A 235,289-nucleotide genomic window follows, 5' to 3' on the forward strand; every position below is an offset into this window, starting at 1 on the left:
TTAATGGAGCCATACTTCAGTCAAATGATTCTGCCAAAGTCATGAATAGTAAGGACATAAACTGAATAATTCATAAACAGTAACACACCTCTGGAGCAGAAGTTGTAGTAGCCGTTTTAACTAATGGCCCAAACGTGTATCTTTGCAACATACAAAAGAATCAAAACAATTGTTTAATTCAGGGTACAGGCAACCAGATAAGCGGTAATAATGGAAACTGGTCTCAAGAGGAACAGAATTAGTGTAAAATCATAGAATCATCAAGACTGGAAAATACCTCTATGATCAAGTCTAAGCATGGCCAAATCTACCACTAAACCATATTTCTAAGGGTCACATCTACATTTTTTTGAATACTTCCTGGGATGATGATTCTGCCATTTCCCTGGGCAGCCTGTCATAATCCTGGGCCACCCTTTCAGTGAAGAAATCTTTCCTAGTATCTGTTATAAAGATGCCCGGTACAATTTGAGGCTGTCTTCCTTTGTCACCTGGTAGAAGAGACTGACCTGCTGCTCTCTCCAATTACCTGCCCTTTCAGGTAATCAGAGAGCCTTTTTCTCCAGGCTAAACACTCCCAAAACAGTAGATATGAAGAGTCATGGGAGAACCCTGAGAAATTATCTGCTACAGCACTTCTCAGCCCCCTCCTCCTTCTCAACCCTAGCATCAGACTGCTGCCCACTTCAGAGTGCCTCAGGGCAAAACCAAGGAGGAGATACCTGGGCTCAGCACAAGGATGAACCTTGTGGATAAGTGTTGGATATCTACACTCCCTGGTCACTTGTTTTCTCAGAGTGCCCTTGCAATTTGTTACACAGTCATAACTTTTGTTTCTCACTTGAACACAGCCTGCCAGCACCACAATGGAAGTCCATGCAGTCACTTGAAGCTAGTCAGAAGACAGTGCTGTTCAAAAGGAAAAGTATGAATTCTCACAATCTAATGCAAAACAATTTTTTTTTATATAAGGTGCAATCTGAGGGCAGCAGAAATGACTTGTAAGATAAATTCCAACACAAGGAGGCACACTTTAAAACCACACTGCAATGTGTACGAACTCATTTTCAAACACTTGACAAGTTTAGGTCTAATGCTTGCTAACAGGGGCAGAGTCTCTGATGTCCACTCATCCTGCCCTGAGCTTGTCAAATCCCTTGCTCCACTGCTGTATCTTTCTAGAAGCCAGTCCCAACAAACTGTCAGGCAATTTTCTACACAACTCCATTGTCTCTTGATCCCCACCCCATACAGCTCACCCCCTGCATGTCTTTCACCGTCCCGCAAGCCAGCTGTAGGGAGCAGAAGAGAAGGCTCTGTACTCTCTTCCAGGTTGCTATATCCATGACCCTTCACAGCTCAGACCAGTCAATTCCTGCTGCTGATCTGAACACCTTAACTGGAATTATTTCAGTTACAGCTGAGCCCAAACATGAACAGAAGGCAGAATTTTGCTGGTTACAGTCCCTTGACACTGCTGATCTATCCGAGAGCAACTTTCTACCACTGAGGCTTTAGGGGTCACACAGATTATTTTGCTTTTAATTTACAATTCATAGAATAAATGCAAAGTTAAACATCAAATGCCAATAACAAATAGTAAGTGGGGAAAAAATATCCTGAAATGCTAAGCTTTAAAAATTCAATGAAAAATAAAAACAAATGGCCAATCAGTGTTTTTGCAATTATTCTAACTTTGATCTTTAAAATCTCCAAGTTGTTTTGTATTCTATTGCTATAAAAATCAAATCATTTTTACAGTTCATAAATACTCAAGTTTGCTAGTTAATTAAATCCTTTTTAGATTTTCCCCCTCTCTTTCAATTTTAATGGAGCAAAAATTTAAGCTTTCAATAGCAAAGTGGAGCAGCATTATATAATTCTTTTAGTTGATGTTCTTAATTGCAATTACTGGTTTAAACTAGAGAACTCCTTTGGGGGCAGCTCAAGAAGGGTTTTTCTTCCTTAACTAGAGCAGTAATTAGAAAATACTTGGCTTCTCTATACCTTTGATAATCTACCTTTTTCTCTTCCAAATAACTGCAAGTTTCCCATATCACTGAGAGGACATGAAGTAGGTTTGCAAGTTAATCCCCAGATTATATCTGACATACTTAGTTCATACAAGTCACACATTAATGACATTTCAGACTCTTGAATAACATTAATATTTTTTGCTGCATTGTAAGATACTAAAAATGCAATTTTCATGTGATGTCACACAACACAAAAAATATAGGAAAAGCAGACTGCTTTTAAAAAGGAGAAAACTTCAGTAAAGCACCTTTGATTTCCATTTTTGTAGGTGTGTCTGACAACTGATTGCACAAAGGCTGCTGGCCCCTCATATTCCACCTGATAAAAAAATCACACACAATTATAATTTCAAAAATCCAAGACAAACACCAAACCACTTACTTGTCATTGATTTGTAGAAAACTACTGCTATCTTAAGAATTGCTTCTCATCTACATAGGGTTATGCATTATTTGATTAAAAAGTGTTAACAGGAATTAAATCTTCCAGAAGAATATTTTCCCAGAAACAATAACTACAAAAAGGCCAGGGTACTTAATACTGGACTTCTCTCTCACTTCGCCTTAGCAACAAGAAAATATTAAGTTGGGAAAAAAATCTCTCCCAACAATTTTGAAGAAAAATATAATAATAATAGTTAAAAACCATCATTAGTAGTGCTAAAGTAATTCCTTCACTGCCACTGCACCACAAAACCTCAGTCCTTTGTGCTGAGGGGCTTGCAGTTGGAACTGGATTATTTCACCAGTGTTTTGAACAAGCAAAACGTGCAGGCTGAGAGAGCCATCCCTGCTCAGAGAGGATCATTGCTTTTACAAGCTTACTCATGCAGACTTAAAAAACAAAAATACAAAGACAGCCCAGTGTCAGAGGAATGGGAGGAAGAAGTTTCTCTGTGGACACAAGCCCTGCTGTTGGAAATGCTGGTTGCAGTGGCTCAGGTGACAGTGCTGGAGGCAGGTGAGGCTGAGCTCAGCACTGGCAGTGTGAGAGCACAGACTCTGCAGTGCCTCTGTGCTTTGCCATGGGTTCCTTTGCTGGCAGATTTACACAGAGTTCCTGAACCAGAAATAATCTCAACACTCAGTAGTTTAAGACCAACATGATCAAAATGTGAAATCCTTTCTCCCCACAGAATAGCAAACCTTGATATTGCATGTTGCAGGTGCACAGACACAAGAAAGGAACATTGCTGGATGGAAGAGGCTCACTAGTAGGTGTATAATGAAAGGAAAGTTGCTTCTGAAAGACATGGCATTTTATTTAAAAATAATAAAATGCAATAGCACTACTCAGGAAAGTACAATTTATCATTGATTAAATAATTAAAGTGTTATACTTCCTGCTGAGGCTCTGCAAGCTGAGCTGCAACTCAGGTAAGGTACAAATTCCTAAATAACAAAAATGCTGACATGACAATACGCAAACTAGAACTACTGGATGTTGTCATCGTTGATACAGAAAAAAATATATACAATTATCCTCCTAGAATGGTAAAACAAGCTATATGGCTGCCAACTCACATAAATGTGTATACCAACTTTATTTACTTGAATTGACTATAATAACCAGTAAAGTTGTCCTCATCATGTTGTTCAGCCTGTACAGGAGAAAAACAATTACTGTGAAATAGATCTAATCACTCTGAAAGCTTGACTGAGAGCCAAGCCTCTTCACAACCTAGGTGTTTCTCAAGCAAGAGTAGATATCCAAATACTTCAGCATTCTAATCCTAAGTAGGTTTTCTATTATCATTAATAATATCTGGATTGGTGTACTTGAAAGAAGATATACAACTCTGCAGAGGTGCTGCAGAGTATATAATCGGATGCCATTTGGGCAACTGAAAGATTTTCTGTAAAAGAGTTGTATTCAAACACAGATGAGAACATATACTTGGATAGTTTGAACACTGTTTCACATCAGAGGACAATTCATATTCCTATTAAAGCTTTTTCCTCAAACCTAGACTTGTTAACATTTGGAAGTTATAAGACGTACAAAACTTACTGTTTCCTCCGTTTGAGTGAGCTGGGAGTGGATGGAAGGAAGGGGAGAATAACTACAAAGTGTCAAGGCTTAGGAAGAAGGGTCTGAGCAACAACTTCCTCTACCACAGCAAACAGCCACCCTGCTCTGACAGCTACAACACATGCAAGAAGGCACCAACAGCTTGGCAGATGGCCAGAACTCCTGCACTTACCCTGCTTTTCAAAAAATTCCCTTGCTACCTATGTTCCCATTATTCACCACTTATGACCAGTACTGTCATACTCAGTGGCACACCTGTGGAGCCAAGCATTTGGCTTCTCGGTCAAAATGCACATCACGGCTGAAAGAAGTTAGGGGTTCCTGTGTTTCAAAACAAAAGCAGAGGCCATGGTGATAGGAGAGGAACACACTGAATCCACTGCAGCTAGAAATAGAGGAAAGCACCAACTCTCTGTCTGGTGTGAGTCAGTTTAGTGACTGGTTAATCTGGCAAACCACCTCACAAATTAACTGAATTAAAGTTTGGAAACATGCTGTCAGGTCCATTTTACCAATACTTGTAGAAGTTATTTTGAGTGCCAGAGGAACATATTTTTCACCATGGCAGTAAGACCAAGTTGCTTCTGGCTGCATAATGTACCGAACACCAAAGCAACCAACAGTGTGACTGAAGTTAAACTGCCCACAGCACACTTGTCTACTACTGAGTCATTTTGATACAGCTACTTTGTTCAGTCTCTGAACCAGAATGAAAGAAACCAGATGGCTTGAATCCCAAGCAATTGTGAAAAAGCATATCACACCCATGAAGAGTACAAACCCTGCATGGGCAGGGAAGAGGCCTGACAGCAGAACACCTGCAAGCACCTAATAGGGCTGAATGGGAAAGGAAAGGGAGGATGGAAGAAAGGCCAACTCTTCCAACACTTACATACGAGATTGCCAATTATTTACCAACATGGTCAGTTTAAAAAAAAAAAAAAAAAAATCCACATCAGGACTGCACAGTGCCCCCCAGTCATTAGTTACCAGAAAGAGCCCAGACTTCTGCACAGGACAATTTGTACTACTTCTTATTGTCTATGTTTAGTTTTTTGACAAATTTAATGCCTTTGAAAGGGACATTGCAAATCAGTTGTTTTACCAAACAAACACTAGAATTAATGAAACGTGTAGCTGTATGTGACCCACAAGTCCCTGGACGAGGAAGCAATGTCAGAGCTGAAAGAAAGCAACTTCAGTTTTGAGTGAGACCATTCAGTGCTCAGCAGAGAGGCGCTTGCACACAAGGGCTGCTCAGGGTGCAGGTGCATTCTCCTGGAAACATATGTTGAATTCTCATATCTGTCTATTCTTGTGCCAGATGCACCTCTGCTGAGTACACTTGCATGTCATTCAGAGGTGTATTTCTCTTTGCAAAGTAAATTAATCCCATTCCTCTTGTGCAATGACAACCAGAGTGATAGTCTGATACCTGGATCAGATCAAGAAATCTGTGCACTACATAGAAGTTTGAGATGCAAGTATTGAATTACTTTTTTTTTTTAATCTTGAAATTGAAAGCTTCTATTCAGAAAATAAGGTCCTCTATGTCCTTCTGATAATCTTCCCAAAGAGACAGTGGATTGTGGGGAGTTTTGTAAGGAACAACTGACAGGGTATAATGATACAAGGTAGTCAGATGACACTGCACCAGTTAGTTAAAAATTAGTTATAGCTTTAAGAGAAACCATCTGTTCTGCCATGGCAGAATTTTCCATAACAGCAAATAATTTCCACAAAGGCGGGCACAAGGAAAACTTCTAATAAGAAACCTTCTCCAGGATAATGTGGGATTTTTTTTTCCTCACCATAGCCCCTTACTTCTTATATCCTTTTTTGGGCTCCAATCTACCTCATGACTGCCACCCTGAGCCTGGAAAGGCAGTGCTGTGCAGTGAGTGCTGACCAACACCCGTGCCGTGGTGCTCAGCAGAGCTGTGTGACAGGAGCTGGGAGCAGCAGAGCTGTGGGGACACAGCAGGAAGGGCGGGCAGGGGTCACTTCCCTGCCCTTCATGACGCTGCTGATAAGTCCTGACAGGGGCTGGCAGAGGGGACCGACTGCTGTGCGGCCACCTGAGCCTCTTGGCATGCTGAGGCGACTCTGGGCACCCGTGTCAGACACCCTTGAAAGCCGGGCAAGGGCTGCACTTCACCCCGTGGGACTAAAAGCAGGCTGACCCACGCACTGGGGCCATAAGCAGTAGCCTTAACTGCATTATTTTATAGCATCTGTGTTGAAAGGAGGGCAATACTCAGTTGAATTTTAACAGTTTTCCTTTCTGCAAAAATGTTGCTTTTTGTTTTAAAGAAGAAATGAGGATATGTTAAAAACATCAAGAATGCATCTGCCTTGATTCCCCACAAGCAGAGTCTTCTGTTCCATATACGTAAATGGTAAAATTACCCCCATTTCCTTAAGAGTCCTAAAGTGCTACAGGTATTTACACACTAACAAAGACTCTTCTATGTTAACAAGAGATTTCAATAATGTAGGAAACTGCACAGAGGTGGCTGGCAGAGAACAAAGAACACAGATGCAGAATAACAACTAACACATGGGAATTTTACCACATACAGAAAAAATTACGAATTTTTTTTAGCAAATGCTGAAGTGAAAGATTTTCAAGTAAGAATGCCATTTAACAGCAAATTATTTCCTCCTGACATTGAAACAGCTTCAAGTTAACAGTTTTAACAATGCATGCCAAGGTAACTTGCAAATACTCATATCTGCTAACATCTGAATTAGATGCTATAACTGTCAATGCAATTCAGTCTTTTCACAGAATTGATTAGGTTGGAAAAGACCTCCAAGATCAAGTCCAAGCTGTGACCAACCACCATGTCAGCTAAAGCAAGTGCCATGTCCAGCCTTTTCTTAAACACCTCCTGGAATGGTGATTCCACCACCTCCCTGGGCAGTCCTTTGCAATATCTAATCATTTCTCTGAAGAAATTCCCACAAATGTCCAACCTGAGTAAACCAGCTTGAGACTATATCCTTGTCCTATCACCAGTTTCCTGGGAGACCAGCCTGACCCTACATCCTCCTTTCAGGGAGCTGCAGAGAGAGATAAGGCCACCCCTGAGCACCCCTTTCTCCGGGCTAAACGGCCCCAGCTCCTTCAGCTGCTCCCCACAGGATTTACCCTCCTGACCCTTCACCAGCTCTGCTGCCCCGCACTGGACACTCTGCAGCATCTCCATGTCCTCCCTGCACAGAGGGGCCCAGAACTGGACACAGCACTTCAGGTCCATTGCCAGTGCCATGTACTGGGGGACAATCACTGTCCTGGTCCTGCTGGCTATGCTGCTTCTCACATAAGCCAGGATGCCATCGGCCTTCTTGGCCTGTGCCAGCTCGTACCGCTGTTGACCAGCGGCCCCAGTCCCTTTCTTTCCAGCCACTGTGCCCCAAGCCTGTGGCACTGCAGGGGTTTGCTGTGACCCAAGGGCAGGACTCAGCATTTCTCTTTGTTGGTCTAGAACGCCTAGACCAGATAAGGAACCTTTTAGATACAATTTTAAACACTGACTAATTTGTTTACTTTTCAGTACAGAGAACCAGCACATAGAGACTAGTCCTTCTATAAGGAGTATAAGACATTCTTTCTAGGCACGACAATAACCCAAGGCAAGGTCTACATTTCAAGTAACATTTCCTCCAACATCATTTAAGTAATGGTTTCAAAAGGGCATTTTCCTTGCTCTGGACCCCCAATAACACGTGAAGTCTTCGTAACTTTTAATGATTGGTGTATCCAGCCCATCTCTGCGCCACTCCTGCACATCCCCGCCCGGGGCGGCTCCCGGCCCCGCTCCCGACTGATTAACTGTGCAAACCGTGTCGCAGGGAATAAAAACTAAACAGGGCGATGTTTTTGACTGCCCAGCAGCAGGGATTCCGGCGGTGCCGCTGCTGAAAAGCGAGGAGCTCGGCCCTGCCCCGCTCCTCTCTGTCCCCGCGCCGGGCGGGCCCGGGCTGCGCCCCAGGCGCGATCCAGGCGCTGGGATACACCGCCACAGAATCCATTACCTCGTGTCAGTCGTGTCCTAGCCGGGTAAGGATCAGCGCTGGCAGCATCCCTCCGTGCTCTGCCGCATCACAGACCGGGCCCGTGGCGCTGCCCTCAGCTCCACGCCCGGCGCTGCCCGAGCAGAGCCCGCACGGCACGGCCGCGATGAGGGGGCCGGACCCGCTGCTCAAAGGCTGCAGGGGCTGCCACAGCAGCGCTGCCAGGAGCCCGAGGCCACTCATTAACACTTACTAGGAGCACTGGTCTGACCACAAGGCAAATTGCTGCTGTTTTGCAGAGGAAAGGGGTAACTGCTTCCACCTATGGCACCACCAGGCTACAGGTGCAGCCCATAACTCACCCGCAGAGCACACACTGGTTCTGAGGAGCTGCAGCAAACTGTAGCATGATGTTTATTGAAGGTATTGATTCACACGTTATTAGGAACACATGACCACTTTAGGAAAGGTTATCAGAAATACAAATACATTAAGTCATGTCAGACATAAACCACCATCTGGTCAGCTTTTGTACATGCTGAATGTATTTTTTTTCTAGATTTGTCCATAGGTATGGTTAGTAGCCCTCTATTTTTGGCAGAGTATTCTGTACAGACCAACCTGGCCCAGCACCGGCACTCGAAAATAGAAATCATATTAAAGTTAAAAAAAAAAAAAAAAAAAAAAAAACATGTGAAGCTCCTATCCTAAAGCTCTGTTCAAGTCTGGCAAGCTAAGCTGGAAGCTGATCTTATCCTTATAGCAAAAAGGAAAATACAATGGAAGCCTCGTCCAAGAAGAGAAAATTTACAGCTTTTATTAGGTGTTACAGATAACCAGAGTATGCTTTAATAGTCACTGTATGGACCAAAAGAGATATACAATTAATGTGAACATACTATATTATGGAACTAGTATTACCACAAAAATTAAAAAGATTTTACCAGACCAAAAGACTGCTTTGATCTGGTAATCTCAAGAGGGTTTTTTATTTGTTTACAAACATTCTTGTTATATATTCTGCAATTCTAGAGCTGAGGCACTACAGCACAGGCATCAAAAATCTCAACCAAATTCCCAGTTTTTATATATCCTAAGACTAAAACTTCTTTAAAAATCATTTCCATACAACTTCAATCTCAAATCTCTTAAGTCTTTTAAATTTGTTTTAAATTGCTGGATATCAAAAAACACTAACATATTTGCTCCTGAGCATAATTAGCCCCCAAATTATTTTTAAAGTATACCTGAAATACATTGATAATTTACAAACACGTTTCAGGGTTAAATGATTCATAAGTACACAAGTCTTTGGTAAATAATAACTACTCTCTTCTTTACTCAGTTAAAAAACTTAATTATTTTTAAATCTAGATTAACTGATTTGTTTAATAATTATTTCTCTAATGAATAAGGCTCACATGGCACAATGCTGAGTGGCATGAATGGCTGTATGTATCAAAACCCAAATGATGTTTCAGGCTACAAATCCTGTTAATACTAGGTTCCTGCTCTGGCTTATTTTGGTTTTGTGCTGTTCAGCCAGCCTCAGAAATCTAGATCTGAATGAGAGCTTTCTAATGAATTAGATTTCCAACATTTAAAAGTGTCAGCAATCTAGAAAATACTGTCCATTGCAAAGGTACATTCTACAGTGGGTACTGGATTGCATGCTAAAAACTACAACAAACCAATTAGTTTAAGTTTGAAATAATACATTACAGCTGCAGTATTTCCTAAAAATGTCTGCTTTACCACTTATGCAGTGTAACAGAAAAACTATGCACTATGCATGCATGTGGAGCTGAGGATGACTGCTTGCTCCCAAAGGAAACCTAAAGGCACAGGATATAGGTCATGTGAATGAAAACCTGGAAACAAACATTGGCTTCCATTTTATTACGAGAATCCAATTAGGAAGTGAATGCCTAAACTGGTATTTTACTGTTTGTGTACCAGATGCTTTCGCTTTGGCTAAAAGATACTATATCATGTCCTTTAAGAAAAATAGCAATATTAAATAGATATTGTTATTTCAAAGGAGAAATAAAAATATGTCTGCTTTAGGTTTGGCTTACAGAGTTTTGGGGTTTATTTTAAACACTTCCAAGAACTGATCAGATTATTTTTGATAACTGTTACAGTTTTACTGTTCTACTATAGTTTTTTAGTTATCTGCTTTGTTAAAGGATAAATTACATTTGAAACAATAAATAATATCATTTACAATAAATAATTTTCAAGTCAAAGTGTTGTACTTACAAAATAATGTAATACTGTAATAGAATCTTCAAGAACAATTCCATTTTATATATTCTGCAGCAAAAATAACATTTCTAGTAGGAAGGAATTACTTATAAACCTAGCAAGATCTACACATTCACATGTGTGTGTAAACAACTTAACAAGGTTTATTATGTTCCCAGAAAGCTATGCTTTTAGAGTAGGTTTTCAGCTAAATTTTATTATAATATGATGGTAGGAAATATATAACAGTGCTTATGTTTAGCTCCATCACGAGTTAAAAAAAAGAAATTGAGTGCTATTATTTACAAACAGCAATTTTCCTTTTACTTCACAAGTGACTGTATCTGTGTGTGAACAAAATGTTAGGGCGAGGCATTCCAGATGAACTGCAGCTAAGTTTGGATGAGGATGATTTCAGGATGAACAGTGTAGGTCTTGGCAATAAATACCTAGAAAGGATATGAAAAATACAGCAAAGTTTACAGACAAAGCAACATTCAAGAGCAAAAGAATTAGTTGTTAAAGTGCCAGACTTTATAATTGCTGAGTGCAGGAAACTCAGTACAGTAAATGCTGTTTATGAAACACAGAGGGCAATAGGCACAAACTAACTCAGAAAAGGAATCTAAACTCTGCTGTAAGAAGATTAAACATTTTTCCAATCCTTCGTGTTTCAAGCCATGAAATAAATAAACAGTGGAATCCTGTGTAAACAACAGAATCCTGTTTAATTTAAACTGGGCAAAAATTGCAAATGACATTAACCATTTTTTAAAAAGTTGGATCATAAAAAAAAAATGATTAAAGACCAAAAAAGATCTTCAGCTTTGGTTTCCAGCTCTAATGCTCTAAGAATAGACATTATCATCACTACTCTAGTAAAGGAAGAAATGATCCTACAACCTAGTAATTCACATCAGTGACTATTTACCTCTTAAATACAGGAAATTCTATAGCTTTTATAGCTTTTATTTCATCTAATAATGCAAACAGTCTTTTATCATATGCCTAATATTAATTCTTAAATATTTTCATGCTGTAATTACATAAAAGTTAATTGTGGAAGTCAATTAAGTGTGCAAAAATAACATCCATATTAAATCAGAATTTCACAATGAATTATATCAATGTTAGGATGGATTAACACAACACATTGTATAAATTATTGCTTAAAAACTGTTGTGCAATTCTAGTGAATCATACTGATTAATGACAAGTTAAAAGACTGGTCAGACTGATCTCACGGATACAAACAGTGGCACTGTGTCAAGGGGAGACAACCTGTATAAGAAAGTGTACACATGTGCTTTGTTAAAACTTGAGAAAAACTTTATCACCAATATATTTTTAAAAGAATTTATGAAAAAGTAAAGTGCCATTTGGAATGGGTTGGAGGTCAACTTGACAGTTCACTATGTCACCAGACTGAGTCCTACCTTTGCTTGATGATACATTAAAAAACTCTCATACTTCCCACATAATATGCCATGACCAATAAGGTCATTTAGCAAGCTGTAAGGACCTAGTGGTAGATTTTATTTTTTTTGTAACACATGTTAATTTATGACTTTTTACACAGTTTGATTTTAGCTAATTTTTTAAGAGACTTTGGCAGTCATATTGTTTTATTTGCTTAGTGTATTTACAGTTAAGAGATAGAATTGAAAAAAAAATTGTGAAGTTATTAAAGAACTCTGTGGCAGTTTTCATTATCTTTTTATCTCTCCCTGTAAAAATAAATTTTCCCAGCTAAAGAGCTATCTATTTTTGAAGTGTGAAAGCTTTAGTTTCCCAAACTTTTGTTTCTGAAACACAAGCAAAATAAAAAATTGGTTTGTGCTCAGAAAAATTAGATTCTCCAAATTAGATTTTATGAAGTCTTGAAAACAGTGACTTCTCATACACTTTTTACATTATACTCTAATATTTTCTTGCACCACACAATTTTATGGAGAGTCAGGAAAACTATTATTAGTAGTGGTAGTGGAGATTCATTAAAAGCAGAAACCTAAGTGAAAAGTGAATTGGTACTGTGGCTCTCCCATTTCTAGAAAAGTAGTTCATTACCCTTACAACTGTGGGCCATAACAGACAAAAGAATTTATTTCCATATGTGTCTTTTATTTCACAAATTCAGAATATCATGGTTAAAAGCATATTGCTGTATTATTTCTAGATGAAACATTTATGGAGACTAATATAAAAACTGTAACTTTAATCAATCAGAGTTGTCCTGACGGTCCATTACTGATATTTAGGATTATAGAGGGCTTAAATTCCTCTAAGCCTAAGAAATTTATTAATAACTTCCATTCAACATCCAAAGAAATACAGAAACTGGAGATGGGAGAAAGTTCTCTTGGACCATCCCTTTCATTGTATTCCAAATGCAAGCCTGTTAACTGAGTACATTAGAGAAATCTGATCAGCTTGAATGGTTTGTGGTTGGTTGATGTAAAATTTTCTGCAGTATTAACAGTAAAGGCAATAAAAACATTGAGATTTTCTAGTCTTAGCTAATCCAAATGACTTTACCATACTCCTGCTATAAGTCAGTAAATGTTAATATTGAATATGACTGGTTTGTGGCTAACATACTTGTATTTTTGCTGTGATCAAACAAATTCAGTTTCTGTTTGGCTTTATGTTAGAGTGTCTTAAGATCCACATGTCAATAATGCATGGGTCCAGTATATCAAATAACTAATCTGAAATATATCAAGTAAGCAATTAAGTCATAAAATAAATTTAACAGATAATATATCAAAAATTTTCACATAATACTTAACTCATAAAGCCCTTCTATGTAACAATATATTTAAGATATTTTATATAAACAAAGCATTTGTAATTTTATATACACAATAATTAAGATGGGATAGAATTTGCATCCCAAGTAAGTTAAAACTGACATTTAATTCTCTATCTGTGACTGTTTAATTGCAAATTGCTGACTGCCACAGTTGGAGCATTCTCAGTAATCCCTATACTGATAATATTATAACCCCTATTGTATCCAGTTGGGGAACTAAACCAGCCAATGGAGAATCAGGTAAGTGCCAAATAATTCTTTTACTATATGATGCTGTTTTGCAAGTTTTGAAAATATCCATAAGATGGAATAAAAAACCTTTTGATCCATAGGTTTTGGAAATCAACTTTGCAAAACTGTGCAATACAGTAAATCAGATGGCACTTACCTGACCCTTGGCTGGAGCTGTGCCCCTAAAGCATCCCACTGCGAATGTGAAGCCAGAAGTGTCTGACATGTTAGGGTACCTCTAGGAATGCAAATCTGGAAACAGTGACTTTGAGGGATCTGAGAAGGGGAAGAAAGGAGATTTTCAGTTCACTTTATGGAAAGCCTTTGCTGCAGCTAATTAAGCAGTAGGCAATCAAGAGTTTTATAAGTGTACTTTCCCACAAGATGTGTATGTCAAGTTTTCTTTTGGTAGCACTTCATGACTGAGGTAGTGAGATTGGAATGACTGAAAGTCAGGATCAAGGGAAATGTTGGTGAGTTTGCTGGGGGTTTTTTCCTTAATTACAGAGGGAACCAAACTTAGAGAAAAGTTTAGTGGTAGCAACATGAACTAAAATCTGTTTCAGCACTATCCTTTATGCGCATCATTTAGGAGGAGAATATTCAAATTTATACCTTGTATCATCCCAGTGGTGGCTCATCCCAGTTGGGGATCCTCTTGAATCCGATGACTGTTTGTAAACTACCAGCAGGCAGTATTTACAAAGCTGTACTATTCGTTGGCAGCACTGCAGTTGCTCAGGAGTCACTGCCTCTGAGCCTTTACTGAATATGGTTTCCCAAGAGCTCCTATTACAGAAAAAGAAACAAATTCATGGTCTCTGTCACAAATTGCAATCTTTACTGCTTTGTATCAGATTTAACAACAGAGGAACAAGAGAAAAAGCACAACCTTGCATGTGTACAGGAAAGGTTTATACTATTTAACACAAATAGTGGCAGATGCTGAGTCCAAAGCACAAAGAAGTTAATCTTTATATGAGAAATGTCCACTGCCATTTTTCATTTGGTTTGTTCCCCGATGTGTTTACAGAGCCATTACTTAGGTTTAGCACAGAGTTACTGTCACAAAATTGTATACCTGTCTTACAACAGGAATAACATAAAACACTTATTCTTTTTAACCACCTGAATGAAATTATGATATAAAAGGAATTAATAAAATTAATACATTATTTCAAATGTCCACACAGCATAATAATACTTCTATTTTAAGTACAAGATACTAAGAAACAAATATGAAATTAATTTACAGGAGATTAGTATGTGCTCTGCTTCCTTATCCAAAACTTTGTATGAAGAGAGTCTCTCAGTTCACTCATTCAAATACTGCTTATTATTTCCTCTGGTCACATGGGGTTGGTTATCTACAAATAAGTGTAACTTGCAAATCACATCTATAGAAAAATTCTTTTTGTTTTCTTAAGAAGCCATTTTTCTTTGGGGAAAAAAAAACAAAACAAGGCTTACCACAGCAATATAAACCAGGTGTGTTTCATCACAGAAGACAACAGTAGTTCTTTGCATACACCTCAACATTCTTGTTTGTGCAAAATTCTAACCAAATTATAGATCATTCAATCTGTTTTAAAAGGCAACATGGTGCTTGTGAAGACTTCTTTGGACAAAATTATTATCCAGTAGCACAGATGGTTTGTAAGCTTGAGCTTTTTTGTTTGTGTATGAAAGAAGCACTTCACAGAGTGAGGAAAAATTGCTGCATCTGGCTTCAACATAGCATCCAGGCCAATTTAGCCTTGCCCACAGAGAGCAGCAGTAGATTTCACAATGCCAATGTAGAAAGTTCATCCTTAAAACAACATCACAGAACCAGCAAGCTCACTCCTGCCTAGTAAGATTTTTTCAAAAATGCTGGGCAGCATTTCAACGTGAGGGTGATGAGACACTGGCACAGGTTGCCCAGTGAGGCTGTGGATGCCCCAACCTTGGCAATGTTCAAAGCCAGGCTGGATAAGGCCTTGAGCAACCTGGTCTAGTGGGAGGTGTTCTTGCCCATGGCTGGGGGCTGGGACTAGATAATCTTTAAGGTCCATTCCAACCCCTTAACATTGTACACATCAATGATTCTATGATTAGGATGGAATTGAGACCATTAATGACTAATAACTAAAGATGAGCTGTATTTATAACTAACTTATTTGTCAGCCTGGCTCCTCTGTCTAGATAGCATGAAAACATTCAGTCCTGCAGAATTTTCACTGTGAACATAAATTTCAATGATGCAAGCATTTGTCCTTAATTATCATTCATACAATTGTTTAAGAAGTATTGTTTGTATACATCGAAACTGCTTAATTTCACAAACTGAATAATCATAGAATCATTTAGATTGGAAATGATCTCTTAAGATCATTAAGTCACACTACTGCTTTTCTTTGATATATTTTTTCTCAGTTGTTTTCTATTTGGGAACTGTCCACATGTATTTTTATATAGAAATTAATCTATTGTCTTCAGTGTTTCCACATAAGGTCATGTTGGTAGAAAGCTGCAAGATGACAGTCTAAGTACTACATTCATTCAACAGATTCACATTGCTACATATAATTATATTATAATTCACTCCATAAAACTAGAAATACTACAGAAGAAACTTTCCTGATAAATTCCTTAGGTTCTGGACTTTGTGATAACTTTTCTATAGTTAAGAGGCATTTTTTCAGTGACAAATAATATATGGCCTCCTGCAATCATGGCTGACTATAAACTAGTGCTATGTAGTTACCCTAAAAACAAAAGCTGGGATTTGGAAACATAAACACGAATTTTAAGGAACTTTTATATAAATGTGCCTGTGCAACCTCCTCCATATGTTAGACAGGTTCAGTTTATTCTCCATTATACTGCAATCAACAGGGATCAGAATTCTGTTTCCTAAGTTTAACTGGTTATGCTGAAACTTCAGCTTCTGTACATCAGTAAGAAATTACAGACTCCTGACCAGATACAAAAAAGAGCATTATACTGGATTGTGCAGTGTGGTCAATTATGTGTTATTCTTTTTATAACCATCTGAAGTCCACTGGTTCTTCTAGTTTTCTTCTATTAGTTTTAATTGTTCATTATACAGTAAAAAAAGTGAACCTTTATGAAACAATCTACATCACCTTTTTTTCACAGAGATTTTCTTTGTTCTTTCTTTTCATTAAAATAGCACATACCTAGCAGAGATCTAACCAACAAGAGGAAACCTTAATGCCATTAGCTCCACTCGTCTCCCAGGACATCTATCTTACAAATAGTGAACATACTACACTCCTTAACGCATTTTCATATAGTAATGTTGTTTCTGAATCAGCACATTAATACCCCTTTCCCAATATGTTTCTCCAGATTCTACAATGCCCTATGCTTATTCCAATCTGTTCTTTAAAATGGCACAAATGAACTCTTGAGGAAGAGTGATGAGAAGTTGGCCTCTGCTACAGAGGTGCTGTCATGAGTTCTCAGTTGTGTGTTATGGGGCAAGTAGGATGCTTGTAACTGAATAAACAACATACTGGCAAAGTGCAAAAGCCTTTTTGTTTTCTTCCATGAATTCTGTATTATCTGTAACGAGTGTATTACATAGAGCGATTGCTACACATACTGGATATTTATATATTATTTATATATTACTTTTACATTATTTTTAGAATCTTTCATGTAACAACTCCTCTTACAAGGAACTGGGTCCTTGTCAAAGAATAGCTCCACTTATAATACTTTATGACAACAAAAGAATTGAGTTTGTACTCAAGACTTCACACACTTCTGCTAGCATGAATAAAAGAAAAATTAGTAAAGAAACAGCTTGCCCAACAACAGGCCTTCAGCAATAAGAAGATGATGGTAAAAGATCTGTTGATCTTTTGGACCCCTCAGATCCCTCTTTTTCTTGTTATCCATTTTTTTGGGAAACAATTAACAAGGGTAATGTGCAAGTACTCCACATACATGTGAACAACATTTTGACTTGATTCCTCTGTACGTACAATATCCAGCAGCATACTAATTGTTGTAGTTAATTTTCAATACATCTCTTAGAACACCTTATGCAAGCTAATAAAACCCCCTCCCATTTTTTATACATTTTACATACTAACAGAGAAAAATTCATTTTTGTATGCAATATATTTCTTATTTGTAATGTATTCTTATTTTATTAATAAATTGGTGGGTGGGAGGAATTGTTTAATGCCCTTGATGTGATCCCCCAAATTTCTATTTCTTCCAATGCCTTTAACTTCAGGAATGTAGACTCTGAAGTGTAGGTTATTAAACTTATTTATATGTCCAGATCTTTTCTTCACTGTAGAAAATTTGTATTTGCTACCCAAACCAAAAATACCTGCTTAGGTGGACATTTCATACTCTGCATATACTTAACTTTCTACCAGTATGGGAAACAGTGAATGTAATCAAGCACAGAAATTTGAACTGTTTATTAGTAAATCACAGAAGTGACATTGCATCTGGTGTGAGATGTCAGCTGCACTTGTGACTGAACTCTCCTTATGAGTCTGGAGATACAATGATTTCTGTTGATGGCAAGTCCACGTTTGACTCAGTGGTCTGGCCTTAAAATCATGCACCATCCAGTAAAAGAGTTGACTTAAGGCTGAATTATTTTGAATATCAGATTTTTTCCTTAGATTATTCCATTTGTAAATACATTACTAAATATTTGATTCCATTTCTGAAAAGATTGGCCTTGCTTGCTAAATTTAATTCTACTATGTATCTTAAGGTGCTTTTAAAACAAGTTCAATGTATTACATGATTCTTGTGAATGAAAATGAGCAAAAAAGTATGCCAGCATTGATTTTAAATTTGAAGTTATGAAGAAGAAGAAAAGAAAATTTGGCTTACCCTGAATTACAGAAACAGTTCCATAGGCCCTGACCATGGCTCCAAAGTAAGCGATTAAATACACGGTTAAAAAGCCGGTAGAGATGTAAATTTTCAATGTCTGGAGCTTTCCAGACATGGTGTAGAATTGCTCGGACACTTGTCCTGACTATATCCAAAACCTAGGAAAGAGCATTCCAAGTAAATCAAAGACATTTTGCAAAACCAAAACCCCGCGGATAGCTGATGCCCTGCACCCATCCAGACAGCCATCCCTATACATATGACTGCATGCATTCCTACAGAGATCTGGGGGTTCATTTCTGTTCATTAGCATTCATCAGCTAACTTCTACTATATGTTCTTTCTGCTAGTAACATTTTGCAAAGCCAAATCAAAGTATTTTATTTTTATTACAGAAAGGTTCATTTCTGGTTTTTTCAGTCTGTTCGATACTAGCTCGTTTTAATGACAGACAGGGTAGAAAGAAAAAAAATTGACACAATTAAAGACTAGAAGCAACTTAATTAACCCAAGTATTGTATATCTTCTTTTTCCACTCCCTTGTAAAATACAATCTATTTTATAAAGAACTAAAATGTCCTGAAAAACTACAGACTGCCTTTGGTTTAATGTTTGTTTAAGCTCAGTGTTACCCTGGATCAAACCATAGTAGTGTACCTGGCAGGAGACAGTGTAGTGAAATCAGTAAGTAAGAAAATAACCAGCAAGATATTTAAAATAGAAATATTTATAGACATGCCATGGATTTCTTACATACAGACTACATTCAAATGCAAGAGCATAAAGGCTGAGCTGCATTCAGGACAGTGCTAGACAGCTGCACATCCAACTTACCAGAGTCCTGGATACCTTTGCACATCCCACTGAACTGGGGCATGGAAGGAAGGTGGGATTCATTGTGCCTGCTTTTAAATATCTGGATGTTCTCTTAACTCAGACCTCTCTGTTCCCTTCATAATCCCTGGAGAGAATCAAACTCCAGAGTGTCTTGGATTCTGTTTATTTCAATACTATCAATAAGCCTGGGAATAGTTTTGTGACCAAAGTCCCATATTGACACTCTGAACAGTGTAAAATCTGTACTACAAAAAAAGCCTACGGTGCACATAAACTATCAACAAAAAAGCCAGTTAAATCCATGAAATTTCCTTTACAGGAAACACCCTCTGCCTCTTTTGCATAACAGCACCTTCCAAAAAACCAATTAGACTCAAGTGGGTGGTAAACAGATGGAGGTATTTGCTAATTTGGTATAAGATTTTATAAATTAGAAGGTACAATGCTTTCCCTGGAATCTTTCAGATGTGTAGGACAAACTGATTCACATGGTGAATTGTGGTTCTCAAAAGGTGAAAGAGATTTAGTAGAACAGTAAAGTATGGAAGAATGGTGTGGAATTGAAATTTTTAGGTCCTACATAAAAAACTGTTGTTCATAAATTGTCTGACAATTGAAGGAAACAAAGCTGAAATAAAATGCTTGCAATAGCACAAGGAAGCTATGTAGTATGCCTAATGAGCAGAAAATCTATAGATACCTAATAATGAAAGCCTTGATGAAATATGGGGTTTTTTCTATGCTATTTAAACTCTTTTTGAAGACTTGGGATTAGTCTGCAAGCACAGGTCTTGCAGTAATTCCATGCACATAATAATCCAAAGTAAATACAACACTGTCCTCTCTGTTGAGAATCTTTATGAATGCAGGTGTCTAACACACTAAAACCCACACCCATGGCCTTGTCCCCTCAAAGAGTCAGATAGAAAGTGTAAGATATTAAAATCTGAGGGTGCTGATCTTTTTTAGTAACAGCAGGAGCTAAAGTCAGGATTTGGACTGTCCCATGTCTGTAGAACAGGCCCAGACTTTCAGACACTTCCTTAGCAGCATTAGCCTTCATGCTTCTGCTTCCCAAGCCCTTTTCCTTGGGTCTCACCTGTCCAAGGCATTTGCACACACAGGGCCAGTATCTCTGGTCAAACACACAACTGAAACAACTTAATCCCTAAAGCACATAAGGATCAGCCCTACATTTCTTTGCAATGTTACACCAACTAATAGTATCTCCCTGTGTGAAAACGAACAATTGCACCCTGTATAGACTCTCTCACTAGTCCAAAAGACATGAACTAAGAACAATGATGCCAATGTAGAGCTTTTTCTTTTACTGTAGTACCTGGAGTTGAAGAAAACTAAGAACTGAACATCTTAGAGCAAGCCACAGGCTGCCAGGTACTCTGGAAAAAAAATCTTTCTTGCTGTTTTTACTGTGCTGATATTGCCAATATGCCAGAGCAGGAAATGTGTCAGTTAATTGCCCTTAGTTTGCAAACATGGCAAAAAAAATCATCCATTTAAGAAATGAGACAAGGCCTTGCACAATTGCTGGAACTTCATGAAACCTACATCTTCATTTTTCTAAGTTAATTTCCCTAGCTTGCCTTCATCTTTCTGTTTAATTTACATCATTTACTTTAACAAAACAAATTATCTAGGTATAACAGAACAAGATGTTATGAAAGGGCACATTCAAAACTCTCTGGTAACCATCAAAACACTTTTAAAGAAATTATGTAGTGATGCAACATGAAGCAGTCGTAAGTCCTCCCATACAAAAATCTCTTTTTCTTGAAAGTCTCAGAGGTTAAATTTCTTTTTAACATGAATTGATTTAATTGGTTTACTCTCAACTTAGTTCTGAATGCCTCCTGTACCCACGCTGTTATGCCAGAATATTACACACTAAGAATATAAGAGCAAGTTTAATTTTTCTGTATCATGTTGAGTAAGTGTTAAGCAAGTACAGCTGTCAGGGGTGAACATTGTGAAATCTAGTACTTTGCCCAGGTATTTTCTTCTTGTGTGTTAGAATTTCCCAGTAAGTAAGAGTGAAGGGGACTGAGATTCTGTTTTGTATTTCACAGAGTTGCAAAAAGTACCTTTGAGACAGATTCCTTACTTGCATAAATATTCTCCACCTTGCTCATTTCTCCTTCACCCACCTCATTGGAATATAAAACATACTTCTTTCAAATCAACAAAAGACATTTGGCAGTTCTCAGCTGCAATGTCATTGTCAAAGTTAATCCGTTTTTATAAACTACCCTTCTAAGAATAACTATCTGATTGCTTGAAGGGATTGAGGTTAAAAGCAGTTTAAAAAAAAAGGCAAATCATTTCCAGTGCAAGCAAAGATGAAGGGCTCACTAGTGCTTCAGGAATTATAAGTCTCCTAAAGTTGTAAAAGATGTCCTCACAAGAAGAGCAAAAAGTCCAGATTTCTGATTGTGCAGTTTTTGCAAGTAACAACCTGGCACATCAATCTCTGTCATCCTGACTTTGTACATGTGCCCTTGGTTTAACATGACTGACAGTCAAATAAAGGGCAGAGCCACCCTCTGTTGGAGGCTTTCTGAAATAATGCTTAAAGGAGAAAATTCTTTGCTTGGTAGGTCCATTTTTTATTCAACATGATGTATTCTAATACTGTGGGTCAAATACTTGAACAGCCAAGTAGAGTATCACTGCCTCTAATGGAGTTTTAATATGCCTGGTCTGAAACTGCTGACTGGTGAAGCTCTTATCAATCAAATCTGCTGAGTGAATGCCCTTCCAAGAATGGTAGCTAGAATTTAGGTATTTAAGTACTAAGCATTTATTTGTTTGCTTTTTTTTTCAGCAGACTAATTTTTTGAGAAATTGATTTTTAAATTATAATCCACAAAAATCATGCTTCTCCAAATATGAAGCAAGAAAATGTTCTATAATAGAATTAATATATATCTATGCTAGTATCAATAGCCAATATTTTGGTATCTCAAGTCACTCCCAGCTACTGCTTAACACCTGTAGAAACACTGCTATGCGTCTACTTTAAATGACCTTCTGAAAATGAATTATGCCACTTACTTTTCGTTGCTTTGCTGAATCCAGTTTTACCAACCAATAGGATGACACTTTTGTTTTATGATACTTCCAATTTTCCATAATCTGTGGTCATTGTAAAAAACAAGATAAAAAATACACATGAAAACAACTGAAAGATGGTCTTTCAATCGCGAGCGCTCCGAACCCTTAAAAATGAGAGCATCCTAAAGACTGCCATGAGTAGTTTCCTCTAAAAGTTTTTCTAAGAGAAATAGCAAAATATTTGCAAATTTATGTGGGGCAACATTTTCAAAGATCTGTGCGATGCTTCAGTTTAATACTACCCTCTTTTCCACCTGATTCTGACAATCATACACTACAAAGCAGTTAGAAAGTTGTCTTGACTGACTCGGCTCAGATTTTTCGAGAGTAGTAAGTTCAATAATATATAACTGCTGATCTATTTAAATAGTGAGGTGTTTTGCTGCTTATGGGACATTAGACATACCTGGAAATTATCCTTTCTATTAATAGTCATATATGAACTGCAACCCTCTCCTTTCACAAAATAAGTGATACCAAAATAGCTCAAGATGTCAACATACATTTTTATTCTCATTTTTTTATTTAGTCTTTCTGCTCTACTCCAGACCTTCAACAAGTTCTGTCTCACCAGCACTCATTTTCGTCCATGATGAACTATTTCCCATCAGGAACTGGCTGTGGCCAGCCGAATTTTCAGAGCTGTGCCACAGGAGGGTGCGGGGCTCCCCAGGCTGGTGCTGTGTGAGGAAGCACCGGCAGATGGAGCGCTCGCAGCCCCACACAGAGCTGCACACTCAGAGCATCAGGGACAACATTTAATGAGCCACTGTAGCTCTGCCTCTGAAAACCCAGTCTGCTGGGGGTGAATACTGCCTTCCACCATCACCAAACCAACCATCATTACAGAAGAATTCCCACTCACTCCAAGGTAGCTGCAGAGATTACTAGAAACATAATCAACACTCTGGAAGCTCACAGAGCTCAGGACATTTCTGGCCAGATAATAAATCAGATTAATTTTAACACATCAGGGACTGTGCTCACTACATCAGAGCACAGGTGTTAATTTGAATCCTTTAATTTTTCCTCTAAACTTTTTTCTTCTTCATCCTATTAGCTTCTTTGCATTAAACATTTACATTATTTAGACAGCATGCAATTTCTGCTTATATATATTAATACTAAGTATTGGGGTTTAATTGACCTTTAGTTCAGCATTTTGTCATGTCTTTATATCAAACTACAAGGCTCAGGACAACATTAGATAGAGAAAGGCTAATTTAGTAGACTACAAGAGCCAAAAAGCACATGACTGGTGCTCTTTATGACCCTCAGACCTCCATTCTGCCTGCAGTACACCATTCTGAGCTCTCTAGTATGCCTGTTGAGAGCAAGTTAAACAGGTCAGGATCTGTTTTAACAATATCAGATGAAATATGAATTGTAACATTCTTCTTGGCTTACTTGAAAGTTTGAACTTTCTCTACAATGAAAAACTGAATTTTCCTACCCTCCTGATTATTTCTCATATATTTTATAAGGACAGAGGAATGTTTTCAGTGCTGCTCTTTTAAGGTCACAAAGCATGTAAAGCTCCAAGCTTTCAAATTCTTTTGAGTTATCCTGAGTTCTGGAACTTTTAGGGCCACAGGAGCTAATGAATCATAGACTGAGCTTTTTACTTTCCTTCATTTCAGTAGTCTAAACAGTATCTAGCCTGTTTTTCTTCCTTATTTATAGATACTTACATCTTCTATAATTAATTCAGATTCTTCATTTGTTTTTCCTGGGAACTTGACTCTCAAGTCATTCATAAGGAGAAGAGTCTCTTTTGTCAAAGCAACTTCTTGCTCTTTTGTTTTCTGTTGCAGTAAAGACTCGCTCTAAAAGCCAGCACAAAGCAGAGGAAAACATTTCAAGTGTGCCATTAAATCACATTACAAAGATGTTTCCTTGACAAAGAAAATATTCTAGAGTGACATAAAATATATTATTAAAGTGCATAGACGTATTATTTAATACAGAACTAATATATATCACATACATTAATGCATCACCATTACTTAGAGTTGTCAAGAAATCCAAGAAAAACAGTTTAAATGTAAGTTTGTTTGAAATAGAATAAACAAACATATATTCCATATTTATGATGCCCAGAATTTAAAGTATAAATTTGAAACTGAGATAACAGACTTTGAATTCAAATTCAGCATAATGAAAAATATTATTAGTCATAAAAAGCATCCTTTCAGTTCCTCACTTCACCAATTTTTATTGCCATAAACTAGCAATATATCACAGGGCCAAGATTTCAGGAAGCATTAAAAAGGACACTTTCCTCCTACTTATTCAGTAATGGGTCTGACAGTGTCCTCAGCCATCCCAAGTTTTGTTTAAAGTATTGGTGTTTTTTCCACCAACACTGATCTGAAACCCTGCAGTGTCTGCAGAAGACCATCTCTGGAGAATTTGGGGGTGTTCTTTGAAACAAGACACACTAGTTAGAAGTGTTTCTGATCCTCTTTCTTTTTCACATACTTTTGCATTTTCACATTTTTAAGACCAAGTCAGTTTAATTTTAATGTTTTTCAAGACTGAAATTCAAAATATTTAGGCACTTCTAATCTTGTGTCCTGCAACAATTACAATACTTAAGGATACTTTTATTTAAGTGAGTGATATTTTCAAGCACAAAAAATACTTTGGTATTTGATAAATGTTAATGTGGCTGAAATGATAAGATAGCAAATATTTTCAAATCCACTTTTGTTTATAAATCCTATATGTCTGCAATTCCCAACTGTAAATGATTTATTTTAAATTTTGTTTCCCTACGTTTAAAACATTCAGATCTCAGCAGACACCAAAAATGGCAGTGTTCTGCTCTTTTCTTGTCCAAAGGATAGCTAAACTAACACTTTATCATGCATAAATTATTTCTTCTTAGTAAGTCATAGTTTATCAATTTATCAATTATTCTAGCAGTAATATATATTATATTATTCTTAGTTGCAAAAATAATTATGAACAGAGTTCCATTCAGAATACAGTGCTAAATTACAAGTGGTTCTTACCCATTCTGTAAGTAATTTTATTCACATCATTTTTAGGAAGCATGACCTAAGCTCTATCACCCAAAGTAATTGTTCTGCACATCAAGATCATTTTTGTGGTGGAGCGTTCTCAATGAAAAAGAGAGTATGATTTCTTACTAATGTTAATTTAAGCGAGTAGCCCATTTTTAACATCAGACGGTAAGAGACTGCTTTTAATCTTTCAGTAATTTGTATTTGATATAAAGTTAATGTGAATAGAAAAATCCATATTAGCACTGTCTCATTAAACTCTCAGAGTACATTGTGATGATAAAAGGGTACTTTTTAAACTTAAGATAGCTAATTCGATAAAAAATACCTTTAACACATTGTTGTGAAGACACAATCTTAATGTCTTTCAATTCTATTAGCTGACTTTCAAGATGGAAAACCATGTTAAGGAGTATTTCACAAGATGTCAGCACACAATTTTAAAAGGATCCTTTTTCATTATTTAGAGAAAGCCTCATAGGCAAAACAGACAATAAGCGTTCTACTGGATAAAAATTGTGATTAGAGATAGTAAATACTATGAAGTAAGTCATTTAGCATTACAAAAGGATTTCTCACAATCAAAGCTCACCACAATACAGAAAGGTAGCAAATAGGGTTAAAAGTGCCAATTTGTTTTGCCCCATCTACACACAAATTATTTGGGTGATGAAATACATATGTCAGGCATCAAAGCACGAATGGAAATGCTCTGGCACCAGCAGGCAATGCAATCCTGAATGAGGCTGGGGATTGAGCCCTGCAAACACTGACTGGGGATAAGTGAATATGGGCTCCAACATACCAACACAAAAGAAGAAATGCCTGGACCATGAAGGAGATAGCAAAGAGGATGACAATCTGCTAACAAAATGAAAAAATACACATGGTCCAGAAGTACATTCTGAAAGTCCAACTAATCATACAAATTCTAAACAATTAAAGGTCTTTAATCTGATCTATTAATTATTTGGGCCAGTTGCTGGTCTGTCTCAAGGAGAGGGTTCAAATTAAAGATACTTTATCTTCTTTTTTAAAAAAGAGGATGGCTTCTGAGTCAGTTACTGCAATGGCAAATCCTGAAGACCAAAAGCTCTGTATAAATTTTCAGTAGTTCATTTTGGAAGTAGAGCTCTACTGCAGTGGTATTGCATATGCAAAAGGGGCCCAGTAAGTTGAAGATTAATCTCACTTTCTTCTACAATGGACAGCCATACAAATACTTACTTATGTTTTATTCTGGCACAATCTGTTTACCCTTGGACTATACAAAAGCTTTGAAATCTGGATGTATTTTTGTTACTATGAAGATTTTGAAGATAGATACAGCCTTACTTCAGAACCAGCAGCCCCCAGAATCACAGAAAATTTTTAAGAGAGGTAATGGTCCTTTCTATCTTCAAAAACCTATTTAGGAGTGAAGGTTTCCCATTCTCTTAAGATTTCCATTTCCACAAAATATAACATCTGTATTGCTGCACCAAGAACACTGAGACATCACAGCTAGCACTCATCCCATATCACATACAGGTCTGGAGATCTCATATGCTTGAGTGTCTGTCAAAATAATCTTGACTACAGTACCTCAAGTTTTCTGATGTTGCAAAGATTACTAATGTATTTTTGAATTTTAGAAAAAAATTGAACACATTTTGAATGTGCCTGCCGTGTTAACTCACCCCTGAAGAGTTCACAGTTCCCGAGGTGGCTGTCTGAGAGAATCTGGCTGAAGATGGGCTACGACTCAGAGAGTGAGACCTGTTCACTGGGGATGTTCGCTGCATTTGGAGAGATGCTTTGGCTGAAAAGGGGCGCTGCTCAGCTGCCTGGGACTGCATAGTGAGGATGGAAATGGAACGAGGGCAGCTCACAGAACGCCTTATTGGGCCTGCAGATGATGTGGGGGACGAATATGATGGAGACTTTACGTTTTTATTTGATGGTTTGCAGTTCATTCTACCTGCAGACAGATCAAATGAATGATGTTTTTATTTTCTAAACACCCATTTTTCAGTCTCTGTAACTAACAACACATATGATCAATGTTTGCACAATGTTGTACTACCATGTGTGTTGACTAACAACTATGCATGTAGAAGTCAGTCGTGTCAGATCCCCTAATAATACAGAATTCACATACTTATAGGAACATTTATTTCTTCCTTATATTCAGCTTTAATCAGGCAGGTTCCAATTCACTATAACACACATGAGATTTATGAGGGAGGGCATGAGTTCTTTAGGTCAAAATGTATGTGACTTCTGTGTGTGGTTTCCTGACTATAAGGATACAGAAACAGGAGAGAAAATGCTCACTGGATCCCACATTTGCAGATTTAGTATCTCTCATTTGCTGCAGCTAGTTACACTATTTTTTAATTTAGTTTTCAGCTAAATAAATGCTGCTATGGAAAGTAAAATTTTAGAAGCAGCATTATATATATGCAACTACATTATAAAATTCTTTGAGACAATACACCTCTAAAACAAAAAATAACATGGTATATCTATTAATTTAGAAAATTTTAAATTTTAAAGAAACTGAAACAAGCAAACCAGTTGACACATTCTAAAAGACTGAAGAATTTAATATAATTCATTATCAATGCCACACTCATTTAGAAAAGTGATCATTTAACTTACCTGATCGTTCCAAAGACTTGTATTTATTTTCTTCAAGATCATATGAAACTTTTTTCTCTTTTTTTTCATTGTGATCTTCCTTTTCAGTTTCTTCTCCCGATTCTGACAAACTGCTATCACTGTCACAGCTACTGTCACTACTGTGGTTCTTAGGTTTCCTTAAGGGGTGTGCACTTTCTGGCATTGAAGACAAGGGCTTTAAAAAAAAAATAAAAATAAACAGCCAGCTATCACACTAGATCCCTGATTCAGGCAGGTTCAGGCAGGATTTGCAAACAGCTGTAAACCCTCCCAAATTAGATTGGAATTTTGTCCTAAATTTTAAATCAATTGCTTAAATATGTAATTAAATTCATTCCACTGTAATTCTAATCTTTGTCACATGAAGAGCAGCACAATATAGTAAGAGTGGGGGGAATTGTTTTAAGTATGAATTGCACTACCAAACATACCGAATTATGGTTTGAAATCATAAATCAATTGATACAGAATACCATCTACAATCAGTTCAGGTTTCTTTATTCGCAATAACTGAAGCTACAGCTTAACAATGATCAACATGAAGTAGAGAAATACATCAGGGAACTTTGGGTGTTTTCCTTTTCAAAAGAAAGTGATTAAACCACATCCTGCAGAGAGCAGAAACCAAAGAATATATAGCAAGCTGTGCTGGGGGATCTTGGTGCCTCACACGCACATGGGATTCAGTGTCATTAGCTAATTAATCCTGCGCTATTACCAAGGATACTGCAAGACAAAAAATCAAAAAGTGAAGACAGAGAAACTGATCCAAGAACAGAAACTACAATTGAAAATTTTTCGTCTTACATCTGCCATCAGTCAGACACAGAAAATGCAGTATCTCCCATTATATCTGTTCTCCTAAGTAGGCTTGTGTGGTCACCTTTTCTTCCTACACACTTTCTTTCCAGTAACTCTCAGCTATAAGAAGCTATGCTGATGGCCTCATCTACCAAATGGATTGCAGTTAAAGCTCCGATTTAAAAAAAAATTAAAATCATAATTTCTGGATATATTTTGAGTCAAAGTGAAAAAGAACTCTCAGGAAGAATTTAAATTTTTCTAACGTCTTAGCATAAGACGTCATGCAATGCACCTAGATTTATTATGAGGCTAACAGAAAAAAAACCCCAAAACCCCCTGTTGCTGCAAGATACACTTAATAGATGCTACTTAAACTTCTATTCCAGACAAGGAAGGGAAGGGATTTCTGCCACTAACTAATAGTCTGCTTATACCATCCAAGCTGTTAGACCAGATAAGGAGAAGTTAGAGAAGAATACTGCATTGAGGAGAGCCCTGACAATTGTTGTTACACAAAGAATATGTTGATATGTATCTGTCTGCCAAAGGGATAAAAGTAAGGTGCCTCAACACATACTACTTTATTAAAAATAGGTCTTCTTATCATGAAATGCTGTGTATGATGGAGACATATTGATCAGACATTCCTGAGGAGTTACACAAGGTATTACAAACATTTTCCATCTCAGTTCACAGGGGCTTTAGGATAAATCTTATTCCACTTATCACATACATGTTCCTCACACATTCTACAGTAAACAATACCAATTAACAATGAAGAATAAAAAGAAAGATCAAAGAAATTATGAAAAGCAATAATGACAAACAATAGCTAAATCTGGGTATAAACTGATCTCTTAAAGAGATATCTGATTACCTAGCACATCTGATCACCTTGATTTTACCCTTATGCTAACCCAATTTTTCTGTGATTAAACTCATCTGGTCTTATACCAAAAGAATTACAATTAATTTCTCATTTCCTCTACAATATCTGATATTTTAGTTCCTTTCCATTGTCCTGCACACATGGGTAACCCTGGCAGTGTGTAGGTGTCAGGAGCCCTCTAGAGGCTATAAATAAACCAGACATTTCCAGAATGCACTTCTCCATTTATGCAAAACCCAGTGATAATTCGAGTGCAGGAAAAAATGCCTTCACTCTGTGAAAATCATTATTTCTTTTTTCCTGCACTGAGTTCCTAATCATGTTCAAATAAAAATAAAGCTGAAATTCCGAGCTAACATGGAATAATTGTTACACTCAAAGCTTGTATTTATTTATATGTACACAGCCCTCAACCTCTCCTATGTATGGATATGTATGGGGAAATATAGATGTTTATATAAGTTTCTATGTATGGAGGAGCATGAGGAGGAACACACCTCTCCCTCCTAACCAGTCCAGTTGTTTTGTTAGTTTTCTGAGTCCTGACTGATGGGTTTTTCTCCAAGGAAGAGTGCAACCAAAGGCAGTGCATCTGACCTAAGAGGACCTTCTGTCAGCAGGGCAGCCACTGAATTTGAGGGAGGACAGACTCCATGACCTTCTCAAAGAACCTTTCATGTTGGGTTACCTGAAAGTGAAAAGTACCGGTCCTGTGGTTGCTTTGTTTGGTTTCTTTTTTCTTTTAGATCCTGCATATGCAAATAGTTCTTTATTTGTAGGATTTTATGGTTACAAGATGAGATTATTCTCTTACCTAACAGACTGACAGGCAATAGTACTTTCTACTGCCTGCCTCCCTCACCAAATTTCTGTATAGATATATATCTCGATGTTACATATCCCATAGCAGCCTCTTTACAAAGAGGTTGCCAATCAAATGCATGTGATTGTCCATATTAACCTTAACCCTTACAGGGAGGAGGCAATGTTCTTTTCGAAAAAGATACCAGGACCATCTGCATGGGCATCTGTGTTTCAAAGGGAACACACAGGACATTATGCAACGATGGAAATCTCTGCTTACATGGCTTCACTGTAGGCAAGGCTTAAATGATTGAGAAATGTATCATAAAAAAGATGCAGGAATAAGAATCCTGCATAGCATGAAGTGTGCATAGCGCAAGGAAAAGAAACAGTCTCCCTGAATAAGGTATTTTCATTGTTTTCTGTTTTGATTTCATCAGTTTTAGTGGGGGGGGGAAAGGAAATTTTGGTCATAAGCAATTTTTTCTTTCTCCTGTAAGTGGAAACAATATTGTACCAGTAAGGCAGCTGTAAGCTACACAATCCATTTGTCTGCTATAAAAGAAGACCATGGCATATAATCTTACCCATAAATTAATCAAAATTCATCTTAAAACTAATTGAGAGAGGTTTCTCAGTTTGGGCTTAGTACCCTATTAGTGTTTAATTAAATGTTACAGCCTCCAGCTTGGGGATGCTTTGTGAGCACGGAGTGTAGAGGTAGAACAAGTCAGGCTGCATACAGGCAACCAGACAGATGCTCTCCAAGGGTTGCTGAGAAAAGACAGGCTTCTGGAAAAAGGGAAAACTGTGACTGAGATGGTAAACTTGAATTACTGACCCCATGTTAAAGAACTGAAAACAAAATTTCAAGGAAAAGGATCTCTGTAAGAACATGGACTGAGTGTACTGCTAGCACAGACTGGGATTTTTTTCTCTTGTTTAAATGAATCCACTGCGGTTAAAGCACGAGCTCACAAAATCCCCACATTTTAATGAGGTCCCTGCAAATCTATCTTAATACCAGATTGGGCATGTAGATCCTCTTTCCAGAATGCATGCCTGTAATAAGATGTAGTTCTTTGGATTCTTGCACATATTTAAAGTATTTCTTCGAGCTCAGAACCATTTTCAGCATTTATTTTGTGCAGATATATCCACAGATTTGTACACCATGTCATCAGAAATATAAAATGCTGTAAAAAAATTTACATGCATCCATAAACAAATCCATCAAAGCTCAGAACAGAGATGTAGGCTCTTCTAAGCAGACTTGACCTAAAATGTTTACAGGATATGAAAAACACACTTATTTCAGCCAAGCCCAAACTATTTATCTTTACTGGCTTAGAGATAAGTTTATTTAAGGCAAAGACTCACATGAACTATGCACACAAGCAGAAAGCATTAAGCTAAAAATAATATACATTCACATTAAAAGCAGATTTTGGATACAAAATGGGTTCCAAGATATACTGTAAAACCCTCTTAGCAAGGGAATGAGCTATAGATATATATAAAAATTATAATTCATTATTTGACTTTCCACAGTGCCTTTTATCCCATGATCTCAAAAATCCTAATTTTGGCACTAATAAATTAGAGAAGAAAGCATTTTTATGAGATCCACTATTGATATAAAAATCTTTTCACACACTGAAATCAATCTCTCATACAACAGTTGTTGCCATGCATGGCAATCCCTCCAAATGATTTAGGGAGGGAAAGAAGGATCACATATCCCCTTAAAAATTTAATGGGATTTAGTTGGACAAATGGTAGTGATACCTCTATTCACACTTTAAAAAAAAAAAAAAAGATTAATGGCAGTCTGAGGAAGAAAACTTCCAGCAGGATCAACTGACTAAATTCCCCACTTAAAATTCTCAGAAAACCTGTCTATAGAGTGAAATAAAAAATTGGTATCTCGAAGCCAAATACCTTAGGTCCTCGTTGCCTGGTGCATTTTCCCATTAGCTTTTCATCATCTATTTCACACTGCTCCAGAAGATCCAAAATGTCCTCCTCCTGGAAATGGGAATTTCATTACTATTAATTCAAAGGAGGACATACCCTGTCCTTCAAAAAATCAAGCAGAAACTGGTAGAAATTTGAAACTGCTCTGATTTTTAATCCTGAAATAGGACTATGAATTCCTCCACAGGAGGAAATAGAAATATTTCCTTTCATGTATGCATCTCTCCTTGCAAGCAACATGAAAATGAGGTTTAAAATCAAGTCCTAACATTTAAAAAAAAAAAAGTCTGAAGAAAGGATTGAACAAAGATTCCTGTAAAACTGCTGGATGATGCCAACTACAAAGATGTAAAATTATTTCTCAGATTCCAAACTACATCATGTTAGCTTGTTATTAATACAGCTGTTTTCCTACTTCCTCTGACTAAATAAGTAGGTAAATCAGGCCAAATTTTTGGATGCCTTAAATCCTTAAACTAGTGGAGCTGGTATACAAGTGAATGAATAGGCTGGGAATATTACTAGAGGAAGAAGGAGGGAATCACCAGCTCAAAAGCAGTTTCTGCCAGCCTCTGGTTTGGCTAGGGTAAGGCTGAGGATCAGGAATATGGTAAAGTAGCTTAAAGCCATCTAGCCTGTCTCCACCCTGGGTCCACTGCAGTTCATCCAGATTCAAGGATCTGGTCCACAGGCTGCACAAAGAACAATAAGATCATGGAACATTATCAAAAGATATTTATTAGCCATTCTACACTATTATAGTGAAACTAATCCACGAGGTCATGAATTCAAAGATAAGTAACTCCTAAAGCCCGTACTCGGTGTACTTCAGTACCTTCATTCTTTTTAAGGGGTTATTCATTTCCCGCTGAAGTGAAGCAGCTCTTCCAGCAAGAAATGTCTGGAAAGCAGTGGCTAACAAACTCTCATACTTTTCAAGCAATGTCTTATCATCAGGAGGGTAAATTCGCCTGAAAAGGGAAAAAAAGAAGAGTGTAAGATAAAAGCTGAGGTATTCATCACACAAAATGTCACTAATATGCCATCTCTTTTTTAACATGTATGCATCCCATCTATAATAATTATATAATATCAAATCATAAAACATATACTCTGAACACTGCTCTCTGAATGTACTTTTAATTCAGACAACACATTCATGTTTTAACTAGCAATTAGCCAGTCAAAAGAAGTACCATATAGGTCATTCCAGAGGTATACCAAAACCCAGTTTTGCAGTGCTCAGAAATTTTAGTGGGGGTGAGTGATGCATACAGGTGTGAATGATTCATGAAATATTAGCAAAATATTTTATGCCAAATTCAGAGCCACAAGATTGGTATTAGCAATAAAAGGACACAAAACAATTTATATTAGCAATCAAAGGACACAAAACATAAGCATGATATGAATTAAAGACTGAGTATGTACTACACTTGAATGCTAAATCCTCCAAAAAATAAACAAGAAGAAATAGGTGCTATAAGAATTTTAAAAAATGGTACACAGATATATATGGTGACTGATTTTCCATTACAGTAGCTATGCCATTATTTTCTAAAATCACAGGTAAGGAGATTATGACAGTATCAGAAGCAGGACTTGGTGATTTATTCATGTTCATCAAGAAACAATGGGCTTTGAAGAAAACCACTTCAACCCATCTGTCATGAATACCTGAAACACAGCCAGAAATATGGCTAAGATGGAAGACTAATTTTTAATATATTGTGAGGAGTAACCCATAAGTTAATTTTGCCTGCACTGTGCAAGGCATGGACACCATTTGTACAGTGCATGACATTATGTGACTTTTATGTATTTGTGAGTCTTTTCTGAACTTTTTACAAGTTTCTTTTTTTCTTTTTCTTCCTTTTTAGACGTTTTCTCCTTGAAAAGGTAACTATCATGTGGATATTGTTACAATAAAAAAAAAAAGATGTTTTGATACCATTAGTCTCAGGACAGTTGTAAAACAAAATGAAGATGCTTCCAGTTTGCATTAAACACCTAAAGGAGATTCAGGTTCTAATTCAGTTTCAGTGAACACCTTTTAATGGTGCTGATTCTACTGCAGAAAAAGTACCATAGAAGAATGCTTTAAAGAAAGGGTAATATTCTCAATGTATTTAGATACAGACTGCAACTAACGGCCAATTCAAAGCCACGTACATCCTTTCCAATTCCTCATAATTTCACAAGAGCTCAAAACTGTGGCTCCAACTTTAGCTGCCCCAAGACTCCTACTGGAGCCTGCTGTGCTTGCAGACAGACATAGACTAAGCGAATTGCTGAGCTAATATTCATAAATTAAATCCAAAACTCCTGAGTTTGACTGAGGTTACTCTGGATTTTTATTCAGAGTTTAATATTAATCCATTCAGCAATACTAGCTTCCAAAATTTCCATGATTCTATGTCAATGCCTGACACAAGCTACTCCTGCTCTAGAGAGGAATATCACATAGAGAAAATAATGCATAATGCTCAGATAAAATTCCTTTTCTTCTCTAGCCAAAATTACTTTCCTTCTCATGTTCTGCTGATCCTTCAGCCTTTTCTCAAAGACATGGTAATAAGAAAACACAAAGCTGTTCTGCCTTTTTAAAAGTGCAGATTCCTCATTAAGTGACACTTTACTTTTTCCTGAGGAAAAAAAATACGTGTTTTTATTGATTTACAGTAACCAAAAAAATAAATAAAGAGAACATGTGTCTGATTTTCAGATAAGAACTGAATAAGCAACTTAAAATATGATCAGTTAATAAGCTAGACATTTAAGTTATGAAAAAGAAAAATGCATTAAAGCATCATAGTGCCTCTCTTTTAGTAGCATGAAAATAACCACTTTTATTACTTCATTGTACATCTAGAGGTTTCTTTTATTTACTAGTTTAGCTCTACATATCAAAAAATTATGTAATTAAAAGTTACACAGACTCTTTGTAAGCAAATTGTGAAATCATCAAAAATGTGAATTTCACAGAACCATCTATCTATTTAAATGAGAATTTTACTGGGAATTGTAGAACATCTGCTCAAAAAAAGGCAGTAATGAAGAACAGCAATAAAGGCATTCCGACTAGTTCACAATAAAATATGTGAACTCAGACCTCTCACACACTGGAAGAATGTTGTAAATATTCCCATTATCTCTTCCTAGCCATACTCTGTTCCCTTTCACCAACTATTCCTAGGCCATGCTTTCACTTCCCAATGAAGCAAATATCAAGAAATAATAACAAAAACATCACCCAAAAACAATTTTGTTTCTGGCCAATGCCTGTTGTAACTGACAATGCAAAGCTCTCTTTTGAACATATTTTACCAAGGAATCTGAAGGTACATACAGTTCAGCCTAGTGGGATCCAGAATCAAAGTGCAAAAATACAAATAAAGTATTTCAAATGTCACTCTATTCAAAATGATAGCAGCACCCATAATGTTTCTGAATTGTTGGCAAGCCTCAGAGATACAATTCAAAGATTATATTTTTACAGGGGAATAATCATTCTGCACCCCTGCCACCAAGACAAGAATGATCATATGCAATTAGAGAACATGCCCACAACAGTCATGATTCTTGGTACACTGAATGTGAACCATCACATCTTTCAAGCAAATGTCTTGCACAAGCAACAGGGTGACTGATGTTTCCTAATTCCTAAGTGCATGGAAAAAATTGGAATCAAGAAAAGAACCATCAGAAAAAAGACACCTGATGTACATATATATGTCTTCTATAAATGCCTACAGATTTTTGGCAGAAAATTATCATCTACCACAAATATTTGTTTCCACTGTTCCTAAAGAATATACTGAATACTTCCTACTAATACAGTCAAAAACATTCACCTGTAGTTCCCCATGTGTCTATTTTCATGCTCCTCTTTGGAAATCTGTTTACGTACTTGTGCAAGTCTTTCCTTCTACAAATCAAGAAAGTAAGACAATTAAAACAAAAGAGAGTATATAGCATGAACAAGAAACAGCACATTTTTTCCCTTCCTACCAGTTCTTGCTTTCTCCTTTCCAGTGTGTGGCGCTGCCTCTCCCAGTCTGAGGAACCTGGCAAGAGTTTTTTCACTGAACCTTGGCCATACAGCCTTTTTTGAGCCTCAGCCTTCTGTTGGGCTAAATTTCTCCTTTTATCACTTGTCCTGAAACACAGATTATTAAGAAATGTCAATTCAATGCACTTTCATATCAAGTACACAATCTGTATTTTCCAGTCAGCTGTGTGTTTATCATATACTAGAATTTAAATATTCATTAAGATTTTTTTCATATTAACTTTCATGGCTACAGTATTTTCACACTTTAAGGGATACTGTATTGACTCTGTGTTACAATTTAATGTACAAAAGTGGCTGTATCTATTTTCCTGAGGAGTAGATTTTTTTCAACATATCTTAGCTACAAAGTTTACCTCTAGAGGGATGGGCTTTTGACTGAATGTGACGCTATTACTCAAGCAAATTTATTTTATGGCTGCATACCCATGACTGCACACATAGGCCAACTTCAAGAAGTGTTTGAAAATGTTTTAAAAATAAGTACAAAAATTACTATTACCATTAATTTTTGCAATAAAGGCAAAAGAAAATGCATGAAGAAAAATTAAATTCAGGTTAATTTCTACAGAAAAACTGACAGCAAGGGAAACATTTACATTTTGAAAATATGAAGGTGGAAAAAAGATTTTTTTCTGAGTCCAAATCAAATTCAAAAAAAAAAAAAAATCAAAGCAACAGAAATAGAGGTGGACTGAAGAAAAATTGACAAAGTACCGTATGTTGAGAAGCTTTAATGCATTTAGCAGAACACCTTTTTTCACATCATAGTCTATTTTTTGATCCGTTCCAAAGCTTGGGGCACGATTAATCTGAAAAAAAAAATGACACACAGAAGACTCAGTAATGTTCGGGAACAGGCTTTGTAGAAATGGCTCTTTCAAACACAGCAGAGGTTAAGAGAATACATGTTGAGAAATTCTTTTCCATTTGTATATTTTCTTTTTAAATAGAGTACTGAGTATGAGAGATACTGGGAGCTGGGAAATGCACCCTTAAAGTCACCAGGTTATCCAGACAATTACAGTGAACACCATTCAAGTCCTGCCACTGTGAATCCAGACTAATCTACTCTTGGTTGCTGCCACCAGAAAATTTACCACACAGAGTGCTGTTAAACACATTGTAACAGATGATGTGCCCTGCTATGGCGGTCCAGCACAGAAAGAGTCAAACTCTTTCCTAGTTCCCAGTCTGAAAGAAACTCTAAACACTACTCTAAAAAGTAACAACTATACAAGGACAGAAAGAGGCTCTAATCCAAGGTCTTCTTAAGTATATTTAAATAACTTTTTACATACATTTGACAGTAACACACAGAAATCTAATTTATAAAATCAGTATATAGTCTAAAAACGTAAGATAATTAACAGTCTCAGCAACAGAAAGCTTATAAACTAAGCACAAGAGATTAAAAATGGTACCATAAATATGAGAGAAACAAGGAAAATGCAACTTGGAGTCTCATAGTGAGACCAGATCATACACTTAACAGTCAGGAGCCTCAACCAGCCATCTTATAACCCTGACAAGTTTTGGACTCCCTGCAGAACCTGTTTTCAGGAAGTTTTGAGGAGGAATAATGTTATTCTATGAACTCGTTCCAGGCCAGTAGAAAAATTTATACTTGAGTAATGGATGCTAATGACAAGTAGGAATCTCACCTTGATAGTGAATGAGCAGTGCTGGTTACAAAAGGGACAGATAGAAAAGAGCTTCAGAAGTGGAAACTAATACCTTGTGTCCCACACAAATCAGCAGTGGGATACAGTTTACATGTCCAAAGCAGAGGGCAAAAGCAGTTTATTTTGTTTTAGCACTCTAAATATATTACAGCATCTTAGAGCCTTTAATGTTGTGGGACAGAACTATTGTGGCTGCTGTGCCACCCACTGTCCTGTTGCTGTGTTCCAGGTGCCCCATCACCTGTGCTCATTATTGATGGGTACCTTTTGGCTTTGGGAATCAGATCCTTCGCTGCTTTTGCAGATAAACTGTAAAAGTGAGCAGTGAGATCTGATGTTGAAAGAAAAATCTCGAAAATTCAGCAGAAAGAGTGAAAAGATTTATACATATTCTTTTTTGGAAAACTTTCATCCAAATAGTTAATTGACCAACCTCTTTAGACTGACCTGTTCACTACAATCATATCACAACGGAGATGGTAAATACAGCTGCTGACTAATCTGTAAGACTGTGGCATTGTAATCTTGGTAAGGTACTAGTGATATGCCACAAAAGGTATTCATAATTACTGGTTACCAAACCATTGTCTGTGCATCTGTCAGCCAGGAGATGGTTATTTAGAGTTCAGTGACCTGAGAACCAGGACATGCACAACTAGGTTGTGTTAATATAACACAGTAATTTTATCAACAAGGCACATCTTGAAGATTGTTGTCAAAAACAGGATTGTATGAGGCACCCCAAAAGTACAAGAAAATTATGGTTGCAAATGATGCCCTTGGCCAAACTGTGTTCACTACAGGAATGCAACCTCGTAAACAAGACAATATTGGTTCTACAGGTAACAAAGAAAGCACATGGCATGACTCCAGCAGATATAAAAGACTTGTGGTAAAACTTGGAGACAATGTGGAATTGCTGGCCAGTAAATGAACAGTCAGTGAGCAGATCATGTCAGCAAACAAAAAAAAAAAAAATAACCCAAGGTGAAATTAAGAGCAAAGAGGAAGCAAAACTTTACCATCAACAGTGTGTTCTTCTGGTGAAAAATGTAAGACACTGAAAACTTGGTATAACCACCTAGCCATCTCTTTTTGGAGAAGTAGACTTCTCCTACCCCACTGTGGTCTTTGGACACCCAGGGGTACAGACAGGACAAGCATAACACAAGAGAAACAAGTAGATGCCAGAAAATTTGTATATGTGAATTTTAACTACTTCATTAATAGGAATTAGCAATAACTGCTTGGTTTAAGATGTTCACATTCATTTCACCTGGATTGTTAGCAAAGTTTTGAACGGATTTTGCTAGCTCAGTGACACTAAATAATATATCTGAATGTGTATGTAAGGTTTCTTTTGCCTAGCCCACATAAATCACAATGAAAGTTAGGTACCCTGCACTGGAGAAAGTTATTAAAATGCATGTTATCTTTTTCTCCAATTATCCCAACTTTGTGATCCTAACTGAATATAATGAGGGTGAACAAGACTGGAGACAATCCAAGAACTTCAACTGCATGAATTTATTTTTTTTTACATAAAATAAACCAACTTGGAAATTTTGGATGAAAAGTAAAACCGGATTTCCTGGGAATTGAAGGGAGATTGTTGCTACTCAGAAAGGATGGAGGCTGCACAGATCCTTGCCAGAAGCATTTGGTGCCACAAGATGGCAATCATGCATTTCCCACAACCCTCACTACGATAGAAGGTTCCGGAAGTTCAGTAGCACCAAGGAGCAGGGGAGCTACAATGCATCAAGGCAATACAAACAAAAGTCAACTCCGGAAAGCAGAGTCATTATAATATGTTGCACAATTTATTTCTTTTAATAGTTTGTTAAGCTATCTTTATAACAGAAAAGCTACATGAGGCATGGAAACATGAAACTAATCATCCTAATCCTATTTTGGCAATTTTCCCATAATACTGGGAACATTCAGGGACTTGTGATTAGGACTTGTTACCACTGTTAGAAAGAATGATTCACTCCCCTAAGGGGGTTTTGGCAAGAGGGAAATGGTGGAAAGAAATAAGAGCAGAAATCTGTGCAAGAAGCAGAAGTGTTCTAGAAAAAAATATATCTATATATGTACATATATATATATATATGCACAGACTGTATATATTGTGTGTAGTCTATGTATATACACTACAGGTTTGACCTTTACTGCAGTACACACAGCATGCACACAGTGTGCATACATCTACACAGTGTTGGAAGTGCTGCAAAAAGGCATGAACAAGCAAGGTAAAAAGTAGTAAATGAGTATGCAAAATTAATAAGTTTCAACGTTTGAAATTTCTGTTAGTTTTGGTAAATGCGTAGCAAACAAGTTGAAGGATATACGTATTACCAAAACCACAAAAGGAAATACTTGGACTTTTACTTTAAAAACAAAAATAGTAACTAGGTACACAATTCCAAGTCCTGAAGTATTCTCCAGCAAGTCAAAATACCGGAGGAGCATTTATTACTTTACTCCCTCATAAACAAAGAGTCTGGGATTGTATGACTCAATGCTCCCAACATCTCCACAGCTCATGAAAACATCAGAGCAGACAGAGAGGTGTCCTTCAGAATGGACTCCCTGTGCTGGCTGACTCAGCACCTCTCACAGAATTGGTCTGTCAGCATTTGCTACAAGGCTGAATGAAATGTTACACAGACCCTTCTGTCTGCACTTAAATAACTACACACAGTTATATGCAAGCTACAGGCAACCTACAGATGATAATCTGGAAGTGCAGTGCTAAGTCAAAGGGACAGCAAGCTTCACTGGACAAAAACAGAGGATATTGATGTAGTACAAAATAAGTTCATGTCATGCGCTGCTTTTGGCGAGAACATCAAAGCCACCAAATATGTCATGCCTGCATGGCGACAGTGAAGGAATTTTATTTTCCTAATTAAAATTATAATGAACCCCTGAGAGAAAAAAGCATGACAAAACAACTGTTGACAGTATTAATGGCCTGCAAATGAGGTTATAATTCAGTAAATTAATTGTGTACATTTTCTTCATCAGTTGCAAAATCATATTCGTGACTTGCTGTCAACAGAGAGATTTTGAATACATTTTGCTTTTTTCCCCAAGCTGCAGCCCCCCCAACCACTTAACAGAATGAAGTAAGACCACCTGAAAAAGGACAAGTGAATTTCATCTATGTTATTAATAGGATAATATAAAAGACACAACAGACAAACCTCAAACATTCCTGATCGAAAATGTGTGAGAGCATCACTCAATTTAATTGTACCACTAACAAACATATATTTCTAGTCCCATCATACCAATAGTTTCCATAATTTCCTGTATATCAAATTACTTTTCTCTTTTCATGGCAGTGCTTTTAAAAAGCACAGGAGAGGAAAGAACAGATATCCCCAAAAAGGAGAAGATTAAGTGTACACATTCACAAAAGTTATCAGGGCCATATTACATAGCCATACTAATGAAGGAAATCTATGTATCACCCACTTGCTACAATCAATTCCCATTGAAACTTTTCCATTAAACTTCAAAAACATCTGAAATGCAACACTGGTCTAAGAAAACAATTACCTTTCTTTCAGTATCAAAAATCACTTCAAGGTGATCACTGGACTTCGTAGAAAAGCACCATTTATGTACTCAACAACAGCGCACAGATTTTCTTTGCAAGTTTTCTTACACAGATTTGGACTCAGCTGGGGCTTAGTTAACTTTACCCCTAAAAATTTACTTTACACCTGTATAAAGAGGTCTACCTCTAGCAGCCATGGTTTTAGTTTTCTGTCCAGCAGAATATCAAATCCCAGGACTTCAAAGCAGACACTGTCACTTCCTGGTGCTTGCCCCGGCCTGCACATGCGATAAGCATGAAGAACATGTGGCTCTGCAACTATCAGAGTCTTCACCACCAGCTCCTGCAGGGATTTGTTTCAGAAAAATTCATCAGGAGAGAAAGTATATACTGAACTACAGTATTTCATGCTTTAATATTTTAAATTTCATTTGCATATCTACTAGGAAAAAAAAAAATTTTAAATTTCAAATAGTCTATAAACAAACAAACTATTCCTATGTAGCACCATGTATAACTTTATATAGTTTTAGACTATATTGTTATAATTTCCATTATATATACAAACTTTGAGACTTGCAATAAGTGAAATAATAAAAGCAAATTGGCAACAAAGTATAGTATAGCCAATCTTCATCCATTTCATTTAGCAATATAATTTTTGGTAAGTGTTCTCAGAATCATACAAACAGTTTTAAGCTCTAACAATCTTAAGCCTGTTCCTCATCTAAAGACACCTGTAACACAACCACTTCAATAGTGCTTGATTAAGTCCATAGATATAGGCAACACTGACTACAATGTTGTAAATATTCACACATAAAATTCACTTTATACTCTAGAATAGTCTCCAAGAATTTAAATGGCATGGTTCCTTTGTGCCATATTACTGACGTGAATAACTGTTTGAAAGGACTTTTTATCCTCAGAAAAATGCTAACATTAAATTTGTAATCAAACTATGAATTTAATCTTTCATAAAGCATAATAATAATTTATAATACGTCCTTTGTGATATCCATTGCTGAGAATTTGGATTATTGAAGTTTCAAAAATAATTCTGAATTGCAGTAAAGCAGATGGTAAAAGCAAGTCATTATCTAAAAATACACAAAATAAAGAAAAGTGCTTTAGTCTATCTTACTGAAATATCACTCCAGAATTTGGAGACATCAAGGTTATTTGTTTCTAGAAACTCAGTAAACCATTTTATGGAGCGTTTGCTTCCTTTGTCTTCTGTTTCATCCCGTTCAAAGTGCTCATTATGTTTATTGACAGAGTAGTTAGTCAGATGCATATACAATTGACTCTAAAAAAAAGGAAGAAAAGACATTTTAAAAACTTTAAAAACAATTCTAAAATAATCAATTCAAAATCATGCAAAGAAAAATTGACATTAAATCAATAATGACATAATCAAAGAGCTCATATTTGGAAATAACATTATGTGCAGATTTAGTGTTTCTAAACTTTAGTAATTCTGGGAAATTTCATGACTGAATGCTCTGTAGCCTTCTTACAACAAAACCTGGGCTTCTACTTAAGCCAGACGTAGTGAACCGATCTCCCACTCCACATCTGGTTAGATAATATATCTGCCATTTTTACAGGTCTGTATGTAAACAACTACCTAAAACAGTAAAGAGCGATTACCATAACTTACATTCCACAAGAAGCAAACAATAAAGATGGTATTTGGAAGTGCTACTTTTGAAGTGCTAAAAATCACTCTGGCATCTGCTTCATAGACAATCCCACATTTCAGTTTTCACTGTAGCTTATTTATGAAAAGTGTTCTCATGATAGTGATACTTTAAAATATCTTTTACATATAAACTCATCTGCCATGCTGATATCTGCCAAAATTGCTCATTTTTAACTGGCTGGTAGCCATACATCAGAGGAGGTAAATTTCAAAACATACGTTACATAAATGACTGAGTGCTACAGTTCCTTCATGGTGCAAAATGTCACCAGCAATAGACTCAAGTTATCAGTTGGATTCAAAGAAAGCATTCCCTTTCCAAGGCCAATTTATAAACCATGATCTGTACATTTACATTATCTCTCAGAAACCCACTCAGCTTTTCAGGTACACTATGGTGACGCCTGTCCTCATCACAGCGACAGTTCTCTGTCATGTTTGATTACATACATGAGAGTAGATGATATTCTAAGGTCACCACAAGCCTTCTGTTCCAATTCATCTTTAACAGACAACACAAGCCTTCTGCTATCATTTATCTCACTACACTTCCTTATCTTTAAAAAATGCAATGAAATGACCAAAACCAATCAATTTAATTGCAAGCTAGTTAACAGTATATTGTAGTTGCGCTAGAAGCAATGAATTTCTCCCATGGCTTCATTACTCCTTTAAGAATCATTCTAAAATCTATTTGTTTTGAGTCATCTTTCCATGAAATTCAAATTATTTCAGACAAAAGCAATTATTTATCAGACCATAAAGAAAAAGTATTTGTGCATCTGAACTGGGAGTCCAAAGTTATTTGGAATAATGTCACTGTGGAAAAATGTCATCCAAAGAACAATGTCATTAGTGACAAGCAGGTTATTTCACACAATAGACAACCTCCAACATGAGCAGTTCTGAGAACATAGAAACAACTGCCTGCTCTGTTTATCCGCTCAGAGCATATTTCAGTGCTGCTAATGCCGAGATTACCAGCAATACACAAATATTAAAAGCAAACAATTCCAAATATAGTACTGGAACACTTCCAAATATAGCATTTGTACTGGGCTTCAAACTGTACCTGCGTTTTTCAAAGGCACACCAAGAGACAGTCACAATTTTAAGCCTCACGCAGGCAAAAAGGCTCTATGGTGTTCTCTGTTACATAATTCCACGGAAGCTGCACTAAAAGCAACAGAATACTGAGGGAGGCATAACAAACCTAATCTACTAATACCTTCCAATGCTGCAAATCTACTTCTTTCTTAGACATCTGCATTTTGGTCTGAGCCAAAACAGAAGGGTTTACACTCCCCAACAGGGCAACATGCTATACAGTGGAACAAGAGGAGGAAATTGTACAAAATCTTTAGCATGACCTTTACCATTTCTTGGTTTTCTCCTATGTTTATAGGCAGTGCTACTGAATCACCCTAAAACTGCCAAGTACATACTCCTGTCCCTGCTGAAGTAGTCACTGGCAAACAGTAGCAGCAGCAGGAGCATCCCTTGTGTTCAGGGACTGCAGTGAGCACTGGTCCCTTGCAGTGCTGGTTCTCTCCTTTCCGCCAACACAATGACTGAAACCTGGCAGGACCCTCAGCAAAGGCTCCAAACTTCATGGATGCTAAGCAATGATCCAGCAGGAGATAAAAATTATTACCACCTGCCACCCCAGCCTCCGTCTCAGATGAACATAAAAGCAATGTGCCTGTTCTTGAAGTGATTTTATTTTCTTTATTTTTTTGGGTTGAAATCTTTTGCTTTCCTCTTTTTTCCTCTTTTCCTTTTTGCATATATTTACACTATTTAGCATACATACATGCAAGGTCAAATAAAATACATATAAGCAATAATGTGGCTATACTTGCAATTTTAATAGAAAAGCATGTATTGAGTACCTTTGACATAATTTTTCTTTCTTCAATGACAATGCAGAAGTTTATCCAGATGAACTCAAGTTCCAGTTTATTTAATTTTACCACCTGCAAACACTACACAGGTTAAAGACTACATCATAAGCAATAAATTGGAATTCCAACTTACCAAATTTGAGTCACTGGGGGGGTGATACTTTTCCGTGCCCATTCTCACCAGTCCATCATGATATAAAAATACTTTCAATGGATCACAGGAAGTTACAAGAATATACACACGTAAATCAAACTTGTAGCCTTCCATAAGAAATGGTTTGTCAAGATATTCCTGAACAATTAAGTGATCCTGAGCTTGTAACTTTTCTCCATTTCTTATTAAAGAGATCCTGGTAGAAACAAAAAATAACAAAAATAAAAGTTATTTTAAAACTTGGATATTCCTCTTTTAAAAAGATTGTCCTGGTCACCCAGTCAAGTAGTGAGGCCAAAATCTACCTAAAGAGACTTAGATATCTGATTTTAGGGCAGAGAAAAAGTTCCATTCCCTTACAAGGCTTTTGGTTTCCTTTATTGTGCTTTACTAGAAGAAAAAAAAGGCAATGAGCCATTTCAAAGTAACTTTCTGCTTGCTTTGATTCAACAATTTGTAATAATGGGTTTGCTCTACACTTAGAAATTGTTTGGCAGAACGACCAGTCTCCAGCTTCTGTGATTATTCCCCATGCAGTTCTAAAAATAGACTTCCAGTCTTTGTCGCAACTTCTGCCTGAGGTACAGGCTGCAAAGAACTTTCAGTGCTAACCTTAGGTGTTTGCAAAGCAGGACACTCATCTGTATGGCTGAGGATGGCATAAACCAAGCTCAGGATTTCTGTATTTCCAGTCCCCTCACACCAGAATGAAAAAAGGTTTATATATGAACTATGAACTTCCAGTGTCTAACTACACAGACTTTTAAATGACTGTAAAAGCTAGCATTTTCAATATGCAATTAGTAACCTAAAACTCCCAGAACCTTAAGGCTACCTAATCTTGTTCTGTATTATTTATTATATATTTCAGAGGTTTGGTGCTGAATACTCCTAATAGAGTGAATTATTTTGCAGACATTTGTCTGAACTATGCTGGTACCTTTCCCTTTAGCTTATCTTTGCCCTTACCAAGAGAACTGAAAAATGAGGGAATGGAAAAGTTTGGGGGCCTTACTTTTATAGTAATTCTGACATATGCTGAAAAAGTAAAAGCTTTACTATATTGTATAATTCAAATTGATATTAAAAACAATTAAAGCTAAAACCAAAATATCAGAAAAAAGAAAATAACTAAAAATGCAATTGCAGTATTTATCTCATTGGATTTTTACTATGCAGCCCTTCGCAAACATAACTTCTTCAACTTGACTGCAGATTACAGTCTCTTCAGGGGTGTGCCCTGCTTCCAAGCATGCAAATCCAGCCACACCCCAACAGCACCTCCTCTCTCTCCTACACCTTGTGGCTGCTGCTCCCAAACAAGTTTCTGCTTCTCTGACTTCAGTTTGGGAACACAATGGGGTGTTTAGGCTGGTTTTAAAGCTGTTAAAGATCCCGACCTCCCACACTACATCCCTGCAGCCTCCAGCCACCAAAACGCTGCAATTTATGCCCAATACAATCTTACCCTATAAATCTAAACACAGCAGAAAATTCACAATAAAATAACTGTGTTCTTAACAATTATTTGAGTTTATTTAAGGCTTGTGAAGCCTTCACCCAACACACTGACTTTCACACAACTTGAAATACAATATTCTTACAATACACAGATTCTGTTAATGTTGTAGGTAACCCTGGATTTCACCTCTAACAGGTAAGAAGACTGGAGTTAACTCACAACTCACCCATGTCCCATTGCACCATTAGCTGGTTTGACTATGAAAGTTTTCTGTCTTCGTTTCTTCTTCAATTCTTTTACATAGTTCTGAAACTGTGTGTATTCTGAAGGAAAGATCCACGTTCGAGGAATGAAACTGTACTCCTGAGGTTGACTCTTGATCATTCTGCAAGAAAAGGGTAATTGAGTTAAAAACTTTTGACTACTTTGAAGTTTCAATCCTCAAGATTAAATAGCACTTATGACAATTTGACAAGGAACTTCTTAGCCAAATTCTGTAATATGAAAGTAAACTTCCACATTTCTTTAAGAATAATTAGAGGTCTATTACATATTCAAATGAGTGTGAATATGTTATATTCAAAAGCAGACACCTTGAGCATTTTTGTTTACATGCTTATTATGTTACTGGCATCCATCTCATTTCTTGGCCTCCATCTCACTCCTGTTACAATATTTGGCCAGTTACTCAGATGATTTAATGCTATTTCTATTCTTAGAAATATTGAACTTATAATAAACCATGGATTTTTTTTTTTCGGGGCTGGTGGTGGTATTTGGAAAGTATTTTAATTTTCTAATTGGTAGCTGTCTGGGGAGGTATGAGGATCAACAGACACAAAAAAGAGGAGTTGGGATATTTGGAGTTTCTTCTTGGGTGCAAAAAAGACTGAATTTAAAATTAAAATGGAAGCAGTTAAGGAGAAGATTTTGGTTCCTTTTGAAAGAATTTTAAAAGTAAGGAGCTGTAGTAAATAGACTTGGAAACAGACCAAGCAACTAATTCATTTCTTATGTAGGACAAATCACACAAGCTTTGATTAGTGTTTGGTCCTAGTATATTGGGATTAAGATTCTAAGAGCACCTAATTTAATCAAAAGAAAGCAAAGACATTCAAAGCAAGACCAAGCAGGGAAGGAATAGAGGTGAAGGGATGGAAGAGAAGAACTAAAATAAAAATAGGGAATCAAACTCTGAATCAGGGAAAGAATGTAGCAAGGTCCTGGTCTCCCTGCTTTAACAGCTGTGGCAGCTGAGGTAGTGAGTATATCTCATTCTATACCTCAGTCTGTGGAGAAAAATGGAAGAGAAAGAATGGTAAGGAATTCAGATGGTAGAAGTTTCCATCACCCAGAGCTGTGTGTGTGGCAGACAGGAAGATGCACCCACAGCACGCTGTCAGTATGGCTGAGGTTCACACAGGTTGCTTTAATGCTGGCTAGCAGCCGAGGTGTAGGAGCAATGGGGACATGGCACTATGCAAACTGGTATCATAGTTCCCAACAGGACAAATTTAGTCTTTGCTAAGTTACATACTGGTGCAGCTAACTTGTTTCAGGCACTCAGAGTACCTGAAACTTCCTCCACAAGAACTTCACACGAAATTATTTCAGGAAACTCACAATTACTCTGTAGCATAGAGTGAACACATCTAAAATACAAATATCTACACACCAACAGAAAGGAATTAAAATTTTAAAAAGAAATTAACTGATACAGGAAGTTCCCCAACTTTGGGGTTTTTTTTCTTTAATGCCACCATGGTGAAGTTTAATACTTTTTAATTAAATACAGATTAAGGTATATTTCTCCTTTTCTTTGAAAACTAATTGCATCAGCATAACTAATGTGTAAAAGAGGCAATATAATTTCCATTTTTCATTTCTATTATGAGCTTACATAATACTCTTGGGCAGATACTTTTTCTTTAAGTGGCTAAAATAATAATGGAAAAAACAGAGCTGTCAAACACATGTGTAGGGTTAGGACTGTAGCCAAACCCTACTGGTATAATGGATATGCTGTCACCAAACTGTGTAGCCAACTCCACAACAAACACTGCAGAAACCACAATAGCTACAGCAGTACTGCATGAGGTTCTGTGCTTCTGCATTGTAACTATTATTCTTACAAATTCAGTTCAATGAGAGCCACTAAATATTCAGAAAAACTTTTTGAAAACAGAAGTAGATATTATAATTCCTGATTCATTTATATTGTTAAACTACTCTTCATCTGCTCTGTCTTTACAGATGTTACTACTTTGCCAACTGAGTACCTTATCTGGGCAGAAATTTTCCTTTAGGCAAAACGCAATTTCTGTGTTAGCTTAAATCCCTCTCCAGATTATTTATTATGTGCATCCTGTTACATGCTAGAGACCTGCCATTTAACTTACTCAAGGGTTTCAACACACACACTCCCTACTCATTGAACATAGCTTCAAGATATTCCTGATATATTGATATTATTTTGTGACTGAAGGTGTATCAGTTCTATATGCCCTTTCAATGCATAACTGGGTGGATTACAAACACTTAATATTATGAAGTGGAATGCTTCAGCATTGTTTATAGGTTCTGGGGCTCACTAAAACCTTCAAAAAAAGAATTCAGCCCTCTTCTTTCCCTGCAAGGCCCTATTCAGAAAGGGCCTAGGAACATCATTAAGTAGCCTGTGGAATCAAGGCCTATTCCATTACAATAGCCCTATTTTTCACCACTACTATGAGTAACCACTTTCTCACTGTGCTGCTCTATCCTTTAGCCTTTCTGTCCTTATCAGGAGGTCTGAGAAATAAACAGCAAGTTATTGTTCTTCTGAGTACTATTTTAGCTCAATAAATATGGTCAGGCTGTGCTCTTGATCTCGGAGTGCTTTCTGTACAAAAGTATCAGTGGTGTTGAAGAAAACATAGTTTACCAAAGGAACAACCTTCAGTCTAATAATGCAGATTCCACTGCCTAAATTTCAAAATCCTCTGACTTTTCACGTATGAAAAGTTAGTGGGTATGTATGGATGAGAATGATTCTTGGTCCATGATCAAATCATGAACCTTTTAAATATAACCAAAAGGTGCTGGAAAGAACAGTATCACATAGATGGATCTGTGCCCCTTCCCACTCAATCTGTGCACCTTCTCCCCCATTTACTGAATTCATTTTGTAACCACACTTATCCTTCACAAGAGGAGCTCTCATCTAAGAGACCCTTCACAATTGTCTCTTAAGGTCTAGTTGGTCCTACAATGGCACTTCTATTGTTACTTTTTTCTTTTCTGTGTTCTGATTAATGAGCATTGAAAATGCTGTTCATGCTGGCCTTTTTTTCTCAATCACATTCCTCTTTCCATCTGTTCCACTATTCTCTGTTCCTACACTTTCTTTGCTGAGTTGTGTTTTTTCATATTACATGTTACGTATTACACTCCTCCCTTCCACCATCCTGCATGTGAAAACCACATTGTCCTGTGATCCAGAGTGCCTGGATATTGGCTGCAAAAATAACTCCTGAAGTGCATTACCTCCTGAATAGTATTTTCCTCTCAAAAGTCTACTCTCTACCAATTCTCAATATATTTTCATTATCTCTCAATGACAATAATCAGTAGAGTCAGTAATGGAAATAGAAACGATGGCATGCAGCAGTAAACAAGACAAGAGAATTAGTGTTTCTGCATATTCAAATTTTAAGGCAGAACAAGAACTGTAGGAAACAAAATCCAGCATTCTACAGACAAGAGTCTGCTCAACCACATATCTAAACTGTCTTATGATTTTAACAGCAGTCTCAAGGCATATCATTTTGATATTTATCAAGTATGAATGCTGAGTTGTAAGGCCAGTACTGAGACAAAAAACAACTGATTAAGCCCTGCTCTATCTACTGATACTAAGTGAAGTCATAACATAGATGTTCGACCCAGAGTTACAGTGTAAGAGGAATAATTCCCATCTTAACTACATGTGAAATCTCAGCACTGAGTAACTTCAGACTGTGTTTGGAACTCAGAACTCAGTAGGTGGAGAGAGGTATCATCAGACTGTATTTGAAAGAATTTTGCATGATAACAAGAGCCTTTTATCCATTTTCCATATTTTTTAAAAAAGATCACAGAACCAGGGGTACCAAAACAGAAAAGGAAAAAGAAATTGAAAGAGAGAGAGAGAAAGAGGAGCTACCACATTAATTACATTCGTATGAAAACAAATTCTGTCCTGTTAACAGTTAAGTTATCTAAGTCAGGTTAAGGGCCAAAAGATTAACTCTACTAACAATTGCTCTACAAACTAATTTAGATTAGAATAAAATATTGACATATATTTACCTTCAAACCTTTCCTTACTACCAGGCTATCAGATAATTATTTAGCACTGTTTTCTCATAAGTCTTATTCACAGATTCTCAGCTAGGATAATTCCTCAGAACTCAGTTATTCCACTAGAGTGAGGAGAATTTCCAATTAGACAAATGAGCCTCACTAACTAATTTCTTATATAAACAGTAAGATGCTCCACAGATTTTAAATTTGATATACATAAAAATATAGCCATTAGTTATTTTAAACAAGTACTATCACAGAATTGGTCAGGTTGGAAGGGACCTCAGTGGGTCCTCTGGTCCAGCCTTCCAGATAAAGAAGGGTTATCCTAGAGCACATTGCACAGAATAGGCCAGATGCACTTTCCAGCCACATACAGTTATTTTTTTCTGTTCTACTATTATGGGATACATACATGGGTGTATTATGTATTAGGTTTATTGTACAATAATTCAAGTCTCACCTACATTCTGCAGTGCTTAGACAGAGAAGTGAACATACGTAATGTTCCAATGAAGTGAATTGAAGAAATAAAGTAGCCCAAACCAATACTACAGATCCAGGACCAAGGTTAAAGCTATTAAAGAACTTTGAAAACTATTCTTGGTCCTCGATTAGTTTCTTAGCAAAAACAAACAAGCCTGAAAAGCAATAGTTCTGTATATTATTTCATTAAATACTAAAGCTGGAAAACTTGTTAATATTAAAAGAAATATTACTTAGTCATGTTTCTTGCCAGAAAATCCTTTCTGCATATCTCTCCCATTCCTGGAAAATGGTTGATTCTCTGAGGAAGTAGGAAAAAAAGGAAAATTAATTGAAGCTTTTCTGTTTTTCTGGCCTACCTAATTAGAATAATTTAAAACATTCAACTGCATGCTCAGGCAAACAAAATTAGTGTTACATCTAAATTACAGTAATTTCACGAATACAAGCCACAGCAATTTGACAAAAATTTTGGTGGAAACCCGGAAGTGCAGCTAATACTCGGGGGCGGCTAATATGTGAATAATTTTCTGACATTTACAACCCCAGATGTGCCAGCCAGGGCGCCGAGCCAAGCACCTGCCAGTAAAAGCCGGCATTTCGCGGTTGTTACAAAGTGTTACTCTGTTGCCCTGGCTCCCTGCAGGCAGCACCGGGGGGCAGGGAGAGAGGCGGGAGAGCTCTCTTCTTCCCTCCTCTGCCGCAGCCCAGGGGAGAGATGGGGGGACCCTGCGCCGCCATTGCTGTGGCCCAGGGAGCTGGCGGGGGAGCCCGCGCCGCCATTGCCGTGGCTCGAGGAGGGGGGGGGGCGCTCTGCCCCCGCCCTCCGCCGCCGTGGCGGGAGCAGGGTGTGCTCCGTGCCCGGCCGGCGCCGCGGCGGGAGCGGGGCCGGGGCGAGCAAGCCCAGAGGCGGCGGCCAGCCCCGAGCGGCAGCGCCGAGCTTGGCCACCTGGCCCCGTCAGCAGCCCCTAGTGGGCTGAGCCTGCACAGCCTTAGTTGAGCCAGTAAATCCCCCACCATGCCACGGTTTGGCAACTTTGTTGCACGCGGGTCCTCGCTGCGAACAACAGAGCAGCTTATATTCAGGTGCGGCTTATTTACGGACAAAAAACGAAATATTTGCCAACACCCAGAGATGCGGCTTATACTGAGTGCAGTTTGTATTCGTGAATTTACTGTATTTAAGATAGTATCTTACACTATACTATGTATTCTTAGCAATGCTAAAGATGCTGCAAGTTGTATTCTCTTCCATCAGTATAAGCACCATTGATTTAATTTCATAATGAGACCATCATACTTTTATTTGCAAACCTATCTAGAAACAAAGAATGCAAACACAAGGTAATGGTAAAAAACCAAAATATTTATTCACAGAACTGTGGAGAGAGCTCTGGTTGTTAATTTACTGCTTCAAAGTTTATGAGAAATTTATAAATAATGTTTTGTATCTTCTTTAAATTGATCATTCACAACACCCAACTGGCAGAAAAAAGCATGAAAGAACAGCCCCGAATATTTACACACCAGATTCCAAGTGGTAAGAACAAATAAGTCTGGAAAAGATAACAGAATTTTAAGCTAGGCAGTGGTACAGCCTTAATGCAGCCTGGTTGGTTGTGGTCTGTGTGGGTTTTTTTTCCCTTCCACACAAATGGAACTGAGCAGTTACTGACAATTACAGAACATTTCAAAATGAAGCAGTTTATCGAAACATGTCAAAAATCTTAACTCACTGTACCTGATAGTTCCGCAGCTCAGCAATCTTCTCTTGCTGCACAGCACAATCACTCCAGATAAGATTTGCTGTTTCATCCTCATCACGTGTTTTCACAAAGCCCATTTCTTGTATTACTACACGTACTATGGAGAAATCACACACTTAGGGACTACTCGGAATATCTAAAACAGATTCATTTTCAACATTTAAAAAAATCAATTAAGATTTTAAACACTTCCAATATAGAACCCTTTGTCTGAGAACAATGTTAGCATGGCAAGCTGTTTATCTTGGAATATTTCCATCAGCCTGTGGCAAAACTGACATTACAATGTTAGAGCACCTTACAGTTAGGCAGGAATCAGCGCAATCACCAATGGGAACTGCCAAGAGCTTCAAGGTATTCCCCAATCACCCAGCAAAAATCCTCTTGTTCAGCAGTTAGATTTAATCTTGGTTATGCCGTAAGCTGATTTTAAAGCAGTGATGAATATAAGTGTCACTGCAGATAGGGGCAAAAATGCCTTCTTAGACAAGATACAGTGTTGCAAGAGAAAATGCATGCATTATTTTAATTTAAAAAAAATAAAACTGATTATGTGCCATGTATACCTCTAATTCTAGGGAAAAAGATTTTAGTACCAAACATGAAAATGCAAAACATTAACGGATTTTATTGAGAAGCCTCTGTATTAGAGTGTTTAACATTGAATTTACACTGCTCAGCTTTCAAGGCTTTAAATAAACTTCCAAACACACACATAACATGTATTTAGAATGTTCTTCCACAGTCTTCTTGATTACCTAAGTTTTTACATTTCAAGGTAACAAGTGGGAATTAATATGAGTAACAAATGGGAATTAATAGATGCAGAGTATAAAAAACTATGAATTAAACGCTACAAGAAAATCCCAGGTTTCTTACAAAAGAAACTCCTTCAGAAATGTCTCACTGTCAGCTTAATGCAAAGTCCTTTAATTCATCCCATTAATCAGTAACTCTCTCACATCAAAGGCTATTAGGATGAAAACAAAATATGCAGCTTTTTACCAATTTCATACTTTGTGCCAGCAATATTGGCAGTGATGACTCCATTCTTCTTCTTCTTCTTTCTGACTTTTCTTTTAATTGTGCCCTGATAGGGTAGTTCCGAACTCAAAGTCAGAGGAGCAGTTCCATGGTTATCTTTGAAAAACAATGTTATAATGATCAATATTTTTATATCTCAAATAACATATACAAATTAACTAAACAGTACAAACAGTACTCCATCACAATTTATAGGTACAAGTATACTGAATAATTCATACAGTATATTAAAAATCCAAGACTAGCATACCTCCTTCATTAGGAAAGGATGGCATTATAATCTAGGATAGTGCAGAAATAGAGTTCAAATTCTGTTCCAGGTTCTCAGTAAATGGTGAAACTGTCAAAGCCAAATTACTTAAAATTCCAGTCATGCCATTTCAGTCTCTGGTTGTAGAAAATATTAGTTCTGGAATGGATAGACACCTGTGTTGAAAAAAATGTAAGAGAGACTTTGTCATAGAAAAATCCTGAAAAAAAGTAAATAGTAGGAAACTAAATACGAAAACACTTTTAATTGCATGTATAAAGAATTGCTTCTTTTAGAAGATTGATCAAGCTATTGTAAATAGAAAACTTTGTTAATTGTAGTTCAATTATTTTCTTTCTGGAAAAACCATTTTGCAGTGTTAGTTTCAAAATGAAATTATATTACCTCTTTTTCTAATTTTCATTTGGGTAAGGGACATTTTGGACATGAAAAAAGGTAACACTGAATTCAATCAGTACTGCAGCCTTCTATCTCCACAAAGCTCAATGAATATAGAGCCATTTTAAACTACATTTTGAGTAGAAAATTACAATCAGAAATATTGTGTGATAGGTTTTCAGTACCAAATGAGAAATTACTGAAATCACACTAATAATCTGTTTCCTCTTTTTCACTTTTCAGTGTTTTCTAAAGCAATTGTTCAATAATCATGAGGTTATGCGGCTGCAGTTTCATGACCACTTCATGGCACAACAGATGCAATTTGAAGACATTTTGGGTTGGCGAACATATCAATTTTCTGTTTTTAAAGTGAGCATTTATTTACATAAAATGATATCTTTTATATCTATGGTCACACAAAATTCCTTTTTCTTTTTTTCCCTCATGAATACAGCACTACATGAAAAATCCCACATATTAAAAAGTTTTTTAGGTCCAGCTTAAGCACATAAGAACAATGGGTTAAAATATAAGGAAAAATTCCTTGGGAATACATGACTCCTAAACACACTGCTACATGACTTTGGGCATGCAGCACTGTTATACCAAAGTCTGCAAGGAAATAAATTATGTCTTTGGCTGGCTGCCACAAACAAATCCAGAAGATTTCAAAACATATATAATGTTACTGATCTTTAAAAGCTTTCATTTCTTTTCTGCAGTTATATGTGTAGCTAAAGTTCCTCCCACTTTAGATCAGTTTATAATGCTGCAAGACTTATTTAAAATAGCTTTATAGAGAGCACAAGATTTCTTCTACTATAAATAGCAGAAAATTACAGCAAAGTCAAATTCAGCCATGACTTACGATGCAAAATATATGTGATCATAAGACTGGACAAGATATGCATTAACAAAATTACTTAAACATTATTTATAAATCCACATTTTTTCTTTTTCTGTGTGTGTACACACAGTAGAGGAGAGAGAGATGTAAGTATGTTCTGGACAAGTCACCTGCCTTTTAAGAAAATACATTTAAAAAATAGATATTTTGTGCTGCAAGATCTAGCTTCCTTTCAAGACAGAAGTTTATCCTTAACAGCTCAGTAATGCAAAAGGATAAAAAGAACACATTATGATTCTTTTATGGCTATCATGAATGTACCAGGAGTCAAATTCTGCTTTGTAACAAGACAAATCTCCCTCATTTCCACTTAGTGCCCCTGTGTATTTATCCACAAAGAACCAGAGATGTTTTATACACAGATACAATGTCAGACAGCACAAGCAGTGACACCCAGCCATTTTGAAGTTTCAATGTTTTGCATGATATTATCTGAAAAGGTGGCCTGAAAGTCCTCGGGCCCACTGGCATACTAAAATTAGCCACAGAGTTGGGAAAGCAAAGCATTTGTCCTCCTTAAAACTGCTGTGAAGGAAAAGCAGTGCTGGGCACAGTGACTCACTGGCTACTGCGTGTTATCAGTTTCTCAGGCTAAGAATACCACCAGAGTACAAGACATGTTTAGTTCCTGGGAATAATACTGAACTACATCTGTTAGCCAATTAAGGACTTCTATGAATGTACAAAAATGCCTGGCAGTTGTTTCTTTGCTGTACTGACTAAAAAGTTTAAATAAATTTGGAAGAATGTTAAGAGGACTACCACTGCTCTGTGAGAAACGCCAGCCCTTTGCTAACACTGCATGATTTACAAGCTATGATATGCTAATAAAAAGCGAGCAGCTCATAGAACTTTCATTCATCTTACAATCACAGAAAATTATCTGCTCAAAGTTACTATAACACACTGTAATTCTGAAGGTGGACCATAAAATTCCACAGCACCACACTGCTGAATTAATGCCTTTCTTTAGTAGACGCTATTCTTTTATTCTCAAAAGAATACTCTTCAGGGTCTAAATAGCATGTACTAACACTCATGGTCTGTGACCAGACAATTTTTAAGCACACTTACATGAGTTGATAAAGATTTATGGCCATCTTTAGAGTATTCTAAGGACAATTAGTAGTTCAGCCATATGGAAAACAAAGTAATGGGACCGTATTCTGTACTCAAACTTACTTTAGGATTTCAGCTTTTGAAAAGCACCGCTTCATACCAATAGATATTTGTATTCTGACCTAAGCTTGTATGCATTAATTCAAAATTGTTTTACAACTGCTTAACTTTTCTTTACTAGCCCATGTTCAACCAACCATTTCACTGAATACCAAAGCACTAGCAGTTCTAAGCCATTAGTTTTCCAAAATATTTTACATAGGATGCAGTCCTTCCCTTTGATCCTTTACAAAGGGCAAATACAGTGCAGTGAAATGGGACAGTCTCAGCTTTACTTCCCACCATGTCAAATAACAGAGACACGGCATCTCATCTAGGGGGGTACATTACCCAGAGCACTGAGTTGCTGCTGTGAATTGTAGGCTAAACCATGGGAGCAGTAGACTTGCCCCTGCTAGGACCTCCCTGCTTCGTGCATCCCCAGAGCAGTAGCATGAGACATTCCAATTCCTAAGCAAGAAAACCTAACAGCACTCTGCTGAGGGAGCTGCAATCTTCCCAGGTAAACTGCAACAGCTCCCCTAACTGCCCTTTGATGACCAACTCTCTAACCATAGGAATGGATCTCTTGGCAGAGGCAGGAATACATCTCCCAGAGCAATACACAAAGGGCTGCTGCTGACGGGAGGGGGCTGGAAGGAGGAGAGCACACTCAGACAGCACTGACAGGCAACGTGGCAGTGCACAGGCCCTGGCAGCCACAAGCTCCTACACATCTTTTTTTATTCTATACAGCAGAAATCATCCCAAAGTTCCTTCATTCTCTGATCCAAGTTTTCCCCAGGCACCTTCTTCTAGCTCACATCTGATTTGTTATTACGGCCAAGCCCTACTCTCAGGTCAGAGCACAGCTGAGCAGCACAGACTGCTCTGCAGACAGCTCCTGCCAGTCACAGGCCAAAGCTGATCACAGGACCCACCCAGATCATGCCAAGTAACAGCAGCAGCATTGTCAGTTTACGATTACACCTAATTCTGAGTCAGTTCTCATACCTGTGACAAGTTTTTGCTTATAAAATAAGCATAACCTATAACCCACATTCAGCTACAACAATGCAGAGGCATATTTTGCTCATAATCTACCTGAGAGACCTGTTTCTAAGAGACTGCTTTCAATAACATAGAAGAAAGCATTCTATTTTCAAACTGGGACTTTTGGAGCAAGTCAGCTGTCAGAAATCTCTGAATTCACATTCAGGCAGAAAAGGATTGCAGTTCTTGCTGCATACACCATTTCCCTCCTGAAATCCTCATACACATAAATTGGTGAAGGTATGTTGCTCAACCATACAGATTCAAGGACAGCTGAACAAAAATGGCTAACATATAAATGAAGAAATATTTGTGAAGAAGAAATGAATTCATATTCATCAGGTTAGCACATTCTTATATAAACAAGCACTTTGACTAAAAGGAAAAAAACTGAGATGTTATCTTTACAGCTGCCTGGCAAAGGTGCAAGAGCGACAGTAGGAGAGACACATTGCACACAGTCCTGTCCTAGAAAGGCACAGAAGACAAAAAAAAAAAAGAAAGAAGGATCTTTTTTCCTCCAGGGACAGAAGAGGCAGGATGCTCTTGCTGGAGAAGGAAGTGTTGCACAAGAACAGAGAACACGGCAGATGCTCAAGTCCATTTAAAGGAACAGTCTGAGCAAGATATGAGAGTGCCTCGGTAAAGAGCAGGAGACAATGGAAAGAAGTGGTTTCATAGTTAAAAGAATGATTCTTTGACAAGTTGCAATGTTTCCTAGAAATGCAAAAATTCATAGTATTTTATGCTGTTACACAAATTAAGTGTATCATAATAAGTTAGTAAATTGCCCTGAAAAATATTCTTCTGGTCTAGATTATATGCAGGTATTTTTTAACAAATGCCTCTCTAACTTCCTTGGGTAATTTTCTCTAGACTACTCACAAGTGACTTCTGCCTCTCATGAACCTTCATGTCTTGATGCAGTCTGGAAAGTTTTTAACCTCTAAAGAGTAATTGTATGTCATTAGACCCCACCCACTTTTTCTTCCCCCAAACAGTAAGCGTCCCAGAAAAAGGCTTAATTAATCAGATCAAAAAAGAGCAAGGAAAGTCAAACTCAAACTGAAAATAAGGTAGTGCAATTTGAGAATCTCATCCAAACAAGTCAGTGAGATCCTTCAACCTAGTTTGGATCATACCAGTAACTACGAAACCCCAACTGTGCACCCTAAGAAAAAGAGACTAGATTGCATATGCACATTTGAGATTATTTAATTTGATATATTTAATTGTTCAAAATGGTAGAATCACCTGCTACAAAATACTCCATGTTCCACACCTCACTAAGTGTACTGTTTATAATGAGAACCTCCTTCCTTCTCAGCAATTGTGACACTACTGGTGCCCAGTTTGAAAAGCTCTGTGGGTTATACATGCACTCACCATTACATACATGAACAGAAAACAAGACTTCAGATCATAAGCCACAGCACATATGACAAGACCTCTCAAAGACAGCTAACATCCTACATACCTAGGTACAAAAATGGATTGTCAGGGTAATTTCCTGAATTCTTTGAGTACAGATAAGTACTCACTCATCAACAGTTGAACATTTTAGAACAGATTTTCAAACTAGCAGACTGCTTTCCTCTCAGCCCATTAGTACAATTTACTCAGTGCTGTCACAAGAGTTTGGAAATGCAGAGGAGCTGGAAGGAAACCCAGTTCCTTTACACAGCTCCTTTTCTCCATTTCACAGTGAAATGGAGACGCACTGGAAATACAGTTACAGAACTGGGCAGGGAACCACGGGGACGGAAGGACAATATCACTGCTGCAATCTCCACTCTTCCCTTGGCTGGAAAATTAGATTAACAAAAACTTCACAGAAACAGGAAAAAAAAAGATGGGAAAATAATCTTCAGAGCATTGACCTAGCAAACATCTGAGTTCTGGAGTTTTTTCAACCTATCATTTAAGTCAATTACCCTTAGATCTTAGAGTGTGGAAGTCTGGACACACTGTAGTGAGGGGTGTGCTGTTTATTACAGTTATGCAAACCTATAATGTACTATTGATCTGGAATTAAGACATAAAATGCAGATTCAAAATGAGATTAAGAAATCAACAAAAATTATAATAGAGAAAAATTCCTTTTTCAGTATCATGCTCAACAAGATAATAATTTTCAGTAATGAAACTGCAGAACTAAAAGCCTCCCACCCTCTCACAATTTTTTTAATATATGGCCTTATAAAATGTATGTTGAAGTGCTCCTGCTACAAACAAGCATAGCAACCAGTTTTATTGCTACATGTCCAAAGAACAATTTGGTGGCAAGTTCTCAGTCTTACAGAGAAATTCTATATACAAAAAGTAAACTTCATTTTGAGGCTTGATATGTCAAAATGATTGTTTTTAAAAGGCTATCTGTCAGCTGTCTTAAAATTGCATATAATTAGGGTTTGTTTCAAAATATTGTGAAGTCAAATGAAGTCTATTAATTTAAACATCCTTCATTCCCACCATCAAAGAGATGAGATATTTATACAGCAGTTCTTTCAGATAAAGAGAATGTACAGAGTTCTCAGGTGTTTGGTTTGCTAAATGGACAGATACAAGCTACAAAGGAATACAAACTGCATGATTTACACGCCTTTTTTCAAATTGTGCCATTCCGCAATACAATTCTCTGAATTTATCTGAATGGACAGCATTTCCAAAGCTTCTAACACTTCCCTAGGCCACCAAACCAACCAACGAAGACAAGCTATAGTGTGTTATCTTCACAGTTGGACGCTGGTCAGGACACAACCCTGCAGTGCAAGCTCCAAGGCTCAGCAACACCAGTGGCACAGAGCCCCAGGAGCTTTGCAGTGCTAGTTCATGGGAGATTTTACTTTGGTCTTCTCCTGACCTTGCACTTCACAGCTTTGGATTTAAACTTTTCATTGTTTAGTACCACAAAACGTCTATGAAATGACAAGTATAGAGTGCCTGATTCAGAAAACAGGAAATGGATTAGAAGCTATTAAAATGGTGGAAGTTTCACATCGTAGTTTCACAGGCATTAATCACTTCCTACTCACAAAATACAGAGATCACAACTGAGCATAGAAGCAATTTTTTTTATTTTCAGTGTTGTCTTGAAATAATATTGCTTCTTTTCGTATCCATCCATTTTCCGAAATGAAACTTCAAGTCATTGGAAAAAATTTAAATCAATGTCAAATCTTTCAAATCTGAAGATTGATTCTCTGTTTAAAAAATGACCTCCAAAGTGTCTTTCATAGCAGAGCACACAATGTGACTATCTGTTAGCTCATTCTCACCCTTCAAAAGCCCTTTCTAATGTGATGACATATTTCAGACTGTTAGCAAATTGAGTACTATAGAGTTTCGTAGTTATGGTTTGAATATCGAATGAGGGCCATCAAAGAAAGAGAGACCAAATTAGAAAACTACAGTAAAAGGTCAAAGCTTGAATCTTTTAATTTTTCAGTAAAACAAAGAAAATATATTAATTGACATGGCAAGAGAAAAGAATCTGCATGACTTACAAATCAATCATTCAAAAATAAAATGATGTGAACTTTAAATAAACATTAATTAGCATTCAAAATGGCAAGGAAAAATATTGATGAAATAGCTCAAACTAGCAAGTGTAACAATGCTTTTATACACTAAAATCTAAATTTCAGAAAATATATAACCCTGTCGCTTGCTGCCAAAAAAATATCAGCTTTCATGTTCTACTCTCTGCCAGCAAAAAGCAGAGACAATGTATAGATCTTGCACTACTGTTCACCACTTCTCTAAGTGTCAATAACACCATAAATCTACAGCAGGACATTTCACTAACTCTGGAACATAAAGTATTCCTATTCCTGATCACAGAAATTTCCACTGAACACTGCTGAATTGAAGCCAACCTCTATTTATTATAGAACCATTATATATAATAATTTTAAATATTATATATATTTGAAAGGGTTTTATATAATATATTATGTTATATACAACCATTCCACCTTCATTTCAAACAGCATTGGTGTGCTGTAGGTATTTCCAGCCTAGAAGCACACACCAATAGAGCCTCAGCCACTCCAGCTCTGCAAGTCACAGCTGCGTGGCTGGATACCCACGGCCACAGGAGAGCTGGACCTTTGTCACCTCACAGAATCACAGAATCACTGGGTTGGAAGAGACCTTCAAGATCATTGGGTCCATCCCATGCCCTAACAACTCAACTAGACCATAGCACCGAGTGCTATATCCAGTCTTTTTTTGAACACATCCAGGGATGGTGACTCCACCACCAGCCCAGGCAAACAATTCCCCATCCCATAATGTTGCAGGGGGTTGTTGTGGCCAAAATGTAGAACTCAGCACTTGGACTTATTAAACTTCATCCTACTGGACTCTGCCCATCTGTCCAACCATTCCAGCTCTCTCTGCAGAGCCTTCCTACCTTCCAACGGATCGACACACGCTCCCACCTTAATGTCATCTGCAAATTTACTAACGAAAGACTCAATACCATCATCCATGTTGTCGACAAAAATATCAAACAGAACAGGCTCCAGCACAGATCTCTGAGGGACATCACTGGTGACTGGTCCCCAGTTGGATGCAGCACTGTTCACCAGCACTCTCTGGGCCTGGCCATCCAGCCAGTTCTTAACCCAGCACAGAGTGCTCCAGTCCAAGCCATGGGCTGCAGCTTCTCCAGGAGTGTGCTGTGGGAGACAGTGTCAAAGGCCTTGCTGAACTCCAGGTACACAACATCCACAGTCTTCCCTGTATCCACCAGGAGGGTCACCTGGTCATTAAAGGAGATCAGGTTGGTCAAACACGACCTACCCCTCCTAAACCCATGCTGGGTCTGATACCCTGGCCACCCTGTAAGGGCTGTGTGATGACACTCGGTATAAACTGCCCCATCACCCTACCAGGAACTGAGGTCAGGCTAACTGGCCTATAAATGAAGCATTCCCTTGAACCAAACAGCACAAGGACATTTGTTTGCTTTGTGTTGAGGACTGAGTGCAGGAAGCCACACTCACTGATGGACTGACACATGCTAAGGGCTGACACTCTGTGGTGAGACAGCAATGGCCTCTAATAAATGAAACAGACATGATAATCTTCCATAATGAGTCTGTGTTATAGTAATGTGGAGGTGTGACATTAACTTTGTGGGTTTGGTAGGAAGAAAGGTAAACAAGAGAGTTAGAAGAGGAATTTGAATTGTGGCACCTGTGGGAGCATCTCTACTCTGCTTTTGATATTGTAGTGTGCCATCCATGCTCTTCATTACAGCATGTCAACAGACTCCAACAGCTATCATAGGGTGCTTTAAATTGTGTACACCACACACTAATCACTGCTGGAATTATACTACTCCTTTCTTTCTCTATCATTCACTTCTCAAAAGATTTCTTTCTCTAGTAAGTGCTAGAGGCCTTAGGGATCTACAAGATAGGACAATTTAACCTTTTACATATATCAGGAGAGCTGTCAGCATAAAAAGCACTAATCCTTTAATGAAGCTGATATGTTTGCAGTGATTCATTATATTATAAATAGACCCTGGGGAGAGATTTGCTAAGGATCTCGGGGAAGAAAAAAAATGAGAAAAAGATATCTTTAGACCATTCCCCCTCACACATCAAATTCTCACTCCCTTGCTTCAAGCTGGCAGCATTGGCTTAGTGTGAAAACAACCTCAAGCTCAGGAACATAAGAATACAAATATGGTTAAATTAATTTCTACACAGTTCTGCGTATCCCAAGAGCCACACCTCAGCCCTGTGTTGGTCTGCCTCATTTCATTTCATATTTTATAAGTCTGCAATTCACAGATTCATTTCAGCATCACTAGACATGGGCTGCAATCCTCACACACAGCCCACGACAACTCTGATTGAAGATTACATCATCCTAATTCACATGCTGCCACATAACAATTGTTTTCTAGTTTAGCAACAAGCGTGACACTTCCACAGCAGTCTGAAATTTAAATTAGGAGACATTAGCTTGTAGTTCCAGCACCCAATGTGCAAATGTTAAGACAATAATCAGTTCTTGAATAAATCACCAAAAAAGAAGTTTCTTGCAATCACAAGAAACATTTATTCAAAGACTTCTTGATCATGGAAGTACAAGAAAAGTTCATACATGATCACCAAATTCTTTATCACATTATCCTGACATTTCCAACTATGAAATCATTTGCTCAGCTCCACTGGCAATGTTTGTATGCTTGTATGAGTGTTGGTAGACCTCTAACATTTTAATGACATATACTTCTACTCCGTAAAGAACAAGTGACAGTCAGAAATATTCACACTTGGCCTACAATATCACTGAAGCTACTGCAGCCAACACTCAGTGACAGAGTTTGCAAACAGCTGATAAATGAACCAGAAACCCCAGCATAAAACATTTCACAAAAATATGCTTTCCTCCCCACAGCTTAGTACTTGGGGCTCAGTGGGGTACAACTGATTTGAAAACATTTTTGCACATGAAAACAAGAGAACATCAAACAGTTTCAAAAGGATGTGAGCCCTCAGAAGCTTCTTTAAGTGAATTGACCTGATTTATAGGAATTCCCTTAAAAGGCTGGATTGGCTCCAAACCCTCTGTGTCACACTATTTTATCCATTGTAGGGGATCTAAATAGAGTGACTATCCTCATCAGTAGTGAGATGAGACTCCATTATCCTACTACAGGAATATTTTGTGCAAATACTGCTCACCTGTAGAGAAATACTGCATGTAGTCACAAAGCCTAGAAAAAGAATGTCTTAAATATTGATCCTAAATTGAATGCTTTGAATACCCAAACTAAGAGAGAAAAGTGAAGCACACCAGACTTTATACACACTAGCTTGAATTTTTACTTAAAACACGAGAATAGCCTACAAAAAGTAATTTCCTGGGATTTGCTTGAACTCATAGGATCAGGATAATGTACTTTCTAAATGATAAGTACAGCATTACTGAGGTAACCCTGTAATATTCGTAGTTTATTTTATTGAGTAATCACGCACCATCTCTGAGCTGCAGAGCCCATACTGACAATAGCACCAGAGCTTTTTAATGTAGTTTAAAATAATTCTTAGGGGATAACTGCCCTAAGCTTGACTATCTCCTCCATTGCTTTAATCACAGCAGAAGTGGTGTTCCAAGTTTGGAACAATATCACAGTTAGTCCTGCCCTCATCCTGCTTGGTCAAGTCCCAAAAAGTTAAACTTAAAAGTAAGTGGTTCTGGCATGTGTGTATTACCTTTTTTCTATTTTTTTTTAATTAAAAGAAAAATAAAAAGTGTTGGTTAAGATTAAGAGCTAAGAGCTACATTTGAAAAGTATTCTGAAATAAAAGTCCCCAACCAAACACTGGAGTAGTGGGATATTCCATTCATTTAGCAAGGCTCAATTTCATTTTCCATTGCTTTCATCTTATCTTTCTTAAAGACGAATTTATAATGAAATAGAAATGCATAAACTTACATAGTCAAATGCATGCTGGCTGCAAAGCTAACTGCTTTTCAAATATTCAAGATAAACAAATACATTAATTTCTTATTATGTTATAGCAACATACATCACTGCCAGCCAAAATAAAACATGACTGGGAACTGAGCCACGTTTTTTTTTTAATCATATTATCCTAGGCAGAAAATTTTGAAGTTGATTCTTTTGTGCTTCTGACTCTCTCAGACATATTAGAACCCTTCACACTATATCTGAATATTTGTAGAAAAGAGAGTAGCATATTTGCCTTTTAACCACAGATAAGGAAAAAAGGAAAAACCAAACTGAGTCAAAGGCATTTTTAAATCCAAAAGGTATGGAAAAGTTATAACACACCTAATAACCAGAACAATAAAACTTCCAGAAAAAGTTTCATACAAAATCAATACAAATGAGAATGGAGGAGATCACAATTGACATACCAAATAGAAAAAAAAAAATAAACTGGCATTCATTGTTGGCTATTGAAGCAGGACTCTGAATATTACTTCACAAATATGAAACTTCTTCTCAATTTTTTTAGCTCCTTTGATTGCTCAAAGGAAGAAAAAAACTTTCTTCAGGAAATCTCCCAGTTCTATCATTCTGAAGATACATACAAAAATTATAATTTTTTTTCTCAAGTCTATAACCATACAGGATTTTCTCTGTAACCTAATGAAGTAAATAAAGACATTTTTATTGACTTCTGTGGACTTTATATCATGATATTTCAGTTCCAGGACAGACCTGTGGATGACACAATTTAGTTTTGATTATAATTAAGACTGGTATCCATGTCAAAACTAGAGTCCACTTAAACCTTCATCAGAGTAGAAATTACAGCTCAAACTTACCGAGTTGCCTCCACAATTCTCTTTCTTGACAAAGACTACAAGCTTCAAGTATCACTTTCAGAATTGCTTGGCTCTCTAGAGGCAGGACTTGATATCCCACAGCTCATGCAGGATTCACATGTTTAGAAACAGGGATTACTGTGCAGGTGATACATAGATACACTGCCATAGAAAATGCTTCATGCTGCTCTTCACAGACTAACTAACAGACCACTGCATTCAGTAGATGCTCCTGAATCTAGTTCTCTACTATAAGGAAAGATAGACTGCAAGCTCAAGAATGGATCAGAAAAAGCATAAAAAATAAAGAAAAGAAACAATAATGCTGGAAAAAGAACTCATTGCAAAATATATGTGGTGGACAGAATGCATGAGCATTCGAACTGAGGGCAATGGATTTCAATTAACATAGTCTGCAGTAGAGAGTCATAGTGAAAAAATACACAAACCAAAAATAACAAACAAACAAACCAATAAAACCTTTGCAGCAGCATGTGGCAGGGTGACATACCAAATTCTTCTGCATACAATTACCAAGAGTGCAAAACATTTATTTATCATGCATTTAGCTGACAAGATTACCTACTGCAGATTACGGAGTCATACCAGGACCTCCTACTGATATAGAAACAGATTTAATATAATTCTGCAGTACAAGTAGCAAAATGAAATCACTTACCGTTAGTGTTGCATTGCTGAAACTATCTGAAGAGTCAGCCCTCCGGAAACAGGTTTTTCTATCAATAATTGACAGCTGATACAGTTTCAGACAGTAATACACCAGGGAAAGACCGGCTGCAGCAGCAGCTCCTTCCCACTTAGCCTATCTCCAGCACTTTTTAGATCTCTTTCTTAACCCTTTCTAGGTATTTTCTCCCTGTGTTTTGGATGGCAAGACAAAGGCATGCTATAAGAAAAGAATGCATTATTTCCCACTTCACTTAGTGATATGAGTCGTGGGAAGAAAGTCAGTAGAATTTAGACATAATAATAAGCTAACAAGAAGCAAAATCTAAAAACAGAAAATGACTCAGTGACTGGGAAGAGATATAACAGGGGTATGAGCTACTGTAACCAGGACAATGGTTTCTCCAAACGTACAATTAAGAGGTCAAGATCACAATAACAAGACACTAGTATAGAAGAAGGCTAAATAAGGTAATAATTTGCAATAAGAAAAAAGATTCGCATTCTCTTCCAGGCTTGGACCAATGAGACCTGAGTTTTAAAATCAAACCTATCTGGTTTCAGTGAAGCCAGGATTACAACCTTATAGATCAATTTTTAAACCAAATTAAATACTAAGTATTTAATGGAAAGAGAAAAGATACATCCTTTACTGGAATAGCTGTTTCTACAGTATTCTGAAACCATTCATATTCCTCAAATGAGGCTGTTTTCTTTTACAATGTCAATTTATACCAATAAGAAATTGTTTGCTGATATCACTTCAAAAGATGGCTTTTCTTTGTTGTTATTCTTTTACATTAAGAAAAGATTGCTCTGATTTGACAGCTCAGTACATTTTAATGGACTTTGTGGACCACAAAGTATATCTGACAATAAAAGGTTTGGAAAGTTCCTTTGTTCAAATGGATTACTCTACCCTCACAGAAGAAATAAATAAAGAAAGAAACAAAAGCCACCAAAAATGAACAACCATGGAAGAAAACTAGAGATACCAAGTGCACTCCATTCTTTTGCATTAGTTTTATAGGAGTCAGGCCCATCAGATGTGCCAGACAAGACTTGACTGCACCACTACTGCCACACCTATCCTACAAGGATGAGATGCCTTAATTCTTAGCTGTCATATTATCCAGATTCTGTACTGCATTAGTATATAACTCTGAACTTCATATAAAGTGTTAGCAACTTCTTCTCACAGTTTAGTTAGACAAAACAATCCTTTCCCAGCCCAAAAAGTATAAACAACAGTGAACTGAGGAGAGCAGTCTGGGAGGATGGAGCTGTATTTGGACAATTAACCCCAATATGTAAATGGACCAAAACTTATAAAAGTGTGAAAAAGTGTGACCCATCATCCATCTTGGGTGGAGCCACGGCCAGGTTCTTGTACTGCCCAGGGTGTATTCTTTGAAGGTCTTTTAAAAAATATCTACTTTATTTCTCTAACACTGTCTAGCCCTGTTCTCTCAAGGCATCAGATGAAGTACTATGGATAGATTCTTGTGAGATGGGAAAAGATATACTCACATAAATTGTTGGTAGTCCTACTAGCCCAAATGCCAGCCCTTGGAAATTAAATGCAGGTAGAATGCAGCCGGGGAGCAGAAGGTGCAAAGGCTACAATGTATGTAAAAGACATTTCCCCTTACTTCCTACCCTCTTAGTTTGCAAACGATAGGAGCAGAAGCTCTCTCTGAACAACAGAGAATGTGTCTCTTGCTTGCCCATTCAAGAGAAGGATTAAGGCTGCTACTTGAGTCATGATTGGCCAGGTATATCTTCCAAAACTGAAGAATTGACTTCAAGGAGTTCAAAACAGTCGGAAATTATAGGAGAAAACTTAGTGCAACCAACTGGGACCAAATTTCATGTGGAAGAATAGAACAGGGAGTGAAATCTGGACATCTCTCCTGAAGCCTCTTGCCCCAGATAACTTTTCCCCATGGCTCCTCATACTGTCTTGGTTCCAGGTGTCTTACATGCAGCTGTTGCAGAGACTCAGCTTCAACTGTACCCTTATCTATTATCCTCAAACAACTGGAACCATATTATGTATGTGTATCCCATGGCTGAGACTTTTTATTTATCAATGAAACTAAATGATGTGTTGCCCATCAGACCTTCCCAAACACATGTCCACAAGAATATATCTTCTTTTTTCTTTTCATTTCTAGTCAATTTTATCTCATTTTCTCCTAAAATATCAAAGACTTGCTTCCTGTACATGTTTGTATTCCTGAATGTTGCTTTTGGCAAAAAGGCCACAATGTGCTTTCATTTTGTCTTCATACCTAGAGGCAACACAGCTAAGTAATATATAGGCTTTTTTAATTGACTGCTCAGGGTCATTAACTGCCTGATTTCTCAACTGGTGCCCAGACTTTCAAATATAACTGTATTGTTCCCTTACGTGTCTTCTACATTTGCACTTGTGGATGCTGCTCTGGGTCAGTATCTGTCACTGTGTAAGCTGAGTTGCCAACTAAGCAGCATGCTGCCACTCGCTCCCTTCACCACCACTCCAATCTCCCAGCATCAGTGAGAGAATTAGGATTAAAGTAAGAAAAGTCAAGGGTTGAGAAAAAGACAGTTTTATAGGGAAAGCAAGAGCTGCATGTACAGGAAAAGTAAACAAGGAATTAATGAAACACTTCCCATGGGCAGGCAGGCATTCAACCATCCCCAGGAAACCACCATCATGAGCAGCAGCTCTTTGGGAAGACAAAAGACATCACTCCCAACATCCCCCCCTTCCTCCTTGTTCACCCCTCTTTATTTGCCAAGCATGATGTCATATGCTATGGGATACCCCCTTGGTGGGTTGGGATCTGCTGTCCCAGCTGTGCCCCCTCTCAATTTCCCATGCATCTCCAGTCTCCTTGCCAGCATGGCAGTAGGAGAAGCAGGAAAGGCCTTGGCTCTATGTAAGCCCTGATCAACAATGACAAAAACATCTCTTATCAGCACAGTTTTCAGCATAAACGCAAAATGTAGCACCAAACTATGTACTGTGAAGAAAATTAACATTTCCCCAGGCAAAACCGGCACAATATCCTAGAACATTCCCAGCTCTATAAATTTGAAACAGATTTGGCTTGTAACAGCACTGATTCCTGTATCACCATGCTTTATTTTATTCACTGGATATCTCCTTTTCATCCTTACAAACATAAGTTTCAGTAAATGCTTCCATTTTTTAAGTGGTACAAAATGTACCAAATTCATGTTCTCAGATCACTCTTGCTCATTTTTAGAAAAAAAAACCTTTTAATTCAAATTAATGCCTAATTGTTAATGCTCACTAGTAATTTATAGTCTTTCAAAGGCTTCAAGTTGACATAAAAAGTTACGATAATATTATATGCCTCTAAAAAGCCCCATGAATTAAAACGCAATTCAAAGGGTAGTTTTTCCTGGGTGAGCAAATTGCACATCTTTGAGATTTCTTTCACCAAAAATTCACATGAAATGTTTTTGCATGTTTCTCCCACCTTCCACACCACCAATATAAGCTTGGAAGGATAAAACACTATTACAAATTCAGAGAAATTTCATGTTCAATGAACACTAAACACTTGACAATCACCCACAAAAGCACAGTCTTCCATCACATAGCTCTATTCTATATTCTTCAAAAAAACTTCATTCTGAGCAATGAGATAAGAGTGATTTCCCCATCGAATCTCACAATATTCTGTCCTGTCGATGCACTTATTTTTTGTGGCCATATTCAGTATCAAGATCTTTGCCTCTTCACCTGCAACAATTCAGTATTAAGCATCTGATTTCATTTTCTCATGCTATACTCCAGTGCTTCCACTGCACCCTATAGGGATATAACTGTGTTGGTTTTCAAGTGCTAAAAATAAAACAAACACATGTCAACCCAAGGACAAAGTTGAAAGGAAACATACTTTAATGTAACCAAAGAAGAATATATTTAGCATTTTGCTACTAAGCAAGGATGAAAATAAACATGTCAACACATCACTGTGTCTAACTGCAAAACCCACACCCTACTCAAATCTTTCTGCAGCATTTATTATATATGAAAAGTGGATTTAGTCTTCATTTCTTTCTTCTGAAGAGTGACTGTCAGTACTCTTACTACTGCTGGCCACAAAGGGCTCCTGAACTGCAGTGTAAAGCACTTCCATCCTTTCAGGCAGTCAGCTTTTCTATCAACCAGTAATGTAGCCATCTAAGGTTCATTTGGACAGTGGTGCATACTAAACATCAATTTGGAATCCTTCCAAAATCAAATACAAGCGTAAGTGGGAAGTGGCATGACACTCACTCCACTCCAGGAAGTGAAAAAGTGATCGCTAAATCAAAACGTTTCCTTTTGTCTTTCTTTCATTATTACTGTTAATTGGGCTCTCTGTAACAGCAGTACTGCTCCTCTGTCCCCAGAAATGAATGCTCATAAAAAACCCCATGTGATTGTATTTTTTAATATTGCCTTTGAAACAATGTGGATCTATATTCTAACATTTTCAATTATCTGAACTTTGATTTTTAACATTGGGAAAACAAATAGTAAAATTGTATACAGAGGTCTTCATTTTGGAGATCCTGTATTCTGATTAAAGCTGATACTGAAAGCAAGAATCATTATGTCTGCTTTAGTTAACCTTTCAAAGCACAAAGCCAAAAATTTATTCTAATATGTTAGAGCTTGTTTCCTGGCATATGGAATTCAAGGCAGAGCAAAAATGATGGTAAATGAGTTTAAATTAATGTGGTAGAATTGTGAAAATATATTGTATAGCTGTATGAACACTTCAGAGAGAAGGCAAAGAGGAAAACTGGGAAACACTCTTGGCACGAAGTTATCACTTTAACCCTACAGAACCTGTACGTTCCTGCCTTCACTGCCATGAACAAGAGGATTCAGTAGACTGGGGCACTATGGAATCTCCTGCCGTGAAAGATTCTGGTCCCAAGGGGTTGCAGCCCTGAAAAGGAACATTTGCCCTAATGCCCACCAGGTTCAAAGGCTGAATCCTTCAGAATACCACCTTTTTTCTCACATAACCATTCAATTGCAAATGATTCTTTTACCCATCAGTGTAGCAGACATCAACAAATTCCATTTTAAATTTAAAAATACATTAGTATTTTAAATATTAATGTTAAAAAGGTTCACTGGTTCACTGGTAAACCTTCCAGGAAGCTCATGTCTGCAAAAGGAGTAGTTGCAAAGTAGCATTCTGGCAGGACTTTAGGTAAGCATTAATGGAGCTCTAAAGAGCTCCTTGTGCTTAATAAGGGCTATTTGACTTCCATCAGCAGGATTCAAATGGCCCCAATTAACTTCTAGGTATGTAGAAAATAAAAATTAATCGAGGGCTAAGTATTCTGAAGTTCATGAGGGAGAAACAAAATCCAGCTAGTATGTTCCAATATGAATGCAGTGGTACTTGCAGTGAAATTTCTTCATTTTGACAGCTTGTATGCACCTTTCCAAATAAAATGAACTCCCTTTTTTAGGCAAATCCAAACTATTCCTTTTCCACTCACATCATTGTAGAGTCACTGTGTCAACTATGGATGATGGAAATACCTCATAAAAAAGACTGGCAAGAATTCATCTCTTTTGTCAGGGACTGATACAAGGCCTATCAAAACAATTCAGTGTCTTCGTTACTTAGGATTGCCCCAAAAACCACAACATTTCAAGGCACTAATAACACTTGGAATTTTCTGAAGATTTGTGAAAACATATAGGAGTGAGAAATTAGCATTGTTGATTTCTACAAGATATCTTTACACTGATAAAATTGTAGCACAAAATTAAAAAAAACATTAGTAACTCATATCAAAAAATTATCTTGCAACATGCTGCCCTGTGCATTTTTTAAGACAGAAGCTTTGCAAAAGTAGATGCAGGGTAGCATGGAAGATGCCATCCATTTGTCTATTTCAGACATGAACATTTCATTTCAATTTCTTGTTTCCTAAGGATTTACATACTTAGATTAATGTGTTCTCAATTAGTATGAGACATCTGCAAGTATCTAGCAATGCAAAAATACTCCTTAACACAACATTAAAATATAGCCAAGAAAAAAATGGAAAAAAAAGCACAGAATATTAGAAAATGTGGATGTTCAAGAAATTTGCCATATGTATCCTACAGAGACTTTCAAAATTTATAAAAAATATCCACAGATGAAAATTCAAAATTAAGAAATCATACTTCAGTCATTCTTGATGTTGACAATTCAGAGAAAGCACATTCAGCAGTCAGCATCAGTGTGCCACATTTCACCTTCAAAATTCTATTTATGGTTTTCATAACCAATATACAGTATTAGAAACATCTTAGAGAAAAATCCTAACTATACAAAAAACTGCAAGATGGCTTTGTGTCTCACTGCTTCTTGATCATTTAATCTCTTCAGACTTGTCCACAACTAAATCTATGCTGCCAATTTACCACTATCAGCTTTGGGAGAATATGGGAACAAATTTTATTTTGATTGCAGACTTGAGCCTCATATTACTAAACTGACTGTTAGATTACTGGAATAATTACCTAATAACTGCTGACAGGCTTGATCTCTTGGCCTCTTCTAACACTCCCAAAGTGCTGGGCAAATCCCTTTGGAAATATGTGGATTGTATCCAAACCATCAGAAATCTAGAATAGGGGCATTTTTCTAAAAATAAATAAATAAATAAAAATTGACAACTATTTTTCTAGACTTTCTTGCATAATATAGCCAATACCTGCAGGTAAAAATATATTTTGTCATTACAGAAGAAGTCACATATTCTGTATTAAATAGCTCATGTAGTTTTCTGAAGCTTTGTAACATTTTTCTCCAAAGAATCTTGCTTCAGAAGTCATAGCACCATGTCATCACAGATATTATATTTACTCACCACAGAGGAAAATCCCTGGCATAATACTTGCTTCTCCAATTTTTTTTTTTGTTTGAACTATCATGGTCACTTGTCTTATTTCTACTAAAACCCCCATTGCAGCACTTAAAACAGGGGTAAAAGCTTCTACGGATGCCAAATCACTGTATATTTTGAGATACTCTGCAGTATTTGGGGGACAACCAATTCCCACAGAGAAAATTACTTCTAATCATTCATGTGTGGAAAGAATCAGCAGGATTTCTCTGAATATTATTTAGATAGGTACTAACACTCTGGTTAATTAATGAGGGATTTAGACAGAAAAGTATACTGAACAAGGGGTGGGTGGGATATGTGCGTTTGGTTGGTTTAGAGGGGATTTAAGAAGGAATAACATCTAATTTTGGTACTCAAACTGCAAATACATAAGAAAGGCACAAAAGCGATCAACACTGAGACCTTAAGACAGTTTCACAGAGTTCAGCAGTATGTTCAAATTCCAGGATCAATCGCTTTTCCCTTTTGCTTACAATTATGTTTGGTTTCAGCAGTAGAAATTCAAAAAGATCCCACAGATTATGGGCTTCCAGCTAAGCACAGAAAGCACAGGAAGATATTTGACTTGCATCTCCAGAGATTTAACTTGTTCTACATTTCAGCCTCCGCTGGGTACCACTGCCAAAAGACGATCCCATTTTAACCTTAACTGGCTCTGAAGAGACCTGGCCGTACATGCGATACGACCCGCAGGGACGATGGGCTTCGCATGCAAAAACTGGGGGAGGGGGGCGAGAACAGAAAATTAATACCTTTAATCCTGAAATGCCTCCCGGTTCCCTACTGCTCACACTGCGACACGCGCAGTCATCCTCCCTCCCCGCGCGAGGGCTGCCCGCTGCATTGAGGGAACTTCCCGAGGGGCCGCTGCCCGCGCCCCGCCGCACCTGCCCGGGCCCGGCCGGACAGCGCTGCTCCCTGCGCCCCGGGCCACGGGACGAGCAGCGGGGCTGCCGGCACTTCCCCGCGCTCCCGCCCCGCAGCATCGCCCCGAGCCCGCGACACATCCCGCTCCGGCAGCCCCCGGCCGGACACGGCTTCCCTTCCCCGCCGGTGATGCTGAATCACGGCGGGCCGCCGCTCCGCCGCCTGTCCCCAGGGGTGGCAGCCTGTCCCCCGCCGCCGCAGGAGGAGGAGGAGGTGTCGCGCCCCGCCGGCCCCTCACCCCGACCTCACCTGCCGGGGCGCGGGCGGGCGGTCCTGGAGCGCTCCGGTGCTCGCGGGCGGCGCGTGCTGCGCCTCACGGGCGGCGCGATCCCGGGCGGGGCGATCCCGGGCGGCAGCATCCGCGCCGGGCACGGGCGGGAGGAGGAGCGGGAGGTTACGGCGGGGAGCCGGGACAAACCATTCCCTGCGAGGGGACACCGGCGGCGGCCGGGCGGCCGGGCGGGGCGGGCAGCGCGGGCCCTCCCACACAGGTACGTGCGGGGATTGCGCCCGAGGGGCGGCGGGCGGCGTCCGCGGAGCGGGACGGGCGGTGCCGCGGGAGGCGGCAGCGCTGCCGGTCCGCCGGTGCCCCCCCGCGCTCGCGGTGGAGCGGCCCGCGCTGTCTCGCTGCCCGAGGACGCGAGCGGACCCGGCGGCCACGCGGGCAGCGCTCGGGGTGGCCCGCGGCGGGCGGGAGGAGCGGGCCGGGCCGAGCCGGGCCGAGTCGGGCCGAGTCGGGCCGCGCCGCCCTCAAGGCCAGCTGCGGCCGTCTCCCTCCAGCCCCTCCGAGCCGCGGGACCCAGGGCCGGCTCCGGATGCCGGGAAGCGCCTTAGGAGCCCTGCGGAGCGCTCCCGGGCCGAGGAGCCCCGCGGGCGCCCCGAGCGCGCCCCGCCGTGAGGCGCGGGGAGCGTCCCCGAGCGCCCGCGGGCCGGGCGGGTGGAGGCGCCCGCGGGCCCGGAGCTGCCGGCGGTTCCCTGCGCACAGCCCGGCACCTGCCCCATCCACGAATCCCTGCCCGCTGCTCCAGACAGTTTTTTTCCTCTTCCCCTTTGGACCCGTAGGCAAATATTTTCCTGCCGTGTGCACAAACGCTGTTTGCCACTCTGAAGGAGCCATTTCGGGCTTTTCCTGAAATACTTCGCATCCTCACATGAAGGCACGTGACCTAATCAGATAATGCAATAGAGAAACGCCTGTCAAATATTTTTTTTTTTTTTTTAGGAATTTATCAAAGAATAAAAAGTTTCACAAAAAAGAATAGTGAAAGAATACATAATAGAAGCTCAACTGAAATTTAGTCAAATATCTCAGCAGATCATGTAGTATCCTCTGTGTTCATCAAGGTTAGGAGCCCAGTTCACAACTGGAAGTCACCATGGCGTTTGATTTTGTCTTCATTATGTTTGCCTTGGAACTAGCTGTAATCGTTTATTGACTTCTTCTGGTATATTAATTAATTATCTTGCTTTGTTCATACTATTACATGCTTACATTACACATTCCTCAGTACTACATACCTTTAAAATCAATTCCAGTCTAGTATTTTCTGTACAATCTCTTTGGCTAAAATAAGGCCGTCCGTGAGAATGTCTGCAACTACCTTTTTAAGGCAGTCAGAAATAAATATGTTCAGTAGGCTTAGTTTCAAGTTTACTATTTCTTGGTCAGAAAGAACTGAAACAAAGTCGACAATGTAAATGAAAATGCAAATTTAATTGCAACTTGATCATCATTAATTTTTTTTACTCTATTTTAACATCTTTGGAGGTAAGCTGATACTTTATTGGAACAAATTGTGGGCTTCTTACAAACACTAAAATGATTGTTAAGGACAGAAAACCACATGAGAAATCCTTTAGGAAATCCTAGAGAGATACCAGGCTTTTCTCATGTGTGGTATCAATTTGTAGCTTGTAAAGTTGAAGAATTTACTTTTTGCAGATATGGTATTTTTACACTGGGTTGGATGACTGATTATATTGTGGTTTTCACTGATATGCAGAAATTGTTGGCACTATTTGGCACTAAAACCTTTGTTGAGCTTATAAAAAAAAATAAGCAGAGATATAATTTCTGGCCACAAACATGTAATGTGATAGAAGCTCCCATGCTTGTTCATAGTGGCAAGTCTAAAGTTTAGTGGTAGAAAGCCCGTGCTAAAGCAATGGGATCTGAGCTCGTCCCTGTGTAAACAGTCATTTTTCTCCCATCTGTGCCAAAGCTGTGTTCCGGGATGCTCCTGCAGAAAGGTTTGATTCTCTTTCCGTTGGAATTTGGAATGCTGCCACTGGCTGAAGATGAAGCCGTTTACAAGGCTGACATGCACTGCATGCTATCTCTGGGTCAAAGCTTGGTTGGGCCTGTAGCAGACCCTGCCTGCTTTGTTGTAGCGGTGTGTCCACATTCCATAGCCCAAACCAGGCCTCTCCACCCTGAGCCATGGGCACACCTCTGCTGACCTAAGGACATTTTATATGGGAAGAACAGCAAACCACAAGCAGGAGTTTGCAATGCGAGATTCCACCCAGATGTTGCTTTATAATTCACAGGCAAACCTGAAGTTTGGGAATAGACTTTTGACCTGCTCGTCTCCTGGGAGGATTTTAGGGAAGCCTCCCCTCCCAGATGCAGCCAATGCTTCCCCTTTCAGAGGGCTGGTAGCAATGGGTGCTGTTCTCAGCTGGGAGAGCACAACCCATGACACATCCTCCCAGCAAAGGCCAGAGCCTCACAGCAGAAACGCTTTTTCTCCTCTCCATTCCTGGGAGGCAGAAGGCATTAATCTCTTCCTGAATGTGCTTTTAGTTGTTGTTTCCCAGAAGCAGATCAGATTTACTTTTTTTAATGCGATCTGCATTCTGAATCACTCTGAGAGTAAATGGCACTTGCTACCTCCATGTTGAAACATTAGAGCTAGCAAAATGTAGTAAGGAACCAAAGCAGGGTATTAAATACACAGATGCTTAATTAGGAGCATTAAATAGAGTTATATTTTTAATATGGAGCTAGTTTAAATATTGAATATTGGTGCACTCAAGAGCAGATGTGCCTAGATAATTATTGTAAATAGAACTAGTAATAAAAATAACTTTTATATGGCATGAAGATTATCTTGTGAATTTCACAAATGAACAAACAGGAAAGAGAAAACCAGAGATCAGGAAGAAAGTGCTTTCTCAGAAATCTACATATTTCTATGAATTTTCTTAGGTTTTTCCAATTTTTCCATACAGAAGTTCTGGATTCATTTATGAATTTTAGTTGTTACAGTTGAATAATGATGAGGGCAATCAGATCAGTTCTATTTTCAAGAGAAAGATTGATGATTTATTTGAAGACAGTTACTATTTCACCCTTCCTGTTACTACAAACATATTCCCTGAATAATTATGAGCACTGTAATTCTGTATATGTAATCCATCTCCAAGTCAGTAAATACAATGTCCTCAAATTACAAAGAGTATAATTAAATTCTCTAAAGAACACTGGTATTTGAACAAAGTCACAAAATAGACCTGGAAATGCAGACCTATTTCTCCTGCTCATTCAACCGTCAGCTTACAGAGCCACAGTAGGATGCACAGTCTGATGTGGTCCAGAAAACTTGAAGTTGCATTTTACCTCTGCTGTTGAAACAGGCTCTATCATTGTGCTGCTGTTGTACAGGCAAATGCCAAAAAGTTAAACGTGACGATCATGAAGTTCAAAAACTTTGAGACAGAATCAGCATATAGATTTATAATAGGAATAATAGCTATTGCTATTAGCTAATAGCTACAAAATAGTGTGTTTTCTTCTGTTTGCACAACACTCAGGATATATTTACTAAGTAAATAATTATGTATTTCTAAACAGGTGCCTTTTCCCACTTGCTATAAAAAAGCCATGTCCAAACATAATCTGTGCTGTCATAAACTCTCCATTTCCTAGTGTCAGCCTAGAAAACATTTCCAATGAAGAAACACGGTTCAGGTCAACTTCCATCCCTATACTTTCTATTCCCTTAGGATTCTTGCTAGAATACTCAGTCCATACATAATTTTTGCTTCAAAAAGCACCACCCATTTCTTTTATAAGCCATCTGCTCAGTGTATTAGCAAAAACGTGCAACAGCTTCCCATCAGCACCAACACCTGCTAACAGGAGATGGTGTTTCAGGCAGATATTGCCAGCCTGCCACAGCTTCTTATCTCCTCTCTCTAATCTTCAGAGTACTGTCTGGGATTATCTCCTGGAAATCAAATGCCCAGCAAGATGGCTTGTTACTTTTTTATGTATCAGCAAACATGTACTTGATTGAGTTCATTAGTGCTGTAAACATCTTTTATTATACAGATCAATGTGAATTTACAAGCTGTAGCAGTATGATATTGACATAACGTAGCATTTAATGTACAATAACTTTTTATAGTCTTCATCACTCCAAACACACTCTGGGTGAACTCAGTACTGATGTAAGCAGATACCAGAACACCAAGGCTATCCACAGACTACAGTCAACTATCCTCAAGCTTAATGAGGTTCCTTTGGTTCAGGCATTATTTTGAACAGCTTTAAGATAAGAACATTTCTATTTTTAACCACACAAAATATCATTTTGGAGCATCTGTATTGGTTTAATAATCAAAGCTGGGAAGTTCTTCTTCAAGTATCTTCAAGTTTCCATCTGCTGTCTGCCTTTAGGAAAGGAAGTTCCAGAATTTCAGCAGTTTGAAGAAACATTTCCTTTTGTTGAGCAGCCATGAAGAACAAAATTATTCTACTGTATGAAGTCTGTAAGATCAAATGAGGCATAAGTTGAAGGAAAGTGGAAACTTATATCTGTGGGTCAACTGAGTTACTATGGTCATCCAGGAAATAAAACCAGTTTTTGTAAATATTCCTAAACTGGGGCAAGTTCATACAATGCTACTACTTACACTATTGCTGTCATGCAAGGCCAAGTAGAAGGAGGGGTGTGGGCTGCTCCTCCTTTGCAGTTGGACATAGTAATGAAATCATTATTTTAAGCCATGTGGTCAAATATGAGAAAAGTGGGCATGAGACCCCAGCAAAATTGTGCTTTTTCCCTTGCCTGTCCTTTGTGTAAAAGTTCTCAGTATCTGTTCAATCCATACTTTACCGGATGTAAGTGGAAATTCATCCATGCAGGTTTGTTGAAATAAATCTGAAGTGCTTGGGTCATTAATATATTTAATGTGACAACTACTGGGTGTTATATTACTATTACCATAACGATTTTTAGGATAGATAATTGGTATCTAAATTTTACGGCTTAAAGAAGCTCTACATCTTTTGAAGGTGTTGATTCAATTGACAGAAAAGTCTGCATTTATTTTCATTATTATGGCCTCCTTATGCTGGGAGGAAAAGAAGTCATTTTACATAAGATGCCAGAATTTGTTTGGATAGGGTGATACACCTCCTAAACAAAACTTTTATTCACTTGGCAATACCATAAAAAGAGTGACTCTCCCAACATTCCTATCAGGTAAAATTGATGCATTTCTGTTAAAGCCATGGATACAGATTCAAATGCATTCCAAGGCCACAGGTTCAATGTCACATCAGGTCATGAATTTGTGCCTATCAGATGAGTATATTGTCAAAAGCCATACATGAGACAGTGATCTGAAATACGCACAAGGTTGAGAAAAATCTATTATCAACGTTTACCTAATTTACTTCACACTTTGTAAACTGCTTGAGATACGACCTCTGGAGCCCCTGGCTGAAGGAAGTGCCCAAGTCCACCCAGGTCCCATTGACATGCTCAATAGATTTGATATCAGAATGATAATATTTATTAATGTATGCCTTTCAATATGTCTTAACATGTTGTAGGATTTTCATACAGCACCTTCAGAATCTGTGTTCTGCAGAGTATTCCTATAGTAGAGATACCAAGTAAAACCATTTCCAAACTACTTGTTCTAGACACAAGTTCATTACAGTGGCTAAAATACAGAAAACTTCATCTCACTGAAACACAATATTTTCATATGAAAAGGACTATTGAAGAGTTGATTTTTGCTTCAAGAGAATAAAACTGTATGCAGACTATTAGTATGAAACTTGGATTACATTAGTACACACTATTGAAACACGGAAATATTTCAGTTCCTTAATATTTCTACACACAAATTTCTCAAAAATACCCCTAGGTTAGATGAGAACCTCCTTGTTTGGATTACCATTGTATCTCAAGACAGTTTCCAAATGTGTGGGTAACAATTTTTAACTTACTGGGAGAAAGAATATTTCTTTTATACAACTGTAAATTAATTTTGCAGTGGTGATAAACACCTTTTAATAACAACAACAGGACTATAGAATCCTTTTAGATTTTTTTTTTAAGTAGAATGCTTAGCTTTCTTTACAAGGAGATGATAGAGGTTTCTGTGTCATGTAATACACTGAAGAAGGGATGAAGTATTTTCACATTCATAAACATTTTATTACTAGGTAGGTGTTTGAGACACCCCAACATAGTAGGGTGACATTAGAATCCATACTGATTTCTCTAGGGCAGTGAGACAAAGAAATCTCATTAAACAGCAAAAAAATCTTCTTAATACCGATACACCAGGATACACCGGGCTGCAAAATACAAAGATATCTAACTACATGTACTGAATTCTGATGCATCAGGGCTTAAGTAGTTATACATTATGTCAGATGCTTGGGTGCCTCTACAATGCAATTCTGTTTCCTGGAGTGCCCTTTAGCCAGGCAAGGTGAGCGGCTTGAAGGGAGCACACACCTTGCCCACTCAAGATAGGATGTCACAGATTAAGAGTAGTGGCAAGGTAGAAACTGTGTGGTGGAGACAAAGACTATCTATCCATGTGCAGTTACTGAAATAGTTAAGTCTAGAATTACAGCAGTCTCTTTTGCAACGTAATAAATCCTACCAGATCTGAGTTTGTGCCACATGCCAGTAAGTATTGCAGGATCAGAAGCTACTGAGATGGGTCAGCTCTGCACACAAGAAACACAGAACATAAGAAGACAATGAAAGAAAGTACTCACTGAATCTGGGCTATGTGCAGCAGTCTCAGTCTTCTGCAAATTAGATGAACCTTTAAGGATTCAGATTTATGTTTTAAAGATGCAACATATCAGGAGGCAGCAAGAGCAGGGCTCCTTGCTAAGAGAACATGAGCTGAAAGAGCTCCCACAATCCATGAGAGCAGCCCTAGCCTGAAACAAGGTAGACCTGAAATGGACAAAGCCAATCAAGAATCATACCCTAAGGCACTCTCACAGTGACAAGACAGATCCAAGGTCAGGCCAGGAAGTCAGTCAATAGGCAAGGATAAGGTCCAGCAGTTACCAGGCAGAACCATAACAAAACCTGGAGTGAATCCAAGCTGAGGAGCTGCCTGAGCCACAGCCATGTTGTGGCTGTACAGGTGATCAGCACTCCTCCAGTCTAACTACAGCAAGAGCTGTGAACTCAGGGCTGACCTTCAACAGAGCTCCTGAGCCCATGGCTGTGGGGAGGTCCCAGCTGAGGCTTCTCAGCACCTTTAACATATTAGTGCTCTCAGTGCCCTGACACAACAAGTTTTAGAGGAACCTGGAATTTAATTTATTTATTTTATTTTATTTGAAATTCTGTAGTAGAGATTGTAGGACTTTTGCTTCAGTGTTATCTTTCACAAGGAACTTTTGTACAGTGCATCTCATATTAAATTAACCAATATTTATCTGGATAGGCATATGAAATTTAATGCAGAGTGTAGAAGGAACTTCCCTGTTCAGCAATATAGTTTTGTTTGCCGTTTCAATCAAATACTGCTTGTTATTTACAACAAGAATTTCTGGTTCTGAAAAAGGTAAACAACATAAGGGTTAACTTGCAGGACAGCTAAGAATACCCTGACATAGGTAACATTTTGTATAAACTGAATAATATCTCTTGGCTCTTACTCTGTGACATTTAGAGACTTAAAATTTGCCTTTATTGTGTAGCACTCACCAACAGGAACTATTAACAAAGATTATAAAATAAACTGAGATGTGTGGAGTGAGGACTTGTGGAAGCATGCTATGAACTGATCTCACTGAGAGAATGCAAATCTCCATGCACAAAATAACTCTCATCTTGAAACCTGTTTTATCTCTCTTTGAGGTAATGAGTAGAATGCAAATTTAGAACAGATAGCCTGATATTAACTTTCATGTCTTTAAAGCCAGTGCTTCTGTTAAAAAAAAAGAGTTTTGCCACCAATGATCCAGAGAAGACAGTGGCAGATTATGGGTTTGCTAAAATCCAAGTCCCATCTTACTCCTAGATCAGACTAAAAGTCTACTGCAATACAGTAAGTAGAAGAGAAAGAACATGTCACATTTTATAAAAAGTGCAGTTGACTCAGCAGCTCCATGAAAATGTCATGCTACCATTCAAAGGTCCAGCCACAGTAACAGAGGATTAAAATTGTCATTCAATTTAATTATTCTGCATTTTACCCTGTTTTTCCTCAGACAGATTTTCTGATTACTTCATTCTCATTTTAAAGACTATGTAGGACTTAAGATTGTGTGAATTTGGATTACATAAAAAAGAATTGCTTTATATTCCTTTTCCTCTCAGAATAATGATGGCAAGGATGACTTTTGCAGGATTCAACCACAAGTTCTAAATAACTTAATATTTATTTTTGAGATCCTGTTAGCCCAATAAAGCTACTACTTCAGACTTATTTCATCTTTTAACTGCAAACTCAAAGATTTTACATATGAAATTATATAAGTTTTTCATAGCTAAAGTTTAAGAGGAGTATTTTTATATTGAGTATAAGTTATAGAGCTATCATGTTAACACAGACTAAATGGAGGTTTTCGTCTTAAACATTAGAGATGTAAAAAAGAGTTCAAAGTTAATTGGTTGTTCATCTATGACCGAGTTCATCTGTCTATATATCTCCCATGGACAGCAATTCTTTTATAGATAGCAGGAGAGATATATAGCAATAATACATTATTTTAAATCTGGAAAAGTAGTAATGTAATAACTTTATATTACTACTTTTAACAATAAATACAGCAGTAATAATAATTTTCTGAAACAACTTGTTGTATTGAAACACTGGCAGGAAAGAAGACCTTTTAAAACATTAGCTAGGGAGAAAAGAAAAATAAAGAGTTCTGAATTATCCAGGACACAGTGGTGCTAGATTGTTTTCTTATTTTGTGGGAGGCGGGTTTGATTTTTTTTTTTCATTATTTCTTCAGAAATCTGTGTAAGATAGATCCTGCTGTTTCGTATCAGTAACAAAAAAGCTTTGAAATATGTATCAGCTAACAAATATTTAACCCCTCTATTTATCATGTTTAATGGCAACACATATTGCAAATGGTAACTTTTTCACCATTATTTGAATTTCACTAATACGTTTAATCACTTTCTATTAGGTTTTTCACCTTTCTAAAGCTATCACCTCAAAATGAAAAAAATCATATTATAAAGAAAAATCATATTATCAAAAAAAGTGGAGTTGTCACTTTTGTATAGTCAAAGTGTTCTTTCTCATATTCTTCTTTCATTACATATAAATATTTAATCAGTATATATTTATGTCACAACAGAAAGCAATATAGAAAACAAGAAGAAAAACTGCTGCCAGGAAACATGTTTATTTTTTCCATATATCACAAATGAAAACAGACTATAAGAGCATGAAGTGTTCAAAAAGAAATGTGCAAAACAAGTCTGTGAAAAAATCTCTGTCTGCTCATATAGGTAAGGCTACACTGGATCTGCCTGTCCCCAGATGACCTCGCTTTTCCTCAAGGTCCCCAGCTTTTTGAAGACCACATGTTGTTCCACTGATGTTTACAGGGGTTGTCTAGGCAACCAGATAAAACAGAGATTTAAAAGGGCCTGCCCTGTCTGTGCTGTGGGCTCCAAACTCACATCAAGGAAAGGAGCCTTGCCTGCAGAGAAACACAGCCTGGGGTAGGAGAATCCTCCAAATTTTTAGCAAATCCTTTCCTACAACTGCTTGTTGTAGCAACGAAACAAAAGACTACTACAATTACACTTTACATAGACATGGTGAGTTTGATTCAGACTATGGACTGTAATTTTTTCTGTAATAGATAATATTAACATAATTTACATTTCCTTATGATCTCATTGGATTTTTATGTCCAAGAAGTGGCAGTGACAACATTATTGAGTGACTATTTAAATTATGATAGAAAACAGAGACCCATTCAAAATTAGTCCCCCACTGTGATGCAGCTGTACCAACATATATTAAAAGATTGTGTCTGGACCAGAAGTCTGCAAATTGCTCCACTCAGAGTCATCAGGGAAATGATAGCAGAAGACATGGAGCACACACACGCAGGGATGAACCTGGACAGTGTGTGTATTGCTAAGATTGTAACAAAATCACAGTTTCTCCTAATTAAAGCAGCACTTTTTCTCTCCAAATGAGAAACGTTACCATCTCCTATTATCCTTCTTAAACGACTCGATTGCATATTTTCCCATTGCATAAGGCAAGTTCTACAATTCTCCCATAATTATTTTATCTGTTCTCCTCTCTCCTGCATATGTATGTGCTCCAGTTCTCCTGGCTTCATTTTCTTCTCTCTACCATTTTCAAACATTCTTTTCTGTCCTGAAGCCCAGCCTTTCTCTTCCCTCCTTCCTTGAAATCCCAGCTGCCATGGAAATCCTGCTCTTCAACACCACTGAAAAAAAGAAGCCTTTTACTTCTAACTGTATAAACCTAAAATTTGTGGATGAAAAAGCACTCTATAAATGGTAAGTATTGGTATTGATGGTGTTATTAATATTTGCATGATAAAGGATCAGTATACAAACCATTTAGCTCCTCCTTCAAACAGACAATGAACTGAAAAACAAATATTCCTCCCATGTCATTTAGAGGGAAAATGAACTCTAAACTGAAGGAGAGCAATTGTAACCTGGATTTAACATTTCTAAGAAATTATAGGAAGCAGTAGTAATTTACCCAAGAACCATTTCTAACATGTCTTTTGTGCCTATTCAATATAATACCCTATGCTAACTTTGAGGAATGGATATGGTCAACTATACTCATGTCTCTTCAATCAATTGATGCAATGTACCTGCAGAAATGAGAAAGAAGATGCAAGAGAAGTATTTTCTTTGAGATAGCTTATGAAGAGTATCAGGCACAAAACTAGAAAACATACCCAGGTCCAGTGTTGCAAGAAACATCCTGATGTCACTAATGGTAAAAATTCATTTCATTATGAAGAAATCAAGATTTAATTTGAGACTTCAGAAAAAAATAGTTTCTCATCAGCAATGGCTTTTATGGCCATTTCCCCCTGCTTGTGTGTACTCAGGGGATCAGAAATCTGATTTGTCTCCACAGTAATGATGAGGAAAGGCCCTGACTGATTTAGACATGCCTTCGTTTTTGTTCAACACTATCAGTGAAAATTAAGATCTAATGTATGGAGTATTTGGAGGAGGCAAGGGATGACAAACACCACCAAACTGTGCTGCTGAATTCCATTGGTTTTTTGAACTCTTACAAAATAACAATTCTGGTAGTCAATCTGCAGTACAGTGAAGGGAAAGAGCAAGTAAACAGAATAGGGAGGAAAAAAAAGCAAACGGAGGCCAAAAGGGATAGAAAAGAAGGAAAAGCAAAGTGTAACACTAAAGGCATATAAAGCTTTTGGAGGATAGAAAAGAACGTTTTTTGGGAGGAAAGGAAATATGATTTTTTTTAGCAGTATAAAAAAAGTAAAACTAGGAGGAACAAAAAATATCTGATTAAATCACAAAACAACTTTTACTGTGATAAAGTAGATGAAAAGGAAAATTTCTGAGGAGAAATATCAATGGACAAGCTTTGCTATCTAGCTGCTTCAAGTGATCTACACATATAATGCCATCACCTCTGAGTTAAAATGTTGCACCTGAGCATGAGAAATAAATGCAAATGTTATCCCAAAGACAGTCAGATTTCTACACATCCTCTGTTAGAGATGTTGATTGATTCATTTTACCTGAAGTTATTTGAAAGGAATTACAGCATTGGAAATGAGAAATGCTTGAGGATAATTTTTATATATAGACATTTATTGGCTATATATTACTTGGGGAGGCATCTACTCTTTGCACAAAAAGAATGGCGTTCTTTCTTGGAAATGTGATGGTTAAAATCCTAATACTTAGTACCAATTTAAAAGCCCTGTCTTTCACATTCATGTGCAAAAACTGTATTTCACATGGTTCTCATCTTTTTAAATGGGTTTTAAAAATAAAAGCTCCACTGGAAGCATTACATTTATTTCAGCTATTATTAGAAAATTACCTCTATACTTCAGAGATGAAACTGAATTTAGAGAAAATCTGGCTTGGACTAAATGCAAATAAAAGTCAAAGTTCTCTGTTTCAGGAGATTAAAACAATGCTTGAAAACACTCAACTTCTCTTTCTTGGCCAATCAGACATACATCTATCAAATATACAGAACATCTACTAATTTCAAAGCATAGTCAGACAATGGCTTCTCAGACTCTGGAGCTGAGAGGAAAAAACTTTTATATTGACATTTGCATTACAACCACTTGAAAAAACCACTTCTTCTTTGTGCTAATGAGAATTAATAAGTTCTTCTTGGCATGCACTGCGATATTTCTCCTTTTAACTTTGTGAGCCAAAGACAAACTAAAAGAAATCCACAAATAGTAAATAAGCTTTATAAGCTATTTTTGGCTGCTTTTTTTTTTTCATATGCCAAGTGGCTTTTACTCTTTCTTTCTTGCATGGATTTTTTTTTCAATACATTCACACCTATGAATATGATACTATAATTGTTTTTTCTTATTATTTCTCCTAATGAAGAGTTACTCATCTAAATATTATTTTAGACATTTCACTTTCTGGCTTGCAAGTGTATGAAAAAAGCACTGCAAGCACCTGACTGAAAAACATCAACTGAAACCCTCTGAGCCTGGAATGACCATTCATTCATAGCACTAGCAATAAAAAAGTATTTAAAAAAATAAAAAAATAAAAAGGACACTGAGAAGAAATTGAAGCATTTAAAGGTTCAAACTCTGGAAATACCAGAAACTACTGGAAAAGAATGCGAGAACACTTCAGTGTACATCTGGAAGTAGCACATGTTATTTAAAAGCAAGTCTATCAGATGGAGGTTTTCCTTCTGAAAATAGCAAGTGCTGATGCATTTGGCATATTTAACACTTCTCAGGAATCCAAGAAAAGGAGGATATTCATGAAGCTGTTGCAAAAAATGAGGAGTATTGCATTCTAAATAAAAATGAAACATATTTGAGTTATACGCTTTGGTCCTCAATGTTTAAAAGTGTCTTTTGCTTTATAAGATTGGGGTGACAATTTTATCTGCTAGAGGTGAACGATAAACCATGGTACTACCTTGCCATAGCATAAGATCTATTGAAGATTTGTAGATTAAAAAAAAAAAATTAAAACCCTTCCAACTTTAGAAAGCCACTGGTTTTCAACAGAAAGTAGAGCAAATAATACAGAAATAGACTCCTGGGAGAAGCAGACTCCAGATGTCCAGATGAGGCAATTTCGAATGTGCCAAGAAACTAGTGCTTGAATAAGTGTTGGACTGGACAGTGCTTAAGAGCCTTAGATATTACCAAGAGCTGAAAATACCATAAGACAAAGATATGAGAGGCAGAGAAACACCCAGAGCTTGAATTCCTGAGCGAGGAATAACAACCAAATAAAGCAGACGGAAGATGCTGAACATTAAGCACAAGCTTGTATTAATTTGTCTTCAAGTGCCAGGGGTTTGAACCATGAAGAAACTGCATGTTGCTGCCTTGGATGATTGTTTTCTTTAGAATAAAAACACTTGCAACAAAAAGTGATGGGCGCAGAAGAAATAATAAACATAAGAGCAAATGGGACATATTACCTTCGGTTAGGCCTCTGTATATGCACAGCTCCCAGTGTTTCCAGGAACTGTGCTGTAACTCTGAGATTAAAGCAGCAGGTTGTAGAAAAATAAAGGGATAAAAGTATTGGTTTATTAAAGTGATTTTTCTTCTGTCTAAAAGATGTGCTTGTAGAAATAAAAAATAAACCAGGAAAACCATCTCACACTGTCTTCCTATTTTTAGATGGCACTACAAAAGATGTTACAGCAGAAGAGCTGATTGTACATTAAGAACCTTTTTAGCTAGACGTCTTTAACCAATGCAGTGATATGAGACAGTGGGATACAATTTACAGGACATACATTTGAGCAGAATACAGTGAAGCCTAGATTTAGATGTGAGACTAATAGTTCCTCATCATTCCCCAGTTATTGGATGCAGAGTGTGTAGGAAAGCTTGCTGAACTCCTTGAACTTTCCCAGCTAGAATTAAAATGACCTTCAGATAACCTAGCATATTCCACTTCCAAAGTGAGTTAGGCTAAACTGAATTAAGGCCATTTTTAATTCCGAAGAAAAATAGATCCTGAGGTGTTTGATATACCTTAGACTACTTTAAATTAACAGCTGTAATTAACTTGGAGATCTCTGTAGAAAAGACCAAAAAAGATAAATTTAAAACACCATTATTTTTCATTTTTGTTTTTAATCTTCTTAACTCAATAGAAGGTTATTCAGAGCCTTAATGTACAGGAAGAACAAACAGTATAATATTGATCACCTCTCAGTTATGGTAAATATGTAAGTAATTAAGTCAACTACCCTGAAAGTGGCTTACTATATACTTTTTTAAACAGCTATGCATTTATGCATTTTCTAATAACTTTGACTACACAAGTAGTATTTCTATTCAATTCTGTGGGAGTAAACTAAAATTAAATGTCAGACAAGTATACCATCAGTGCTAACTTATGTTTCATTCCTGCTATAGTTCACATGCAGCAGTATGAATATGTTGCTAAACTACTAAAAATACAAGAAAAAATGTGTAATTTTTTGTTTGCTTTCCTCTACTCAATATGTACAAAATCAGCTTTTCAGAAGTGTAGCAAATAAAGATAACATAAAGTATCTTACAAGGAATTTTTTCAAGTGAGCTGATGGCAGCCAGATACCCACAAAACAATCACAAAGCCAGTTCCAGAGATAAGTCAGTATGAATTTTCCATAACAGTAATTAGCAATTTCTTCTGAATCATAAATTTAGAGGAGTATCTTCTACAAATATGGAATAATTTCCAGAGCAATTATAAGCAACTGAAAAAGTGCAGCTTGGCTGATAGCAAGAGACTACGCCCACTGCCAAATGATCATTGAAGATAAAGGCCAAGAACTGAGCAGCTGGACTTGCCCATTAAGGCAGTCTGTAGTTTATCTCTGAAAAAAACATGTCAGTTCTGCAGGACATTGACCTCAACACAGCACCTGTCACCTCCTGTCGTGAATTAATATGTAGCCACCATCCATAGAAAATTGATCAAATGCTCTCTTGTAGGGAGCAATACTGACAGCAAAAGCATATAGCCTATTTTGTTAAATTAGGTCTAAAACATTAGGAAAAAACCCCACCTTGCAACTTTATGGCTCTTGAGAGGCTTGTGGTGAACTGCAGGTAAAAATCAATAAGGGAATATATAAAGTCTTTCCTTCTATGTTTATACGGTTTTTTTTTGATCAGTGGGTACCTTGGGAAATATTTGGGAAACATCTAATGCCAAGAAAGAAGGAAAGGGTGGCAGTGGTGAAGTATTGGCTGCTGATGTAAACTTCCTTTGGAGCTTTTTGCTTTAAGTCTAGTTAGTCACACTGAAGGAAGCCCAGGCTGCCCTTAGTTAAGAGTAAACTAAAACGTCCCTCAAAATTGTAACATCCATGGTGTGCCAAACACTTTCCCGAGGCCCCAGATTCTGCTTGGATTCCCAGTTGAAGGGCATCAAAGAATATTTTTCAGAAGATCTGGCAGAGCAAGTCCTTGGCCAAGTTGCTTTTGTTTCATAGTGGATTCAGGAGTTGGCAATCTCAGATATTGTAGAAACATGACGTAAGTCCTTTCACTTCTCTCTAAGTAGGTGGGTCTTCAACTGGAATGAATTTGGCATCAGTAGATTAAGCCTTCCCTGCAGAAGGATGTAGTTTATTGCTGTCTGTATAGCTGGTACAGGGAGCAGGGGAAATTGCTGTACTCCTGCTTTCATCCTTTCCCTTAGCACATCTACATGACATAATTGATATATTCTTGGCAGGTCTGGAATTATGCTGCAGTGATGAATATTCCTGTTTCTGGGTCAGAAGCTGTAAAATTTGGAAAATATCTTCCATATTCACAAAGAAATGCATATGCTTCTTGGCACGTTAGCAACCTGCTAGAAAAGCATCCCACACTGGCAGAACAGGGGTTAGCTGAGAGCGGGAAATGTGCCAGTAGCCTGGAACAACCCAAAAGGAAAACAAGGAGTTAAATGCCAAATATATCATTCTGTTTAGGAGAGAGAAGGAGGCTGCCAGGGGTATTCAAAGATGCAGGAATGTGGGATTTTGGGAAGAGCAGTCTAATTTGCTATTCTAAACCCTGCAGTTTAGAGGCAGTGCTGCAATGCTAAGGCAAGCTGGCCTCAGAAAGAGAATCCCAACTAAGGCAGGTACATATTCATGACCCAAGCAGAGCCCACACCGTCAGGGTGAGGCTGATCAGGATGGATGGATTAAACCATCAATCAGTATATGCCAACCCCTTGCACTGCAGGCACATCTCAAATGCAAGAGAAGAAAATGAAGACGCGTAATGATTTAAATTTAGCAAATTGTTTCAAATGTGTATTGAAAACAACTGCTGTAGTTGCTACAGAAATGCTATCTCATCTAGAAATCAGAATGATTATAGAGTGAAAGGATATGTGGCTCCAGAAGTAATTACCATAGGAACAGGTGATTTCTACTAAAAACACCTGAGAGTCATTAATCTAGAAGAAATTTATCTTTTTTGTCCTGAAATGACCCTCTCATTCTAAGTCTATGTAGGGTAAAATACATGAGTTTCATGAGGGAATTATACGTCTGATACAGAACTTTCGGCTCTATCAGAGTGAAGGGCTGGTCTTGCTAGGGTATTCCTAATTGACAGTTGCCAACAAATCTGTAAAAAAAAGGATGAAAACCTGCTGAGAGTCACTGAAACAACATCATCAAATCCATACAGTTCTAAAATGGCTGAGTTGACTTTCCTAGAGTGTATTTTTAAAAATCTCATATAGATCAGCAAAACAAATGAAATTTGAATTTTCAGATTGGGTCTTTAGTGAAATATTTTAACATACAGAGACAGGAAATCGTTCATATTTGCATTACTTTATTTTTTAACCAATTGTGTTGAAAGAAAGAAGACAAGCTACTTGTATATAAGCAGTGATATAAGGCATTTCAGCATAAAGAGATTTTATATAAGAAAATTAAGGAAACTAAAGATTAGGGCTGGAATAAGAGTTGACAGTCTGAATGTTAAGTGATGGTATACACATAATATCTATAATCATTGGTATGTTTTGCAGTTAATCAATGACTATTAAATTGTTTATATAGCATAAGATGTGTGAGTAGTGTGAATGTGAATACAAACATCCAGCTCTAACTCCTTATTTCTGTTATCTTCACCTACACATGTAATGCTATGACCATGGGTATGGTTCATTTAATGTTTCACAGCACTGTTGAATTTTATTTATTAGATTTCTGAAGAAAAGAGTGCTTGGGTAAAAACATTTATGCAAATCCATCACTGCTGCATGTGCAGTAAGTGCATGTGGTTATTTGAGAACTAATGTCATTGCATTGGTGCACACACACATATATGGTGCTGGGCATGTATATGTAGGATTTTGCTGGAATACATGCAATGACCAGCAGATCTTTGTCCACTAAGACCCAAAGGGCAGTAATGTCTATTGGACCTTGGTGGATTCCCACATATGCAGCCTTTCCAGCACAATTTGCTAGCAAAGGAATGAGCTGTACCAGGAATATGCTAAAGATGCTGCAGCATATCTCATTTGTTAGCGATACCACTGCTGTCTTCTCAAGGATATCAAAATGCCTGTCAGCACCTGGATGAAAATCAGCTGACTCAGACTCAATCTGGCCAAAATGAAAATTATGATGGCTGGAAGGGGGAAAACATTTAAAACTGGGATAAGATCTTTGCCTGAGACATCATCTTCAGATGTTTATTTAAATACTATAGCACCTCAGAGTTCTATTTTTTGTCATTGTATGAATGATCGAGACGACAGATGGCAAAACTACCCTCTCCTTTTCCCATGCTTAAGTTCTCCTCCTGGTGCAGATCTGGCCATTGCAATCCACATGCCATTCCTTGGCAGAGTGAATTACTGATAACTCGCTGAACCTCTTTTTAAGTCCATAAAGAATGTACAGATTCCAGCTTTGGCAAAATGAGACAGCCCTCTTCAATAGTAGCTGCTTCACTGCCCCCAATGATTTGCAGATTATTTCCTCAGTGTTTGAGTCTTGTTTCTGATCTTCAAAGCAACAGAGACCTGGCTTCCTCAGAGACAGCTACTTTAATCATAGAAACACAGCTACTCCCCTGAAGAAAGCAGTATTACACAGATCAGGATAATGCAAGGGAAAAGGTGAAGAAAATCAGAAGAAAGTCCCTTAAACTGAAAAGTTCATTGATCAAACCTCAACCTACATCAAGGTAATTCAGGTAAGTGTTCCCAAAACTTTGTAGCCATATAATCCAGGCAGCTTGTACAACTGTCAAGGTAGAGCACACACTGGCTAGATCTGCCCAGTGTTCCCATACAAGGTACTCCACTGCACCGGCTCAGGAAACTGGAATTTTCCTTTGAAGTATCTACTTTAATGTGCATTAGCGTACGTGTATAAAATCCTGTCTTATAGTAAGGTAATTCAGTATTAGACTGTGACAGTGTGTGCTTCACGAGCAGGCAGCCCACGGTGCTGGGAGAGGATTTTGATAGCCCCTGTGAAGGACGGTAGCCAGAACAATTCCTTCAGCCTTGGGGAAAGAATGCTGCTAAAAGAGGCTGGGTATCACATACATTGTCCTGGCAGAATATATACAGTTTGTGATCCATAAGATTAGCACTTCTGCTCTCCACTCTCTCCACTTTAAAGCACATAAAATAGAGCCTTTTTTTGATAAGCATTTCCTTCCAGAACTAAAACACTCAAAGTGTTTCACATGATAAATATATAAGGAGAGCTATCATCAACTTGAAAGTCACAATACCACTTGAAAATGTGTAGCTGTAGCTATTTATGATGGGTGGCAGCAAAAGGGGGGGAGGAAAAAAAAAAAACCTCTTTCCTGGCAGCTCGCTTGCTTTCTACGTTTTTTTTTTTTTTTCCTATAGTCTGGTAAGCCGTGTAAAAACAGTCACTGAACAGGCGGCAAGTGCGAGTTTCCTCCCGTCGGCCGCCGGGGTGCAGGCCCGGGCGGGTGTCCTCGGGGATGCTCAGGGGCGCGGGGCGGGCACAGCCGCAGGGCCGCGGCCCGCGCGGCCTCCCGGGGTCACCTTGGGCACAGCGGCGGCCTCGCCCCCGCTTCGGCCGCTGCCCCGCGGGCGGGCCGGGCCGCGCCTGCCCTGCGGCAGCGGGGGCGCTCGGGGGCCGCCACCGCCAGGCCGGGGGTGCGGCGGCTGCCAAGACCCCGCGTACAAAGGCCGCGGGCATCCGCCGCCCCCGCCCCCCCGGGCCGCTGCCGGGCGGGGGCCGCCACCCGGCCTCCCGCAGCCCCTGCCCGGACCAGCCCCCGCCCGAGGCGGCGGCAGCGGCCCGGCCATGGTCGGCTGCGCCCCCGCGGGCGGCGCAGCGGGAGGAGGCGCCGCCCCGGCCGTCATTTCCGCCGAGTGCGGGGCGGGGGAGGGGGCAGAGCGCTCGCCTCCTCCTCCGCGGCGGCCGGAGACACAGAGACCCAGAGCGGGGCCAGGGCAGCTCCGCCGCCGCTGCCGCCGCCGCGCCCGCGGGCCGCGCCGCCCCGCCAGCCGAGCCCGGCCCGGCCCCCGCCCGGCATCCCTCCCGCCCCCCGCCCCGGCCCGGCCATGGGGAACGCAGCCACCGCCAAGAAGGGCAACGAGATCGAGAGCGGTGAGTGAGGGGGACGCGCCGCCGCCGCCGCCTCCGCCCGGCTCCGCTCCCGGAGGAGGGCCCGGGGCCGGGCCTGGCGCGCCCGCCCCGCGTCGCCGCCGCCGCAGGCCCCGCGGCCTCGGGCCGAGCCCCCCGCCCCTACAGGCCCGGCCGCGGCCTGCGCGGCGCCGCGGGGAGCTCGCCCGACGCCCGCCCCGCCACGGGGTTCAGCGGGCTCTCGGGAAACCAGCGGGACAAACCCGCCCGCGGCCGCCGGGCCGAGGCCGCCGCCGGGCCGCGCGTGCGGCTGTCCCGCAGCAGGTGTCCGTCCCCGGTGGAGGAGGAGCCGGCGGCGGGGCCGCGGTGTCGGCGGGCAGGTGTCGGCGCCTCCGCCAGCCTCCATCCTCGCCCCGGCCCGCTCGCTTTCCCCACCCCCGAACACACCCTGCCGGCGGGGGAGGCCGCCCGCCCGCCGCGCTCCGTCTGCGGCGGGAGGGTTTTCATCCCGCTACCGCTACGGGGAATGTAGGTCAGAAACTCCTGTGCTCGCCCGGATCGTGCAGCTCCGGTGACCCCGCGGCCGTGCCCGCGCCCCGCGGCGCAGCCCCAGCCCCGCGGCGTGTTTACATCGCTCGGGAGCGCGCTGGGAGAGCCCTCGGTACTGCGCTGCTCTTCTGAGCCCTCGGTAAAATGGAAGACAAAAGCATTGATCTGAACTCGTCATGGCAGGGAGCTTTCTGCTGGTGTTTCTGTTCATTTGTTTGCTTTGTTTTTGTTGGTTGGTTGGGTTTTTTTTCCCCCTCTGAGTATTTCAGCATAACTTTAAACAATATAAAGCTGATTCAGTTGTTGGGAAGAAAACCCTAGACTTTTTTCTTTTTCATTTTGACTTCTTTTCTAGTGAAAAACTTTGGGTACGTTTGTGATGGATAAGAGTAAAGACAAGACATAGTGAGCAGGCAGTTGTGCAAGCTCAGTGTTGTGACAATACCCTTTGTTACTGGAAAATCCTAGGGCATTAAAATGGAAAAGAATTTAACATCGAAGTTGTTTTTGTTTGGTTTTTTGTTTGTTTGTGTTTTTAGTTTGTGTATTTTTGTGTATTTACTATTGATGTCTGGGGTAGAACTGGGTAGCCCGATTTGCATAGGCTGGGTCCTGCCCACACAGCATTCCTCCAGCTTCCCAGGGATCTGCAGTGGGTGCTTCCAGCTGTGGGAGCAGGGGCTCTGCTCTGCCTGACCTACCCAGCGCTGATTGTTGGTTTCACCTTTCAGTTCTTGTGTCTTAGCTCACTATTATTTTAGACTTCATAATCCAAGTCTGAGTATTTGACCATTACTGTTTAATGGTTTTATTTTTCAGTTGAGTGTATTAATGTTGATGGGAAGTATTGTAGTCTAACTATAAAGATAAGTATGGAGAGCGTGGATTGCTTGAAGTACTTCAGATGACAAAACACTATGTTTTGTACTTCATGGTAACTGTACCACTATTAGTTGGTGCAATTAAATTACACTACAACGCACAATGTTTACTTCCATTTTAATGAATTCTCATATTACAAAATACAGTATTTTTTAGACTGTAGAAGGAGTTTCCTTCAGAACCTTTCTCTTTCCCTTTGTTAGTTTAAAAATGAAATGCTGCTAGAGCCATCAAGCTCAGATGTTTAATTACTCAGTATATTTAGCAGCAAAAAGCTCTGTAATGATACAGCTCCTGTAACCAGGAGAAAAAATTGGTCATCATTGACATACTGCTGGAAAAGACTAGGATTCACTTACCATGGAAGATTGATAATATATGAATACTATACAACTAATTATTTATTAGAAACAATGTTTGGTTTACTGTCAGTGAATGTTAATTGTTATCTATTCATATGACACATGGCAACTAAAAACTAAAGAAAAACATGAAATGTGATGGAGCTTTACTATTTCTGAATTATTAATTTGCACTGTTGAACCAGTTTTCGAGTTTTGCATGTTAAGCGTCCTCAGTAGTATGCATTCCAGACTACAGGACACTGAAAATGAAACTGAAGGGGTAACAGAAGAATATCCAGCTTTGAATTCTAAAGGTGATGTTACAATTCTAAAGGTGGTGTTACACTCTTGATCCATGCATGGAGCTTATGGAATTGTGTGGATCAAGGGCATGTTAAGGTCCCTGGAAGAACAATGAAGGGTAACGTGGCTTCCCCTGATAACTGTACTTACTAGTTCATGAAGTGTAATTTGAGACCACTTGCACTGTCTATGTTCAGCACAGAAAATGCTGTTCACCCAACTATGGCCCTTATATCCTTCTCATTTATTGTAGCTTTCCATTTTTAGTCAAGTATCTTTAGTACTTGTTACTTCACTTAGGCAATGAAGTGGAATAAAACCATGAGTATGTGAGCACCAGTAGTAGATGAGAGCAAATGTTTTGTAGTATTTCTGGGCTGAAGTTGCAAGTGAATGAAATCTGAGTGGTGGTGGTTTCTTAAGCTTGGTTGCCACAAGAGTGGATCGGGCTTGTGTAACAGGGAGGGCAAGATACATTGTGTATGCAGAAGATGGAAAGGAAAGCTTCAGTGTAGTCTGTCAGGGGTTTATTTCTATGGCCTTCTGTTCCAGGTTGTCCTAATATGCATTGGATTTTGACTTGGCGGACCAAAACTAAAAGTTGTTATTTGATAACGAGGAGCTTCAGGGTTCTGGCTCCATTTTAAACTTTATTTGTTTTAAATGCTTTCATGGTTTTCCACAGGGCGCAGCAACCTACAAATTCTGAGGGCCTTTTAAAATAGTAAATAAGAATCTTTCATTTGAAATCTGGAGAGACACAATTATTAGTTGCCATAAGTTACTCTGATTCCTCATCCTAATATTCATTTAATTATTCTCTTCATTGTTTGTTGAGGTTTTTTTCAGCTGCTCAATTTACAGTTGTTGAGAACTTTTGCAACCTATAAGTTAAAAATATCGACATGTAGTAAATTATGGGTTTTTTTAAAAAGGCCTCAGGGAGTCTTCCTTAACTTGTTGCAATTAATGTAGGAAAATGTTAGCTTTATTATAATTCATTATCTTGGAATAAATTTTGAAAGTAGCATGAAACATAACTATAATACATCTGAGGTTTAAAAAAGGTCACATAACTTTTTAATTTACCGAGTAAATCTGTTACTTTCAAAATCATTATTAATTTTATACAGAACAGGAGTGTTTTAACTTGACTAGAACTACTTTCAAAACTAGAATGAATGTCAGCCCTGCAAAACTATGTACTTTGTAGAAAGTTTTGTGTATTTTACTTCTGATAACACAGTAATACAGATTTTTAGAGTAATTATGATATATGGCTCTGAATTATTTGCCCTATTAGATATGCAAAGGAATATCTAATGGAATGTCATACATGACAGCAGGAGGTTTGGCTATAAATTAATAGTAATCCCACTTGGTGTTTTGTTTGTGGTTTTTGTTGGGTTAATTTGTTTCCTCCATTGTCCATTCCTCTGTTCCCCCCACAGATTCAAGAGTACTTAGGGGAGATGTTGTCTCTTTCTTTATAACCATTAAACTGGATAAGAGACCAGGGGATTAGAATACACTCCTTAGGGACTGGAAGATTTGGAAACTTTCTCTTCTTCCGGTAGATCCTGATGATGTGGGCTTGGCTTCTGAATTTTATTTGCTGGGATTCAGATGGTCTTTGCTGCTTTTTGTGTGGCAGTATGTGGTAGCAAATTGCTCTTAAAATGTATTTTAAAAGGAAACTACATGATTTTCAAAGCATAATTCTGTACGTGTATCTTCTTACCTGGTAGCCAGATCTCCAGTTCTATTAATCCAGCATGATTTTACTAACTTTAACTTCTTTGGTTTTTAAATAGCAAAGTACAGAATGTGTGATGTGTATTCTGCATGTGAGTTTTATGTTCATTCACTCCTCCTTCTCCTCCTCGTATCTTCAGTATGACAGAGTTCCCATTACAGTCAATTCTTTGCATTTTAACTCTTATAATTATTAAGTAGTGCTCCTTTGAAGTGTACTTGACAGGAAGATGCAGCCTTCTACTTTTTCTTTTTCCAGCAGATTTTAACCTCCTTTGGGTACATTTCTTTAAAAGTGACAGGTTTTTTTTCCTTATTTTTCATGTGTATTCACTGCTGGGTCATTTTGTTGTATTTTTTCCTTAAGACCAAAAGAGACCACAAGTTCATTTCTTGTTAAGACTAGATGAGGCAAGACTATCACTGCTGACCTTGGTTAAATTAAAGCTGATGAAGTAAAGATGAAAAGCTCTGTTGGTATCTATTGGTATCCCAAGGTAGGCTGATTCCCTATCACTTTTCCAGAGACTTTTGCTTCAGTGTTTTTGATCAGAGTGTAGTTTTGTTAAACAGAGAACGTCTTTTTTTCTTTTGCTCATCAAGTTTAGCTCTCCAATTTTGAAATGGGTAGCTAGTTGGAGCCTTGGTCTTGGATCAGAACATCAACTAAAATATGTATTGTATACAGAGTAATTAACAATATATATTGGAGTGATGCTGGAATGGTGTGCATGAATAACGTCTCTAAATGTATGTAAAGTTTCTTTCCCACTATGTTGGGGTTGTATCATCTATTAATCGGGTAGGTTTCAGCAATAAGAAAATAATAAATAGTTGTAATGACATGCTGAAGAAATACCTGAAAATCCCTCTGCTGTAATTGCCAATGTAAGACTACCAGTGTGCATCATGTGAAGAGAGGCACCATCTGAAAATTCTGCTTTAATTCAAAACAAAATGCTTATTCACAGCTTGGACTAGCAAAGAGGGAGGTTATCACTCATTAAAGATAACCACATGGTAGCATAACAGAAGGTCAGAAGGGCCTCCAAGTGATAAATCGGTTTGTATTTAGCTGTTGTGGTTAGGCCTTTATTACAGGCTCAGACTACTCTAAAGACCGAGTATTTTAATTTACTTGGCATTCCCTCCTTGCTGGGTTTGTTCAGTGTTTGTTCATCTACCCATCCACATTTGTAGGCGTGACATAATGAAAAGTAGTATCTTGGATAATGCTGGGATTTCTCATAGTTTTCAAGTCACTATGTTCCTTAGCCTAGTTAAGGCTATGCTGTGCTGCGAAGATGAAAGCTCCCATTGGTTCAGGGAGCAGAATGGAAGGATGCAGCAGTGCAGGTTACAGTGTGGAATGGAGGGCTCTGCTCCACTCCACACCAGACTGGCAGGGAGTCTTCCCCAGATAATGAAAGCTCTTCTGGAGCTGGCACATTCCTCCTTTGGACAGAGCTCCTTTGGGAAGGCTGTCAGATTTTGTGTTTTGCCTGCATACTTTCTAGGCATCTAGACTTGTTTGTCCAGAAGCTTTTTTTCCTAAACTGTAGTGGTTGGTTTAATAAAGAATATTGTTTCTGCTATACAGCAAGTGAGATCCAGATCAGATATGAGTAGACTGGTTTGTTTTGTTTTATTTAATCAATGCTTCTAGCATTTAAACTTGCAAAGTTTTCAGTGTTAGGAACCTTGAGTCAGTGGGGATTTTCCTTATCAACTTGTGAAATTTAAGGCTAGAACTTGGTAAAAAGTGTACCCTGCAGTGCTGCTCTCAAGCTTTGTCTTTGTTTCAGGTACAAAGTGCCATTTCATAAGCATTTCTTTCATTTGCAGTTCTGGTTTTCTATCCCCTGCCACTTGTTTTCCTGCCTCTGTGCCCTCAAGTGTGCTGGAGTAACTATTTATGAGACAACAAGGTGAACTGAATTTGAGATTGATCTAGGTTAAAAATAACCCTACAGAAAAGGGAAAGCAAAGAAGACTTTAGTTAACCTGGATTTGGCTTCCTGATACAGTTCATTGCAGCCACACAAGCAGTTGTACCAGTGCAGGTGGGATATGGCACAGAGAAAAGAGTGGATAGCAGGCACTAAATAGGAGGAGCTGCCTGACCTACTGCTGGTGCCAAAAGGAGAGCTGTGGTTTCAGGCTGTACTGCAAGTATTTTCCTACCATAAGCAGTTTCTCTGCTGTGAGGTAGAAATGCTTCCTGGGAAATGGGAAAGAGGACAAAGTAGCACTGGAGCTCTGAGGAGGTAAGTGAAGTGAGGAAAATGTTGTGTTAGAGTTGCAAAACTAGGAGATAAAGTAACTTTGTTTTCTTTTTTCTTTTCTTTCCTTTTTTTTTGTTGTTTTGTTTTTGTTTTTGTTTAAACCTTCCCTGTCAATGGTTGGTAATGGAGTGCACACATTTTAATTTTATTTCTTTGTGTTATTATCCTGGTGTTCAGGAGGGCTAGTCATGAGCTAGGACCCCATTTTGTTCAAACAAACACAACGTAATTTGTTCTCTGAAACCACATGTTCTGTTTTGGAAAATAAGGTGAATACTGACAGGAAATGAAAGTGAGACTCTTAGTTTGTGTAGCAGGGGAATTGGGATACAGCAGTTAGAGGGTGTTCTGTGCAGGGAGCTAAAGGGAGATGCTGTCCTGCCGGTGGCGCTGGGATCAGCAGTGGGAAACAGGAGTCTGTTCAGGGCTCGTTTGAGCCTCTCTTTGGCATCCCCCTTGCTGTTTCTTCCGCACCTCAGCAGAATCACATCCGCTGAGAGTAAGGTTTCACAAAACAGCTGAGCCCATCTGGTGACTTGCACTGTTGAAAAATCAGGTTTTATTCCTAGACCCTTCACAGGTCACAATTCAAATGTTTCTCCAGTCCATTGTTAAGGTCTTTTACATAGGCAGGAAACAATGCGAGTTTTATCTCTTTGGGTTATCCACAATTATTTTTGCACACCAAATCAATTCACTGAGGTGTCAGATGGCAAAAGGCAGATTCAAAGGAAGCGCTGAGAGCACCATTGGCAATGAAATGCTCAGGTGGCAAGAAAAAGCATTGAGCTCTTTAAGACATCCACCTGCTAACTTCTTAAAAAAATTGCTACTCCAAACTACTACTTTTCTCATCTGTATTTGTTTATATAAGAAATTACTTCAAGATTCCAAGCACCTAGCAGCTAGCAGTTGGATTTCTAGAGCTATATGAAGGTAGAGAAAAATAGAGGAAAACATTGCTTGTTTCTATCTCTGCACTTGCCATATGGATCTTTAAGACAATAGTATTTTACAAGAGGATTCTTTTTTCTGTTTAAGTTTTTCATTTTGTATTTGTTTCTTTTGTTCGGTTGGTTTATGGGGGGTTTTTTTCCCAATTTGCTATTCAAAGTAAGAAATGCAACAAAGTTTTTATTTCTTTCATTAAATTACTTTCTGCTTTTCCCTGCCCAGAAGGAAAAGGTGTTTGCTGGCTTCTGGTGGAATGAGTTCTGGTACATGTTCCTTGTTATACATGTAGTAAGGATTAGGCTAACTTCTTACCATTATGCTGTGCAGTAAAGGTGTGGAAACACTTTGGTGTTTGTTTTCTGGGGTCTTTAAAGCCACAGTTCTTGTGACTTCAAAATAAACAAAGTTTCTCTGCACTGGGATGTCACCATTCTGTAGTTTTGAGCAAAAAAATTGGAGGTTTTAGAAATACTTTTCAGTAAATCAGAGAAGTATATAAATATGCTCTGCATGTAAGAGCAAAATGGGTGTCCAGATTCTGAGAAAGCAAAACTCTTTTCTATGACATAGCTGATCTTTACCAGAAAAAGCCTGACGAACAGTTTGAGCCAAATCCTCCCCTTAGGGAGGACAGAGAGGTGCTGTTCTACTTACACTGACCTTTCTCTTTAGAGGGATACAGTATTTCTGTGATATACTAAAATAGCAAGGTATCTTAGTTGGTGATTTGTAAATGTAATTGTTAGTTTGTTATTCCTCTACCTCTTGTTAACTTGTATCTTTTTGCTAAACTGCTGTAATATTTGAACAGCAGACATCAGGAACTTTGATTTTTTTTTTTTTTTTTTTTTTTTTTTTTTTCATTCAGGTTAAGCTGCTTCCAGGAAATATGTACTCATTAACATACTGCACTTGCTGCTAGCACTTGTCTGTAAACCCAGAGACATCCACAGCTGCCATGTGGCTCAAGAAATTAAAACAAAGGAAAGTGTATTTTTGGCAAGGAGACGGAAACTTGAAAGATAGACAAGACTGTTACTTTGCCTGTGCCTAGAATCACTTTGCTTTTCCCACTCACAAAATGACATAATTAAGGGTGTACGTACTCTGCTACTTCAGCAGTTGCATTGTTATAGTAATTAAGGTTAGTTTTGATTACTGTAACATTAGGCAGTTTGAAATTCTTTTGTCTTGCAGTAAGCAGCAGTAACAGTTTTATTGTGTATGTAAATTCTGATTGTTAAGCATATGATAATCTAGCGTTACTTTGCACAGGGTAAAATTGTGATTTAACTGTACCAAAGTCTATCATTAAGATAAAGTTTTTAATGCAAATTACCTATATTCAAGCATTCTATTAACTGATCCATAAATTAATGTGGAGGATGGAGGTTTCAATCAGGGTTTCTCATTAGAAAACAGGGTAGGTGAATAGAGGGAGAGGGAGAGCATTGCATAGCTAAAATCAACCAAACCCATTGAAAGATCATGGTATTTTCCTCTAACAGGTATGATGAAAGGAGATGTTTTCACTAACTTGTTGAAGACTATTTTATATTGGGCAGTTTTGAAAAATTCAATGCCTCAGTTATGTTTGTTCCTTGTGAAAACTTGTGTAGTGAGAAGCACGTTCTGCATCTCCCAGTTCCGGTCCTCTGCTTTGGGAGCTATGGATTAAACATTCTAAAGCAGTAGAGTGCAACAGTGCATCCCATGTTCAAGCTGGATTCTCTCCCATGGCTGAGAAATCTACATTGTAGTGGTACATGTTTATGTGAAGTGAACTTCAGAGAGAAATTAGGTGCTAAATCTTTTCGCTTAATATAATGGCTTGTCTGAATATCAAATTGCAAGACAAGCAAGTTTTGAAATTTGTTTGTGTACAGCAACTTCATGGGATGTGGAATTGCCTGGGAGATTGAGGGTGTGTAGTGCTTTGTGGTGGTTCTTAGGGTGTTTCCCAGCTCTTTTAGAAATTTTTTTTCCTTTAAAGTTTTTGAAGATGATTGATCAGATGCAAAACTGTCACTAAAAAATTTAGCCTGTTTTTCACACAGATTGCACTAATGCCTAAGAAAGTTCATTTTCTATCTAAATTTGGTTCTATTTTTATGCTTTTTTTCCAAAAAGATTGCTCTTTTGATACCACCTACCTCATTATCCAGTTGTTCATTTAATATTCAAATGCAGAATTTATTTCATTTGCATATTAACTTAGGTTTTTTATATTGAACTCCAAGGTAGGACAATCTTGAACTTTAAATTAATGTGTTCAAAGTTTGAAGTTTTTCAGTTTCAGTTAACATTTTTTGTTTTTAAGCAATACTTACTACCATGTGTTGGTGATCAACATCAAACACTTTGCATCTCAGGTGAACACTCAGGAAAAGGTTGACAAGGATGGAATGATGTCCATGTGAAGAATTACTATGTAATTGCTATGTAAGTGACATCTCTTATCTAGAATAGCTAGAGAGCATGATCTGTAAAACTGTGTGGTATGGGAAGTGAGGAATGTCCTATGCTTGCTTTTTTCTTGCTTTTTTTAAGTAACTGCTTTGAGTCATTGCTTCTATTGGCTTTTTCCTTAGGAACAGATACTAGTTTATTTCTAATAAAACACTAGAGCTCTCCTTGAGAATGAGAAACTACAGAAAATGAGGACAGAGAAAAAACAGGCAACAGCTGGTAAAAGAAGGAATGTGAGTCGGGAAATGTAAAAACAGGGAGCGAAAGGGAGCTCTGAACAGAATATGGTTTGGGTCTTTTCCACGTACTCCCATCCCAGAAAATGGAGCTGAGAATGCTGGCTAGAGATGCTCTGCCTGAGGAGGTCAAAATACCACAACTGTTGGGACATCCTGAAAAACTTCTTCCACCTGGCTGCAGCTTGGTCAGAGCAGCAGTGTCTCTGATGAAGAGATTCTGCATGATGTGGAGGCTCAGAGAGGAAATGTATAAATGTAAAGGTGAACCAAGAGCATCTTAATAAGAAGTTTTGGAGAAGCTGAAGTAGAGGTTGCTGTTAATCCCACTTGGGCCATGGCATGTATGTGTTCTACCTTATCCCAGAGGGAACTAGCTTTCAGGACCCCAGGCAGAGCATTATGGATGTGCTCATATCTTTAATGTATTTTTCCTGGCTGGGCTCTGCATTTAGCCCAAAGCACAAGCTGATCCACCTGGCATCATGCCTCTTCTGATGGTAGAAGGTCCTGTCCCCTGCTGTCTAGGCAGGGCAAATAGTGAGAAAGTAAAGTATGAGGCCATAATGGAATTTTCCAAGAGGAGGTGTGAAGATGAACAGGATGCCATGAAGCCTACTGAAGTGCTGCATGGGGAAGACTTGTATCTCACAGGACAATCTTCTGCTGGGGTTACTCTTGCTTCAGCTACTCTTGTTGTGAGTTTAGCACTTGCTGCAGAGACAGAGAGGACACTCCTGGCTCCTTTATTCCAGATGCCCAAAGGTACATTCTGTGGTTTGTTGTGCCAGAGGTGCCAGGTATACCTTGTGAAGTTTCAACCAGTTCTTGTGGGGTTTTTGGAGGTTGTTGTTTTTTTTCATTGAGGTGGGTTTTGGGGAGTTTGTTTGGTTTGTTTTGGTGTTTTTGTTTTTGTGGATTTCTTTTTTGTTTGTTTTTTGGTTTTCTTGGTTGGTTTTTTTAACGGAAGGTGTGTCTAGAAGTTTGGTACTTTCAGGAGCTAAAATGGTATTAGTTGTTCACTTCGGAAGAGCTGGGATTTTTTTGTTTGTGGTAGTTTTTGGGTTTTGTATTTTTTTTTAAGCAGATGCTTGAAACTATGCCATTTATTAAAGAAAAATATTTACTAAGTAATTGACAGCAGAAATATAGAACATAATTTGACCAAATAACTGGTTCTTTTCAACTATAAGACAGTGTTGTATGATGATTTGGTTGAATTTTCAAACCAGTTATAGCACCCATTACTTGTAACTGTTACTTTAGAGTGTTTTTTTCAGGCCCTCTTTTAGAAGCAATTTTATAGTGTCTACTGGGCAAGAGTCTTCAGAGTAGAACCTGATTTTTGCTGGTGTGATATTTTCAAAAAAACACAAAACATGTTTGTACTGTTTCCAGCTTGAGGTTTGAGGCTATAATTATGAACCATTTTTCAACTTGCTGCTTATAGAGTACTTACATGACCAATTTTCTTTGGCAGTAAAGCTGACTTGAAAAATGCCTGCCCTTATCACCCCTACTGCTCTGCTCATAGCTGCAATTCATTGCTGCTCCTGTGCTGATACAGCTGTTCAAGGACTGTAGACTCTGCGCCTCACCACGATGGTTAAAACCCTTGCTCCCACCTGGTGCTGCAGTTGTAACCCTTTATTTCGTGGACCTATCTTAAAACACCACCTTGCCTTGTGTTGGGCTGATAGGAGGGATCCAAAACAAGGGGGAAATGGTGTTGCAAGTGACTTCTGAATTGAGGAAAACACACATTTCACTGAAGAGAAGCGGAAAATGCTATTGTTGCATGGTGTTGATATCACCTTTTAGATATGTTAACATGAGATAGTTTTTAATTTGGGAGACTCTTTGGAGCCTTCTCTTGATCCAGAGTTGCTGCTGACTAACTTTGTAGTGCTATGCATCACCATGCCATTCTCAAATACTATCTGCAAGAGTTGTCCCATTTTTTGCTTACAACCGAGACTAAAATAGTGTTTGTATCATTTTGGTTCTGTTAAATGTGATTATCCTCATGGTCGTCAGCACAATTTATTTTGACAAAGGTATCAAAAAGATCACCAGCCTTCCTCTTCATATTTTAATTGCTCCAGAATGTACTCAAGTATTTGTTAGGATAAATAAAACTGGAAGATGAGTAAAACATACACGCTCCTTTTAGATACAGTGTGTGAATAGGGAGTAGCTGGAGGAAGAAGAGATGTACAGAACTGTGCAGCAGCACAATGAGAGATGTCAAAGAAGAATCTGATAGCAAAGTTAGGCTAAATGGTGTGGTAAAGCTAGAGGTGTAAGCATTGGAAATTTAGTATGATCTTTGGCAAGAAAAATGAAGGCATCTCCTGCATTTATCTTTTCTGCAGTTGAACTGAATTCTTGCACTTAGTGGTGAAGATACTGATACAGCAGGATGTATTTTTCATTTAAGGTAAAAATGAAGTTCATAGCCTTACTGTCCCTTCTTTCAAAAATAACTTGTGGTAGTTCTGCCTTTCTTTGTGTGAAAATAATTTCAAACAGAAAATAGTAGTTGGCTGGTTTTCCACAGTTCTATTCACAACACTGTAATTTTCTCCACCAACTAAATTGACTCATTCATTTCCACTAATACATACAAACTTACTTGTTCTGCTGCCAGTCTTGTTGTTAAGAGGACTAGCCCAAGACAGAGTGGCTGAGAAAACAGAGCAGTAGAAAGTGTGAAAGTGCAATCCTTTGACATGCAGTCCCTTCAGACTTGGACCAAATTTTTCACCAAGGGAACTGTCAGTCTCTGGAATAATCTCCCCAGGGAAGTGGTGGACTCCCCACCAGCAGGACACATAAGGTTCAGCTGGACAGGGTGTTGGACCATCTTGTCTAGGGCATGCTTTTGTCAAGAAAGGTTGGACCAGATGAGCCTTGAGATCCCTTCCAACCCGGTGTTCGATTTTCTGATATGTTACAGAGAAGCTGAGTAGCAGAGCAAGTCTGTTGAGCTTGAGATTATTTGGTACTTACGCAACACAGAGAAGGGTTTATGGAAACTGACTGCAGGCTGGGAAGGAGACAACGGATAGGGACATTTTTAAGAAATAAAGTCAGAGTGAGAATTTTGATTCCTCTCAAATGGTGTGAACAAGGTTGGATAGTCTCAAGAAGGCAAGAGTTATATGAAAAACACTTCTGATTTCTTGCTGAATGCACATTTAATAATGAAAAGGAGACATTTAGTGAGGGAAATACATTTGAGGAAAATGTATGCTTCAGTTGTGAGAGTTGGAATATATTCAGTATAGGGGTATAAACCGCAATATTGGCAACTTTCTGAGTCAAAGTAATGGTAAATACTGAAGAAGGAAATTAAGAAATGATATTATTGGTCCCTATTAATTATTCACTAATGATACAGGTATCAGCTATAGCATTATAGCATAAAGAGTGTTTTTCCTCTTCCAAAATACAGAAGTACATTAGTATTGTGTTTTTTCAAAAATAGGAATTGTTGACATGTCTGTTGATGTTACTCCTCTTTGGGACACTCCTTTCCCTGCTGATAAGAGTTCATTGGACCTTTATTGGAGTCCAAGGATATGATGAAACACCAGATCTCCCTATTTGTGATTGCATCAAGAACTATTCAGTGAAAGGTAGCATTAAATTTTTTCTGGTGTTTCATCACATGGCAGAGTGCATTCTCTCATGAAAGATTAAACTGCAGATGCTGCTAACATCTGTTATTGTTTGGGAGGTTCTCATTTCTTTGTGAAGTTGGATGAGGGTAATCTGAATCAGAATTACTTTCCTGCTGCAGCAGCATCAACTTTGCAGTATCTTATGAGGCAGTATGTAGCCACAACAAAACCAGTATTTCATTTTTACAGATGTACTTACTGGGGTGGTTTTGTGGTCCAAACACAGGGGATTTGTCACAGCACTGGGTGATTTAGAACTGAACTTAGAGGACTGCAATGTGAGGTACCAAAATAATGCACTTACACTCAGGTATCATTGCTGTTTAAAAAGTACCTCCAGATAAGTACTTCTTCACTGGTGATATTATTTAAGAAGGAATGGCAAAATTAGAACAGTTTTGAAAGATGACCTACAAGCAGATATAAATCTGGTCCTTGAAATTTTTACAACTTATGAAGGCAAAAATTTAGTCCTAACAGTAGCCTAACATCTGTAGATGCTTTATACTGTGGTATGCATACTTAATATATAGGTGGAATTCATTTTACTGAAAGAAGAAAAGCTCTGCACAAGGGCAGGAAGAAAGTTTCCTAGCATCACCGCTTAATGATTTTTCAGGTTGGAGAAAGTGAGGAGAAGGATAATGGTTTTAATTCAACAAATATAATTATACTCTAGGCAAGATCATTGTGTACATTTTGCTGTATTTTGACAGTGATGTTGGTGAGAGTTATGTTGGAACTGAAGTTAGGAAAATGGGAATAAATGGTAGTTAATGTATTGACAGTTGCATCTTAAAGCATTCATGTGTTAGTAGTTTAAAATAATGTAATATATACAAATATTCTGTGGACATGTTATGTGGCATACTAGAGAAAAGCAGGTATCAGTTTTTTACTGATCTCTTTACTGGTAAAGGCACAAAATAGTGGAGATGATGGCCAGCTCTTGTTCTATTCCCATCTTGATCACTAATTTTGATAAAGTGGCCAAAATAAGAGCCCTGTTTCAAAAGAAGGTCTTTTAATGTATCATGGGGAGCTTTTTTAAGCAAAATTTGATTCATTTACATAAAAGGAAATAAAGTGTATCTGAAATATTTATCCTCTTAGAAAATTTTTTTATTTTTCCATTTAAATCTCAGAATGTGCAGGTCATACTGCTCTTCCAAATAGCATTAATTTTGATCTGAAGATAATGATGTGTATGCAAGCTCCTTGTAAATAGGCCATAAATCATTTGCAGTCTATGGTGGTGGTGTGGTAGTAATATTTTGAATTTGGGTGTCTGGTTAAGGGTAGAAAAATTTGGACATTTATGTTCGAAGTTGAATTTTTAAAAATAAGCCATTAATAGGTAAGGCATCTGCTTTTCTTTAGTTGTTCTATTGTTGCATACTAGCAGGGTGCAATTAACATTTTTTTCTTACATCAATGAATGTTTTAACCTCAACAAGAGCCTTTTAAAGAAGACTTTCACTATAAGAAACTGACAGTGTTTTACAGTGAAATCTTGTATTGCGATCCTCTGTTAAACAATGCAAGTATAGCATTTTCATTAATTCAAGCTAAATATTGCAGTATTACTTTTTGATTTATTAACAAAGAGAATCTAGCTTAGGAACAAATTAATTTATGAGGATCAAGGCAGTTTGTCTTACTTTAGTGTTTCTATTGTAGTACATGAAACAACATAAATGATGTATCTTCTTTGTGGTTGAGTATTTTCTTCAAGCTCTTTCCGTTGAGTGATTTTAATGACAAGCAGTGTTGGGACTCTCACTAAAAGGAAATACTTTCTTGCCCGCCAGTGTTTATACACCATGCATCTGTCTTCTGCTTGGTCTTTTGTCTTCAGAAGTCTGGTATAGAAAGTATTGTGGGCCGGTGAGATTGTCATTCTTAGTGAACTTTACCCCTCAAATCCTGCACCTGTTCAGATAATACTTAAGAAGGAGAAAGGACATACACTCCTTGTTGAAACAAGGTGCCATGGGGTGTTTAACACCTTGTATTTCAAGAATATATTTTTATCTCATATTACAGGTTAATTAAGAGTGTTTTAAATAGTAAATAATGATGACTATTGCAGATTAAAAACTATGCATTATAATATTTTAACTGTTTGATATTAGTTAAATTTTGCTTTGCTTAGAAGTAAAAGTTGCATTATTTTAGTGTCATTTTCAGTATCTTGGTAAAAGTAGAATTATTCCAACACTTCTTATGCTGTCCATTCTTATTATCACATTTGTGATATTATGTACTGGGTAGATTTCTAGTGAAAATGAAGGCTGGAAATGCAACTTTCTTGTTCTTAGTAAATAAACCAAAAAGTCCACCAAGGCTCAAACCAGCCAAATTGATGATTTCAAAATAAAAAAAATGGGCATCTCACCAGAGGAATACTTCAAGAAGGAGAACCTGTGTACCTGTGTTTCATTGGGAAGATGAGTGTGTGTTATTTCTGAGAGCAGTCAAACACACAACAAGAATGCCCCGGAGAGAGCTTGAGCAAATAGTGGAAGACAGCCTATGAAAAACACAGCAAGGCATTTTTTGACTAAGCATGGCCAAAGAAGCCTTGTTATGGACTTCTCGCATTCTTTTCTTTTATAGGTAGAATTTTATACATTCTTTATAAATACCCAGGATTGACTCAAGATAATCTGCAGAGAGCAGCATTTCACTGATTTCTGTTCATGTGATGAGGGGATGATGGAAATAGGTAACCTGCTCAGGTCAAGCAGGTAGCAGTGTGTATTTGTGTGAGGAGCATGGGTTTGGTTTTTTTCCTTGATTGGCAGAGCTGTAATGATATGTACTGTCCAAAGGTTCTTTTGCTGTATCACCTAGTTCTTTGCCTTCATTTTATGGTTTAGTGTTTCTATCAACAGGCCAAGATGTGACTTTTCAGGTGATACATAATTTTCCTTTCCTGGGCAGTTAAAAATCAGATGTGTATGCTTTCTCCATAGAAACAGCTTCTCAGAGTTTGTGATCACACACCACCAGATATAAAGTGTGCCACTTCATATTGCAAAACTGATGCTTTCTTGCTGCTAAGAAAGTTTGTAATTCTTGTGTAAATTTATAAGCTTTAAAAAAATGGCCCTCTATTGTCCATAATAATCATCTTAAAATGAATTTTTGTGGTCATATAGCTCTTATAAGAATTGAAGGATTCCTTGCTCTGGCAAATTAAAATCAGTCTTTTGATGGGGAGAGGAAGGGTTGTATTAAGAAATTGAACTTATTTCCACATTTCTATGTATACTTATGAGTCTTATTGAACTTCTTTCAGATGTAATTAACATACACAATCCCTTTCTGTTTTGTCATTACACCTTTTTCCCAAGCTGTCTTTCCATGTGGATCTGTTTCAGCCAGATTAGTTTCATGTCTCCATTATGGTTTTGTTCAAATTGGAGATTCTACAATAGTGCATGCACACATTGCTTTAAGTTATTTACTGTTGAAGTTCTGTATGAAAGTTATTTGATTTGTTACTAAAAGTTAAGCAGTACAGTGGTACAGAATAAAACAAAGCCTCATTTTCCTCCCTGCTGCTTTTCTTCCTCTTCTAATAGTTTTTATTTCTTCTTTGTTAAATAAGCACCCAAATACCATTTCATTATTGTGGGGATAAAGCAGCAGTATCTACAACTGAAAATAATCTGGTTTGAGTAACTTGTCACAGAATAAGGATAGTGTCTTCTTTTCAAGGATGGTATTTAGTAACCTTTGGCAGCAGCTTGTCCTGATGCTGCTGAAGGCTACTTCATCCTGCTTCCAGAGTTCTGTAGATTTCTCCAAAGGAGCTTAACTGATATATTTCCTTCACTGCTTGATCCTGAGTGCCAGAGTAGTTCCATACATTGTTCTGCAGGAAGTGCCAGTCTGTGGATAAACGAATACAGGCCTGTATCTGTTTTTACAAGGAATGTGTAAGCAAGGGCCATACAGAGGTTATTAAAAGAGTACTAATTCTGACTTTTTAATGCCTTTGAATGCCAAAGTGTGAAATAGAAATAATGTCTTTAAAACATAGTTTTCTGTTTGAATAAAGTTGTGTAGACAAGTACTTGTTTATACAGTATGATTTGTAAATGTCTTTCCATGAAAAGGCAGTAAATTTTACTAGCGTGTTATTGTCTTTATTCACAAATATTCATAATTAGTATGACAATAGGTTGATAGCAGTTTAGTTGACTTTATTCAGTGTCACTTGAATTCCTGATTATTATTTTTAGAAGGTACAATAAAACTAAGAGGTAATACAGTAGCTTTTCCAGTGCCATAGTTTGTAGCTTGCATATTTTTGTGTTCAAGTTAGAGGAATTTATTTAAAATTTGGGAAGAAATCAGATTGTATAAATATTATATCAAGTTTAAGAAAGACAATTTCGGGTCATAAGGGAATAGGTAGCGTGACAAGCCTTTGCTCTCTGGAACTCTTGGGGAGTTCTTTTTTTTAAACTCAGAAATACTTCTAAAAATCTAATTAGAAGCCCACCCATCAGCGTTTTGTGTAAATAACAGAAATGTGTCATGCTCTAGTATGACAGTATGAAAATTCTTTGTGGATACTATTCAGCTCTTATCTGAGGTCAAACTGCAGTATTTGTTGACCTTCCTACTTAGGCTTGATGCACTGAAAATCTGGGCTGTTAAACTTGGGAGTCATATGATTGTCTAAATCCTTACTTCTCATTCGCGATGTTCCAGAAAAACAAGGCAGAGGCAATGCAATCAGGCTTAACAGTCCTATTGCTTTTAACCATTTCTGGATTTCTGTTAGGGAAAGTGTAGCTTCTGGGAAAACAATTTGCTTTTAAAATTAGTTGGCACTGTTAAACACCTTTCATCTGTAAACTGGCAAATAACTGCAAATATTTATTTAACAATTAACTCTTTAGAAGACCTAGGCATATAGCAATACAGTGAAGTGACTTCTTATAATTACCCTAGGCTTGTAGTAACACTTCTAGTAACTTAAAATAACATGTATCTTCATTTTTTGCCAGTCATACGTTTCAGTTGGCAGTCTGTTACAGAGAGAAAACTATACCTTATTTTATGGCAATTAGTATATCAATTTACTTCACGTTCTCAAAGTGCTTATTAATTTTAGCTCAAAATAGATCAAATGTACCACATGTGACTGCTGTATCATAATACTACATTTCTATTTTTAAATCTAAATGGACTCTGGGAAAGTACTTTGCAAACTTTTGGCTTCTATTGCAGAGCAGGTTTCCCATGTGTTCCTGGGTGAAGTGCCTCCTAATGGGGTCCTGGAATAACTGTTCATCTTTGTGGCAATGTTTCAAGCTTTTATGTTTGTTAATTTAAAAACCTTGAAATAAAGTTAGGTGAATTGTGTAAATTCTTCTTCAAAGTGAGCAAGCTGGGGAAACTTCATCTTCTTCATTTCAGACCTGCAAATGTTCAGATACTACAAGGGAAAATGAAATTTATGCTGGAAACCATGAGCTCAGAATCATATTAATGGTATTTTGTTTTGAAAATGTTTTCTCTGTGAACTTATATTCAACACCAAAGAAAAAATGTTTGTTTCTTTATAAGTGACAGGCTTTTCAGAACTTGTTAGTCTCTTACTAAAAACTAGTCTCGTATTAAAAATATGTCAATGATTGGAAAGCAAACACTCTAACTTTCTTACTCTGCAGTCATGGAGTTGTGGCTCAAAAGTTATGTTTAGGTTAGTATTTATTTGGTAATGACCAGTTGGAATCTCTTTATCCCCACTGCATGTGGTCCAAGTTAAATGTTAGGACTTTTCTATCAGAATCTCACCTTACCAAATCATCAGTCATGAAAATGGATAAAGAGAGAGTCGCCAAGGCAGTAAAGAATTTTAGTAATTTCAAGGTTGAAGACAGCTGTGGAAAGCAACAGATGAGTCTTAGGAGAGCAGGTAAAATGTTAGTAAACTGTTGGTTCCATGGCTCTGTCGGAGCATGAAGTGGTGTACACTGATTGTAGTTGGGCTTTTGAGCAGAAATGTGTGTAATCGCAACTTGTAGTAATTCAGTCTGAGAGTTATAAAGACAAAAATTTACCAATGACAAGCAGCAAATTTTTAACAATACATCGTAGAGGAATATTAATTATTTTTGCAGTCTGAGCTGCATCATAATTTGGGATCCAAGGGAGTACCCTTAGGTGACAAACACTGACAAATGCAATCCACGATAAACTTTGTATGCTTTGATTCTTAGCCTGTGAGCCGAGGAGCAGAAGTGCTTTTCTGAAGTAGCTTTTTATGCTGAAGTCTTGGCTCTGGCTGAAGAGATAGCACCCCAAGGTATTTTTTAAATTTTGTATGAAGACATCAACATATTAATGATGCTGCAGTCACTAAGTTATACAGCTTAAATGACTTAATCAGTATTTGTAGCAACATCAGATAAAAGTGAAGGATAGCAAAACAAAATCTAGCAAACATTAGTGTTTGAGGAGTTCATTTTCTTCACATGCCCAAAGTGTATCTGTAGTTTGGTATTCATTTCCTAAGTCAGTTATAGCCAAGTCATAAGTTGCTAAAATACTGAAGAATATTAAAGAAGTGGGTGTTTCAGTTTCTTTTATGCCCAGTTGGCAGTCAGTAACTAAATTAAGATTTCATTTCAGTTTGACAACTGAAAATAGTTGAGATAATAAGATTGTATTAAATCAGTTTTTGGCCTTTGACCTTCTAAAATGAATGTCTAAAACAGAATTAAGGGTGAAGTTGTATTGCAGTATGGAGTATTGTCCTTTAAATTTAAATGTCTGAAAAATTGAGGCAGCAATGGGTTAGGCCATTTCTTTCTTACAGTGATAGGCCAGACCTTTTCATCTAGAAAAATTTTGCCTGCCCTACCCTCTTGGAGGCTTGCATTGTGCAACTTTGTTGGTTTTTTTTTTTTTTTTAATAACATGAGAGAATGAAACTCTTCTAATTGTTTGAGACTACTGGTGAAGATGCCTTTTCTTACTCTTTAACTTACCCTCTCAAGCTCAGGTTTTGTCTTCACCCACCATAGTGGTTTCAGATGCAGAGCCCTTACTCTGTCCTTCCTTAGTTGCTTGTTTCAGTTTTACCTCTGCCTCTTGCCAGCTCCCTAATAGTCTTGCATCGGTTCTCAGTTCTTTGCCTGTTAACCCGTCCTCTGCTTTTTTTTTTTGTTTTTTTACCTTTTCTCCCCCAATTCTGTTGCGAAATTCTAATTTTTGACCAAGTGTTGGTAACATTCTGGTGTATTCTAATATTGTTATGTTTCCCATGCTTGTGTCATGGTTGTTCCTGAAGTGGACATTTATTGGCAGAGAAAAGAATATTTTAAACTGTGTTTTAATGGTTCGCTAAGCCATGGTAAGCAAAGAAGCAAGACTAATTTCCTTTATTTCATATTTCAACCTGATTTAGCAATAATTAAAGTTGCTGGTATAAATATGTCTTGAAAAGACTATTTCACTCAATATGTTTTCTTAGGAGGTCTTAATTTGGCGTTTATTTGATTTAGGACAAAAAATGTCTTTTGTATGTGTACTTACAATTCTCTTAATTTTTAATATATCAGGCAATTTATATTGTTTACTGTCAAAAGTGTGATGTTAATCCATCATCTTGTCTGGTACAATAAAAAATTAGCGACAGTGTTTGAACTTGAGGATGCCAATTTAAGCATGAAACATCAAAATAGGTCTTATTTTGAATTTCAACAAAAAACAGTCAATTTTATTTGAAATTGTTTCCATGTGTATGACTGAGTTTTCTGTTAAATTTCAGGCTACCAATTATTTTTAGACTACATAAATTAATGAGAACAGATGGAATGTATGATTAGAAATTTTGGCATATTGAGCAGTCAGACTGAACTGAAAAATACTTGAATGTATAATATGTGGAACAAAGTTATATCAAAGGGTTATTTGCAAAACCAGAGGTGCAAAAGAATTCTGTGAAGGCAGAGAGAACATCTGAGCTCAGCCTTCTGAGCACACTGCACAGAACAGGAGTAAGTGACCTCTTGTCTCGCAGGTGGCTGTGTCCAGTCGTGTTGAATGTCTAGACTTGTGTTCACTCTTTTAAGGGAGTGAGACAAATCATTTCAACGAACTGTCCCAATGAGAGGAAGGAGGAGGGAAAGGTTTTAGAAATATCGCGTAATATATATTCATGTAATGATGTTCGCATATGATGTTTGATTTAAAATATTTACCTAGAGCCATGAATTGCATTTTTAATAGTATTGAGAAGAGAAGAATAGTATTGTAGAAAAGGAGAAGAGTTAAAGGTTCATGCTGAGTTTGCCATCCTTCTATTTTCATACCTATTCTAGGTGACTTCAAGCATTTTGTTATCAGGATTGTTAGTTACGGTTTTGTTTACAGTTCTTCTGAAAAGTATACTTTTCTTATTTATATTCCTTGAGCTGGTTGCTTTAAGTAGAACAACATTTTTACCCAGAATATCAGCCTTTCTTTCCTGTTTCTTAGAGAGCATATATATGTACCCTCATTTCCTTAGAGCAAGGAAGGAAGATAAACTTGGTGTTTCAACATGAATGGGAATGAGGCTGCAAGTTTTCCAGCAGTGCATAAATGCATTGCTAGCCTTGCGCAACTTTACATTAAAATCATGTATCAGCAGTGTTTTCAAAAATTGCAATAATACTTTGCCGTATTTGGCTGATAAACTGGTATTTTCTTCTGAAAGTGTCAACTTTACAGAGACAAAGGAATGCAAATGTCATATGTTACCTAATAATAGTATGCAAGCACTCATTTTCATTTCAGATAAGTATTCATTTATGCTTTTATTTCTTGTAGTTTAAGTATTGAGCTTTTTTTCTTTTTTAATTGCATTAGAAAGGTGAGGTGAGGGCTCAGTTGCTGCAATTACTTAGTTCATTATTTTGATACTTCACTTAAATGGGATGCCATGTGTTTCCTTCCACCCACCCTCCCTAGAGTGGAGGAAGGTGGATCTTATAGTGGAAATAAGTTTAGAAAAATTGCCCAATGTAGTGCAACTGTTACCTCATTTTGGCAGTTGGGAGTTTTCTTGGGCAGATTTTAACTTGAGAGGAATTGGAAGAAAACCAGAACCTTCCCACATGCCATGTGACTCCCAGAAATAACAATTCTGTATTGAGCTTGTTAGGAAGAGCTATGAGCATCTGAGACTGGCTCACAGTGAAACATGTTTGTTCTTCCAGGAGGGAGAAATGAAACCTCTGGCTAGTTACAAACTTTTAAACTTTTTTTCTCAAAATGGTTCAAGTAAATTAAGATAAAAACACAAGAGATGTCTTCCAGCTCTGCTAAATTAGGTTTTTATTTCCCAGAAATAAGAAGGTCCTGTACAATGCTATCATGACACAGACTTCACCCATTCAAAATATGAATATTCAAAACATTTTCTTTATTTTGGAGTAATCATGATTAGGATGGCCTAACCTATGAGGTGACCGCAGCCAGATGAAGGATAACATTCCCAGATATTAGCAGGAAGGCCTTAGATGGTGAAGCCTGTTTGGCAGGTGGTACAGAAGAGACACAGTATCCTTGTTCAGGAGGGTATGGGGTTGATTGTCACTTCTCTGAGAAGATACTTTTAGTGGCAATTCACAGTATGAAATACAGTGATTTTCAAAATGCATATTTAATTACTCTTTGCTCTTATTTCTCTTTAGAGAAAATTAAAGGTAAATACAATTTACCATTACAACTAATGGATATTCTTGTATCTAATTAAAAAGTAGCTTCAAGATGATTTACTGTGGTTTACCTGTCAGTTAAAAGTTTATATTAAACTTAATTCAAAATTTTCTTTTTTATTTAAATAGTGTTACTGTGAAAAAGTTTATTCTTTGTGATATCTAATGGAGTGAGCTCTATTACAAGTAACCAGCATAACCAAAACCTGTTTCTTGGAAAGAAAATATTTTCTTTTTAAACAAAATGCAGAATTCTTAAACTTCTCAGAATAAAAATGTTATGTATTATCAAGCACTCATTTTGCAGTAAAAATAAGAAAAAATGTTATGTTCAACACAGCTTGTAACATTATCTATAAGCCAGTGAAGGAATCACTAGTTTCTTTTGATCTTTTTTAAAAAAAGATCTTTGATCATGCTGCTTTGAAAGGGAAAATACAACTGAAAGGTTGAGGGTACAGTATTAAGGAATTATATCTTTGCTGATTTTCATATTGCGTGCCATGTGAGTTGCTTGACTTTGTTCAGAGAATTGCAAATATTGCTGTATTTTATCCACAAAGAACAAGAAAAGCACTGTGCATTTAATCTTGTAGTGTTTCTTTCCTGGGAAGTGCTTTCTACTTTCCTGTGCTTTTAAACAAACATCAAAACAAATTAAATACAGTTGTAGTATTTATCCCATTCTTTGTCAATGGAAGAGTGAAAGATATCTTTTCTATGTGTCCAAGCTTTAGTTGTTTTGGCATTTGTGGTGAAGTAAAACTTGGTAATGCCACAAGGTAATGTGGACTGAGAAGCAAAGTGCTTGTTGCTTACTGGTAAATATATTTCATAAATAGCCAAAGGCAAATGTTTAATTTTAAGATTTTTTTTAAACTTGGTAAATTATTTCTGTTATAGCCAAATGTAAATACTGTTTGCGAATATATTCAGACTAATAATAAATAAATTCACCTTATGTGAAATAACTTAATATACGTAAGAATTTTTTAATTAAAACCCCTCACAAATAGGGAAAAAAGTACAATCTGTGAACTTTGTTGCTGCCTCACTAAGAAAAATAGCCAGTAATTAGAAGGTTGGTGTGTGAATTATTTCCCCTCTAAAAAATCTGAGCTATTCAGTTGTGTTTATACAACACATTACAGATGAATGACTGAGTACTTCTAAAATTTTTTGTAAAGTATTTCAGTTTTTGTACGTCATGCTTTGTTTGGTCTAAAACCAGCAGATGGCATTTGTTACTCCATTTAAGTGCAGACTAACATATATTTTGTAAATATGGTGTAATTAATTTCAGTACATAGCGAAATCTTGTTTTCTGAGCTATGCTTCTGGTGCCTTTGCAGTCAGGCACGTTCCTGTAGTTGAGACTCCACTTACTTAGCACAAGGTGTGTTGGCAAACTCCAAAATGCCCTCTTACACCTTCTGCTGCCTCTTGTCCTGTGGCCAGCACATTCTCTCTACTTTTCGGGATTTAATGCCTGTGTTCCACTCTAGCTGCTCTGGGGATCAGTGAGTGCTTCACTTGTTCCTCTGTTTTGTGGGATATCTGAAGCTGAGCAGGCAGGTAGGAGGGATGGGACCAGGACCCTCTAGGGCAGCGTGTGGTCTGGTGGGGCGATGGAATACAGGGGCTCTGCAGCACATGGCCAGATGTTTTGTGCTTCAGACTGTACTTTATGAAAGCCACTACTGTATTCTAATTAGCACTCTGTACTCCTTCAGACTATGAAAAAGCACTATCGCTTCCAATACAGTTATTTTGGGTTTGATTTCTTTCTTACTTGGATATGTTTCTACTTGAACCTAAATGTCATATAATCAAAGAATGCTCCAGTTTTGGAGGAAAACAAAGGTATGAATTTAAAATGCTTAGCTCAAGGTGTAGTCATTTCATTTGGGTAGTTTTTTCACCTCAGAAGTGTGCTAGTGATATAAAATGCAGATTGCCTTCCTGAAAGTGTTACTAAAATGTCTCTGGTTACTCTAGTATTTAGCATTCTGGTCTTTTACTGTACAGTACAGGTATTATAGTGTAGCTGCTAATATAGTGAATAATTTTTACCTACAAGGCTTCAGTTTAGGTGAACATTTTACTGTTGTCCTTTCTCTTACTTCCTCCCATTATCCTGTGTCAAAAATTATCTGTAAATATGACTCCAGACCTCTCAGGGTTAATAATAATTTCTTATGTGCGGCACTCTGATTCAGGACATGGAATGCTTAATGTGTCCTAGGAAGGGCTTTTCAAGCCTAAGTGTGCCTCATATGGGACAGTTCCTTACATGTTCCTTCAGCTAAGTAGCTAAACCAAGGAAGGATAGACCAAACCTGTAGATTTTTGAAAAAGTAGAGCTCCTCTGCCCAAAACTTCCTCTCCACAGCAGCTTTGCACCTGCAGGAGCCTGTACAGTTCCTGTGAGAGCCAGATCTTCGACATCCTTGTTCTGATGGAGAATGGCCGGGATGGAAGCAGGGAGCTTCTCCTTAAGCCCAGTCAGATACTGAGCAAAATGTCTGTAAGGTTCTTCTCATTCAAGAATTTCATCTTATTCATTTTGGATCAATAACCCCATTAATGCTCAATATTGATCAACAGTAGTAATTAGTTTGATGTAAATTAAATTAACCAAGACCTTTGTTTGCTGTTAGGTTTTTCAGAGAGGCAGAGCAACTGAGTTCATGCTAAATTGCTTCACGATTAAACATTGGATTTTAATTTTAAAAGTCCATACCCTTATATGTTTTTCCTAGACCTCGTTGGTTCAAAAGCAAGAACAGTTTACTGCTTACAGACTACATAACAAAAACCACTTACATAGGTACTTTCTCTTTTGCTGCAAAATAACAGTTTGTACAAAACTTCTGATTGGCTGTCACATATCTTAAATTGTGCTAGCAAGTAACTACGGAGGGTTATTCGAACAGTGTGATTTGGAAGGGCATGGATGCCAAGCAGATTTCACCAGTGCTTTCAGATCTCTTGTACTTATGTGAAAGCAGCTGCTTCAAAGATGGTTCCTGGCTAATTTTGTTTTATTATGGAGCAATTCTGTAATTTTTATTCACATTCTGCCAGTGTCGATTTTGCAGTCTGAGCTGTTCTATTGGCAAGTATTAGTGAGCACGGCGCCTTGGAGGAAGCTGTGAGACAAGCAGGGTGATCTCTTAGGAGAGAAATACAGTTTTCTTTGGCAAATTGCACAGATTTGTTGAAGATCTGCCTTTTGTACTGAGAGTTCTCTGTCCCCTTCTTGTCAGTGCTAGATTTGGGACTGTGACTACTAGATATTTGATTTCCAAAAGACCAGATAATGTGTTGGTAGAAATGAGGAAACTTGATCTGCTGCCACGGTATGTGTCCACAGAAAATCGCAACATCTTAGATGATGAATTTGTCAAATTTTGACAAGAAAACTGATGGGAAGAGTAAGAACTTCTAGATTACGTACGAAAAATCAGATGCTGAATTTGATGTTTTTCTTTTTTTTTCCTCCAAGTTCTCACTTATGTTTTTGTTCATTTTGTATCGTCATGGTTAACAAGTAACAATGCTGTTTGACCATGTGAGCTTAAATTGGCTTCCTGATGAGAGCTGGAGGTATTAAATGTGTGCTGCAGTTAAACGGGTGTACAGTAGATGCCAGTAGAGATCTATGGAGCCAAAATAGAAATATGACCAGTGTTTCCATAGCAACAACTTCCTCCTGGCAGTCCTATTTATAGCAGTGCTGCAGTCCCAGCCTCAGTGCAGCTCTCGGAGGGACTCTCTAGGAAGGGTTAACCTTGTTAGAAAAAATGTACGCATAGAGGCACACCAAAACTGTATGGGTTTGCTTGCTTGTGTTTTATTCAACAGTCAAGTTACTGGTCATGTTTATTTTCTTTATGTTCATTTTGAAAAATCGTTGTTTCAAAATGGAGAGCCATTAAAGCTGTAAGCTGTGAGCAAACAGTGCTCCTCCTTCCGTGTGTTTAAGAAGAAATGCAGCCCAGTGGAATAGTGCTGGATGTACAGTGAAAATCAAAAACACATCTGCTTTTTCAAGAGCTTTTTTCTGTCTCTCTACCCATAATTCCTTCTGAAATATGCATGCCTGGCAAGACTCAAAATGGATTGTGTTCAATTACATAATTTGGGATGAAAATGTAGAGGGGTTTTTTAATTACAAAAGGGCTATCTGTATACTTTGTTTTATATCCTTTTCTCTCAAGTTTTATATAGCAACTAGAAAAATAACACACATATTACCTAAGGCTTATAGCACAGACACTCTAGGTTTTCAGTATATGCATATATAGTGTAAAAAATTTGAGAGTCATTAAATGCTTCTAAACTTTTGTATTTGCTAATTCCAAATTAGACACTTAAATTGTTCTCTTTTTATGAAATGTGTTGGCTGTGTCTTTCGACTTACAAATACTTTATTGGTCAAAAAGAGACCAGCAAAATTTGGCAAGATCCCCAAGCTCTTAAAAATGGAGGATCCCTCACTAACACTTTGTATCAAGTAATTGCTCATTCCTTTTGTAATAAATAATAAATGCTGAAGTTGGATTTTCATCTTTCATTCTTGAAATAACTGATGCATAAAGGAGAAAATGTGTTTCATCAAGTCATCAATTTTTAAAGCATATAAACTTTCTTTAACCTCTAGGAAAAAGAAATTATTAGTCATTTATAAGGTTTGTTTAAGTTTTTTTTCCATTGATTACAAAAAAAAATACTCAGAAAATGTAGCAGTATGTCTCTTTAATATAGATACAGGTCTCCTATGGAAAAAAAGAAATATTTCAATTGAAAGTAATATGTTTAAAATTTAAAAGAAGATAGAAAATATATTTTTATTTAGAGAAATAGAATGTGAAACCAAAAAAATGCTGTTCAAAGATTTGAGATTAAAACCTAAATTTTATTTAGCTGTAGGTGTTCTGAAATTTATTTTGTATCATAAACCCATTTTTCTAAGTCCTGTCAAGGAGTAGATTTACTTGTCTTTAAAACTCTTAATTGAAAGATTCTCAGGGTTAACCTTCATTAAACACTAGAGAATGGTGTTATTTGTACAGTCTTGCTTTGCCTGAATATAGAAAAATGCACACATTATCTTTTAAAAATATTTAAAACTATTTCCAAGTAAAGTTACAGCACATGGTAACATGCTGTTACTCAACCATCTGGGTCCTTTGAGGAGAGGAGTGTTCTCTTTCTTAATCCTTCATTTTTAAGACTTGACTGGTAGAGTTTCTTTTTAGAAATTGAGAAATTTTTTTTAACAGATTATTAAAAATAAGTTCTCCATGTAACTACCTGGTAGATTCTTTTTCAGCAGAGAACTGAAAGGTCTGTGGCTGGGTTATAGTGCTGTGTGTTGTAACATGCCAAAGGGCATCAGCCTCTGGGAATCTGCCCAAGGTTGTAGGTTGGCCATCAGGAAAAGTATAAATGGCTTTGTTGCTTTTATCAGCTTAGAGGCCTGCTGTGTTAGCCTTTGTCTTTGGTTATCATCATCATGTTGCTTTTTGTAAAATTGTGGGAGAGTTTTTACTGAACTACTGTTTATCAAAATACTGGAATTTGCACATGCAGTGTTCAAATTCAGAGTTGAATGTCTTACTGCTCTGAGTTTTTGAATGTGTTTTACAAATTTGCCAGGATTTGATGGTCAGAAGATAGCAAAAATAAAATTTCCGTCTAAAGGAAATTAACATTTCAGTGTTGACTTTGGCTACAAGAAATTAGAACTTCATTATCTCTTACAGAACAGAAATTTCAAATTCTTTCTTGAGTTCTGTTCTTCCTATATAGCATATAATTTACTTGATGTAACAAAAAATGGGAAGATCAGTGTGTCAATAGGATAAAAGATTAAGTGAAAGGAAATAGGAAGTTCCACCTTTAAAAATCATGGACTTAATTTGAAGACATTGAAAGCCATGTGAGATGTGGGTTTGTGTGGTAGTTTTTTGTGTTGTCATTGGGCAATGCCAATCAATGCCAAGAATTTCCTAGATTAGGAAAAGTGTATTACTGCCTGTGAAAATGTGACCAGCACTTTGTTTTCATGTTTTATGTGTGCAGAACTTCTCTAACTGTGTACACTGGCTGTAGTTCATAAAATTGTGATATATTCAGATTTTCTCTTAGGATTTCTTCTAAGAATTCCTTTTTGGTAACATGTTTTCTCTTGAAGCACTTTCTTCTGTGATGTCAAAGTATGAGTATTTATGATGCTTATTTTTGGCCCCTGCCTCATTTGTCCAGGTTAGACATTTGGGTGCACTAAGAGCTCTGAATTTTGGTGGGACAAAGTTGTGGCAGTTTCCACATCCCTTCGTGGACTTGATGTGGCTGGCAGACTGAAACTTATGTAATGTGAATTTTGTAAATTGCTACCTTTCAGATCAGGGACACAAAATGGTTTAGTTGAAGACCTGTATGAAAGATAAGGCAACAGTAGTGTGAAGGCTCAGAACCATGGGAGAGCAGAGAGACACTAAAGCACACCATCGTATCAGGTAGCTTTCTTTACAGAAGAAAACAACCAAGGTTAGAAAGAATATGAGTATCTTGGAAGGATTCCCTCAATGCCCAAAGACTTGCAGTGAGCTACAGGGGGAACACATCTGTACAATTCCAGAGAGGCTCTTCAGCTCCAGAGGGATTACCATGCAGGGAATAGGCATCTTGGTGTTGTCCTAAATTGTGTGGGAGGTGCGTGGCCTTATTCTGTTTTCAAGTGTTTGGTTATATATGGCATGTAATATATCCCCTCTGCCTATTTGTGACTTCTGGTAAGGCAAACAGATTCTCATCATCTTCACTACCTACCTCTTGTTCCTGGCAGCAGAGCCTTGCACCAATGGGATGTTGTGGATGTCATAATTGGTCTTGGAACTGAGCTGGTGAAAAGCTGGAAGACATAAGGTGGCATCAAGGTTGCAGCACCAGACCCTGATGGAAGAGCAGTCTGGTCACTACCCAGATACCTGATGCTCACCAAAATTAGCAGATGGCTGTGCAGAATGTAGGCATTTAGTCAGTTTGTTCCAAATTTTGAACAGGGGCTGGAGAAAGAAGTTAAATTTCCAGAGAATCTGGAGCCTTCAAGCACAGGGCACTCCTGAGCTTTGTGTAGAGTCTAGAAATGTAATGGATTGTGCTGACTGAGACCAATCACAAGTGTAGCAGTGCCCACGAGGAAGAATGTAGCCAAATTTGAAAAATCTGCCTGTTGGCATTTTTATTGTTTTATCATTGTCATGGGCAGTTTGTCAGCATGAGGGTTTTTTCCTGAGGCACAGGGCTGTTATGAAATGGTTATATAATGTCCAAGGGTGGGTATCTGCTGACATTTGAAAACTATGCAGTGAGAAGTATGGTGGTGAAAAATGAGAGGTATGTCTTTAACACGTGTTGACTGTAAGACAGGAGACAGATTGTGGAAAAGATATTTCAATCTTTCTCAAGAATAGCCTAAAGTTTTAAGAAGCCACATTGTAGATGTGCAGAAATGTATATGTTTCTGTTTTCACAAAAAATAGTATTTAGTATTACTCATTGTAAGCGTACAAAATTACGTAATTTGCAAATAATTATAATATTAAATACAGCCTTCTCTTTATTTTCCTTATATTTTGTGTCCTTGAAAGTTACACTTTCTAGACTTACTCCACAGTTGAAAATGCTAAGATTTCTTGTCAAAAAGTGAAATCTTACCAGCAAAAAGTAAAATGTGTTTGGTTCAATTGCAGAGTAAGTAGAACCCAGTTTGAAAAAGTACAATGTGGTTGTGTTTAAATGTGCAATAGAATTCAACTTCTTAACTGATTTTATCCACAAGGGAGGAAAATAATAACCTTTTTTTTTTCCTCCAGTAATAAAATAAGTTTATTCATTAGTGTTTACCAGTAACTTCCTTGCTTAGGAAGTCATTTAGTTGAAAGCATGAGATCACTAATGATTAGATTCCTGCTGGTTATGTTTGCTGTGATGATGTAGTACTCCATCTTAGTAACAGGGGAGGAACTGCAGAATAGTTACTTCTGGTTTTTGTCACGTGTGGTTGTGGTAAATTAAAAAAATGGCTATCTATTTTCTGATCTTTACTTCTGAACAGGTTGTTCTTAGTACTCTAACATAAAATGTATACTTAAATATGAAGTCTATTGCATTGAAAAGCTATGAGACTACATGCTAGAGAAATTATTGCTTACTTGTTTTTTTAAAAAAACAAAACACTTTTCAATTTACATGGAAAGAGACTTTTCACTATATAAACCAGTACATCATAGAGCTTTCTTTAACAGGAAGTAGAAGTCGTGGTTAGCAAACACTGCAGGCAGGAAGCTCAACACATGCATATCTCTTAGTGGCGCTGGGTTGTCCAGCTCCCTTCAGATGTTTTCTCTGTTGCTTTTGTGAGAGTCGCTGGTGTGTGTAGATGGCAGGGCACAAGGAGGTCCCCTGTAACCAGGGCACGGGGACAACCACGGCGCTGCAGAGACTGGAAGGGTTTGCTAATCGCCTCTTCCATAGGCACTCCAAGAATGGTGCGCATGAGCAGAAAGCGGCTCTGGAAAATGAGAGCCAACAGTGCTCTGAGTTCACTGTCAAGTGGGACGAAACAAGTAAGTGTGGGGAGGGGTTTGTTTCTTTCAGTTTGTTTTTTTCAGTTTGCCTTGTGAATGAAGTGTGAACTCTGATGTGTGATACGGTCTGGGGCAATTTCATAATTCGTTACCCAAAGATATTAATGGGAAGAAGAGCATATTGCATGACATGGGGAGATGGGGGCTCCTTCATGGACTGGTGGCTCGCAGGAGAATTTGTCCTGTGTTCCTTTTCCTTTCAAAGCACAGTTGACTTGTTTTGGCAAGCCCCCACCCCAGTTCTTTCTTCTAAATTACTTATTTCATTTTCAGATTAAATTACTGAGTTCAGCAGAAATGGAAGACTCTAACTAAAGACTAGAATGTTTAAACTTCAAAATAGGCAGACATTGCTACACAGATTAAAATTCTAATTAAAGGGATTTTCATCATTCATAGTTTTACTTGAAGGGATAGATACATCAGGAATGTTCTATATAGTGGTAAGCAATATAAAATTGTGTTTGATTTTAACTGTTATATATTAACTTAGTGTAGGAATGCTGATTATCTTTAATTTCTTAATTAGTGAACAGTTTACAGTATTATTTGTATGGATTAAAAGTTGTCATGGTTGTATTTTCAGTAATAAAAGAGATTTCAAAAAATTCACAATCTAAATAAATTGATATTTGATTTTCTTTTTAATTTTAAAGCTGTGTAGTATTTTGCAAAGCAATTCTTGTCGCTTGTTAAATACTCATTTTAAAATGTTACAATATGGAAATTTATGATAATTTTGTTCCAAATTTCAGATTCATTGATGGATTTGAGATAGCACAATTATTTCAGCTGAAGATAGACCATGTTGGAAATGCTTAGCATCACAGTGTTACCATGAAGAAAATCAGTATTTATACTTCTTACTTGAAATTTGAAATATTATATGAGTAGGGAGTGAATCTATTCTCAGAGGATAAGCAGTACACATGGAAACAAAAAGGTGTTAATGCAGTGATCTAAAATAGATTAAATCTAGGTCTCCCAAATGAGACCGGAAAGAATTGACTCGTTTTGTTGGGAAGATAAATGATGAAAGTGCATAAATTCTGAGCTTTCACTTCTCCAGAATATTTTCAGCTTGGTAAAAATAGACACATACTTGTGTTTATGTAGAAGCTCTTTTTTATGTAAATAGCTATTTGAAAAAAATAACACTGAAGCATTTTTTGTTTATATAACATGAAGAAAAAAAAATGTTAATGACCTACTGACACTCACAAGTTGTGACCTGTTTGTGTTCAAGTCTCTACTTTTTTCCCCTCTTTGTAAGGCAGGCTTCCTAGTGTGACATGTTTGATGAGGAAATGGACTGTCGTGTCTCTTGATAAACATGGTGCAAATGGCTGTTCTGTGAATGCTATTTTAAGTCGTAATTAAGCAGAGCAGAGCAGTTTTCTGAGCTGAAGTTACTGAGCTGGTAACTGAATGGTGGGTGACTATGTAGCTTTGGTTTTGGGATGAAGTTCTGAACCTTTATCCTGAAACTACTTTCAATCTCTAGATTATTTTTAAAAGGTAGTAATATAAATTACTGTAGGTACCCATGAACTGAATCCATATTTAAAGGTTCTCATTTTGCTACCACTGTAGCCAGAGTCATAGAGAAAAAAAGGAGCACAGTGGAGGAAGTATTTCTGTCTTCTCCTGACTCCCAATTAGATCTTCAGAAAAATACATCATCTGTGAAAATAGTTAGTAAAACATGAAAGAAAAGCAAGGTGTTTGGGGTTTTTTTCTCAATTTCATTTTGGTTGGTTTGTTTGTGGGTCATTTTGCTTTGTTGGGGTGTTTTTTTATATCCAAGAGTGCAAGATCTTAGAATTGTCTAGAGTCACTGAATTCAGCTTGTAGATTAATTTCATAGAAAATTTAATAAGCAGTGTTTTAGAAACATGCTGGAGTTTTGGAAGGATATTTGAATACTCAACTATTCTGCCAATATCACTGCAACTTAGAAATGTTAGTGTAAAGTTTTAGGTGAAGCTACTTAGCAGACAGCATGAATTACTTCTGAAGTTCAAGGCAAAAATATTCTAATTAAAAAAAAATTTGGAAAGTGACTTCTCAGAAGTTGTTGTTTGCTTCAGGCTTCAGGTAGAATCCACTTGAAAAGGAAGTCAAGGTATTTATATCTTCTGCTGTAATGAAATACAATAGCAGGTGTGTTTATTTTACAAGTGGTTTCTGCTGAAGCTCTGGGTTTGCTGCTTGTTTGGGTGGACTTTTGGTTGTCAGTCGCTGTCGAGTGTTGAGGTTTGTGTAAATTGCTATGTGGTCTATGGCCTTAGGGGATTTTCAGTGGTTGAGTTTGAAACTTAACATCTTTTCTTTATTATTTTTATGTTTAAAGCATACAGTTTCTCCAGCTTGCCTTGGATACTCGGTTGATGCATGAAATGAATGTGTTTTGTAATATCCTCAGAGTCCAGTGGGGCAGAGGTGACTAAGGGCACCACAGGCCTCAAAATCTGTTTTAAAAAGCTGACTGAGCACACATGTGATGGTACAGCCTGGACTGGTAACCAGGTCAGTTGTGCTGCCCTGCCCAAGGGTGAAAGGGACATGATGGGAGCCATCAGAACGATGCATTTCATTCTTTGTTTAGAAGTCTTGACTTTGACCGCTTGCAACTACATGGAACCTGCATTTTTATTTTTGCTTTGTTTTCTTAGTTGCTTGTTGCTCTTTGAGAAATTGAAATGTAAAAGGAAAGGAGAATGAGGCTGCTTAGTTTTGAATGTAGAGACAGTAAGATCAGTGTGTCTCACATTCTTGAACCAATAAGTGTTTTCCAAACCTGCATAAGAATGTCAACAACCTGGATAACTGAAATGGTCAGGAGAGTCACCACTAGTGCATTTGCCATCTTCATAAGTCGCTAAATTGAAAGTGGATGGGTGATGAACAGTCAAAAGAATATCATTTGTTCTTCCGAATGCAGTAGAATAATTTATATAGATTTAGCTGAATAGTTACTTGTATATGTGTGTGTAGAGAGAGAAAAATGCATGTGAAATATGAAATAATGTACAGAGCATACTGTATGAATTGCTTAAAGCTTTAGAATAACTACTAGTTGGGTACAAGTCAACAGATAATTCTGGTCTAAGGTTGCCATGGAAACAACCAGTGCTTGATATAATTGAGAACATCTTAAACCCTCCTGGTGTTTGCATGCTTTTTTCCCCTGCCATTTTGAGTTGCTTTAGACATGAATAGGTAGCATTGGTCAGAGCAGTAGTAGTTAATGAGCAAAACCAAATACCCGTGTCCTGAATATTGATTTTGATATTCTACTGGTATCTTGTGCTTCGTAGTTTTTTGCATCACAAGGAGCTCATAAGGAAGAGCAGCTCTCTGGATTCTGTGCTCTCTTTCTGGTTAGTGTGTAAGTGTATTTAGAGATTGAAGCACTGATTTGCTAGAGATTAACATATTTCATCAACTGTTGGATTAATATTTGGAGCAATATGTTTCTGAAAACTAGCTCTTCAGCATGAATGGTAAGTCTTTTCTATTCCCTTTTGACACATTTTTTGTTCTGTCTTCACAATCAGGGAAAATCTACCAGGTTTCCCTTTCTTGTCTGCAGAGCTGCATCGACTGCTGATTTCTTTGTTTTTGTAATCGACTCACTGTGGGTTTCTATGTAAAACTGGTAGTCTTATTAAAGATTTGCAGTTTTTTATTAAACAGTTTGCTTTTCATGACTGGTATTTAGTGGTTTAAATTTTATTTTAAAGCTTTGTTTTAGAAATACCGGATTTGGATAATTTTGTAATTGAATATATGCATGTCTGTTCACCTAATTTTCTGTGTCACTCATAATAAATTATCTTCTGTGAATTGATACAAATCAGAGAAGCCTTTTGAAATTATTGTAATCATCATCTAAAGATTCTAAACAGGCTTTTGTTGTTTTTCATCTTAACCAGCTTATTCTGCTATGATTTTTTAGTCTTCAAAATGCTGGGATGGCAGAATAGTTGAGGTCATTCATGGAAGTAAGGGAGGGGAGTCTCATTTGAAATGAGATACTGTAATAGATCTAGTAAACTTATCAGGCAGGTATTTACTTTCCAAAACCTCTGTGACTACTAATTATAGGGTACTTTGAATATAATGGAGTTATGAAGTGCTATATTCTTACTTGTAATGTTATTGAAAGTGGTTTTTTTAATATATTGACTCTGTAAATTTGTTTTCTTAAAAAATATATCCTTTGAAAATTGTTTGTAAAAAACCCAAATATGCTAGTTTCCAAAATTACGCCTTTTTGTTTCAAACTGATAGTCTGGAGCTTTGGAAAATGACTTGAGACAGAGATTTTTTTTAAAAGAAAAGGCAGTTAATCGTGTATGTGGGGTTTGTGTGCATGTGTGTCTGTGGTTTTGCTTAATACTATAAATTTAAAGGACCATTTTTATAAAGATTTCACTTGTGTACATGGCATGAGATAAAGACTGGGAGGAGTTATCCCACTGCCTTATCTAATATCAGCTTGTCTATACTTATCTCATACAAATGTGTTGAGGTCATCTTCCCCAGAATGGAAAGTGTGGCTGTCATTTCCTTGGTGTACAAAGCAAAATGTCAAAACTGATACAGTTATTAATGCAGTGTTTCAGTACTTTGTACCTACATGATGGAGATCTGTGGTGCAGCATCATTCATGGCTGTTTAAGTAAACCTAGATGCAGGCTGCCCCTGAAAGGGGTGTCCCAGCCCCTGGTGTGTGCTCCCCACGCCCCTGCAGGGATGCTGCCAAGTGGGAGCACAGCATGGACCTGATGGGGACTTGGTGTGGCCACCCAGGCCCACGGCCAGGCTGCACTTGTCCCTCAGGGACACAATGGCATCCCGACATCCCTGCCACCACCTGCCCCTGCTCAGCCTCTGGGGGAAGTGAGGGGGAAGCGACAGCGTCCCTGCATTTCCTCCATGTCACGCGACCGCCTGGCTGCTCGTGGAGAGGTCTCTCCTGGGGTCACAAAGTCTCCACTTTTCACCAGTTGTTACCAGGCTGGACTTGCCATCCCATTTTCCTCTTCTTCTCTTACAGTTAGGTCATAGCCTCCACAGGAATTGAGATCTGAAGAAATCAACCCTATGAATTCTGAAATTTGGGGTGGTTTTTGTTTGGATATTCTCTTATGGTTGAGTCATAAAGGCAAAATTTCACACAAGCTTGGGGAGAAAGAGGTTATAGTTGTTTTTAACCTCAACAATTATGTTGGTTTTTTTGTTTGGTGGCATGGGTTTTTTGAGGGGTGGTGGTTCTCTTAGGGTTGGAAATGTTTTCTTTCCCCTGGGGGTTTATTGCAATTTGCATCTGTAGAATTTATTAATTTTGACATGTAGTCTTCCAGGTCCATTAAAAAATAGAAATAAATAGCTACAACTTTGAGCAGGTGTCAATTCCCAATCAAAAATGCCTATAAATGAGGCTAATTTTGACAAGGGAGGGGTGACTATCTCCTGCTCCATCAAGATTAAGTCTTTGCTGTAAACATTTCCCTATTTAAACCACTTATGCTTTTCAGTGCATTTTTGTGGCTGGCTTCGCTGCAGCAGTGTTACATTACACCCTGTCAGTGGATAAAATCAGATGCTTTCCTTGTGAAAGCTGGCCAAGATGCAATCGAAACCTTGGTGAAAAAATTATGTATTTTCTTCAATTGCAAGTACAAGTGGCTAATATTTATTTTCCCTTTATTTCTTCTTTTTTTTGCCATCCCCAAAAAAGGTCTGGTTATATTATTAGATTTTTTTTTTTTTTCTAGAAAGACTCAAAGGAAAAGCTGTTCTTCTGTTTCTTTGGACTTGGACTTTTGTTTTGAACAGCTTGAACAGATAAAACTGTAGGGTCAAGTAACTAAAAGCCCCAGCTCCCAGGGGTGAAAGGTATAGTCTGCTAAATCTTCTGTTTCACTAAGAATAAGCTTAATATTCTGAAGTGTCATTAATTACATGATTGGGCTACTACTTTCCAATACTGCAAATAGAGGTAATTGCTGCTAGAGACATTTTCACTCAAAAGACAGTTACTGGATTTGTGTGGAGGCAGATGGAGCAGTACATGGAAAGGGCGTGAGCTGCGCTCATGGACTCTGCTGAAATATTGTCCAGTTTTGTGCACACTAGAGCACAGACATGTGTAAGGAGTGAAGGGTAAAGGGAGGCAGTATAAATACATTGGTTATGTACACTGAGAACATTTCTATCAACAAGGGACAACAAGCAGCAACTGATTATTCCTGCTGCTTAAAAGATTGTAAAAAATGGAAGAATGCCATGGAATTTCTGGGTGCCAGAATCATACATCTTCCAATGTGTGTCTCATGGGACTAATGCTTGCTTTTTTTCAAAACTCCCCACTGTTACCCATTAGCCTCTGATAGCAAACTAGGGCAATTTCTTGGGTGTTAACTTGGGTTCATGTTTTGTTGTATTTCTTTTACAAAATATTTGAAAGAGGCAACACAAAAGCTGCTGCATTGACATAATTCTTAAAGTACATCCATAAAATGAACAGTCCCTCACAGTGTTCGTTTTGGGGCAGAAGCAAAAAATGAGATTAACAGAATGAAGATTTCTTCCAAAAGAAAGGGTATTTGGTATGTTGTAATCGTGAACTCTGACTTACTTAAGTCCCCATTATATTACTTACATCTATTTTTTTACCAGAAAGATTTGGGTTTTGCCCTTGTTATTAGTTAATAGCTCAACTTGTTTATAAATTTGTTGCTGGTTACTCTGAGGGGTTCTGTTAGTCCTGCTGTTGTAGGCCAAAGTTCACAGGAGTTTCCTAGCTTTAGTTGTGGAGGTTTTTACAGGCAGTTTTGTAACTTGCACAATGTTTTTTGTGTTTTTCATTGTTCATTTTTAGCTGCTGACAGATACCCCAGCCCATTAAGAATTAATGTAGTTTAGTTTTTTAGCTTTTTTTTCAGGTTTTGCAGTTCAGTTCTGTACAAGTTTTACGCATGCCTTTATGCCAAATAAGTGCTGAATTTATCCAGTTTCTCTCTAAAATCTCATTCTTTATCAGAATGGATAATAAACATTCTTACCTACTTTTAGCTTGCCTTAATCTTGAGACAAACAAAAACTTGTTATTCACCCGATATGTTGAATTGTGAAATGTGTTTATTTACATAAGACTTCCTTATTCAGGAAGCCAGCCTCTGCTATTTAAGGGTATAAATGAACTTCTGCTTGGCTGGTTACTGCAGGCAACCCTTTCCTGTAAATATTGAAAGCACGTTCTGCAGGAGATATGTCAGTGCAGCGATGTGTCAGAAGCTCAGATCTTGTGAGGAGTTGAAGAACCATTTTGCTGATTTACCCTGACAGCTGTGAAGATGTCTTGCTGATCCAAAATCTATATGAGAATTATTATGGAGTTTTAATAATGCAAGGGCTGGGACAAGGTAGCTTATGGGAAGTGGACTTAGACATGAGTGCACATAGACCAAGACTGGTGCATCTACTATTATTTTTATGGCTTGTATTAAATATTTGAAAGAAAAAGCAACAAAATAATTTTGCTTACCAAGTGACTTGTTAAATGCATCCTTACAGTGAACAGCCCCTGCAGTTGTTTGGTTTGGAGTATAAAGAAGAAGTTAGTTTAGTAAAACTTCTAAAGGCTACTTTTAAAAGAAAGGGGTATTTGTGCATGAGTGTGCGTGGTATTATTCGCTGCTTGCAGGGAATTCATTAGCCAGTATATGGATAAGATCAACTACCTGCAGATTTATGCTTACTGTTGCTAATAATCTAGCCATAAAGCCTGGTCTCAGGGGTAGCTGCACGGCAGTATTGTTATCCTTTGTAGTCACTGAACTTCCACAAAGAGGAAATGTGGGGCAGGGATACAGAGAGGGAAGTGGGTGCTGACCAGTTGGCCAGAATCTTAATGGTGCAGAGGGGCAGAGAGCTTAACTAGCGGGAATCTGCAGCAGGTGCTGAAAACATTTTTCTTGCTAAGTGGTTTTGACTGTAAGAGGAAAATTGATTAATTTGTGTATTTGTATTAACTACTAGAATTTGCTAAAAAACCTTTGTTCAAAAAGGTGATACATTTACAAGATATTTTATAGTAGTGCCCTAGAAAATGTTGTTCTTGGAACCCATTCTTAAATTGTATTTTTTTTTTCTCCTCACATGGTAACCATGGAAATATATGCACTGCAGAAACAAAAGATGTTTGAATTTTAACAACTGTCACACAGTTTTCAGTTTTCTTTTTTGTTTTGTTAATACCTGCTGTATTTCACACAGGAGGATGGTCTTTTACACTGCAAGTCCTGTGGTAGTTGTAACATTGGAGATTATTTGCTGGAAAAAGTTCAGCCACAACTATAGAGGATGGTACTGCACAGATGTAGAATAATTCCTGATTGCTTACAAAGTACCTCAGTGTATGACAATTGAGTGTTACATGTTAAGATTCTTCACATAGATTTTTTTTTTTTTAATGGACACATTTTTTAAGTGGAGAGTGTTATGTATCGCATTTGAAAGTAATTGTATTAAACGTGTAGTTAAACAGTTCTAGCTTTTAAGATAATATAACTATTCAATACAATAACTGAAAACCAATAACTTAAAATTAGAATTTTTTATCAGAAGCCTTTTCAGCAGTCCAGTGTGGTGTGTTCATGGTCTTGTCATTAGCACAAGCTGGTACCCTTTCAGAAAAGAAGCACTTCTGTCCCCCACATTTGGCCGTTTCTACCCCACTTCCCCTTCCCTCACCTCAGGAGAAGCATCCATGAGGAGAAGGAGCTGCTTCTCTGGTCTTCTCCCTGCCTTCTCCCCATTATTTTTTAATCTGGGCTGGTTCCCTGACCTGACTTGGCAGTCAGACACAAGAATGCTTTTACTCTTTCAAGGAAGGTCATTACAGAAATGCAGGAGTGAGTGACTGTGGGAGGACGGGACTGCCGTGGGGTTTTTTCAGCCATGCTGAACATTGAACTGTAGCCTAACAAACCAAGCTGCTCTTTCTCGGACCTCTAAGCCTCAAATCACATGGATTGTTGCAAGAGTGGAAGCAGATTTACAAACGTGTCATCTCCTTCAATTAATGCTTCAAGAGCAGGAAGAAGGTATGAGTGAGACTCCTTTCATTAAGCCAAAGCCTAGTTTTAATATATTTCAGAACTAACTGAATGCCAGTTCTAACTGATCCATTTAGAGAATTGAAACAAAAACCCCAACTCTAATCAATCAGCAGCAGCTTGGTAATAGCACTTTAATTTGAAAGGGGAACTTAGGTAATAAAGAAGAGTGGCATCCTGAAGGACCAAAATACCTAAAGGTGGGATGGAAGAGCTCTTGGCCACGAGGAATCTGCAGGAGGCTTTGTCACATCCTATACGTGGATGCTTAGATGAAGATATTCTACTTGTCAACATTGAGAAAGTCTTGCATATTATTATTAATTTAGGATTTGAATAATAGATCCTAGGTTGGATCATAAGTTTTGGCTGATCTGGGGCTTTTGGCATTTATCTTCTGTTGAGAGAGAAGGAGAGAAGTCACTTATTAAAGTATGTGTTTATAAATTTTTATGAACATTGGGTCTGGGTTCTCTTTTTTAGGTTAAGAAAGCAGAGTTTTATTTCATATATCTATTTTTTTGTGGAAAATTATTCTATTGGGACATGTATGCATGTATAACTGCTGAGCAGTGCTAATACAAGATTTGATTGTTTATGACTGAAAAACTTTACTGCTTTGCATTATATATTTGGCTTTACTGATTTACATTACACGTTTTGGGGGGCACGTTAAACAGAATTTCTGGGATTCATGTCCTAAGTGATTCTGTTATTTGGATTTAGTTCTGTCTACCCAGAGTGGCCCCTGTTTTATTATATTTTGTGGCATTAGCAGGGTTTATCACCTTTGAAGTATTACTTTGGTATTTCAGGAAAGATCAAGGGAGAAGGACTGAGCATTGGATTTGGAAATGAAATTAATTATATCTGTAACAAAAATAGAAGGAAGTCAGTCTGACTGTGGCAATTGTGTGCAGTAGAGTATCTACTGCTCAGAATTCAACAAAGATCAGTGTCATTTCTGATGGCTGAAAACCTGGCTTCTGTTCTGGTGTGTCTTAATCTGTCACATCTCTTGTGCAGGCTGTTGCTGTGTAGCCAGCCAAGTAAAGAGGTGAACTGGGTTCTTTACAGAGCTCTTAACTGTTTTAACTTTGCTTTTATAAAATTAACAAAATACTGCTTAGCTCAAAGCATTAAAATCATGGACAGGATTAAAATAAGATATTGCCTGTGTTCCAAAATTGAGTTGTAATGGATAAAAGCAATTTGTATTTTACAATTGCTGCATGTTTTAAATTAACTCCTGAATATGCTCCTACAAAGATCAGATTCTAGTGCTGCCTTCTAGTTTTTAGGCACAACAGCTGTAGCTGGTCTTAATGTTTATCCTGTTTGTCTCCTTTTTCCATGCCTCTTTCTTTTCCACTTCTTCCCCATTCTTTCCAGTATTCCACAGAAAGGTTTACAGTGTACAGTTAGAAAATTAGCGCTTACATTTTAAGAGCAAGCGTATATTCACTTAATTCTTACATGATCATGTATCTAGTAAGAACTTTCTGGTTTTGTATTTTGACAAATGGGCTCTTTCAGAACTGCTCCATGTGTTTGGTTCTTTGTTTCTGGGGAGTGTTGGATTTTTGTGGTTTGGTTTGGTTTTTTAACTGAAGGAAGGTTCTTACCCATTTCAGCTGGTAAGTTGGTTTGCTCTGCATCACCTGTTTTTGTCATAGTTAATGTTTAAAGAGAAATATGAAGTCAAAACCTTGCTCTCAAAGTCAAACCCTTGATAAATGAGATATTCAGTTGATGCAGTTCATTGATCTAGCCTGGGCATAAACAAGCCAGACTCCTTGCAGGTCATCTCATCATGAGAGGGCCGATGGCTGCTGTGCTCACTGTAGTGTTCAGACAAGAAGGACTTGCCCTCAACCAGGCTTATATCACCTGGACTTTTTTCACCCACCGTTTTCATATTGTGAGAAACAAAGTGTTTTGGTTGTGTTGACAATCTGTTTCAATGATACCATTTTAGTTTGTGCTTTGAAGTGTTTTCCAGCTATTAAATTGTTAAATGGTGCTCACACTGCTTCCTCTCAGTACGTAATAATACTCAACACTTAGCTGTGTTCATTTTGAAACACTTGCCTTATTTTGAGCCTTTTTCATATTATTCCTGCTAATCAAAAGAGAAGTTTAAAAAAATTGAAATGTCAGGTTAATGGTGTAAGAATGGAACTTAGAACCAGAATCGGAAGCTTCTCACTTGCATCTGAAATACAGTACCATAACCACAGGATTCACTGCGGTATCTATATAAATCTATATCTGTATACTTCTTGATAAAGTTTAAGGCTATAAATACACTTGCTATAAAAATGAAATATACATTTACCAGAATCTCTTAATACATATTCATTTTTCCATTAAATGATTTAATTAAATAGCCCATTTAACTCCAGACTTCAAATGATTATATTACAGTTTTGGAACAAAATTTGAATTGTATTTTGATAAAGGGCATTTTAAATACCAGACAGAGATTGGCATTTAGCACAGCAGATGGGGGTTTGTAGTGGTGCCCAGTGTTTAGTCTTAATCAGTTTAGTTCTTGCTTTCTTGCCGTGAATCCTGGCCAAATATTTTTTTTTCCCCTTACCAAAAAAATTTTAAAAAAATTCTGGCTTGCTGGCTCTTGTGGGAGATGTGATTGAGAATAACAAATACGGTGCATGTGGGAGGTGGGAGAAAGGCAGAGTAACTCATGGTAACTCTCAGGACTGCTCCATCTGTGACCCCTTTCCCTCTGCTGTCATTGCAATCCTGCAACTGAGAGGTCCTCACCCTCTTGATTTTTTTCAGGAACTTTCTTCTGATTCACTTGCCCTTAAGCTGTGTTTTAGGTCAAAGTACTCATTACAGTACTCACACCTTTAGTTAACAATTTTTTTATAAGCATGTTAACTTTTCATAGAAAAGTTGATCAATAAAGCAAACAAACATATTGTGAACTGTGTGAATATACTAGTAGAGAGCGATCTCCTCTTGTTTGGGGGTGCCTCAGAGGTGTTTCAGTTTTGCGTATATCAGTTTTTTCATTTATTTGGATTTTGTTGGCTTGCTTGCTTGGGGTTTTCTTTAATTCCTCCTTTGCTGGCATTACCTAGGAACCTCTGGATCTTGGGTTCCTCTTCGCTTAGAACACTGTTCCAGCAGATTTTCCTGCTTATCCTCATGTTTCCTTTCTAAGTACAGCTCTGCACAAGCTACCTGTGATACGCAAGGGAGTAGCTGAAATCTTGTGTTGTAGTGGTTGTAGCACTGCTTCTGACCAAGGTGAACCAAAGCAGATGAAAGTGTAAGACTTCTTCAACTCATTCAGTTGTGATCCTTGGCTATTACTCTATTTGTTCCCACCTTCTTCTGAATCTCACCAGATTTCCTGCTTTGGGTGTTTGCACTGCATAGAACCTGCCTCTCCTGCCAACGCTTGCTCGAGCTGGTCACAAAGGGCTGGGTTTGTGCTGTGTGTTTGTGCTTGTCTAATCCCTGGACAGCTGGTGGGTGCATCGTCTCCGGTTCCAGCTGCTGTCCTTCCTGCCATGTTCAGTCCTTTCTGCTGTGGTCCTTGTTGTGCTGGTGCTGTCACCTGTACTTTGCTGTCTCCTATTAACTTCCTTTCTTGAGCAATAGCTCCTCCTGCTTTGGTTTCAACCTCCTGCGCTCCAACTTCTACTGTACCAGTAAACCCAGTCTGAGTAATGTCTGTTGCTGGTCTGTGCATACACTCCCATCTTCACTTCGCTCAGCCATGGACAAGTGATCCTTGCATATCCACATCCTTAGTTCCTTTTTTCTGATAGTCTTACAAAATTAAGTCATATGATGTCCATACCAGATCCCTGTGTACATTCCACTTTGCATACAGTAACTTCAGCTGTGCAGTTTAGACTTCTCAAGTTGCTGTTACTGGGTAATAGGACTGAAATCTGATTGAGATTTTTTTTGAGACTGCTTGCCACTTCTGTGCTATCTACCACATGCCGTGCAATTCACACATGCTGTCTTCTGGAACAAAGTGCTAAGTAGTGGGAAGATCACCCGATTACAGGTTTTATTGTGATCCAGCATGCTGTGATGAAGATAGATACACTATTGTTAGCAACAGTTCCGTGGATGTGTATGTCTTGGAATAGATTAATTATTAAAGATGCCAACTTGATCTCCTGAAGTTTTCTAAGCTGTGCTTATTTCTGTGATGCATCATCTTTTTTTCATACTGATTTTAGCTGCCTTTGGTGATTTTTTTCCTTCCTTTGCTCAAACATTCTGTGATTTAGCATGAGTCATTCTGTCTGTGTGGGAAAGGACTGGTTTATTACAGGGTCTGTTCTTGAGTGGGGAGGGGAAAGGGTGGAATGTATTTGTGTTTTCTATGTGTTTGTTGTGGAAATGCATAAAACTTTTTTTTCTTCTTCTCTTTCTTTCCTCTCTTCATCATCTCATCTGTGTGGGTGAATGTTCCTGCAAACCCTTGGGGAACCTATAGAGACGTTTGGTATGCTCATTCCTTCATTAGTGCCCAAAGTCACAGATGCTAGGTACAGTTCAGACTAGAAAAGCAAACAAGAGCCACATCATCATAATGTAGGGTGGCTAAAAATGTGCACTTGAGGAAAACCTCTAAGTCATCATCTGTTACATGTATTTGTTTGCATCATCACAGTAAAACCAATGGCCACTGCTACCCAGTTGGCATAAATTTGATTCTGCACTTGAAAGTAGAAATTAAATGTGTTCTCCTGTAGCAAGAGCTGCCGTTTTGTGCTTGAGAGATAATTTTCAAATTCTAAGTTGTGTTTTGAGAAATTACTGGAGTGCATGCACTTAAATTGCCTAAGTTCTGTTTGAAAGCACCTGAGGAATTGTGTTGAGGTGTAGGAGCCCAGGTGACCTCTGAAAGAGGGAAACAGACATAATTTAATCTACTCTCTCATTAGGAAGAAACTAGTTTTAATAAAACAGAGCACAAAACATGAAACTGTTTTTAAAAGAGAGTGATTTTCAGATAAGTTATTACCATTGGGTAGCTTTATTTTGAAAATGTAAGTTCAATGCTGCTTTCTAAGAAAAGAGGGCCAAAGTAAAGTAGAACAAGGTAGGAGTTTTGTTGCAGGAGAGCTTATGGCTTAGTGGTATTCTAGAAATGAGAGATTTCTCTCACAAATCCACAATTTGAATATTTCCAGCTGGATCACATTTAGTTCATAAACAGCATTCTTTATTCCATAAGTAGAACAGAGACAAAAATGACTGTAAATGTCATTGTATATTTTTATAAATACTGAATAGTTATACTTCAATGTGAAATAAGTGGAAACTTAAAATATTTATTTATGTGAACAGAGATGGCATGAGGGATATTTAAGACATATGTGCTGTAATAACATGAAAAAAGAACACCAATTACTTTGTGTTTTGGTTGTGCTATATGGTGTTAATGTTCACTTCTAAGCTACAGCCTCCAAAGTTTGAAGGCACAGCTTTTTGGTAATCTTAAAGATTTTCCTGGGTTTTTTCTTGTCATTAAGAGAAAATATTTGTGCTATTTTGACATAAATTGATGTTTGAAAAACTGTATCAGTATTCCTCACTTGATCAAGTCATCTCTGTTCTCCTAATGGAAGAAGGATCATCAAACATGAATTTGGACATTGCTAGCTTCCGTTTTTTGTGTTGAAAATTATTTCATGTCACAGGAAATCCTGTCCTATCTTCAAATTAGAATAATTAAAAGTCATTACATGAATAAACTCTAACTTACAAACAAAGGAAGTATTTTCTATACACAGGATAAATACATTAACATTTTTTGTTGATTAGCCACTAAAATATTTTTAACTCTCAGTTAGTTTTAATACCATTTTACCAGTTTATTTCATATAAACGGTGTTCTTACTGCTCTTCTTAACCATAAGTTTAGAATACTGAATATGTTCTTCCTCTGTTATATTGCTTGTTTCTCTAAAAATAAAATTTCTGAGTGAATATCATGCTTTAAACACTTCTAATGTTGAAGTCAGTCAGAACTTTTGACAACTTTTATGAAATTTCCATTTTGTTTAGTACTCCATCAGAGCCAGTGGTAGTGGGAACCATAAACCTCCTTTGGGTGTTTTGTGATAATCAAGTCCCGTAGCACACCCAAGAAGGGGGCAAAAAAGGAGAAAAAAAAAAAAAAATTCACAACAGGCCTTCTCCAGGGCTGCTGTTGTTTCTACTGCTGCTGGAAATGTGCCAGTATAAGAGGAGATTTTTTTGAAGTTTTCTTTGTCAACATTAGTATTCACTGAAAAGTGCAAGAAAGTACTGATTCATCAAGTGATTTGTTTACAATCTGTTATAAACCTAATTTTTTGACTGTCAGAATGTAAAATACAGTTGCTAAAACACAGGTTTCTAGATAATGACCTGAATAATCTTGGCATATTGCTGTGTATTTTTAGAAATTGCTTGTGGCAGAACGTCACAGTACAGAAAAAACACTGTTATTAATGTTGTATTATGTGAAGTGATTCAGAGAACACACAACCAGTATGATATTTTCTTGATTCTGTGACTCTTTCAGAACCACAGCAATGTCTGAAACACCTCCCATTAATGACTGTGCATGAAGTAATCTGCATTGATCTGGCTGAGCATTGATATTCAAAAAAAAAGAGAAAGCTGAGAGATGATCTGAACAAAATATGTTGGTGCACATTTTAAACAGTCATCCAGAATTTTACCATTATACGTTCCTTTGATTTCAATGGGAAATCAGTATTAAAACTGCATATTCTCTGACTGTGGGCATGCCTGATGTGCAGTGTGGTTGTAGCCCTGTGCTTTGTCTTTGCTTGCAGTAATGCTGTCCATTTGGTCCTTGAGCTTGCAAACAGCCTTTAAATAAAGGTGATGGGGGAAAAAGCAATGAGATTGACATTACACTCAAGCAACTGATAGAAAATGCAACATTTATTTAAAGAGAAGTCAATCTTTGTGGAATGGCTATTTATAAATGGCAGGTGTTTGGTTTTTTCCCAGCTGATTTAAGAATGTCTAACATCACCTTAAAGCCTGCTTGCCTATAGAGTTTTTTTAGCTATTAGAGCTGGTAAAGTTTAGGTAATTTGTGTAGAATGATGTAGTTACTCCAGAAAGCTTAGATATCGCCTGGATATGCAGTAGAAGTTCTAGAGACATTGATGCTTGCTTTCATCCATGGTGAAAATAGCATATTTTGAATTGAAGGAAGAACTTGATAATGAAGTGTGTGTATTTTGTTAACAAAGCATCTCCATTGCACCCATGATGAATTATATTAACTGAAATGTACTTTTTTGTGTGTTTTCAGTGAAAGAGTTCCTAGCCAAAGCCAAAGAAGACTTTTTAAGAAAATGGGAAAGCCCCCCTCAGGTATCACTTACTTAAGTATTCATTAATTTTCTGTATTGCATTTTTTGGATAATGTTATCAGTATTTTATCTGTCTGTAAAGAGTAGTGCAGAAAACAGAAATAATTTTAATGCCATTTGTAAAGGAGTTTCAGGTCTTTTTAATGCCAGCTTTGTTGCTTTTCACTGAAGTTTGTCACCAAAGATTCTCGAGTCTTCTCCAGATTTGAGCTGATGAAATGCTCACACTGAACAACATTTCTTATGAGAATGGTGTTCACAATCAGCATGACAGGACTCAAAATCTATTGGCATGTTTTTAGTTGGCTTTTTTTAGTAACCAAAAGCACCAGCACATCTGTAATCGTTACCCATGTTAATGATTTCTGCCACGACAGTAAGTGGAACTAAGGGTATTAAGACTACTGTGTAAGGCTTGGGAGCAGGTTAAGGAGCTTGTTAGAGAGAAATCTTGTAAAATTTGGGGAAGGTTCATTCTTGCTCCAGAGCAATATTTGAGATACTGTGACAATGAATGTCTGAGAAGATGTACTCAGGGATGTGCTCTTCAGACAACTCTCATGTAGAGCTGTCTCTAGAGCATGAGGTTTTCTGCATGTTCTAATACTCTTGATGGTGAAGCATGAAGGGGTTATTTATCTGCATGTTATATTCATGATCTGCTTACTGCTAGATGTTCCTTACTAAACACTTATGGACAGCTGTATGGACAAATCACAGATATGTTGATATAATTCAGTTGAGTCTTCTGTTTTCATGAGTGCAATGTAAAATCTCTAAAATTTGACAGGTATCAAATTATAACAGTATAGTTGGCTTTAGTTATCTTTGTTAAATGTAATATTACTCAACTTTTTTCATCACTGAATTAATACAGTTGAAATTGTTCTTGGTATTAGTTTGTAAATAATGTGATTATATTTTATGTATAGAATACTGCTGGCCTAGATGATTTTGAGCGGCAAAAAACCCTTGGAACAGGATCATTTGGGAGAGTAATGATGGTGAAACATAAATCCACAGAACAGTATTATGCTATGAAGATACTGGACAAACAGAAGGTTGGTGTAATTTATAGTGGGTTTTGTGCTATGGAAGAGTTTAATGTAGATGAAGGTCTGGTAGCTGTGGTTGAACTGAGTTGCACATACTGTCCTTTTTCTTATCACCCTGGAATACCAGTGATAGTTTAAATGCTTTATTTTCTCTTCTAGACACTAGCTTCAGTTGTTGGGATTGTGTAGACTCTGTACAATGGCCAGTAACATTAACAACAGGCAAAAGAGACTAAGTAACCTTTAAGTCCAAGGTATTAATAAAATATTATTGGAAAAAATCTTTGCTTAGATTTTGTAAGGGGGCCTCTCAATTCTTTGTCACAAGCAAAATGTAGTACTATAGTTCAGAAAAACAAACCTTTGCAGGATAGTTCAAAAGCACATAGATCAGAAGTTCTCAAATTTTTCATTTGTACACCATAATTGAAATTAAAATTGTCTGCACAAATAATTTCTTTTTCATTCTTGATTCTATGAGGTATTACTTTCTGTATGTTTAGTTATGTAATAATCCTGTAGTAACCTTATAGGTAGAACAGGAGTCTCAGAACAGCTGTCACATAATGGACATTTTCTGTGTTGAAAAATTCGGGGCTGTAGTCTGAACCTGTATTGCTGGTCCAGCCTGATTTTTTTTTAGCAATTTATTACTCTTAGATTAAATAAGCAATGTCATTTGATAAAATTTAAATTTTAAATTTTACAGTGCAGAATTCCAGAATGCAGAGAAGTATTTTCACAAGATTTATCATACAAGTAGTTTTTAATGGTTTTGACAAGGTTTTCAAATGTACCTTATTTAGATTAGTAGATTTCAAGGTCCTCAGTGTAAGAGCTGTTCTTATTTTGTAAGACAAATGTCTGAAATTAGACAATGGGTAGACTGCCTATAATTTTTCATTTCCATACATGAAAAAAAGGGAAAGCAGCCAGTGTATGTCCTTGTTATCCAATCTCATATTTGAGTCATAGAACATGAAAAAAATGTAATAGATGTTGATGCAGCCAGTAGTTTTCTACTGTGTGGAGACATTATTCCTTTGTCTGCCTTGAGTTAGGAATATGTAACATGCCACTGCTTGGGTAGCTGTCTTATGTAGTTGTTTTTGGAAAGAAAAAGTCATGAACAAGAGCTTGGGCACAGACAAGCTGTTGGAGAATCTGCCATTACCAAACACCATTTGGTATATGGGAAGCTGGCACTGGCCATGCCCTGAGCCTGGGCTTAAGTGTGAACAGAGCTGAGTCTGAAGCGTTAAACAGCAGCTTCAGCCTGGGGTACTGCTCCATCCTCCTCCAGCACCTCACTAGGAGGAGATGCAGGAGCGGGGCTGGAGGGTCTGGCATTGCAGTTGAACACCTCAGACAAGAAAGAACCTTGGCTTTCTTGCTTGGATGGACAAGATCCTTCCAGTAGTGTAGCTTTTTAGGAATGAAGGAGGCAATTCCCACAAATGAGTTGATTTGAGAAGAACTTTATTTGTACCCTAAAGATCTGGAATTCGAAAGAGGTTTAACGTTTTTCAGTCATTATTTTGTTTGTATGATGTTTGTTTCAAAACAGTAGTGAGTTTTTTATAGGTACTACCTTCTGCATCTAAATACAGTTTCAGTCAGGGTTGGAATATCTTGTTTATCTCTTATTTGAAGCAGTTAGATTTTATTTCCAAACATAAAAACAGACTTGTTTTGATCACTCTTGTACATTTTCTTCTTGTTTCCTATAGAGTGAGGAAAAAACCCCTAGCTTTACCTGGAAACCATGCCATTCTGGAAATGAGTTATAGATCAATTGCAATAGGGATTAAGTAAAATGGATAAAAATCATCATGCAGTGTTGGGGGTCTAACACTAGGAAACCAATTATTAATTTCCAACATAGAACAATGATCAGAAACCTGCCACTTGCTGCCTTGTTAGCAGCCTAACATTTTAATAGATTGCAAGAAGTAATTTCTTTATAAAAATTGAGATTTTGAATTTGTAATCTTCTTAGTTTTGTCACAAATGTGTGAGCTGTGTAACATAAGCCTGTTTACTCCTGTTCACAGGTAACAAAATTCATCATTATGTCCTACACAGTTTCCTGCCTTTCTTAGCAAAGGGTCCGAAGATCAAATGTATTTTATTGAAGTGTTGAGGAAGTATGGCCATAATAAATATAAGCAATTTGTAGAAAATGCAGAAAGGTTTTCCTTACTGACTTACACTCAGCAAGTAGGAAGAGACACTATATGTAGAGTTGTCTGCCAACCGCATTGCACTAGTGTTACTCTTTAAAATTCTATGAGACTTTTAAATACTGTTAGACTTTAATCCTTTCTTGGTTCTGTTATTGCACTAGGAATCCATAAGGTTTTTCATTTCCTGTAAAGTTACAAGCTTGCTTTCAACTAACTGTTTAACCCTAAAAAGTTTAGCAAGAACTGTAAAATATCACACTTAAGCTGAAGATTCTTTTTTCTGTCCTAGGTCGTCAAACTGAAGCAGATAGAACACACGCTGAATGAAAAGAGGATATTGCAAGCAGTGAACTTTCCTTTCCTTGTTAAACTGGAGTATTCTTTTAAGGTAGCCATTACTTTCAAAGTAGCTGTTGGGTTACAGGGAAGTGCATGCTTACACTTTAGATATTAAAATACTGTACAATAGTTCAAGTATTTTTGTTTTCAAAGATGCTTCATTTGGCACTGTTGCCAGGGCTTGAGTAGGAGTGGAGTGCACTCGTGTACACTTCATATACCCCGGTTCTTCAGGTAATGATTGACAGGATATCTCCAAATAAAAAAATAAAAATTAAGTTAAACTCCTCAGAGTTTTCTCTTCTCTTGGAGGGCAACTGGATTTTTTTACACTAAGGGAGCCTTTAGGCATCATTTTATCTTTGAGAGATACCAAAGCAGGTCTTCTGTACCAATATATAGAATGGTAAATTCATAATTGTTCTGCAGATCTTTTTGCTTGAGATTTATACCTGAGGCACATCTTAATGACAGTCTTAACCAGGAAGGAAAGAACTTTGAGCTTAGCCTCTAATTTCATGACAGTACATACTAGCTAGTCTGTAAAGAAATTGAGAAGCTTCCTAGTTTATACAGTGATTTGTGCATCTTTTTTGTCCTTTTTTTTTTCTTTTTCTTTTTTTTTTTTAATTTTAAATGAGCAGACATTTTCTACCCTTAATCCTTAGAGGTTTGAGGCAGGGGCTGTGGAGTCAAGAATACCTCAGGCAGTCAGTTACAAGTATTGAAGAGTTCAAGGTCTTGCCTTGCAGCAGGCATCTTACCCTCTCTTCCATCAGGTCTCTTACCAGTCTGTGTCTGAACCTCATTAATTATCTTTATTCAGATTTGCTTTAAAAGAGGTTTCTGGAGATATATGATGCTTCTTTTGCAGTTTTTCAAGAATTTCTACCTATGTTGCATTGTATTTGTCAATGTCATTGGATGACTACAACTTTTCATTTTCAGTCGTTAATAAAAAATGTAGTCCACATGGGAGTTGTAGAGATTATAGCATGCCTAATGTGAATTTGTTTGTGTTTACTTGTCTCCTTAATTTCCTTAGGACAATTCTAATTTATACATGGTAATGGAGTATGTTCCTGGTGGAGAAATGTTTTCACATCTAAGAAGAATCGGAAGGTTCAGGTAAGAGTATTAATGACACAATTTCTTTAAAAAGGGTTAATTTGCTGATTTGGGAAGAGGGTTTTATAAAATTTGTTAGCATTGAAGAAGAAATTCTGAAGGGTTAAGTGTGTTTACCTCTTGTTCAGTGGACTTAAATTAGTCAGGCAGTGAAGAACTCTTAATTATTTTTCATTTCGTTAATAAAGGCATTTGTGATCTGTGTATGATAGAATCTTGGAATCCCTATGCATATTGTCACTGAAATTCATGGTAGTTTCTAAAAGTAAAATTTGATGTCAAAGCTCTCCACTGTGGGATATGTTCATTTTGATTTGTGTGTGTATTTTAGCTGAAAGACTTAAATTTAGGGAATGCATGTATCAATTCTAAAAATGTTTGCTTTTACTTTTTCTTGTTACATAGTAAAATAGCCAGTTAAATGATGTTAATTTGTCTATCCCTGACAGTTAGTTGGATGTTTTGGTACCTTAGCATAGCATTGGGGTACTTAATATTCTTTTAATTCTTCACAGTGAACCACATGCACGGTTTTATGCAGCTCAGATAGTGCTAACATTTGAGTACCTCCATTCATTAGACCTCATCTACAGAGATCTAAAGCCTGAAAATCTTTTAATTGATCAGCAAGGATACATCCAGGTATGATATTCTTCATATATTTAGGGAATGAAGTTTTGTCTTGCAGTGTAGTTTTAGGTAATTTGAGAAAATGTGTTTAGAATAAATGGTCTATTAGCACGTTTGTGTGGAGCATTCAAATGCCCGGCTGTCTAGTAATGGTTAAAACCCTTGGGTTGTACTTCCTCTGACTAAAATTAAACATGCACAGTAGAGCTGTCTGCAGTTGAGCCAGTTGTCAGGATTTCCCTTGGGGTCTGTGGTGAGAAGTAGGTGATTACATGGCTCTGTTCATCTGACCTATTTTATACATCTGCCCTAGAACAGGATGAAAGGTTCCCTAAAATGTCTGTTTCTCTGTCTGTATGAGTAGTTTAGGAAAACCAGCTTAGATATTAACCCTGACACAATAGTGCTAAATGCCATCTGATGAATCCCACCCTTGGAGAGTCCTAGGCTCCCCAGCACAGCTGGAGTGGGAGCTGAGTTGAGGTCAGCACTGCAGTGCTCAAATGGCAGCTTTGGTGTGACAACAGGCTCCCATGGCACCTTCTCATCTTCTTCTTAGTTCTTATGTTTTTAGCTAAATTGCAAATGGGAAGGCAAAGTACAGCAACAAGCACTCTGCAATGCTGTGCAGTCCTTAAAAGGAAGTTCTTCCCTTATTGTGTCACCTTCTGCCACAGCAGAATCTAAACAAGAAAATACATAATAAAAATGTTTGAGAGAAGTATAAAGAATTCATATCTTATGTTTTTATAACTAAAATAATATTGCATAGAGTGTAAGATAACACTGTAGGGAGAAGATCAATACAAGTTCCTTTTGTGTAGTTGGGGAGCACCATTAATGTACAGGTGGTTTACTCCATTTACTGGCAGCTCTCTCTGTGCAACAGTATGTTTTTGTGATGGTGGCAGAGGGAGGTTTGTGTTCATATGTTGATGCTGCAGCTCCAACTTCATTTTCTTTTTGCATTTTAAAGCCATTACTGTTTGTCCCATGTCTACAGTGTATTCTTCTTACGTAGACTGATGTGCATTCCCAAACACAGAAATGATTCTTTGCTGACTGAAGCGGGTCTCTCCAGTCAGCATGTCACCCACTCTATTCAGCTCCATCTGCTGATGCTGTTGTTTCTACCAAAAATGAAGAAAAGCTACCCTGATAGTTTGGCTTCTTTAGTTGTGACATTAATGCACAGCAACATCCGCACAGGTTATTGTAAAATTAGCAGCAGTTCTAATTTGCTACACTACGTTTTCTCAAGGAATGGATTGAAATTGAAACCAAGAAGGAGGAAACAAAAGAAACAAGCATAGACTTGGTAGCTTGAAACTGATCCCAGAATTTCACATGTAATTACCTGGATTTTGTATGTATTCCACAATATGGTCCAGGAAAAAACACAGCCATTAGGATATTGCATGGAGTTCTGAAAACTTACTGTAGAAAACATGACAAGTGAAATGAAGAATTTGTAATGTCCAAGTACTTGCCATTTGTGAATACAATTATTGCTACATTTTCCCCCCAGGCCTCAAATAAACAAACTTGACTCTGGTGATGCTTTCAAAGATACTCAGAATCAGAAGTTACTGGAAGAAGTCTTCTATGTTGTCTTATTCCCACACTAGTTTTACATATGACCTTTATACAGTTATGCAATAAAATTCTAAATTTACAAGACTATGGGATATATTGACCCTTTTTGTGATTCATTTATTTGTTAACTAAAGGAAAAGATAAATATCTTGTTTATATTCTTCAAATTTTCAGCATTACAAACAGTCTGATGTTAAAAAATTAATAATGTAATTGCAGTTCATGTGGAAGATTAGTAACCCATAGTTTCCACTGATATTTAGATTATAAATAGAAGCTGGTGCTAGGGTGATAATACATATTTTGTATTCTTTATTATTTTTTTAATGAGACTTATTTATCTGTCTTAGAAGTACCAGAAGGACTGACTAATAAAGGTACATCTGAATATATGATACTATGTGATTTGAGAAATAAATTTTTTCCCTGTAAAAAATGGCTTTCCAAAATATTTGTAAAGTACTTAATTTTAAATTTCTTTGTAGCAATGCACTTACAATTTATTTCTTCTGATGACAGGTCACGGACTTTGGCTTTGCAAAAAGAGTAAAAGGCAGAACTTGGACGTTATGTGGGACTCCAGAATACCTGGCACCTGAAATAATTCTCAGCAAGGTACTTTGTCTTGTTACTCAGCCATGCATTTGATGTGGCTAGAACTTCTCACCCAATTATCAAGCTCTGAGGGATAAACAATTGCTGATACTTCCAAAAATTAAATCTTGACTAGTCAATCCTTTACAAATGACACAAAATGAAGTCATTGCATTGTAAATATTTGTTTAGTGTGCCAAAACTTATGCCAAATAAGGAATTTTCATGTAACTGTACCAAACTTCGTATTACATGTTCTTGCCACAAAACTTGTGAGGGGCAAAGAGATTTAAAGAACCTGTAATTAGGTTATTTAGCTGACATCCTTATCAGAACAACAGATCTGAGTGATTACATTCTGAACTGTTAACACACTAGAACAAGAACTCCAGAGGTAACAAGAACTGGAGTCAATCAGTCGTCATTACATAACTATTTGCAGAATTTCAGGTTTAACTCAGTTGACATCAAATCAAACAATTCACTGGTTTTACATCTAAAGTACATGCAGTCTAAGCTGACTGTAGATCTCTTTGTCTACTACTTGCACTGAGTGTTCCAATATAAAAAAGTATTATTCATCCTATAGCTGTTTAACTGTAGCATTGTATGTTTTGCAAATGAAAAATATAGAACTACTCACTCTATACAACAATTGTAGTGCATCATGTTAAGTTACTCATTTAACATGTGCTTTAATTAAATACCCTTTGCAGATCATCAAAAGTGAACAGAAATACTTCTGCTTGGGGAAAAAATATTTGTTGTTTGCATGGTTTTTTTCTCCTGTGTCACTAAAGCAGTAGAAAAAATTGTACAAAATAGATTTTCCTGAACGACTGAGTCCGAACGCTGAGCTTTGTAAAAAATCTCAGAGAACATGCATGAAATGGATGGGTTTGGTGGTTTCTTTGTCTTTCCTAACATTGAATAGGACCTACTAATGATAAAAGGCTCAGGCTTTTAAGATCAAACCATAAATTACTCTAGCAGCTAATTAACTGAACTTTTAAGCTCTTGTAGCTGGTTAACTACATATGAAACTGAATGTTCCAAAATGTGGATAATCGAGCAAAATGGTGACAGCGTACAATATAGGAAGTGTTGTTATATATGTTGTTATAGTGAAATTTCCCTAAGCTTTGGAGAATTATCAATCTGTAACAAGATTGCTTTGATTTCAAATAAATAAATAAGTTGTGCCCATTTCTGTCACTTAGGGAGTCTTGTCACAGGAGTATAAAAGAAATCACTGACACTCATCACAGGAATGTGGGCAAAATGCTTTATTTCAATCACTGGTTCACTGTCATTGCTGTATTAGTATTTACAGTAATTTCACGAATACAAGCCGCACCAATTTGACCAAAATTTTGGTGGAAACCCGGAAGTGCGGCTAATATTCCGGGGCGGCTAATCTATTAACAAAATTCTAAAAGCTGCCAACACGGAAGTGAGAGCCCGCGGCAGCCCCAAGCCAAGCTGGAGCCCGGCCGGCCCCGGCAGAGGTGGGAAAGCCTGGCAGAGGCGGGGCCAGCAGTGTCGGGGGCGGGCGGCAGAGCCTGAGCCAGCAGGGCGGGGCAGGGAGGGCGGCAGAGCCTGAGCCAGCAGGGCGGGGGAGCCCGGGAGAACTGGGGCTAGCAGTGCAGGGGAGCATGGCAGAAGCAGGAAGGCCGGCGGGTGGGGCTGCCTGGCAGCGGGGGAAGCCCAGCATAATCGGGGCCAGCAGCGTGGGGGAGCCCGGCGGTGCGGGGGCCTGCAGTGCCGGCCAGGGCGAGGAAACGCGGCGGCGGTGCAGACGGGAGGGGGCGGCCGGCGAGCGTGGTGGCGGCGGCGGCAGCCCTGCCGGCGGGGCGAGCGAAAGCGGCGCTCGCGAAAGCGCCGCCGCGAGCCGCGAACCGCGAGCCGCGAAAGCGCCGCCGCGAGCCGCGAGCCGCGAGCCGCGAGCCGCGAAAGCGCCACCGCGAACCGCGAACCGCGAGCCGCGAACCGCGAGCCGCGAAAGCGCCGCCGCGAGCCGCGAAAGCGCCGCGGGGCGGGCGCGGCGCTCGCGAGGCGCGGCGCGGGGCGAGCGAAAGCGGCAGCGGGGCGGACGGTGAGCCTGGCGGCGGCAGCCCTGCCAGCCGGGCGAGCGAACGCGGCAGCGGGGCGGTGCTGACGGGAGAGGGGGGCCAGCGAGCCCGGCGGCGGCGGCAGCACCACCCGGCCAGCCCCGCCGAGCCGTGGCGCTGAGCTGGGCCACCCGGCCCCGTCGGCAACCATGAGCGGGCCGAGCCTGCCTGGCCCCGCCCCGAGCCAGTAAAACCCGCTATGCCGCGATCCTGTTACTAATTGGCCAATTTGTGAAAGCTGCGCACGGATTCTCGCGACGAACGAAAGTGCGGCTAATATTCGGGGTGCGGCTTATCTATTGACAAAGACAGCAACATTGTCGAGGCACCGGGGGTGCGGCTTATAATCCGTGCGGCTTGTATTCGTGAAACTACTGTAATTGTATTGCTGTTGGAATCTGACTGCCAGTTTGGTTGAAGTCAGGTTGTAAGTTCTGCATTAAATGACCAATAATGTATTTGCTTTCTTCGTATTCCATAAATATATAGATCTATACTGAAAATCTTAACCTGTGTTAGAAACTGTACTAACAGTGGCATGTTTGATTTTATTCAGGGTTACAACAAGGCAGTGGATTGGTGGGCATTAGGAGTGTTAATCTATGAAATGGCAGCTGGATATCCCCCATTCTTTGCAGATCAGCCCATTCAAATTTATGAGAAGATTGTGTCTGGCAAGGTGAGTTAAAGCTCTTAAGGGTGTTTTCACAAATGCAGCTCTTTTTGTAGAATCTGGCTTTGGTGGGGAAGATGCCAAATTCACTGGCCACTAGACAGTGAGCAATTTGAAAAGGATCTAGGAGAAGTTTATAATGTACATTTCAGAAGTACAGACATTGCTACTTTAAATCAACGTTATAAAATCTGTTCCCTGCCTTCAAATTTAAAATGCAAGTTACGAAATTTACAGATATGGTGGTATTATATCCTTTTGTGTTTGTATTAAAGTGATCCAACAACTATTAACAACTACTAAGCTGTGTGCTAATTTACCTAGCTATTTTCTATAAATTTTTTTTGCAATTTTTGAGAAGCCCTGAAGAGTTTCCATCATTCCTAATAGGTTTCTTTACTTCCATGGTCTTAGAACTAGGCTTGTCCAATATTCTGTTTGATTATATAAAATTTTTGCCAAGTGTTTCCAATGTTTCCCTTCTATTTTTCATTAGTATCTCTTAGTGTGCTAGATAGCACCAAAATGTAATCATTCTGTTGTTTCTCCTGCCAGCCAGTGTTGATTCTTTGTGCTCCCTTGATTTGTTCCAGTTGTTCTCTTCCTTTCCCCTACACAGACACACACTGTGCTGCATCTCAGGTGCCTCTGTAACTCTAATCAAGGGCATCACCTCAGTAGGCCTGTGGTGCACTGCACTGAGCTTGATTCTTGTTTAATAAAGAAGGTGGTGGGTGGTTGCTCTTTGAAAGGTTTCAATGTTGGGAACCTTCAGCTGTGCCCATGAATATATGGGAATTAATTCACAGAGACGTGTTTTTAAATAAATCTTTTTCTTCTAAACTAAAAACAAAATGTTGGGCATTTTTGTAGTTTTATCTAATTGGCTTGACATCTGTAAAAGGTCATTACCTTTTTTTACTGAGTCCATGGATGGACTACAGCAGAAACAGCACAGTTCTGGAAACTGTAATTCCATCCTCAGCTAGCAGTTGTTTATAACCTGGGGTCTTTCATTTATTCTACTTCATTTCCTTAGTTCTCTACTTAAAATTTGAGTTAATATTTCCTTACTTCTCAGTGGTCTAGGTATTATAGTCATTAAATCTGTGAGTTTCTCATAATCTAGCATAGAACCATATTGGTAGATAAACTGAAGGAGGGTCCTTAATAATTGGACTTATTGATATTTTTTTTTAGTTTTTTTATGTGAAGTAATTCCATGATCTGTATTTACATGATAACTGATCAGCTCAGTATCGGGAGTGTCAAACACTGAGACTGAGGATGACAATACAGCTTTCTGCCTGTTCTTTCCCCCTTCCTTCTCTCTGCCATCTCAAATGGTGTCAGTAGATCATTTGTTAGAAAAACCCTTTGTAATTACATCCCACGAATCATCTTCAAATATTCTTTAGCCAGGTTTGAATGAATTGCAAGTCACTAGTGTGCTATCTTCAGATAGTGCTGTTATGTAAGACTTCTGATGTTGGTGCATTTAGTTACCAGAAACAGATTGCAGTACAGCATAAAATTCCAGATGGACTTTTCATATATGATTGCTGAATGTACAGTTATTTCAGAGCATATATATGTATTTATAAGCTGTGTATATGCTATATACTGTGTCTTCTGTGTGTGTGTATATATATAATACAAACTAAAAATTTATACCTAGAAAATAGCTGAGAATGTCTTGAGATGCTGTGTTGTTAAAACACCAAATTAAACTTAGCTTTTTGATCACTGTTACATTAAATTAATATCTTACCCCTAGAAATTTCCAGTTCAAGAAATGGTAGATGGGCAATGTAATGCTATGATAAAGGTTTTGTGAAACAGAAATACTTGTGCAACAATAATCATCTCTTTCTTCATGCATTCCTGCTTGATTTGGTTTTAGAAGAAGGATAGAAAATGACCCCACTATTACCCTTTTGTGTGAAATCCACAGGGGAAAGAATCAAATTTGTATCACATTTTTAATGTTGTGGGTGTATAATTTTAGGTGAGGTTCCCATCACACTTCAGTTCAGACCTAAAGGATCTTCTAAGAAATTTACTCCAGGTAGATTTGACCAAACGATATGGAAATCTCAAGAATGGTGTAAATGACATAAAGAATCACAAGTGGTTTGCAACTACAGATTGGATTGCCATTTATCAGAGAAAGGTAAGACCCTTCCTGATCAAAACTATTACAGGTCTTTAAGGGATTGAAGTAAAATTTCTAATTATTGTGTTTAATTTTTATTTCCTAGATCTGTGACTTTAAATTGAGAAAGGGTGAAAGTATTTTAATCTTTCAAGATACCAGAGGATATGTATTGAGTTATGTTTGTTTCTTCTGGGTATTTTATCCTGGACCTCTGTGTACATTCACATTCTCTTTAACACATGTTGTGTGTTGGTCTATTTCTGGATTATCTCAGGATGAGGCATCTCCTGCCTCTCTCACTTTTTATTTAACCCCTGCTACAGTGGCATCTATAAATACTCCTCCACAGCAGAAATGAATTTGTTTTCCTTTCCAACCAGCTCTTAGCACTCAGACTGTGCTTCAGTGTGGAGAAGCTCAAGCCAAAGCTAGAGCTTTTCTTTTTTTCTCCTAAAGCAACCTGCTCCCTCTGTAAAAAAAAAAAAAGGTAGACATAAGTGATAATATTTAAATAAATTGGTTTGAATTTGAAATGCTAACAGTCTTGACTATAAAGGCATGAACATGCTGCTGTAACAGCAGTATTTTAAGGGCCAAAACTAAATACTAACAATAGTTTATAAAAAGAAACTGGTTGTTTGGCTACACAAACTGACAGTACAGTTGTTGAATTATTCACTAATGTATTAATTACTAGAAGACAGGGTACAATTAATGCATCCTGTATTTCTTGCATTAAGTATAGTTATTTTTAAGAAAATATTCCCCATTGTGGAATTCTAATTATCTGTTCTTCACTTTCTTAATACCTCTTTGCGAGGCAGATTTGTATGAACCGAGATTCATTTTCCGGTATGCTGTTTGGGAACACCCAGGCCCCATAATATTAACAGTGTTTTAATACTGTGCTAAATATTCTTAGCATTGCTAGTGTACTTCTATAGTGAATTACTTTCACAGAAATAAGAAATATTTTTAAATGTTAAGAAGTAGTAGAGTCAGAATAGCTATTACTAGATTTAAAGGGTTGTGAAAACTGATACTGAGTAAGTTTGAAGCTTCTAATTATAAAGAATAAATACTGTAATACTGAGGCTCTGAAACAACAGCATGGATTGTAATATCATTCAAGTAGTCACAGAAATACAGCAATAAACCTTAGGCTTGTACAGTTTTTCACAGTGGCTGTTACCACAGCATGTATTCTCCTAAATAAACATACTGTTCCTTGGCAGCTAATGTCATGTGAATGTTTTGGTTTTTTTTTTAAGTGCTACAGTCATAAGTAAACTAGTCAATTACTTAATATTTCAGATACAGAATCACAAAATATGGTGAGTTGGAAGGGACCCATAAGGATCATCCAGTCCAACTACTGACCCTGCACAGGATATCCCAAGTGTCTCACCATGTGCCTGAGAGCATTGTCCAAACTCTTCTTGAACTCTGTCAGGCTGGTGCTGTGGCCACTGCCTTGGGGAGCTGTTCCAGTGCCCAAACACCCTCTGGGTGAAGAGACTTCTGCTGATACCCAACCTAAACCTGCCCTGACTCAGCTTCAGGCCATTCCCTCGGGTCCTGTCACTGTCACCACAGAGCAGAGATCAGCGCCTGCTGCTCCTCTTCCCCTCACAAGGAAGCTGTACCTGCAGTGAGGTCTGCCCTCAGTCTCCTCCAGGCTGAACAGACCCAGTGCCCTCAGCACCTCCTCACAGTTTCCCCTCAGGGCCCTTCACCACCTTTGTTGGCCTCCTTTGGACACTCTCTCATAGTTTAATTTCTTTCTTACACTGTGGTGTCCAAAACTACCCCCCATCACTTGAGGTGAGGCTGCTGCAGTGCAGAGCAGAGAGGGACAATCCCCTCCCTTGCCTGGCTGGCAATACTGACCCTGATGTCCCCAGGACACAGTTGCCCCTGCTGGCTGCCAGGGCACTGCTGGCTCAATTTGCCATCAACCAGGACCCCCAGGTTCCTTTCCACAGCTGCTCTCCAGCCTCTTGTCCCTCAGTCTATCTGTACATCCAGGGTAGCCTCATTCCAAATGCAGAATCTGGCACTTTCTAATGTTGAACTTCGTATGCTTGCTGATTGCCCAGTCCTGGGATTTGTCAGTCTCTCTGCAGCGCCTCCCTGCCCCCTAGGGAGTTAACAGCTCCTCCCAGTTTTGTATGGTCTATGAACTTACTTAGTATCCCTTCCACTCCTTCTTCTGAATTATTTATGAAGATGTTCAAGAGCACAGGGCAGAGGATTGAGCCCTACAGAACCCCACTATTGACTGGTGCCCAGTCTTACGTCACCCCATTCACTGTAACGTTTTGTGCCCAACCTGTGACCCAGTTGTTCACCCATTGCATGATATACCATCAAGTCTTCCTTTCTTTGTGGCTTTCCATATTTATTAACACACTGCCTGATAAGATGATTTTACTTCGGGCCAAACAGGTATTTCCACTAGAAAACAGTGTTATCTCCTGCAATCTCTATTTAGCAATTTTCATATTGGAGATAGGAAAAGGTCTGACATGTCTCATTTGAAAGTGTACTAAAGTTCAAGCAGTAAATGATATATTTTCTCTGCTCTGAGTTTTGTTGTAAGAGTAACTGAAAATCAGTTTAAGAAGACACAGAGACAGAATTCAGATAATAGTAATGTGTGGCTTTGTAGGCAAGGTGTGTACACAGACTATGTTCACTCAGGCTGAATTACCGAAACACGTATCATGTTTTAAGAATAAAAGGATATACACTTGACAATTGCATGCGTAAATGCACAAGCAACTGTTATTTCTTGGCAGTGTATAATGGTATTGCCCCCAGTCTGGAGTTTAATTTGTGTTAGTCTGTGCTGTACCTCTTTAATTCACTGATCTACACGTGCAACACACCCCCACCATCAGCAATCTACCTGGGGGCAGTGTGGTGTGATCTTCTGCCTCAGCTGAAGCTGTGCCTGCCCTGTTTGGTAGCCTCCCCACCATTCTACCTCTGGCACACTTACATCTTGAGATGTTTGGGGGAGAGAAGCTTGTCTGATTACTTTGTGTTTCCAGGTTTAAATTTGCATCACCTGCATAACTTTGTTGTAATTTTGTTTATCTTATGGTACAGTCTTTGAGTGACTCCTCCAAGTCATTGCTTGTGTCTCATTGTCTGGAGAAGGCTTTCACTTTTCACTTAGGTCCTAGGAGGAACTTCGTAAGAGATGCAGAACAAATTCTTTTCTACTTGCATTAGGTTAGTTTTTATTTGGGAATAGAAGATTGTTATGAAGTAGGAGGGAGAGGCATTCCAAACTTTCCTAAGATCTTTGTGTAGTGGTGGTTGCCATCAATGGACTCCATGTCCTGTGCTAATGAGCTGGAAGGAGCAGGGTTGCCTCTGCAAAGAGAAGAGTAATCTTTGTTTTGAAGTGGAAGTAATTTTTTTAATTACGTCTGTCAGCAAGAAATTAGTCTTTTTCAATTTAGACTCACACATCTAGGCCTTCTTAGGTTTTGTCTATGTGCCACAACTTAAACCTGTAATACCCGATTTCTTGGCAGGATCTGAGAAGTAATGGGAGTATTGCTGTGCTCATTATTACAATGCTAAATCTATTGGTATTTGGCCAGTAACATTTCATGTGCCTTTTTATCTCCTACCAATACAGGTAGAAGCTCCATTCATACCAAAGTGCAGAGGTCCTGGAGATACCAGCAACTTTGATGACTATGAAGAAGAAGATATTCGTGCTTCTCTAACAGAAAAATGTGCAAAAGAATTTGCTGATTTTTAGTAGGAGTAAGAGGACAAGATGACATCAGGGCTCACATTGGGATCTTTGCACTCTGTTAACAGATGAGGTGGAGCTGAGACCATCATATGTCAAAACAGTTACCTAGTTACTTCATTCCACAAAGCTGACTGAGGTCTTTATTGCCATCTTCCATGTGTGCAGTTTGCACCAACCCTTCTAACTAGGCACAATTAAGCAAGCACTGTTTGTGCAGTAACACAGAATAATAGACCACTTTCCTACTTAACTTTGGTTTCTGTCGTTCTTTGTTTCTGTGTATTGTTCATTTTCCCCCTTTGAAATGAAGTAGTTTTTTACCCAAGAATGCTCCATTTTATTTTGAATAATGTATTATTTGTGTGAGTGAAATGGAAGGTGTTGCGGCTAGTGTGATTTAGACTGAAGTGAAAGATAAATGTTGCTTCTAGTCTGTGCCAGCCAATAATTCATGTCTGTCTTGTGTCTGATGCTACAATTTATAATAATTTTTTAGTAGCTCAGACTAAACCTAGCCAACATTTTTAGCATTTTTGAAGGTAGTATTTATCGCCATATAAATGTCTGCTAAATTAACTTAAAAACATTTCTTCCTGGAGGCTGACCAAAATCCAGTAGAATCAATTGGATGGCTTAAGTAGGGGACAGTAGCTAGACCCCGTGCCTTGGTTTTCTACATCCCTGCAGTTTTCGTCACTGCCTCCTTCCTTTGTATTTCCCACCTAGGCAGTAGGCAAGTTGCCATAACCAGACTGTACCATGGAAAGCTTACAGTCTCATGAGAGGGAGTAAATCCATCTGGTCTGGATTTTGGACCATACTAAACCAAGTCAACTTACCAGCATTTCAGTTGGCAGGTGTGAAATGGCTTGTTTGAGATCATGAACCCTAAACTCTTAAAGGAAGTTTTGGTCAGTACTGTAGAGAATTCATTTTGATTCACTTTTTCTTCTTTTTTTTCTTAATTTTTTTAAAGTAGCCAATGTTTTGGCTCCCAAAGTATTCCTTGCTTCAAGCCTTTTTTGATTAAAAAAAGGCATCCATTAGAATAAAAACCATCATGCCACAGAAAGCAAATTGCGCTCTGCCATTAGCTATGAAAAACAAATGGGTTTAGCAAATGCAAAATAATGTTCTAGATGCATCGCTGGATGAACACGGTTATTTTTTGTTAGCTGTTAAGAATAAGAGGTTATTGCCAAGTTTTTATTCTGGTATACTATATTAGTAAACTGAGGATGGAGTACTGCTACAATCATTTTCTTTTTAATTACAGCACTTCATTCATGAAGAAAAGAGATCAAGTTTAAAAACTGCAACAGCTGAGTTTATTTTAGTTGCATTGTGTCTTCATTTCTAACCTACTTTCTTTCAATCAATCGGAATGTATGGTCACACAGATACAAGTATTTGGGTTTAATTATGTTTTGTATACTCTCACCAACTGACTTAAAGGGTATTGCTACCATGTGCTAGCTTTGGGCACTTTTACACATTTATTTCAATGTTAATAATCAGCGGCTCAGCACTTTTTTCGGGGTTGCTTTTAAACTTATTCATAGTAGTTTTATTTGTACACTTGGTTCTGGCTGTCTCAGTGACCTGTCTTAAAACAGCACATCTAAAAGTTTAAACTAGACTCATGTTTTATGATAAATTTACATGCATACAAGGATGAATTGTTTTTTAAGAAAATGAGCTATATTGATACATAGCCATTGGATTTGTTTGAATGCCAGTGCAAATAAGCAGCTGGCGTTCCTTCCTTTTAATCTCTACGACGCTCCTAAAAGAAAGGCCTTTGTAGACATTTTACAAAAGAGTATGAAACATACCACCCAATGTTCTGTCTGTTTAGGTTGTTGAGCATTTTTGCACAACGTCATTAGGAGGCTGACACTGAATGCAGTCTTTGTCCACCCATATTTACATACATGCAAGAAAAGTATAAGATACTTTGCTGTAGCAAATTTTATGTAACAAAGATATATCGTCACATTAATAAATTTAAAGAAATCCTTTGTATGAAAATGTTAAAATCTTTTGTATTTCATTTAGACCAAGGACATGCTGCTGTATGCTAGCTGTATGCGATAAATTCTACAGTAACTTTGTTGTCGTTTATGAACTTTAAAAGATTTTAATAAATGTTGGAGATCACAATTTGATTCTGTTATGATTTTAATTTTTAATCATTACATTTATAGTTCTAGAGAGGTTCAGAGATTTTTCTGTTCTGTAAAATACTGTAATTCATCTTGCGTGTACAATAAGACAAAAGTCTAGGAAATTGGTTCTGACGTGTCTGTCTGATATCCAGATTAAGTTCTACATGGGCATAAGTGGAAAAGTCATCATAATGCCATGATATTATGCTTTTTTTAATTTTATGAAAATCCTGTTAGAAAGTAGAACACTTTTCCAATATGGCATAATAGACTTCAGTATGGAAATGAGATTCTATTTTGGAAAAGGAGGGGAAGTGTGCAATTTCCAAGGCATTAGTGAGTACATTTGACAATGTGAGTATTATACAACCCTCTCATTTAAACACATTCATGAAATATAACTACAGAATATTATGTTACCTGTATTTAATTTGAAAAATCCTTTTCACAATATGGAAAAATTGTATATCTATGACAGTAGAAGCTTGTTAATTTTACACATTTGAGGAATTAAGTGTTGAACTATATGGTATATTTTAATTGTACTCTAGTTGTATGTAACTTTCATTTCCAACATAAAGGATTGTATCTCATTAAGTAAATTGCTTTTTTTATTATCTTGTCAGTTGCATTAAAACCCTTATTTTTAAATCCTTTAAAGTATTTTACTAATTTTTGCAAATAATTAGATGTTTTTAAGTGCTGCAATAGTGTGCAATAGTAAACATTTATATACAGAAGTGCAAATTAAATTATGTACAACACTTGTGCTGCTTCTTTGTGAATCAGAATGTTGTATGATGACAGTGTTGCACCTCCCCACACGTGAGCAGGGTTTGAGAGCAAGAGGAAAAGGTTGTGAAGCCTGTTACATGTATGAGTTGGGGCACATTAAACTTTACACTAACTAGGGTGTCTGGAGAAGGTGGTGTGGAGAGCATTAAAGGCACTATAAGAAGTCTTGGACTTCTTAGACAATCAAGAGCAAGCAAGGTGATCATTAGCTTCAGTATTGTTTGTCTTCATATTATTTTCATTCAGACTCAATGCTTTTTCTTAAAGATAATTGCCTGTTTTTAAACTGTCTGCAGATCCCGCTGTACAAACTTTGTGCTGTGTCTCATTGTGCTGTGAAACAACTGATAGAAGTAAAGACTGTTCATGGTCTTGGCATTGTCTGTCTTGGGGCTTTTTCTGCAAGTGGTGTTTGGAGAGGCTCTGGTGCCTGCTCTGTATTGCAGCTCCTCCTCTCCCCACTGTCTGAACCAAGCTGTGGCCTCTGTGCTTCTATTGCTGTACGCCTGCGACTGCGGTGTTGTGTTCTTGGTTTCCTGGTACTACTGCTACATTACATTTTAAAGACCTCTGTACTTTCTAAAGCTGAGCGTAAAAGAACTGCAAAAAATACTGTCTTCTGCTTTTACTACAGCTCCTAAACAAGCACAGCATGCTGAGCCACAGATTTGAAGGTGTCATTCAAATCTGCATAAGGAGGACTTATCGCAGATCAGAATTGAAGAACCATTCCATAAGAAACTGGTAAAAAAATAATTCCATTCTCCAGCTGAGGTGTATATAGCTGATCTGGATCTGTTTGATGATATGAAAAACAAAAAAAAAAAAAAAGAGTTTGACCACCACAGTTTTACAAGTGTGGGTCTTGCATACATTTTAAAAATGTTTTTAATGGAAAGCTTGAAGTATTGACTGGTTTAAGTTCTTTAACAGAAAGGTAAAATACGGGCACCTAACATCAAGCTGGGCAGTAAGAGGGTTAGAGCTCCACAAGGATGTTTAAATGCCTTATAGATAGTAAATGTTTGTGATCTTACACAGTGATTATGTGGAGCGTTGGATTTTTTTTTAGAAGTATAAGATGGGTAAATAGAGGCAAGACAGGATCTCTAGATATCTTCCCTTTCTAACTTCTGAATTTGGTGATGAATAAAAGTATGAATTAAATCTGAGATCTAGTCACATTTTTACCTTTTTTGTTGTTTGGATTTGGGGAGGGGTATCGTGTGGCAAAAAAGGATGCCTGAAGGAAACTTGCATGTATTGAAAATTTATTTTATTCTTATAATTGACTACTACAAAAAGTGTAGTCCCTCAGTGGGATAAAAACAGCTGAGGTTTCTATGACATCATTGGGATCAGTTCTCAACAGTGTTTCAAAGCCAGTAAAAATTCCTTTGGAATCCTTACATCTTCATTGTGCTGTTCCCTCCCTTGGAGGGTCAAGCACAAATGTCTTTGCAAAAATATATCTCTAACAATTGTGTATGTGTGGCTCTTCGCTTTGAGACTTAAAAGAAACATAGTTGTGGTGTTTATTGACATGAGCTGCTGGTCAGTGCAGCATGAACGGAAGAGCCAGTAACAAACTTGCACATTTCTTACTGCTGCTCAGCTTACAGGTGTAGATTTTGATGGATCACACCGTGGCAACCTAATGTCTAATGGCAAGGCTGAAGCACAAAAACTCTTCAGGATGAAAGGTTGTTGGAGTATGAGGAGGGAGGTCAGTTATCTGTTCCATCTGTTTGCAGCCACAGTAACAGGTGTTTGCTGGGAGGTTGTTATCAGAGACTTCTTCCTTTGCCTTTGTTTCCAAGGTGCTGTGGAAGATTAGAGAGGACACAGCTGTAGCTATGTTTACACAAATGGAGCAAGGTCTCAGCAGCCTGGCAAGCAGTGTGGTATGTTCTGTGGGTGTTCAGTAAGTTCCAGGAAAAATTACTGCTGTCTGGGGCAACAAAGAGAAAATTGGAGTGCTGGAAAGGCTTGGTTAACTGAAATTCTTCCCCCACCAAGGTAATTTGATTCAATCGAAGAAAAATAAATTGATTCAAGACCTCAGTCTGTTAATGGTAGGTAACACCTGGGGTAATTCACCTATCTCATAGACATGTTAATTCAGATTAAGCAACCAATATGTAATCATTTTATAAATGCTCAGTGTTTATAAAGTATCTGTTTTCAACTGCCCCCCTAAAAAAAGGCACTGTATGTCCTTATTTAATACATTATCTTTATTTCCCTTTTTCTCTGGCCATGTGCATTGGGAAGTGTGCATCTGGCAGGCTTGCTTACCAGTGGGAAAAACTAAGAGAGGAACTGAGCAAGCAGCCTTAGTAAAAACATGCCATTACAGCAGAAACAGGATCACAGCGGCAGAACATGTGATGTTACTGTTGTGATACAATTTGTTAGTGCAAACACATGAATAATTCATCTCCAGAGTGGTTCTACTTCCACTGAAGTATCTGCTCCGTGCTTAGGACATAACCCAGGGCCTTGGCTCCAGGAGGACATCCCTTCCAGCGAGCCACCTCCAAGGCCACAGCACCTATAGCTCATGAATTCTGGAAAGGAATTTCAGAGCAGAACAGAGTTTGCTGCAAGGGATGTTTCCTGCCAAGAGAAGTGTTGGAGGAAATGCTGGGAGAAAAATAAATAAGTCTCACAAACTTAATTTGGTCTTTTTTAAAGCTCCTCAAGGAAACTTGAAATACCAGCACAAATGCTTTTTCACTTGGGATTTGTACAGCACAAACCTGTGCCTTAGGGCATACCTAGTATTATGTCTGAAGTTACTAAACTGGTCTTAATTCTGCTAGTACTTATTAACTAATAAGTCAACTCTGACTTTTCTTGAACTTTTTTTTAGTGTTTCAGGTTACTGAAAAATCCTGTCAACTAAAATAATGAAAGTAGATGATCTTCAAGGTCCCTTCCAATCCAAAGTACTCTATGATTGCACCTTCAGGAGCTCTCCATAACCAACTGCTCTAGTTACATTTATTTGCCAGTAGATGTCACATTTACATGGTGTGGAATGCTGTGTAAGAAATGTCAGCTGCAGAGCACAGTAAGAACAAGAGACTTGGAAAATATTTAAGAGCAGTAGGGAATGAAAAATTTAGATTGTACCAGTCACATAATATGTCAGGTAATAGTTCATGCAATACCAACCATATGTATTTGTTCTTTGTATATTAGTAGATTTTAACTTTAAATCCTTTTAGAGTTAATAGTTGGAGTGGTTTTTTACTGGTTTTCATATCAGCATGAGCAAAAAAAGGAGATTTTGACACTAATTTGAACGAAAACATTTTTTCATAATATGTATTATTGCATGGACTATATGAAAATTTCACTAAAAAATCCCTGATTGATAGTTCCTGTTTTCATTTGAAGCTAAAACCAGAGGGGGGTGTCTGTACTAATAGCCCACAATCACATTTCTGTTTTATGTGCAATTGAAATTTCAGAAATACACTGTTTTTAACCAAAGATTGCCACCAGTAAAAATTGAAAAGTATTCCTAAGCTGATTTGTTAAGCAAATAGTATTTATAGTAGAGTGGATATAAAATTTTGAGTTGGACAGTAATCAAATTTAGATATGTCTCTATTAATTATGTTTACAGGCAAAATAACAACTGTTCATGTTTTTCTGAATTATGTGATCACCAGAGCAGTTGGAGAACAAGTTACAGCAAATGTGCTCTTGAGAGCACCCGTGAGCAGAGCCTCATCAACCAATTTGAGAGCTGAGTAAGTTTTTAAATGACCAGTTTAACTGTTATAACCTTAATGCAGAGCTGTTGAATGTCCTGTCTGCTCTTGTTCAGATGCATCTGGGTTTGGTTTATATCAAAGGAGAGAGTGGAGGGGAAACAGGGTCATCCAATGTGTGTCTGGAACATTTGCCCCTTGTAACAGCAGTTCCTTTCTCGCAGTCTGCTTTGCAACCACTGTCCACCAAAACAATGTGTGCATGCTTTGAGCTGCATATTGATACACAAATCATAGGTGTGTCATTTCTTCTGGTCTGCTCACAGTTCAGTGCCTAAGAGCAGACAGAGCACCCGTAAGTCCCCCCAACCAGTAGCAGAGCTGCAGAAAATGCCTTTCTCTGGGTCTGGGGTGCTTTCAGAGGGCTGAGAAGCAACATCCTCCAAGGCTGAGCAAAGAATGAAATGCCAGACTCGGGTCTTCCACACCTGGCATCACTTCTGGCAGTTACACCAAAATAACAACATGGAGAGAAGATGCCACTATTTACTGAGATATGGTTGCTTTACAAATCCTAAAAATATGGATATTTCTGACAGTCAGGTTCTTCACTCCTGGGAGAAAAGGTTCCCAGCAAGGTAGGGGAAAAAAAACCTAGCACTAATTTTTCAATGTACTGTTTGAAATACAGTTGAGATTTCTGCTTGTGTTTTGTTGACACATTTCTGTCTGTAACTGTTTTTCTGAGTGCATCGCCATGTTGTGGTTTTTCATTTGCTTCACTTCCTACAACAAAGTGCTACATTTTAGATTTCTCAGAGAGGTTGTAGCTATTTCACTGAGATGTCTGAGCCATGTTTATATAAAATGTTTTTATCAGGCTGGATTCTGTTGGTATTTCATATGAATACTTTTTATAAGCTTCTTGCTACATTATTACAAGCTGGGCAAATATGTGGCAGGTATTACTGCTAGTATGGTCACAATGAGCTGTGTTTTATAGAATGGTTTTTTTAATATGAAGTATAAACTTTAAAATAACAAAGGTTTAAGTCTAGACAGAAGCTTTATTAAATATGAGCAACTACCACAATAAGGAGTTGCACAACAAAAGAAGTAGGGCAGGAAATTCTCAGTGAAGTGGATATAATTCACGTGCAGGAAGATGTATTTAAGCAATTCAGTCTTAGAAAAAAGAGGAAGCAAAAGCAGAAATGTATCACTGGCCTTGCATTGTAGTCAGCTGCCGCACATGTTCATTTGTAGGCTGGTATGGAGAGGGTACAACTGTAGTCATCTTATTGGAGATTCACATGATTGTGAAAAAATGGTTGAGTATTGTATATTGTCTCAAAAGTACCGTAGAATACTACAGCAACGTTTTCAGGGCCTCCCCACCAGGACAAAAGTGAGATCTTTGCCCCTTTTTGCCTGGTCAGTGAGTCTGAGCAGTGCTCTTCCCCTCAGACTGGCAGCCAGGAGCTGTCACTGATCCAGCTCTGGGCACCTGCAGAGCTCTCAGCCTGACTGCCAGAGCTTTCCCAAAAGGTTTTGCACATCTACAGAGCCTGTTCTTTACCTTGTAGGAGTTACCCAGGGAACTGTATGAAAGGTAAATTGAGGCCGACTGTGCTGTGCTCTGATTTTGTGTTTAACACACACTGTAACATAACTGCCTCAAAAATGAATGCCAGGCTGGTACCAAGTCTGCATTCTGGCCACAGGTTTTCTGCGCCCCTTTCCCTCCTTGCTTGCTTAACATCACTGCGATCTTTAGGCTTTTGTCTAGCTTTATGCAGAACTTCAGAGCAACATGACAATATCTAGCCATGCAGAACACCCTGGCAGGTCACAAGGAGATTGTGAAGAAGACACAGCATGGCTTTTGAAGGACTTTCCTGGCCAAGACAGGAATTGAAGAGAGGCACTTCATTGCTAGACTCTGTGGGCTGGACGTTGTCTCTCATTCCTCTGTGGAGTGCTGAAGTAGGGAAGAGAGAGCAGGATAACAAGTGTTTAAGCTATTGATACAATGGAGAAAGGTAAGTGGCAAAATTCCATTCAAGCAAACAAAAAAGACTATATGGACAGGGGTGGAAAACATCTTAAGTGAGGAAAGACAATTTTCTGAGAGTAAAGTGCTGGAAAGGTGCAACTGAATCAGTAACAGAGATTTTTCCTCTTTCTGGGTAGACAGTAGTTGGCAGGAACTGTGGAAAAGACCCTTAGTTACTTATCAGTCTGAGGATGTCTCAAATCATCAGTACCATCTAGGTGTGATAAGTCTAGTGTGGAGTAAGGGGCCGTTCAGAGCAGACTGGAAAGGGAGAAGGTGCTGAGACCCTACTGCAGCCCAGGGTGCAGCTCCAAATGTCCTCTACTGGAAGGTGAATATACAGAAAGGAGAAAGGGGAGCAAGATGAGAAAATGCAGACCATAAAAGGGCTGTGGTCATTCAGTAAGCTAAGTCTATATATAAGAATGTGAATACCAGATAAACAGAGAAGTCAAATATTACATTGAACAATATTAAACTAAAGAATATTACTACATGAAGAAACAGGTATTAACTGTTTATCTATTTTTCAAGTTGTAGATTAAAATTTCTTCATCCCCAGCAAAGAGGAGCCGGACAGAGCCTTTCTGCCGGGCAGAGTGGGGTGAGATCGCTCGTGGGCCCCCGGCCAGCGCTGGGTGTGAATGGCGTGTGTGAGGGCTTGGCTGTGACGCCAGGAGCTCAAACCCATGGTCTGCACCGTCCCTCTCCACTCTGGTATTGCTAAGAAGGAAATGATGCACAAGGGATTTTCAGGCTGTTGTTGGTATGTTAGTTAGTTGACTGGACATAGCTATACATTAATTCAGTTTGCTGGGCAACCTGGCGTCTTACACCCACGTCGCTTTTACACTCCTGACAAAAGTTGCTTAGAAATAGCCTGTGTCCCCATTGCATTCCCGGGCTGCCAGTGCTGTGCATTACAAGAATTGATGATTTTTTTTGGCCGCCAGCCACATCTGGATGAAATCTCTCCGTTTTACTTTCGTCCTCACAGTGAGCAGCAGGAATCACAAACGATCGCGGCCAGCCCCGAAATGTGTCGCTGAAAACCCAGAGGAGAAGCAAGCGCCTTCCAGCGTTTGTTCCACGCTGCGGCTGAGGCACCGGCGGCTCTCGGCCGTGAGGGGAGGGCGCGCCCGGGGCGGCCCCGCGGAACTACAACTCCCAGCAGCCCCCGCGGCGCCGGGCGGCTCGCGGCCTGCATGGCGCCTGCTGCTGAGGGCACAGGGCTTTCCCGAGGGCTCCGAAACGTTCGGTCGTCTTTGGCAAAGAAATGCGTGTTTTATACAGGGCTAGATCCATTCTACTCCGCATAATGCCACCTTATTGAGAGGGGCTTCCCTCAGTGTGAAACCACACAGGTCCTGTGTTATTTCCTCACTCAGCTTCCCCAAAGCATGTGTTTAACCATGTTTTTTACCCAGGGCATTGGAATAAGGAAAGTTCAAAGGCCTTTATTTAGCTCTGGGGAGCTGAAATTCAGTGCCCCCTTCACAGCTAACAGAGTGCTACGCTCTCCTTTGCCACATGCACTGTGCATTTTGTCTTCTACTCTTCTATTGCCAGGGACAAAACAAAAGGACAGCTTTGCAGTAGGAAACTGGCATTTTCCAATACCCAGAAAAAAGGGTCCATGGTGTCCAATACCTGCACTGACCTTTCTGTGTTTGCCCTCATGCGACAGCAGAATTTCAGACACACACAGGACAAACCCCTCGGCATGGATCTACCAACCCTGGTCTCACTTAGTTCCCTGCAGGGCTGGGAAACTTTCTTTCTTGGCCAGAACTGGGATGCAAATAGTCAAACAAAAGGCTAATTCACTTTTCTGTTTTATCTCCCTCCAGACATAATTTCATTATAATTAAATTACCTTACCCCAAAGAATGAAAATACAAACCACAGATCATATTCCACACTGAATTTTTCCACAACCCATTTTCTTAAAATTCCTCTTTGCTGTTCAAAGTCCTCTAGAAGGAATGCATGCACTGTGTGAGCCTAACTTTGAATACTCAAAGGATTAACTGAAGAACATGATGAAAGGGAGAGTGTGAGTAAAATAGCTCATTTATATTTGTATCCTCAAATGTCAGTTCATTACCAAAGTTAGAAACCAGCTGATGCAGAAAACTCATTATGGCTTCATTTAGAATGTTTATTTCTTTAGAGATAGAGAAGAATTGCCTTGCTTGGCTCACTTGTCCAACACAAATATGCCAGATTTTACAGTACACTTTGGGATGGGAAGTAAAGAATGCATAGTACACTTAATGCTCTATTTATTTTGTTTATCTGCATTTATTTAAATCCCAAAGCAGTGAGGACTGTTACTGGCCTCTGTTCTCTGTTGATACTCGAGTGCCACTACTTGCAAAGCTCCTGCAAGCTCTGGTTATTTATCTGACAGCACATAAGCAAGACAAAATGAAGTGGTTTGGGAGGTCGTGTCTACAGTCCTTTGCCCAAAAGTCCACTTTTCTGGTGATTTTAGTGCTTGTAACTGTGTCCAGTTAGCAGTTAGGTGACCTGGATCTCCATGCAGCCAGGCTGCATTAAACTTTGCCTGGGAGTGAAATGGATGCAGAGTTCCTGGGACAGCCCCATGTGCCCACTCTGGTGGCCAAGCAGCCTCTGTCTGTCCATGCCAGCTGGGCACTTGTGTCAGAGCCCTGTGGAAATCACGGCAGTAGGTTCTGTGCAAATCCCCAGGTAATTTGTAATGTCCCCTTGCCTTGCAGCAAACAGCAGGAGTGTAACTTGAGTGGTTTGACTGAGGAGGAAATTTTTCAAGTAAACCATCCTACAAATTTGAAGTAACCCGGCCTGTTAAGGATAATAAAAAGGTCACAGCATCTCAGTAGTGGCTGGGATACAGCCCTAAATGCAAAGCCTGTGTGGGGGGAATGCAGGGTGTTTTGACTTGCTTGATTTCCCTTGCACTGACAGTGCATGTAGGTAATGCTTACATGGCATTAGAAAACATCAGCAATCAAGGAAATACTGAAGAGATTGAAAAAATAGTGTAAAAATATATTTTTTAAAAAAGGCTGTTGCCAGAAAAACTTGACAACTTTTGTTTAAACTCTGTGGGTGAGATTTTACTGCCAGTGGGACACTTAGTAATTTGTAAGCTCTTTGAGTTGACTCTTTCTGTATAGTCAATCCCGTGGGTATGGTCTCCTTGTGAAATGAAGTCTGGAGCTTAGACAAGCACGCTCTGCAGACTCAGTGCCTCCATGTCCTCTCTTCTGCGGGCGGTGGGACCGTGAGGGTGACTCGGCTCTGCTGTCCTCGGTCACTCCTCTTTCCCATCACCCCGAGCCTGCAGTTGCACGAGTTCCACAGAAAGCCAAGTGACTGCTACTCGCCTACGTGTTGACGAACTCATTCTAGGAATGAATTTTTGTAACTATCAATTTTCCAACATCTGGCGGTTCCTACTTCCTCCCTTCTATAAAATTTTCTCGGCTTGGTACTGCGCCCTTCAACAACTAGGGATGTGTTACCTTTCCGTTACCTGCCACACCGCGCTTGTTAGGAGCAGCAGAAATGTCCACAAGGAGGCCCCAAGAACCTCAAGTGATGAACCGAGCCCGAGTGCTGCTCTCCGGCCGTGTGCCGCGGCAGGTCCGCTCCCCGCCGCCCATAGCGGCCCCGGCGCTGCCCGGCTGCCCAGCAGGTAAGCGCTGCTGGGGAAAGCCGCTGGGCGGAGGCGCCGCTCCGTGCCCAGCCCGACGGCCGCGCCGGGCGCCCCCCGGGCCGGGCGGGGCCGGGGTGCGGCGGGGGTCCCGCGGCGCGGCGCCTTTAACGCGGCGGCCATGACGCGGGCGGGCCGTGTGTGGCGGGCGCGTCACGGGGCCGGGCGGGGCCGCTCCCGGTGTCACTCGGAGCCGCCGCGGAGCGCCCGCTGCCGCCGGGGGGCGGGGGCCGCGGGCTCCGCCGCTCCGCAGCAGCCGGTAGCCATGCGCTGGTTTAGTTGCTCGTAGGTAGGTTTTTCTGCCTTGCTACCCCCGCCCCCAGTCAGAACTGACAATGTGGTGCACTGCGAGCGGGCTCGGGGGTGCCCGTGCGATGCTGAACGCGTGTCCCAGCCCCGGCGCGGCCGCGGGGAGCGGAGCCCCGGCAGCCCCCGCCGGCCGGGCCCGTGGGCTCCGCGGGAGGTGCCCGCCCCGAGCCCGGCGGCTCCGGGCCGTGCGCGGCCGCGGCGCGGGGCGTTCCGCAGGTAGGCTGGTGCGGGTGTCGTCTGCAGTCACCTCAGGTGAACCGAGAAGTGATTTCAGGGAATGCGTGCAGTTGTTTGGTCAGCGGTGCAGGAAGAAGCATATTTTCGATTAGTTTGTTACTGTTTTCTTGATGCTTTACATGCTTCTACATGTATAATAAAGGGTCTTCTTCTTTATTTCCCCCCCTCCCAGCAGTATTAATTGCTATTTTCTATTTTTGGAAAGTTTTAGCTGAAGAGCATGATTTCCCTATTCTGTACTTCCCAGAGCTTTGAGACATTTCACTGGCATCCATTAATGCTACAGCAAGAACATCCTGAGTCCTTGGTCCGTTCTCTGGTGCTCTCTGAAATAGAAATGGCTTGCTTGAGAGCAGAAAGGAAAGGCTTGGGTTATTTCTGCATGTTCCGTGGAGTGATGGAAAAAGCTATATGGTGCAAGTACTCCAGCGTGCTGCAAGGAAGGAAATGAACTGGATTTACTCCTGTGTCCTTCATGTGCTCCTTTCCTCTTTGGAGTTCAGTGTAGCATACCTATAGAAGAAGGTGCTCTAGTGCAGCAAGAGGGGTGTTACGGATAACATACTGATTTAGGCCTCAGGAGTTTGGGGCTCAATTATACCAGCTTTATGTGTGTAATGGGCATAAGTGACATGCTCATCTGTATCCAAGTCCACATTTGTAAAACAAGGCTATGGAAATCCAAACCTTTCTGAAGATCTTCCATCTGTTTGGATCCTCTGTATAACAGGATGACTGAAGGCCTATTAAACTCTTTTGATACACAGCTATATATTGCAGGTCAATCTCCACCTATTTGAATACATACAGTTTGATTAGAACTTTAACACTTTTGAAAAGGATTAAACGCAATATTCCCTTCCTTGATTTTCAGGCAAGAATTATTTGAAGCACAGGTCGACATTTTTTAATCGTTTGTTAGCTACTATCAGCTTTGCCAGGCTTCCAAGGAAATCAGTCTTTGACACCACTGTTGCTTCCAAGTGGAAACATGCGTGTGTCCCTGTAGAATGCTTGTTTCTGTTACATTACGATGCTCTGGTCATACTACCAGTAATTAAACACAGCCTTTTTTTTCCCTCCCTGTTGATCAGTTGCTGAAGTAAAACTTCTATCCTCCCCATGCTAACTGTTGACATGGAAAACAAGGAAAATGGCTCTCTGGATGTCAAAAAGTAAGTGTTCCTTTTACATAAACAGCACATGGATTTTGAATGTAGTTTTCCTTTGAATTAATGTGGTTGGCAGTAGTGGCCGTCTCTATCTTTGCTCATTTCAAACCCTCCCTGTTCTTAATTACTTCTATTGTATTTCAGCTTTGAAGTAGAGGAGTCCAGGGCACTGAGCTGATTTAAGTGTTACATGGTAAGATGGTATAGCAATGAAGAGATGTAGAAGCTAGTAACTTAAGTTAGGGGTATGTTTTTTCTTTTCCTCTCAACCAGAGACTAAAGCAAGTGGTAGCGCTGTAGCCAATATTGTGCCTCTGTTCACCTGTCTCTTAGTGGCTTTTGCTGAACCGCTGCCTAACGAGGGAAGCGTCCTGTGTGTGGAAATTACCTCTCTGTGCCTGTCTCTGCTGACAGCCCACCTGTCTAGGGCTGAGAAGTAGTAGCAGCATATCACTTAGGTGTCAGTTCCCTTCTGAAACAGATACTTTAAGCTGTTCGTTGAAGAAGCCTGAAGTTGCTGGAGTTTTATTTCAGACCTAGAGTGGAAATAAGGCAGAGACATGGTGTGTACTGCTCTGCAGCTTTGTTTTGTGTGGTGGGCTACAGGCTAAGGCATAGGAACTTTTTTGTAAGCATTTACTTCAGGTGAGAAATTCTTTTATTAGGACTAGCAATTCCGAATGACGTTATGATCTGAGAAGTGAAGTTCTGTGTGGAAAAACCTGGCCTTGCCTCTTTTAGGGTTACATAAGCCGTGGTGAGTGAGATATACACATATGTATATATATTAAAGGGAGAAAAAGACCATAAGGAAAAGTAGTAGAGTAAGCTCTTAGTCTGTTCTATCAAACTGCAACACTTTGTGCAGCTGCACCTCATTATTCTCTTTCAGATCTCTTTTACATAAACCATCCAAGAAAACATGACAATGTGTAGGCTACCAGGCACTAGAGTAAGGTAAATAATAATGGTCACTTCAGGCTACTGATAAAACACCTGAATATGAAAAGCATCAAAAGATCTGATGGCAGCCATTAAAGTCAGAATTCTCCCTCTTCACTTGTAACACTGGCTACACCACACCAACATAAAGAGCATTTTCCCATTCAGTGACTATGAATAATTATTGTGTGTCCCTCAGAAACCACCTTCCCTTTGACTGTCTGGTTTCTACAATGAGCCCTTTGGGATGGGAGGAGAAAGGAGGCAGTCAAAGCAGGGACTGTTTATGTTTGATCATTTTCCCAGAGGCTTGGGTGATGAAGACTCAACTACTGATTGCTAAGGTGGCTTTTTAGAGTGGATGGACATTGTGTTAAAACTCTGGGGCTGTGGTTTCTAGGTGAATGTATGTAGTATGTATGTGGGCATATCTACAAAGGAAGTATTTGACACTTTCTTGAAGTGTTTATAAATAGCTTGGATAAAATCTGTTCTCGGCTATATCCTTTCAGACCTTGCTGCTTCTGCCACATGATGGCAATAAAGGCACGGGACAGTAGTGAAAAACAGACATACCTAATTCTTATTCGTTGTCAGTGCATGTAGTACTTCGTTTCAAAGCCTAAAATGCCGGTCCCTGTAAGATTTTGAAGCATCCAGGATGTCAGGCACAAGCCAGTGTATGGCTAAGCCGTGGATGTTATATATTCCCTTTTATTGACTGAAGAATAGAGCCATGTCAGCAGCAGTGTGAGGAGACTAACGAAGTCTACAAGCCAAATGAGCATCTGTGTGGGTAGATGGGTTAAAATCCAGACAGCCTCCAGTAGTCTGCCACGTGCCTTCCAGTCTTCTGCAGCTGTAGCTGTGGAAATTGACTCCACTTGAGGTCCAGCATGATGCTATTCCTTGAGGCAGGAATTTGCAATTATTTCCTGTGATTAATTAATGAGTGAGATAGAACCCCTGAAGTTGTTGCAGTTGAGCCCTGGATGGGGCTGGACCTGGACCAAGCTGTAGTTCCCTAGTGATGAAAGCAGAGCTACAAGAAAAATTAAAGCACCTGGGCTGAGATAAAAAATTGTGGAAAGGAGGGGTTTGGGCCATAAATAATTTAAAATTAAAGGGTTTGGAGAAGTAAGAAAATTCAGATAGGTGATATTTTTACAAACTGAACCTTTTATTTGCTGCTTAGAAAGGGTTAAATTCAGTTTGGGTTTTTTTTTAACTGAGTGGTTGGCATTTTGTTTATTTATTTTTTAGCAGAAAATGAGTAATTGAAAGTGACAGTCTGTGTCTTAAGGAAAATGCAAAGATTTAAATATAATTCCTCAAATGCTGCTTTTATAAATACATGTAGATTTTGTGTGGCAGTTTTCACATTTTACTTCTTAAACCTCAGAATGTGCTCAGCACCAAAAAATCTTGGTTGAAAGGCATTCTTTGATTTAAAAAAAATACACAGGAAAAAAGTGCAGCTCTGGTAAGGCCAGAAAGTCTCATTTTCAGTTTTGCTGAGTGTTGCTTTCTAAGTAATCACAATCAGTGAAGCAATTCATGAAGAAAATCATTATGTGATGAACAAAAGAAAGAAACTCCATTTCTTATTGCTTGGAGATCTGTGATAATGAAAGAAACTGCTTTTAGAAGGCCAGTGTAACACAGGTTGTGGATGATCCCTGTGGCCAGATTTTGTTGCCATATTGGCAGACACATTTCAAGAGTTTTGGGAGATGCAAAAATATTGTTTTCATGAGTCCTCCTTCCCAGGACTCAGATAGTTGTAGAAATAAGAATGTTGTAGAAACAGCAATGGGGGATACTATGTATAGATTCTATTTTGCTGCTTTGAAAAATATATTTGCTCAGTTACTTTGCTGAAAAACATACAAGTCCAGGCAAGGCAGAGGTGGTGACAGTTGGAAAAGAAAAAAATTGAAGGACAGAACAAAAATATTGTCAGGTGAATATAATCTGTGTTTCTTTTCCAGCTGGTGCTGTTGAAATCTAAGTCCTGCCTCTAAGCTTTTGACCAGAAAATGGTCAGAATTCTGACACCTGTCCTGATCTGTACATTTTCAATATTGCTTCATTAGCATAATGGTTAAGCAAGTATAACGATGGAAAATATTTGGCATGAATTTCAGGACTTCTGATTGAAGAAACATGTTAAAGAAGCTCTTTGGTATCTTGCCCTTCATCCTCATAAATTGCAGCAGAAAAGGCAGTCAAGCTCACTATGTATCTTTTTTTAACTGAAAATTTTCAGATACACCAAGATTATCTTTGTGATAGGGTGATTACAGTTTGAGGAAAAGAAATTCAGGATAAGGATAGTAATATAAATGTTTTTTTGGTTTTGCTACTGTGGAAACCAATTGCCTGAGGTTAATCACAGAAGGAATTAATTGTGATTGTGTTTAACAGATGCTTTCTCAGATGCACAGCTATTTAAAAAGTCCATAGATTTGTCCAAAGATGAGTCTGATAACAGTTTTGGGAAATTTTCTGTATTGAGAATTAGTGCAATCATTTGGTGCCTCTTTTTTGTTTCGTATGAGGAGTTCTCTTTGTTTGTAATTTATTTGTTGTTGTATTGCAAGGTAAGAATGGCTACCAGTAATTTCTACCCATGTTATAAGAACAGTCTCATCTGTGTAAAAAATAATCCGCATATAATTCTTTAACTACTTGGTAGCTGAAAGCAAACTGCAGGTTTGAAAGGCAGGAATTTGGTACCCCAGTTGCTTCAGTTTTCATTCTCCAGCAGCAAAGACAGCACACTTGTAGGAAGACTCTAACTACTTAGCTTTGGTTGATGTGAAAATTCATGTGCTTTCTTCTTTTCTGAAAAGTGTCTCAGCTTTCCCCAGCATCAGGTCTTTGGAATGTAAAAGAACAGGAGTGACTGTTCTGTGTTGGGGTGGGGGAGATGTATCAAAGAACACTTTTCCTGGAGAAACAGGGAAGGAGGGGATGTATATGAGGCATGCACAAAGGAGCAACAGATGTTCTGCACACCTTTAGTGATTACTTGTCTGCATTTGCACTTTGCAGTTCAGTAGAGAATGGGAGACCTGTGGATCCTGCTGACTGGGCTGTTACCGATGTTGTGAATTATTTCAGAACAGCTGGATTTGAAGAACAAGCCAATGCTTTTCAGGAACAGGTAAATCTGTAGCAAACACCTTTTGACTGCCGCCAGTTCACATTGCACATTTTTGCTGTGGGCCTGGTTATATACTGTAAAATGGGAGACAAAAATCCCACTTTAATGGTGAGATTTTAGTCTGTTATTGGGTGACAATGCATGCATGGGACTGTGATCTCTGAGTGATGATATTGTTCTGCAAGCTGTGGATAATGAGTTGGAGTTTGTTTAAGATAGGATTCAGAAAGGTGAGAAATCGAAACAAATTTTCTGGCTTGAACTCATTCTCCCTATACAACCCACTCAATTTCACGGTCTTGTTATTTAAAATGTGAATTTGAAATGTGCATTCCCTTCTTTCTTAGTGTATAGTGTAATTACACTCATGAGTATTTATAAAACTTGGGGCTTCTAAGCAACAATGTGAGTTTGAAGGCATAGGGTGAAAAAGGAGCTGCTGTGTTGCATTGAACTTGGCAGTACAAGTGAATATGGAAAGGACAAGTTGGCACTAAGTTGGCAGAGGAGCAATGCATTTGTAAGACTCAGTCTGAGAAAAAGGTTGTGTCTTTGTTTCTGGGCCTTGTAACTGCTGATATTAATGGAAGGCTTATTTTGGTGGATTAGATCAGCAAGGGGCTTAACAGTCAGTGGCCCATTGTAACTCACCTGCCAGCAGCTGGTAAAGATCTGTTAGTGGGGCAGAATTTGGAAGCTTACTTGGCCTATAGCCCACCTCTTCATAGAGAAGTAACTTACATCACATTGGCAGTTCAGCACCTCCCCTGATAAGTCTGTAGGCTGATCAGGAAATTAGTCACCCACATTTGTAGTTAGTTATCAAAATAGATGGCTCGACTTTCCAAGGTGCTGAACTGGTGCAAGTTATTGGCAGCTTTGCAGGGAGATTGTACATTGCACATGAAATAACATCACGGTTGGTCAGGTTAATGTTGCTGACCTTCAGCATCATGTCTGTGAAATCCCCTCTGACTGTAACTGATGCATATAACAAAGTATCTAAATTTAGTTCTTTGTTCTTGAGGGTGAAAAGCCTGCTGTTGGATGATTCTCTGGAAGGTTACAGAGAGGGGTTCTTTCTGCAGCTGCTACTCAATTTTCAGAATTTGAAAATGAGTGAACAAGCCGAAAAGGAAAAGGTTTGAGTGTGGCCATTCCTTAATACCAGCATCCATGTCACAACAGCTCTGGAAAAGTGGCTTTAAAAAGCTACATAGGCAAATTAATTGTGGCTTCTGGGAGTCTTCCTTGTACTGACAGATATCTCTGACTTCCATCGAATATCTTAACCTCTTTGCCCCACAGCTGGCTTGTCAAAAATACTTCAGTAATTACTACTGACCTTGCAGCAGAAAGGTGAGGCTAATTTATGAGTTATGGGAAATCAGTTTGCAACAGCCTTATAAAAAGCATAGGAGTATAAAGGTTTTGTTAGTATTCTGCAACAAGGATAAGTGGTTTCAGTAAGGTAACTGAGGACTCTGCTAGGACAGCCATGTGCAAAAATGTGGCTGTGATTCCACCTTATGCCAAAACCTTGGAGAGAGAAGCTGACAGCTGCCACCAGGATATGGCCAGGAGCTGAGGGATGAATAATCACAGCAGAAGTCACTGCCACTTCCTTCTCCCTTCTTTCCATTAGCAGCATGAGGAGCAGCAAGTGCCTGGTTCTACATGCCAGATTTGCCAGCCTATTTCCTTTCTGCACCAGGAACAGCCCCATAAACAATCCTGTCCCTAACTTCTTATCAGCGGTGCTGTTCAGTTTCTTCTACACTATTTGCTACCACTAACTTTAACTGTATTCTTACAGTATTTTTTGTCAGGATCTCCCAGGTATGGCAGTGCAGACAGGTTCATTTTGAATCCTTAGCCATTCTCTATCTGTAGAGCACCAGGCATGCAGCTGCAGTTCTGGCCATTTCTATTTTCCTCTGTCGTTTGCAGTTTCCTAGGCCCCAGAAACCTAGTTTCAGTTGATCTACTGACCTGAATATGTACTAGAAGAGGAATGAGATTGTAAGCAGTAAAGGAAAGTATTCAGTTACACCTACAACACTGGGAAATTGTTTTCCACTGAACTGCTTCAGTAGGGATAGCACAATGGTTTCTTTACAAAATATCCTTAGCCCAGAGTGTAATCGTGGCATCTATTATTACACTGAGCTTCAACACAGCAGTAACTGAGTCCACAGTTTCTTTTGATGAACCTGAATACATCTGGACTCACCTAAAACAAGTGGCTCAAAAAAAATCTTTAAAACCTGAATTTTTCTTACAATATGTTAAGGAAAATTAGAAGACGTTTTAAGGGCTGCAGAATGTTTTATTAAAACTCTGTTGTAAGTGCTGGTAAGAATTGATGCTTGTATGATGATTATCTGTTATTCCTTCTTGGAATTCCACTGATGTCAGTAGATCAAAAGAGCTCACTGATGAAAACAGATTCAACTGAAGGATGTTGCCTAATAACAATAATCCGTAACAACAGCAAGCAAATCAGACAAGCTAAGAAGCCGGGGACACAGGATACCTGAAGAGGGAGGAATAGCAGTTGCAGGATGAGGGTGTGAACACCTTCAGAGAAATACAACCTGCAAATTTGTGGCTGAGCTTTCTGTAGGACCCCTGGAAGCACGGGGGACTGTGGCTCACTCCAAGGCTGAAGCTGTTCACAAGGTCTCAAGATGTGCTCATGCTCTGACCTTTGTTGTAGCCCATGTGGCTTCTTGACCATTATGTTGTGGTGGCCAAATCTGCCCAGGTAACACAGTGCTGGTTTGATGGCCTCACTGAAATGCCTTACCAGAAGGGAAACTGGGATTTGACGTCAGCTGGTGCCCACTGCTGCTTTCTGGCAGAGCCATGGTATGGAGGAGCACATGAGTGTGCTGGCTGCTGTGCTCTTGTGTTGGCTTGCTGTGAAACTTTGCCCTTCTCAGTCACTTAGAGCAGAAGGGGTGGTGGGAGGACTTGAAGCTTAACCAGTCCCCTGGTTATTTGTTGAAGACAATGTGATACTGGTGTTGAAGTCATCCTGGCACAGTGGGGAATTACTGTTAGCTTGAGTTGTGCAGAGAAGTCTCTCTGCAGATAACATTAAAAAGATGTACTGAGAGCTAGCATTGAAATTGCATCCTGAAAAAAATCCAGAAAATAGAGGAGTAGCAGAGAAGAAATCAGAGAAGTGACCAGACCATACAAAATCTTACCTAGTGCAAAAAAAAGAGTGCGACAATTCTGCAGAAGCAGGTTAATGTGGAAAACTTAAAGGAAGTTAAAGAGGTAAAGCTTACAATTCACACAAAGATATAAAATGCTCGAACTCTGAATATGTAATCACTCATTCCTACACAGATGTGTTTAAAGAATCAGTTTTCTACTCAAACGTCTTAGTCTTAGTAGTTACCAGCATTTCTAGAAAACACAGGGAACCCTGTGGAAGAAGGGAAAGGAATAGATGCTTTTTTCCTATTCTTGGAGTTTCTCCTATTCCAGGTACTGGATTTACTCCATTTGGATCCTACCAAGCTGGAGGCTGTTCTTCCTCCATAGCATCGTTGAACAGCAGCAGAAAAGGCAACTTCAGATCGGTCATAGCAATGAGCAAAACACTCACTGGTGTCAAAATTCCCACAGAAAGAATTGTGACGAATGGAAAAGAGAGGATAGAAACTGGTTTTAACCATTAACATTCTCAACAGTAATTGGAAAGAGGCACCTGCTATAATTGGGTAAAAAGTTATTGGAAACTTTTTTTCTTTTAGAATTACTGTTACTCTGTGGTCCCCTGAGGGATTAGTAGTTGTATACATCTTGGGGATATTTTTTAAAAATGGCACTTTCATCTGATCTTTGACTATGTTGTGGTTTGTCCATATATTTTGTATTTATAAACTTTATCAAATTTTAAGAGAGATCAGTCTTGACAAATTCCTGCTGAACTCTAATAGAAGTCTTCTTTTCATGTTGCATTGTAATCAAGAATGGGATCTCTGATATTTCCAAGATTATAGAAGGGAAAGACGGCAGTGGAGAGATATGGATTCTTTCTCTTCCATTTTTACTTTAAAAATTATTTAGAGGGCATTTTCAAGCATATGTCAAGGTTTTGAGATGGGAAAAAATCTAAAGCCAACAGGATTTCTAACCTAAACAGGTCAGAAAGTCATGGTCTGAGAGGAAAAAAAAAGCCCACTGTGATTTACAGGAGGTGTTTTAAGCAGGAAAGTGTAGGGATTGTTGTGACCTAAGCTGGCAAATTGCTACTTTTCTTGTCTTCCCTTGAAAGTAGAGGAAGAGAAGTTCCCTCAGAGTGTCAATCTCCAGTTAGGCCCTTCCAAAATTTCTGATTGCAAGAGTCTTTTCCTTTTTTTCCCCCACAGGATGCATGGGAATGTTGGCCTTTTAAAGAAGGCACCTGAAGTTATTAGCAGATATTCATTAGTTTAAACTTGCATATTGCTGTCAATAGTAATTCTTCTGAAATGCACTTCATAAGCTGCATTCTTAAGAGTATCCTTCCCTTAATGGCTGATAATTAGGCATTCTTCACTTGTACCTATTAATTAGAAAAAGGTTTACAAGGAGGGAATTTTGAAATTAGGCTCCTTTGGATTTTGTGCTTGACTGTATAGTATTTCTGCCTTAGTCAGCACAGGTGAGCACTTGAAAAGCAGACAGCAAGCGGAATTTAGCAGCTGTGAACATGGTGTCAGGAAAATCAAGGCTACTATTTTTCTCACTGATCCTCTATAGTAGTATTCCATTTGTTGCATGACTGTTCTCATCTGTTAGATTTGTATATTTGTCTTTATCAACTCTTTAATTCTTCTTATAGGAGATTGATGGCAAATCATTACTGTTGATGACAAGAAATGATGTACTGACTGGACTTTCATTAAAACTGGGGCCTGCGCTGAAAATCTATGAATATCACGTAAAACCTCTACAGACACAACATCTAAAGAACAACTCTTTATAGCTAATTGTCTAATTGGGGTCATGCTGTGCCTCAAAGGAAAAATAAGCAATTTGGTTTCATGTGTTGGAACTTTGTAAAGAGAGAATATATCTATTAAGAGTTTAAACCAAATTAGAATATATATCCTATTGGATAGAGCTGGCAATATACTATATACTGAGTCTGAACTGAGGGAGGTGTTGTGTATTTTTTACATAGAACATAATGATTTTCTCTTTTAGGAAGTGTCAATGAGCATGTTGAGATAGCTACATCACTGTATCCAGAACAAAAGGGAGGTATGTCATTCTCATTTTTGAGCCAGACATGTTCTTGATTTCATTAAGATACCAAAAAATTAAACAAAAACAACCCCAAAGTTTACATGCATCTTTAGAGAGAGGAACCAATTAAAGTAGGTTTTGGTTTACACTAAAGACTTACTAAAATTATTACTACTTTTAATTTCAGGATGGGACTGACACTTGCCAAGTCACCCTTTTTTGCAGAGGGTCCTATTTTGACCTTATTAAGGTTTACTTGTGGTATGCTGCAATGTTTAAAGCTGTACATAGAACTAACATAACTCCTTCTATAGCAGAAGGTGTTGCTAACAGGTGAAACTGGGTTGTGTATTTTTTGCTGTCCTTTAATTTTTCAGCTTTTCACCTGTTTTTAATAGTAGTCCTATGTAAAATATAGTTGGTTTTTAAAGGTTTGTGTTGCTTTGCAAACAAAAAAGCTTCATTTTATTCCTTTTTTAATTTATGATTGTTTTCTAACATTATGCAGAAATTTGTAAAAAGTAAAATTCTGCACATTTTTAATATTGTCTGTCTTTGGTGTTGTAATGATTGATTTTTTTTAATGCTTTACTTAACACTTTGAATACTTGTTTTAAGAACTGAAAGAAACTGTCTTGTCACCATACATCTCTGTTAAAAGAGAGTCATGTTCAATCTGTTTGTACTGGTTCCCTATTTGATAGGTTGCTTGCTATATCCCAATAAAGCATTGCTTATGTTTGGATTCAGTTTACTTTACAGATCTACTTTCTCTGTTGTGGTATACTGGAGCAACTTTTCTCCATTTTCCTATTAAAAAGGTACCAAAACCTACTTAACATTCTATGTTCTTGTGATTACTTTTAACATCACTTATCATAATACTTAAAGTTTTAATTATTTTTGCTCTTTCTTCTCTGGTGTTGCATACTGCAGAAGGAGAAAGCCTGGCCACAGTTCAGCAGTAACATCTGTATTTCCCTTACCCCTGTCTGGAGCTGTCAGTGGTGCGGAGCCACTGTGCTGGCCCTAGTACACAGCGTTGGGTCAGTTTAGCCCAGAATGTCTGGGAGACAGCCCATGGATGTGCTAAGCCCTGTCTGGGGTCACCATCATCCTGGCCCTGAGAGCTTTGTCATGAAACCCTGAAATGGGGAATGTGGGGTTGCATCAGTGATACTGAGCAAAGGAACAAGGAAGTAGGAAATGAGTGCAGTGGAAGTGGAAATGGTGTGGGAGGAAATGGTGAGGGGGTGCAGCTGAGAAGGGAGAAAGGGTGCTGCTTTCTGCCAAGTGGGGATGGGATTCAGGGAGAGGAAGGAGAAACTCCTGCAATCTCCTGCCTAGGTAGTGACCCTGTCTTGACTTTGACTTGGCCAAGTGTGAGATGGCTGTTCATACTTCTGCGTACTGGTGTTAAAGAGAGAAAGGGGAGAGAAGAGACAAAGCCATGGTAATAGCTATGCCATAGGTAAAGCTCCTGGTATATGCTCCTGGTATTACATAAATATATACAGCAGCATGCTTTCTTGGATTCTTCCTAACCTTTACACAGTACAATATATTTATTTGGAATTTGAGACAATAGGACAATAGATATACATTTCTTTGTCTGTCCCTTGTACTGAGCTTGCACAGTATTGGTCTGTTAGCAGCAGATTTGTAAGTCATGGTCTGAATTCTGTTTATGCTTTTATTTATAGTTTGGTCACGTCCACAGATACCTGTTGGGAGTAGGGCTCTGCTGGAAGACTAGATTCAAATAGAGATCATCAACCCTGCCTTGGGAAATTCTGAGCTCTAGTCTGTGTCTGGCTGATTTTGGATGGCAATTTAAAAACTATACATGAAACTCCTAAACATTTTAATATAGAATTAGGTATGTTTAGGAAAAGGATCGTGAAAGCAGTCTGGACATGCTAAACCAGCACTGTATTTGTAGAATTATTTTGGATGAGAATACATAGTGCTGTGTTACTGAAAGATTAATTGAATATTCTTTTTTTCTCCATTTGCATGTTTGGGGTGGGATTTACATTTTGTGGTCCTATGGAAGACAGAATTTGAAGTAAAATGTATTCCAAGAAGGAGTAAAAATCTCCACTGTGCAGACATGAGAGTACATTTGATGACTACTGACCAAAGTTCTTTCTTTTAATATCCTTAATGAGCAAATAAATTGCATTCAGAAACATCCAGATTTTATTTTCCCTTTGCTCAGCACCACTGAGTCATACAAGTAAACGCCTAACAGAAATCTCCTTGCAAATGCTAAAGGGAATTTCGAAAATATTGGTCAAAACTGTGACAATTTTTTTTACTGGCTCTGATTTTTATTGTAGTTTCCTACTATTCTCTGAGCTTTCTAATGCTGCTATTCTCTTTGTGCAGTTGACCATTCTGGTTTTGTCTCTTGCATTCTCTTTGCTGTTTCTGGGAGAACAAAAAAATGTTTTTAAGAGACTGAAGGACTTAAAAGAGGAAGTCAAAGCCAGATTATTTTTAGCTACCATTCCTCTTGCAGAAAACACAGCTGCTGTTGAGATGAGGAAGCAACTGATAGGCATTACTGGATACCATGTCAGTACTGCAGCTCTGAGTCGCAGAGCTATGCAGGAATCCAATTTAAATCATGCCCTTATATGTGCCTGCAGCTGGGAGAGTCCCTCTTCCTTAAAAGCCCTGCCTGGGTGACCTGGGTGATGGTTAAGCTGCCAGCATCTGACTGCTCAGCTGATCCAGGGGGTGAATGTGATGATGGTCTTGGCTTTCTCACTGAATCACAATTTAGAGAGTGCCCTCCTCCTGAAGGCAGTTTGAAGGAATAAAGCAGGGCGGAGCTCCACTGCCCTGCTGTTGGTCAGCACAAAAACAGTCATGCTGCAGACAAGATCTTCCCTGTCCTTTCTCTCTTCTAATATCAGAAGTGCAGAATCTATAAGAATCTTTCATACACTCCTAACATTATTTCAAAGCATTGCAATATGTCTGTTCTGGTATGACGGGTGTGAAATATATTGGAATTGTTCATCAGCTCTGGTCACTTTCCTCTCAAGCTGTGAATACACAACATAGCATGTTCTCTTTGCATCCAAACAGAGCCAAGTACCAGACATAAAGCACATGTAAAGTAACTGTCAGCAAAGTATGGGAAGTTTGGCAGAACCTGTCCACCAGGATCGCTTTCTCAACCCAGAAAAATTCTCACTACTTGCTGCTGTCTCCTATCCCTGCATGTTATTGCTCCCAGTTTGTTCTAATGTGCTGCATTTGATCAGTTTGTAGAAGATTCTTTGCCCATATAATTATAAGACAAGATTCCTCAGCTGTAACAAAGGGGATAGGCCCCCATGCATCACTCCTGGCTAGAAATGGCCCTGGCAAAATGTCTCATTAGGCTGTCACTATCAGGGATTAATTCCTAACTCTTCATTCTTTTCCCTGCTTTTTCCAGCATGTTCAAATTCTACCAAATCCTTTCACTCATCCTTTTTTTAAAAATCAGCATTTAACTGATCTTTTGTCTTCAACAATCCTCTTTCCACCATTGCACCTAAGTTACAGTGACAGTTATTTTAAAATCAGAGGGTCTTATTTTCTGGGAGAAGCTGCAGATTTATTTCTCATTTTTTTAATGGCAGAATTGTACAAAATTTAAAGGCTGAGTCTGAGTGGGACCAGAAAAATATTACCTTTGTCTTCATTCTGGTTTTTTACTTCCAAGTCAGCACAGCAGTTCCTTCTCTTATAGGAATGGCTTTTGACCTGAAAGTCATGTGGGAAATGAAATGGCTGTAAATGTGCATGTGGAGGGTGTAACAATCACTAGCTCATAAGCAGCAGGGTAAGTGGAGCACTGCAGAGGAGGGTCTGCTCTGCTGTTTCCACCTTGGGCGATTTACACAGGCAGTGGATTGGCTTCTTCATCAAACAAGAGGACTTGGTGCTTGGAGATGTCATCCAAGAGATCTCACCCATGTCCCATTCCATCACCTCAGTGTTGCTCAGTTTGGACAGCAGTTTCCCCAGTGGGGAATGCTGAGGACAGTGGCTGTCATTAGCTCACTGGCAGGGGCAGTCTCCGTTGGAAGATTGGGCAGACTGATTTAATAAGTAGCTTTCGTTCCTATTGGGAAAGTTTGCCTTCCTTTTAATAATGTAACAAGGTCATTAATTTTTTTTTTTTGTGCTTAGTCCCTATAATTAGGGAGTTGATTTAGTGATGTTCATTGGGATCTTCAATGTGTGTTCAATTCCCAGAATAACATTGGTTGGTAGTTGCTATAAATTTGGAGAATGCAACCTCAGGCACCTGGAGAGCCCAAGGGGAGCACCTTGAAGACTGTAAGTGGTTCTTGGTCTCCATGTGAGAGTTTCATTGCTGCTGAAGGCTGCTGGTGAGTACTGGAGACCACTGTTATGTTTATATGCTGCACTCGTGAGCATCCTTGCTGAAGGAGCAGTTACAACTGCTGTATCATCAGCTGATCTGCTGATAAGGCAGCAGCAAATGCCTTGGCATTGGCAGACTTGCATTCATCTCAGGATGTTCTCTTCCCTTTTTTGGATGATTGCTGTAATCCAGCTGCCCCTCTATAAAGTGCACTCTTTGGTATTTACTATATTGAGGATGCCTCTGAAATTAGCAGCTAAATTTTATCAGAAAAAGGAGGGAAGGCTCATCATTTGCACTGACTTTTGGATTCAAGAGTAACAATTTTTTGTCTTGTCCTGGTGGAAGGAGGAAGGAAGTCTAGGTAAGGAACTTGTGGCTGTTTGTTCACAAGCTGGTGGCCAAACTGTGGGGAGAGAAGTGTGGAAATGGGTGTGTGCCTGGATGTAGCAACCGTATTTCACAAGGACGCTCTTCACATTTCCTCCTCCCTTCTGCATAAATAACACATGCCAGTTTGCCTGGGCTTTCCTACCTGGAAATATGTGTGTCTAGAGGATTTGAAAATGTTGCAGGAGTATGAGGCCATTAAAACTTGAGGTCTTGTCTTTTTCAGTCAGATGTCATGTAGAAATTAATTCCTAATGCCAGACTTGAGAAGTGGCAGAAGCCCTCCACAGTACTCAGGCACTATGGTTTCTGTTTTATTTCCCTTTGAATCAAAGGTTTCTCTACACCCTCATTTACCTAATTTTGAGTCCCTCCGGTATTGTTTGGGTTGTTTTTTTTTTCTAGCAACAACAACCCCCAGATCATGTTTTTTTCTGATGTGATTGCCCTAGATTAGTCATACATCAGCTGATCTAGTAAGTGTCATTTATGTATGTATTTTATACACACACGTGTGTCTTTCTCAGTCTGCTATGAAGGGTGAAGCTCTCAGAAAACATATTATAGCTGACATGTGACTTGACATTTTTGATCCAATAACTAGGAACATTTAATGTGTTTCCTTTCTAGATACAGCTGTGCACTTTCCAGGAGGGATATGGTTGACTGCTGTATGTATAAAAATAGCAGAATTCTAAATTCAGAAGTATTTTTTTTTAGATTTTTTTTACCCAGAAACAGTTCTTTGGTCACTTTAAGTAGCTCAGCTCAACTTAGAGTCAGGATTATGTACTCTTGACAAAAGCAAGGTGAAATTAAGAAAGGAAAAAGACAACTTTAAGGAAGGAAAACAAAAAAAGTAGCCATAATAGTTAATAAAAACTAACAGATTTAAATGTATATTGGAAAGCAGGTAGCCTTATATATGGAATAAAACAGTCAGGGAAGACAGATGACTTGTGGTGGTCCTGGCAGTGACATCTACTCTCTTTTAGGTATTTGCTGATGAATTTAGCTGGTACATTTTATCTGTATGACATTGGTTGTCCATGGAGCATGATGGGCAGCTGAGGTGGGCTGTGTTGCACTGTCTTGGCAGTTACCGGAGTTGAAAAGAAACAGGATGGGAAAGAATCAAAGACTAAAAAGATAACGTTTATGCACTTGAAATACTGTTTCTTGGTAGGAGCCTTCAGTCCCTATGAACTACTGGGATGTAGCCCAGGACCAGGAAGGTTCATGTTATCGGCAAGAAGTTGTATTTTAAACTGCAGTTTTACAGTCTGCTAGCTGCTGCTCATTTTCATCAAGTGTGATGTCATCACCAAAGCATCACAGCTGCCTCTGAGTAAAGCACAGTAAGCAACTTGAATAACTCCTTAGGATAGGAACTGAAAAAAACATCTGTCTCAGTGAAATTAATGCAAGTCCATTGTGGAGACTGAACCTAATGAAGCCAATGGGAATTCAGTCAGATTTCAGACCCAAGTGAGTCTGGCTAACTCACATTTTCAAGAATGATTTATGCCACTGTTGTCTTATTCTAGTTACCATATGGGAAATTTGGGCTGCTTCCGATTGCCTAAGTACTTTCTTTAGAAGCAATCTGCCCACATAAATGACTCAGGTTTGCAGTGCTGGATAGAGCTGCACTGAGATGCTCTAAAGACTGAATGTCTGTGTGTCTGTGGAGGTTTATACAAACCACACTGAATGAGTGTACATGTGTGCTTGCTGCCACAGGAAAGGCTCAGTAAACAACTGCTCACTGCTTTGTGTCCTTCCTTATTCTGCCACGGAGGTTAGTCCACCACTACCTTGCAGGGCTACAAATGAAGCACTAAGAGTAATGAAAAGAAACCTTGTGCCTAATGCAATAAATTTCTTAAAAGGTAGAAAGGTTGTGCAGATCTGCCTTGTTTCAGAAAGAGGTAAATGCTGAAATGTGCAGTAAGATTCTTTTTCATCTATTGGCAGTGAAGTGTCATTTGGAAGATCAGTCACTTTTTGAGGTGAAATTGGATTAATTCAAGTAGTTCTTTTACTTACAATGTTCACTTTTATATTTAAGTAGTAAATAGTCAAAAGCTAGTTTGTTTTTTCATGTTGCTCTTTATTTGCCTTTAAAAGATACATTAATAAATTAAAAGCACCTAGAAGTGACAGAAGTAGCAAGACATAAGCCCGCAAGTACAATACAAAACAATCTAAGAAGGTAAGAGAGAACATCCCCAGGAAAAGATAGAAGTGTTGTAAATAAAGCTTTCAGAATTGGCTGGTGACCAGAGAACATGATAGCTGGGGCAGCTTCATTCCATGGTGTCATTTTCCCTGTGTTCAGGAGATAGCTCAGGCTGGTGGACCATTCTTCCCTTGCATCTGTTATTCCCTGCTCATCAAGGCAAGTTTCTATCACGCAAAACACCTCAAAATGTCACACAGAGCAGGACATCTCCCCCATTTTTGGTGCCTATGAATTTAATGATTGTACCCAGAGCAATGCTGCATGTCTGCCAAACTCTGGAGGCACAAAGGCAACTTAACTGCAGTTCTTAGAAGTTACTTTGGGCACTCGCCATTCGATTTGTACTCTGTCAAATAGAGTCTGTGAAATGACACTTGGAGAAAATCAGGGTTAGGAGCCAGGGTTAGGAGCTGTTGAAAGCTGAGCAGGTTTCCTGTTGCAAATGTGATAGCCACAGTTTGTGAGATGAGAATCACTAACTGTATTGTTTTATCTCAATGTTCAAAACTATCACCTGGGGTAACTAAAGTGAAATAAACATTATCTGTCTAGTTTTCTCCCTACCCCTCCCAAATGAAATAGGGCTACATAGGTTGACTCCTGCCTGCTCGGAAGTCATGATAAGATTATTAGACTAAAGAAAACTATTTAATTAAACCTTCAGAGATAGCCCAAACCCTCAAATCACCTGTGATTAATGTGAAAGTACTACAGTAACTATATTCTGGTGAGTAGCAGCAGCAGACCTGCAGTCAGAGTACATGCAGAGAAAGTAGTCAACAGCTGTTAACTATTCACATCACAAAGGAAATATGAGATATGCTTTTTTTTTCTTTCTGTTTCTCATTTCCTGCACAGGGAAATCCTGATTCTGACTGATTCCATGTTCAGTCACTGGATCAGAACCTCAGCTCTGTAGATCAGTGTGGCATCAAGGTCATGACAGGTTATGCCGATGAAACAGCAGGTCTCGTGTCTGTATAGTCATTTTACTGAAGAAATAGTAATAAAGAGAATACAGAGATTTCCTGCTTTTACATGTCAAAAGCATGCTACAGACATCAAATTAATTGCTTCATTAAAGGGTCTGGGAATAGCTAGTTTAAAATTAATTTACTATAATATTTCCAGCTGGGATTTTCCAAAGAGCTTAGGGTACTTCAGTCTGCAAATCACACTGGAATTCAGGGACAGGCTTTGAGTTCCAATTTCCTGAGGGTCCTTCATATGTCCCATGTTCAGGAGTTCATAGAGGGAAAAGTAGCCAGCAATGGAAGAGGCCAATAAGGAGTAAACATTGATAGGAAAGCCATGCTATTAAGTTTATCAGGAAGGTTGAGTATAGCCAAGAGGTTTAGTTTCCCTGGGCAGCTGCCAGTCCAAACTGACATTTCCTCTCATCTCTCAGCATGTGGCCTTGTGCTTCAAAAAACTTCTTCCGGCCAAGTGTGCAAGCACAGGAACCATAAGGAGCTTCCACTGGAACCAAAACCTGAAGGGGATGAGCACAAACACAAAGGTCATGTTTGAGACAGGGATGTGCCAGCACAAAATGCAGCTATTCGCCGCCGTCTTAATAAAATCATGCCCAGACCCTTTCTCTCTCTTAGGAACAACAGTGATAGATGCTGACATTATCACAAGTAAAAGTGGATCTATAATGTCCACCTGAAGGAGGGAAAGGATAGGAGGGCACAGTAGCAGAATCACAAGACTTTGGAGGGAGACTAGAGCATAAACAGACTATAGACCATCGATGGAATAACCCAATTTTTCTCTTACATGTGAGTGTAACAGACTCTTAACTGGACCTAGCTGGCAGCCAGAGCAACTGTGGAGGGAGGAGCAAATACATCTCACCCCCTACCTCATACCCTCTGCCTGATCCCAGGCTTATACCTCTTCCACTGTTGGACCAATCTGGGATGCAACAGTGCATTTTACTTGCGTGAAATGCACTGGTTGACATTATAATTGAGAAAACAGGAATAATTTTTCAGAGACTGTCTCTGTTACAGATCCTTTTGATGTCCAGAGTATTCCATTTAACTTTTAGCTTTTATCAATAACACAAAAGACAATTATTTATCTTCCTTTTGTAATCAGTGTCTTTTTTAGAGATAATGTGGAGCTTGGACTGGGACTGGGAGAAGAAATTTTGCTCACTTTAGCTCTTTTTTATGTAGAACTGCTGCTATGCTTTGATGCTGAGTATTTCTAAGAGGGCAGTCAAGTTGTATTTGAAGCGTCTACTTACTTCTTTGTCATTGTTCAAGCCTAGATTCTTCATGTCTACAACATTATAAAAAGTGTTGTTCAAGACGACTTCTATGACCTGTACCTGAAACCATGAAAATGGATGAGACAATGGATTAGAGCTCCCTTTTAGTCAACAGCCTGGCAGGCTTTTCACTCTCTGTAAAAAAGAATAATGCCACCTCTCCCCAGTAGAGTTGATCAATTGCAATGTAGTGAACATGTGTAGCACACCTTTCACTTTTATTCAAGTGCTGCCAAGAACTAAGTGATGTTCTCCCCCATTGTGTTCCCAGCTGGGGAACTTCCAGTCTTAGAACTGACAGAGGAAATAACACTCTCGTGTTGGTCTTTTCAGTGGTGCAATTAGCATTCAAGTAAAACATCATTAGGAGGAAAGAAGATACCTGTGACACTCTGGAAAGAACAAGCATCTGGATACAGTTGACAGTTTTCTGGTAAGAGGGTGAATATTCCCCACAGTCAGGTGGTCCGGCAAAGGCTTCAAGGATACATTCACGGATTTTCTTCCTAGAAGTTACACGGTTTCTTACAAAACCTTGTATCAGCTGTCTCTGCTTAGATATATAATGTTGCACTGTGGGGTGGTTTTTGTTTATATTTTGCATGCCTTTTCTGACGAATATATAGCCCATGGCGTTTTGTGGAAGAACAATTTGTCCTGTCACCCAAATTCTGTTTCCTCTCCCCACCCCTGCCAGATACATAATTCACAAATAGATTTTATTAAAACTATTTTAAAAATTAGTTATTTTATTCTCGTAAAGTGTACTGAAGACTGAACTGTTCCTTTGAGTCCTGTCCAATGATGTACCCTTGGACAGAGAAGTTCCCCTAAGACGTGCCTCTCACCCCTTGTAACAAGAGCTTTGTGCTGCCACTGAGACCTGAGTGGCTGGTGCACAGCAGCTGTGGCTCTGGCCCTTAGACCTTCTGTATTGTACAGAGAGACTTTGTGAGTATAGATTGGGAAATTAATATTAATTGATATAACATATACCATATGCAGTCAAAGTCAAAATCCTTGCATTCGCCGTATGACCACTTGCAGAAGAGCTCTCCACACAGAATCCTGTCATGCCTTTCAGGAAGTGTGGTGTGTTCATTCTTATAGAAGCCTTCAAATCCAGACTGCGTTGTCTTCATAAGCTTCAGGTCCTTAATTCCAGCAAAGACAACCAGAGGACCTGTGATTGAAAATTACAAGAAAATATGAGTTTCTTTTCATGCAAAGAAGAAACCTTTGGGTGCATACTTGCATTGACAGCTCCAGAGCCAGAAAGCAGACAACAGAAAGAAAATAGAAAGGTACAGAAACTACTGAAGTCAGGGTCAATCTAGAAAACAGAGAATCCCATCAAGTGATCTGCAGTTAAGGAAAACTGAGGATAGAATTTTTTATCACACTTGCTTGGAACTGGGACATGTGTTGGGTTGGCTCGTGCTGAGGTCAATTTAGGAATGGCTGTAAAGGGAAATGAAATAGGCTGCCAGTGCTGTGATGTACAGCGAGAGGTGTGGTGTCTTTTCCAAGAACATAGACAAATGTAAAAATTCTCTGTATAAAGACAGCAATTTGCTTTAGATACCCATCCTGTTGGGAGTTTTGCATCTCTGAGAATGAGAGCCAGGAGCCAATGCAAATCCCTGGAGTTCAGCTAATGAGCAGGAACTGGCACTGATACAGATGCCACCCACAGGTTCAAGCTGACAGTGGCTTTGCTCTTAGCCACTATTTATAAAACAAGCTGTTGAGGATCACTGCTGCATGAGTGGATCAAGCCATTGTGACCTGAACTTTTTATTCTGACACACCTTTTGAATGGCAGCTATTTCAATTTCAAGCAGTCAGTCACTTAGAGCACACCAAGATGGTAACTGAGAATTTCACTGACCAGAGCTGCCAAAAGGATGATTTAGAAAAGAGAAACTTCATGGCATGCAGGCTTGTTCAGGGCCTGTGCAGATAGTCCATGGCTGAAGCCCAAGCTGCTGGTTTTGTGCTGCTCTTGGTGCTCACACTAGCTAGTTCAAAATTAATCCTTGAATATATCAAGTGCATAATAATCCTGCCTTGGATTTGGAAGACTTGCAAATTTTGTCTTTAAATTATGTCTTTGAAGGAATTTATATTGGAAATAATTCCACCATGGTAGACATTTCTAAGGTACATGGTTGTTCAAACGTTTGGGTGTTTTTAAGCTGCTCTGTGACAGGATATTACTGAAACTGCATCTTATCTATTTCTTTTCTTGTTTACATTTATTATTGTTTTTGAATAAGTCTAAGGAGGTGTATCTATCATTTTGTCTGTGCCCCCCAGTTATTTACTAAGGCTTTAAAAAAATCTAAATAAGAGAATGACCTTGGACAGATTTTGAATAATTCATCACTTGGGTGTAAGACTGTGACACACAGGAATTAATGTAGTGCAGATAGTATCAGTGAACCTGAAGAGATATTTATCTTATTCAAATACTTAGCCTTGTTTGAAGGAGCTCCTTGCACCAAAAAATTGACTGAAAGGCTCACTGGCTGTACAGCAATCAACCTGAAACTCTCTCCAAAGGATACAGCACCCAGGGAGAGTTTCCAAGGTGAGCAGCTCATGCTGTGCTTTCAGGAGGCTTTGTGCTCATGCTGTCTTAAGGTGACAAATTTTGATTTTGTTTAGTGACTTACGATGTTTTGAGTTTACAAAACATTCTGAGGCTTTTATCAGCTGATATAATGGCAAAAACCAATTCTATTAAACCTCACTAGGGTTTTTTTTTCATGATAAGAAAATTGTTAAAAGATAGGATTAACTGAGAAATGAACTCCTGTGTCTGGCTGATAGGTGCATAGGAGGTTGCTAAATATAGAGAACATTATCTTAGAAGAAAAATAAAAGTGATTTGAAAATCTTCACTTTGGCTATTGTTCACCTAGGCAGGGAATTCTAAAGAAACAACTAAAGGGCTCCATGAAGGGAGGTCTAGGAAGGAAAGGTGGTTTCTTCAGTAAGTTATAAAAGCTTTCTGTTTGTGTAGAATCTGAAGTTGCAGAATTGCATGTTAAATTTTCACGATGATTAAAAATTTAATACAATCTACATTAAGAGCAGTAGCTTCTCAAAATCTATAGATTTTTTTTTAAATTCAGATGTCTTTTTTTAACATTTTCCAGAAAATACAGTCAAAGCTATTGAGACTACTAGAAGTACAGCAATAGTTAACATTATTAGAAACATGAAAAAAGATGAGGCCAAGAAGCACTGGAGACTTGTACAGGCTTTCTCTGTTCTTTCAGCAGGAACACAGGGACAGTGCTCAGATGCACCTTTCAAAACTGTCTGCAAGTGAAACTGGTCTTGGCATTGGTACTGGGTAGGATGGGAAATAGTTCTAAGTTACATTAATGTAGTATAGATAGGTACTGAACTAATGCCTAAACCCTCTAAAGCCATTGTATAAATGATATAGTGGCCTCAGCTCAGTTCCCAGTAATCCGGGAGATGCATTAAACAAACCACCATTACAGTGAGACTGAACTTAGGCTTTTTTTTAACTTGGCTATAGCAAGTAGAGATAAATTTTACACTCCCTTTGGAATGCCAATTCATGGAAAAACAGCTGAGCTTGAAAGCCTGTCTTTTAAGTAACTCTTGGTCAAGCCAAATACTGCTTTGTAACAAAACTCTTGGTCAAGCCAAATACTGCTTTGTTTATGCATGGTGTACAAAAATAGTAAGCACGCTCTGAATTATTTTCCTCAGAATGCTCATGATGTTCAAGCTAGTATGGCTTTCAGCAATTAAATTGCTTTCTTAGAAATAAAATCAGGGCATGTTGACAGGGGTTTGAAAATTGCTGCAAACCAGGCAATTGGCCTGCAGCAGTGTGGTATTGGGTAAGGATCACAGGAGACTGCAGGTTATAGTATAAGGTAGAAAAGTAAGCAGCCTGTTCCCAGAAGGTTCTTAAATCCTGTGGAAAGATGTAACAGTTCTGCTGGATGTTCTGTTGTAACCATTCCATGTTTGGGATACACACAATGTGGGCTACTTTAGTTCTTCAGCCATGTCTCAGAGATCAAGGTTATCAAAATTACCATAGAAATATTCTTTGGTTTAGACGTCTGGAGCAGTTTGGCTGTGCCCTAAGCCCTGTAACACCCATAGCTATCTCTAAAGCCATCTTCATCTCTCATTGGCAGAAATATTTACAGAGAAGTAGGGGACGTTGCCAATTCTTTTCTCACCATTCCGGCACTGCTCAGCTTCACAAAAGCGAATCCCATCAGGAACACATATGAATGAGTGGATGTGGGGAACGCCATCCTGCAATTTAGAGCAGACATGTAAGTAAAAGTGCCATAAATATTATGTTAATTTGAAAACAGGAGCTAAGAGAGTGAGGAATGACTACAGCATAAACAAGTGGAATGTATCAGTATTTTAGATACCTCATGCAGACGTTGCCATGGTACTTCTTGAACGTAGGTTTTGACGTACGCCACTTGGCAAAATGTTGTCATGAAGTGATTGCAGATATCTATAGCAAATTGTTCTAAACTTGGGATCTAAGGCAGCAAACAGTATTATTAGAAAGAAGCAATTACCTCATGTACAAAAGTAGATTTTTCTGGTTGTTGTAAGTATTTGGAAAGAATCAGTGTGGTTAAAAACACATTTCTCTTATTTCTAGCTTGTCTCACTGTTCCCAGTCATTTGACCAGCTTGCAGCATAGAGTGCAAATAGCAGCTACAGTTGTGTCAAAAATCTCCCATTCTGTGGTACAGTGAACTGCAGTCCTTGGACTGAGAGAAACTGCTGCAGGAGTTTTATGCTGTGAGGATATAATGCTGGAATAATAATTTATCATGACTGTTCTGATTCATATGGTGATATTCTAATGAAGTTTTACAGGGTAAAGACGGGATTTCATTACAGAGAAATTTAGTGCTGCAGATTGCCATTACGATACATGCAATTGATGGCAGAAGGAGCACAGAAGAATTAAGAAGAGTCTCATAAAAAATGCTGCATAGGAATAATGCAGGATTATGGGCTATTAAATTGGAAAAAAAAAGAAAAAAAAAGAGATGGCTTATATATGACAAATCCACAAAAAACTGTGCTAGCTCTTGAGAAAAAAAAGGCTTTGGTAAACTGAGAAAGGGTCCACAGGACAAGCAGTGGAGGAGGAGAATTCTCAAATCACTGAAAGTTACTTTGCTTCTCATCTGATATGCTAATTGAAAATAAAAAGTTATTGTAACTAGTACTTCCAAATGAAGTTGTAAGAAACAGCAAAGCTAGTTAAAAAATTTTAAAATACCCCATTTTTTTTGGCCAACACAAGGACAATATTCTTTATGGTGTCTGTAGGTATCACATGAGAATTGTTTCCTTCCAGGTACTCCTGGGGAGAAGTCAGCCGGAGATGTGCACACACTTCCACTTCTTTAACGAAATGCTTCTTTCCCTCTCTATGAAGGCGAAGGAACTTAATTGTATTCTTGCCATATTCACAATTGAGGACTTCAATGTCCTTGATCTGCAAAGAAAACATGTGACAGTTGTAAAGAAATGCAGTGGAAGGCTGAGTTAAGCTGTCATGAAACAATGTCAGTGAAACAGTGCTTATGGCCTTTATTTTTGTAGTTACCTGTGGTAATGAGAATATTTTCATTATAAATTGCAGAGTCCTGATGGGAAGAAAAAATGCTTTAGGAGATTATTATTGTATTAGTAGCAGCTGTGATAAAATTTTAAAATTTTCTGGGGGACAGTTTATAGAACAGGAGTCACTGTGAACTAGTCTCTTGTTTGTCATCTGTGAATTAGTCCTGACTTTATAGACCTTCACTGAGTCTCTTTTCCTGGATCATTGGTTTTATTTGCATTAAGCCCTATTATTTTTACCCTGCTTCTGTCAAACACACCCTATTTACACATCTCTTATGGTGTTGGAGAGGCTGTACTAGCAAGATGACAAAATTCTGCAAAGGTTGTGAGGAAAATATCCAGAGCTCATTGCGCTAGACTGTCCATGAGGCTGAAATATCCCATACTCTATATCAACAGCTTTTAATGTAAATCAGCCCCTTTTCATGTAGGCATAATGAAGAGGAAGAAAGATGATTTTCCACACCAAAATATATAAACTGAAGCTTTTTATATGTGAGTTGCTAACAGATTATCAGATGTGAAATTGCTCAATTCAGCCATGTTTGTTCCTAAGAGAAATGCTAACGCATTTTTAAAATAGTTGAAAAAAGCATCAGCCGATTGTAAGTAAATTCCTTTGGTAAATTCAGAGATCAGAGAGTTTTTCTGGCTCAGTCCCCACGGGTTCAGTCCCCAGGGCTGGCTGGAGGTCCCGGAGCCGGCACGGGGCGAAGGCTGCGCTCACTGCGAGGGCCGGGCGGAGAAGCAGAGAGCTGGAAAGGATGTGTTTCTACTTGTCTGAACACTAGGGTTTTTTTCGGATAGTTGTGAAAAATTTGTACGTCGGTCACGGAGCACTAAAAAGAAAACAAAAATGGTGTCGGTATCTGCAGGTTGGAGGTTTTTAAAAGCGGAATACTATGCGTATTCTAAATAGTCAAAATATATTTTTCTGTCAAAAGCATAACTTGCTGATTGTGATTTTGTTGCCCGAAGGAATCGTGAGCAGTTTCCGGCGGCTCCCAGGAGCCCTTGTCCCTGCCCGGTTAGCCGGGCTGGGTGTGCTCCCCGTCCGTGGGCAGAGCTGAGAGCTAACGCAGCCCCACTTCTCCTTTCAGAGAGCTCGGGGCTCGCCCTGCGCCGCCGGGAGCCCAAAATGCCCGCGGGATCCGCCTGGTGCCGGCCGGCTGTGCTCCTGCTCCTGTCCTGCGTGCCCCTGTGGGCAGCTGGCATTTCCTGCAGGAATGAGGACGGGGAGACGGTGGATTGGTGAGTACACACCGTGCAGGGCACAGGCGCTGGGTGAGTAAATAAACAGAGATTAAACCGTGGCAAGTGGGTGGGTCACCGAGAAGCAATGCAAAGGCAATCGCTGCTTCAGCGCTGTTGGCCCGTGAGTAGTGGCTGAATGCTGCGTTTGAAAAAGCTAGGATAAGTTATTGGAACGTGATTTCATTTCCCTGAACCAACCACCGTGCTGCATCATGACTAAGTGCAGGATAATCAAATAATCACGGCTTTACACGGCGTTCACGTCTCATGATCAAAGGGAACATAAGCTGTGCTGCGGTGCCAAGGCAGCGGCAGCCCCGGGGGCACGGCCCGGCCCGGCCCGGCCCGGCTGGCCCGGGAGGCGCCGGGCGGGCAAAGCGCCCGCTGGTTCCCTTGGGCTGGCACCGAGCGGCACCGCGGTGCCCCTGTTCCCTTGCTGGGCACGGAGGGGCGGCGGGCTGAGCCCCGGGCTGGCAGCAGCCGCTGTGCCCTGTCGCTGGAGCAGAAGCGGCTCCCTGCCCGTCGCGGCACCGCCCGTGCCATCCCACCGCCAGCAGCGAGCCCGACCTGGGCTCTCACGGGATTAACTGCATTAATGCGCTTTCAGGACGGAAAGACACAAAGTATAACTGCGGAACATCCAGCCCAGGTTTAAAAAGTGAAATGGTGGCTCTTTGAAAAGAGCCCATAAGTTTCTTGAAGATAAATATCAACCAGTTTCAAAAGAAAAATGTTTTTCTTGTTAACAGTGATTGGTTTGGATACAACTGCCAAAGAAGTAGGCCCATCCCTGTCCTTGCCCACAGAGCTAACTGCAGGGGCAGCAGGTGATCCTCACAGCACAGGCAGGAGCACAAAGCTGGCTTTGCTCTCTGCAGGCATAGCATCAAACTTAGGAGGGTCTAATCCATCCCTATGACTTGTCACCTTTGCCAAGGCCCTTTTGGATAATGTGTATTTTTCAGGAATCAGACTCAGTTGATGCAGTTACCCAGGAACTTAAAGGTATGAGATGTTTAATTTCTCCCTAAACTGGAATTATTCCTTGAAAAATGAGGGGGTTGTTGTGAAAAACAAACACAAAACCCAAACAAATAACAAACATATTAAAAATGCACAGACCTGTCCATTTCGTAAAGGAAGACTATTTTTGTCTTAAAATTTTCCGAGAAATTCTTTGAAGGCTGGGGTTAGGAGTAATTCACCTGTGCCTCTGTGTGAATGCCAGTGACATAGGGCCTGTTCCAGGAGGAAACTTGAGGGTCTGCACAGGCAAATCCATGTTCTCTTTCACAAATTTAGCAGGTAGGACAGGGGGATTTCCTTTTCAATATGCTCTCGTCAAAAGAAGAGAAACTTGCCTGTCTGCTGGGGTCATCCTGGTTTATTGAGAAGAGAGAGTCAGCCTTTGGATTCTGGCTGTGGTTGCTATGAAGCTGACAGGAGAAGCAGAACTGAAACTGCTGAGAAGAACCTCCTCTTAAACAAGAGATGTCAATGCCCTTTCAAACAAACAGCACTGCATTATTTTCAGTTAGCAAGAGGTTTATGTGAGGTCCTGCTGTGCAGTGGTTTCATCTTGCAGTATTCCATAATTACTCAGTATTCACACACCCTTTAATTTGCCACTGAACCAGAGGAATCTCTTGCTTTATCTGACCTGATCCCATCAGTGCTCCCCAGCTGGGCTGACAGCTCCTCCCTACATGCAGTACCTGGGTGGGCAGAAGTCTTCTGTTTTCATTTGCCTCGGGATCTGATCCCACAGTCCTCACTGCACCTCCCACAGGGGCTACCAGAGCAACTGGCCCCAGGATCAGCTCTCTGGGCAGAGTCTTTATTCATCTAAACTCACTGTGTTCCGTGGGAAGCCTTCCCTGCAAATAAAAGCCAAAACTACGCTTTCTGAGAAATGTTGAGTCAAGGACTGAAGCAACCATGGACATTGTTTGTTTGGGCTTTTTTTAAGGGGGTGGGGAGGAAGGGAAGAAGTAAAGATGTGATTCTTGCTTATAAATTGTGTTCACTCACAAGCAAACAATGTGACAATGCTAATCTGGTCTGTGCAGATTTGCTTTTTCTTGGTTCTCAGGAGAATAACTTCTGCTCTGTTCCCAAATGCCTAAGTTCTTGAGAAATTTCCTGTGCACAAATAGCAGTAAAGATTTTATACAACTTTAATTGGTAATACACTCATCTGGCTTTCTGGAAAGAGCCAAAACATGTATCCAGTGGGAATTGGCAGGCAATTTCCTGACAGCTCAATGACTAGCATTTCATAAGCATATCTGTTAAGGTGGATTTGTCAGTTGCAAGCTGTAAACACTTCCAGAGCATAAATCTTTCAGTAGGTTTCAAAGTAGTTTGGAAAGGCTTCATCTACTAATTCCTGTATCAGCTCTCACTACTGTAACTACTGCTTTTCCTCTCCTTTCCAAATCTTAATTTTAAATCTTTATTTCAAATGAAGGGATTGTTGTGACTCCTGGTGCATGTATAGGCATAGACCACTCTCCCTGGCCTAGTTATATAAATCACTTTCTTCTCTGTGATCTGCTATCAGAAATTATTTCTCCTAAGATACTTCAGGGAGATCATTCAGTCAGTGTCAATGCAGGTGGATTACCATTACCATCACTGGTGTGTGTGGGTTTTTTTCTGCCTGTACATGTATATTTCCCATGAATTAAATGTTCTTCTCTAGCAAAATGTTTTCCTACCACTTCTTACCTGTGTTTGGAGGTGTCTTTTGTGACCAACTTGAGCCTTTAAGTCAACTGGGCAAGGTTTACCCCTCCTGATATACTTGAGGGGTTAAGCACTGGCTGCATTTCTGTTAAATAGTATAGATTGAAAATAATGCCACTCAGTCCTTACTGTTGACATTAATAGCAAATTACTCAATTACAGCCCTCAGAGAAAGTGGCTGAGTTAATTACATTGTGATTAATCCCATGGATTTGCGCACTGGGAAAACTTGTTTACTTTATCAGGAACCTCAGTAGGAACTGAGCCATTTAGTGAAAATATTGAGTACTTTACAGTTTTGAAGAGATTTGTATTCCTGGCTAATGGTTTGAAAATTTGCAGTCCGCAACAGTTCATCAGAGTGCAAACCTGTTATGATAAGTAGGATTGGAACCACATTTTATCATTTTGCTTTATACTTATTTTGTGATTATTGTAAACATAATGCAATGCATTTTAAAATTTAAATACCTAATTTTAAATATTTCATATAAAATCCTATTTATGTAATGTATAAATTATTTGTTCTGGGAGAATGTTAGACTGGGTTTGGGTCCTTTACCAGAACCAGGAGCAATAGGGATTTCATGAACTCAACCAAAGCTACCTCAGATTCTTCAGGGATACCGACAGCAGCCTGGCCACAGCAAGGAGTTTGGTGCTGAATCAGCCTCCCTTGCTTGCTGAAAAGCAGAACAAATTTGTGTGCAACAGGGGCTGTGCTGCCAAACTGTAGCTGGTTCCTCGCTGGGTCATTGTTTTGAAGCTGATGTCCACACTGCTCCCCCTCCAGCCCAGGCATCCCTGGATTCACCCTTCTCAGGGAAGGAGATACTGATTTATGCATTCAAACAGGGTGGTGGTAAAAAAACAATTGCTCTTCACTGTTGCAGGTTCGCTCTTTACAAGCTGCCAAAGCATGCCAAAGGACAGATTCCCATGCTGGGACTGGAATACCTGTACATGGATGCCCTGGCTCCGCAGTGGCGGCTCGGTAAATACCTCATCAACATGACACATGGTGCTCTGGGACAAACACTGCAGCAACTGTATGAGACCTTTGAGTCCAAGGCAAGTGACATTTCATTTTTGTTAGTGTGGTTACTTGGTATTATATGCAGATGACATGAAAGCACCCAAAATAAGCACGTAAGGTCAAGTCTGACCAGTAGATCTGCTAAAACACATAGAGCGGAGGAGCACCTGGGCAGATTATTTGCAGTTTTGGCTACAATAAGGGTAATCCTCAAACTTGTAATTTCTAGTTAGCGTATTGTCCATCAAAAAAAGAGCGCTCTTACATTCTCCCTTTGGCTTCTTTTCTGCAATTCATGTTGAGCAATATCTGAAGGTGTGAATTCAAACCAAGGTCAGTGGTAATTGTTACAGGCATTTGTCCTAAAACGTCCTATGTGCATGTGTTTCATACTCTGACTCAAATCAAAGCTGAATTTTCATCATCCCTCTGAAATCATTGTGACTGCTCCAGCAGTGATATGCTGCTTGTTTACCTTCTTTTTTGCTCCCACACTGAGACACCTCACTTACATTTGTGTGAAGTGATTGTAAAATATCACAAGATCTCCCTATAATTATTTTTTGCCCATCTATGTAGTATTGTTGGGAGTCAGGGTGTGTCTATGCATTTCTCCTGTGGATTTGTGGTGGGGTGCAATCAATTTGTATGTCGAAGAGACTCTCAGAAGTCACTCAAATGTTGGCAGTCCAGAAGACTGACCTCTCCCAGGTGTTGCTGTAGCTGTAATAAACTGTTTGCAAACTCATATTATATTGGGAGGAGTGGCATGTCCCAACTCCTTTGAAGCAAATATTTCACAAAAAAGCTTTAATTGCTTGCCCTTCATAAGAACAGTTGTCATGTCTATTTTTACTCAGCAAATATTTTTACCAGATCTGATTGCTAAATCAGAGAGAATCCCAGAAAACAGAGAGTGGAACCTCTTTGTAAACAAGTGCCCACTAAATGATGTAAACTGGCTTAGCAAGCATATTCAACCCTTGGGAAAGGGCTGCTGCAGTGACTGAGAGAACTTCCACTTCATGTCAGCTGAGGCCCTAATGCTGAGTCTTCAGGTTTATTTTACTGTAATGTCTGTGGAGACTGTGCAGCTGAACTGGGAGCAGGATTAGGCTCGTGATGTTCACACAGAGGAATCCTGAATTCTTTCTTCTGTTCCCAGCAGATGTTTGCTTAAATGGCTTCCTTTTACTGAATGTCGTGTTTCAGAAATGTGTGTTTCTCTGCAGAGGAACACCACTGCATATGCAATATACAACGATGAGATCCCTGAATCAGACTCCAAAGGGTCGAAACGTGGACACACCAAAGGTACAGGGAGAGTCCCAAATAATATTTTTGTCTTTCTAAAGTTGTGGGTAGCATCTACTTGTCTGTCTCTTTGTCTATCTCCATATCTAATTTAGATATGCCTAAAGCACAACTGAAGAGTGTTTTGCATGGTGTGTGGTTTTTTTGTAGTTACCTGTGCTGCAGCCTCTGTTTTGGTTTTGTTATACCTGTGCTGGGTGTAGAATCTTGGGCCTTATGGACTCTTTGTTTCAAGAGTTGAAACTAATACAAATCCTTTTAGCACCATCCTGTGCCTGATGGCAAAGCAGTAAAAGATGTGAAGGGAAAGATGCCCTCAGTAGAAACCCCTCCAGATTTTCTGGGACAAGAAACTGCTGCCAAGATCATGGAAGCACTGTAGGATGCAGTTACAGAAAATCATGATTTTAAATAAGTGTAAACTCCAGTGGAGTTTAAATGTTCCCCTGAGGATGCAGATGGGGTTTGCCCAGCCTGACATGGAAATGAGCACATTTTGCAGGGCTGTATCTTCAGGCTGCAGCAGTGAGCACAGCTCAGGAGCCATGATCCTCCCTGGAGGGGAGAAGCATAGCCTGTCTCTCTGCTGCTTCCCCATGGGGGACAGCTTGGTCTGGGAAAGAAGACATGCTGTTGACAGAATGTTTCCCCTTATCTAGTGAATATTTAAAGTGAAGAAAGATAAACAATGGAGAGAGGGTCACAACCACTAAATAGTCAGAACTCTTGAAGACAAAACTTGAGCAGAGGAAGGGGGTGTGAGAGGATTTTTTTCGAATAAAACTTGATGACAGTTTGAGCTATGCAGAAAAGAACTGATGCAATTTTAATACAATATTAGTGTCTCCTATGGTGTATTAATCTACTCTGGAACAGCTTACTGTAGACATTAACACATTGAAATGTGGTATCTGCAGCAGCAAAACCAAAGTAGTAGGGCACAGTTCGATCATCTCAGTGTTTTCTCCTCCTTAATTCCTTTTATAACTTTTATTTTGACAGGATTTCTGCTCTTGGATAAATCACAAGGCTTCTGGGTGATTCACAGTGTGCCCCTGTTCCCTCCCAGCCCTGAGGATGGTTACGGATATCCATCTTCTGGGGAGTCCTTCGGACAGACAGCCATCTGTATAACCTTCAAATATGATCAGTTCACAGAAATAGGTATGAAAAACTTCTCCCTAAGAAGGCCTTTGTCCCACCACACCTCTCTGATTGCTTTCCTTGAGGTTTCACCTCAAAAATTCCTTGTTCTTGACCTTTTTTTGTGATGTTGGGAAACCAAGAGGGGCCTGGAAAGAGCATTCTTGGCTTCAGTTGCGTTTATCCAAAGATTTCCTGTGTGAATCTGGGAAATTCACTCTTCCACTCTGTTCTCATCTCCTTGTGGGGGTCTATCAGGGTAATAATAGTCACAAGTGCACATCAAGAGTAAACTCAGGCCATGCAAACAGAATGCTTTGGAAATACAAAGTAGGATGATTAACAATTTTTATCAGTAATAGCTCAGTCAGCAACAGTCATCTGCAGCTCTAAAAATGTAAGGCAACCAATGTTTGTACTGGAGTAGTAGCCTTGACTCATCAGAAATCTGAAGTGTGGAATAAATAGCACCTAGAATTTTCCCAGGTATTTCTTTGCTACAAAAATTACCAATACTAAATATATAAAACCCCCAAAACCCAACAAAATATAGCTGCAAGATTCAGAACCATCTGGCAGTGGTAACTGGTACTGGAATCCTGAAAAGGGACTATTGAAAGACATTACAAGAAGTCATACTGGCATGTTCCTCAACTCTTTTCACGCTGTTTTTTCACTCTTCACTCAGTTACAGACCTCAAATCATATTAAATTGCCAGGCTGGCTACACCTCAGAGCTATCTAACCCAGGTTCCTGTTTGTGGAAACACATCTATGCATGTCTTTAGCAGAAGAGGACAAAAAATGAGATACATATGCTAATGCTTTTCCTGCCTCATACTCCCGGCTTCTGCTAATTTATGGTTCTGGGATTTCCTGAGCTAGAAAGACTGGAATGTTTCTGATGGACTGGTCTTCCATGAGCTCACCTAATGAGCCCCTTTGTTCCCTTGCTGTTTATGCTGTCCATGTACTTCTACAGTTGAGCTGTGCTCTGTTGAGAAAAGGAGGTTTCTTCTGCAGATTCAGTCCAGATGCTGAAAGTTTTGTTCTTCCTAAAACCAAACTAGACCCTTTGGCAGCTCCTCTGTTTGCATTTGGCTTGGCAGGTGTAACTGACTGGAAACTACTCCTGTAAATACAGACAGGTTTGGATTTACACGTGGTGTCTGTGTGCTCTGTGGCTGCAGAGGCTTGAAGATGAGCATGGGTGGAAGTGGCTGTGGACCAGGACCACCAGTTACCAGTTCTGCTAGAAATAATGAGGTGTAAGTGGAAAGCCTGAGCATACTCTCCCAGCCAGTCTTTGTGCTGCAGGGCCAGTCAGAATACAAAGCAACACACAAAATCTTGGTTGCTAAAATAAGATACTTTGACATTTAATCTTCCCCACTTATCTCCTGGATGAATTAAGAAGGATTTAGGTTTTCTGTCCAAGACAGAACTTTGCTCTCTGGATTGCTTTTCTTTAACCCACTTTAATTCTGCATGTGTTCATTTCTGTGGGTTTTTCTCAGACCAGCAGATGCTGAGTTATAATCCAGGAATCTACAGCTGTTCCATCCCTGACATCTTCCAAGCTGACCTCCCAAATCTCCAGAAACTCTGTGCAAAGTCCAGGCTGCCCTCGGTCCCCTTGCGCCACCTCACCAAGCTCCAGTCAGCTCATGGGGAAACCTTTCTCCACTTTGCAAAGTCACACTTGTTCATAGATGGTAAGAGAACCTTTTACTGACTATATAACACATTCTCAATTAATTCTTAAAATAAGAATTAGTAAATTATTTTAAAATTCATATTCTCTCTGAGGGGGAAAAAAAGAAGTTCAGCTTCAGAAATGTACATCACAGAGGGCAAGGTGTGCTGTCCCATCCTAATGTTCTCTCAGCCCCACAAAGCAAAATGCTGTGTGGTCCATCCTAAGGCATTCAACAATTAGATTTTCAAGAAAATTATGTTCCATTATTCAACAGTAACAGCAAAGAAGAAATAGCGGTTTTGAATCATCTGGAGGTTTTTGTTATGAAGAAGGCTTGCAATTTTTTTTGTCCTTTCCTTTTTTTCCTGCTGTTTGTAAACAGGTTTACTAGAAGGATAAAAAATAGAAATGAACTTCTGAAAAAGTAAAAATAAGGGGAGGGGGCAAAATTCTCTCTGGCCGACTTCATGCATTACAATGAAAGAAACACAATTTAGATTATACTTTTCAGTCTGTTCATAAATGAAGGAACATGAAACACTGATTGCCCTCACCCTGTGTTATTCCACAGATATCTATGTGGCCTGGATGGCTCAGGAGCTGAAGACTGATTTGTTGGCTGAATCTTGGCAGCGTTCTGGCGAAAAGCTTTACTCAAATTGCTCTCTTGACTACCACGTCTACAACATAAATGTAATAGGAATGCCATTGAACTCCACCTTTCATTCCATTAATGATCATTCCAAATGGGCTGTTTCAAGGAAATACAAAGATCAGTGGACGTGCATTGGGGATTTGAACCGTGCTGCTGAGCAAGCTTGGAGGAGTGGTGGGTTCATCTGTACCCAGAACGAACAGATCTACAAAGCCTTCAGGCATTTAGTAATCCACTATGAAAGCTGCACTTCTGCTCCCAGAGATCTATAAACAACTCTTCCTGCCAACCAGCACAGCCCTTGTTCCATGGGACTGTAGGAAATGTCTCCCTTGATCTGTATTTTCATTCTGAAAAGCAACCCCGTGAGTTTGAGATGTGCTGGGCCATCCCCTTGTTAGCTGTAGGAGCAGATGGTGTGCAGGTGAAGAGCAGCTGGTGTCCTGTGGTGGGGGCCCTTGGGGGGGTGTGTGCTGGGCCTGCTCTGCTCCCCTGGCTCCTCTCACCATCCCCACTGGGATGGGATGGGAGAGATGGGGCTGTAGCAAAGCACATCCCTGAGAACACCCTGCACGGGCATCCCTGGGCACCTTGGGAGTGGCGCTGGATGTGGGACAGGAGGGACAACAGAAACTCTCTCATGAGCTGGGCTGTCAGGACTGGGCAGGTGGCATGGATAAGTACCCCCAAATACTTCAAAATTGCTCTGGATTTCTGGCACATTTGAGACAAGTCACAGCATTTCTGCTCAGCTTGGGCTGAATCTCTAGAAGAGCTGAGAAAATTAGATCCAGAAAGGGAGAGGAGTAGATCTGAGAACAGGAAGGCCTCATTTTAATGTGATTAATTTTTAGAGAATCAATGGACTTTAAATCATCTTTAAATTTTCTGTAACCAATAGCTTTGGAATGTTTCTAGTGCTTTTATTAACATACAGCAATTTTATAAACAAATAAACATTTCCAAAATATGAATAAGCAAGATAAGGAGTAACAGTGGTGTGTTTACATTCTCCCTCTTCCATCTGTATAGTTATTTGTGGTTGGTTAAAATGTTTTATAGCTGCCAAAGGAACAATGGAGACAATTAGGAAAAAAATATAAAGAGAAGACTATATTTGAAGAAAGATGTTATTTTTCCTATGTTTTCACATTACAACAATTGTGGCTGTTAATTTTCCATATCTCCAGTCTCAGGCTTAGGACCTGAAGTTTGCATGATCTTGCTATAAAGACAAAGCTGATTTGCAAAATCCCAATAGACTCTCGTGTTCAGATTTCAAAAGTGTATCTGTGTTTAATGTGTTCCTAAATACATTTATTTGTTTCTAGCTATTTTTTTCCTGAATTGCTGCTATAAACTCCAGTCTGAAGATCTGGCTATCCCACTGATATTTCTGTTTTGCTGTGTTCATAGTCCCTACCACTGACCCCCCATGGAACAAGGTATAAAGAAATGCCCCACAACCACAAGAGTTGCCACAGATTTCTCTTCCTTTTCACCCTGAACAATCAGCTAAACAATGAAATGCACAAAGTGTCAAAAGAATTAATTTTAGAAAAAAATTGTGCATATTTCTTGAAGAGATAGAAATAATGTATGGGCCTGCATAAGGAAGGGAATTGTACAGAAATAGTTTTCATAATTAGGCAGTCTGGATTGAAGGTAGCTCTTAGCTTGAGTCTCATCGCTCAGTGAAAATAGTTTTGTTGCTTAGGTATCCTGCAAAATTTTTTTTGTTTTCTCTGCATATGACCCAATAACATTTGATAAATAATTTGTTTGATAATGTTCTTTCTCTGATGCCTGTCAAACTGTTTTACATATTTACTTCTTGTTTTCCTAGCTGTGGTCAAGCAACACCTTTTGTGGCAGCGAAAATGGCCAGTGACACAGAGCACTGCGCCATGGGATGGTAGGGTATTGCTTAGATAAGCCAAGACAAAATTAATTTCTCTTGCCTATCTTTTCATGGCAGACACTAACCTAACCTGCCTGTCTGAGCTCTTGTTTCTTGCCCACAGCTTTGTGTAAGCAGAACTTCAGTGTACAGGACTGGCAAGAAATCCTCCACTGGAGACAGTGCTGACGAGCTCACCGTGTGTGTCAGAGAGCACCTGTATCTGTGGCATAACCTGTATTTCTTGTAGTATTTTCGAATACTCAGCCACAGCATTTGGGTTACAGGGTTCAATAGCAGAGTCTCTGTCCCACTGGTTGTCACAACAGTGCTGCCAGCCTGCCGCTCCCCAGGCCAGAAGTTACCAGTGCATCACTTGAAATAAGTGCTGATTGCTGTTCTTAATTATTTGGTCAATTAATAGCTGTCATAAAGCTTTACAAGACTACTTAAACATTTTTCTTTCATTATACCAAAGACTGGTTGCCTCCATTTTAGTTGTAACTGAGGAGGCATAAAGAGCAGTGGGAAGATGCAGACAAACAGCTCCACTATACAGCGCTACAAGCACACACTCCTTTCAGTGGTGTAGCAATAAAAAGGCTGCAGATCTGGTTCTCTCATTTTTTGACTGTAAACAGCTTTAATTCAGTTTTGCTTTTGTTGTGTAACTTATGTATTTGCATATCCTTGTATTTCTGCTACACATGTTATGAAACATGGGCAGACTCTTGGTTTCCCTAAAGAGACTAATAATCAACAAAATAAACCATATAGATTTTTTAAAGGGTTTGTAACTCCAAGACGTTCTTTGAAAATGCAAGACCATAAGCCACTTACTCAATCTAATGTGCCCTCAGAGCATGCCCTGTGTGAAATACTTACTTTCTGTCTATTATATGTATATAAAGTTTTTAAATTTAAAATATGCTGTTCACTTTAAGATGCCAAACACTCAAGAATATCTGCCTGTCCCAGTGATTCTGTGCTGCCTTTGCTGCCCACTGTGACCTTTTTGATTGGACTGGTTCCTGCAAAAGGGGACATGTGGTGTGGCCCCTCTGCAGTGTCAGGGGCACCTGCTCACCCTGCAGAAAGGCCCAAACACTGGACCCTGGAATGGAGAAGGAAGCAAGCTGCTGTCTTGTGTGAACACCTGGAGTCTCTTCTCAGCATGCAGGTTTGGCTATTCTGACCCTTGGGCTCTGTTCTAGTTAGACTAAATGAGAACATTTATTGTATGTGAAAACTGTTTGCCGAGGGAGTAGGAGAGGCCAAAAGCAAACATTATTAATCCACTAAACATTACTGTACTGCAGCCAAGTTTGTAACAAACAGCAGTAGGGTGGTTGTTTGGTATAAATTGCTGTGTAATCATTTCCACAGGCCGAGGCTCAGTCCCAGCACGCCTGACATGCTCACAGGGCGCAGGAAATGCAGACACAGCCTCTCCAAATCCAACCCCCCACACCAGGGTGTCTCCTGCCCTCCCCAGAGCAAGGTCAGGACTCTGCCTCCCTGACACTGCTCAAAAAACCTGGCGGGTTCTTCTGTAAACCCCTATATCCCTGAGGATGCTTCCCTAATGCTGGTAACTGTCTGTCAGTAGGGCAGTGGTTTGCTGTGTTAGAACAGTGCAATTTTGCACAAAGTTAATGCAAGAGGTCAAAGGATTAGACATTGAAGAAAAGCTAAAAATATTAAAAAATCTTGAAGGCTTAAAAGTTTAAACTGTGAAGTTTAATTCCAGCTGGGCAATTACAACAGGCAGAGGCATGGCAGGCTGAGCCCACTTCACAGGGCAGCCTTTGTGGCAGAATTGCTTCTGGTGTCTCCACAGCAACTGAACATAGCCTGAGCTCTCATGATGGGAGTGATGAGCAATGTGTTGGAGAATTTCTCAAGGACTTGGGGGCTCCATGCCAGCTGCCTGCCAGCAAGTCAAAGGAAACTTTGGGAGCAATTTCTCTGAGCTGGGAACCTTCTTCAGGGCATGCTAATGTAGCCTGGTGCTTTGTCTTGTCACAGGGGTCTTGAGGCATGTGTCTGACTAATGAAATGCTCACTAACATCATTGTGAGAACTTTTTTTAAATTTATCAAAGCATCCTTGGCGTTATTAGCATAGCCACATAATTATCCACAGAGAAACTTACACCCATATGTTAACGCCCATAAATTATTGTGCGGATTTCTTTTATACCTTATTTTCAGTTTCTGGGAAGGATACATCACTGGGTACTTAATATAGTAATTGCTTCAGAGCGTGTAAGCTGCCCATGCCTGCAGTAAAATGTTCAGGAGGCAGAGTGGTGCTGGCAGTGTCATCTGAAAGCTCAGTAAGCCAAAGTCTAGCTGTGCTCAGGGTGTGATGCAAGATTATGATGCACCTCTTTAATTTCACAAGAGATTTCTTATAAAGACAGGAATTAAAAAATGAGATGGGGATGAACAAATTTGTGTTAGGCTAAGTGTGAGAAAAAACCCTTTGTAGCAGGGAAAAAGTTCTTTATAGTACAAGGCAGAGAGCCTGATCTGAAATTCCAAGCTAGGATAGTAATATCTTAGATATCCTGATACCCTGAGTTGCCTACCATATGTGTCACATATCTGACACTTCTTCATTTAGACTGGAGATACCAGATTATAAATCTAATCTTCTGAATTTTCTCATAATCCTTACAAATTCAGCTTGAATGCAGTGAAAAAAGTTGTGTTTGAACCAAGAAATCAGTTGTAGCACTTTCAGATCTTGGATTCAGACAGCATAATATAACTTTTTAATGCAGACCCATTGTATGCTTATCTTTATGTTTTTTAAATGATTTATCCTGCTATTGAGAGAATGCTATTCTGTGCATATATGAAATGTTCATTTTACTAGAACTGTTAGGTACGAAACATTAGGACTTGAAAAATATATCTTGCTTTTTATAAAGACCTGTACATTTTTACTCAAGTTATTTTAGTAAGTTCTTTTGATTTTATTTTTTTTCATTTGTGTTTGCTTGACATTTCTACACAAAGTATCTGCTGACTATTCTGGTTCTCTGTAAGAGGGGTAAAAGTAAGGAACATTCTTTGATCACTTTGCAGCCTGGGAACTGCAAACTGATTTTCAAATATTCAGAGCTTACAGGAGCCGAGCATAGTATTTAATGTTGCATGCTGAAGTGCTGGCAATTGCTGCAAGTGGTTCACTGTAGTACAGTAGTTATCAGCATTGCTTCACTTATTAACCATAGAAATGTTGCATGCAAATTAGCCAGAGAGTTGTGCATCATAATACAGTAATCAAAAAATCTCTCTTCACATGTATTAATGCCTGCAAATTTATCACATTTTAGCACTGTACAGTTTCTCCATTACATTGCAAAACCTGCCAAAAGCTCACTAAAAGCTGTGTCACCGAGTGTTTTCTTTTTGTTGCTTTCTTATGACTTTCTAAAGTGTGAGAGTATTTAGCTCCAGGGCACTTTTGTGTTTGCCTTTTTCCAGGGTTGTTTTTTGGGCTAATGTTCTGTCAGCCAAATATCACTATTTCTCTTACTATAGCGCAGTTTAAAAATGTATTTTTGCACTAGTAGAAACATGGTAAGCATCACTGTCCTCCACTTCAGCACAATTTCAGGAACTCTTCCTTCCCTGCTCTGAAAGCTGCTCCATTTCACATCCTGACCTTGTAAATCCTAGGCACAGTGCAAGGAAAAAATCTTATCTTTCAATCTCTTGCTTTCTAACTATACCAAATATTTTTTTCAGGAAAGTCAAGGTGAGAATGAAGGAACCAAAAATTTTGCACAGAACATTTTGCAAAGAAAGAAACACTTCACAGCAGATAGGGACAATTTGTGCAGTTGTATTCCCATACACTCACCAACCTGCCAAAAGATGGGAAGAAACAGAGAAATGGGAGCAAAAGTAGTTTGCAGGAGAAAGGAAGAGGAGAGAACAAGACAACTGAAGGTAAGCAAGAGAGGGGAAGCAAGGGAAGAGCAGAAGGAACATTATAATGGTCAACACCAAGGGAGTCAGAGACCTTGAGTGTGGTGACAGAGAAACTTTTGGAGTTAGCTGTGCAAAAATCCAGATAACAGGATGTTTCATTTACTGTGATAGTTACTTAATATTTACCCATTTTACAGATACAGTCTCCATAGGCTACCACACAGAGATAAAAGCAAAAGGCATAAACTGAAGTGACTTAGCCAAGTGGTAAAAAAACACAGCATAAACCAACACCCAAGAAAGTCATTACCTCTCTGTTTCCAAACCTACAAGAGGTGGAGTAAGGTAAAGTCAAATGAATTAAACAGGTAAAAGTAGGAGGGAGAAATGCATGAGCTAGGCTAACCAGTTTGAACCATACATATTTGAACAACATACTAAACCATTTTTTAAAAAGAAGAAAGCTACTATTAAGGTTTAAAGTGTATGTACAAGTAGAATGAAAACAAGAGATGCAAAACATTCACAAGAGTAACTGTAGATCATTTCATTACAGCTGGTGACACTAAAGTGAGCTGCATTCATTCTTGTAGCATTGAGAGTACTCCAGGCAAAAAGAAGTAAATACAAATACAAAAGAAAGCAAAAAGAACATACATAGGGATTAGCCAACTGATGCCTTTAACACTTTGCTCCTGGGATCATCATTGTTATGGGTATTTTGTACGACATAAGGCTTTTTATTGTCAGGTTAAAAATCAAGCTTTGCTTAGAAACCTCCCCAGTTTTATGTTTTTTTCAGTTTCATCTCTGATCCTGCTTTGCTGTCCTGCACTAAACAAACCCTCACTGGTCTAATATAATAGTTTCTCGCAGCACTGAATCAAAATCAGCAATCATTCCTGGGTATTACTTACTGTCACTTGGCTCATGGCGGCTGTTTTGTCACCTCCTGGTCTCGGATCCCACAGAGGAATGATGGCAGTATAGAAGCTGAAGCTCTATAAAAAGTGTCATCTTAATATCAGAGGAGGAGCTAGGCATAAGGGGTTGGCTTTACAAATGTAAATATTTCATAATTTATTTAGCAACCTAGCTTTTCTTTTTCCCCCAGGCAAAAACTTTAATAAAGGAATGGGTCTACTGCAACAAAGGAAACAACAGCAAAAAACCAGAGACAAGGACACATCCTAACCCTATTAATATCAGCAGGAATTTGCCTTCATCTTCAGTGGGAACAGATCTTCAAAGACACAGGAATCACCCATAAAACCTGAAGGGTGAAATCTGCACCTTCCACAGTCTCTGACACAAACTGTGTTTGAGAGTGAGGGTGGTCCCAACACGATGAACGTGTCCCCAGCAGGAGCTGCATGACCTTGGCCTGACCATGACCTTGTCCCTGGCACTGGCAGGGTGGTGTGAGGACAGACCTCAGAAAGGCCTCATGCCTTGACAGAAGAACCTCTCTGAGTCACATGAGCTGGGCACAGATGAACCTCCTGTCTCTCTTTGCTCATGGCTGCACTTTCAGTGCCCAAACTGGGAAGAAGTGATATCCCCACCTTTACGGGTCCATTTTTTTACATCTCAGTAGCTTAAGATATTCTTTCAAAGCCTGTCTCTTGCAGAATGAAAGCTCTGTCTTCTCAGTTCTGATTTGTGTTGTTACAGCTGAAGAAGATGAGAGATGTGGATATAAAGAATAGTTTCTTCTCTAGTAAGATTTGAGATCTCACTTGAAGACTAAGAACATATTTTAGGTGGACACAGCCTGCTAAATGCTGGGAATGTGGGAAAACTGGGATGAGGGAACTCATTCCTGGACATCTCTGCAGATCTTGTTTTGGTACTCACACTACACAGCAAATAAAAATTCAAAGAGCAGAGGTACTAACAGCAGAATTAGTTTTCCTGTCCTTCCTTTGGATGCTTCCTTCCTTGTGCTTCTTCCATTCCTGGGGATGCATAACATGACATGGTATCAAGTCGCTGAATGAAAATTTTTATAATGTACAACCTGGAGAGGTTGCTACACTCTTCATGACTTTATTTGCTCCTCATAGTCCTATTTTAGCTCTGTGAGAAAAAGTCCCCCTCTGTCCTTCATTATTTACTGGTCACCAAAATAAGTCTGACAACATAGACTCTTTCAAACAAACCAAGTTCCAAGGAAAGTAAGAAAACATTCCATGGGAGTGTGTACCCTAAGGCCTCTGCATTGATTTCTAATGATATTTCATATATTTCCTATGGTGTCTGCAGCCCCAGCCCATTGCAGCCATATCAGGAAATCAATGGCAAGCACCTTCAGAAAAACCCCTTTAAAAGAGCTGTGTTTAACATATGTTTGTATGTCTGTGTTCTATACAGCGATGATTTTCCATCACTGGGTGTAAAGAGTTCCACAGGCAACCTTTAATAAAGCCACAAATATGACTACAAATTACCAGTTCATGCATGTTTTCCATACATTACATTTTTTAATGAATCTTAAGCCTCTCCTGGAAAACTCTAAGAATATTTCAAAACCTATGCATTTTACAAGTCAGACCCACATTGTGTGTCAAAATATGCAGCTGGGGTTTTTGGAAAGAGCAAGCACTGCTCAGGACCCTGCAGGTACAGAGAACTTGGGATTTCAATACTTTTTTGTAGTAAAATGTAGTATTTCTTTAAGGCTAACTTCTTTTGGTTTTCAGTGCCCTTATTATTAACAACCAGCACGTATATAATCAGTCTAAGAAAGGAGGAGTGGAGTGTGTGGTTTGGCTGCTTTGAAAATCATATAATAATGCTACTTGAGTCTGTGGTTTTAGCCTGTAGCCCAACTGAAATGACTGTCAGCTAGACAGACAGTACAGGAAAGGTGAAACACTGTATTTCAGATAAGAAACTAATCTGTATTTCACGGTCTCCATCTTCTCTGGAAATATGAATCCAGTGCTTTGTGGGACGAGTGGCACTGCAAAACACAACACTGCTGAGCACAACTGGTCTGATTGGCTTAGTTAGACCAGTGTGGTAAAGGCAAAGTGAAACTGAGCAGCTTTGTGGCCCTTACCACTTCTGCCATAAACAAGGTGTCTTTCCTAAGCAAGGGAAGTTTCAAGGGCTCGCAGCATTTGAAATGTTTACTTTAAATGTACTACTGCATAAAGCATTACAATAAGATGAACAGAGTAAAAATTAGAAGAGCCAAACTCTAAACAAATTTATGAGTGCTCTGTACAAATTAATACATATTTGTGTAAAGTATGCAGGAGAAGAGAAATATGTTTCCTCTAAGAGGATGTGGGTGTGGCTACTGAAGTGTACCAAGGAGATTAAAAAAATCCTGTTGCTGTGTTGTGTTTGAAGTAATAATTAGAGTCTCACATCAAGTTTGAATGATAACTATTATTTCTTCACACAGATTTTCTAAGCTTGAGAGACCAGTTTTCAAAAGCTCTCTAGCAAAGCTATTATCTTACCAGCATTACTTTGTCAGAAGAAGCCGTAAAAGTTTCATCAGAAGCACTGAGGGTGAGTCTGAATTTTTCAGAATCTTCTCAGGAATTGCCTTAAAAAATGAAAGTCAGCCTTTCTGACAGTAATCTTTCATAAATACAGATGAAAATTATGCAATTGGCAAATTCGCTACAGCCTTGGAAATTGGACCTAATACATTCAAAGGCACAAGCCTTTAAAGTGTTTCATACTTAGCCAATATTCTCAATTAGAATACACGCTTTTGCTCTTAAAAAAAGATTGACATTTTAGGTAGCGGCTGTTAAAAGTTCTTGGAAAAGCAAGAAGTATTTAAAGGTCAGAAGGTTCAGGAAGCTAGCACCAAAACATGGCACAACAAAAAAAGTGAAGAGGGTTATCTTCTGCAGCTTGCTTTTTGAAATGAGAAAAATGGAAACAATTTATGAGTGCAAACAGGAAGGGAACAGCACTTTCCAAAGAGTTTTGAACTGCAGAGTTGTGGAGTGCCTGCTTCTTCCTAAGGCAGAATAATACGTAGAAACTCAACCAGTAGGTGAGGGTATGGCACTGACATCTCACCTGAAACAGCAGAGGTACCCCCTTCAATTTCTGCCAACAGGCTTGAGGGAATGAAAGATCTTGAGCCCAAAGAAAAGGAAATCATAGTGTCCCCCAAAGGATGGAGTGCTTCCTGATGAGAAGGTGCTAAGGACATGCTGCTCTCCATGCAAAGCTGAAGGGGTGCCCAGAGAAACAACAGCATGTCCAATGGATGTGGTTAATCCTTGTCAGGGTAGCAGGCTGTTCCCAGGACTACTGAGCAAAATAACAGCTGAAAGAACAAGGGAGAACAAAATTTTTTAAAATGTCAGCCTCAGCCCAGATAAAAACTTGGAAAATTATACATGTGGTTGTAAAAAAAAAAAAGCCAAACATCTGGAATGACATGCTAAAAATCCTCAACAAAGACCTGTAAAGAGACTGCTCTGAGCAGTCTCTTAAGCTCTTAAGTCTCTAACTTAAGCTTTAAAAAAGGTACAACAGAATTTGGTCTTGATAAGTAACTTGTGTGGAGGATCAGGATCTAGAGCAGCTTTGTTGGGATTTCCAGCAATGCCATCACTCCATCTCTAAGTGACTTTGAGGTTGGCATCCTATCAACAGTATCAACACTGCAGGTTGTGTAACAAGCTAATGATGCAACACTTAAGGATGAAGGTGGAGGTGCTGGTAGGATGACAAAGTCCCACCACACATATACAGTAAGAACCAACTGAGACTACGTGAGGCTGCAGTCAAACACGGAATATTAAAAATACTGTTTATTAAAAACACAGACCCAACTAAACTGAATTTATATAAACTATCTAATTAACAGATTAGAAAGCCTGATATGACCTGTGTGATCTTCTAGTCTGACTTCTGGCATAATGGAGAGTAGATTTTCCTGAACTCATCCCTGTGGAAACTAGATCGTATCATCTTAAGGAGAACACATATATCTTGATATAAATATTAAGAGAAAATTTACCATAATTCTTGGTAACCCTCTCAATGGTTAATTATGGGTAGCTATTAATTAAGACTGTAGGTCTTGGATCTTTTTCTTCCTGAGCTAAGGCATGGATTTTTAAATGAATATTTACACCATAGAATGGTACATAAAGGGCCCCCATTAACTTTCTCTTTGATAAGCTAAATAGGTGGAACTCCTTCAGCCCCACATTAGAAGGAGAGTATCCTTTAATCATGTCACATCCCTTTTCTATTAAATCCTTGTAATTTTTCATTACTTGTTTGAATTTAGGACCCAGATCCCACGCAACATGCCACGTTTCCTTGCATTGTATCAGACACAGATGAAGTATAAACCTCTTTATCCTTTCTCAATACTTACTTGTTTGGGCAATCCAGAGTTACTTTCCATATTCTGGTCACCATGTCAGAGAAGTAGCAATTGTGATCTGATGGAATTCCTTTTCAGTGACTTTGCTTCCCAGCAGAGGACTTCCTATGATATTTACTGGGCACTCGTTCTTGCTGAAATATATATTCTGCTTCTTTAATTGTATAAGGCAAAAATGCTTTCACAGTGATTTTGTAAGAGAATCAGGTTCAAAGGGATGTATCAGAGGTTACCACTATTTGTGCAGAAGGAGACTGAGGACAGGCAGATCTCCTGAATCTCATACTGGCACTACAGTACTGCCCATTTCCATGTGAGGCTGAATAACAGAGGCCATGGCCAGATGCATTGTCAGTTGATGGATACAATCCTGGGATCAGAGTGAATGCTGCCATTTCTTTCCAGATATATCTAAAAGTCACCTGGTGAAATAAAAAAAACAGGGTTTGAACCACTGAGCATAACTCTCTTCTGCCAAAGATAATCATGCCGTGCCTTCTCTTTCATAAATAATACCATGCAAGTTTAGGAAATAAACTGTTTTTCCAAACGGGAGGAAAATATGATTAGTTTGGAAATACAGACAAAGGACATATTTTTTTAGCTAGTTCTTGCTTGTCAATTCATATGTAAATTTTACTGAAACATGCTTTAAACTCTGTCCTGTGTCTCCTACTGCAGAGAACAGAGATTGTCCCCAGAATCAATCTGCATTGGGTAAAGCATCAAACTTGTTGAGCCATGCAGACCAAGCAGAAGAGATCCTGTGACAAAAGGTCCAATGTAAGACCAGATTTCATGGTGAGCTTAATTTCCTTCTTCAGTCAAACCCTGTGCACCAGTCAGGATTGGCTCTGACAAGCTTCCACTGTAAATGATACAAAAGAGGCTGAAATCTAGGCCACAGCTAGAAATAATTCTTAGGAAGCTCTCTGGATTTCCTGGAGGGCAGGGTGTGGCTTTGTGTGTGGGAGGTAAACGCCGGTGTTTTTCTGTTACCAGTAATTATGTGCAGCTTGAGTTTCAGTAATAAGAGCTACATTTGCATGATGGAAAAAAAGAGTTTATCTGACACTGGGATTATATGTTACAAGGTAAATGTACATTGCTTACATTGCTTGTTATCCTCATTATTTTGTGATTAGCACTTTTAAATGTCCAAAAGCATGCTCATATTTTATCAACACATAAGAAAAAAATACAGTTACTGAGAGTTTGTAACAAAAAAGAGAAAGAAATCTTGTAACCCTTCATATTAGCCCACAAGTTTGTCTGACATTTTGGAACTACTTCTTGCTCTAGCATTTGATTTATTAGCTTCAGTAATTTTGCTTTTGATGTTTTTTATTGCTTATGGTCACTGCCAAATACAGAATATGCTTTCCAGAAAGTTATCCTGAGGTGAACACCCAACATTGAAATACCAGTCTTAAAAGATTCGATAAACCAATAAAGAAAGAAAATCTTATCAGGGGAAAGGGGCTTGGTAGCTTCAATTAATGAGATACTGCCATTCTAATGACTATTCATCAAAATATAGGAATACATACAAACAGGGAAAAAACCCAATTTTAATGTATGTAGCCTGTTAAATTATTGTAAAAGTCCATTCATTGCAGTGTCTAACCCCATATAATATGAATATTGTGGAAAATATTCTAAAATTCTTATAGAACATTTGAAAGGGCTTTTTTGTGGGGTTTTTTGTTTGTTTTGTTTTGATATTTTTTTTATTCATTTTGAGGTTTCATAGCCATATGTTTTCAGGCCAGAAGAAAGCACCACAAGTCTCCAGCCTGACCTTTTTGTGGTACAAGTGATAATTAGATTGAGGGATGTGTCCTTTGGAAAAAAATCCACCACCTTGGTTAAAAGATTTCATGTGAAAAAGAATACTTCACAGGCCTATCTATCATTTTTTTCCCAAGGGCCTGGGGTTTTCTGTTTGTTTTTATTTTGTTTTTTAATCAAAAGATATCTCTTGACTCAGTTTTCAAACATTGCTTCTTTTAAAAGATTTATCTGCTAAATTGAAGATTTCTATGATTATTCTCTTTATGTAATTCCGGGTGAGTTAGTTACTCCCAGATTCATTTATGGGCTAAAGAGATGAAGTGTTTTAAGTTACTTCTTTAGAAAGGGTTTCTAGATCCCAAAGCAACCACGTAGTTTCTCAGTTTTTGTCTCAGTATCAGGGCAAGACCTACTGTTCCACCAGCAAAATCCCTATTGCTACAGTGCTCCTCACATTTTTTCACAAGAATAGCATTCCTGTGTGCATTTCTGTGTCATTTTCATGATGCAGCCCTCCCTCATGTAACTGCATTGCATTTTTCTTTCCTAGCAATATTAGCCTGCACTTAACTATACTAAAATGCACATTGTTCAAGTTAGCTCACCTTACTAAAGATTCTGGGAGGATTGTGGACTAATTTCTTATCATGTATCACTTTACAGCTTCTGTTTCTTAGGCAAGTATTATGTTACAAATTTGTAAAATAACTAGTATCTATAACTAGCTATTTATAAATACCTCTCTCTTACTAATAATGCCAAGTAAACAATGATCCTGACTATTTTTCTCGACTTAAAATACAAAGTATTTACTAGTAGCCAAGTGTAATACAGCCAGACACAGAAATGGATTAAAATAGAGAAATATTTAAGCAATATTTTGCTTATTCTCAATAAAACGTGTGTTGATACCATGGAGTTAAGAGCAATCTTCCAGGGGAAGGGAACAATAGTGTCACTTGACACCTTTTACTGTGTAACAAAATAATTCCCTTATTTCTGAAGTAGCCCCTACAGATTATGTTGCGATAATTTTGAACAGCAAGAAAATTCTTCCCTATTTGTAAGCAAACTGCATGCGGAAAAACAAGTGAAATTATTTGCCATATCAAGTTCTATTTATTTCAGAAAAATTATGCTACTACTTCACAAACATGCCTTGATATAAAATAACAGGAATTTAATTTTAAAAATGAAAACACAAGGTAGCATATTCTGAAAATATTTGCCTAGAAATGAGTCATACTCTAATCTTGGATAAACTCCTTCCTCCATACATGAAGGAGTGTTTTATTAAGGTAGCCCAAGCTATGTGTAATTGCACCAGCAGAAAGATCCAAGCATCACTTTCTACAAAAGGAACCACACCTCCCAAGAAACACAAGTTTTTCTACATACCCACAAGGTTGATGAAATGTTGCCATTGACTATCTTCCCTTTTACAGGATAATTCTTTAGAAAAGGGTAGGGATCTCCAGAAGCAGCACAGTGAATTCAGCAAAATACCAGGTTGGAAACAGTAGATGCTTCTTCAGTACTTTGCCATGGGTGACTATTGGATAAACTTCTCAAAAAGTATAAATGTGCCAAAATGCAATTTTATTGTCCATAGAATTTGTATTTGGGGAAGTATTCCAGTTTTCTATGCTAGACACTTGAAACACTAGCAACCTCCAATATCCTTTTTTTTTTTTCTTTTCCCCAGCTAATATACAATTAATGCATTATCTAGTTGTTATAATCTACTAACCAGAAGTGCTGACACACTTGTAGTAAATCAAATACCCAGTACTAGCCAGGCCAATCTGTCCAGATTAAGATAATGGCCATCTATGCCATCTTGATAAGTCCTGTGGGAAGAAATTATAATGTTGGTTATAATCACGTTTACTACTGTGTTGACATCCATACATAAAGTCATTTTTTCAAACTCAAATGAGTTGAAAACTGGACACTCGTATGCAACAGACTATGGAATTTCTGTAATTTTTTGAATAATGCATTTACAAGGATTTTTGCAAGAATTCCTTCTAAAATGCCTTCTTTGTAAAATCCTTTCCTTTGCTTAATTCTTCCTTAGATTATGTAAATCTTGCTCAGTCAGGCTTCCAAAAGCTCTGCTTCTTTTTCTTTGCACATGCACATAAACACCCTTCTGAGACATTTGACAGTGACCATTTGGACACTTTGCACAATGTTTCAGCAAGAAGGTTGCACTATGAGCTGCTGCGGCTTCTAGAGGGGAAAGCGGGAGAGCTACAGGTATGTCAGCCTCACCTCTGTGCCTAGGATGAGTCTGGAGCAAATACTGCTGGATCACATTTCCTAGCACTCGAGGGACATGAAGGTGACTGAGAACAGATGGTGCAATGTGGCTTTTCCAAGGGCAGACCTTTGATGGGAAGACTGGCTCAACTGAGGAGGAAGAGCAGTGCTTGCTTTTTACCTTGACTTTAGGAAGGCCTTCAGCATAGACTCCCACAGTATCCGTACAGTCAAATGGGTGAAATACAGAGTGGAAAAATGTATTTCCACTCTGGAAATGATGAGCTGGGCTGTGTAGTGAAACAGGTGTAGATCAGCAATGCTAACTCCACAGAAAAAGGAGTCAGGTTACTAATGGTGCTCCTTAAGGACCCATACAGGGGCCAAAACTCTTAATGTCCTTTTAAATGGCATTCTCAGCATGTTCAGATGTGGGCAGGGGTGTCAATACTTGGGAAGATAAAGCTGCTATTCAGAGGGGTCTTTGTTATTTTTTACCATTGTTTGCTTTCTTAAACCTAGGACTTTTTACAGAAAATCATGAAGATTGTAAAGAAACTTTACAAAGTAAGAGCACTACAGAATGAAAACAAAATTCATTTGGTCTTGTTACTTGTCCATAGTACACCAAACATTTTTAGACACACAATATGCATTCCTCATTCGCTGGGTGATTCGCTGGAATCTGGTATCTAAAATGATCCTCAGCATGCAGATATTAATTGTGAATCTAATTGAATATAGTTTTGGTTTGAATGCATGGTGATAGATATTTTTAACATGACCTTTAGGTGTCTTACACTGGGCATTCTAAATGTATTTGATAAATTTTGTTTTGACAGACTTAATTTTCCCATCTGTATAATGGACATTAGGTCTTCTTTCCAACAAGCATCTTAATGTTTGTACGCAGCTCATGTACTGTAAAGAAGAGCAACCCAGAAAAGCATATGAAAATAATATTTTTTTGGTGTTGTATTATGGGATGAGGGCAGGGCATTGAGAGGATATAGTAAGATCTAGTGTTCATCCTGAAATACTAAATAATACCCAACTTTTTTGGGCGCATAATACCCATTTTATCCATTAGAGATTGCCCTGGGTGACTGAAAACACTGAAACTAAAAGACTGCAGACAAGATCCACTAAGGAATGCAAGCCTCTAAGCCTCAAACAGATGATCCTGAAAAACTACCCACGGAGTTCCTGCACAGGCACTTGGTAATTTAATGTTGCTCCCCTATGAAATGCACCTCTGGAGAAACAGCTCTGGGTATGCCTGAGTCTGGGAACAATGTGGAAAGAGCTAAGCAGTTTAGCATTTATTTTGTGCTTATGCTTAGCTGGGTAAACAAGAGACTATTCTACAGTGGAGGCCCAGATGGCTTGGTACAATAATACATACCAAGCACCACTGGCTTGGGCTCTATACAAAACACAATTGCAGGCTTTCTCTCAGAAAATGATGGTATAGATGTCCATCTTTCATAGGACAGCATGCTGTGGTGGACCCATGCCCAACTTTTTCCTCAGCTGAAGAGAGGTGGGCTCAAAGACAAATTCTCCTCCCACAGCAGCATCTTCCACCACTCTGACTATTCCACCCTGGTGAGACCACATTGTCCATTCTTCACTGTGCAAAAAGAGAATCAGGCCAGGAGTAGGAGGAACCAGATTCTTCAGCCCAGAGATGAGAGTATACACAGAGAAACTGAAGCTGTTTACAATCCACTCTCTATAACTTGCTTTTTGCTGTGTAACTTTTAAAGTAAACTACAGGGAGAATACTGGGACTTGGCCAGTAGTCAAATCTTGTTTCCTTTCAGAAGGAGAGTGCCCCAGCCTAGCTATTTGATTCAGCATTTTCTGGATCTTACTCAACGAACACAGCAGTAGCTTCGGCTGGAAGATTGATGACAGTTCTCTCATCAGAAAAACCTGCAGGCTTGTGGTTTCACTGTTCCATTGACAGATAAGATGATAATCTCCAGAGGCTGGAAAGTCCTGTCTTCTGTATCCTTCTTTAACTTTTCAACTACCAGTTAAGCAAAACCACTAACACTGACTTTGCTACACATTCCATGGTGTTAGGCAGCCCCTGGGAACACCTACCAGAGAGAAGCTGCGAGCCTGAGGGACCTGCTAAGGGTTCAGATGTGATCAAAACTGCTCCACAGTCTCAAGGCTGAGGTGCTTACAGGCATAACAAAACCAGACCTTTGGGGTACCACTTCATTATCTACACAGCACTGTGAAGGAGAACCAGCTGTGACTGCAAGAATAAGAGTGTGGCCGCCTTAGTTCAGGATTCTGCTGCTGCCAGGCCCCAGCTCCTGCTCCTGTTCCCCTTCTTCATCACCACCAGAGTGTACAGAGAGCCTAAGGATCCTGCTGAAGGTTTTGAAATGTGGACCTCAACACACTTAACCCTTGAGGGAACCTTGAGTGGCCTCACGTCTTACTGTTTCGTTGTGATCTCATGTTGCTTGTATTTCCCTTCTCCTCATCAATTTTAGATCCACAGCAGTACTGATTCTAGCTGTGGAATATGGGGAATTTTGTCCTACAGAAAAATCAGTCACCCCTCCCTTGAGCTCTATTCTGCTAACACACCAAGAATCCTTAGACCAGAGACATTGCAAACTGTGCTCAGAATCTTGTGATCTTCAAATTACTATTATCAGCTGGTGGTTATCTCTTCTAACAACAACCAGAAGGAATTCTGGCTTACTGATTCAGAGGGGAATTGCTTTGACATGTTGATAAGGTAATGTAACTACAGTCAAAATTAATCCATTAAAAACATATAAAACAGCTCTTTGTTTTTCAAGTGAAAAAGGCAGGCAGGCAGGCATGTATGGCACAGCTCTCTTCCAACACAGACAGTGGTTTGGTTGGTTTGGAGCATGGCATTTTCTGGGGCATTTTGTTCAGTGTAAGGAATGTTGAAGACAAGTAGTATGTGCTCTCAACCTTCAGGTAATGAAATTTAAAAAAAAAATGAAACAGAAAAATAGAAAAATGGTGGTTATTTCATAAAAGCAAACAAACAAAACCCAAACCAACCAAACAAAAAAAACAACAAAAAGGAAAAACAAGAAAACTGCACACCCCTAAAAGAGTTCTCTGATAAATTATTTAATCCTCTTTTCTCACCTCTTTCTATATTTTCTTGCTTAATTTTCTTTCCCTGGATGAATTTTTAATCACAGAATATTTTTTCAACTGTTTGAGTTTTTTTATACAACTAAAAATCACGCTTCACTACCGAGCTGCATTAATTTACGCAGTTTTCCTACAAATTTTCTAAGTACTGACATGGAATGAATGTCTTCATTCATCACTATTCACTAGAGAACTTGCTTGTTGAGAGGTTTTGTGTGTGTGTGTGTGTGTGTGTGTGGAGTGCTGTTTGGGTTTTGGTGGGTTTTTTTCAGTTGTTTTGTTTTGTTTTTAACCAAGCAGCTTCTTCCAAAAAATGGTTTCTTGACAATGCTACTTAAGTTGTAAAATAAGAATATCCTGCTAAAAATGTTATTTGTACAGAACAGAGTTCATAGCTAAAACAAAAAAAAGACCTTGGAACTTCTGTGAAAAAACTAAAGTAATACTATGCACGCATTTATTAGCTGGGCCTTCTATTGAAGTTCTAATTGTACCTTGTCAGTGATCTCTACTTCCTCACTGTGTTTCTGGTGTCTTTTTGTTGTCCCTCCCCTGCCCTAGGAAGTTCTTGTATTATTGTGTATCATTATTTTGTTCCTGTGAGTCCTTGGGGAAAAGGTATTTGAATAATATTAGGAGGTTGTCATCCCTCTTGCTAGGAGGGAGAAAGATAATGTGTTTTTTCCTCATGTAAGTACTCAGTGATCCCAACAAAAACAGCATTGCAAACTGGAACTACAAACAGCACAGAACTCCCTGTATGCTCTGCTAACAGCAGTGATGAAAATCACTGCTAATGACTTTGAGAAATAACCTTGCAATCTCTGACATCTGCATCAGCTCGAGAGATAAAGTTACAGTAAGTGCTTGGTTAACATATTCCCAACAAAATCCACTAAACCTTAATTACCATGGAAACTACTTATCCTTAAGGCAGTAAGGAGAGCTGAAATATTTTCTCTTGACAAAAATGGGAGTGAGGCCAGAAATATATGGGACTGTGCATAATTAGGCCTTTGATCTTTCATTTACATCTGTGTTAAGCAGAAGTAATCTCAGTGAGGCAAGTTGAGTTTCAGAACAAAAATTTTTTATAGGACAGAACAAGGTTTAAGATATTCTCTAGTTCTGGTTATTTCTAGGTATTTTTTCCAATGTCTTCCCATGTTTATGTTAATAGATTTCTTTTTCCCTTTTCTAGCGAGAGAAACATAGTAAGGACAAATAGTATTTGTATATAAAATTAGTAAACATCAAGCTTTGAAAAAATGCTTGGAACAAATGGAACTAATCAGTCCCATTGAGGCTCAGAATTTTGCCGTCTAAGATGAAAAATGCCTCCAGTTTAGACCAGGTTCCCCCATATCCCTGAGTACTCAATTTCTATAAAACACTGTGTAGTCTTTGCTGTGCAGAAACAATTGCACACCTCTAAGCATGAAAACTAGCTCAGGAATAGAAAACTTAATTTCTTAGTTTATGTAAATTGAATTTCTAATTTGCTGTAGGAGTTCTTGTTTTATTTTAACATCAAGTTTTAACAGATTTTAATGGAATAAAAATAACTTTTGGGAACGTTACGATCAAAACCCTTATGGTTCCTAATAAGCAGATGCTGCCCAAAACTTAAGTCCCTGTGAGCAAAAGTCTGAATGTGAAAGTGTGCACATGGGCAGGCACTGCTGGGCCCTGATGTTACTGCGTTGACGTCAGGCCATCAATGTGTCATGTTTGCTCAAATCTGCCCACTTTGACAGCTAACTCGGTTTATAAATTACACTGCAGCAATAATCCCTATGAGATACACTGATTTTATCTCCATTTTATCAGGTTTGCTGTCTGCTGAGCAATGAGCCCAGACATGTCATGGGTCGAGAGAGGTGATTGTGTTCTGTGCTCGAGTATTGTGAGCAGTTTTGGGTGCCACAGTGTAAGAAGAACGTTAAACTATAAGAGAGAGTCCAGAGGAGGCCAGCAAAGGTGGTGAAGGGCCCTGAGGGGAAGCTGTGAGGAGGGGCTGAGGGCACTGGGTCTGTTCAGCCTGGAGGAGACTGAGGGCAGACCTCACTGCAGGTACAGCTTCCTTGGGAGGGGAAGAGGAGCAGCAGGCACTGGTCTCTGCTCTGTGGTGACAGTGACAGGACCCGAGAGAATGGCCTGAAGCTGAGACAGGGCAGGTTTAGATTGAGTATCAGGAGAAGTCTCTTCACCCAGAGGGTGTTTGGGCACTGGAACAGCTCCCCAGGGCAGTGGCCACGAACAATGCTCTCTGGCACACAGTGTCACTCTTGGGGTGCTGCACAGGGCCAGGAGCCGAGCTGGACGATACTCGTGGGTCCCTTCCAACTCGGAATACTCTGTTTCCGTGAGGGAGCACTCTGTGACTCCGCGAGCAACGCCCCTCGCTCCGCACCGCCCCCCGCTCCGCCCCGCCCCGGCCCAGCCGCCCCAGCCCCGTCCCGCGCCTGCGCGGCGCCGCCCGTTGGGGCAGAGGCCAAGGGTGAGGGGCCGGCCCCGCCCCGCGGCTGCCGCGCCATGGCGGGTGAGGGCAGCGGCCCCGTGCCGGGGGATGGTGCCGGCCCGCCCGCCCCGGAGCGGGTGCTCTTCCCACCCACCTTCAGCGTGTCCGAGATCAAGAACAAGCAGCGGCGGCACTTCATGTTCCTTCGCTGGAAGCAGCAGCAGAGGAAGGTGAGGCGGGCGGTTGCCGGGGGAAGGGGGAGGCCCGGGTCTGGCGGGTGTGGCTAACGGAGCGCTGTCCCTCTGCCCGCAGGAGAAGTTGGCCCTCAAGAAGAAGCGGAGGAAGGAGCGAGAGGCCCTCGGAGACAAAGTAAGGGTTCCGGCCGCAGGAGCCGGTGTGGGGCGAGGGGAGCAGGGCACGGGTGGGGGTCCTGCGGCTCTGCCCGGAGCTGGGCCCCTCAGCTTCGTCAGCCAAAGGGTTTCTCCACAGAGTTCAGAGAAGCGGAGCAGTGAATTCAGTGAGCGTGATAAAACACTGCAATAGGCTGCCCAGAGATGCTTCATCCCTGGATGAAGCTGGTTGAAGGCCTCAGAGCACCCTGGTCTGGTCGAAGATGTTCTGCTCACTGCACAGGGGTTGGAACAGACGAGCTTTAAGGGTCCCTTCCAGCCAAACTATTGAATGATTATATGCTCTCTGCTCACTGGCTGTGGGAGCCTTCAGCCTTGTCTAGCAGAGGTATCAAACAGCTGACTTCAGAAACCTTGTTGCTCCTGTGTTAAATGATGCTGTAAACAGACAGGATGAGTTTTAAACTAATGACATAAAACCACTCTTGAAATGTCTCTGATGTGATTGCTGTGGCATTTGTGTTGGTATTATTAGGAATTACACTCTAGTAAGAACTTCTGTATAGATTAAACAATGACAGCTGACCAAACCATGCCCAGACCAGTTATCTGCTGGATTCCAAGCCTAGTTGTGAACAAAGGTTTTGCTTCCTTCCCTGGACTGATGTGGGTTCCTGTATTACAGTAGTTTTACAAGAGACTAAGTTAACATTAAGGGCAATTAGTCATTTAAATTTTAGATAGCAGGGTTAAAAAGTGTTGCAGTTGAAAGCAGAATGCGTTTCTTCCACAGAAGAAACAGAACTGTATTTTGTTTTTGTTTTCAAAAGTGACACTGTTCTAGTGGTGCTTCTCTCCATCTAATGCTCTCTGGTGTCCCAATATCTGTGTATATTTTAATCAAGGTGATGTAGCTTCTTTTTAAAAGTGGCAGCAAATAAATAATGCTTCCAATTCTATGTAGAAATAGAAACAATATTGTGGTAGTATGAATGTGGTATTTGCATTTTATAATGACATCAATATGTTATGTTAATAAACTTTATGTATTTTAGGCACCTCCAAAAGCTGTACCAAAGACTATTGAAAATCAGCGAGTGTATGATGAAACCACTGTAGATCCCAATGATGAAGAGGTAACTGCTTTGATTTCTGCATGTGCTATTAAGTTAGCCATTTTTTTTCTAAGAAGGAACATAAACTGATTGATGAAACTGAACATTCACCACTTTCCTGTTGATCTGCTGATGAATTATTTTTTACACATGATGGGTTTACTAAGAGGTGATGTCATTCTTTCATTATCTCTATTAAATAATTTCTTTTTGCAATATTGATATTGGTAGTAGAAGCTGCCCATGTTCATCATACTAGATTCCTAAAAACATGAAAACCACATGCCTTCGGGTGATTAACTACAGAATAGATCTTGTGAATTAAAATTTAGATCAGATTGAACAGTTGTTCCTCAGTTATTTTGTACATGGTGGATTTAACAAAACTTCTGTTGTTCCAGGTTGCTTTTGATGAAGCAACTGATGAATTTGCACCATACTTTAATAGACAGACAGTTCCCAAAATTCTTATTACAACATCAGACCGGCCTCGTGGGGTATGTATTTTTTACTTGGAAACTAAATGGTTATAAGATACCAAGGTTTTCATCCTATGATTGTTACATTAAAACTGAAAATAATAGCATTCACATGGAATTTTTTTCTGTCATTTTATGTAGTGCCCAGCAATAACCTTGTTTGTGTATTATAATCTGTTGATTTCTGTAGCACTCTTTGTTTCCTCCATAACAAAAACCAACCTTGTGCATGTGTTCTTGTATTGAAATGATCAGCATTGCCTGATCGAAGAGCTTACTGGCATTTGTGAAAACCATAAAAGAAATTGCTTTAAAAAGAAGAAAAAAATACACCTCAAAGAGTTTTTCTGAAAACTCAGACAGGAGCTCATAAAGAAGTAGTTACAATGTATTTTGAGATGCTGTAAACTTTTCCTAAACCAGTGTCCTTTATGAATACCAAATGTGGAGATGATGCTTTTTGCATTTTCCTGCTTTGCTGTGGTGAGGAAGGGGGAAAAGGAAGTCCTTAAAAAAACCCCCAGTGTGCTGCAGTCTTTACTGCAAGTAAATGTTTTTGCACTAACTGAATCAGTTTAATAAAGTTTAATAGCTTATCTTCAGATCTTTATAGAGATACTGGAAGTATTATATGCTCAGGGAGTGTAGCTGGAATGACCAACCCTCTGTTCTCCTAAGAACTGAATTCAGCGCTGAATTCCGCACACATTGCAATTAAACTCCCCTGTTTTGCAGAGAACAGTGAGATTCTGTGAGCAGCTGGCCACTGTTATACCCAACTCACATGTCTACTATCGAAGAGGACTGGCTTTGAAAAGAATCATCCCACAGTGTATTGCAAGGGACTTCACGGATTTAATTGTCATTAATGAAGATCGCAAAATACCAAGTATCCTTTTGTGTATTTATCAGGGAAAGAAAACAGTTCTGTCGTGTGCATTAGAGATCTGCATTATTGTTTTCTTTCTCTTCACAGTACAAATTACAGAGCTAAAAATCACTGTGCCAACTTGAGTGTCTGATGGCTAATGGAACTTGGAATTACTAAAGAACGTGTAGATATATTAGCACTTTTTTGTTGATTGTAATGCATGGATAAGCACTGTTATTATTTCAGTAAATTTAACAGTTTGATTTGATTAATTAACAAGTTTTTCTGACCAGGAAGATCCATTGTTTTTCTGTCTAGATAAAACATTATGAATTCATTCAATGAGAAATACAGGATAATCCTTGTTAGCAATTGAAACAAAATGTAATGGACATCCTTCAGAAAGCTGGTTACCTAGATTGGGAATGTATATTTGAACATACAACAAAACCTTGGGCATAGACTGTGGATCCAAACTTCTGATGTTATGCTCCATTTTGCAGAATATTCCTCTGTAAATTACATGCTCAATTTTACCAGCCTTTTTTTTAACTTGGTGCACAGATGGTCTTGTTTTAAGTCATCTGCCCGATGGTCCAACTGCTCACTTTAGAATGAGTAGTGTGCGTTTGCGTAAAGAAATAAAGGTGAGGACTCAAAAAAAAGTTGAAAAATCGTTTATCAGTTTGTTAATGTAAATACATCCAGTGTATTTCAACTGTCAGAACTGCATTTTGATATGATTCAGCTTGATCTTGTAAATGTGGTTTTTTCGGTAAGCTAACAGGAAGCTAAGGACTGCTATGTTCTACTTCATAAGCAGCATATTTCCATTTTCCATTTCCATGCGTTGTATTTCTTTAACTACCAAGTATTTGGTAGCAGATGATAACCTACACCAGTAGGAAATACCCCATGTCTAGCATACACACAATTGGGTATATAAAATCAGCAGTGTAAAAGGTTTCATTAGATGTAGTTTGTCTTGAATAAAACCTAGTTCTTGTTCCTATATCCCTTTCACCTCTTCTGTAGAATTGCTACCTTAACCCTAAGTAATTTGCAGTAAAATGGGTTTTCTTCTTTGATATAAGTAATCTCTAATTAGTTTTTATTAAAGAAGCCCATATACTCCCAGTCCCATATAACCCTAGGTTGTATGAGTACAGAGGGAATAATCCTATGATAGGTAGATTGCATTATCTGCTGTAACAGCTTCTGCCAAGAATAAAAAATGGTGCAGGAGAAAATGTAAAATTATTTGTGCTTTTACATTGAATTTGTATTGTTGAATGACAGATCCTTGTTACCGGCTGCTCCTTGTTTATGAACTTAGGTTGTGTTTGAAAAAATAACTGGGGCATGTTTTTGGCCCTGTCCTATTTCAAATACTTCTTTGATAATACATTAAAATCCTTTTGCATTCAATCTGTTCTTTGCATTCTTATTACTTTCATTTCAGCGGAAAGGGAAGGAGCCCACAGAACACGTCCCTGAAGTGATCCTGAATAACTTCACAACGCGGCTCGGCCATTCCATCGGCCGCATGTTCGCTGCTCTCTTCCCACACAATCCTCAGTTCATTGGAAGACAAGTAGCTACATTTCACAACCAGAGAGACTACATCTTTTTCAGATTCCACAGGTGGTGTTTTACACAAAACTTATTTACAAGTAAGAGAGAATACTCTTGTAACTTAATTCCTAATTTTAATTCTTTTCTTCCCCAAGATATATCTTCAAGAGCGAAAAGAAAGTGGGAATTCAAGAACTTGGGCCACGTTTTACATTAAAGCTGAGGTCACTTCAAAAAGGAACCTTTGATTCCAAATTTGGAGAGTATGAGTGGATTCATAAGGTATGTCTTAGTAATGATAATAGTCCTGCTTGGGGAGGCTAAATCCAACATTAAATGTAACCAAAAATCTTACCTTAGAAAAGTGCTATAAATGCAGTTCTGAGTGTGAAAGTGTTTAATTGAAGTATTTAGAGGTATATTGTGAGAAACATGCAAAGCAGAAACATTCTGCTGTAATTCAAGTAAAAAATAAAAATAGCAAGGATGATGAATGTCAATATACCATAACTACTTATCCGCAACTCCATATGTACCATAACTACATTTCACTCTCTGCCCTGCTATAAAAGGGAGTGGTCATCTTTGTTTATGCTTCATCCTGTTGCATGAAGTTCTTGGTAAACAACTTTTCTTTTAAATTTCAGCGTCGAGAAATGGACAGAAGTAGAAGAAAATTCCACTTATAAATGAAATCTGTCAATTGCTGGTGACCAGGAATGCAGCAGCTGCTTTGAAGTACAGATAATGTTGGACTCCTAACCAGTGATAATGATAACAGGCCAGCAACAAACATTAAAACTTTCTACAGCAGCAGATCAAGTAGGATGTGCCTTTCTTTCTATTTGTAGCCAACGTGACAAGGACGGTGACTTTTTCCAGTTTAGCAGGAGAAACTATAGCCATGTTTGAGCAACTTATCATTTATCTATCACTAAGGATCTGCTATGCTGTAGAAACAGATTATGCTTCACAACACTGAAGACAGCAAATATGTTGGTTAAAGAAATTTTTTAAAATAAAGCATTTCTAGTTTTACAGTTCTGTTTTATTTTTTCTGTTAACCCAGACATCTTCAGTTAATCAGGTAAGAGATAAATATTTAAAACTAATTTCTAACTTACAGTACACTGTTCCCTGACATTAGGGGGGGTTTTCCAAAAAGGTTCTCCTATCCAGAGAACATGGAGAAGGCACTGTGCAATCTATGAAATCCATGTTACTTTATTTCATTAGCATTTTGCATAAAATAGGCATGTCGTTGAAGTTAACAAAAACAATATGCATAACTCCTACAGGTATCTCTTCTTAAATGTCACATTGACAAGAGGTCTTTTTACCCAAAGCAGTTGAAAAGAAACAAAGATGGGAAAGAATTCGCAAAACCCCCTTACAGGAAGTACATGAAGTTACCATCTAAAAATGCTGCTCAGTGACTATATAAGGTCTCTGAGCAGGGTTTTCCCCATTAAAATTTTAAAATGCTGCTTCAGCCTCACAGCAACACTCAAATTAGTTTTATCTGCACACAAACTACTGTTTTTCCCAAAGTTGGCACATTCAGTGGCAGCTAAAAGGTCAGGTTTTCTTTGAGCTACTTTCTTTTCACATACAGCTGTAAGTGCTTTTTCATATTTACCAAATGAATAAGAAGGCACATAAAGTAAGTTGTCTACTAAGGTAGTATTACTCATTAAGATAAAGAGTAATTTACTTAATCTTAGTAAAGTCTTAATGT

The 235,289-nt window shown here is 38.8% G+C and overlaps 6 protein-coding genes across 22 annotated transcripts; 4 read left to right on the forward strand and 2 right to left on the reverse strand.

Moving 5' to 3' along the window:
* Positions 1–8,879: 8,879 nt before the first annotated feature.
* Positions 8,880–75,536, reverse strand: TTLL7 (tubulin tyrosine ligase like 7). Of its 5 annotated transcripts, none has more exons than XM_033067052.2 (22): positions 75,453–75,536; positions 54,812–54,987; positions 54,523–54,657; positions 53,493–53,614; positions 51,985–52,052; positions 47,169–47,327; positions 45,460–45,676; positions 42,862–43,026; positions 41,902–42,060; positions 37,179–37,273; positions 36,401–36,548; positions 36,244–36,317; positions 33,225–33,360; positions 32,354–32,440; positions 27,895–28,090; positions 26,931–27,211; positions 23,914–24,048; positions 22,163–22,243; positions 18,251–18,411; positions 13,994–14,167; positions 13,615–13,654; positions 8,880–10,784 (listed from the first exon to the last, which is right to left on the reverse strand). In XM_033067052.2, exons 2-22 carry the CDS (start codon positions 54,834–54,836, stop codon positions 10,728–10,730), a joined length of 2,715 nt encoding a protein of 904 aa, XP_032922943.1. In that variant the 5' UTR covers positions 54,837–54,987; positions 75,453–75,536; the 3' UTR covers positions 8,880–10,727. The 5 variants fall into 5 exon arrangements, 4 of the variants coding, with proteins under 4 accessions (XP_032922943.1, XP_032922941.1, XP_032922940.1 ...); XM_033067050.2 differs by lacking the exon at positions 13,615–13,654 and adding an exon at positions 73,888–74,011 and having other exon boundaries at positions 75,453–75,502; XR_004418648.2 differs by having other exon boundaries at positions 10,698–10,784; positions 13,536–13,654.
* Positions 75,537–95,194: 19,658 nt separating this feature from the next.
* Positions 95,195–163,241, forward strand: PRKACB (protein kinase cAMP-activated catalytic subunit beta). Of its 5 annotated transcripts, none has more exons than XM_033067255.1 (11): positions 95,219–95,291; positions 140,745–140,753; positions 143,592–143,653; positions 144,585–144,713; positions 147,183–147,281; positions 148,278–148,360; positions 148,876–149,002; positions 151,106–151,201; positions 153,848–153,970; positions 155,973–156,137; positions 159,778–163,241. In XM_033067255.1, the coding sequence occupies exons 1-11, from the start codon at positions 95,246–95,248 to the stop codon at positions 159,901–159,903; spliced, it is 1,065 nt and encodes a 354-aa protein (XP_032923146.1). In that variant the 5' UTR covers positions 95,219–95,245; the 3' UTR covers positions 159,904–163,241. The 5 variants fall into 5 exon arrangements, with proteins under 5 accessions (XP_032923147.1, XP_032923146.1, XP_032923145.1 ...); XM_033067257.1 differs by lacking the exon at positions 95,219–95,291 and adding an exon at positions 130,237–130,627; XM_033067256.1 differs by lacking the exon at positions 140,745–140,753 and having other exon boundaries at positions 95,195–95,291.
* Positions 163,242–172,546: 9,305 nt separating this feature from the next.
* Positions 172,547–184,174, forward strand: SAMD13 (sterile alpha motif domain containing 13). Of its 2 annotated transcripts, XR_006163023.1 has the most exons (5): positions 172,553–172,636; positions 173,988–174,068; positions 178,065–178,176; positions 183,020–183,441; positions 183,614–184,174. XR_006163023.1 is itself a non-coding variant. In XM_033066899.2 (4 exons), the coding sequence occupies exons 2-4, from the start codon at positions 174,016–174,018 to the stop codon at positions 183,161–183,163; spliced, it is 309 nt and encodes a 102-aa protein (XP_032922790.1). In that variant the 5' UTR covers positions 172,547–172,636; positions 173,988–174,015; the 3' UTR covers positions 183,164–184,174. The 2 variants fall into 2 exon arrangements, 1 of the variants encoding a protein (XP_032922790.1); XM_033066899.2 differs by having other exon boundaries at positions 172,547–172,636; positions 183,020–184,174.
* On the forward strand, positions 178,089–210,939 carry DNASE2B (deoxyribonuclease 2 beta). 8 transcript variants are annotated; one of them, XM_033066891.2, is made up of 12 exons: positions 178,089–178,176; positions 183,385–183,441; positions 184,177–184,247; positions 187,687–187,823; positions 193,069–193,168; positions 196,929–197,072; positions 199,504–199,654; positions 203,299–203,476; positions 204,674–204,755; positions 205,758–205,919; positions 207,416–207,613; positions 208,169–210,939. In XM_033066891.2, exons 7-12 carry the CDS (start codon positions 199,542–199,544, stop codon positions 208,522–208,524), a joined length of 1,089 nt encoding a protein of 362 aa, XP_032922782.1. In that variant the 5' UTR covers positions 178,089–178,176; positions 183,385–183,441; positions 184,177–184,247; positions 187,687–187,823; positions 193,069–193,168; positions 196,929–197,072; positions 199,504–199,541; the 3' UTR covers positions 208,525–210,939. The 8 variants fall into 8 exon arrangements, with proteins under 8 accessions (XP_032922782.1, XP_032922783.1, XP_032922784.1 ...); XM_033066892.2 differs by having other exon boundaries at positions 184,189–184,247; XM_033066893.2 differs by lacking the exon at positions 184,177–184,247.
* LOC116999864 (uricase-like) lies at positions 187,837–199,008 on the reverse strand. The gene is made up of 7 exons (XM_033066898.1): positions 198,054–199,008; positions 197,178–197,294; positions 196,974–197,052; positions 193,732–193,918; positions 193,118–193,241; positions 192,712–192,795; positions 187,837–191,946 (listed from the first exon to the last, which is right to left on the reverse strand). The coding sequence occupies exons 1-7, from the start codon at positions 198,405–198,407 to the stop codon at positions 191,809–191,811; spliced, it is 1,083 nt and encodes a 360-aa protein (XP_032922789.1). The 5' UTR covers positions 198,408–199,008; the 3' UTR covers positions 187,837–191,808.
* An 18,269-nt stretch (positions 210,940–229,208) lies between the features above and the next one.
* Positions 229,209–234,591, forward strand: RPF1 (ribosome production factor 1 homolog). The gene is made up of 9 exons (XM_033067883.1): positions 229,209–229,391; positions 229,474–229,530; positions 230,567–230,647; positions 231,028–231,123; positions 231,841–231,994; positions 232,541–232,623; positions 233,439–233,620; positions 233,707–233,833; positions 234,199–234,591. The coding sequence occupies exons 1-9, from the start codon at positions 229,236–229,238 to the stop codon at positions 234,238–234,240; spliced, it is 978 nt and encodes a 325-aa protein (XP_032923774.1). The 5' UTR covers positions 229,209–229,235; the 3' UTR covers positions 234,241–234,591.
* The last annotated feature ends 698 nt before the right edge of the window (positions 234,592–235,289 follow it).

Source organism: Catharus ustulatus, chromosome 9, assembly GCF_009819885.2.
Source record: "Catharus ustulatus isolate bCatUst1 chromosome 9, bCatUst1.pri.v2, whole genome shotgun sequence".
NCBI classification, from domain to species: Eukaryota; Metazoa; Chordata; class Aves; order Passeriformes; family Turdidae; genus Catharus; species Catharus ustulatus.

Bases quoted from the DNA above. Each gene is read 5' to 3' on its own strand.
- TTLL7 (XM_033067049.2), bottom strand. From the start codon at position 54,836: ATGCCATCCTTTCCTAATGAAGGAG. The intron at 33,361-36,243 runs GTGAATGTTTTT...TTCCCTTTTCAG, and splicing joins AGACACATGGGGAACTACAG to GCGAATTTACCCTCCTGATG. The intron at 24,049-26,930 runs GTGAGTTAACAC...GCTGGCTTTTAG, and splicing joins GAACTGTGAACTCTTCAGGG to AGCGAGTCTTTACTGCAACA.
- PRKACB (XM_033067254.1), top strand. From the start codon at position 126,914: ATGGCAGGGCACAAGGAGGTCCCCTGTAACCAGGGCACGGGGACAACC. The intron at 127,101-143,591 runs GTAAGTGTGGGG...GTGTGTTTTCAG, and splicing joins TGTCAAGTGGGACGAAACAA to TGAAAGAGTTCCTAGCCAAA. The intron at 156,138-159,777 runs GTAAGACCCTTC...CTACCAATACAG, and splicing joins TTGCCATTTATCAGAGAAAG to GTAGAAGCTCCATTCATACC.
- SAMD13 (XM_033066899.2), top strand. From the start codon at position 174,016: ATGCTAACTGTTGACATGGAAAACAAGGAAAATGGCTCTCTGGATGTC. The intron at 174,069-178,064 runs GTAAGTGTTCCT...TGCACTTTGCAG, and splicing joins GGCTCTCTGGATGTCAAAAA to TTCAGTAGAGAATGGGAGAC. The intron at 178,177-183,019 runs GTAAATCTGTAG...TTCTTCTTATAG, and splicing joins CCAATGCTTTTCAGGAACAG to GAGATTGATGGCAAATCATT.
- LOC116999864 (XM_033066898.1), bottom strand. From the start codon at position 198,407: ATGAAAATATTCTCATTACCACAGGTAACTACAAAAATAAAGGCCATA. The intron at 197,053-197,177 runs GTATCTAAAATA...TCTAAATTGCAG, and splicing joins CATGGCAACGTCTGCATGAG to GATGGCGTTCCCCACATCCA. The intron at 191,947-192,711 runs GTAAGTAGACGC...CATCCCCTTCAG, and splicing joins GCTTGAACAATGACAAAGAA to GTTTTGGTTCCAGTGGAAGC.
- DNASE2B (XM_033066887.2), top strand. The intron at 199,655-203,298 runs GTGAGTACACAC...TCACTGTTGCAG, and splicing joins GACGGGGAGACGGTGGATTG to GTTCGCTCTTTACAAGCTGC. The intron at 207,614-208,168 runs GTAAGAGAACCT...GTTATTCCACAG, and splicing joins GTCACACTTGTTCATAGATG to ATATCTATGTGGCCTGGATG.
- RPF1 (XM_033067883.1), top strand. From the start codon at position 229,236: ATGGCGGGTGAGGGCAGCGGCCCCGTGCCGGGGGATGGTGCCGGCCCG. The intron at 230,648-231,027 runs GTAACTGCTTTG...CTGTTGTTCCAG, and splicing joins TAGATCCCAATGATGAAGAG to GTTGCTTTTGATGAAGCAAC. The intron at 231,124-231,840 runs GTATGTATTTTT...CCTGTTTTGCAG, and splicing joins CATCAGACCGGCCTCGTGGG to AGAACAGTGAGATTCTGTGA.